This window comes from Talpa occidentalis, unplaced genomic scaffold (assembly GCF_014898055.3).
Source record: "Talpa occidentalis isolate TD23 unplaced genomic scaffold, MPIMG_talOcc4v2.1 talOcc4.8, whole genome shotgun sequence".
NCBI classification, from domain to species: Eukaryota; Metazoa; Chordata; class Mammalia; order Eulipotyphla; family Talpidae; genus Talpa; species Talpa occidentalis.
This window is the reverse complement of record NW_023605194.1, coordinates 99,432,595-99,720,952: the sequence shown is the minus strand read 5'-3', so window position 1 is coordinate 99,720,952 and position 288,358 is coordinate 99,432,595. Positions and strand designations below refer to the sequence as shown.

The window sequence follows — 288,358 nt, the reverse complement described above, 5'->3', positions numbered from 1 at the left end:
ACCATGCAGTTTTGATGATTATGGCTTTGTAGTATAGTTTGAAGTCTGGGAGTCTGATGCCTCCATTCCTTCTTTTTTTTTCAGGAGAGCTTTGGCTATTCGGGGTTTTTGGTGATTCCATATGAATTTCATCAATAATTGTTCTATTTCTTTGAAGAATGACATTGAAATTTTGATTGGAATAGCATTGAATCTGTATATTGCTTTTGGTAGGATGGCCATTTTAATAATGTTTATTCTTCCAATCCATGAGCAGGGGATGTCTCTCCATTTCTTTGTGTCTTCTTCTATTTCTTTTAACAGTGTTTTATAGTTTTCTTTGTATAGGTCCTTTACCTCTTTTGTTAGATTTATTCCCAAATATTTGATTTTTTTTGTTTCAATAACAAAAGGGATGGTCTTTTTGATTTCTTCTTCTTCAGATTTATTGTTTGTGTATAGGAAGGCTACTGACTTTTGCGTGTTGATTTTGTATCCTGCCACTTTACTGAACTGATTGATGAGTTGAATTAGTTTTTCTGTGGAGTTTTTGGGGTTCTCTATGTATAATATCATATCGTCTGCAAATAGTGATAGTTTGACTTCTTCTTTTCCTATTTGGATTCCTTGGATGTCTTTCTCTTGTCTTATTGCCCTGGCTAGGACTTCCAGTATTATATTGAAAAGCAATGGTGAGAGTGGACATCCTTGTCTTGTTCCAGATCTTAATGGAATTGCTTTCAGCTTTTCACCATTGAGAATGATACTGGCTGTTGGCTTGTCATAGATGGCCTTTATGATGTTGAGGTATGTTCCTTGTATCCCCAGAATTTCAAGGGCTTTTATCATGAATGGGTGTTGCACTTTGTCGAAAGCTTTCTCAGCATCTATTGATATTATCATATGGTTTTTATATTTCTTTTTGTTGATGTGTTGGATAACGTTGATTGATTTTCGGATGTTAAACCATCCTTGTGCCCCTGGAATGAATCCAACTTGGTCGTGGTGAATTATCTTATGGATACATTGTTGGATTCTGATAGCTAAAATTTTATTGAGGATTTTTGCATCAGTGTTCATTAGGGAGATTGGCCTGTAGTTTTCCTTTTTTGTGTTGTCCTTGTTCGGTTTTGGTATTAGTGTAATGTTGGCTTCATAAAACGTGTTTGGTATTGTCCCTTCCTTCTCAATTTTTTGGAAGAGTTTGTGAAGGATAGGCACTAATTCGTCTCTGAATGTTTGGTAGAATTCATTTGTAAATCCATCAGGTCCTGGGCTTTTGTTTTTGGGGAGGTTTTTGATTACCATTTCAATTTCGCTAATTGTAATTGGTCTGTTTAGGTGTTCTATTTCTTCTTTATCTAGCTTTGGGTGATTGTAGAGTTGTAGGAATTTGTCCATCTCCTCTAGATTATTAAACTTATTTCCATATAACTGTTCATAGTAGTTACTGATTATTCTTTTGATTTCTGCTGTGTCCGTTGTGATTTCTCCTCTTTCATTGATGATCCTGTTTATTTGTGCTTTCTCCCTTTTTCCTTTGTGAGCCTGGCTAGGGTTTGTCTATTTTATTGATTTTTTCAAAAAACCAGCTCTTGGTTTCATTGATCTTTTGGATTGTTTTTTTAGTTTCAATTTCATTTATTTCTGCTTTGGTTTTTATTATTTCTTTTCTTCTACTGGTTTTGGGGTTTTTTTGTTGTTCTTTTTCTAGATCTTTGAGCTTCGAGATGAGGTTGTTTCTTTGCGTTCTTTCTTGTTTCTTGATGTGAGCTTCTATTGCTATATATTTTCCTCTTATTACTGCTTTTGCTGCATCCCATACATTTAGGATATTAGTGTCCTCCTTGTCGTTCAATTCAAAAAATTTTTTAATTTCTTCTTTGATCTCCTCATTAGTCCAATGGTCTTCCAGTAGTGTGGTTTTTAATCTCCATGAGGTAGGAAAGTTCCTTGCCTTCTTTTTATGGTTTATTTCTAGTTTGATGCCTTCATGGTCAGAAAAGATGGTTGATATGATTTCAATCTTGGTGTATCTGTTGATGTTTGTCTTGTGCCCCAGTATGTGATCGATCCTGGAGAATGATCCGTGTGCGCTTGAGAAAAATGTGTACTCCGTTTTTTTGGGGTTTAGTGTTCTATAGATGTCTGTTAAGCCTAATTGCTCTAGGTCCTTTTTTAGAGCTTTGGTTTCTTTACTTATTTTTTGTCTTGTTGATCTATCCATTGTTGATAGTGGTGTGTTGAAGTCTCCCACTACGTATGTGTTTTCTCTGATGTCTGTTTTCAGAGAGGACAACAGTTGTCTGATATATTTTGGTGCTCCTTCGTTTGGTGAGTATATGTTAATGAGTGTTATTTCTTCTTGAAGTATTGTCCCCTTGATCATAATGTAGTGACCATTGGGGTCTCTTTTTATCTTTTTGAGTTTGAAGTCTGTTTTATCTGATATAAGTATAGCTGTTCCTGCTTTCTTTTTTGGTCCATTTGCTTGTAGGATTGTTTTCCATCCTTTAACTTTGAGCCTATTTTTATCTTTTGTAGCTAAATGTGTTTCCTGGAGACAGCAAAAGGTTGGGTTTTGTTTCTTAATCCAGGCTGCCACTCTGTGTCTTTTTATTGAAGAGTTTAGTCCATTTACATTTAGAGTTAATATTGATATGTTAACATCTGTATTTGCCATTGTGTTTGTCTTTCCTTTGATTTTATTTATTTATTCTTTTAATAACTTTTTTTTTTTTTTTGGCCTTCTTTCATTGTTATTCGTCCCTCTGAGGTTCTGGCTTTAGGACTCCTTGTAGTATTTTTTGGAGTGGGGGTTTAGTTGCAATGAAATTCCGGAGTTTCTGTTTGTCTGGGAAGGTCCATATTCTTTCTTCAAAGAGTAAGGAGAGCTTTGCGGGATAGAGTATTCTTGGTTGGCATCTGTTTTCTTGGAGTCTGTTGACTATGTCCCTCCACTCTCTCCTTGCCCGTAGTGTTTCTTCGGAGAAGTCTGATGTCAGCCTGATTGGTTTTCCTTTGAATGGTATCTGTTTCTTCCCTCTTGCCAGCTTCATTATTTTTTCCTTGTCCTGGATTCTTGGGAGCTTTACTATTATGTGTCTTGCTGTATTTTTCCTTTCGTCGTGGAAGTTTGGTGTTCTTCTTGCTTCTTGTATATCAATTTTCAGCTCCTTCTTCACATTTGGGAAGTTCTCTTCAATTATCTCTTTGAATATTTTCTCTGTTCCTACATCTCTCTCCTCTCCTTCTGGTATTCCTATAACTCTTATATTTCCTTTCCTCATGGAGTCAGATTGTTCCCGAAGTCTTTCTTCGTTCTTTTTCCTTCGTACTTCTCTTTCCTTTTCTGTTTTGGTTCTTTTTATTTCTGTGTCTTCAAGATTACTTATTCGTTCTTCCATTTCATCAATTCTGCTTTCATTGCTTTTCCCAGAATTTTTTAGTTCTTCCATTAATTCTTTGATCTCCTGCATTTCTTTTACTTCCCTCTTTAGGGACTCAATTTCTTTCTTCTGACCATTGTTTTCCCTCTCTAGGGACTCAATTGCATTCTTCTGATCGTTGATTATTTTTCCCTTATCATTGTTTTCCTTTATGACTTCTGTCAGTTTTTTAATCACGGCAATTTTAAATTCTCTTTCTGGAAGGCTCAGAAATTCTTCCAAGTTATTGTCTTTGCAATCTGGGGGCTGGCTTTCTTTTTGTGGTGTGCTTTTTCTCTGGAGAGTTGCTAGGTTGCGTGTGGTTCTTCTCCTCCCTACTGTCTGTTTTCTAATTTGCCGTATGCGTTGGGACACTGTGTTGTTGGGACTGGCCGGCATCTTGGGTGGGCTTCTCTGTTCCCCTCTGGTTCTTCCAGGAGTCATCTGTCAGTTTCAAGCAGCCGGGCTGCCGGGGCTGTGTGCTGGTGCTAGTCTCCTCCTGGGGGGCGGGGCTCTCTTTAATGGCGCCTGGAGCTCACCTCCGTGGCGGATCCTGCAGGGTTCGCCTCAGCTCCCGTTCACGGGGTGTGGTGGCTGCAATAGTTCCTTTCCACTCACAGTCCCGCTTGCTGCGTCGTTTGTTCTTGTGGGCCGTTTTGGTTTGTTGTTTCCCTCCTCTCTGCCGGTCGGAGAGTGCCGACTTTGTGGGCGGGGGAGGGGAGCAGGGTTCTGCGCTTCCCTCCCTTCTCGTCCTCTTTTATGGCAACTTTCTTCCTCGGGCAGTTTGCTGGCGTCACCCGTTTATCTTCCGTGTCCCAGTTCTCACTGGGACCTGCCGCTTTTCCTCCCTATTAACTTTTTTTAATGGGAGATCTTACTCGCAGCGTCTCCTCGCCGCCATGTTGCTCCGCCCACCCGAAGTTGTTCATTTTTTGTATTTCCACAGCATTTCAGTAAGTTTTCTTCAATAGTACTGCCTGACATGTAGTTTTACTTAAGTGTAAGTATTTAAATCAGAAATTTCTATAGCAAGTATGATATCCTATTAGTAATTAGTAATAGGATACCAAGTGTGATAGTTTATTGTGACCATACTTGACACATATCATCCCCTCAGGAGCATATAAAAACTCTAGATTTTGAATAAATTACAGATGTAGATATACACAGATACACACACACACACATACACATATACCACAGGAAGTAGGAAACATGTCAAAGACATTCTTCAAAGTAATGAACAAACAGTACTGAAATTCATATATAAACACAAAAGATCCTGAATAGCCAAAAAATCCTGACAAAAAAAGAGTAAGATGGTGGTATCACACTTCCAGACTTCAAATTATGGTACAAAGCCATTAAAAACATCATGGTACTGAAACAAAAATAGACATATAGAACAATGGAATAGAATTGAGAGCCCAAAAATAAAGCTGCACCTAAATGGACAGTTAATCTTTGACAAAGGAGTCTAGAATATACACTATGACAAGGAAAGCCTCTTCAATAAATGGTTTTGGTCAAACTGAACAGCTTCATGCAAAAGAATGAAACTAGACCACTATCTCACACCCCATACAAAAATAAGCTGAAAAGCAATAAAATATTTGGATATAATAGCTAAAATCATAAAACATATAGAATAAAACAAGCAAAACACTTCACAACATAAGCTTCAATAATGTCCTTGAGGATCTGTCTCCAGTGATGAGGAGAATATAAACAACTGAGAGTATAACAAACTAAAAATCTGCTAAATAGTGAAAGAAACCACAACTGAAACAAGAACAGACTCTACTCAATAGAACATATTTGCTCACCATACATCTGACAAAGCAAACATCTACAAAGGGTCCATACAACTCAACAAAACAGAAAACAAATAGCCCAACCAAACAATGGAAAATAAACTAAATGGACATTTCTCCAAAGAAGACATAATTGTCTAAAAGGCACATGAATGTCCATCATCACTTATTATAAGGAAATGCAAATCAAATGCAGAAAATGAAAATCTCATCCCTCTGAAAATGATCCCATTCAAAAAGACCATAAATAACAAGTGGTGGCAAAACTGTGGAGAAAAGGGAGCTTCTTACCATGTTGGTGGGAAAACAGACTGGTCGAGTCTCTATCGAAAACAAAATGGATTATTTCTCAAAAAGTTTGAAAAAGGATCTGTCATATGGCTCCTAGGTTTCTGAAGAATATGAAAACAGTAATTTGAAAGGAAACATACACTTCCACATTTGTTACAGCACTATTTACAACAGCCAACCTATGGAAACATCCTAAATGCCCAAAATAGATAAGTGGAATACTACTCAGCAATTAAAAAAGATAAATGTATGCCATTTCTGGCCACATGGATAGAGCTGGAAGGAATTAGGCTAAGTGCAATAAGCCAGAAGGAGTAATACAAATCCCAGCTGGTATCACTTACACGTGGAGTACAGAGAAATCAATCAAAGGGTCAGATGAAGTCAACTTAAAAACTAATCCTTGAAGGCTGACCACAGAACTGAGGCATCCAGAGGGCAAGTGAAACAGGGGAGGGTAAGAACAAAGTAGAGACAGAACAAAATAGACTATGGTGGGTATGTACTTATGATTTGGTGATGGATGTGTGTAACTACTCCTGAAAGAGAAATCCTATACTTCCTGAATAATAACTATATATGTCAATAAAATATTTAAGCAAACAAAAAAAACTGCAGTGATTTTTAGAATGAAAACTATTTTTGAGTGGATGTTCAGATTATTTGAACTCTGGGACTGTTATGATATTTTGTGTTTTAATAAAGGGGTTAAAACAAATTCTCAACATTATTTTTTATGATAATTTTTAAAATCATTTGATGGTTCCTTACATCATGAGTTCCTCTAAAACACGTGCTTAAATTATCTCTTAATGAGGAAAAGAAATATATATTTATACATATATGTACATGTATATCTGTTTTAAGTTATGAGTATCATCAAAATGGAAAAAATGGATTTGCACTAGGTGTTGTTTTTATGTATCAGTAATTGCTCCATCTATGTCACTTGTGATCATAAAAGTGTCAGAAATCATCTTGGCAAAGTGACTTTTATATGTATTTTTAATATAATATAAACTTTCATTATTTTGAAAGTGACAAATCACATTTTACTTGCACTGAATGCCAAAAATTATGTAGCCAGTAGTTCTTATTCAGACCAATAATATGACCAGTGGGCTCTTATTATTAATAGTATTATAATTGAGATACACTCCATATTGACTTCCTTTTATTCTATGTGCTTACTCAGAGAATGAGAAACAATTTTTGAATAATGTACAATGGGACTTTATGGGGCTATAGGAATTACTAACAAAAAATATGAAATAAATAAAACTATACTTAAGTAATCATCTATGATTAACTAAACAGAGGTGTGTGACTTGGGAAAAGTAGGATAGTCCTAAATTCTTGCACTAGAGTTGAAGAAATAAAATGGGCCTGTCATGAGGAAATTAGACAAACTATACAATTACTGCTAATGACATCTGTACAAATTGAAACAGTCAATAAGAAATTAATGACAATAATAGTAATGGCAATGCAGGACATGATGGCCTGGGCAAAGCCAGCAATTACTTGTATAAATCCAGGAGGCTAAATGGGCTCTTAGCTGTATACACAGCCCACTTGAAACTGTTAATTGAAGTAGATAGTATAGTTTTTATCTTAACAAAATTGACAAATTTTTCATCCTATTTCTATATTAAATCCTTTCAAATTCTCATTCATGCATAATAAGGATTTTTCAAAACTCAGTAAAATGTTATATTTTCTTATGTTTTCCTCATATATCTTCAGAACAAAATCTAAAGACATCTTTGAAATGGAAAACACTGACATTAATATTGTCTTGATCCTCCTCCTTATATGTCTCAAATATTCTCCACTGTGGGTGTGAGTAGTTTATTTCCCCAGACTCTTCTAAAATCCCCATTTGTAATACTGAAGTCTGGAAAACCCATATGGCTCAATGCAATTTTCTCATAGAAAACTCCTGCTAATAACACTTTCTCTTGAGTCCCTGGGTGAGATGCAAAGCTCCTTTATCATTAGAGAATGAGAAAAATGAGTCAAAAGAAGACATAAAGCCATTTACGAACTAAGGAGGATTCTATGCAAACCTCTCAACTTTCAGTTTTATATCCAAACTTTTAGTTTCAGTGAAGTTGCAGGTCACATTTATAACTGAAATAAAAATAAATCAATACATACATATATATATGTATGTGTGAAATGACGCTCATCTTTTTAAAGTATGATTAGAAAAGTTGATTTAAGGATAGTATTAATATAGTAAATTCATTTTTTAATAACCATGGGCACGATTCTCCAGAAACAGAGTGTTTGTGTGTATGTGTGTGTGGGGGTGGGGGGGTGTGCATGCAAGGTAGAGAGAGAAAAAAAGATTTCAAGGAATTGGGGGCAATTGACTTGGAAAGCCCCAAATTGGCAGAGTTGACCATAATCTAGAAACCCAGGAACAGTCTCAGGCTCCTAAGGAGGGCAGCAGGAAAAAAATTTTCCTGCTCTAAAGAGGTCAGTCTTTGTTCCCTTAAGGCTTGAAGTGACTGGATGAGAACTACCCACATCAGAAGTCTGCCTTACTCAAAGATCATCAACTTAAATTTTCATCTAATAAAAAATATCTTCATGGAAACATCCAGAATAAAGTTTGACCAAATATCTGATTACCAATGCCCAGATACATGGAACATAAAATTAGCTAACCTGCTTCCTTAAAGAGTTTGTGACTGTTAGCACATGTTTTAATGAAATGAAAATATTCAAAATGTCAAACATATTAATGACAATATACATACACTATAGCTGTAGTTATATTTTTACATAATCCACAATTTTAGACAAATAAAATTGGAAAAATAAGTTTCTAAACGCAAATCCTTAATATTAAAAAAAATTCACATCTTTTTTAAACACTTTCTTGATATTTTCTCTAAAGTTAAGACTTAGATTTCTCAGATCCTGCTTACCCATCCTTGAAAGGAAATGCTTTACTTTTTTGAGAAAAGTAGGTTCATATTGGGGAAGAAAAGAGAATGTAGAAATGAAAGAAAAACAGCTGAACAAACATCTAATTATAGCAGAAAAAGAACAAATGATATATCATATTTAATAGGACATAGTCTCATAAAAATAACAATAAACATATTCAATGATACATACAGATGAAAAGGCAGAATACAGAGTAAATTGAGTCTCCTGTTGATGAGTATTAAATAAAATGCTGTCATATTTAATGGCAAGAAATATTTGTCAAGCCACAAAGCCTAGGGAAAATATCAATGATTGTGACTGAATTATGAGTGTGCGCTGGCTTATAGACTAAGACCTGATTTTTTTTTTTAAGAAAGAAAAAACACTGTATTAGTTTTCTGCTTCTATGTAACAAATTACCACAAACTTAAGTGATCAAAGCAGCACACATTTATTATCTCACAGTTTCAGTTGTCAGATTCAGGTATAGCTTACTCCTTTGTTTAGTCTGAGAAGGCTGCACCACAGGTAGTGGCCAGGATTGGTTCTTATCAGGAGGCTTGGATGGGGAAAATTACACTTCCAGTCTTGTTCAGGTTAATGGTGGAATTCATTTCCTTGCACCTATGGATCTGAGGACCCCAGTCTCTTCCTGGCTATTAGCTGTCAGTCTCCTTCCATCCCCAGAAACCACCTTCAGCTCCTTGCCTTCAGCTCCTTGCCTTCAGCTCCAGGCCTCAGCACATGACTATTTACGTCTTCAAAGCCAGCTAGAAGTCGCTAGAGCAAGTCTGCTAGTAAGATGAAGTCTTATGTAACACAGAATCATGAAAGTGACACCTCATTCGTTTGTTATAGTCTAACAGAAGTAAATTATGAGTCCCACCCACACTTGAGGGGAAGAGTTACTGGGAACCACCTTGGAATCCTTCCACCACAGTTATACTTTTGCTAGATTAAATGTTGTGAATGTGAAGATGCAATGTGTTTTATTCTCTCCTAGGTTAAAAAAAAACAACATCTTAATCTTGACCTCTTAAATGCCTTCTGCTGTGGGCTTGTTTTTCTATGTGTAATAGAGTCCACGTCCTCATTTTCCCCTTCATTGAAATGACTCTCATGCCATTGACTTCATTGTATCCAAAATAATCAGCCTTTTAAAATATTTATTTTAATATTAAAAACTCTATCCATTTCTTTTTTTTTTAAGAAATTATTTTTTTAAGATTTATTTATTTATTTGGTTGTTTGTTTTTTGTTTATACATGCACTGGGTACAGTCAGAAGCGCGGGAGGGTGAGAGAATTCACCAGAGCCAGAGCGGGGAGCAGAGCAGGCAGAAGGACCAAAGTACACTGCTGAGGGGAGCAGCGGGCGGCAGGAGAGGTCTGCGCGCCATGTGGGACCCTCCTCTGGTGGCCGGGGAGCAGCCGGGGATCGAACCGGCGCTGCAGAGGCTGCGGGCAGCTTTGCAACCCAGCGCTCAATTGTTGTGCCACTGGGGAGGCCCACTATCCATTTCTTAAGAATTGCCTGGCTGTGCTCTCCTCTGTGCACTCTACACTCTCTAGATGGTGTAGTCTGCTACTCTGGTTTTATTTAATGTTTTAGATGACAGTGTGTATGAGTGCCTATGTTCAGACTCGGGGACACCAAAGTCCCCGGTCTTGTGGCGCTTACATTAGCCATCATCATTCAGATCTCTTCTCTGAGTCAGCTTCAGCATTGCCTTTCATGTCCTGCTAAAAAGTAATTTACATATTTACTTCCAACTGGAACCATTTGTCAATCCATGTCATTACACACTTGGCTATTGCCCCGCCCAGAATCTGAACATTAGTCTTAGTTCTGTCCCCTCCGCAGCCTCATATGGAAATATGCCCCACTGTTCTCTTGATCTCTCTCAACTCATAAGACCTGATTGTTAACTATCCAAGGATAAATGCAAGGAGCGCCTCAAGTAATTTAAATCTTAAAAGAGACATATATATTGTCCCCAAATCCCTCCATTGTACAGGTAAAGATACTGTAAAAGATGAGTTAAATTTTGCTTCAATTACCTATCCATTTGATGCACATATATTCAATCTAAATATAGGAGAATTACTTGACATAATTAAAAATAAAAATTCAGAAGAATTATACAGAGAGGTGAAGGTGATTTGAATAACATTTTTGAATGCCCATGCGAAGTGCATCTAAAAATACTTAAGTCCACAATTTGAAAACTCTCTGTCACTGGCAATAGTTAAGTCTGCAGACAGAGATTAAAATAAACATGTTATTAGGAAAGAATCTTTGTACAAATAATATAATAATAGCTTTACTAACGCTAAAAAAAAAATGTCCAGATGCATCTCTATTTAAATTTCATGCAGCATAAACCACGTCCAATTGTTTCCTCTTTCATCTGAGAATATGTGTTCCAGGTCAGCATGTTAATACACATAAGTGAATTAGTTCTAGATTTATGTTGAAACTCGGACTTGCTCAAAGCATATCATATGAAAGGCAAGACCTGAAGCATAGAGAATTACACAAGAAAACGCTTAAAAGTTCAGAGTCTAAGATGTATGCCACTGAAATGTGCTATTTAAGCTCAATTTTACTCTTCAACTAGCTGCAAGTGAGGGGCTTATTCACTATTCTGAGATGCTGTTTCCACTTTCTCATAAAATTAAGACTTTGATATAAATCATCTTTAGATTTTATATAAATAAGACTATATTTTTATATATGACTTTATATAAATCTATAAAGTTCTTTAATCTATAAAACTAAGAAGACAAAATTGTGAAACACAAGAGTTTTTGATTCTAGGAAGAAGGAAGTCAAGAAATTAAAATCATTCATGCTTATCCTGGAGTTTTATATCCCAAAAGAGTTGTGTCCAAAGAAAAGATTTATGATTACGTGCACATTTATGTACTTTCACCAATAACAAATGCTACTTCATTTGTGAGGAGGAGAGAACATGATAAAAAATGCTATTTTTATACCTTTCTGTATTAAACTTAAGAATATCAAAAATAGTCTATACACAGATTAGATATTTGATATGAAACTGTAAAGTGTGATTAAAGAGATACATATTCCATTACGCAACATATGCCTTAAATTTCTCTTTAGACATCAAACCCAGTATTTCTATTTACAGAAGGCGAGCCCCAAAGTTCCTCAATCAAAGCAAAATGTGTAAATCAATACTGCATGGTTTATTTTGAAGGGTCTTTGCTCAGATATGAACCACCATCCTGGTGTTCCTTTTATAAAGAGAGAATTGGATATTTTTTCTCTCCTTTTTAAACTGGAAGATTTTAACTCCAGAGGGTTCCCTTTCGAAAATTTCACATTTTGTGTACTCTCTCTATTACACATATGTGCCAGACTGGAAGACGTTTAATTTCAATTATTGCTGTGTATGAGGTGGGACCTGAGGAATGTGAAATGAAGCAGAGAACAGAAGGTAATATATTGTGAAATTGATGCTTAGTGGTTCAGTGATGCAGAACGCAGCTTGAGTGAGAATCACTGGATTACTGACCCATAATGTATTTACTGCCACACCTTCATGCTACTTACACTCAAATCAAAGGGTGAGATTGGTGATAGTACTCTAAATGAGAAGACAATAAGATTAATGGAAATGTTGCTAAATTGAGATTTGGAATTATTGGAGAATTATGTGTATATAACTTTAGAAAAAACACAAAGCAAAACAATCTTGGCTACTGCTGAATGAATTATGATTTACCCATTTTTCTCATTTGTAAGCAATAATTATGCAAAGTTATTTCTATGTATTATTCACAAAGCAGGGTGATGATACTTTCACTCATTAATTTACTTATTTTAGATAGAATTTACATAAATTAAATTCATAGATATTTTAACTATGCTTGATGAATTTTGATAAATGAATATACCCATATAACCAACACCAAATGAATATGAGGAATACTGCCATAATCACAAGTTCTCATGTATGCTTTCCTATCTAATAATCCCCACTTAACTGAGACATTGTTTTAATTTCTATTATTGCATTATTAGTTTAACGTTTTAGTTTCCCATAAATACAAATCTGGACATTGTGGAAGATGCATTATAAAGACTATTTTTATCTTCATAAAGATGTTGAGTTAAATATTTTAGCCTTTTTTATTTAAGTAATATTGTTTTATAACACTATGGGATTTATAGGATTACTCTAGCAAATAATTGAATTATTAATCAATAACCTTGAACTTGTGGGCTTGGTTTTGATATCTTTGTTTTCTTGAAGAAAAATCTCTTCTAACTTAGCAGAATTCAGATTCCAAACAGTGTCTCCTCTGCTTTGCATACCACTAGGACCGCAGGCTCATGGATGCCTGCAGTCCTTCTGCTGTTTCCTCTGACTCCTTGAAATCTCACCCTCACATGCATAGTTCATAGTTCAGTTAAGATTTGAGGTGAGGGTCTCCCTGGTGGAACAAGGGTTTAAGTCTCAGCACTATGAAGCTATCTATAGCCACTATAACAGAAGTTCGATCCCCGGCCAGGGAACTAACCCATATGGTGCAGCAGACCTCTCCTGTCTTGCCCACTGATCCTCTCAGCAGTAAATTTCAGTCATTCTGCCTATTCTGTTCCCCACTCTGTCTCTGGTGAATTCCCTTACCATCCCCCAACCATTCCCTTACCGTTCCCTTACCATCTGGACTACACCCCAGCTCTTGTAGGCACAAATAAAAATAAATCTTAAAAAAATACATATTTGAGGTAAGTTTATACAGTTTTGGAGTTCCAGTTCTGTCTCCCCCTCTCTTTTTTCAGGTCTCCCTCTATTTCTATGTATCCTATCAGCCCCAAACTTTTCTGACCCCTTCACAGTGTAGCTGTCACGAATACTGCTTGATTTCCATTTACCCACCTGTGTTTCAGGATATGCCTGAGAGAAAAAAATTGGATAATTCCCACAGTATAAATTCTTTGCTTAAAAGGTAAATTTACTCCAATGTCTGTATGTTTTATTCACCTTCTAGTATATTTACATTTTTTTAAATAATTTTAGCCATAGTATACAATCATTTATTTAAGGAAGATAATTTCTATAAAAACTATTCTGCTCGAAGAGAGCTGAAATTCCTAGTCATAAATATTTGTTGCAGAGAGATTCTGTATTAGCTAGTTCTAGCTAATACAGAATCTAGCTAATACAGAAGACCAACTTTGGTCTTCCAAAGTTGCTATGATATAGATTATCTCATTAAGCAAATAATAGTAATAATGATATATATTTAAAATATAAAATCTCTCAGATTTGTGAGAGATAATAAAAGAAGCAAATAATTGAGACTGGATTTCATAAAGAATATCTTTGGAATTGCTGGATCATATGGAAGCTCCATCTTTAGTAGGTTGATAAATCTCTACACAGCTTTCCATAGTGGTTGGACCAGTTTGCACTCCCACCAGCAGTGCAGGAGAGTTCCTTTTTCTCCACATCCTCGCCAACATTTGTTGTTGCTAGTTTTTTTTTTTTTTTTTTTTTAATATGTGCCATTCTCACTGGTGTAAGATGGTATCTCACTGTAGTTTTGATTTGCATTTCCCTTATTACAAGTGATGTTGAACATTTTTTCATATGCCTGTTGGCCACTTGCATTTCCTCTTTGAAGAAGTTTCTTTTTAGCAATTCTGCCCATTTTTTGACTCCTAGGTATTTACACAAAGGACACAGAAACATTATTCAAAAGGGCAACTGTACCCCTATGTTTATAGCAGCACTATTTACAATAGCTAAGCTATGGAAACAACCCAAATGCCCAAAATAGATGACAGGATCAAGAAGATGTGGTACATATGCACAATGGAATATTACTCAGCAATCAAAAAAGATAAACTCATGTAATTTGCAGCAACATGGATGGAGCTGGAAGGGATCATGCTCAGAAAAATAAGCTAGAAAGAAAAAGAAAAATACCAGGGCCTCCCCTGGTGGCGCAGGCAGCTGAGCTCCGCGCTGTGAAGCTGTCTGCAGCCTCTGCAGCACCGGTTCGATCCCAGCCAGCTGGCGAGGGTCCCACGTGACTAGGCAGATCTCTCCTGTCTTGCCCGTTGCTCCGCTCAGCAGTGTATTTCTTCAGTCTGCCTGTTCTGCTCCCTGCTCTGTCTCTGGTGAATCTTCTCACCCTCCCATGAATCTGGCCTGTACCCTGGTTTTGTATAAATAAATAAATAAATCTTTAAAAAAAATAAGAAAAATACCAGATGGTCTCACTCATAGCAGGAATTTAGAAAACCTAAATAAGGAACCAGGAAAAAACCTAATTATAATAAAGTAAAAATCAAAATCAACAAGCAACTATAAACCAGAGACACACCTCAGGGTGGGAGGGTAGAAGGGAGTAGGATCAAAACAAAGGTGGTGGGAATTGTACAGGGACTATAACCAAGATGAAAATGCATACACTGTGCAAAAATGAAAAATGATGTAAAAATATATAAAATTTAAAAAATAATAATAAAAAGAATATCTTTGGGACATTTATAAGATAAAGATTTATTAGGAAATACAGGCTAGATAGTGGTTTCCAGAGGTAAAGTTGAAGGCCTACAGCACCTTTTTTCATATAGTAACCTCAAAGTAGTTCATTGTGAGTATAATAAGCAAAAGAGAAATAACAAGGTAGATAGAAACACACCACTTAGGAATCTAAACCAAGGCTTATAAAAATGTACTTGTACACCAAATACAATGGAAGGTTACTGACAATTTTTAAGTAAGGTTGTGACTTGGTTTTGACTGTAGCAGGGAGTCATATGTATCAGGCTAAAATATGGAGCATGATTATTTCAAGTGTTTTGATAAGAGAAAGATCATGGGGGTCTGAAAGTAACAATATAGAATAAAAATAGTTTAAATGATTAAGTAATGACATATTTACTTAATAATTTACACTTACAAAAATAATCTTAGACATTATCTAGTCCTAGTCCAATTTCAACTCTAAGTTATAATCAGTATACATATTTCTCTGTTAATTCCATTTCAACTTAAAAATAAATCTAGCTCTTTACTTTCCTGGAACATATTTAAATGTGAAAACTTATAGCTGTCTAAAATTCTGACTTTTAATGAAATGAATTCTGCCTTTTAACTTTTACTTAAAATTAATGAATTACAGATAGTGTCACTTCATATTAATGAACTTTCTTAAATCTTGGGCATATGGTTGCACAATGTCTAGTACTTTTCTTTCCCTAATATGACAGCACAGAATGATATTCTAAATTTCTAAGAATTCTATTTTTTTTTTTGTTTCCATGGGGTTTAATGAGGAGGGTTCAGTAAATGGGGTACTTGGGTTCCCTCTGAGAAAGGTTTCAGCAGAGTCTCCTGTTCAGTTTACTAAGGTACAACAAAGTTATTAAGGAAAAAGATATTTGCTTAGACACAAAAAGGCAAAAGCTGAATTTTAAAAGGGCAAGTTTATTAAAAAGAGCAAAGGAAAAACAGGCACAAATGGGGAATTCTTAAAGGGCAGGAAGCTGCCTTTTGAAAGGGGCAGGATTATTAAGAAAAAAGAGATGGCTGCATAGGTGCAGGCAGGCAACAATGGGGCAAGATCTCTATTTTGCCAGACCAAGGAGTATCCTTTACAGTGTTTTTTGGGGTATTCATTGCTCTGTGGAATTTTATCTGTTGTGGACTCCATCACTCCTAAGGTCTGGTTGGGTAAATCTGTAAGGACTGGTGTTGCTTTGTAATGACAAACAATTTTCCATATCCCCATGCCAGGATTCTATCTTTCCCTGCAGATCTTCCACAAAGAAAACATCTTCATGGACAGATTTTCCATAGTTGGTTTAGTCACTTCTAACCCCACCTCTAGTTTCTGGCCTTGTGAACCTTCCATCCTAAACTTTCTACTCTAAGCTTCTACTATCCATTGTTATTTCTTCAAATATTTTCAAAAAGGCCTCTTATTCCATCCTTGTACCAAGAACATTATTTCTATCTGCAAAATGTGTGTAGACTGCATTGTTGAATACCCAATGTTTAATTGATACCTCAAATTTTTAGCACATAATTGCTAATGAGACAATCAATAATTATTCAATAAGCCTCTTTTCTATGCCTTTTATAGCACTCTTCACTTTCCAACTCTGTAATAAAAATAGTTCAGATACACTCATTCATAAAGTTTCTTGCCTAGTGGTTTTAAAAAGGCAGGCCCACATGTTAGTTTCTATGGTGGGGTCTATTTTGTATCCTCTTGATATTTAACAGGACTATGTTACTTGTTTTGGACAATAAAATGTGTGCAGCAGTGCTGTGTTTGATTTCTGGATAAAAGCTTTACAAGCCAGTGCACTCACCTAGGTGGTCCCTTCCTTCAGTGATTGTGACTAGAGAAACTTGCACTGAGAAGGGTCTATTATTTATTTATTTAATATTCAAAAGGGCAGGTTTATTATAAAAAGGGAAGGAAAGTCACGGATGCTTGCACAGACACGAATGGGAAGAAAGTGATGCCCTGAAAGGGAAAGGTTTGTTACAAGAGAGCCCTGCATGGTAGCAGGCAGCACCATTGGGTAGAGAGCTGCCTCTGCTGCTTTGCAGAGGGAGAGGGTTGGTGAAGAGCGTGAATGCACAGCTACAGGCGGGCAAGAGAGCTGCTGCTGAACATGTTTTAGAAATTTTCTTCATGTTAAAAATTGTTCTCCTTTATTTGAAAAGAGAAATAGAGTGGGTGAGAATTTGGCATAGCAGTATAAGGACTATCCACACAAACACTTTTGAAAACACTTGTCAGACAGAGATTTGGAAACAGCATTAAAGGTTTTTAATACTGTTTGAATTGTTTGGCCTTAACAATCAGAGCATTAATCAATAATAATGGATTAATAATTATGTTTTGGGGTCATCACAATACTACTAGAATTTTACAGACTATTAGCCTTCCAAAAATCCATTTTTCCTTTCCTTATTGTAAGAAACTTGACATTTACAGCCAGTTAAAATGCTCGATTGTCATTGGTTCTAAAATGTTGGCTACCTATTAACATTTTAGTATAATAACTTCTTTTGCTAATTTACTAAAATTGACTTATTCCAGGCTAAATAACACTCATTTCTTTTGTTTTCTCACTATTCATATATTCCACACGTAACATGTAGTGTCTGTAAATGAAATAACAACCAAAAATTGCTGGATGGAACTTTTGGATAAGCTATTTAAAAGAGCACAGGTTTGAGCGACTTCTCTGTTTACTGTCTGCACTTAGCTCTTCATCATTTGCCCTTTTCTGGCTACTTGCCTAGGGGACAGATGGAATGACCAGAAGGGAAGCAGCCAGATTACCACTGTGAGGGGAAGTGATCATATGCTAAAAATGGCAGAGAAGAAAGGATACGCCATGCCTGAACTAGTTTCCCTTGTAGTTATTATTCCATTAGTAAATAAACCCCTTAGATAATTAGATTAAGTTGTTGCTTATCTTTTACATGCAGTCAGAAGCAAATTACTAATTTTCACTGTTTGGGAGAAAATAATCAGAGCTTTGAATGTATTCAATTAGTAATATATCTTAAAAGTAACTTCTGAGATTAAAAAGAAATAAAATCCTGTCATTTTCAACCCTCAATCTATTACCTTTTCATTTCTCTTGCAATAAGGAAAGTTAAATAACAGTTTATAGTCTCACTTTAGAACAAAGTTTTAGATTCCATAAAAAATACAAAGAACATTTAATACATATGAAAAAATTTATATTTGTCATTATGACACAAAGTCTTAGAAAGAATGCATACTGAGGATGATTATGCAGTAGAATAAAAAGTGAATGGTGGTCGGGGTCCTCAGTTTGCTTACTGCATAATTTTAGATAAGACATTTAAAGTTTCTCAGTTCCTGTTTCCTCATTTCTAAAATAGTAATAATAATGTTTATCTTACGGAGCTATTATAATGATAATTACCATAATTTCCTAATGAATGCTCAGTAAGTGGAGCATGTCATTTTAATGTTTGTGTGTGTATATATATAGTTAAAGAGAGAGTCCAGCTTTCTCCTGGCATGGAGGATAAATTTTTGAACAATTAACCTCTTTTAGCAAGCTGTTCTTCAAGGACAGAGATTATTATTTTTTCAACAGAGGATACTAAAAATCTATTTTTATTGAGTGTGCAATTACAAAAGAGTGTTGAAGAAAACAGAAAGTGTATTTCACCTAACTCTAAAGAAATACAGGGAAGGAAAATTATCAAGGGGAAAGACAGAGGTAGAGAAAATATCACTCATTTAAAACAGAAATGCATTGCAAGTTGCATATGGTCAATTACCACTGAGCATCTGTGTCTGACATCTCCTAGAGTCTACAGGATCTGGAAAACAAATACTACATTTCTCAGATGCTCTTATCGGTCAAGTTTTTGATATGTATTAAGAACTGTATTTTCATGCACTCAAATGAAATATAAAATGTGGAAACAAAAGAAATTCCATTTATTTATTTTTGGACACTTTCTGTTTGCAAGATTGTGTGGTTGTGGGAATTTTCTGTAGTTTCAGTGAATTGTTCAATGTTAAACTTCATAGAGGTTCAGTGACACATACATTAACAGCTGTAGTAATTCTATCTTTTATACTGATAAATAACAAAGTCACTGGTAAATTTTAAAATCTGGTAGTTTCTGTGGTAGTTTCCTGATACCTTCTTAGTTGCATCGCTCATGTAAAGGTTCCTTTACTAATCAGTTTTAGAGGGTTCTGGGAGTCCTTTGTAGAGATCTCTCTTGCAAACTATAATGAATTTGTAGGCACCCAATTTCAGGAGTTTTTTTTTTTTTTTCCTGAAAAATTAAGGACATTCTTTATATCTCCTTTCTACACTTTCTCTGTTTATACATTACTACTGTCCCACTGCTCAGTTTTGTTTTTTAAAAATATATTAGAATTGTTTTTATATAGAATTGACACATTAGTATTTGTATATCTCTGCTCATACTCTTCCAACTCTCACATGCTCACTTTATCTTTGACAACCACTTTTTCCCTCAAATAAACTAGCTTATTTGTCACTGAAGAGAGAAGTGTGGGCCAAATAAGCCCACATTTAAGCCCACACTTCCAGATTTCTAGCAAATGATTGCCATACATTTAAAAAATGCAAATTAGAAATCCAGATAGTCTTTTATCCTAGATATAGCTCTCTGTGATGAGAAATTACTGTGGTATTGGTGAATATTAAACACTGTTTTCATTTCCTAGAGCTTTAATGATGTACAAATAAAGACATCAAGATTTTAAAGATATTTTAATGAGCTTATTTTGCTTTCATTTGATCATGACCAAGGTTAACTGAAAAAAAGGAGACTAGGAAAGTGAAAGAGGAAATCTTTTGAGTAAAAAGAGGGGAACAAAGTGATTGCAATTACAGAAATACAAACATTGCATGTGGCATACAAAGAGCAAAATTGGGGGCCTCCCTGGTGGCTCAATGGGTTAAGACACAACCTATGAAGCTCGCTGTAGTCACTGAAGCATGAGTTCAATCCCCAACCAGGGAGCTACCCATATGGAGCAGCAGACCTCTCCTGACTCACCCGCTGCTCCCCTAAGCTGTGTATTTCAGTCATTCTGCCTGTTCTGTTACCCACTCTGTTTCTGGTGAATCCTCTCACCCACCCCCCCCCACAACTCTGGCCTGTACTCCAGTTCTTGAATGTATAAATAAACAAATCTTTTTTTTTTTTTTAAAGAGCAAAACTGGGTATGAAGAGGCTTTACAAATCTCTAGCCAGCCCCCAAGATACATCACTCTATTCCCATCTGGTATTCTCACTACCCTGGTGTAATCCTCACCCAGATTATCTTGGAATAGGTTTATGTGACCACTGGATTAAGCAGAAGTGATAGTATGCCACTCCCTAGGTTAGGTACAACTGCTGTAGGAACTGCTGCTTTGAGCTCTCGCTTGCTCATTCTCTCTCTCTCTCTCTCTTTCTGGCACCCACATGCTCATTCTCTCTCTCTCTTACTTTGCTCACTGTGGGAGGCCCGCACCATGTCCTGTAAACAGCCAGATGGAGAGACCCATGTAATAAGGGGCTGAAATCTCTTGCAATCACCATCTGAATGAGTTTGTAAGTAGATTCTGGGCCCCATCAAGAGAACACAGCTCTGCCTGACAATTTGAATGCAATTCTTTTTTTTTTTTTTTTTTTTTTTTAATAGAGGCATGCTTTATTTATTTGTTTGCTGGTTTGTTTCTTTGTTTTGTTTATACATGCACTGGGTACAGTCAGTAGCACGGGAGGGTGAGAGAATTCACCAGAGCCAGAGCGGGGAGCAGAGCAGGCAGAAGGACCGAAGTACACTGCTGAGGGGAGCAGCGGGCGGCAGGAGAGGTCTGCGCGCCATGTGGGACCCTCCTCCGGTGGCCAGGGAGCAGCCGGGGATCGAACCGGCGCCGCAGAGGCCGCGGGTAGCTTCGCAACCCAGCGCTCAACCGCTGCGCCACCGGGGAGGCCCTGAATGCAATTCTTGCGAGATATTGAAGCAGAATCAACCAACTAAGCATGCTTGGATTCCCACCCTCAGAAACTATCTGATAGAATAAATTTTTATCAATAAGTTTTGACGTAATTTGCTGCACAGCTATGGATATCTAATACATAAATATAGTATGGGTATTTTAATACAAATGAATATACATGGGTTTGCATATATACAAATATAAACATATTTATATTTAATTTTCATAGATGATGCTTATTGAAGTTAAATATAATAATTCCAAATACATTTCAAACAAACATTGATTTCTTTGCAATACTGAAATAAACCAAATTCCCTAAAGTTAAAATCAAACTCGTACTGCCACCTATTGGTGATTTGAATATCTTCTAGGCCTATTTAGTAACATTTTACTCTTTTCAGGGTGAACTATATTTGAAATATACACAACTATTTTACAAATTCCTGAATATTAGATACAAAACATTTTTTCATTCTTATATATATAAAACAACATATCTGAAGGAACTATACACATATTATAATGTCAAAACTTTAAATGTCTCTTGTTACACAATCTTAAATTTACACTACTTTCTAAGTCATTAATAAAAATAATTAATACTTTTAGTTTATACTTTCAATACAGATTAGTGTAAAGTGTATTGCATTTACCCCTAAATTTTATAAAAGTCTGTGACGCTGCTAACTCCTATGATTAATGAAGAGACTGTTCATTGAACAAATTGCAAAATGCTAAATAACTACCAGTTAACAGAGAAAAAATATTGAACAGATTAAATATATAATATATGGCATTGTGTGTTTATAAACTACTAAGAAAGGACACTTAAATATAAAAATTAAACTAATAATTAGAATATTAAATATCCTCTTGACAAAACTTTCTGAGATAAGGAATGAGAAAACATCTCATGGATCTCTATTATGTTTCCTGCTTCAACTATGTTAATTGACCAAAAGTAACAGAACAAAGTCATCAATTATCACCCCACATTTCATATAGAACTCAACTCTTTTAGGACAACCATTGTGGTGACACCAAAGAAATGTTTGTATTTAATAGCATCAATTTCTGTCAGTTGCTGGTTTTTTCCTCGGACTTTTTCACCTATATTTTATTCTATGCATTATTTACCACATTTTAAGTATTTCTTAGGCATTAAATAATAATTATAATGATTATCTCTGGAAGAACAGGCAAGATATAATTGTACAATGGAAAGATGACACATGACAGGCAGATAATAGATACATGATAAATAGATGATAGCTAGCTAGCTAGCTAGAGTAGATCCCCTTACAGATTAGCATAAAAACTATAAAAGCAATACTAGATTCAACATAGATCAAATTTATACTTTTGTTAGGCTGACTTCTATATATAAATATTTCTGTCCCAGTGGGCTAGTCATTACATATAATTGGTTAGTATATTATTTCCATGCTGAGTGGAATAGTTAAGTTATAAAAAGCAGCCTTTATAGGCAGTATATTAACATTTGCATAATTTAAGAAAAATGAATCTCATGTAACACCTGGTATCCGTTAGTATTTTTTTGTACATGTATTTCCTGCTCAATATTTTGATCACTTACCCCCTTCTGTGCAGATGACAGAAAAATACCTTCTCATAAGTGGAAATTTATTTTTCTAAACAAAGCTTACAGAGCAACATAATACTTTTTTTTTACTGTTTCTCTTTAAAGATGAGATAGAACTAGCAAAGTGTGCAAGAAAGTGTTATTAAGAGAAATTTAGGAGAACCCAAGTGTCATTATCTCATTTTGACTTATATTTTCTGCCATCTTATGGGAATTGTGGCTGAATCTGTCAAAAAGAAATTAGTAAAGACCCAGAGATAATTTCCTAATGTACAATTAATGAGCATTTTCTTTGATGAGTCTTTTAAAAGTATTGGGTAATACAGAAAATGATCCACAAAGGACACTCCTTTCTCCTTTTTTAAATTAACTTCAACTTTATTAGCAAATATTTTGTCAGCAAATGGTATTGTAACTATACTGACCTTAGAAACTTGTGTTTGACAACCATGAAGAAAGTATTTTAACAGGAGTTTATATTGTACTCATCAGGAGCCAAATGGAAAAACTGTAGTCATTATTTTACATTATAATGTTTTTCTAGTTTATTTAATATAAGGTTTTAAGATAATTTACGATAAGATAATTTAAGATAATCTTTATTTTATTTAAAAATGTACAAATAAATAAATTTATATTAATGAAAACCAATAGTAATGATTTCTGTACATTGTATCAGTCACCATACATGGTGACTGCAATTCACCAGCTACATTGGTAAATATAATACACATGTGTGAAATGCTTATAGTCTTTTATTTTGTTTTTTTTAACTTTTTTCTTTTAATATTTATTTTATTTATACAAGAACCGGGGTACAGGCCAGATGAGTGGGAGAGTGAGAGGATTCACCAGAGACAGAGCGGGAAAGAGAACAGGCAGACTGAAGAAATACACTGCTGAGGGAAGTAGTGCGCAAGACAGGAGAGGTCTGCTCACCATGTGGATTGCTCGAGGCCAGTGGGGATCGAACCAGCACTGCAGAGGCTGCAGACAGCTTCACAGTGCTGCGCTCAACCACCTGCGCCACCAGGGAGGCCATCTTTTATTTTATTGTAATCATTGTTGATTTTGTCCTGTCAACTAATGCAAATATAGAAAAAATAGCAGAAATTGCTGTTGATTATGTCAGCCGTAACTCTATATTAATTTGTATTAAATTGTATTGTATTAAATACTAATAGATCAGACAGTGCCAGAGACAAATAACTACCCAGTGAATGTGCTAGTATACTGACCACATAGCCCAGTAATTGCTTAGTACATGATGAACCTACTGCTCTTAATGTATTCCTCTAGGGAAAAAAAAGAAACTGTCATTCCATAGAAATAGAATTCTATAGATTTCTATATAAGTTACAAAGGCTGAGATAACACGGGGGGTTATATTAACATACAAGAACATGGAAGACTTCCAGTGATCATAACATGAAAGCCAAATATACTGATATATCCTATCTCACTTTATGAACCCTATAGGATAAAGATTTGATATGTGATTGACAGAACTAGAGGAAATCATAGGAACTGAATCTTTGGAGGTGAACTGAGTCCTGATCCCAACACCTTTATTCAAGCATTCAACAATTACCTATATTTGTCATATTCCATATTTGAGAAACGGTTCTAGGTATTGACTATTCTACCATAAACAAAACAGCAATCATCTGCCTTCATTGGGTTTGGATTCTGGTTTGCTATTACTTAATACAGCAAAAGTTTTACTGCTTAGGTGTGATTTAAATGTTTACGGGGTGGGAGGGGTAGGGAGAACAAAGAGGAACGATCTCCCTATGAGTGTGGATTTAGGTGTAGTATAATTACAACAATCCATTCTTTACTGAAATTTGAAGATTGACCCTAATTTGTTTAGTTGAATTAGTTGCTATGAGATTTTGATAGAACATCACTTTAGTGAACTGTCAATCTAGTTTATTGTAAGTCATCTCTAGGCTAATTGCTCCTTCACATCAGTGTCTGAAACTTTGCCATCATGCTCCTGAGTTACTTATCATTCTCATTTTTCTTCTGCTATTAGCCTTATCTTAGAACACATGAACATTGGTACTTAGTAAAGGAGCAGAAGAATATTTTTGAAGAGTTACTCTGATAGTCCATGTTGCATAATAACCCCAATCTCAAAAAGGAAGAATCTTTACTTTGGAGAAATGGAGAGAGATCCTATGTACAATTCTAGGAAGGACCCAAAGTTATGGGTACCCTAGTTATCTAAACTTTCCCCCCCATGTCTTTATTTCCCTTAATCGAATTATATGATAGATACTACTGGAATTCTACAAGTGTAAATTCCAGGAACATCTGGGTAAATGACCCACACCTCCATTTCATAGCCATGATTTAGGAACACTGACAATACTGAACTTTAGTGGAGTTCTGTGCTTCCAGAAAGTAATGATAGTAAAGAATTTTCAACCATTTGTTTTCTAACCCCTTCCACCATCATTACTTTGCATTCTGGGAAATAGCTTCCAGTAAAGAACCAGCAATAAGACTTATATAATACTCATTTTCCATTATTTCTCCTGACTTTCATGAGACTCACAATGTAATGGACTCCTCTGTCTGGGACAAAGCTAGACACTGGCATTTTCTGTCCTACCTGAACCTGCTGCCAAGATCAAATGCAGATCATCAAACTCTCCATTCTTTGTCTAGTGAATAATTAACTGACACTAGAACTTTGTGTCACTTGAAACTGCACACACAGAGAGAAATTTCTGTACAACTAACTGATTAGGACTTCCTCTGATTGTAAAGTGATCCCAATTCTAAACCATAGTACCTATAAATTCCTTATTCCTCTCTATAAAGCCTATGGTAAAACCATATTGCTAAGCGTTGTGATCATCCACTACCCTGAGTGAGATCAAGTCCCTTACCCAATTTTTATCTGTTATGATATACTTGCACCAAGTTATATTAAAATCTACGAGCTGTAGATGTTTAGATTATTGTTTAGTGATAAATATCATGGATGCCAATAATATTTCCCATTGCAACTCCAAGAATGATGAGAAATACCCGATCTAACGGGGTGATCTGTAGCTGAAATGAAGGCAACACTGTTTATGGCTGGACCGAATGACTAGAGGACAAATAGACTTTATTTAAATATCATTACCCCTACCTGTGCTCCCTTAGGAATGTTACTGCTCTCTGCATTATTTATAGCGATGGTGCTGGTCCCTGAAATAAACCCTACAATAAACACTCTGTTTAACGAACACTTCACTTGTATGTTCTATATTTTACTTCAACACAGTTATCACTGGCATCCGTCAGTGTAATAGTTTGAATGCCATTCTTACATAGCTATCACCTGGGAATACAGAGAATAGAGATCTCTCTTCATTTCTGAAAATTGCATATATATAGATTGCTAATTTGGCCTCCAGCAAATTAAGACTAAATACAGAAAAGGACTCAAGCACCAGAGGAACAAAATGACATAATTTTTCCTACTAGTACTGATTTGGAGTGATATGGAATCATAATTTCTCTGCCCTCTGCCATATTATCATAAAGCCAAAAAAAAGCACATATTAACATGTTTACATCCAGAAATCATCAAGTTCCACAAAGACTCCTTGGTATAATCTGCTTTAGGGTCTAAAAGACAATAAGGAATGCTTCACCTACAAACGATTTTTCCTCATACCACACTCTGATTCCATAATGAGATCTACATTTGCTTTTAGGATCTGCTCCTTAGAACCACATTTCCTAAAGAGGTGGCTGTAAATGACATAATGTAAGTTTATTCTATGTGGGAACAGTACCTGGCACATACTCCCTTCCCAGCATATGTCGGTTCTACACACACACACACACACACACACACACACACACACACAGTGTTTTTAGTTTATGACTTTAATTTTGAAAACAAAATAGTATCTTTGTTGCCATTAGCTTTACTTTTTTATCTATAATTTTAAATTTCCCATGCAGCATCTGTCTGTTTTCCTCCACTTTAATGTTCTCAAAACATAGAAGGTCATTTGATATTAATAAATTATATCCATAGGGCAAGGAGAAAGACATTTACTTTCAGTTATTAGTTCATGTTTATCCAAATCACATTCAGATGCAGTCCCTTCTACAAGTCATTGACATTTATAGATAAATAAGATAACACATTTCAGTGAATACAGGGAAAGTCAATTCACCAGAGGCTAGAGAGAAGGATTATGGGGAAATTCATTTTCCTTGCCTATTGCCCTTCATTAACAAAATTGAGGAACTGAGATCATTAAAGAGCTGGTTGAGAATTAAAGTGGAAAATAACAATGTTACCAATAAAGTAAGTCTTGAAGAAGAACAATAGGATAAATAATGTAATACTCAATAGGCTTATTTCTACTAATTCCCATTAAAACACAAATCTTAGCACTGAGAATTCTGGCAAGATATTTCGCTGGACAACGACTGATTGATATTTTAGCTAACATGCCTTTTGAATTCAGACTTATATTTGCCTTCTATTTTAAAGAACACACTGGGATAACACAGCAATATATATTCTTTCTCAGGGAGTAAACTCAAGAGAAAGGGCTTATCAGAATATAGTACTACTATTCTATCTTAAATAATATAATCCTATGTCAACACATGGGGGCAGGAAGTAGTGAATAAAGTATGTTTTGTTTCCTCAAATCACAAGAGAAAAGCTGGTCTTATGTACTTGGTTGAGGTCTTTTCTAGTAAATTGTAAATTCCTCTCTCCTTTTTAACATTCTTCACAAATCTACAAAAACGGATAAAAGAATTGACAGCTTCAGTATTGTCTTGAACTTAAAGCTCACTGAAATCTTCCTAGTAGCTCAGGTGACAGTAATAGGATGTGAATGGTAAGTTTTAAATTAAACTAATTCAATGGATACATTTTATATTTTAAAAAATTTTTAACACTAAACAGAAAAAGATTAAGTATTAGTAAATAATGGTCATATTTTACACATATTTATTTTCTGTTCTTCATGTTCACACATGACATAAGTGACATTGTTATTCAAATTCCCCAGCATTAATGAATGTGTTTGCAAAGTTTAGAAATAAAGATAATATTTGAAAAAGAAACAAAGAGAAAAGTAGCACATAATAGATGAAATTAGCTATTTTGGTAAGTTACTCTAACAATGCTTGCTAAATTACTCAATATAGTAGTTTAAGAAACAGAAATGTTAATCAGAATGGCTTAAGAAAGTATTAAAATTATCAAAATTAAAAACTAATTCAAAACAACAGTATCGTTTGGTGTTAAACTGCCAAACACCAACTGGTGTAACTCACAGAAACCCCCAAAGATTAAGTGTCAAAAGTCCTAGCAGTTTAACTGCCAAAAACCCCAGCTCAGGGCTGATTGCCTATCAGTGCCTTCTCAGGGAGTGGAGTCTGCAAAGTGCCAGCTCCTTTCTACTATCCAATTGGCTGTGAGTGCCATTCACTGTGTCATAGATTGTTACTCACTGTTCTTATTACAATTCCCTCACTCTCAATTTTTGTAACCAATTAATAGTGATGAAAGCTAGTGCTAGTAGTCTCAGAGGACAATTTTCACTAGAGTTTCAGTGAATTCAAAGGAAACAGCAATCTGTCAAAGCACTGTCCATGTATAGAAGTGTGACAAAGCCCCTCATATCTAAAAAAGTCAATTACTTCAATGCAAAAAAGAAAAAAAATCTCAAAAATAGTCAAGAGAAGCTACTATGCATTCCCATTAAGATCTGGAACAAGACAGGATGTCCACGCTCTCCACTGCTTTTCAACATAATACTGGAAGTCCTAGCCAGAGCAATAAGACAGGAGAAAGACATACAAGGAATCCAAATAGGCAAGTAAGAAGTCAAACTATCACTATTTGTGGATGATATGATAATAATCAGAGAGAACCCCAAAAACTCCACAGAAAAATTAATTAAACTAATCAATCAGTTTAGTAAAGTGGCAGGATACAAAATCAACACACAAGAATCAGAAGCCCTCCTATACACAAACAATAAATCAAGAAAACCATTTCTTTTATTATTGAAACAAAAAAAAAATCAAATACTTGGGAATAAACCTAACAAAATAAGTAAAGGACCTATACAAAGAAAACATAAAACACTGTTAAAAGAAATAAAAGTACACACAAAGAAATGGAAAGACATCCCCTGCTCATGGATCAGAAGAATTAACATTATCAAAATGGCCATCCTACCAAAAGCAATCTACAGATTCAATGCTATTCCAATTAAAATTTCAATGTCATTCTTCAAAGAAAGAGAAAAAATATTGATGAAATTCATATGGAGTCACCAAAAAACCCCAATAGCCAAAACCCTCCTAAAAAAAAAGAAGGGATGGAGGCATCATTCTCCCAGATTTCAAACTATACTACAAAGCCATAATAATCAAAACTGCATGGTACTGGAACCAGAACAGAAACATAGACCAATGGAACCAAATAGAAAGCCCATAAATAAACCCACAGATCTATAGTCAACTAATCTTTGACTAAGGAGCAAAGAATATGCACTGGAGCAAAGAAACTTTGTTCAATAAATGGTGCTAGGAAAACTGGGTTGCTACATGCAAAAGAATGAAGCTTGACTACTACCTCACACATGCACAAAAAGCCAACTCAAAATGGATTAAAGAACTAGACATAAGACCTGAAACCATAAAATATATAGAAGGAAATATAGGCAAAACACTACATGACATGCACCTCAAAGACATCTTTACAGACACATCACCCAAAGAAGTGATAGTGAAGACAAAGACAAACAGCTGGGACTACATCAAATTAAAGAGCTTCTGCACAGCAAAAGAGACAATAACAATAACAAAGAGAAACCCCACCGACTGGGAGAACATTTTTGCACCCAACACTAACAATAAAGGACTGATCACAAAAATCCACAAAGAGCTGATGAGACTTAACAAAAACAAAGAAAATAATCCAGTCAAAAAATGGGCAGAAGAGTTAAAAAGAAACTTCTCCAAAGAGGAAATACAAATGGCTACCAGGCATATGAAAAAATGTTCAACGTCATTTGCAATCAGGGAAATGCATATCAAAACTACAATGAGATACCATCTTACACCAGTGAGAATGGCAAATATTAAAAAAAAAACTAGCAACAACAAATGTTGGCGAGGTTGTAGAGAAAAAGGAACTCTCCTGCACTGCTGGTGGGAGTGCAAACTGGTCCAACCACTATGAAAAGCTGTGTGGAGATTCCTCAACCTACTAAAGATAGACCTTCCATATGATCCAACAATTCCACTCCTAGGTATTTACCCAAATGATTCAGAAACATCAATTCCAAAGAGCACCTGCACCCCTATGTTTATAGCAGCACTATTTACAATAGCTAAGCTTTGGAAACAACCCAAATGCCCAAAAATAGATGACTGGATCAAGAAGATGTGGTACATATACACAATGGAATATTACTCAGCAATCAAAAAAGATAAACTATGCAATTTGCAGCAATATGGATGGAGCTGGAAGGGATCATGTTCAGCCAAATAATCCAGAAAGAAAAAGAAAAATACCAGATGGTCTCACTCATAACAGGAATCTAGAAAAACTACATAAGAGACCAGGAAAAAGAATAACTATAAGAAAGAAAAAAATCAAAATCAACAAACAACTATGAACCAGAGACACACTTTGGGGGGGTGGGCAAAGGAGGGATTGGCATCAAAATCAGGGGGTTGCAATTGTATGAGGAATACAAAAATAAAAAAAAAAATTAAAATAAATAAACAAATAAATAAATAAGAGAAGCTACTATTAAAATAATTTTCTCTCTACTTTCATGCCAATTCTATCAAATACTATAACAAAGCTAAATCTAATTTCAATATATTTGATCTAGTTTTATATAAACTCAGAGGATAGACTAACCAAGTAGAATTTCTGTTGGGTTGATTGGAAATTCCAAGAAAGAATCTTGGATTAATCACTAGGCCTGTCCAGGCCTCAGGAGACATGCTACAGATGGTCTCACCAGATTCCACCTGCAGCACTGTAACTTTGGGTAGATTTCCTCTTCCCAAATTTCATAAGACATTTCTCTCTGGAATCTCCAAGCACATCAATGTTGGTAAGCTCCCCTGCTCTCCTGGGAGATCCATGAACATCTACAGAGAAGTTTTCAGACTCTTTTCTACTAGGTTCTGCTCAGTCTCAATTTCCAGAATTTCTCAACTGTGACTCTCTAATAAATCCTGGGAAATGTAACCATATTACTAATTCTCTATTTAAGGATAACCAAATAAAATCCCTTATTCAAATGATGCAAAAAGACAGAAACATTACCACAAGCAATAAGAATACTTATTACCATTTTACCATATCATGATTGTATCAAGGAGCAAGAAAATGCATATATGTGTCATAGTTTTAGATAGATAGATAGATAGATAGATAGATAGATAGATAGATAGATAGATAGATAGGTAGATGATAGATAAATAGATAGTGTATATACACTATTATGTATATATATGCTCTAAACCTGCTGTTTTACCTCTATATATCTTCCAGTTTAGACTCTTGCTTACACCATCACAGTGAGTGATTCAAGGCTTGACTGCTGCATCCATTTTGGTTTATTAGTGTAATTGGTTGTTTTCACATCTGGCTCAGCTCTCTATCGAGCTCAGCTAAGGTCCTATAAGGACCGCAGCTAGCAGGACTGAAAGGGATGAGAGGCATGTCAGAGCACCCACGACTCTGCTGATTCACTTGTGTTTACCCTCATTTCTGAGATGACGGTTTTGTTTCTCCCTAATTCCCAAGTTTTATGACTTCCATTTTTGTTAAAATAATTCTCATATATAGTTCACTTATATCTTCCAATATTTTCATAATTCCATTTAATTCATTTAAAAATATGAGATTCCAAAATTATCTATTTTGAAGTATGGGCTGGTGATGTGTTTTTTCTTCCTTTAGGGTTGTTTTTCTTCTCCTTCATTCACAGTATAGCCTTGTATTTTTCTCATTGTAATCTGGCTTGAAATGCAAAAGCAGTTCTTTTTTATTATACTCCTTTATATGAAATAATTTTATTATCTTATTTTGAAAGGTATGGTTACTGAAATGACTTTTTGAGTTTCACAGCTGTAGTGAGTCCCCCTTTGTAATTTTTTTTTGAGCTGTTAGAAGATATGGCCTGTATTATTCGAAACTTTATGCTTCTGTCTCCATGGCCACAACTTCCACATTAATGTTCTTTTCTAAATTTTTTTATTAAGATGTAATGGGCATGTAATAAGATTATTTTCAGGTATATAATGCAATGATTTGATATTTGTATACACTGTAAAATGATCACCACAATAAGTCCAGTTAACATATGTCACCATAGTTAGCTAGAAGTCATTCATTATAAGCATAAACACCTTCTGAATCTAAAGCTTGAATTACAGGTCTTTCTTATGTATAAATTAAACTATAACTATACATCCAAACACACAAAGGGTATTTACTGAATGAATCTGAGTGTACTTATATAAATGTACATGATTTTCAAAAACCCCATGATTTGAACATATAGCCATAAATTTACTAAAAGGATAATGCAGTGAAATCATACATAATGATTTGTAAACATGGCCTTTAATCTAAAGTAGTTTTTAAAATAAATATTTAAGTTAGAAGTAACACTTTATTGTACCATAACTGAACATAGTCATATCTAATGATAATCCTCTTCTGTAAGAAAAACATCATTTTTCAGTACCTGACATATTTAATGTGTATATATTTCTAATACCCCACATGCAATGTTTTCACAAGAATACATTTTCATTCATAAGCAGAAAATGATCATGAATTCTATAATACATGATGTGAAAGCTAAAGCAATGAGAACAGAATGGCCCCATAAATATTCAATATTGGCAAAATACTCTTGCCCTATAATATTTTTTTAGAGTCATCACTGATATTTAAGTTTGTTTTCATTTGAATTGAATACTCTTTTTTTCTATCACAGGAGAATATTTTCAAGGTTCAGCTATTACTTGAAAAGTAAGACTTAGTCACTTTTTCCTGTAAGAACATTTTTTCCATAAGACCATTTTCTTTTATGCACATTATACAGTCAATATATTTACAAAAAGAAGGCAAAAGTAGCCATGTATTTTAGGTAAAAAGGAAAAACTAAAATTATTGATATTTTAAATGCTGACAAGACTAAAACAATAAATACTGCCAAGTCACTTTTTAATTCTTCTTTCTAATTACATTTTTCTTAGTGAAAAAATCTGAGTTGAGTAGTGTTATGAGAAGTTGTTATATGATATTGTCTGTAGAATAAAATATCTTGATTGTATCCAAGCTGCAATGATAAGTTTAGGAAAGAATTAATTCTGTTTTTTTCCATCACTTTTTTCTGAGTAAAAAAAAAAAAAACAGATTTGAACAGTGTTTGAAAAGTTGTTATATGCAATTGTCTGTAGAATAAAGTATCTTGATTATATCCAAGCTAAGTTTAGAGAGGAATCAACAGCAAAATAAATTCTGAAGTATTTCTGAGTTTGATTAAAACCTAATCTTGAATTGAGTTGCTTTTTTTTTTTTAGAAAAAACTTTTGGGGGCAAGAATCCTATACTGAAAGGAGTCTTAATAACAATCATGTAAGTATCTATTATGGTAGTACAAGACGATACTGTGAAAAGATGATGAAGTCACCAGCAAGAAAGCAATACTGTCCAGACAGTCTCTAAAGAAAGAAGCTCTGAGATCTATGTAGAAGTCTTTGGAAGTATTGAGGTCAAGTGTGAGCAGACTTTCAAAGCAGGTTGACAATAGTTATTAAAATATGGTCACTCTGGGGAAAAAAAAATGCTGTCAATGGGTTAGCATTTAGTGTGATTATAAGAGTGATTTTATATCAAGTTATTTGACTTCCTGAAGTGATGTTGCTTATTAGTTTGCTTATAAAAATTGTCATCAATAAATTGAATTAACTGAAATTGACTTTGGTTAACTATTTGATAAATATTTTTAGAGTAGTGATTCTTTTCTTAGAAGTGTGATAATATTTTATTGTTTCCCCTTTTGGTTTTCACATAGTCAAAGATGTATGAGAGACCATCAAGCATTGTCCACACCTTCACTATTAATACTGATATGAGGTTCCATTTGTTGATATATACTTTTCAGTTTGAACATCAGTTAGCACATGCCATCCTAGTTTTGTCTATAACTCACTTTTATTTATGCATACAAAAATTGGGGTGTAGGCCAGAGGTGCAGGGGTGGGGGTTGAGTGGATTCATCAGAGACAGAGTGGGAGCAGAACAGGCAGATCCACTGAAATACACTGCTGAAGTGGACAGCAGATGAGACAGGAGAGGTGTGCTGCTTCATGTGGGTCAGCTCCCTGGTTGGGGATCGAACTCATGCCACAGTGGCTGGTGATAGTTTGATAGCACTGACACTTTAACCCCTGAGCCACCAGGGAGGCCCTAATTCAATTTTTGAGTCATCCTGTTGAAAAAAAATTCTATCAAGAAGCATTTCACATTCTGGACAATAAACATCAAAAATTTCTAAGGCAAACAATTGTAACCAGAAGAATGAAAAAACAATAAAGAGATTTTAGAACAATAACTCAACACTTTCCTGACAAAGAAAGTCTCAAAGATGTTCCATCTTACATAGCCATGTTTTAATTGCTCTTAGCTTAAAATTAGATTATTTCACATTACTGGTAAATGTGAATGGCTCAGACTTAACAATGGCTCATATTTCCTGGGGTGACAAAATTCAAGAATAATATATTGCCCATGAGTACTTATCTTAAGGAATTTAAAATGGTTTGTGCTGCCTAGAATTTGGCTGTATTATTGGCTGCTAGGCAAAGTGATGGACTAGTTGGAAACTACCACTACTCTTAATCCTCCAGCTCTTAATGGAATTAATGTTCTCAGAACATACCTCTAGACAGAATGATATTCTTTTAGATCCTGGTAAGTAGACATTATTACAACATTCATTTTACTTCACTATCCACTGGAATAGTCTATTAACCACACAAAATATCTATCCATGGTTTTAGGTTGTCATTGAAAAGTCTGATTTCTGCATAAGAAATAGACTGCAGAAGTTGTAAGGAGATATAAATTTTAGTGCAGCTATAGACTTTTTGTATCTGGCTGTTGGCATGATAACATTTTCATCTATGCATCATCTCCCAAGAATATCATTATAGGAATGTTAGTGTAAATTTTTGTCAAGTTATAGGAACACCTTAGGATTTAAAAAGGTATAGTCTTTGGGGGAATTGGCCTACTATAACAGAAACAGAATAAGTAATTGCTAAAGGTACCCAATAAATATTTGTTGCCAGATTAATTATTTAAAGTTGGTTGGTTTTTACATTATTGAGTAAAATCTTGTAAACTGTATTCTCTAAAGAAAAAAAATGGAGTCTGAATTCAATCAGGATTTAGAGCTACACAATCATTTAAACAGGGAGCTAACATAAATAGTCATTAAACTATGGAACAGGAGAAAAACTATAAAGGTAGATAACTATAAAGTATTCTAGGACAGAAGCAAAATATATAAGGAAGGACAAACGCAGCAGGCCTAGATTCAGACCTTGCTGGATAAAAATGTATTTTTAGCCCATCAGATTACTGGTAAGCTTTTTGGGTTTCTAGGTTCAAAGCTGATCCACAGTGACCATGCAAGAAGGAAGCAATTCTCTGGGGGTAGGTGAGCCAAGAACACTGGGTAGGCACACAAAGAATAACAGAGCTCTGAACAAAGAGGCCTGGAGTGCAAGATGTCTCTGTTGCAAGTGGTCACTGGAATTGACAAGTACTTCAAGTCGGTGTAATTAGCAAGAAGGTCAATGTAACCAGACAGAGGTGTAATGTTACTAAGAGTCTCCACACTCTGAGCTCCAACATAGGCAGAGCACCACTGATGTCCCCATGTGACCACTGCTGGTCTGTGCAGCTGGACCTAATAAAAAGAAAACAAAATTCTAACAGAAGCCCTTTGTCACTTGCAATGTCCCTCCAGCGCCCTCTACTGACTGAAAATAATATCAGACTACTTTAGAGAGGAAATACTTCATCGCAAAGCTTGAAAAGGAAGGAAGAATTAGAAGCAAAGAGATAATAAACTGATAAACAGCACAGGGAGAAAACGATCAAAAATATTAACATAAGTCATAGTTAAATAAGACCTCTTTAATTGCCATTAATATAAGGCAAATTATACTAGAAAATATTCTGACATAGAAGCAATAATAAACTGGTCAATCAAAAAAGATTTAAGATTTAAAGTGCATAAAAGATAAAGAAACAAGATATAGAAACTAAAAGATAACAAAATAAATTATGCATGGTTGTGATGATTAACAGCATGGAACATGCAGACAAATTATCACAATTAAAAGGGAGCAAAGAAAGTTTTCTGGATTTAAGATCAATATGTACAAATATATCTATTTCTATAGATGACTAATAAAGAGCATTTGGAATTTTTACAAACTAGAATTTTTTAAAAAGCAACCAAAACATGATGTGTAAACATCCCTCTGAGAAAGCTATGAAACACTTCGTAGAAAAAAAGAATCATAGGGCCGGGCCTCCCTGGTGGCACAACGGGTTGAGCGCAGCGCTGTGAAGCTGTCTGCAGCTTCTGCAGCGCAGGTTCTATTCCCGGCCGGCCAGGGAGATTTCCACATGGTGCAGCAGACTTCTTCTGCTTCGCCCGCTGCTCCCCTCAGTAGCGTCTTCGGTCCTTCTGCCTGTTCTGTTCCCTGCTCTGTCTCTGGTGGATTCTCTCACCCTCCCGTGCCTCTGGCCTGTACCCCAGAGCTTGTATAAATAAATAAATCTTAAAAAAAAAAAAAATTGGGACTCCCCTGGTGGCGCAGGTGGTTGAGCTCAGCTCTGTGAAGCTGTCCGCAGCCTCTGAAGCTCGGGTTCGATCCCGGCTGGCTGGCGAGGGTCCCACATGGCACAGCAGACCTCTCCTGTCTCGCCCATTGCTCCCCTCATCAGTGAATTTCATCCGTCTGCCTGTTCTGTTCCCTGCTCTGTCTCTGGTGAATCCTCTCACCCTCCCACGCATCTGGCCTGTGCCCTGGTTCTTGCATAAATAAATAAATATATCTTTAAAAAAATCATAACATTTTCATGAGTTAACAGTCATGTAATTGGATAAAAACATCACAGTCATGATACAAAGACTTAGTATTATTGAGACATCAATATATTCTATTCAATTTTTTTATAAATTTAAATCCACTTTCATAGACCTGTACTATAAAATATGTATGGAAAAAGCTCACTGCCTAGAATAGATTAGAAAGTTGTAAAGAACAATGTGGAAACTTCTGAATCAAATATCAACACATAGTAAAATTTAGATACTGTGGAATTCACAGGGAGTTATTTGGATAAGGATTAAGAAACTAGAGCAATGAAATCAAGTAGTTCAGATAAGATCCTACACATATATTTGCAATTTGATCTAAGGCAATTGCAGCATTACTTATCAGTGGGATAAGTAATGGGAAAATAAAATATTTTTTCCTTTAATGAATGACCCATATGTGACAAAAACATGAAAATGAATTCAACCTTCACTAAAGAAAAGACACATCTGAATAAAATTAAAAACCTAAAATTCAAAGTCCAAATGAAAATCTTGGATGAAAATATTGGACGATACTTTTTCCCACTTCACTTTCTTCATTGACATTTTTGGGACTTTCAGTAGGAGAGCTTTACATTTTCGTGGTTAATCTTCCATTTTTATTATATATTAACTTCATTATTCATTTTATTTTATAATTTACAGATGTTCCACAATGTCTCAGACATCCTTTTAACCGCAGTTCTCATTACCTGTGCCTTTTAAAAGCTGTCACAATTTCTTCATTGTTCTCTGTTCATTTTTTTTAAAAAATTGATTCATTTATGCATATAAGAGTTGGGGTGCAGGCCAGAGGTGTGGGGGGTGAGAGGATTCACCACAGACAGATTGGGTAACAGAACAGGCAGATTTACCAAAGTAAACTGCTGAGGGGAGCAGCGAGCAAGTCAGGAGAGGTCTGCTGTCCCATGTGGGCTGCTCCCTGGCCTGTCGGGGATCGAACTCATGCTGCAATGGCTGCAGACAGCCTCATAGGTTGCATCTTAACGCTTGTGCGACCAGGGAGTCCCCTGTTCTCTACTCATTTTTTTTTAATCTTTTGGGGCTGAGTTATTGAAATCTCTCTCATAAAATAGACAATCTCATTCCCTATTCTACCATATTTATTCATTAAGCACATATTTATTTCATGATTTTACTGTAAAATCTGACATGGTCTCTATCTTCATGAAAGTCACAATCTAAATGAATGACATTTTTATAGGATGAATATATTAGTAAGCATAGGCATTTTGATTTGGAAGGATTGTGACTTCTTTTGCAGATGGAGAAAACAGGATGCCATAAAATATAGAAGAGATATTCAAAAATCCTTTATCCAGAATTGTCTACATAGCTTACAAGGGGCAATCCAAAATGAAAATGAAACCCACATGGCCTATATTTAAAATCAGTTAAGAATTTCAAGAGAGCAACAGCAGAGGTGATCTTTCTCACCATGGTGACTTGGGAAACTGCACAGGTGAGGGCCCTGTGTCCATGATTCCATCACTAAGAATGCAATGCTCTCCTCTCTTTTCAGCCCTAAATTTTTTCCTCATAAAAGGATTGACAAGTGATGAATATCAGTAGTGTTTAACTCTCTCAGCACATCCACTTATCTCTATCTATATAGCAATTGGTTATGCATATAGTATATAATGTAGGTATTATATGTATTAATGTAATGTACACAAGGTATTACATATTGGTATATGATATGTGAATAGTATGGTTTGGTATAGTATGTCACTTGTACATTTGTACATAACATAAATGTAATGTGTTTGAGTGTGTATGTGTGCATTTTAACACAACAGATATTCTCTGTTATTATTTAATTCATACTAAATATTATTTCTCAGGATCATAACACAATACTTATTATCTTTAAAAAGCCTGCTTTTTTTTTTTGGGCCTCCCCTGTGGCGCAGCGGTTGAGCACTGGGTTGCGAAGCTGCCCACAACCTCTGCAGCGCCAGTTCGATCCCCGGCTGCTCCCCGGCCACCGGAGGAGGGTCCTACATGGTGCGCAGACCTCTCCTGCCGCCCGCTGCTCCCCTCAGCAGTGTACTTCGGTCCTTCTGCCTGTTCTGCTCCCCGCTCTGGCTCTGGTGAATTCTCTCACCCTCCAGCGCTTCTGACTGTACCCAGTTCTTATATACATAAATAAAAAAATAAATCTTTAAAAAAAAAAATAAAAAAAAAAAGCCTGCTTTTTGAACTTCCTTTTGATGATTAAGCTAAAAAAAATAGGGATGGGAAAACTATTAAATTACTCCTCTCCATGACCACATGGTGGCAGCAAAGGATAAAGAACATTCAAGGAACCACGACACAAAAAATAGGGGAAAATACCTCTACATACAGTTATGAAAGAAGTACACAATTACAGAAGAGTCATGTAGTATATTCTATATTATGGGGAAAATACAAAACATTGATTCTCTTCAATTCAAATTTCTTATGATTTTTCTTTCTACTGGATCAATAGTATAGCCATCTGGTGTTACTGTGTTGACTGTAACAACTTAGCCACGTGTGTGGTCTTGCTCTTTAAAAAAGGTTCCCTCCATGTTAGTGCAAAGAGCATGGCTTTATCTTTAAAGATTGCTGAGTAATAGCCCATTGTGCATATTTACCTCATGTTCTTGATCCACTCTTGTTTTGGGACACTTATCTGCTCCCTAAGTGAAATAAGTTAGAAGAAAGAAAAATACCAGATGATGGAATGTCAAGTAACAAAACTAAGAGCAACAGCAGAGGCGATGTGCTGTTAAAGACGAGCTTAGAAGATAACCCTTCAAAGTTGACTATAGAACTGAACTACCAAGGGGGAGAAGGCAGCGAGGAGGGGAAAGAGCAAAGGAGGAAGGAAGCACAATGGGATATGATGGTGGCTTATGGGTGAGTTGGTGGTGGGTGCACTACATGGTAATATCCAAATACTTTTTTCAGTTAAAAATAAATTAGTTAAAAAAGAAGAAATTTTAAAAAGAAAAAAAATCAAAAATAATTTTTCGGGGCCTCCCTGGTGACTTAAGGGGTGAAATCTCAGCACTATGAAGCAATCCGCAGCCACTACAGCATGGATTCGATTCCCAGCCAGGGAGCTAAGCCACATGGTGCAGCAGACCTCTCTTGTCTCACCCACCGCTCCCCTCAGCAGTGTGTTTTCAGTGGATCCACCTGTTCTGCTCCTTTCTCTGTCCGGTGAATCCTCTCATATCCCGCACCTCTGGCCCACACCCAGCTGTTGTATGCATAAATAAATAAATCTTTAAAAAATATTTTTTTATTGATCAAAACAATTTAAAAATAAAAGTAGTTCCAATATTCTTGGCCTTTCATTCCATCATTTTCAGCTTTTCTTCCAATTGTTTTTATTGTAGTCATAACAAATACTCTATAAAGATGATGTTAACATGATACACATGATGATGTAGATATAGATTTGTCTCAGTCTTTCTAAACATCTGGTTTATGAATTTTCTCTTCCTATCTGTGCTGTCTTCAATTATTTTTAAAATACATTTTATTTCATTCTGTATAATAGATGCTCAAATTTGTGATCTAAAGAGCAAATTGTGTTGGATATCCAGATGTCCAGAACCTGTGGCTCTGGACAGCTGTTGACATCACTGTCATCCAATACCATGACTCTGGTGGTTGGAGGGTAAGCCTGGTTATCCAATCACTGCAAACATTAACATCTGAGAAAGTTCATCCTTCAACTACTGGAAAAATGGTCTCTACTTTTTGCTTTAACAATGTATAAATATATTAAAAAATACATAGGCACATACATTATAAATGTTGATCATAATTCCCAAGACCTGACACAGGATTATGAATCATAAACAAACATTGTTGGAATGATTTATAATTACCAAAACATGTTTTGTGAACTCTGTATTATGATACCAAACTACACTATACACAATGAAACAAACTGTTGTAGACCTATGTCAAAAGGCAACATTTCATCTCAGTCTGGAAAACCACCTAATACTAAATTATTACAAATCCTACATATCCTTAAGAGTCAAGAGAATTACTAATTATGTTTTATTGCAATGCATGTACTCAATTATTTAAAATATTAAGTCACACTGACATAAGGACTCCTGAAAAATCCACAATAAAAATTTAAGATGCATGAAGTAAAAAACCAGAAAAGTGAGAATAGTTTACTTCAAAATCCACTGTAAATATATCAATAAACATTTTAACACTATATTATGAACTATTTTAGGTTTAGAGATATTAAGGAACTAGGCAAGGTCAATAGCAAATAATTAGAATACAAGGATAATCAAATCAACATTGTATTACTTTGTTTTTTAGAATATGGGAAATTTTCCATGCATGTCTATTTTCTAATGTTTAAATACTAAGCCTATTTCCCAAGTTATGAGAAAATATTATTAAAAACAATCCATTTTTACCTATTGTGGAAGAATCAAAGAGATACAAGTCTTACAGGCTGTATCACCAGGCAGAGAATTACCAGGGACAGAGTCAGCTGAAATCTCTGAGAATTTTTCACAAAAGTACCTTCACTGAATTGCAAGACCATTTTAATGCACTCATTTGTTCTTTGCAACCTACTTTTAGGTAGTGACCTAAATTTCTTTTGAAAATCATGTGATTTCCTTGCAAAGTCAACTATAAAATGTGAATCTCTAAGACCTAGAGTTTTAAGCAAGATTTAGGAATAATAAGACAAACATGGGGATGATGACAGTGATGATGAGTGATAAAGTCACCACTTTCAGTTTAATGCTATACTTGCCAAAGAAAAGTTAGTGTCATAATGAAGTTTATTAATTCACTCATTAACCCAAAAAAACATGTGTTATGAGATAAGAACTGAGACAAACATTTAATATAGACTTAGAAACAAAATAATTTTGCTACTTGTGTTTGAAAGCATTTGATGTAGCTCATTTCTTTTCTTTGTTTAAATCCATAATCCTCAGCTACCCCGACCCCCAGCTCTTACTTTCCTGCTCACTAAGCTTAGCAAAGTTATAATTATTTGCATATATCCTCAATTCCTTTGATGGTTTACTGTCTGGCTCTGCCCCGTACCCAAGAAGCTGAATGTCTGGAGAGGTGCTCAACTATGTTCATCCCCTAATCAAGAAAACATACTAAATTAACATACACACTAAGGTTGACTTGGATATTAGGATTACAGGTAATAACTGATTTTCAAAAAAAGTTTTCTTTCACGTTTGTAAGTAATCTAATGTTTCTATATTAAATATGTAATATATACCTATTTGATCCTGAATTATACCTCAAACAGAATATCAAATATATGTCAAAATAATCTTAAGTGCATAAAAAGATGGATTATGAATAATATTTTCCTTTCTATCAAAAATTATTTGAGTTTTTCAGAAATCACTGAAATAACTGTTGTTGATTAAAATCTAATAAAATATCTCTAGTTCTATAGCAACTTCTTATACAATGTAACTATGAAAATATCTGCTGATGGTTAATTATTGTCAGAGTTCAAATTAGTATTCCAGTTACCAACTCTTTAATGAGACCTTAGTGCAACAGAAAGAAGCACCAGATGTTCAGATGGCTGCAATTTTGTCCTCAGCAAAGGTTATAATCAGGTTCATAATATAAGCCTCAATGAAGAAGCAGCATACTATAGAAGAAAAGTACACTGGGCAAAAACTCTTTAAAATGTGCTCAAAATTAGTCCCGATCACTTAGTAATTATGAGTTTGATTCATCCTTTAATGTTGTAAGCCTCAATTGCTTCAACTATATAATAGAGATCATAATAACTGGCTTACTTGCTCATTTCAAATACAGTTTAGTATATCTGTCAGATTTCAAAGAATTTCTCTGTGCCTGTTTTTTATTTTATTTTTCAAAGAATCAGTCTATTATTCCCCCTCCCCTCCCCATCAAACCACATGACTTCAAAACCATTTTATTTTAATGTGATTTAAAAAACCTATTAACTATGCTGGAAAAAGTAGCCAACCCTAACATAACTACTACTAGAAAATAATTAAAAGATGTTTACAGATTGTTTTTATTTAAAATACATATTTTTTTAAAGTATACAATAGCACCAAGTAAAAATGTGATCTTCACATTGTTTACTTAAATTTACTTGAAAGCTGGTGCAGCTAAAAATAGTGCAAGATTATAGATCTCAGCATTTCCACATGGTCAGAGTGGGAGGCTCCTGTAGGCTGTAGATTCTGCATCTTCTGAGTCAGCCACCCCTTCAGCCGATCTTTATTCAGGGAGATATTAAGCAATGTGCCCATATTGCTTAAGGAAACTTCCAAAATGTTTTCATAGATCTCTTCTTCCATAAGGTCTCATCCATGCTGCTCCTTCATCATAAGATCCTCCCAGTAATACTTAAACTTATTTTATCCTATCTATATCACACTTCATCTTCCCTTCAATTGATCCTTTAGAAGTTTATTTTTATAATCAGTAAACCTCTTACATACTCATAATCTTTAAGGTATTCCTTCCCTTCCCCTCTGTCCTCTCAAAGAAGCTGAACATTCATGAGGGCACCAGTTTGCTGCCATTTCAAAGGTCGCTTGTTCTCTCTCTTGCCAGAAACACTGGAAATATGTAAGTATAGTTATTTCAGGACTAGTATTTCTCTACCTTCCTGCAAAAATTTTTCAAAAGAAATCTCACCTCTTAATCCAACCAGATACTCAGTGCTTTTTATACTATAATACTCCAAGTTTTTATACTATAGTACTGCTTCTTTACACACAAATTCCTCAAGAGAATTTCCCATATATACTGTTGTCTTCTCCTGCTCTATATTCAATACGGTCCAACATGACTACCACCAATCATTCCATCAAAACACCTGACACGGTCACAAAAGACATACATCTTCAAATGCAAGTGACATGCATTTCTTATGCATGTTATACCTTAGCTATACTGGACTTCTTGGATTTTCCCATATCCTTACAGTATCATAATTTTCCCACTTCAGCTTTTATCTCCTTTTTCTGTTTGATAGATCATTTCTCTACTTTGTTCATTATATGTTGAATTTATTCACGACACAAGACACCTTTCCTTTTTTATCTTCTCTACACTCTTGCATTGAATTTCTGCTCATGACTGTAATTAACTAAGTAGGCCCTCAAATGTATAGTTAGTCCCCTTCAAAATAACTACACTAAAGAAAATAAAGAAAATGAAAGTTGGTGATGTGTTAATGTACGGACAGGTCATTGAAAGGCCTCTCTGAGTTACTGCCATTTTAATTGAAACCAGGACCATGGAAAAGTCTGTGTTCAAGTGAGGATGTATGAGCAGAGTCTTCTAGACAAAATATTAGCAATTGCAAAGATAGAGTGGAAAGTGCTGAGAGCAGAAGGATGAACAGAGACCACAAACTATAGGGTTTTGAGAGATACACAAAAAATTTTGATTATGTAAGTGTGATGCAAAGACATCAAAGAACTTTAAGCAAGAGAGAAATAAGAATTGACATAGATCTTTAAAAAAATTCAACTCGGATGCTCTATGAAACTGGTGGATGGGTTTAAGAGAGAATACAATAGAGGCCTTCCTGGTGGTCTAGGGTTAAGTCTCAGCTCTATCACCAATAGGGCCTGAGTTCAATCCCTGGCCAGGGAGCTAACCCACATGATGCAGCAGACCTCTCCTGTCTCATCCGCTGCTCCTCTCAGCAGTGTATTTCAGTACATCCACCTGTTCTCCCCACTCTGTCTCTGGTGAATCCTCTCACTCCCCACCCCAACATCTCTGGCCTACACCCCAGTTTTTCTACTTGATAAATATATACTTTTACAAAATAGAAAATACAATAAGGCAAGTTTCTAGGTTTATGTAGAGTCCAACAGTGGTGGTTGCATGTGCAAAGGTTATGGAGAGAAAATAATAATAGTCATTATCTAACATACATGTATAATGTATGTTAATGTGTTATGGTCAGAACATATGTGACACTCCCCCCAGACAAAGTCATATACTGGAATCCTAATGCCAAGTGGTGGTCTTCAAAGAAGGACATTTCAGAGGTTAACTCATTAGGGTGGATCTCTCTAGTATGAGATCAAAGTGTTTATGAAAATGAGAACTCACAGAACTCCCTAGCCCCTTCCACCAATCTAAAACTCCGAAAGTAGTCTTCATATGACCATGCTGGCACCTCCAAACTATGAGATTTTCTGCCTCCAAAACTATGAGGGAAAATAATCTGTTATTTATACTCTACCCAGTCTATGGTACTTTGTTACAATTACCCAAATGGACAAGACATGGTGTGAAATAGTCATTTTAGGGACGAGAAAAGGAACTTATTATGAAAGCACAAAATATCTTTGTTGAATATCCATCTTTGTGTTCACAGATTTTAAATGAGTACAATGGACCCAGTTGAGCAATATGCTGCTGTCAAAGTTCAATTGGTTTTGTTCAATTATAATATAGATAACTGGTTTAGCAAAATTTAGTTTTTCCAGTCTGTATGACTTGGGAAAAAAGGCATAAGAGAAATAACATAGCTCTGGGTCCTAAAATCTCATTTGGGTGAGGGATATGAACTTATAAAGGTGGTGACAAAATATTAGAAATAGTGAAAAAATGGCATGCTCACTTAATTGGAGGTTTTTTAAGAGGTCAACAAAATTTTAATTGGATCACAACTGTAAAGAAATTAGAAGGTTAGGAAGTAATGATAAGCTAACAAGGTCTAGGATATGAACATGTGAGTACACAGTGGTAACAGTGAGTGGGCAGTGCTGTTATTATCACAGCAGAAACTTCTAGATTGACCTGACTGCTTTTACTTTTCCCTTCTAAGATAAACTCCAATTAATTATCGCACAGAGAATGAGTTGTAGGCAAGAAAACCTGAACATTCTGACATCTTCAGCTTACAATTCTTCGATGTCTTTCATAGTTCCTGGATAAAGAACACAACTAAAAACATGGTCTATAACTCCCTGTACTGTCCAGTCTTTATCAGTTTTGCCAGCCTCGTCTTAAGCAAGCTTCTCTTCCCGGTTCTGTCCTGATATTTTCCTGTATCTTGAATATATGCAGTGCTCCTAATAGTCTCATTCTTTAAGAATCAACTCCTTTGCCTCTTCACAGGTCACCTCGAGCAGTATTTCTTGGAAAAAACCTTTCCAGACCTTCTGAACCATACCAATGTCAATCTCCCAACACTAGAGTTCGGAAATACCAATTAAATAATAAAGATCTTATTCCACATTTCAAAAAATTTGAAATGCCATAATGTTTCATTTAAGGGAGAATATGAGGAAGTATGAATTCTTACACACTGTTGATTAAAGCATTTATATGAACTGCATTTTGGGCTTGATATATCATTAAATGAGAAGAAAAGTATATGACACATGTACATCATGAAGCAAATTTTGTGATAATACAAATACTAAATGATATTACTAATACTATTAGTGTAATTCTGGTATATATTACTGGGAAATTAAATAAATATATGTTGTAGAAATATGTATATTTTTTTCTTTAACTTTCATGCTATATTAAAGCATTTCAATTCACTCTTAGACTGATTTCAAAATGCACTAAAATACAGTAAATATCTCTGCAGAGATATTTCGGGTAGAAAAATTACAAATTAGTTTCTGGAAAATGAATTATTTGTGTTGAGTAGAATTAGACCACAGATTCACTAAAAACCTACACCTATTTTCTGGAAATTTCCATTGACTGTAACTGATGCAACCACTTACTCTAATGCTATGTTTAGTTGTTCTCTGCCACCATTCGGTTGTTTTTATCTGGCGTATCATGCGTGCTTACCCTCTCAGAGCTGGACTGTTCCAGGAAATTGCCATTCAGACTTCTGAACATCTGTTCTGGGGCAATCTCACTTTTTTCTATATTAAGTGAATTCAGCAAAGAAATTTTTGTCTTAAAAAACTTAATATTTTAAATAAAATATCACATATTTTTCTAATACAAAGAAGAGATGGGTCACATTAAACCCTCATTATAGACACTGGCCTAAACAAATACAAATAGAGAAAACTATAACAGACATACATTATATGCTTCAATATTCACCTAGAGAAAAATTGATGAAAGGAGAATATTTTTAAATAGGAAAAGTTAAAAATAAGATGGAGGGAGTAGAGGAAATCCAAAACTGACTTTTCTCATTGTGTTCTAGTTTGACTCCTAAGCATAATTTATTTTCTTATTTATTTTTCTATATTTGAATAGGAGACTAAAGAGAATGGTTTATAATGTCTAACAGGAAGAGCTTAGGCTTTGTCATTAATCACCCTTGGGTCAGATATTTATCAACTGTATTTTCCCAGGTAGATTAATTCTGGTCTCTAATCGTTCCCAATAAATGGAAAATGGAAGTGAAAAAAACTTTGTCTATACGTTTCCAGGGTAAAAATGGGCAAAATGTGTTAATGCATGTGGGTATTCTTCATAAGTTGCCATGGAAATGATAACCATGCCCATGTTATCATTGTGTTAATTCTAGAATTGGACAAGATCCTCCAATGCTCCACAGATACTGATGCCACAAAAATTTATCTTCATTGAGCCCCCTCATTGCCTTGTAGAAGTGAAAAGGAAAAGAATACAAGGCACATGTTACTAGTGGACATTTCATTGGAATAGTCCTTGATGGGAATTCTAATGTAAGGGGTTATTCCTCCCCTGTACTATGAATGAGAGAAAAGATCGCTGAAGAGTAGTCCATCTGCTTTAGGGGAAAATAGAAAATGAGACTAAAGATGAGTTTCCAAAAGAGAGAATATGTAAGATCTTTAATATTAGTCCTCTATGGGACGTATCATGTTTCAGTTTGAAGAAAGCACAAGGTTTTTTATTATAATGCACCATATTAGAATATAGAGAAATCTGTTACCAATATGGAAATTTGATGTTTTCAGAAAAGTTAGAGGAGGTACTAAAAATCATAAATATTGAGAATTTATACTGAAGCTCTTTATACAAGAATCTAAATCACCAATTGTTACCTATGAATTTTAAGCAAAAAATATCCATGGTTATTTGCCATATCCAATAAAGTAATCTTAAGGGGTATCAATGACCCCTGAGGTAGAAACTTAGCAGGACACTGAAGAAAATTTAGGGTTAGCTCAGGAAGAAAATACTTTGGTTTACCAAGAAGCATTTAAATTTAACAGTCTAAGATACCTGTCTTTACTTACTAGAGAAAGAATAAAAGGAAACTTTAAGCAGACTGAAAAATCATTAAATACAACAAAGAAGAGAATTAAGGAGCAGTGTACACCAGTACTGAAAGGAAAGAGCAAATCCTCCTCTGCATTTTTGTAGCACTCTTCCTGTCCTGTTCCCCATAGAAACGAAATAAGCAGGGATGGACTGTAAGTGTGAGACACACTTGTAAGAGTTCAGTGAGTTATAAATGCGCTCCATACCACATCCACAGATGTAGTAAAATTCGTATTAATCCCAAAGGATAATTTTGCTTTGTACATAATGCAGTGCCAATAGTATAGGATGGAAATTTTTCAAAATTTCTTTCATTTCAGGCTAATGGAATGCAGGTAACTTTGGCAACATTTCCTAACAGTCTTAAGTAGTAGATTCTGAAAAAAAATCCAAATTGACTCCAGAAAGGAAATGGATTAATCAATGGCCACATGTCTAATATAAAGAAAGTCTTTATACAACAACAGAAAATCTTTGTCCAAATTATAATACAATACATTTTAGTTTTATGTTCAACCTTTTACTTTCAAATGTATTTGATTGTTTTTAGGTAACAGTCAAAAGTTTTCTATGGTTTTCCTAGTCACTAGTTTATAGCAATGATGCTATGCCTATATAATGAAAATAATTACTATATCAAAAACAAAAGCAGTGTCTCAATTTTAACAGATTAAAATGAAAATTTTATTATGTATCTACCAGTGACTCTGCTGAGTAATTCCCTTTGTCATCAGAGATGCAGCATGCTGCAATGCATTTACAGAGGAGTTGTTTTCACAAATACGTATAAATTATTTCTTGTGTAGATAACATATATATTCTAGTTTTTGCTGATGTTTATTTGTAATTTAGAATACAGTTTTCCTATAAAAAGGATAGATTATTTCTATTCTCTATAAACACACTTTTATACCTATGTATAAGAATCTATGTATATACATATACACATATATACCTACACACACACACATACACACACACACACACAAGCTTGAGAGGATGGTTAACATAGCTCTCAGCATTCATGAACCCCCCTCACGAAATATTTTTGGCAAAAGTATATAAACTTTGTTCTCTAGTCCTTATTCATAATTTCAGCATTTTTGCACATCTTCAGTGAGTTAGTTGTCATGCTGAACTTAAACAGTGTCATTTGCTTTGAATCCTGTTACAAATCACTGCGTGGAACATAGTCCTATTATGAACAGTAAGAGAAGAGAGTTTCTGGTGGATACTGAAAAGTACCCAAGAGTCTCTCTCCAGGTCTTTGGCCAACTGGCATACGAGTGCCCACAGACCTCAGGGAAGTAGAAAGGAACAGAAACCACAGGCAGTATCAAAAAAAATAAAGATCTTCGAGGTTCTTAGAACTCAGAATTCTGTCAAATTATTCTGGCCAAAAGTTATTGAGTCATTACTATTATACTTGGTCTGCTCCTTAATCCCAGTAATCAGAAATCTTTTTTTTCCTCATTCTGCTTCCAACTGTCAGCACTGGAAATTATAAATAAATCTCCTTTATCTCTGTGTGAGGTGGAGGAGCTATCCATATAATGTAAGGGATAACTGGCATTTCATAAATTGTCTGCTTGGATAGAGCTCTTCAGCGCATGTGGATCTCTTTGATAAATCACAGCAATGCCTCCATAACACCCTTACTTAGTATAAGTTTGCTTCTCAAAAAAGAAAAACCACCTCTCAGGTTGTAGCACATATTTACATGCTCAATAAGGTTGGATGTTGTGCCCTATTTAGTTCTTCCAGAAGCATCAACTAAGGTTGCAGAAAATTAACTCAGCACACAGGGACTCCTCAAGCCATTGACAAGCATCATCCAGCTATGCTGCAGCGGCAAATCACTGATGACTTGGTTTTAAACGTACCTCTCACAAATATGCCTCAGATGTTGGTCTCTGTACGCCAAATCTGTATAACTGTCCTGAGTGATTTCCAACTTACTTCTTCTTTAATTTTACTCTTATGACTTCTGTCCTTTGTGCAGTACAATTGTGGACCAATTTTGGCTAATATTCTAGTTACAGACTATATTTATCTATATGCAAATCACTGTATCTCCCTTAATTAAAAAGCTTTTATTGACTTCAACTCACAGTATAAGGCCAGTTCTATGCTTCTACCACCTGCTCACAGAACATGACTGTCTTACTCCACTGGCTTACCCTTCATCTCAAGTAGCTTCTGCCATGATCACAGGGTTTTTTTGTTTTGTTTTGTTTGTTTTGACATCATTGTTCATTTTTAAACAATATTTGCTTCCCCCACCTCCTCGGGTGTAGTCCCCATAGAGTTTCCTTCCCCAATGCACCCGTGCACCATCACCTCAGTCCCCTGGGCTCCTCCCTCCCTCCCCCTGATCCCTCTCCCTCCTCCTCCCCTGCAGGATGTCTCTGAATTATAATTTTGCCATGATCACAGTTTTACTTTACTTTACTTCAGTCTATTTTAGTCTTTCTTGTTACAACTTTCCTCATGACAACTATTTATTATTTCAATTAATTAACCTGTCATTAAAAGTGTAGGCCACCTAAAGACATTCCATTGGGTATAAAAATAAAATCATTCTCCTTAACAGCAAACTGTCACTGGAAACACTTTATGTCCCTCAGTGAACACCCTGGGAAGAAACTTTCTTACTCTCCCTGTAGACCAGGATGATCCACTCCTGAACAACAGAATATGATGGTCAGTTGAAATTCTCACAAAATTTCTTTAAAACAGGGAAAGATCAATTTGCCTTTTATTTTTCACTTCATTTCCTGAAAATAAATATTCAGTGGTGCAAGTGGTACAAACAACCAGTAAGCATGAGGACACATGATAGAATGGTCAAGCAGAAACACAGATTAGACTTGGTCACGATTGGTGATAGTATTTCACCCCCTTTTCCTCATTCCCTTTCACCTTCGTAAGTCACTATTACTTAGGTTCTCTATTATGGACAATAGGAACATAAAAACTCTGGAATGTACCCGTAAGTGTATTTTGTTCAAATGTGTACCATGATGTATATAGTCTTTCGGATTTATAGTTAGTCGTGTGTAATTTCAAACTCACAGAAGCATATACATTTTTAAATATTTCTGCCTATTAAGCTTTCTGTTCTCAATGATTTAAATGTGAATGATTTATATACGGAACATGTAGGAAATACTATTGTTTGTCTACTGTACTGCAAAAACATGAAATTATTTCTGTATGCAACCACAAAAATTTTCCACTCTATACAAAAGTAAAAAATAAATCTCACGGGCCTCCCTGGTGGCGCAAGGGGTTAAGATGCAAACTATCAAGCTATCTGCAGCCGCTGTAGCACAAATTCGATCCCCAGCAGGACAGGGAGCAACCTACATGGCGCAGCAGACATCTCCTGGCTCACCCGCTGCTCCCCTCAGCAGTGTACTTCGGTCTGTCTGCCTGTTCTGTTCCCCACTCTTTCTCTGGTGAATCCTCTTACCCTACCTCTGGCCTGTACCCCAGCTCTGTATGCATAAATAAATCTTTATAATAAAAAATAAATAAATAAATCTCACAAAGCCCTACCATCCCTTTGAATTCCACTGATCTTCTACCTGAGAGCTACACTCTAGCATTACAAACTGGCTACTGACATTTAAGCAAAAAGTTTATATATAAAATATAGTTTGTAATAGAATGTGGGCTTTATTTTTTAATCACTATGCTTTACTATAGATGTAGAAAAGTTACATAAGATAGTAGAATGAGAGATTATAATTTGCCCTTTACTCAAGATTCACTATTAAATTATCAAATAAGCAAAAGGATCATATAACCATCCTGGGTCTCAGTTTTTCATGTAACAATTAAGAGATTTGACTGAAGTCCTCTGTAGCCTCTTTTAAATCTAATACTCTATGACTGTTCCTGAGAAAATGGACACCTTATGGTATAAATGGTTATTATAAATGTTTACATGGTGAATGAAATTGTAGAGGGAAATTAGCTCAGATTAGCTAATTTTAATTTAGATTAATACACTTATTATTTTACCCCCTACAAAACACATAGTGAAGTCTTTATATCAGATATGTAGTATATAAGCAAATATACATGTATGTATGTATATATTCATCAAATTAGGGGGTTATTTTAACACTTGTAAAATGACACCTGCTATCTTCTATCACTGATTTTTTAAACAGTCACTGATACATTAGATTGTACTTGTTATATCTATTTCTAGCACATGGTCAGATTGACCCAGTACAACATTTTTTGGGGGGTAAGAATGAAAAGTTGATGGCACAGTATTTGTCAGACTGATGAAGAACTGAGAAAATGTAATTAAAAAAAAAATCATGAAGCAAATACCCTGAGTCACTACCGAAAGCTGCTTTTCAGTATACCATTCTAGCAATCTCATGAATTGCCATATTAAGTGACAAATACACTGCTGGAAAATGAACCCCAAAGGGCAGGTATTTCATTCTCTTTTGTACAACACTCAATCCCAAGGACGTGGGACATTGATCGCCATAGTAGACATTCAAGAAATAGTTGTTGAATGGAATAAAAAAATTATTCTGTTCCTATTTTTGACTTTTTGGAAGAAAATTGTTCCATCTGGTGCAAGTAATTTCCAAATTTCAAAACCAACAACCCATTTTTATTACTAAGCATAAAATCAAGTCTTCCCATGGAACATAAAATACATGTTTTGAGAATACATTTTTTTTTCTGTTTTTGCTCAAGTAGGAGTCATTGAAGTAAGATTCAATATCATAACAAATTTGCAAAAGCACAAATATTAAATACATAAATTTTACCTTCTTCAGTTGCCAAGAATATAAATACACTAGCATCCAGGATTCAGCCCAAATACCTGGTCATGGATGAAAGTGTAAGAAAAAGAAGAATTTGATCCAGCTTCTCAATACCCATCAGGGTGCAGTCAAGTGCTATAATTAATTTCATGGAAAGAAAAAATGGTAAGGATATATCACTGAGATGCATTTCAACCTACCCTCTCTATGAGGGAAAGGGGAAGAGAAGTAAGAATACATATTGGTATGATGTATTTCAACTTAAACATTGATTATAATGAAAGTACATGGCACTAAGCTTAAATAAAGTAAAATAAGGTAAACTTACAAAGGAGTTATTACAGGCTTTATTTTCCATCATTCCAGGGGACATCAGTGAGGAATGAAATATGGTTTGATATGTTAATTCTAGGAAATCTAAGCTTAAATTACCTGTTCTCCAGTGGAAGAAGACTAAATTTGCTACCCAGATGTAGTTAAATATCTTCATGTCTAGGAATCCTAGATGTTTCATGTTCCCACGTTTAACATTTTAAAATAAAAAACAGTAACACATTCACAAATGTGTATAACACACATGACCTAAGTTTTACATTTTAAAGGTAGTGATAAGGACCAAGGATGGAGATACAGTTTTATGGGGGTTTGTGGGGTTTTGGGAAGTGAAAACTTGGGACTGAATAGCAACAGTAATACTGATCTCTAAACTCTTTGGGGGATTTTTCTCTTTTAGTGACACTACTATCAAACTGTGGCCAATAACCTCATATTTATTCTGTTCCCCACTTTTTATTTCGACTTCCTCTACCTCCAACCACCCAAGCTGATTTGCAGCTCTTGGAAGTACCAAGAACACTTTCACTTAATGGCATAGCACACTTTGTTCTCCAGCTAACGGGATTCAGTATTTATCCCTACAGTTACTCCCTCCATGGCACCCTGGTATATCCAGAACGATCACATTAGTGAGGAATTCACTCACTGCCATATTTTAAGTAGCATTATTTGTCACCTTTGATCTCCTTGTGTGACTTTGCTATTATTTAAATCCTTCATTAATACCATATATTGTGCATGAATTTCCTTCTGGTTGCTCTTGCCTCTAGAATACAAGCTCCGTGAAAGCTACATTTCCCGACTACAAACCTACAATAGTGAGGATGGTGCCTGGTGTGTGAGAGCTGTTCATGATGTGTTATGGTATAAATGGTTTTACTCTTTAACATCAGCCTACTCACAACATACTGCACTTCTAATATAAAATTACTTCTTCCCCCACCATAATCAGGATACCTCCTGCCTATGGGTAGAAAGTTCTATAACTTGTTCTGATTGACTTCTGGCAGTCTATCACACTCTCCATGGCATTTCATTCCAACTTGTCTCAGTTATTCATTTTTTTATGGATATGGGGGATATCAGAAAATTAGTTAATCTTTATCTTAAAAAACTTTAGGGATCAGTATGGAGGATTAAGAAATGTTTAAATAATATAAACAGGAATATGATTCCTGAATCTCTACTTACTAGCTGAAAGGATTTGAAGCAAACAATTTAACTTCCCTGAAATGATTTTTTTCAGCTACTAAACTATTCATCTATTGGGGCCTACCCTGGTGGTGCAGGCGGTTGAGCACAGTGCTGTGAAGCTGTCTGCAGCCTCTGCAGTGCTGATTCGATCCCAGCCAGCCAGCGAGAATCCCACATGGTATGGTAGACCTCTCCTGTCACACCACTGCTCCCCTCAGCAGTGTGTTTCAGTCAGTCTGCCTGTTCTGCTCCCAGCTCTGTCTCTGGTGAATCCTTTCACCCTCCCACACATCTGGCCTATACGCCGGTTCTTGTATGCATGAATAAATAAATCTTTAAAAAAATAAACTATCCATTGATTGCTTCTTTATCTATTACTCCATCTGCTAATATTTCAGAGGATTATTAAAATAATTACATTAAATAATATATATAAAGTGCTAGAACATAATTCATGTCCACTAAATAGTATCTATTAAATAATGTGATGAAAATGCTTAATGTGATGAAAATGAGAAGAGTGATGGGAAATGAAAGAAGAAAGATGGTGAAAAAATAAAAGGAAAAAGGAAATTTTGCTTAGAAAGATTAATGCCAATGACAGAATAGGATAAAGAAGTAACTGTGTTATCTGTGTTGTGTATTAAAAATTTTCTTCTGATTCAAAGATTCCATAATTCTGTATGATGATAGCTGCCATATGCTCTTGGGCACATAATCAAATCCACAAAATCAGTTTTGGGAATCACTGAGCAAAAGTGCATGAATCAGTCATTCTTATGGACTACTATGAATATTATGAATTTTTGTAATTGCTATTATGAACCAAACTATACTTACTAGAGAGGTAATTATTCCATTACACTGGGGATAATTATTACTCCCTTGAAGTATTTGTAAAATTTTCAGAGGAAAATGCTATCCCCTCAAATGTTTAGTAATACATTTATAAAAGTCATTTATCTAAACAAATTTAAAATATATATATATATATTTTTTCAAAAATACTGCTTCTGTAACAACAAGCAACAAACTACATGATAATTTATTAATCTCTTGAATTCTATATTAATTTTCCTGAACCTGTTCATTGACCCCTGGTTATTTTGCCCACTGATTTATTGCTAGTTTCCCTCACTGCAAATTAAGTTCTTTTATGCTGAGATCTTACTGTTCTTCTAATGGATTGTTTTCACTTTGGTCAATATATGGGAACATTCATCAAAAAGATGAACTTGGGTAAGAAAGAAAATTAGACAAGTATGCTTATAGGGTAAAAAATTCTAACATACACTAAAACTTGTTTACAAATTTGGACAAGTATTTTTTTTCTTAAGGTGGGATAGACACGTATTTTTGAGAATGTGATTTAAAAAAAATTCTGTCTCAGTTTGCCTTTTATCAAGCTCAAGAAAATCTCCCTTAGGACATTATCGAAAGAGAGAAGAATGTCTACAGTGGAATAATCTAAGCTAGTTTTGTCCATATGACTAACTTCTGGTCAATTAAATGCGTGAAGGAGTGATGAATTGAAATTTTAGCAAAAAATATGTATATTTTTTTTATTCACCTAACTAGAATATAAAGAGAATAACTGAATTTTGAATAAATGAATTTATCTGTGAGGTAAATTTAAAAATAGAAGATTTCATATTAACTTCTATGTGACAAAAAAGGTAAAACTTTGAGACACCAGGAGTCAGTGTGTTACAGTCTACTTCTAGCACTCTTCGAGAGAGAGAAATATGTTTATGGTACTGTTTTCAGTCAAAGACACAAATAATACAAAAAAAAATGACCTGCCTCTTCATTCAAATTGCTACCATTATGTATATGGACTTGTTTTGAAAGCTTCCTAAGAATAAAATTAGGATAACTGCTAAATTTCCAAGTGAATAAATGTCACTTTATAAATTATTTCAATTAATTTCTACTATGCATCTGCTATATATTATTGAAGTTATAAAAAAGTGGTAATGCTTAAAAGATATTAAATGTGCTATGCATCATAGATACAGTGAGCTAAAGGAAAAATGGCACTTTCAGAAATTTTCTATCAAGTGTAAATATTTTAATAAGATAATTTTACCAAGAAATTAAATGTTTAATTTATGAATGTTCTATGAAATAAACGAAGAAAAAAAAGAGTTTTAAGGTCATCAGAGTTGCTTTTATATGGAACTGTTTGCTCCATCACTAGTTATTATTGGTTTTCAAGCATAGACCAAATGACAGCTTGGAAATGTGGTAGAGAAAAGAATTGTATAGAAAATAGACCCCCTGAAAATGAAGACCCCATGCAAACCATGTATATATCCTATGATATGAAATCTTACAGAAATTATTCTATAAATCTGAGGGTTATATAAGGAGTTAATGCCAAATAATCTCTTTTAAATGCTATCTTAGTTATCTCATTAAGTGCTTTTCTATGTTCTGGTTAATGATAAATTTCTGGTTTGATAAATTTCAAGTTATTAAAAGGAGCCAATTTAATTTCAAATTTATACCTCAGCCTCCTCAGGAGTTAAGATATCTTCCATCTTCCTCCATGAGACTTGAGGCAGGTGCTCCATAAATTCACTGTTTAATGAATATGTGCAGCTGGGTAACTCATCTGGTCTCAGGTTGATGGTCAGTTAAACCTCTAGGAAGCCAGAAAATTCCAAAAAACACATTTGTTCCAGGTTCATAATGTAAATGATCCAGGAAATTCAATGAAGGCAATATAACAATATGAAAGCGTAATTGTCTTATCAATTCTGTAAACTTTCTTATTCTATTGAAAATACCACAGGTCCACAAAAAGAGCTTCTGTGATGATCTTTTAAAGCATTCTGCTGCAATATTAGGATGAAGATATATATTGTTGTGTTCTCATTCATTCTGAAGTTGGTGTTTTTACTTTCTTTAGGTAATCTAGTAATCTAAATTAGTAATCTAATTATTCCATATTCTAAAGTTGTGTGAAATTTAGGTTGGCAGGGGCCTCCCCAGTGGCGCAGTGATGGAGCGCTGGGTTGTGAAGCTGCCCACAGCCTCTGCAGCGCTGGTTCAATCCCCGGCCACCAGGCGAGGGTCCCACGTGGCACGCAGACCTCTCCTGCTGCCCACTGATCCCCTCAGCAGGGTACTTCGGTCCTTCTGCCTGTTCTGTTCCCCGCTCTGGCTCTGGTGAATTCTCTCACCCTCCTGCGCTTCTGACTGTACCCAGTGCTTGTATAAATAAATAAATAAATCTTAAAAAAAAATTTAGGTTGGCAGTCAAAAACAGATCTCCAGAAGCAATTTCCATCTTTAAATGCTTTCTTCTTGCATTTTATTTTCTCTCTCCAAGAAGTACTATTCTCTCTCTCCACTAATTACCAACTCAAAATAATGTGGCAATGATCAGGTTATTACTTTAAAAAAAAAAAAACAACAGAGAAGATGAAATATACTTTCATGGAATCTTAACTATAAAAAAGTTTAATTTTGGGCCTCCCTGGTGGCGCAGGGGTCAATAGCTATCAAGGTATTGACAGTCACAGTAGCAGGAGTTCTATCCCCAGCTAGCCAGGGAGCTAAACCACATGGCACAGCAGACTTTTGTCTTGCCTGCTGTTCCCCTTAGCAGTGTATTTCAGTAGATCTGCCTCTCACCACCCCGCCACACACACACCACTGGCTGACACCCCAGTTCTTATATGCATAAATAAATAAATCTTTCCCAAAAAAGTTCAATTTTGTTCTCCTCTAACACTAAATATTTCTTGACAGTTGAGACCATTTCTCAATATTCTGAACAGGTTCTCAATGTCATTAGTTAATGAATAAGTAAATGAATTAATAATTGAAATAATGACTGGCATGCAATAGATTTCCTCTATGCTGATTAGAATTAACACTGGATATTTAGACTTCTGAAAGTCAGAACATGATTATAGAGCTTCTAATTCCCCCCAAAAAAACACATACACACACACTCAAACACACACACACACACACACACACACAAAGATTTTAAAAGACATGGAGCAAGATATATTCATTGAAATTCTTTTGTCTTAATGAATGGCAGAATGCAGATACAATAATTTTGGCATTAATTAGTAGCTGCTATATTCTGAAAGTTCACAAGATCACACATTTTTTCACCATTTTCAACCCACAAAATGAGAATTCTAATTCTCCATATATACTTCAAGTATGAAGAGTTTTCTCGACCAGTAATTATTAATGTAGAGAAATCTGGCATTTAAATTATTCCTCTATAATGACACATCTCAAATTATTCAAAATGTAGGCATTTGATACTATCCATCTATGTGCCATCTGAAAATATTGTTTGTGCCTGAATTGCTTGAAATAGTTAAAGCAATCTCTTAAACTAAAAACGTTTTTGTATATAAAGCTATTGGTGTGGTGCATCTGACATCTGGACCAATTGTCAGCTATAGATAATTATGTCCCTTAATGGTTCCATGCATCTATTTCCAATCCAGTTCAGACCTTGTAATTAAAAACTCTTTAAATAGGATACAGCTCTTTGGATAATGCAAAGTCCTGATTGAATTCAAAAGAGAGATGCACTATCACAGAACCTTTTGTCTGTAAAATGTCACTGCATTTTAAAGTTTTCATCTTGCTTGACTAAAAGTACTATAAAGTATTCATATATATCCACTAAGATAGCAGTTTTGTAAGATTTGAGAACCTCTACTGAATGTATAAATACTTCTGACCCTTGAAATTTCCTACTTAAAATGCAATTAATTATAGCCAAAATATTTAAGTGACCCTTTTTTAAATTGATAATAACATTTACAGTGCTGATTATGGATAGAAAGCAATAAATGTTATCAAGGATTAACTGTTCTGCTGATCCATTTGTAAGGTTTCTTCATTAACTAGCTCTTATCAGTTTTATTCCCAGACACATAAAAAATTGCAACATGTCAGATCTTCACAAACGGTTGAAAATATAAATCTTGAATGTCTATCAACATAATCATACTTTTAGATCACATATTTTACTGAAAGTTACAAATTCCAAATTCTCTACAATAAAATATAATCTCAATATTCCATTCTTCTTCTACTGGAATTATCAAACAATTGCCAACTATCTGTGCATATCTTAGGGATAAAGTATCTTTTTGGTTCCAGAAAAGCATTAAGCTACTTAGTCCAAAAGGAATCTTTTTCTTCTTTCATTCAACTAAATCCAAGAAGAGTGTCTTATAATCTTGGACAAAATGACAGGAAGAAAATCACTTTGTACCTATTTATTTATTTCATATCATGAATTGCTTGCTGCTATGCAAATCAGTTATCAGCAAACTATGACCTAAGGATCAATCTCTATTTTCATAAACAGTTTTAATGGTACATGTTTATGCTCATTTGTATATATATTCTGTCTATCTGACTTCATACTACAATGGCAGGGGTGAGTAGGTAGGACAAAAATCAAGTAGTTCACAAATCTAAAATATTTATTATCTGGCTCAGGTCTCCCAGTTGGGGCAGAGGTTGAGCACTGGGTTGCGAAGCTGCCTGCAGCCTCTGCAGCGCTGGTTCGATCCCCGGCTGCTTCCCGGCCACCAGAGGAGGGTCCCACATGGCGCGCAGACCTCTCCTGCCGCCCGCTGCTCCCCTCAGCAGTGTACTTCGGTCCTTCTGCCTGCCCTGCTCCCCGCTCTGGCTCTGGTGAATTCTCTCACCCTCCCATGCTTCTGACTGTACCCAGTGCTTGTATAAATAAATAAATAAATCTTTAAAAAAAATTATTATCTGGCTCTATAGGAAAGAAGTTTGCTGATGCCTGACCCAGATCATGAGAGTTAATATAATCTCTATTTTTTAGAAGCAAGTGTTTTTATTCTTTCTGACTTGTGAAATACCTAATTTCCATTAAGAATTCTTTTATGCAGGCCTCCCTGGTGGCTCAAGGGTTTAAGACGCAACCTATGAAGATGGCCACAACCTTCGCAGCACAAGTTTGATCCCCGGCTAGCCAGGGAGCAACCCACATGGTGCAGCAGACCTCTCCTGACTCACCCACTGCTCCCCTCAGCAGTATATTTCAGTAGATCTGCCTGTTCTGTTCCCCACTCTGTCTCTCACCTCCCACACCTCTGGCCTATACCCCAGCTCTTTTATGTGTAAATAAATAAATCTTAAAAAAAAATAATTCTTTTTGTCCAGTTTGTTCAGAGCTGGTTTATTGTGCTTGACATCAAAGAATATCCATTGATCAAAAAGAGTTTCCCAGGAGTAGGAGTGAGCAACAGATCCTCTGGGAAATGTGGAATGTTTGGGAAAATTTAGCCACACTATCATGAGTAAAAAGCCATTGAGACAGCTATTTAGAGACAGTAACTCCACATTACATAAAGCTGCACAGCAGTTAATTAACATATCAACTGTGTCACCTGAAACCCTGAGACAAGTGAAGGGAATTCTATCTGCTATTGTAGAATAATGTAAGTATCATGAGGAATGTAAGAAATGTGAAATAAGATACATACTTAGGACAACTGGATTATGCAAAATAAGAAAAAGTTTTTCTAAGTTGAAATGAAGTTGGTTTCTCTTGTTTACAACCAAAGAACCTCAACTGAGCCACGTCACTTAGAATGGATTAAATCAATGCCTCCTATACCCCTAGACTGACATTGTTCTCCCAGTTTCAATGATTTAAAATGGCCATGATTTACTTTTAATATGTGAAATAAGAAACATTATGAATAGACTATCCAAACAAAAAATTTTCTACTTTACCTAAAAGAAACTAGTATCAATGAGGAGAATTCTCTAAATAAGGGGCTATTATATTTAGAGAATTCTCTAAATAAGAGGTCATATTATTATGTAAAAGGGTTAATAAATATCTTAGATATTATCAAATATAGAGGTAGTTAATGAGTGTATGAGCAATTATACTTATCCATGTCAATAAAAACAAAAAAAAATGCTACTTCAGATGATTAAAAATATTAAAACAGTAATTATTTTGTAATAACACATCCTATTTATTTTCTACTCTCCATCTCTAGAGTGGTCTAATACACTATTTTGCCTCGCTTTGGTAGTTTTATGGTGCAGAGCAAAAAGCAGTGGTTACTAAGTATGCATAAGATAATTTCCCTATTTTACTTGTTAAAGTATACAGTAATTGAAGAGACCTTGTTATATTATCCTGGCAGATGAAAGGATGGAGAAATATGTTAGAGTTTATGAGGCAAACATGTTAAACCCAAATAAAGCTAGAAATATTAAACAAGATGAAGAAATGGAATCCTTGGAGTGAAAAAAAGAGATAACCTCTACAGATTAGAGACAAAGTCCATAGTTACAAATGGCATCCTTAATGAAGACTTGTTACAGAATGCAGTTGGGGATTTTACACTGACTGCTGTGATCTCAGAAGCTTCAGGAAAAGATCTCATTCTGTCATTTGACATAAAAATCAAGCAGCTGCCAGACTTTACAAGACCATGTTAGCTCATAAAATGAACATGTCTATAGAGTCTGACATAAACTGAATATATTCAGGGCTCTTTCCTACATATATGAGATTGTGTCAAATATTTTAAAACTATAAAAGAAATGAGAGGGGTGGCTTAAGGTGGGTCACATATGATGAATTTGAATTGCTCATGGACTGATGAAGTATCAGAAAATTAGGTTTATGATATCCCTTGCATCCCAGTGTTACAGAATAAACTATTCATGGCTGATATGTAACTTCTATAGCACCATGTAATCCAACATGTGTTTAATTATTACTCCTGTTTATAAAAGAAGAAACTATAAGAGAATCATACTTTCTAGAAGTAATGAGAATGGGGAGAGAGACTAAAGTTTCCTAATATACATAGTAGATATTACTTAATGATCATTTGATATAAATTTTGAGATAGCTATACCATTTTAGAATAACTCTTAGGGTTCTGGACCTCAGTGTTGTTATTCATAATGAGTAATATAAAAGAATACTAGTAATAAAGTGACTGACTTCCAATTTAATATATTCAAGTCTGTGTCACTTAACTATCATTTTCAGACATAGTATGTCAGTGTTCATTTAAGCAGCAGAAACATTTTTATTTAAACCAGGTGCTTAATATAAATAATAAGTTATAATAGGAAAGTAACTACAAGAGTTAAAGAGAACTCTCAAGGGTTCAGGTTGAGGGAGAACAACCAAGGAAGGATAAACTTGGAAGGGAAGACTCTCCCCAAGGCTAGATTTCAGCCTTCATTGGAGAATATTTGATCACAGCACACTGGATAATAGAGATATTGGTCAGGTTACCTAGATCGCAGCTTGTCCCCAGTCAATGAGCAATAGGAAATAACTCTCCTTCCCTCTCTTACTATCTGCCCCACTCTAGCTATACTGGCCTTCTCTCAATTTTCATATTATCCACTGACACTCTATCTTTTAACACACATATTTCTTTGTTTTGATTTTTTTTAAATCTTAAGAAGCTGCTTCTTCCTCACTTCACACCTTAGTCCTTATTCTTTATTTCCTACACTAACTTATTTACAAACTAAACTTCCCTTTCTGGTCTCAGTTTAAATGCCACAAGATTTAAGGAGATTCTCCACAGCTGCTACCATGTCCTCAGTGAATTACTCCTGAAATATGTTCCCTGTTTAGGTAGTCTGACATTCATATACAAAAGAAGCAATGAATTCATGACATAGGAAATGCATGTTGAATTAAGGAACAAATAAATAAAATTACATGGATCAGTTACAAAGAGCTAAGCTCCTTTTAAAAGTAAGAACATCTAAAGTAAGATAAGGATCAACCTTACTCATTGGCTTTTTATATGTTGGGGGATAACTGATAAATTTTGACAGTATCTCCATTTCTCCATTTGTAGAAAAACTCATAAAAAGGTTTATCTATACCAACTGTAGTAGGCTAGAAAATCCTCATCCCCTAAAAATCTACATATTAATCCCTAAAACCTATGGATATGTTACTTTATATGGCAAAAATATTTTTGCAGATGTGATTAGATAAAGAATCTTGAGGTACAAATGTTATGCTGAATTACTAGATAGGCCCACAGAAGTCACAATAGTACATACAATAGGGGAGCTGTGGAGTTATTGTTAGACAGAAGGTAACATGAGAAGGGAGAAAGACACACATGCATGAGAAGTAGAGGTTAAAAGATGCACTCTCCTGGCTTTGAAAATAAAGTAAAAGATCATGAACCAAGAAATGTAGGGGCCTTCTAGAAAGTTGAGAGGGAAAAAAAAAAAAAACCTGAATAAAAAAACATGGTTTTTGAGGACTGTCTTGTCCCCTGGCTGCATTTGGTGGCATTTATGATTGTGAACATCTTCTCTCTGTATACAATGTTATTCTGTTTGGTATTTGTATGTACATATATGTATGTGTGTAAGTTGATATACATTCTAGTTTGTTACGTATTTTTATTCTGGACAGATAGACAAGATGGTGGAGAATGATAGAGAAGAAACAGAAGGCTAAATGCTTAGAAGTTTGTTCTGTACTAAAGGGAAACAAGTAAAAAAAATCTAAAATATACTTCTAGATCATCCAATTTGTTTCAATCAGTATATGAATAATGCAAATGATGACACACACAGTCTACTTCCAACCTGATTATCTGCTTAATCATTACATTCATAAAAACAACAAATGTCTCATTCCATTAGCAACTAAGATATTTACATCAATCAAGTAATTACCAAAGAAAGCCAAAGACAAGTAGGATAGTTCTTAATTAGGTGGAAGCATCCTGATTTCAAATACTACCTTAGTCTAAAATTGTATCTTTTTACTTTTATTTCCAGACCAAACACTTTTAAGACCTGACAGTATGTTAATTCTAAATTCTTATTTTTGTTGTTTGTATTCAAATGATAAAAGACAATGAAAATTTAGGAGAAATTTGAGTGCAAAATGAAAAGAATTATTTTAGAAATGAATATAATATTCTCAATAAAAAATAGAGGTTTTTTTTAAAGTTATGACATTACTTCTAACAGACATCAGAAAATTAAAGAAAAAAATGATTTATGTCAACCCTTCAATAAATTAATTGGTGCCTTCTCTTCACAGAAGAACATATTTTAATTACCATTACTTTTTTTTAATAGGAAAAAGCATATGGCTGAATTAAAAGCACACAGTGTAGAGATACCTAACTGATATTTATATATACACACATTTTTGAAGTGCTTAAATTTGTTGATTTTTGCCTCTTTAATGAATTTATATCTTTAATATTATACACTTTTGTTAAAAATAATCGTATTTCTTTGAAATTTCCTTCATATTATTCTATTAGAATTTACATTTTTACCTAGAAATATTTTATCTTTTAACATATTAATGCTGTCCACAAATTTCAATCATATTCTATCAATTTTAACTCAATTTCCATCTGAAAGTTGGTAGAATGTCATCTTAGTAAATTGAAATCAATGAGGAATTATGAATTAGAATGTGTAATTTGTATACACAATGGAATACTACTCAACATAAAAAAAGGTGGGTGCATGCATTTGGACAGCAGAGATGGAAATGTAAGAGTTGTGCAAAATGAAATAAGTCAGAAAAGAAAGATAAGTGTACAGAATATAGAGAAAAAAGGGTCAAAAGAAATCAAAGCAATAACAAAAGCAAAAATATGACTATAGATTTGAAACTCCAAGATGGGATGATAAATACTGAAAATTTACATGACAAAGCAAAATACTTACAAAAACTAGTAGATGCAAAAATGGGCAGAAGAGCTAAAAAGAAATTTCTCTGAAGAGGAAATGCAAACGGCCATCAGACATATGAAAAAGTGTTCAACATCACTTGTCATCAGGGAAATGCAAATCAAAACTACCATGAGATACCATCTTATACCAGTGAGAATGGCACATATTAAAAAAACTAGCAATAACAAATGTTGGCGAGGTTGTGGAGGAAAAGGAACTCTCCTGCACTGTTGGTGGGAGTGCAAACTGATCCAACCACTCTGGAGAGCTGTGTGGAGATTTCTTGACCTACTAAACATAGAGCTTCCATATGATCCAGTAATTCCTAGGTATTTACAACTCCTAGGTATTTACCCAAAGGACACAGAAAAATCAATTCCAAAGAGAATCTGCACCCCTATGTTTATAGCAGCACTATTTACAATAGCTAAGCTGTGGAAACAACCCAAATGCCCAAAAACAGATGACTGGATCAAGAAGATGTGGTCCATATACACCATGGAATATTACTCAGCATTCAAAAAAGATAAACACATGCAATTTGCAGCAACATGGATGGCGCTGGAACGGATCATGCTCAGCGAAATAAGCCAGAAAGAAAAAGAAAAATACTGGATGGTCTCACTCATAGCAGGAATCTAGAAAACTTAAATAAGGGACCAGGAAAAAGAATAACTATAAGAAAGAAAATATCAAAATCAACAAATAACTATGAACAAGAGACACTCTAAGGGGGGTGGGGGCAGGGAAAGGAGGGCTTGGGGTAAAAATAAGGGGGTTGCAATTGTATGGGGAATATAAAAATAAAATTTAAATTAAAAAAAAACTAGTAGATGCTAAAAATAAGGTGAGGTTTCTGAGTTTGGGGCTGGGGAGAAAGGATCAATGGTGTCTAAGGGATAGTGACGGTGAGGAAAAAAGAACTTACTGATGGGCATAAAACAACTGGATTCAACTGAGAGCTACATAATCTCCTAGATCGAATGACAACATTGTAAAGGAAGACAGTTCCTCCAAGTAAATTTATAAATGTAATGAAATCACGGAACTTTGGGTAATTTACATATTTGATAATCATATGAAATTTTATCTTGAAAAATCAATTGATGAAAAACACCAAGTTATAGAAAAGGAAAATAATAAAAAGGGAGGCTTTCACATCATATTTAAAATTTTCTATAAAGTAATTAAATGTGTACTATGGATATTAGGAAAGATAAACAATATATGAAACAAAATAGCATCCAAAAGGTAAACAAAATTGTGAAAATAAATAAATTTTAATAGCTATTTCTAATATGTATATTTATATGTATACATACACATAATCACAAAATGTTAGGTATCAGTAGTAGAGTGACAAAAAGTTGAACAAGCACCATGAGAGTAAAGTGCCAAAGACAAAAATGTTTCAAAATGTCACTTGCTCCCCAAAAATAAGAGGGGAAAATAAGACTAGAACATTTATATCTACTGTAGTATATAAATTTCTCTTTTAAAATTGGTCTCATAAAAATAACAGAGATAATAAAAACATTATTACTGGTGGGGGACAAGAAGAGAAGTATATCACAAGAAAATCTCATGATTATGCAGGCTATGTGCAAATGTGCTCCCACTGTTGTGAGTCACATGAGAAATACTATACCTCATAGACACACATATGAAGTCACATTTCTAAATATTATTTTTTCCTCATTAGTTTTGTTTATTGAGGCAACATTTGTTTACAACACTATATATGTTTCAGAGGTATAGGTTTACACCTTTTTTCTTTTTTTTTTTTTAATTTGAAATACACTGCTGAGGGAAGCAGCAGGTGAGACAGCAGAGGTGCAGAAGTGCGCCATGTGGGTTAGCTTCCTGGTAGGCCGGGAATCGAACTCACACTGCAGTGGCTGGCAATAGTTTGATAAAACTGTCTTTAACTCCTGCGCCACCAGGGAGGCCCTTAGGTTCACACCTTTTCAGATGTACATGACCCATCATCAAGATAACCACAGTCCTCCACTATCGTCTATTGTGTCCATCCCTCTCTTATACACTATCAGAGCAATGACTGGAATTGTACATATCTTTCATAAGAACATGTTATACTTTTATACTTTTTTTAATATTTTCAAAGCAACCAGCATCCTCCTATAGGCAAATGACAATCTCTTATATAGATATTGAAGTATGACCTTATACAAATGAGAAAATTAAACTTGAAGAGAAAAATTTGACTCATATCAGATATGGAACTTCAATTTTCATCTCCTCTCTTTCATGCAATATTATTTAAATCATAAGAAAGGTAATAACAATCTGACAAAGAATCAAAGAATCTTCTTAATAAAACAAAGGTTATTTTACTTTTGACCACAGGTTTATTTCTGTATCATGATCTTTTTCCATTTCTTTTCCAGTTTCATTAATCATGTTGTCTCTTATTTCATTCTTCATATTTTAATTGTCTTTAATATGTCAGAGTGTTAACTCTGTGTTACCAATACACACTACCTCTTCAAATGTATTATTGTAAGACACACTACCTCTTCGAATGTATTATTGTAAGTACTGATAGTAGCCAGAAGTCCCACCTAAAGGTACAGACTCTGGAATAAGAATGTCTAGCTTGTCACATGCTTTCCATGCACTAGATGTACAACATTGGCAAAATGTTTCTCTGCCTTTCATTTCTTCATCTACAAAATGAAAATAATAATTCTTTTGCAATATTGGTAGTAAAATGAAATGCACTAACAATTACATAACAGTAATTTCTATTTAGATACAAATATATAAAAAATATGACAGTCTTTTGACCTTTATATTGTAGCTTTTCAGAATTTATGCAGATGTTTGTATCTGCATTTGATGTTTCTGTTGACCTACTAATGGATTCTCAGAAATTTATAACTTGGAGTTCTGAAAAAGCTACTCTTTACTTTTCTCTAAATGGAGATATTTGGCTTATCTTGATTTCTGAAATAATTATGATAGATTATCATTTCCATCAAACAAAATTTATTAGTGGTACCCTTTCAAAAATAGTTTTATGATTATAAAAATATTATTTCTCCTAATACAAAGCCATTTTAGAATAATTTCCTGGTTAATAAAGATGTTTTCCTTACAAATTTAATGCACAGCACTTTGGCCAAATCAAGAGTGGAAGCTGATTACATGTCAACTGCATTAGAGACAGTGTCCTGCTTGATAATTGCTATGCTCTACTGAAAATCTGGAGTAAGATTATGAAGCAGATGTTTCCTGGTTTGTTCATAAAATGGAACCCTTTGCTTCATAAAGTAATCCCTGTAACTAGGAAGTATTTTTAAATGTAACTAATAGATTTTTTGAAATAAATGAAATATACATTGATCATAATACAAAATGGTAAAGCTCATTGCTTTTGTTGCACCATTTCTGTAGTTTTGCTTAGTAATAACTGTGTGCACAGACCATCCCTCCCCCTGCATAACCTCAGGGCCTGGTCTCAGGGTCCTCCCAGCATGAGCACCCAAAACTGCAAGTAACCCCAGCAAGCAGTCTTTATAGCAAGTCAGCTCTGGTTTTGTGTGTGTGCCCACCTTGGGGAGTCAAGAGAGACACCTATTTAGAATTAGCATAATATCTGGTGCTTACCTGCTGCAACAAGAGTTGTGCAGTCCCCTACACACACATACACACACACACACACCCCACTCTTAGCTTCTCAGCAGTGGTCTCCTGGACTGGTTTCTAAGGTGTGAAGAGCAACACGTCTCTTCCCACCTTGTAACCTCCTGGCCAGCTCCCAGTATGTAAAGCTAGAAACTGCTGTTTCCACAATGAGCAGTTTAACAATAAGCGATTGCATTGCATGTGGCCAAGGGCAGAGTCAGCAATGATACCCTCTTCTCCAGAGCATGTTCAGACTTCCCCTAATAGCTCCCAATTTGTTACTGCTGCAGATTGTAGGACTCCTTTGGAGAAGATCTAAAACAGCAAAATGAGCATATCCAAAAAAAAAAAAAAAAAACCCACAATATACAGCATCTTGAGACCACAAGGGAGTATAACACCATAAGGACAGAACACCTCTCCAAGAATCTGACCACAAAGATATGGGCAATCTTAAATTCCTGTAAGATACAGAGTTCAAACTTGCCATAATAAAGAATACCAAAGATATGAAAGAAAACGCAGAAAAGCAACCAAATTAAAATGATACAAAAGAAATTCTGGAAAGCTGCTAAAAGAGAGATCACAGATTTCAGAAAAACAAATGAATGCCATGAGAAATAAAATTAATGAGCAAAACCATAATATTCTTATATTACATAGTAGAAAAATCTAGATGGCCTTGAATTTGCTGATGACTTTTTAGATATAACACCAAAGACAGGATCCATGAAATTAAGAATTGATAACCTGGGCTTCATTAAATCTAAAACTGTTCTGCAAGAGACTGCCAAGAGGATGGATAAACAAACCAGACTGGAAGAAAAGATTTGAAAAAGACATAACCAATAACAAATTTTATCCAAAATAAGGAGAAAAAATTTTGATAAGCAATTAATTCAAAAATGAGCCAAATACATTAATAGACACCTCACCAAAAAGATACACAGATGGCAAATAAGCATATGAAAAGATGATGCTTAATACGTGTCATTAGGAAATTTCAAATGAGAACAACAGATACCACTACACACCTATTAGAATGGCCAAAATCCAGAATACTGACAAGACCAAGTGCTGGTGAGGATGTAGAACAAGAAGAGCTTATTCTTAAAGAGAGTACAAGATGTTACACCTACTTTGGAAACACTTTAGCATTTTCTCACAAAACCAAGTCTTCTTTTATCATATAATCCACAGTCATGCTTTGGGTATTTATCCAAATGAGTTGAAAATGTATCTTCACTCAAACAAATGTTTACAGCAGCTTCATTCATGATTCCCAAAATTCAGAAGTAACAAAGCTGCAGAGGTTGCGGTGGCTATGGAGGCTGAGGACAGCTTCACAACGCAGCTCTCAACCCACTGCACCACAGGGGAGGCCCCCATCTGCCTGTTCTGCTCCCCACTCTCTCTGTTCTGTTCCCCACTCTGTTTCTAGTGAATCCTCTCACCCTCAGGCGCCTTTGGCCTGTACCCCAGCTATTGTATAAATTAAAAAAATAAATAAAAATAAATATTTAAAAAATAAATAGATAACTAAATAAAATGCATATAAATTAAAGATGATGAGGCTGGGCGAGGAAAAAAGTCAGTAAAGTACCAAAAAGAAGGGCAAAAGAACAGCATTATGAATAAAAATATAGCAAAGTAAAAAAATAGTTGCAGAAACAAGTCCATTTTTAAGCTAATACTAATGTGTCAGTAGTTCAATAAGCATACGCAGATTGACCACACAGTTCCCCGATCACAGCACCATTAACAGCATGTTTCATTCTCCCTCTCCCCTTATATCATCTTATGCAACAATTATTATCCTTAATTTTATAATTGCTTTGCTTTCCTTATTATACATATATAAATAACAACTCTGTTAACATTCTATTTTTAACAAGTATCCACACTGCTGTGTGAAGGAACATTTATTTTCAGTGCCGCATAATATTACAAGGCAGCATAATTTTAAGTTCCATTAACTGGAACATTTGTATACACTGTCAATTTATTTTGAGGCTAACATTACATCATTGTGTTTTAGAAGCATAAGATTTCCCCCTTCAGGTGTGGTTTCACCACACAATGGTCATTTATTTAAATCAATAAATAGGTCATTTCTAGTTTTTTAAAAACAGTACCATGCTGCTGTGATTTTTCATCCTTCAATTTCCCAATACACATATGAAACTTTTTTTTTAAGATTTTATTTATTTATTTATTTATTTATTTATTTATTTATTTATTTATTTTAATACAAGCACTGGGTACAGTCAGAAGCGTGGGAGGGTGAGAGAATTCACCAGAGCCAGAAACAGGGAGCAGAGCAGGCAGAAGGACCGAAATACACTGCTGAGGGGAGCAGCGGGTGGCAGGAGAAGTCTGCGCGCCATGTGGGACCTTCCTCCGGTAGCTGGGGAGCAGCTGGGGATCAAACCGGCGCTGCAGAGGCTGCTGGCAGCTTCGCAACCCAGTGCGCAACCACTGTGCCACCAGGGAGGCCCCTCATATGAAACTTTTATTCTTGAGTATTAACCATGCAGATTGCTGGAACATAGGCTATAACAAGGATAAATTTGTAAAAAATAAATGTTAAATTGTTTTGAAAAGTTGTACCATATTACAACTTATATACTGAGATAGAAACTAAACTTTGAGTAAAGCTGGTGTTATTTTTTTTTTTTCTAGCTGATGTAGTGTGACTATCTAGTTTGAAGAGAAAGCTTGAGATTTTTCTAGTGGAGAGATCCTAGGTAAGTTGGTTACTACATTTAACAAGGTACATGTAGTAATAAGTTGTCTTTGAACATACACAAAATTATGTTCTTTACTCATTTTTATAATATAATAAAGTTAAAGTTTGGATCTTAATCTCAATCCTAAATCTCTCTCTGGTTCTGATTTAGAGAAAAGAAACACCTTCTTTCCTGGATGTTTACAAACCAAAAAATCTACAGTATTTTCATTCATCACACAATAATAATGCAGTACCAACATTACCCATCATTATTGCTAACCAAGACAAATCAAAGAAAATAAAAGCAAAAAATAAAGTGCGTCATGGGGAAAATGATATTTCTCTATCAAATTCTGTGACAATTTCAATGTTATCAACAAAACAATCACCTCTGAGTTTCATTATTTTCTTCCTGATGGTATATGAGTTGAAATTATAATTTATCTTTTTAAAATGTACAATTACAAAGATGGTCACAGTAGAAGAAATCATTACAAACATAGTGTCCTTGAATGATGTTCCACTTGCTGTTTGGAATGGATTTGCATAACTGGCAGCTTTGAGCTTCCTAAAGCTCCTTGGCAGAAATAGTGTTCCAATTGTTTTTTTCCAGAACCAAGATGACAATGCTTTTAAATAAGATTGTCGCTAAATTTCCTTTCAAATTCTGACTGCATGATTGAATAAATATTGTCTGCTGAAACTGGCTGTGAAGATAAGTATTTCATGACAGTTAATATATTTCATGTGCAAATGAGTTGGCCTCTTTTTACATTGGAAGCAAGGAAGAAAACTTTTGTTATCTACTTAATTTAGAATGTACTATCAAATCAGATGCATAAGTTCCTGAAATTAAATAGCTATTTTATTGTATCATGTTATTAAAATGACACATTTTGTACGGAGACCAATTCAGAGATAATATGCTGATTTTAGTGTATGTGCATGAAGTAGTATCAGAAAAAGTCTTATTCAAGTAGAACATAGATATATGTATATATATGTACTGCAACTTGGTATGGCCCGTCTACTTCTAAATTTTCATTTAAATAACTCTCCACATTTAAATAATCATATATTTTTCATAAACTTACCTAGATTTCTTGGAATATTAAAGAAGTGTGTGTGCGTGTATATATATTTCTTCTCCTCTATCTAAGACAATTTAGATTTTTTTTTAATTTTTTACATCATTGTTCATTTTTGAACAATATTTGCCTCCCGCCCTCAAGTGGAGTCACCATAGAATTTAGACTTTAAATTGAATCTCACCTGCTTTTTTTGTATATACTTAGTATCATTATAAATCATCTCAATTTAAAAAACAAAGTTTCCACTCATTAAAAGAGTCATAGGATTTATTTTTTCACATATTATGAATTTTAGGTCTAAAAGGCATTTTAAATTAAAAGTGTGCAGGAAGGAATATATATTAGTATGTGTATTGAAAGAATACTTGAATTACTCCTCATTCCCTTGTAAAGACAGATTCTGTATTTGCCAATTCAAAAATACAATGTTTCATGTTTCCTTGCCACCATTTCCTCTCCCTTCCAAGAAGACAGGTATGGTGTTTTAATGTTGTCTATACAAGTAATAGACACTCTCTTGTGAAAATTCCCATTTTTCTTTAAATTTGTCTTTCTGTTAATATCCAATTTCATGGTGGGCCTGTTTTGAGTATGCCCTAAATTTTCCTTCTTTGCTAGCTGCTTACCCTAACCTTGTTATTAGTGTTTCTAATCAGAGACCTTTTAAAAAAAAATCACAGCAGTATTTCCCTTCTTGTAAAATATAACTGCCTCTTATATTTACAGAGCTGAAAAAAGATGATTCTGAAAAGAACACAACACAGAAGTATTAGTTGAATTCTTAGAAATTTTGACTTTCTGAACAAAAGGATTAGCGATAAAAAAGGGGGGGGGGACCCAAAGATTGCACCTTGGAGAAAAGTTCAGCCTTTGGTGTTAGAAAGTAGTAGGGGAAGTAAAAGAATGAGGTGTTAGTTGCAAAAGAATACACTGATAACCTTTATCATGTGATGAAAAGTAAAGGAGAGGAAGGGAAAAGGCTGTGTGAATGCTGAGAAATAGAGAGAAGGAAACCTGAAAGTAACAGTGAGCAAAATGATCCTTCTAGATTGGGGAGAAAAAAAATGATTTTTCTTCAAAATATGCATAGGGACATAGGGAAAAGTCAACTCATGTGGAGTCTGAACAAATATTTAATCTATTATCTCAAATGTGGTCTCTATACTGTCTGTTTAAGTTCAGTGTTAAGCAAAATAAACCAATATTTTAACAAGTTGCTCTAAAGCTATAAATAACCAGAGAGACTTGTGATTCTCTAATGAGTCATACTTATTTCTTTATCACTCTATGCCGAGATAGTCAAAACAAATATTAAATGTAAATTTGAGAAATTAAAATGAGAAATTTTGTGACTTAGTTTTAAGTTATCTCAAATAATCCAGTCCTTCTTTACCACAGTATAGAGTTCAATGTCAGAGTTCTCCAGAGAAACAGGTGTGTGTATGTATGTACGTATGTATGTATGTGTATACATATAGTGTATATATATATACATATCTCATTACATACATAGCTTCATTATATATATCTGCATATCTGTGTGTAGATAAAGTGGTTTCTATTAAAGAATGGGATCACGTACACATGGGAAACAGCTAATTCTAAATCTTTGGAAAAGTTGCCTCTAGACTATAAACTCAGGGAGGAGTTGATGCTGCAGTTTTTTATTGTTTTTTTTTTTAATGAAATTAGTAAGGCAGGACTTCTATGATACATTTTGAGGCTTTTAAAGCCATCAGCTGATTGGATGAGGCCCATCTATATTCTCAAGTATGATCTTTATTTAAACCAACTGATTACAGCAGTCAGCCCCATGCCCAAAATATGTCCACAGGACAACTGGGAACCACAGCCTAGGCAGGTTCACAAAAAATTAGCAGTGACAAAACAAAATAAAAAATGAAGTGGGGTGGGGGAAGAAAGTAGAATGTAAAGGATGTGGCATTAAAAATAAGATGAAATGAAAATTATAGAATATTCTCTTTTAGATTTGTGAAGTAGAAACTAGGCAGTATAAGATGATCCTGAAATGACTAGCATTTGCAGTCTGAGATAATTTGTTAGATTATTTTTCTAGAGCACTTCATTTTCCCCTGAAGATGACAATTGGTTCAGTGTATTTCCTCCCTCTTTTCAGATCAGTCTTGGAGATGTTGCAGAAACCAGAAATAAGCTTAAGACACCAGAAAAAAAAGTTGTTAGAAAACTCTTCAAGATGGCTTTGGGTACCAGACTAAAGGGGAAACATTAGACTAACATGAAAAAGATTTGGGTTTGAATGCAAGAGTATTTTTTTAAATATGTCATTGTCTCTCCTTCATATTTTCCTGGATACTTAGTAGACAAAGAAAGGCAGAAAAGAAGTTTCCAGCCCAATATGGCCAAGACCCCTTAGTTATATAGAGACAGTACCCAAGACTAATCTGGCTGAAACTTCCAAGTCCCTCCTTATGCTCCTTCCTCATTCGTCTTCCATCCTGAAAGCCTAGGATCTGAAAGATAATGGCATAAGTACAAACTGTAACCTTTTAAATTCTCTTCTAGAATGTGGTTCATGACTACCTAACACTCATCACATAAGGCATAGCTAACATCTGGCTTTAGCTGCTCCTCTAAGTATATATCAACTGTCATGAATTCACTCCAAAGGAATCAATACTCACAGGCACATAAACATTTGATTGCTTCAATGAAAGAGAAGCAAAACAGATAAGGTATAATTAGTCTATGCAATCAACTATTATTGAAAATAAAGATATTTAGTATCTACAAAGAAATAAAGGAAGATATTGGAGACAGAAGACTGCACACGTAAAAAAAAAAGAAAGAAAGAAAGAAAGAAAAAGTTAATGAAAACCAAACCATTAGTTCAAAGAATTCAACAGATGGGATGAATTCGACAGTGGAAACAAGAGGGGATGAATTAATGACATGCAAGATTAGGCTTGGTAACTTGTTCAGATTTTAGGAAGAGAAGAAAATTTAAGAGAAAAGTGAAAGAGATGTGAAAACTAGAAACATAATTGCCAATACTTTCAGATACTTTTAGAAATAAAGAGTGACAAAGCACCATTATTTTAGAAAAAATTACTGAAACAATTTCTCAGAACGAGGCAATGATGTAAAATCTCTGGTATTATAAAGCACCAAGCAGAATTTCACACTAAACTGTATTCATGAAATTTCAAGTCACAGAAAAATGTTAAAAGTGCTGGGGGAAAAGCAAATTAACTACCAAGGAAAAGAATCATTTTGACATTATATATTTTACATTACTTGGTATGAAAAGAGAATGGAGTCATATTTACAGGGATTGAAAAAGATTAAACTTCAAGTTTCAAAATTTCCATCTAGTTAAATAGAAAAACAAGGTTTCAAAAAGCTTACTATGTAAATACGCACATTGGCTTCATTTTTTATTGAGTTAATATTGGTTTACAATGTTGTCTGTGTGTTAGAGGTACAGGATCTCTCCCTTCAGGTTTAGTCAGCACACCGCACGCACCACCAAAACCACCATACTCCAGTGTACTCCCTCCCCACTTCGTTCTCATTAAAAAATGAACAATCAAATAAGTTGTTCACTTGGAAGACCTTATTTCATTGATTTACGATTGGCTTACAGTATTATTTAAATTTCAGGAGATTTATCATACTTGCTTTAAAAACTTACAATAAAATTACTTACAAGAAGCCATTCTCCATATACTTGGCAATATACAAAATAGTTCTTAAAGATTGTTACTTTGCCAGATGGATGAATCTATACAATTTCGGCACTAACTTGCTTGTTTAACATTTAGGAACCACCTTTTTTTCTTGTGGTCCAAAATTAGGGAAAGGCAAAAAAAAGTGTTATTCCCTAAGAAATAAAATTATTGCATTCATATTTTTATTTTCTAAGTTTATCTTTATAATAGGCTCATTGGATATTTTGACAACTGTATAACATATGCATGTCAAGCAAGATCATTATAACTAAAAAGAGAGTTCACTGATAGATTTAAGATTTACTCACATAACTCATTAACATTATATCTATGTAAAAAATCTGGTAGCTAGTTAGTTACTTTCCTCATACCACCCAAAGAATCAAAAACTGAAATTTATACCTATGCATGATAAAGATTGGAGTAGCAAGATTGATTAATACTATCAAGCATATCAAAAATATCACAGACACTGGCACTAACTAAGGACTCTGGAAATAAAGGGTCAAATTAAGAATGTTAACAAAAGTTACTGTTTTCTTAATGCCAGACATTTAACGCTCCACATAGGCATAAAGAGAACTGCATTGAAATGTGAACTGAGAGCGAAGTACACAACAAAATTAAAAAAAAAAATTGAAGGTTAATCTCAACAAACAATCAATATAGTCAAGTGACTAGGTTACAAATGAAACTGGTTTTAACATTAAGTTAATTATATTAAGGGGCCTCCCTGGTGGCCCAAGGGGTTAACCACAGCACTATGAAGCAATCCACAGCCTCTGCAGCATGAGTTCCATCCCAGGCTTGCCAGGGAGCAAACCACATGGCACAGACGACCTCTCCTGTCTTGCCCGCTGCTCCCCTCAGCAGTGTATTTCAGTAGCTCTGCCTGTTCTGTTCCCCACTCTGTGTCTGGTGAATCCTGCACCTCTAGTCTGTACTCCAGTTTTTGTATGCATAAATAAATCTTTAAAAAATATTATTATTATATTAAGGGCATATGATAATAACATTAACTAAAATATAACTTTAAAAAGTCAGTAGCAAAGGAACTTCCAATTGGCGCCACGGGTTGAGCACAGTGCTTTGACAGGCTGTTCACAGCCTCTGCAGCACAGGTTCAATTCCCTGCCGGCCAAGGAGATACCCACACGGCGTGGCAGACCTCTCTTGTCTCACCCACTGCTCCCCTCAGAAGTGTTTTCAGTCCATCTGCCTGTTCTGCTTCCCTCTCTGTCTCTGGTGAATTCTCTCACCCTCCCGTGCCTCTGGCCTGCATTGTATTAAAAAAAATGTTCTTGTATTAAAAAAAAGTCAGTAACAAAGAAAAAATGTTTAGTTATACATGAACCATCCGTATATTATATTTGAAAGTAGATTTTTTTATTCACTAACAAGAGCATGATAATCACAAAATCTAGGTTGGCTTAATTACTTGTTACTCTACATAAAATTGTAATGATATTCATATTATGATGATGAAATTGCATTCATTAGAGTGTGAGAAATTATGGATGAAGCAGTATTAGACATCTGGTGATAATAAAAAACATGGAAACATTTTCAACATATACTCATGCCAAGTCTATCACAGTTATTTAAGATTTTAATAATGACAGTAACAGTAATTCATTCTACATGCCAAACAAAAATTAGTTCATGTTCACCTGTACTTATTAAATTTAATCATCACTGTCCTTGATTGCCAAATTAATAAACAGACACTATTGGTTAAGATGTTTTCTCAAATAAATATTTGGAATGTCTGGAAATACGAAGTTGGAATTTAATTTGAATTTCTGACTCAAAATCCCTTTTCTTTTCCTGTAACAAATGTTTCACATTAAACTCCAAGCTTTTTCTACTTGTCACTCTTTTAGGTGCTAACATAGTGGTGAATTTATGCATTCATTAAAATTGTATCATCCTTATTACCCTTAAATGGAAAATGTGGGAAAATTAGACTATATAATTAAATTCAACTCATACTCATCAAGTTTTATAAAGAAAAAGAGTTCTTTCTCCCTCCTGTGATTGTTAATCTAGCTTGCCAGAAATATGTGTCTATAAAACTGATAAGAGGTTTATGAAAGCGGTGGAAATGCAAACAAAATAAAACAAAACATAATTTGTACTTATGTTATGAAGAAAGTGTTATTCTTTCACAGTAGGTAAAAATTAAGTTCAAAGGAGTTAACTTTATTAGATAATGTGGTGGTTATCTGTTGGATATCCTCCTGGTATTCATCCAATCTTCTCCTGGTAACAATTCTTTGATTTACTTACTTCTAACCCATTTAGTGTAAGCACATGATTAGGACTTAGCAACAACCCATCTCACTCCCCTGCCAAAGCAATTTGCTTGGCAATGCATATAAGAGCCAATTAAAGATGAGACAGTCACTGGCCATGATAGCTTTGGAAGGAATACTGGATTTGATATGGAAGATTATATTATCTATATTTTCCTAAGCATGGCGTCTACAAGTGAAATTAATTTGGAGAAGAATATCATTGCAATATGGGCTAAAAAATTGGCTCCTGATCCAATTCTTGGTGATTCAGATTCAAGTCAGTCCTTAGACCATTTATTCCTATAATCTATTGCATTTTCCCTTTTTTTCCCTTTTTTTTTTTTTTTTGCTTGACTCAGTATTTGTTTATTTGCAGAAAAAGGAACCCTCCTTCCTCATGTTAAAATAGTTATTGCTTACATAATAAATAGGTAGAATAAAGATTTGGAAATGTGAAGGCACAGGAATGTTACCAGAACTTATATTGTTGTTTCTGAGTTGTTTTCGGGTGGGAGAGGGGCAGAGGGAAGCCAGCACTAAGAGACGGAGGGGGAAGGGAGATGGTACAGGGATGAGAATTCAGGATCAGAATTAAACAAACCCAAATTCAGAAAATGGCTTAGAAAATTTCCAGTTACATGAACTTAAGCAAGTTGCTCATGTTAAAGCTTCAGAATTTTGGGACTATTTTGTGACATATTCTCCACAATTGTCATTCAGACAATTTATTAAAATCTTGATGAAAGTGTTATAGATGCCATCTGAAAGAATATAATCAATAAAACTTCTTTATAATAAAAATGAGGGGGAGTTGTGTTATTAATCATTAAAGCACAGCAAAATGCAATTATTATTGAAATTATTAGTTATGACAGAAACAGAAAGTGGGACTTCGTATTTGTAATACTGAAAGGTATTTGTAATAAATGGAGAAAGAAACAAAAATCATAATAATTGATGCTGAGATATACTTTAAAAAATAAGGCTGAATTTTTGTCTCTCATTCTCAAAATGAAATTCCAAAAAAAGAAAAATTTATTAACATTAGAGAATAAAATGGGAAATCCAAATAAGAACATGCTGATAATTTTGACCATCATTTTATTAAACGTGTTTCTAAATAAATTTTGAACACAAGCTTTCAACTATAAAATAAGTACTTGCAACATTAAAAGTAGAAAAACATTATTACACAAAATTTTAAATTACAAATTGTAGGGAAAATGATTTTCAGGCTTTTCTGTCCTCCTGCCATTAGGATTGCCCTGCCTGATGGGGCACCTGCATTTTTACATTGTTATAGTTGTGTTGTTTACTTCCATGGGCCATAGCTCAATATTGAGGTATCTGCCAAGAGGAGAGAGGCAGGAGAAAGAAGGCGAGACGAAGACCAAAGAAACCCAGAGTGAAGACTTGCAGGGGGCTAGGAGGCCTGCTGGCCTCCAGGCCCCCCAGCACCCCTGCCTGCCGTCTACCTGGTTGCTGCAATGCATGTAAAGCGCAATAAAAGCCTGAGAAAGCCACCGAGGGCTCCAGGACTCTCTTTTACCAGGTCTGCTCGATTAGAGAACCTGCCCTGTGTGCATCCTGCCTCTACACAAAGGAAAATCCTAGAAATCACTAAGATAAAAGCTAAAGTAATTGATTAATGGACCAAAGCATGTAGAAGGAAATTACTAGAAGAATAATTTCTAATAAATATTTGAAAATATGTTTCAAATATTTTAGTTTAGTTTAGTTGAAAATATGTTTAGTTTCTATAGAAATGGAGACATCAATTAAGTTAGTCACAAAAATATCAAGAACTTTTTCTTGGCAGGCTGAAACACTTTAGTCACAAAGCTAGAAAAATTAATTCTTCCTACCACAGGCCATTAAGAGATGAATTTGACCCTTTAAGAAATGTATATAATGGTTTCAAATGCCACAATTTGTAATTAAAAAGTATTAGACAAACTAAGTCTAGATATAGGAATAGCCATACAATTAAATATTAAATAGTGATTAAAAGAAATAAAATAGAATGATAATTCTGACATGAAAAATAGACAGGATATATTGTGAATTGAAAAATCCAAACTGCACAATATATACCATTCATTTTTTAAAAGAAAATATATACCATTTATTTTTGAAATATACAGAAATACATATTTTCATAAAATGAATATGAATGTATGTGTAAGTATATATAAATGAATATACATATATCTAAATGCTTTTCAAAACATGGAAAAATATACACACAGTAACTACAATTATTTCCTCTGTGACAAGAAGAATTGCTGTAGAAGATAAAGAACCGTAAGATAATATGTCAAAAAGAATCTCCACTTTATAGTTTAAAAATTGTATACTAACACATTTACATATTTCTAAGAAAATTAACAAAAACAAATTCAGCAAGTGCAATATTATGTTTATATTTTTGCACATGTCTATAGAAATTTCTGTATAAGAGCCCAACACCAACATAAACCACCTTGGTAACTGATGTGGACCTGCAGCTGATTATTTTCTCCTTGGACACTGATGGACACTGATTACTTTGCAAATCTATTTACTAGATAGATTACTATTTACAAATCTATTTCTATTTACTATGAAAATAGAAATTTAAAATTATAAATAATTTGTGGTGATTATTGACCTTATATTAATTTATATTATTTGCAGGTTTTATGTAGTCTTTGAGGAACTGTTGTTACATATATATTATAAATATTTACTATGTAAACTTTCTAAGTTCAAAAAGCTTTTCTCTCTTTAGCTGCTTTCCATGTATGAGAAAATGGAGAGATATTCTACCATAAAATGTCTTAGGTAAATGAGTGCAGTCCATGCTACATGAAATTTTAGATAATACAGTCAAATAGATCAAATTGCAAAGAAGAACCCCTAGTAATGATCTGATTATATATCTCTTTTTGGAATCCATACTAGAGCAGACATACCCATTGTATTTTGAAACAAGATACATTAATACCTGCTATCACTCACTTCTCTATAATTTTTCCTTCTTAAAGAGAAGATGACTCATTTGTTACATGATTATTACAAAATGGTCTCTCACTTAGCTATTGGAATTAGAAGCATTACTGATTTTTCTTTATCCATGTGGCACACACGCTCTGAAGTGAGAAAACTTAACATCAGTCATTCAAAAAGTAAAAAAAGAGCTTTTATATTGTGTTCAGTAGACAAAGAAGCAGTGCTATTTCCTCATTTTCTCTTCCAGATTGAGTAGTGATATTAAAAACCAAATCACATGTCTTCAGTAAACATGTGGCTGATATATCAGCGCCTTTTTCTGTATAATACCTGTTCATCATACTAATTAAAGTTAGTCATACTCAAAAACTGAAATTTTATTGCGGAAGCATTACTATCCATTTATCTCAGACATGTCTATGAAACACATTATATTTAAACCAAAGCATGTATTATATATTTTTCTTTTTTATTTTCAAGGAAAAGACAATATGTCACAATATTCTTTAAGAAATTGTACTTGCATAAATTGACTACTCTCCTTTTATTCATATCTCAATATGAAGTAAGTACAAATGTAAACTTAAAACGATTTTATGTCAAGTGAATATAAATATAATTTAAGTCAACAATAATAAAAGTAAATATTGGTATGTTCTACTACACAAAAATAGTGACAAGTAAACCATATATAAAACAACATTTCAAAAATGGAAAAAGATTTCAACACATTCCTCCCCCAGATTCATATGTTGAACCCTGAAGCCGCAATGTAATAGTATTTGGAAGTGGAATCTTTGAGAGCCAACTAGATTTAGATTAGGTCATGAGGGTTCGGTCTTCCTGATGGATTTTTTTTTAAGATTTATTTATTTTTATATAAGTACTGGGGTACAGGCCAGATGCCCGGGAGGTCAAGAGAATTCACCAGAGACAGAGTGGGGAGCAGAACAGGCAGACGGACCAAAGACACTGCTGAGGGGAGCGGCGGGCGAGGCAGGAGAGGTCTGCCACACCATGTGGGTTTGTCTCTGGCTGGCCAGGAATCAAATCTGTGCTGCAGAGGCTGCTGACAGCTTCACAGTGCTGTGCTCAACCCGCTGCACCACCGGGGAGGCCCGGATTTTTGTGTCTGTATGAAAAAAAAAAAAAACTCAGAGCTCTGTCTCTCCACCAAGTGTGAAGAAGGAAAGGAGAAATGGAGGGAGAGAGGGTAAAAAGTAGAAGGAAAGGAAGGTGGAAAGAAGGAAGAGACAAAGTCAAATATCTGAAGATCAATTCTTAGAAAAGAAAACCCAAATAACTATTTAAATACTGAAAGATATGCTCGATCTTCCTCATGATTAGAGAAGTGAAAATTAAAGCTCAAAAGAATATTTAGGACCTCCCCTGGTGGCACAACGGTTGAGCGCTGGGCTGCAAAGCTGCCCGCAGCCTCTACAGCACCAGTTCGATCCCCGGCCACTGGTGAGGGTCCTACATGGCACGCAGACCTCTCCTGCCGCCCGCTGCTCCCCTCAGCAGTGTATTTCGTCAGTCTGCCTGTTCTGTTCCCCGCTCTGGCTCTGGTGAATTCTGACTGTACTTCTTCTGACTGTACCCAGTGCTTGTATAAATAAATAAATAAATCTTTAAAAAAAATCTTTAACTTTGTCACAAGGAAGTGATAAAATAGTTAATATATATTTGCAATGGTGAGGAGAAACATGAATGCTAACGCATTGCTGGTGGGAGTGAATAGTGTTATAAACTCTCTGACAGCTAATTCTCCTGTATCTAACAAATTAATTAGATATATATCTTTTGATCCAACAATTTCCCTTCTACACATTTACAGGGCAAAGCAATATCATTATAAGAGAGTTTGTTGCAGTTTTTTTTTGGTGATAGAAAACTAATGCAAACTGCATAAACATTCATCATTAAGTACAACAGACACTTGAGGAATGTGAACACCAGAGTAAATTAAACCATCTAATCCCCAGCTGTCCTCATATGGTGAATTAATTACAGCACATTAAAAAAATTAACATTCTAAGCAGATACATAATAAATGATGCTTTTGAAGGTAATGAAGGCAAAGCATACTGTTGAGGAAAGGAGACATCTTCCAGTGTCTCCCTGCTTTTATCAAAAGAATTAAACTGATAGGTACGTGTTTTCTCTCTTTCTCTCCTTGTCCTGGCAGAAGAAAGGACTTTCAGGCTGATTCTGTGATGAAAGCTATCTGTAACTGGAAGGAATTAAAATATTCACAAGGATCTTACCTCCAGTTACCTGATCCAGGTAAGAACAGAGGACAGGAGCTGAAATACTGGCAGTTGCTTTCTGTTGGATATTGAAGGAGTTTTAAAGGAAATATAGAGAAATCCAAGAGCATCTTGCTGTATACATGGACATGAATGAGAAAGAGGGCAAAAAAGAAACAAGAAAGGAAAGTGTGTCAGGAGAGGCTATGTAGCTTTGGACAACATATTCATGTAATATTATGTTTCAAAAGGCTTTTAAAATGAAAAATCAATCCTAAGTAATTTTTCTACTTCTTTTTGTTTCTTTAAGTGATATTTATATGACACAGTTGATAAACCTGAATCATCTCAATATCAAGTGTGATGTCTTATAGAGTCTGTTATTATACAATAGGCTATTTCAAAACGAAAAGTTGAAAACTTTGTAAACCTTGAAGTCCTTTCTATATATTAGGCTGTCAGAAAAGTCATGATGCACTTTTGCTAGAAAAAAATAGAACATCATGGCTTTTCCAGCAACTCAAAAATTCATATTGTCCCTTCTCAGTCACAGTCATCACCACTGTTTCAGGCTTTAACAACTTCGCTGTCTACTCTCTTTTGTGGTTCAGCTGCATTCATTGCTGTCCCCAGCCAATTTGTTCTTCAATTGCTGTCAAAGGGAAAAGTCTAAAATGCAAATTACATCATATCACATCCCCCTAAAAACCATTCTGTGGATGTTTAGGGATTTCCTGCTAAGTTTATGATTGCTTCCTTAACTAAATAGTCCACTAAGATAAGGACAAAATTCCAGGTTATTTTTTTTTAAGTTTTTTTTTATATTTATTTATTTATTTATTTATTTATACAAGTACTGGGTACAGTCAGAAGTGCGGGAGGGTGAGAGAATTCACCAGAACCAGGGGGGAGAGCAGAACAGGCAGAATGACGAAGTACACTACTGAGGGGAGCAGCGGTCGGCAGGAGAGGTCTGCACGTCATGTGGGACCCTCGCCCTGCGGCCGGGAATCAAACCAGTGCTGCAGAGGCTGCAGGCAGCTTCACAACCCAGCGCTCAACCACTGCGCCACCGGGGAGGCCTCCAGGTTAATTTTTTATGGTTCGAGGTAGCCAGTGAGTCTTTCCAGTGACAAAGATAGTAACTGTATCATCCTTGAAAAGTGTTAATTGACCCAAACCGAGTTATTCCCTAGGATGTGACTTATTCAAGGTAACAATAAAAAGTACTTCAAAAATATGAGCTTTAAAAATACATATAGAGGGCCTCCCTGGTGGCATAGGCAGTTGAGCGCAGCGTTGTGAAGCTGTCCACAGCATCTGCCAGGGAGATACCCACATGGTATGGCAGACCTCTCCTGACTCACCTGCTGCTCCCCTCAGCAGTGTATTTCAGTCATTCTGCCTGTTCTGTTCCTTGCTCTGTCTGGTGAATACTCTCACCCTCCCGCACATCTGGCCTGTACCCTCGTTCTTGTATAAATAAATAAATCTTAAAAAAAAATACATATAGAATGTGTTGGTATTATGAAAAAGGGAGGAAGAGACAGAGGAGGGGGTAGAAAACATGGTTAAAATGTCGGACACAAAGACTTTTTTATTTCATTACATCTGACCCTTAAATATAGAAAATGTTAGATTTATGATACTTATGATGATAATAATAGTACCATTGAATAATAACATGAAATCATTAATATCAGCTTAAGTAGATATAAGGGCAATCCTCAGTTTTTTTGAAAATTAATTTATGCTTATTCAATTAATCTCTGTTGTATGCTTCTATAAAACATCAAACTTAACTGTTTACTGTTTTTTATTATTTGCTTCCTCCTTCAAATATGAGAACCTTGAAGACAACTTAGTGATGTATCTTCCTATCACCAGAAAACATGGCTGTGTTAGTAATATAGTAATTGAAGACATAATAAATTCTATCAGTTTTCGAATGTCAGAAGATAGCCTTCATTCCAGTCATACTCTGCAATGAGGATGTTAATTGTACATAATCAAACTTGATATGGTTATGGGGGGTTGCCAGGGGAGAGAACAAAATGGGGAAGCAGCATGATGGACTATGGGGAGGGCTCTGAGTGTTTTGGTGGTGGGTGGGGTGTGGTATAAACATGTGAAAGGGGACCTTAGACCTCTAAATCACATACAAAGTTATAAACTAATGTTACCTCGATTTAAAAAAATGTGTTTTAACTAAAATATTTTGAAAATATTTTAAAGCAGTTTTTAAAATATTTTATTTTATTTTTTTTAATAGAGGCATGTTCCATTTATTTATTTGTCTGCTTGTTTGTTTGTTTTTTTTGTTGTTGTTGTTGTTTATACATGCACTGGGTACAGTCAGAAGCGCGGGAGGGTGAGAGGATTCACCAGAGCCAGAGCGGCGAGCAGAGCAGGCAGAAGGACCGAAGTACACTGCTGAGGGGAGCAGCGGGCGGCAGGAGAGGTCTGCGCGCCATGTGGGACCCTCCTCTGGTGGCCGGGGAGCAGCCGGGGATCGAACCGGCACCGCAGAGGCCGCGGGCAGCCTCGCAACCCAGCGCTCAACCGCTGCGCCACCAGGGAGGCCCTTTAAAATATTTTAAATGCTGCTTCTGTACAACAATGTTTAGTTTGTCTTTTCAAAAATGTATTTGATTCATGAAAAATAGAAATATAGGTTTTTAAATTAAAGTAATGGAGAATTGTTTTCTTATACTTTACCCCTTAACTTTAAATTATTACTGAATATATTTATTAATGAATTAATTTTATTTTTCACAAGATATATAGACCATTTAATAGTTCACTTTTGCATTCCATCTAATTTTAAAATCCAACAAGCTACATCTGAACAACTACCAAATGTAATTAAATGCTATCTGCACCACAGGAAATAAAGAAAACTATTATTTTTGATGAAGATACATAGCATTAGATTATATTTTATAGGCAAATGCTTCCAGAATTTAACTATTTACAGTGAATTTGCAGATGTTTAGGCATTTGTCCTTTAAGTGAATATTCAAATTTACTATGTTGATTAAAAAGGCTTGAAAACATAGTCAGATGAATGACTGCCAGTCTCATTACCTCTTTGAAATTACTGATGAAGACCCTGAAATCAATATCTTGGTGAGTTGTTCAGCTCTCTCAATGCAATTATCACAGAATATTGCTTAAATTAGATTTGGTTTTATTATATTCCTTTTAAAATTTAAACTAAAAGAAATATGTCAAGAGTGCCAATAGAAACTGGTATAGTCCAAGGAACTTAAACAGCATAAAAGATTAGTTGATTATATTCTGTTCATACAGGAATTTGGTCCTTAATTAGGTCATCAGCGGCCACAGAAGAATTTGATCTTGTAATTCCCAAATGCCAAGGTAAATGTCCCATTATACTGATGAACAAATGATGTATAAATATTCTACTAAAAGTTATTCCTAAATAATCAACAATTATCTTTTAGGATGAAAAAACTGGGGGGGGGGCAGCTAAGATTTTATTTTAATATGTTTCAAATACCTTACAATTGTAATATTTTGCTTTTAAAATTATGAAAAAATCATTTATAAAACTTGCCGAAACTTTTTGTTTTTTGTATTCCAGTTCTATCTTGCTTGCAACCTTCATTTCCTATCCTTGTAGCCTACCATCCTAATTCACTGTTCTTTTACATCAAATGCTTTTGAGTGGTAATTTGAGCTTCTACAGAGAGGATATAATGTGAGAGTAGTGCCTATTTACCTGGACAATAAAGAGGGTTTTATCAGTGTGTTCTTTTAAGTTGGTTCTTGCTTGAAACATAAAATGGTAACCTCTGATAAAAGTTCAGGGTCATGAGAACACCTCCATCTCTCAAAAATAATGTTTTTTAAGACTATATACTAATAGTCAAGGAAAAAGTAAACATCTTATAAAGAAGGGGCATTGGAAATTTGTGTTCTGCACTATCATTTCAAGGTTGCTTTGGTAGCAAAATAATTTTCTACAAGCTGTTTCCTTACTGCAAGACAGAGGGAGGAATAGTATCTTATCAGCCCAATAAGTATAAAATCTCTTTCTATGGTAAAGGTAGGGCAGATTTGCTAGGAGCTCCCTTATATAGCAGGAGTTTCTAATTTTAGGCTTCCTAGCTATGACACACAAGTCTACTGTATAAATAACATCCATCTTAACCACTGTGAATCATATTCATGAAGATGGGATACTCGCATCCCTATGTTTATTGCAGCACTATTTACAATAGGTAAAATATGGAAACAACCCAAATGCCCAAAAATAGATGGCTAGATCAAGAAGATGTGGTATATACACACAATGGAATATTACTCAGCAATCAAAAAAGATAAGCACATGTCATTTCACAGCAACGTGGATGGAACTAGAAGGAATTATGCTCAGTGAAATAAGCCAGAAGGAAAAAGAAAAATACCAGATGGTTTAACTTATAGCAGGAATATAGGGAAACCACATAAAGGATGAGGAAAAAAAAAACAATAATAATAAATTTTTCAAAAATTAGCAGACAATTACTAAATAAATAAATAAATCAGAGACATTCTGCAAGGGAGGAAGAGGCAGAGGGATCAAAACAGGGGAGGGAGGAGCACAAGAACAGACTGAGGAGGACAAAGAGTATTAAAATGTAACAGTAGCAGAAGTCTAGGAACAGAAACCTGCAACTGAAACTAATATTGGTCAAATACTTCAATCTAAAATTAGAATGATTTGCAGCTTTTTTACTGAAAATCAGGTGTGATATAAAAGATAAAAGGAACTAATGTAGATAGAACTTTAGCTAGCAGCTCAGTGTACATGAACTTGAGAGTTGAAAACTCTAATAGGTAGTATGAGGAGCATACTTTCATGAGTTTTACCTCCAAGATGCCTACCAAGTTCTCACTTTGTAGATAGGAGAAAAATAACTTATCATTTCAAAATATGTTTGGACCTTTTTCCTCTCCTTAAAAATGTCTGCCTTCAAAGAACACTGTTTGACCAATATCTGGGGGTTTTCCAAAGCCTAACCAATAAGGAAAGAAAAATATACACCACTGGTTGCCTTTTCCTTTCAGTGACCTGGAGGAAGGTCATCGATGCCAACATTATCACAGGAATGAAGAATGAAACTCCTCCCCCAAGATCTTACCTACTGCTGCATCAATAGCACTACTGTATGATAGCAGGGGATTATAATACAGCTAAAGGCATTACAAACCTCAGGCCCTAATCGATGGAGCATCTAAGGAAACACAAAAGCAAGATGGAAGACAAAACAAGAGGAAGTGATAGTCTCTGGTACCTACAGCTACAACAAACACTAACTCCAGTTAAAAAGTACGAAACCATACACTAAAGTTCTATCTACATTAGTTCCTTTTATCCTTTATATCACACCTAATTTTCAGTAAAAAAGCTGCAAATCATTCTAAAAGCCAAAAACAAAAAAAAAAAAAAAAAAAACACAGACTAAAGAGACTAAGTATCAGCACAAAACTGTAATACAGCAGAGGCTTTCGAATCATCAGATCAGGAATTTAAAAAGCCAGAATTACTATAATAATGTCTCCCACAGAAAAAGTGAACAACATACAGGAACAGATAGGTAACAAACACAAAAGTGCACGCTAAGAAACAAAAGAAAATAATATAAATCAAAAACACTAACAAAAATTAAGAATACCTTTGATGAGATCAGCAGAAGAATGTTAATATGGCAGGGCTGAAAATCACTGAGCCTGAAGATACCTCAAAGAGTGGTATGGTTTTGTTTTTAACGCCACAGAAAATTTCCAGAAGTTTTGTGGAGCATTCCTATTTGCCAAGACACTATAGCAATGAAATTGTTAGGTCATGCAAAGTAGCTTGCAGTGCATTCTGGACATGTTGAAGAGCCTTTTCTTGCCCTTGGTCACATTCAGAATTTATAGCTATAAAGTATTCCTATTTTATAATGATCAGAGCAATATATTAAATCAACCTCTAAAGTCCAAAGAAGCTAAAATCAGGATGGTGTCTCTTTCCTAATGATAAATTTTTCACTGTGAATTAAACTATCCCTACCTAGGAGACATAATACTGGATTCTACAAAGGTCCCTGTAGTACCAGATCCCTAAATTTTTGTGGATTCATTTCCCACTCTCTGGCACATATTTTTCTAAGTCCTCTAAGAAACTCACTACTTTGTGATACAATAGGGAATGGCAACAACAAACCATGGTTGAACTTATGATAAAGCCACAACTTCTGGAACAAAGCAATGCAGCTATGAATATTTCAGTTTATATCTATTGGTGCATATCTGAAGAACTCTAATCGTCATGCAGGAGAATATTATGGTAACAAAATATAGTCATATTGTTTGGCAGGCTTGCCCTGGGTTGTTTTAAATGAAAGCATGATTGTGATCCTGCCAGAATTTTAGGACAAAAAAGAAAAAGTCAAGTTATTGTGGGTTCAGAGCTGTTTTAGCGAAACAGTGATAAAATGGCCAAGAACATCTAATCTCGGCAATGCAGACAATTAGGAGATGAGAAAATGAAGATACAGGGAGAAGTTGTAAGATCAATGAGTTGAAGGTACCAGTTAGGTTAATATTTGTTGGAGTTTGGTTAACAAGAATTATGAGTTATCGAAATAGGAAACTGGCAGATAGAGAGTAGTTAATCTGAAGACTGCATAATGAAGACATCACAGTTACCAGCAATGATATTTAGGAATGAGTATAGGTATAGGAGGCCTAGGTAGTTGGGAATGAGAATTGAAGGAGACCTGAACAACCAATATATTTAATCATTTCATAGATACTAAAGTCTTAAGAATTATAACAGCAAATAGCAGAAGTCAAAGTCTCAAAGCCTGGGACAGTTTTGAGACTACTGGAAAAATTCTGGAATTATCCCAGTGACATCAAAAAGGATCTACCATAGCTCCAGATTCACTAGTGTGTGGTGGCAGAAATATGTGAGTTTCAGAGCCGTCAAAGCTAAACAGCTAACAAGAAAGTAGGCAGAGCTTTCAGGAAGATGTGAGTGATAAAAGGGATGCTGATGAAGGACTTGCATTTCAGAAGGTAAAGCAAAAGCATTAGTGAGAGCTATAAAATGAGACGGAGCTGGGGATTAGTGCTCTTATGAGAAGAGAGCCTGAGTATCTTGGCCTTGTAGTGACTTAGATAAACTGGGGTAAAAAGCACAGTGGAATCTTTAAAGTGGATTATAGCAATTATGCTTCCCAGTGGATTTTTTTTAATTGATGCTGTAATCATGAAAAATTAAATTGTTATTACGAAGAATGAGCAAATATGTCAGGGTGGTAGAAAATGTAATTGCATTGAAATTATAAATTACACATACAAATGTTTATGAATAACTAAAGGTACTAATTAATTCTCAATTGAAAATAATGTATTCAAGTTTTATTTAAAAATTTCAACTACCTAAAGGTGTCCAAAGTAAACTGAAATTTACTCCATTCAATTTTATCTAAAGAGCCAGGCTAGGAAGCCAATAACCTTAATATATCTTTAATATGCAATTCTTAAACTCATTTTAAACCAGATTGCATTAAGTCTCGGCAACATGCCATTAGGTGACTTCATTAATAAGCTCAACTGAATTATTCATTAACTAGTGCAGTATTTTTTTGAGTTTTGGTGATAATTTTTATTTATTTTTAGACTCAAGGTCTTTTAAATGTTTAGGCTCATTTTATTCAGTTGTATAATCATGCCCTGATAATTAATGAGCGTTTAAGTCTAGTCTAGACTAAGATGTGCTCACAATGCACACTGACTCACCTCAGACAAAAGACAATGAGCAATAATAACAGTGACAAATGTTAATATCTCAAAGAATGTGTTCCATGTGGGATTGTCTCTGGAACAATCTAATTGTTAGCATCTGATAGAAATATGATTCTGCTGAAAAGAAGCTGCTTGTTTCGTGTGACTGCTGTGCTGAGGGCAGACTTTGAATTCTTTCTTCCTTACTTATTACTAGTCCACTTTCTAGGGGATTTTGAAACTATATGAAGATTCTACCCAAAATAGTTTCTACAATTCTGAGGAGTTCTGTGATTCATCATTTTGTTTTACAGTACTTTGGGAAAGAAGTAATAACATTCCTAGGGCAGGGAGGAGGGGATTCTCAGGAAATATTGTCAAAAGTCAAACGTGGTTTTCTAAGAAGCATATACACTCAAATAGACTGGAGGCAACCTCAATTTAAGGATATATTTGAACAGGAAAAGTCAAGCTCTGATAGTCCCCTTTTATATTTTGAGCAGGTTTTTGCAAAACCCACCCCCTCTCCAAAATGACTGTCACTCTAACCGCAGTCAGAATTATTTTGTTGTGTTCCATAGAGTGAGTGTTATTTTTTAACACTTGAATGTTATTTTTTAACACTTGAATGAACTTAACCTTCTAGCAGATTTATTATATAATTTTCCCAGGAACGGTCTGCATCTTCAGAGGGAAATTAAAGACAATACCCAAAAAAAAAAAAAAAAATTTACACAACAGCTACTACCAAAACTTCCAAATTACAAAGGAATAAATCTATAAATTTAGAATTTTCAAAATTATTATGAGGACTACATAGTAAAGGATTTATGGTAATAAGTAAGGTGTGTTTTAACTGCCTAAATTTTGGTCTTTACCAATATGCACTGAAACTCATCTGAAAAAGCCTCTCTCATATCATTTGAGTGATAGGTGCTTTTTAAAAATTCTAGGAATTTAAATCCTGTAAATAAAACCGTTGAAGCATTTTTATGGCATTGGGGGAATTTTCTCACCTAAATTCCTCACTAGATGACACTGTTTTACCGGTTAGAAGTGCTTCCAAGTACATGTGCAACAGACTGCTAGTGCTTTCTCTTCCTTTCAAATAAAGGAGGTGCATTTTTAAGGATGTCATCTTATAGATTGATTTTCTCCAAAAATAGGATTAATGAGCAATTACCCATATTTCCTCTTCTTTGGTTTTAGCCTAACACACAAATCTATAGTCAAATTCCACATTAGTGGCATATGTATTAAGGAGGGAGTCTGATAATCTGGATTCAAATCCCAACTCTGTCATTTCTGTGTTGTGTCATCTTGTACAAGTTAAATGTTGGCTTTTTCTTCTAACACAAATCCTTAACTCCTCACCTCTCTCAACAATCTCTTTACAATGTATCTTCTACTTCTACCTCAGCTTTAGTTAACTCTACACTTTTAAACTCCTCTGTAGACATGTAGTCTATATAACAGTCTTCAGGAGACTCTAAAATGACTACTTTTTCTGCACTCTTTTAAAATTGAATTGTTTTTCTACTGTGTTTACGTACCTTACAATCAAGTTATGGGATCAGAGATTTTCCCTCCCTTTTAGTTAAAAATAAACCTGCTTCTTTAAAGCTCAGTCTCTCCTCTATTTTGTTATTTAAAAAAAATGCTGATTACATTTACAAAGGTGCACATACCTGGTTTGCAGTATGCAATTAAATGACATTTGATTTCATTCTAGATTATTTTAAAACTTATCCAACATCCTAGATTTTCTATACTCTGGCCTAAGTTCCATTGATCATTTCCCTCTGTTTTACCTCAATCCTCCCCTTTCCCTATCACAAGACAAAATTTCCCATAAATGATATCATAAACACCTATATTTTCACGGTATCCTATAAATGTTTAGGCACTAGCAAAGCCTCCTACTATTGGACAGAAATCGAGGAGAAATTGGTCAAAATAAGGTTAGCATTAAATTTCATCCCCACTCTCAAAGAACATGAAAATTTATTTTTGCTGCATATACAACAAAGAACTGATTGGTCACAGGAAGCCGCACAGAGATGAGAGCCTAGGTATCATACACAGGAGTGACCATACATACAACAAATTCAGACTCCAGGCTCCTTCCAAAACCAAACTGAGGGAATACTAGCAGGTCAACATTTACTCTCCAAGGAGAAGTTGGGGGAGAAAGCACTTAACAAAAAGTAACTAAATACTCTGAGGTCCTGGAGAATTTCAAAGTCTAATGTATACATCAAAGACAGGAAACAACTCTCTCATGCACCAAATGCATGGCGCTTCCATGCATAGTATTTCAGTTACTATTTGAAGAGTAAATCAAGGAAGACAAAGCAGAGATGAAAAGCCTCTAACAGAAGATAGAGACCAAAAAATAAGGGACAACAATAAAGAACACACAACTTGGAGGACACAGTAATTTTTCAGGGCAAACAAAAATTTAAATGGTAACATTAAATCCTCAAAGCAGTAAGAGAAGATAGTTATCTAAGAAAAAATTATCCAAGAGGGCCTCCCTGGTGGACTCAGGGTTTAGTCTCAGAGCTACCACCACAATGGCATGACTTTAATCCCTGCCAGGGAGCTAACCCATGTGGTGCAGCAGACCTCTCCTATCTCTCCTGCTGCTGCCTTTAGCCGTCTATTTCAGAAGATCTGCCTGTTCCCAGTCTGACCCCACTCTGTCTCTGGTGAATCCTCTCACCTGCCACCTCTGGCCAACATCCCAGTTCTTCTATGCAAAAATAAAATCTTTGAAAGAAAAAAAATCAAAGAAACAATTGCTTAAAAAATAGGAACAAAAAAAGGTTACTGGAAATTAAAAAAAAAACTACAAAGATTGAATGCTAACTCAATTTAAAAACTGGGAAAGCAGAAAAATAATGCAGACATGAAAATTAGGTAATAAATGAAAACACTAAATTAGAAGACGTACCTGAGATTCAACTTTGAAAGTCTTAAAAAAAAGAAGAGGAATAAAAGAACATGAACAAAATCATCAATGAAATAACTAAAAATTCCCATAATGAAAACTATAAACTTCCAGATCAAAATATCCTGTTAAGTGCCCAACACAATGAATAAAGTTGCACACAGTGATTCAGATCATGATGATATTTCAGAACTCTGGGCAAAGAAGAGAGTCCATGGATTTATTAAAGAGAGTTAAGGAAAAAAACAACAAGGAATTATATTGTCAGTTTCCTCATAGAAAACTTTCAAGTCTGAATGCCTTAAAACTTGCAAAGAAAAAAATATTTTCAACCTACAATCCTAGACCAAATAAAACTACTAATGACAGAAATTCACAGGCATGCCAAGATCAAAACACAAATGAACAAAGTAAACCCCCCCGTGTACTTTTTACAGAACACAGCTGGAGGATATACAGTAAAGGGAGCAAACACAGGAATGGGTGCAAATGTCACCTAAAAAAAGAGACTGCAACCCAGGAAAGAAGCATTTCCCTCATATATATTGGGGAGGGGGTGCAATAAACATAGATTGGAACAGATTAGATGTTTGCAATGCAGAACACAAGAAGGCCCTGTCTCTTTTGCCACCCTCTCTGGTCTATTTAAGGACCCAACTTTCTACCATCACTTTTAATAATGAGACCCACATCAAGGATGCACGGCTGATTCTGAATATATAGTTACAATGAAAATATAGTTACAATGAAATCTGAGGTCTCTTTTTGAAGCAGTATGTTGTCCAGATCCTTCTCATGCAAACACTTTTAAAGGAGAGAACAATAAGCATCTGCCCAAATGAAAGCATACATCTTTGCCTGTGTGTAGTGTGCAAGAAGGTTACACTGCCTGCTGATATTAAGTATCTTCAGAAAGTGGGCCAGGGACTAGAGATAAAAGCATTGTGGGGGAAACTTTTTCAAAATTTTACTCTTTGATTCCTTGAGAATTACATAATTTATGAATGCATTATATATCAAAATTGAAGAAAATAAAATGTATTATCTTTTGTAAACAGCACCTTTTAAATATTTTTTTTGAGATTTTAGTGAAAGATATCTATCTTCATCAATGTCAGTCCTGGGATTTTGTTTTTGTTCCTTTGCCTGTGACTAATAATTCAATGTTAGTCTTTCCTTGAATGTCACCAGACATATACACAATAAAGTACCAGAATCATTTTAGACTTTTGCATTTATCTAAGAATGCAAATCACCAATATCAAGGTAATTTCCTTGAGTTCAGGATGTCTGTTTAAACTAGGATAATATGCTTTGATCAAAATTATGTCTAGAAAAGTCTGTTTGTTAATACAAAGAGTAAAAAAGACTCTTCAATTTTGTCTTGGCTTGAAATTAAATTTGTCTTCAAAGCACTGTTTGTTTTCTTCTCTCCTCAGTGATAAACTGTCTTTTGCTTTTTGTTCTGAAATGACCCTCAGCTGCTTGTACATGCTCCCTTGTTCCCTGATTTACCTTTCTGATCTTTAGTTTTTATATATATCCCGTATCAGAAACTTCTCAATTCTCTTTCCTATTGTGACAAAGGCATCGCCATAAAAAGGGGAGGTTCTTTGTTCCCCGTCCCACCTAAAGAGGGGTAGAATTGACGAGGAAGGGGTAGCTTGAGAGGTAGAAGAGACACAGGAAAGGGAGACACTTGGAGAGAGACAGAAAGAGGGACACATGGGAAAGAAGGGCCCGCCTGAGTCTTGGCTTTGGACTTGCACCGGGGATTTGGGGGACTTGGAGAAGACATGTGGCGCTGAGACATGTAGAGACACTTGGAAGAGAGGCAGGGGTGACAGACACATGAGAATGCTGCCAATGACCTCCTTTATCTTGGTTTGCACTTAAATTTTGCTCCTTTGGTCCCAGACTTGCCTGGCCCCTTCTGCCTCTTTCCTATGGTTCCCCGCCACAAGGAACCTGATACTGTGGCAAGCTTTGGGATCACAGTGTCTCTGCTGTAGGTCAACTCCGTTTGGCACTTACCAGGGGCATTTATCATGGCATTTACCCATGAGGGAATGGGAAACTTTGGGTATTTCCTTGGGAAATGAATTCATATATCCTTTCTTTTCTACCCTATGAATATTTTTTTTTAATCTTACTAAGTATTCTATGTTTTTAGGCAGCAGATGATAGAATGCCTTTAGAGGATGCAAGTTTGGGGATCCTGGGGTGCCCCTTCAGTCTGCCCACTAACACTAATATCTCTGATCTGTGTCTTTTTTGGTTGAAAATAAATCACAGTGAATATTTAATTTCTTACTCATATTACTTTGTAGGTGAAAACACTTAGAGTACCTTTTAATCTAGAATTTCCATCCATTGATTTAGTCTTCCTTCTTCAGTGAAAAATGTTAACGATATAACTGTGAGTAAAATGGAACAGTTTCATATTGCACTTGGATATTAGACTGAACAGTTATGAGGCTGGCTGCTGTCTGGGTCACTCTATCCTAATATAGTGATAGTGTGTGTAAGTGTGTGTGTGTGTATGTGTGTGTACATACACATACATACAAAATACATATGATACTTTGTAATGAATTAAAAACTTCTGGAGTGCCAAAGATGAAAAATCTACTTGACCCTATTTGTAGCTTGGGCTGAAACAAATTAAGGCAATGAAATCATGGTAGTAATTTGTGAAGAAGAAAGAACATTGAATTTGCCAAGGGTCATTTCACAAGAAGAAAAATTTCAGCATGACAGAGTATGCCATTAATTTCTCTTTGCAAAGCTAAAATGGAAAGTTACAACATCGTAAGAATATTTAAACTACCCAGTGATTTGTGTTGCCTCCGATTTTCATCCACAAATATCACTGCAGTACTCCTGCACGGTATTTGAAACATATTCTGTAATGACAGTAATTAAAAGACACTTGCAGAATAAACGTTTGCTTAACTAACATGCACATTGCTTAAATAAGGATTGTATACAAGTTAAAATAATAAATTGATGTTCACTTTGGAAAAAGGAATTACCTTGATATAAATTGAGTTTTCTTAGTGTGTTTGTTTATCATTCTTTATATCTGCTTATTTGTTTTATTTGAAAACCAGACAAACTAAAGAAACTAGCAGAATGTTAATGATCATCAATCACTGGATAATAAGATAAATACTGGATAATAAGATTTACCCCACAGAATTATAGTTAACATGAAACATGGTGATTTTTAAAAGTCGATATATAATGTTATTTATATATATAAATATATATATATATTATATATGAAGCTGAAAATTGAAAGGAATGAAAAATTGAATGAAACTGAAATTTGAAAGGAAGAAATGTCAGCTAGTTTATACTTGCGTTTCGGGATTATTAAGGTTGCAAGGCAACGGGATCTTAAAACATGAGTCAATGCTGAATTGAAACCTGTTCTAAAAGGCAAAGGAAATTGGGAGAAGACTCAAAAAGTGACCCAGTACAAAGCAGTTCAAATTCCGATGAAACTTGATAGGAAAAAAAATTTGGCACGTGGTGACTTCATCTTTTAAAGTGGATGGTAGATTAGTTCTTGCCAAAAGTATCTTTCTATTAGGGTCAAAATAAGTGGGGTGGGAATTGTATGGGGAATATAACCAAAATGAAAATGCATACATTGTGCAAAAAATGAAAAATGATGTAAGAATTATATAAAATAAAATAAAAGATAGGAAAAAAAGTATCTTTCTAATGCGCCTGATGGGTTCATGATACTTAGTTGTCTCCAACTGAAACCACACATATGAAAAAATTCAAGAAGCACCTCCATCCATTCAGTCACCATGATTTGCTTAATGATTTTTCTGCATGGCCAACACATTCTTCATTAAAGCTACTACATTCATTTTCCTTCTTTTGTGCTTCACTTCATGAAGATACTAAGCTAAGCAATAACACTAGGTTCATTTTGTTATTGATGTGGTCATGGGTTAACTTTTTCATTCCCACAGACAGTATTTAATTAAGGAACCATCATTAATCCTGTTTTGAAGGTGGAAAACAAAAGATTATTTGGATTAAGAGTCTTGGCCAAGGTCATTCATGAGGAGCAAGAGGAATCTATATCTCTGTCTTCAGAGATTACATTCTCCACCTTCAGACTTCATTTGCCACACACATTGTGAGTGCTTCATTCATGCTAATGTTCTCATTCATACGAATGCTCTTTGGACCAGGGAAAAACAGAGGATGAGACAGTGTCTTGATGGTTTCAGATATAAATTATTCAGTTAGAAAATATTTGATCTAGTAAGAGCTAGGTTTTATGAATACAAAGATAAATAAGACCTTATGTAGGTCTAAGAAGTGCCAGGTCCGAAAGAGGAGACAAACAGAAATGGATAATTTCACCAAGAAATTTGTACTTGTGGTGGTGTAAACACACCTTGCAGACCTCCAACTACAGGGAGCATGATGACAGAGACCCCCAGCTGCTGTGCCCTGATGCCAATCAGTGTGTTTCTCCTGAGGCCATGCTCCCCTCAGTCTGTCTGGTTAACAAAAGAATGCATTTGAAATACTAAGGCGGACTCCTGCTGAGTTTGGTTTAAAGATTTCTCAAAGATGCTGGAAACCCAAGTCTGTCTGGAATGCTTCTACCCAACTTTCTCTTCCTCTCTTTCACACGGGTTCATTTTTACACCACAATCTGACTATTTCCCAGCCTTAAGCAGCCAACACTCTAATTTCCCTCAGAAAGACATTTTACCTAATATAATCTGTGCAGTGTTAGCCTTATTCTGGTATGTGTATCTCAAAGAATCCAAACTAACCCAGCATTCAAGTAAAGGAAGGTGAGTAAAGATGGAATTTCTGAAGGAGGACGAGCCTGCCTTTATAAAATGTTAAACTAGACATAAACTAGACACATCAAGGTATCTTTAGGCTATGGAGATCTCATGAATAACAGGACTGGCCTTTGCTAAGCCTGGCCTTTGCTAAGACTGGCCCAATCACTTGTACATACAATTCTACAGTTAAATGTTGGGCCTCCCTGGTGGTGCAAGGGGTTGAGACACAACCCGTGAAGCTGACTGACTGCAGCCGCTGCAGCACAAGTTTGATCCCCAACCAGGGAGCAGCCCACATGGTGCAGCAGACCTCTCCTGCCTCGCCCCCTGCTCCCCTCAGCAGTGTATCTCAGTCATTCTGCCTATTCTGTTCCCCGCTCTGTGTCGGGTGAATCCTCTCAGCCTCTGCATCTCTGGCCTGTACCCCCATTCTCGTATGCATAAATAAATAAATCTTAAAAAAAAGGATAAGGAGGTGTTTTGGTTTTGGTTTTGGTTTAATTTCTAAGAGCAGCCTATTAAAATGCAAATGTTACAATATTTTCTTTTTAAATATTGTTAAATATTTTATTACTCTTGTTAATTTTTGAGAGAAAGAGGATGAATGATTGGAACTTAAAATCAAGGTAAAAATAAACTGCTTCTTTGAAGCTCAGTCTCTCCTCTATCTTGTTATAAAAAAAAAAAAAACCAGCCATCCTGTTGATCACATTTACAAAGGTGCACATACCTGGTTTGCAGCATGCGATTAAATGTCATTTGATTTCATTCTAGATTATTTTGAAACTTATCCAATATCCTAGATTTTCTATACTCTGACTAAGTTCCATTGATCATTTCCCTCTGTTTTACCTCAATCTTCCCCTCTCCCTATCACAAGACAAAATTTCCCATAAATTGTATCACAAACACCTATATCTTCACAGTAGCCTATGAATGTTCAGACACTAATAAAGCCTCCTACTACTGGACAGAAATTGAGGAGAAATTGTGTACTGTTAATTTTGGGGTATTAATATTAATTTTGTCATATTTCAAACTTTCCAGGTAACTTTTGTATACATAGGGCTTTGCCTACAATGGGCAACAGTTATTTGGTTTAAAATTCATTCATTTAAACATTCATTTAACAAATATAGAATAATTGTCTTATAAGAGCTAGAGACTATACTAGAAGTTATGCTTACAGCTATGAATAGAAAAATCCTGATCAGCTGACACTTGCATGCCAGGGAAAGGCAGCAAATAATAAATGGATAAACAAATGAATTTAAAATACATTCTATGGTAAACACTATGAAGGAAAACAGAGTAAGGACTCAAGATAAACAAGGAGAGGGGAGGGGGGAGGTATTAATTAAATCATGTCATTGGGGTAGTTAGCTAAAAGATGACATTTGAACAGAGACCCAAATAAAGGTAAAGTTAGAAATCTTGTGCATATCTGAGAGAACTTCAAAGTGACAGAACTATGACTGTAAAGACACAGAGGCAGGAATGTAAAGACACTAGACTTGAAATGCTTGGCAACAGCAAGGGGGCGATGTGGCTGAGAGGCAGGAAAAATGGACGGAATGCAGGCTAAGGTGTATGTATGATCACACAGCATCCTTCTTGTGTGCAACTGTGTGGAAAATAGAAGATACAACTACAAGAAGTATCCTGGCAGTTACTTGCCAGAAATTTAAGTTAACATTGAAAATGCACCTCCTTCCCAAGTTATTTTCCATGAGACTTTCCACAGAACTGTGTCTGAAATCTGTCACATTATTAATAAACAGGTCTAATCTTTACAACCTGGTACATTCAGCTGGACTGATGGAGTATCCAGCAATCTGGTACAATTTAGTCAACAGATGTGCTCTCCAGTAATGTTACCCTTGAGAGACTCTGATATTTGAGCAGTTCCAAATTATTTTTTACTTAGTTATATCTAGCAAATAATGAGTTTGTGAGAGTAAGTTGGCTATGAAAACAAATGGTTTTAATTTTCAGGAAAAATGCTATTGGAAAAAGAATGTATTTGGCAGACAGTATTTTAACGTGACTGATGTTCCATCGAGTACTTTACGTAATTGCTGATACGAGGATATCCTGACAGCAAACACCCAAAGCCTGTAATTTTTAACAACTCTTTGAATAAAAATATTTTTTAAAAATTTACATTTTCCTGCACATATTCAGCAGTAATACAAAAAATCATTGAACTGTTACATTTTACAAATAGTTCAGACCAAAACCCTTTATCTCATCACAAAAATTTCATCTTTAACAACACACACATAGAAAATAATCCTGGGATAAAAAACACACTTAATGTGGTTTTGACTCTTGTCCCAGTGAAATATTTATCTGACCTAATATCATGTAGACCTTTCACTGTTTCTACCTAATGTGAATAAAACTATTTGTTATTTCTCTGCCTACTTTCAAAATGGTAAATAAAATATGTACAACTTTTTAATTTTATATAACATTTTTGAGGAAAATGTTGTTGTTTGCAGTAATATTCCATTTCAGACTATTTCTCACTGTAAGAAAAGTTTTAAGCATCTTGGCCAAAATCATGGATGTTGGTGCCCAGAAAAAAAGTTAGATAAATATCCAGCTGCTTAATGTTGCCAGTTTTTTGAAGAATAGTACTTATTAAGCCTCCTATCTCCAACCTTAAGGCTATTTGGACTCAGGACATAGAGAAAAATCACCAAAACTGTTTCTTTTATGTCTCCTTTCCTTCTTTCTTGAGGGTGTGTAGGATAGTTTTAGGGTACAATTAGATTTACTAATATAGCTTTTGTTATCATTATCTTCTAATTAATTAAACAATTTGGCTTTATCATATATCATCCTTGGATAAATTATGTAAAACGCTGCCCCAAAAAAAACAGTAAGCTTTGTAATAAGCTTACTTTGATCCCAGAGAGAAAGAACATGAATATGTAGCAGGATATGACCAAAGGTTTAAATAAAACAAATGAAAAATAGAGCAGAAAGAATATGAGATGGCAGAATACCTATAATTTTACAGCTTGCTTTTATGTTCAATGAGTTGGAAAATCCAATGTTGTCTACTAATTAGCCACTGTGAACTTGTTTCTTTACCTATATATTTTGATGTTAGAAATATTTTCCAATGCGGTAAAAAAAAATGCTTTTGAGAAAAAATAGTAATATATGGTTCTAATGCAATTACTTAATTTATTTTTCTCTAGTGAAATAGGTTACATTAATCTCTTTGGGGCATTTTGACAGTAGATGTATATACATGAGACAAATAGAGAATGGCAAATAAGGAGATTCTATTAAAAAAAAAGACAAAGATATCGGTAATCTCCTAAAAAGTGATCATAATATGAATAGGATAAAGGAACTAAAGGGAAGAACATTAACATCTTTGGGGTTTTGGAAGAAGTAACAAAAATCTGTGATTTCTAACAGGGTCCATAAATAGCCAAAAAGCTCTTCAACATCCATAAACACAGCTCTTTAGTGAACTATCAACTTAGTAGCTTCTCAAAATAAGAGATAACATAAAACCAAGGCTTTGTTTTCCCCTTTAACAGTGACAAGGACTCATGAATACTATGGAAAGTCTTATGTAGGAAAATGACACAAAACCAGAAACAGTCATATCACAAAATTAAGGGAATAGTGTCCAAAGTTTACATGGACCAGATTGGAAAACCTCACAATTGAGAGGCATCAGTTACACTACTCAAAGAGTACTACCAACTCTTTAGTAGGGAGATTAAATCCTGCTCACCCAAGGCCTTCTGACCAAGTAATGAAAATGAGATGCAAAATGATCACACTGTTTCCAAGTAATATATTCATGGCCTAAAACAAAGCCCAAAGCAGGATGATATTTACTGTATCTGGTATCCAATCACACAATACCATTTTTCCCCCAGAAACAACATAAATGATAAAATTAGTAAGCAAAACTTTAACATGGCTACTATATTTTCAACAACCAATGTTAAGTACAATAAATGGATGGAATGATTTGCGTCTGAATATGGCTTCTAGATATAGAAAAAGAGTATCTGAGCTGAAAATACATCAAATAAAATAATAAATAGCTTACACTCTGCTTAAGAAAAAGTTAGTGAGTTCGAAGACAGCAATTGGTGCAGAAACAAACACAGAAAAATAATAATAGAAAAAATAAGCAGAGAATCTGTGAAAGGAATTTAAGGAGCTAAATGCTTGTTAATTTATCTATAGCAGGAGACAAAGGCAAATTACTAGAAAAATGAACAAAATTTGACCAAATTAATTAAACTATAGATCCAAAATATATGTAGATGTTCAAACTTTCCCTAAACACAAGAAATCTGAAGAAAAATTATACAAAGACATAGTTTAGTCAAATTGCTTTAAAGACAATGATAAAAATGGGTATTTTTAAAAGGGAAAAGAGAAAGATAAAAGCAAATCCTGGTGGAGCATCATCTTTAACGTACTAAAAGAAAAAAAAAAACTGTCAAACTGTCAACTAAGAACTCATTACTGAGAGAAATTCGCTCAAAAAATGAAGGAGACTTTTTTAGAAATGCAAAGGCTGAAAGAATTCATCAACAGCAGATCTGCATTACAAGAAATGCTAAGAAAAATTCTTCAAGCAGAAGAAAAATGATACCAGATGGAAATAAAGTTCTATACAAAGGAATGAAAAGCATGGGGAATGTAATGATATGGGCAATTATAAATTGTTTTATCATTCAAACCTCTAAATTAAATCACTATGGCTGTAGTTTGTTGGGCAATATATTGCAATTAAATTTCCTGGAATTGAAATCATTAAGAAATCTTGAAACCATCAAGAAAAAGTAACTTCTCCCAGTTTCTCATCCACTCTTCAAATTACCTAAAATTAGATAGTGGCAGGGTGGATGGGGTAGTATAAATTAGAATGCCATTGCTGAAATCTAGAAACCTCAATGTATAAAAATACCAGAACAAGTTTTACAGTATTTAATATATTTTTCTCCACCACAGAAATTAAGAAAATTCTACACTACTTTTGAGTTCACTCATAGTTATTGTTTTACTCCAACTGTCTCCATTCTTGAGTCCTTAACTCTAGAGGATCTTGACATCATCCGAAGAAAAATTCTCTACTGACTCCTTCCTCAATAATAAGATCATTGCATTTCTATGAACTTGATCTTCATTCACAATGAATCCCAAATAGTGTGAGTCTGTAAACACATTCAGATTTATTATGCCAAATACCAAAAAGACACTGAATACCAAAATATTGATTTACATTCCCATGAAAAAAATGGGTTCAATTTATTAATTCACATGATTTTCCAAAAATCATTAAGATACAGGTAAAACTATATATAATTAGCAATATGAATACTCCTCAGTTACCATGAATTTTACTTCTGTAGTCTGGCTCTTCCCTTAAGACAGGCCAGTCCCAATTCCACTTGTCTCTATTTATGAACATAACAGCCGTACACAAAAGCAAGCCATCTTATTTCTTAAAAAAAAAAAATCACATTAACAAGCTATTAGTCCAAAAAAGACTTGGTGGCTATGAATTATTTTGTCAGATTCTGGTCTAACAAAATGATTTTGAGATTTCATTTAGGTCTCAATATCTAAAGCTAATGTTTGTATGTGTTGGGGTGGGTGGGGAGGAGGGAGAAAAGGGACAGGATGCAGAATTCATGTTGGGCATGTTACATTTATGCTCCAGGGAACTAAATTAAAAAAAAAAAGTATACATAATTGGTTAACTGAATCATATTAAAAACTGTTATCTAGGGCAGCACTTCTCAAATTTAACAGTGCATACAAATCACCAGAGCACCTTCTCAAAATGCAGATTCAGATTCAGCTAATCTGAGATGGGACCTGATATTTTACATTTGTAAATAAATTCCTAGCATTGCAATTGCAGTTAGTTCTCAGAGCACATTAAAGTAACAGGGATCTAGAAGTGATGTCCATAACAGTTGCTGAGAGCTTGAGAGAACTTTGGTTTTCTACATTAGGCAGAACTTGGATTATCCAATTCTTTTATTTTGTGAAATGCCCCAACACCAACACACACATACACACACACACACACCCCCTTTAACTACTTCAGAATCTTAAGTTAGATCATTCTACAGTAAAATACTCAAAAGTAAGGAAATTGTTCATACAATATTTTTTTTTGGTGACATTCATTTTTCTTAATCCTTTATTTAATTTTATTTTATTTTATGTATTTCTTACATCATTTTTCATTTTTGCACAATGCATGCATTTTCATCTTGGTTATATTCCCCATACAATTGCACCCCCTTATTTTGACCCCAATCCCTAAATATATATGTAAGGAGAATCTCCATGGTTGTAAATTCTAGAATAAATAAGAGAAGCTAGGGTTTCCATCCTGAGTTAAGGAATGGGATTGGAGCCTGGGACTTCATTAACAAAGGAGATTGATCCATATGATGAAAATAAAAACGATACTCTGCAACTAGATGTTTGACCTGCCTTGTAAATTGATTTCTCCAACAGAAAGGTTATTTCTAGAGATAATCCTAAATCTGGGCCATACCCCCAATCTTCATTCTTCGAAGGGAGGTGACACCTTCTCATGAAAACAACAGGGCCTTAATGGATCTTAGCTTAAATATCAAAGTGAAATGTTTTGGAAGACCTGTTCTGGCCATCTTCAGAAAGCCTATTTTTTTTTAATATGTAGCCCCTTCAAATTGGCTTCTTTCAATTCATAATATGGAATTTATATGTCTTATCTCCAAAACATCTTGAAAATTGCCAATTGCATTTGGTAAAATAAAAATTTTATTGATTTATTCTGTATCCAAAAAACATAAAAAGACAGGTTTCAAGTATGTCATAAAATTGGCAAAAAATGTTTTCAAGTAGCAATTGTACATGCTAAGTTTTAATACAGATCAAATGGTCTCTAGCTGGCAGAATATATTCTTGGCAAAATTAAATGTCTAAACTTCATTGCTTTAATATTTGCCAAGTATTCCTTTAAAGTTTAACTATCGGGCCTCCCTGGTGGAGCAGCAGTTGAGCGTTGGGTTGTGAAACTGCCCACAGCCTCTGCAGCGCCGGTTCGATCCCTGGCCACCAGGCGAGGGTCCCACATGGCGGGCAGACCTCTCCTGCAGCCCACTGCTCCCCTCAGCGGTGTACTTCGTCAGTCTGCCTGCTCTGCTCTCCCCTCTGGCTCTGGTGGATTCTCTCACCCTCCTGCGCTTCTGACTGTACCCAGTGCTTGTATAAATAAATAAATAAATAAATAAATAAATAAATAAATAAATCTTTTAAAATAAATAAATAAAGTTTAACTATCAAAAAGTAATATGAAATAAATGTATGGTCCCAAATTTAAAGAACTGGTAATAAACATTAGGGAACATTAATTTTTTTTACAGTAAACATTTCTCTAGTTACTTTCTATAAAGACTTAGGCAGAACTTGGATTATCCAATTCTTTTATTTTTTAAAGAATGCTATTTCAATTTTATTAAAATATTCTCAATAGTAACGGACCTGCTATTCTACTTGACTCAAAATAAGAATGTACACTTTTACATATTCTGCCAAATCTCAAAAATATGGTAATAAAAATATAGGCAAAATGTGATGGAACATTCATTTATTACTGGCAAAATATATGTAGGCGCAACCACTGCAGAGAGCAATTTGTGATGTCTATTTATATAAAAAAATCTTTCCTTTATAAAAATAATTTATCTTCCAATATTTAAACCTACACATATTTCACATGAGTAACAGGGTGTACACACACAATATTCATCCCATTTGCTTGTTAAAGATATTTGGAACAACTTAAATGCCCACCAGAGTGGTTATGTTAACCCATGGTATACCCAAATAATGAAATATTATGAAGTCTTCAGACAAAAGGATGTCTGTTTTCTATGCACACATAGAGTAGTATTTTAAATAAAGCATGAAAAAAATGTGTTGTATATATAATTAAATATACTTGTATAAAAATGAGATACATTGACACTTTTCTAATATATTTACATGCCCGTATTTGTATAATATATTTCTGGAAAAATAAGGTTCTTTGGAGGGTAATTAGGGAGCTTAGTACAAAAGTTTTAAAAATAATTTATTTTCCCTCTATTGATTTTTATAATTTTAAAGATGCAAATTGTGTGTATACATTATCTATTCAAAACTAATGATTGAATTAAGCAACGTGTTATTTAACATTTTGAAAGAAATAGCTCCAAATTTAATTAGGGTCATTATTCTGGAAAACAAAAAATTTGCCCAGACTTGCCATTCTTTAGCTTCCTTCATCTCTAGTTTAGAGCTATTGTACTGGATAACACTTTCTTCTAATACCTTTCTCTTATTTCCAGTTAAAGCAACTTCAAGAACTCTTGCCTTTTGTGCTCTCTGCAGTTTGTGGTTAGCATGCTGGCATATAATTTTCCTTTTTTTTTTTTAATATTTTTTTTTTTTTAAGATTGATTTATTTATACAAGCACTGGGTACAGTCAGAAGCGCGGGAGGGTAAGAGAATTCACCAGAGCCAGAGCAGGGAGAACAGGCAGACAGACATAAATTCACTGCTGAGGGGAGCAGAGGGCGGCAGGAGAGGTCTGCGCACCATTTGGGACCCTTGCCTGGTGGCCAGGGATCGAACCGGTGCTGCAGAGGCTGCTGGCAGCTTTGCAGCCCAGCGCTCAACTGCTGTGCCACCAGGGAGGCCCTTTTTTTTTTTTTTAAAGATTGGTATATAGGGCCTCCCCTGGTGGCGCAGCGGTTGAGCGCTGGGCTGCGAAGCTGCACACAGCCTCAGCACCACCGGTTCGATCCCTGGCCACCGGGCAAGGGTCCCACATGGCATGCAGACCTCTCCTGCCTCGCCCGCTGCTCGCCTCAGTAGTGTATTTCATTGGTCTTCCTGTTCTGTTTAACGCTCTGGTGAATTCTTTTACCCTCCTGCGCTTCTGACTGTACCCAGTGCTTATATGAATAAATAAATAAATCTTTAAAAAATACTCCTGCCGCCCGCTGCTCCCCTCAGCAGTGTATTTCGGTCCTTCTGCCTGTTCTGTTCCCCGCTCTGGCTCTGGTGAATTCTCTCACCCTCCCGCGCTTCTGACTGTACCCAGTGCTTGTATAAATAAATAAATAAATAAATAAATAAATAAATAAATAAATAAATAAATAAATAAATAAATCTTAAAAATATATATATAAAAATAAAAAATTCTAAAAAAAAAGATTGGCATATAATTTTCTTAAGCTGTGTTTCGTGAAAAATCATTACTACCTTACAAAATTAGAGGAAAGAATTAAGTAACACTATATACCAACACTCAGCATGGCACTAGACTTTACTAAGTCACCAATACATGTTAACACTAATTGCTATGAGGAAGAACTGTCCCTATTGGGGTACAGGCTGGTGTGCTGAGTGTCAGGCTGTCTGGGTAAGGAGCTTGGCAGGAAGGCTCCACTGGACATTGAGAGACTGGCATAGCCCTTGCTGGTCATAAGGCTACAGAGTGCTCAGACATCTTTATCTCTCAGCTTAAATGAATTTATCCTTTTATTAGTGAACCAACAATAACAGAAGGCCTTACGTAAGCTTGGAGATTACTGTGTAAACAGAAATGAGAACTGTGACTTCTCTAACCATTTTATATTATTCATTCTTTGGTAAAATTTGATTTTATATGGAAAGTGCTACCTCCTTTTAGTTTGATAATTTATTATAGGATCTGTGAACATAATTTTAATCTAACAAAAATTTTCACAGTACACTTGAACAACAACAAATAGAAGATGCTATATTCTCTTGAAATACACTATCAATATTTAGTCACTTTTGTATTTTTTATTCTCAGTTTATGCCCATTGGCTCTCTCAATGATATTCATCAGTGAGATATATATATATATATATATATATATAAAATATGTATTTAGGTAATATATAATTTTCTAGTACTTTGTATATAATTTATCATAGCCAAAAGGGTAAGGATATGACTTAATTAGGTTAGGAAAGCCATCTAATTTATAATATAACCCTGGACAGCAATGAGCTAACTGGATATTATCAAAATGAATCAAATATAATTGCCTGAAATCAAATGTCATTTTATGACTATAACCTTATTTTTTGTACAAGTTTATGCTTATAATGATTACAAATGATGATCAACGCTTATTAAATTACTGGAAATAGTACTTTATTAATTTCACAAACATTGCTTTTCACTGTAATATCATTTTAGCATAGTAGAAAGAGGTGTATTATTAATTTCACATCCAATGTTATTACTCTACTATTTGGCCATAGAGAGAAAATATAGTGCAGTATATTTCTATCATTAACATTTACAGTGTTTAAAAATTGCCAGAGATAACAAACTATATGTAGATGATATTTTATTCTTAGTTAATACCTAAGGGAGAAAAATTTCTGGCAAATAAGAATAAGATAGAGTATGACATGATGACTATGTTTTATCAACTATTAAAACCACCTAAATACTAGTTAATTATTAGTACCAGAATCAGCTTATGGGGATAAATGTATGATCTACACAATTTCACTCTTAGAATCTATATAGTGACACTAATGCTAAATTTATTCAATAATAAAAACAACAATTAGTTGCTTTTATTTAGCAAAATTTTAAAAACTATACTAGCAGAAAATCTTACCAAACTGTTTCAGACATCATTTGAGCTATGTTTTCCCTAATTCTTTAGAATTGAGAAAATAATCCCTCAAGATGAAGAAACTTTGTTCTGTCGCCTGACAAATATTCTTAAAAATAAGACTATTTTCAGCCATACTATTATGAGACTTATGTAAGAAATAATTCATTAGTTCTGTAGTTCCTAAGTAGATTTCAGGTTCAGTTGTTAAAAATGCTGTTTCTGGTGAGTATGTGTCACACCCCAGGACACACATTTTCTTGCTAGCAGAGCATATACAGATGTAAATTTCTAGAAAGGAAAGATTTTACAAATTAGGAGAGGTAATCATGTAATGAAAGTAAAGCAGAGCACAATTAATTTTCCTGATCACTAGCAAATATAATTAGCAAGTAATATGTTTTTCATGGCATTATTTCAAATTAATTTAATTCTATGTGACCTGCTTTGATATAAGCCCATGAATTCCTCTTCCTTGCCTGATACTGACTTGATCCTCTAAGCAGACTGTAACAGGGCTCTTTTTAGGATGAGACAATATTCAGTTTCCATCTTTTCATTAGGAATACTCATCTTATTGAGATTCGAAGTGACAGCCTGTAACAGATCCATTAGACTTCTATCTGCAATAGACATTTCTCTCACATGTTCTGCCTCATGGAGATTTGAAGGGAGTTTTTATGAGGGTTGGTACGTGCTACTTAAAAAAAAAAGTCAATACTGGAAAAGAAAGTTCACAATTTTCAGTTTATTGGCATAAGCATTTATTGGCTCCAAATAACTTCACATATTTATTCCTGTAGACCAAGATGTATTCACACATTTCTATCTATTTCTTTAGATGTCTGTATGACCAGACACAATGAGAGATGATGAGTAGACAGCGTAATGTCTTGGCAGCCCGCTGATCTCATTTTAGAATTTGTTCTTGGAAATAAGAAAGAAAAATCAGCATAAGATATTCTCAAAATTCACAGCTTCAGTTACCCATTGTTTTCTCCAGTTATTTACTATCACTATTCTTTCACACAGCTTATAAGTAAATAGTTCTGCTAATATGCAAAAACATACTGTAAATCTGATGAGTCTCTAAAATTTGTCAGTGCTGATGGGATTTTCATGAATATTCCACTAGTGATTAACTCAGCACATAAGTTACATAAAGTTACATTTTCAAGAACTACACATAAATTATATTATTTATGTATTTTAAACTTCCAAATCTAAATGAGATTAACATGGGTTAAGTGGAACTGCAATGGAACTAATTGGTCAGTTCCTTTTTCACAATTATTAAATCACAAAGAAAAAATCTGTACAAAGCTGGACATTATATATTTACACTTTCAACTTCTTTTAGAGAAACTGTTAAAGAGAAAGCATTGCAAAGTTAAAAAAAAAAAAAAGGTCTATGATGTCTCACACATTTATGAGTGAACAGCTGGTTTAGCTTTTTTTTCCTAGGTTGATATTAGAAACAAAGATATGAAACAACATATGCAATGTTACTCAGAACAAAGAGGTTATATAATTAGCTAAAGAAATCGAGGTATAATATATTTGCAGATTCTAGCCCAGTTTACATAATCCATACACAATCCCACAACCAGATTATAAAACCCTTGTCTTGACAAAGGCCAGGCTGCCCTGAAATCTAGATTACTGCAGAAAGAAAAAGAGAGAGAAGGCTGGAAAGAGAGAAATGGTTATCTGGTCCATTATAGGGAGTTTTGGAAGCTTGTGGACCTTTCTGTTGAATGTTCACATTTTCTAATGGATGACGAGGCCCTTGAGGTTCTTCTAGATATGGCATTCTATGCAAGTTGTACAGATGACTGCCTGTTTGCAAACTGGTCCTAATACACAATGAAATAAGTACACTAAAGTCCATGAATCAACTACTTTTGGGGATGGATGAAGTTCTCTTCTAACGCAAACATTTTCATGTGTGTTATCTGTGGCTACAATTCAAGTTATAATGGCAAAACTGCTCATTGTAAAAGAGATTAAATGGCCCACAAAACTTGAAATATTTACTCTTCAGTCCTTTACAGAAAAAATTGACGAATCACCACCCTGTTCCCTATTTAGAAACATTTATAGTAACTCAATGTGGCTATGGCATGTGATCATTTTTGTAGTAATTATTTTTGGAACTGTACAGATTTACTGGTTCACAACAGGTTGGCAGAGGGAAAGCTTAAAAAAAGAGCTTTTAATACAGGTAGTTTAAGAAATACTGTAGTTGTGGTTCAGATATATTTCATGGCAGGACAGGTCTATTAATAAAAATCACTTTATTTTGAGCCCACTGAGCAGATGTTAGCTGAGAGGCATTTAATCAGATTCAAAGAATGAGTCAAGACTGTCCTCTGATGAATGAGCATTTTGTAAATGCTTCTTTTGTCATGATAAGCATTTGTTGTTATCAATTACTATTATAAAAGCAGATATTTTCACACTGAAATAATTGCTCTTCAATAGATTTTCTGTTATATTTTGTGGTTTAGTAAGGCTCTAAATCTTAAAGACTGGCATTTTCAAGAACTACACATAAATTATATTATTTATGCATTTTAAAGTTCCAAATCTAAATGAGATCAGCATAGGTTAAATGGAATCATTTAGCCTAACATGAGTTTAATATCTATCTCATTATGTTGCTTAAAGTTTGTTATGCTTATCTACAAAATTACTTATTTATAAAATAAAACCTTGATACATTTTCAGCAGAACGTTGGCAACATCCTCCTGCTTTAGGGCAATAACTAGCAGCACAGGACATTGGTAAACAGCAAATTCTCCAACCTGCTTCTCCCAGTTCAGGCTACTGGATGGGTAGTTTGTCCTGAAACTCAGGGTGCAAGGCAGGACCCAATTCTGGACAGGACACTTTTCTATTATAGAGCCAATTATACACATACACACACACACATACACACTTCTACCAAAACAATTAAGACACACAATAAAACTCACAGGCATGTCTTTGGGATGTGGGGGGGAAAAAAAGAGTCCCCAGGGAAACCACACACACAGACAGTGGTCCTGGCAGGGAATCAATTTGTTTTTCCCATCCACATTATAATGAAACCACTCTGAACAAAACAGTGTTACCAAACAGTGTTGTCTGAGGATCTCCTACAGTTCAGTAAGCTACTATCAAGAATGATACTAGATGATGGGCCTCCCCTGGTGGCCCAGCGGTTGAGCACTGGGCTACAAAGCTGCCCACAGCCTCTGCAGCACCGGTTCGATCCCCAGCCACTGGCGAGGGTCCCACATGGTGCGACAAGACCTCTCCTGCCGTGCCCGCTGCTCCCCTCAGCAGTGTATATCATTACTCTGCCTGTTCTATTCCCTGCTCTGTCTGGCTCTGGTGAATTCTCTCACCCTCCCATGCTTCTGACTGTACCCAGTGCTTGTATGAATAAATAAATCTTTAAAAAAAATGATACTAGATGAAACAGCTTTTCATAGTGAATTTTAATATAATCATAACTCCGGAAAAAATGATAATAACCAAGTGACATACTTGAACAATAAATCATGGATCCTTCCTACCAAACTTGAAGTAAATTTGCATGAAATTGGTTAAATGGTTGTGCCAACAGTGTTGAAGATGAAAAGCAACAGGATATGTCAGCTGTAATTCTGAAGGTCTGTTTTAAAAGGTTTGCATAGAAGTAAGGCTATGCCCTCTAATTTAAGATAGTCACATCTATTTAGAAATGAAATAATCTCAATGCACTGTTTGTGTTCTCCAGTACATGTGAATTTTGCAATTTTATCTTCTGACCAGAGTGAAGGCATATGATCAAGACTAAAAAATTAAAATATTAGATTTCTGTGAATGGACTTGTGATTTCAGGAACACCTACTTATAGAGCCAACATTAATCATCTAACATTCTAAAAACCTGTGAGTATAAAAAATGTAATTTAGTTTTGAGGATATTACCAAGATGCAAACTTATCAATTGAGACATTTAGACTTCTACAGAAAGCAAACTTTTAAGAACTGTATTAGAGACAAAAATTGCAAACCTTTATCAACAGATAACAAAGCTTTCTCAATCCAGCATTTCATTGAAGATTAAGAAAGCAGAGGGATTTTTTGCTGATAAAATCAACATACATAAATCCATACACACACAATTTCTTATTCAATTATAGAACATGCCTGACCCACATAAAAACTGTAATTGACATCCTTTGGTTTTATGTAAGATACTATCAGCATCTCTTCTTCATTGGTACTGATTTCCTCTTAGAATTACCTTATAAATGGAGATTAAGGACTACGATGCATACCAATACTTTAACAAGGCAAGAAAAGTCATTTCCCCCAAGGATATTTCAAAATCAATATTTATCCTGTAGTACTTAGCGATATTATATTGCATCTCATCTATAGTCTATAAATTGCTAAACCATTCTTTTTGATGGCTATTTTTATTCTATACAATTTTTACTATTAATTTGTTCAATTACTGAAGGCCATTGTCTCCCAGGTACTATTCCAGACTAAGTGACAGGAAATAACAAGACAGACAGGCATAATTTCTGCTTTTAAGGAGCATGATTTTAAAGGAGGGAGAGACAACAAATTATTATAAAATCAATAAGGTAGTTACTGATAATTGCTGTGAAGAAAATCAAGCAGAGACCGTGACAGGGAATACCCAGCGTGCTCTTCAGAAACTGCCCAGGGAAGCCTTGTCTTAACAGTGGACTGTGAGCTGAGACTTTTAAAGGAAGCAGTGGGCAAATCATCCCAGTCAATGAGGACACTTTGTATGACCAAAGTGCATTATAGCTCTAGATGCTCATATATAAATCCTCAGAGTTTAGAAATGAGTGTTCCTATTGGCATTTGAATTAACGCTACATGTGAAGTCAGCTCATTTGGCACTATAATGACTGCAGACATTTCCAGACAAAGACTTATTATTGCTCAGTCATCAATAATACAGACACAATTTTCTTTTGCAGTAATAATGCCCGATTAGGGAATATTTTTCATTGAATAAAACTTTATTACTTAGGCTTGTGTCTCTCAAATTCCTCCCCTTTCTTAAAAAAAAATGGACCATTCACTTTTAACTTGTTGAAATACTGGTCTATAGGATTGAAAAATGAAAAGCCAAGAGCCACATAAATGAAGTGAAAGAAAAAGAAACAATATTTGTGAATATATTGTGCTCCACTTATTTTACTAGGAGTTTTGCCCACGCCACACCTTTCACTATCAAAACAAGACACTGTGATCTCTAAACTCAAGAAACCACAGTATCGATCATAGATAAAATCATTTGGCAAATGTTATACAGCTAGCAAGAAAATAAAGCAGGATTTACACCTAGCATTTTATCTCCATTCAAACCTGGACTTTCCCCCAAGAATGTGTTTATAGGAAGTGAATACAACACTGATCCAAATTATATGACACTACATATTGTTTCTTTGACAGGGCATACTCATTTATAAAGAAGAAATTTAAAAAAATAGAATTATCACCATGCAACTTTGAACACCTGAGGGAATCTATATCTATAAATAAATCTAACCAAGGCACATTATTATGAAATGTCACAACAACAGAAAGACTGACTTTGGATGTCTCAAAAACAACTATGACAAAAAAAGAAAATGGAATACCCATTTTTTTATATAACATCTGAAAAACAATACAGTTTTCACACACTTTCATTTCTTTTTCAATTATCTGATACATTTATTATCTTGTTTTGTACTCGGTTCTAGAACACAAACTTACTAGTATTATATTTATTATAATTAAGTCTTGTAGCCAAGTAATATCCAAATAAAATGATGATTATTTTCCCAATCCTGACTTTCTGTACTAGTGAAACTATTAGTATTTAGAAGATGATACTTCTATATATGAGTATTTTAATACAATCCATTTGAGATTCATTTTAACCACTACTCTATTCAAAACAGGAAAGTAGGGAGAATAAATAAGATAGTTATACTTTTTTTCTGTCTTTTACATTTTCCCAGAAGACTAATCTCCTTCCCTTTATAAAGACATGTTTTTTTCCCAAGTCATTATATTAATTCTACTAATTATATGAAGGCTTTTGTAACTAGCTAGTTATGCTTTTTGCATTTTTAAATACTTAATAGTACTTGATGATGGTCTAACAGACAATAAGTAATTCTCCCAGGTGTAATACATTATTGCATGCCATTGCTCTGTCTTTTGTGTCAGAGAACAAAAGGTAATCAAAGAATTTGAAAGGAAAATAAATTCACAATATAAGGAATTTTGGTGGGGAAAATAAGCTTTTTGTTTGCCAAGTGATGCGTGTTTAATATATTTGTCTGAGAAGACAATACCTTCTTGGGCAAAAGAGTCAAAAATTGTTTTAAATTAAAATTAAAAATGAAATGGAGGCATTTCCTTTTAAGACTTATTAAAATTAAAATATGTAATTAGATTTTACATCATGAAACTTAATTTTTTTAAGTGTTCTAGGAGCTAAGACAGGTTTAACATGCAGATTTTTCTCAATTTAGAATGGAGTTACATTCTAGTGAACATCATATATTGAAACTATGATAAGTTGAAAACACATAACACACCTAACCTATCAAATATCATAATGTAGCCAAGGCTAACTTAAGAGATTCTCAGAACTCTTACATTAGCCTAAATTTAGTCAATTGTGTAATACAAAGACCATTTTACAATAAATTATTGCATATTTCATGTAATATATTTAATATTATGCTGAAAGTGCAATATAGTCAGCAGAGAATCAGTGGTTTACCTTAGTGATGGAGTGGCTGACCAAGCGGTAGCTCACAGCCCAGTATCAGAAGACAGTGTTCATCCTGCATAACACTACCTGGGGGAAAGATCAAATTCAGAATTAGTAGTTTCTACTGAATATGTATTGCTTTCACAGCATGTAAGTTGCACAATTGCAAGTTGAATCATGTTTATTTGATTGTTCAGAATAAATGCTATTACTTAGCATCACAGAGGATTTACTAAATAAAGACTGGAATAATTTTCTTAATGGAAAGAGCCTCAATAGCTGAATGAATTTCACAGGTATGTTCTACAATAATAAAACAATAGATTTTCCCTTTTCTGATTTTCATAACTTCTCCAAATAGAGAACGATATAAGGAAATAAAAAAAAGATGGGGAGGAAAGAAAAATAAGAGCTGGTATCCACGTGGTATCAATGGGTAAATATTATCAAAGGAGCAGTAAATAGTTCAGTTTGATGTATAACATCAAAATCAAACAGATACAAAGTGGTAAGAATGAAACCCACCACGGGTTTAATGCTACTCAATGACTGAAAATGATTTATCCTGTTTTGCAGGTGATTCGTTAAATGAATTCATTTTAAACTTTATTTTACATATTTTAAAATTTTGCAATAAACAGTCATATATATCATTATTTGAGATCACCAAAAAGAATAAAGAGAATAAAACTTAAGAAAGACAAAAATATAGAGAAAGAATCAAAGTGAAAGAATGAAATTAAAGTGAATACTTCTTTTTGCAATAGACAATTTCAACTAATTAGATAAGCTAATTCTCCATTGTCACTCTTCCCAAAGCAAGGTATTCTTCTTGTCTTTTGACCTCCCCTATTCTTTCCTGTCCTCATTACTTACTCTAAGTGTTGCTGTCAGTAGGCATAATATTAATAATCTTTTTTTAATCATAATTTCAATGCCATGGTATTTGGGAGAGAGGTTTTAAAAATCAAGTCACTCAGTGTCACTGTAATAACAATTTTTGCTGTATGCTCAATTCTAGAGGACCAAATAGCATATTATCCAAATGACCTTAGGGATATGATATGCTATATTAATACAATTTTCACTTAACAGACACATCCCCATGAGATTTTGGAGAGCAAGAGTAAAACCTTAGAAATGGAGACAAATCTGTAAATGGGCATGTTTTCCCAAGTGGCAAGTGAAACAGGGAGCACAGTGACTGATTCTTAGTGTTCTGACAAGAGTTAGCTGCAAGTCATGAATTGTGCTGTACAAGTGGCAGCAGAGACAACTTTGTTTTGGAGCCAGAAGTTGTGTTATGGATGCCTCACATCTGGATCACAATACAGATATATTTCAAGAATTTGGGTAGTGAAGAATGGAAAACTGGTGCCCTCTTTAGCATAAGTAAAGATATTAATTGAGACATTTCTTGCAGTACTTCAGAAGGAAAATATGATGAGCAGTGGTATAGTGATAGTAGAAACGATTTTTAAAATCATGATATTGGTATTTGTTTTTTGACTCTTTTTTAGCTGTTTCAAGGAAAATTCTTTGAGAGAAAAAACAGGAGGATCCATTGTCTTCCAGCTAACCCTAAATAAGAAATTTACTCCCTCAAGAAATTAGTGAATCAGTACCATTTCTGCCAAGTGCTATCTTATTACAGCTACAACAAATCATTGTTAAATCTCCCCTCTTATGCCATTTTTCAATTGATCTATATTGCATTTTACATTTCTATACTACAAGAAGTCACTCCTGAGTCAAAGAGAGAGAACAATTCAGCATCCAAAGTTTTTCAACATTGCACTGGATAAAGTAGCTGAATAGAATTACAAGGTTGGTTGCAAGAACAGAATTATGAGCTTGCCTTGGGGAATAAGGAATATGTTATAAGTCAGAAAAATGTTGCTGCTTCATTTTTCTACTCTAATAACTATTTTCTTCGTTATTTAACAATAGGATCCTAATTTTGAGCAAGTTACCGGACCACTGAGAATAAATATGTTTCCCAGACTGCCTTGCAGTTAAATGTAGCATATGACAAATTTGTGGACAATTTAATGAATAGAAAAGCACTTTGTGCAACATGCTGGAAATATCATTACAGTCAGTGATGCCCTCTTTTGCTTCTTCCTCATGATGGTCACCCTAAGATGTCATGACTGTGATATTAGCAAAATAAAGTAAGGACCTCTGAAATGTTGCCCTCTATAAAACTAGTGGAAAAAGCTCATAAATATTATCAGGACAAATTTTTTCAGAACTCAGGAAATTAACAAAAAAACTCACAGCAACATTCTTGCAAGAACAGTGGCATAAATCAGTAAGAACAATGATTGTTATGTTATTTGAACTAACCCATCCCCCACTTCCTAGCTCAATGTTAATATTGAAAATAATAGTCCAGTTTCTCAGTACTAATTCAGAAGAATTTGTTGTCATTTTACATGTCTTTTGGCTCTTTTGCAGAGCTATTCAAAAAGCCCTGTCTTTATCAAATCTGACTCAGTTTACCCAGTGCTGAAAACTGCTCTAGCCTGTTGAAAATATTCATTGGCAACTATTTTGATGGTATGAAAACTCAAGTCAATGATTAATAGCTGGGACAAACAGCAGTCTAACCAAATAACTTAAGAGCCAGTGCAAGGAATAAGATGTCTGCAAAGACACCGAAAATTCCAGCTAATTCTTGGGAAATTACAAAACCACACATATAGAAAGAGAAGTATGTCATGTCAAGGAATGACTTGAGAAGACCCTAAGTTCTCATTCCAGTTGTTTCTGAGTAACTGTATAAGCAGAAAGTAAAAGTTAAACAAAGTTTTAAACTACCTAACTGAAAACTGAATACATGCCCTCACATAGGCAACTGAGTCCCTTGGTAAAGTCTAGGGGATATATTAGTTCCAGATATTTAAGAAATCTGTTCTATCACTTGCTGACCACTTAGATAATTGAGTAGAAAATTCATAGGCTACCTATTACAAAGAATCTGAACTACAGTTTTCATTTTAAAAAAAATCATTAAACAAGCAACTACAAGTATAACAAGCTATCCAACAAAATCTGAGATAGGATAATCTCATTTTCAGACATTCTATTAAACTTCAGTTTTTACAAAATATTATAAGACATGCAAAGAAACAAGAAAGTGTGAAACACACACAAGGAAAAATAATCAGTTAATGGAAACTTTCTTTGAGAAAGCAGATATTAGATTTACTAGACAAAGACATTAACTATTTGAAATATGTTCAAAAACCTAAAAGAATCCATTTTTAAAGAATTAAAGAAAATTATGAGAATAATATCTCATCAAGCAGAGAATATAGGTCCAAGTAATTAAAAAAAGAGTAAGATATCGATTCAGAAGTCAAAAGTACAATAGCTGAAATTTAAAAAAATTTCGCAATAAATTTGAACAGGTCCAAGGGAGACTCAATTAACTCAAAGATACACCAGTTGAGTTTATCGAGTTTGTGGAACAGAAAGAACAAAGTCAAGAAAAGAAATGCACAAGACTTCAGCGACCTGTGGGATACTGGAAACATACAAAATTCTACCTAGTGAAAATCACAGAAATGAGAGGGTAAAGAAAAAGAGAAAGACTATCTGAAGAAATAATACAAGAAAACATTTATAATTTGATGAAGAGGTTTATACATTCAGTAAGTTCTATGATCTTCAATCATGCTATACTTTCATAGAGCCACACTTAGATATGATAATCAAGCTACTGAAAGCCAATTACAAAGAAAATCTTGAAAGTAGCATACCTAGTATTTGGCAGCTTATGAAATATTATTGCTGCTCTTCCAAATATAATTATAAAAGGTATATTGATGGATTGTGGATTGATATTTTCATAAAAACCACAAATAGACAATTCTTAAAGCTCTGTCTCATGATTTATTTTTTTTAAGATTTATTTATTTATTTACACAAGAACTGGGGTACAGGCCAGAGGCACAGGAGGGTGAGAGGATTCACCAAAGACAGAGTGGGGAACAGAACAGGCCGATTGACCGAGGTACACTGCTGAGGGGAGCAGCGGGTGAGACAGGAAAGGTCTGCTGCGCCATGTGGGTTTCTCCCTGGCTGACTGGGGATCGAACCTGCACTGCAAAGGCTAAGGTTAGCTTCACAGTGCTGCACTCAACCCACTGTGTCATCGAGGAGGCCCTGGATTTATTTTTAACTCTTGGATTCCTTTACACAAGAAGAAATATATTAAATCCATAGTTTTTGTTGCATTTAGTGAAACTTAATGTTAATGGTTCCCATCAATTCTCCCTACAGGGAAAGTCAGTTATCTGGCTAGTAATCTAGGTACTTTGCTGATAAAAGATAGTACAAACTCATCAAACCCAACATCTAAGCCAAGTCACAGTGCTCCCCACAAGATATCTGCCCCTTCTTTGTTTCTTTCATCAGAGGTCAGACTTCATCCTCATCCTCCATTTCCCTCTAGGTGAATCAAAAGTAGACATTTATTTTCCCCAATTTAATTTCATTTTGAAGTTGTGTTCACAGAAACAGTGCTCAATATCTCATTTAGGGAACCAGTGTTTAGAAAAACAGACTTAAGATTAAAGCATTTCTGTGCTCAGTTCAAACTGAGTGGTACAAAGGCACTACTTGGTTTCTACTGCAGTACTTGGGAGCTTATAATCAAGATGACATCATTTCTTGTTCTTATTCCGATGCATCTGATGAATAGAATCAGTCATAGCTTTCATCAATCCCTTAAAAAGGAGAGAAATGGTTGTGTCCACTCATTACCACTACTTCTTTCCTAATATAAAAGTACAATTGGCTGTCCTTTTTTCCTTTGTTAAGACACTTAACTCAATCAATGCTTTTATCTCTGCAACGATCTCCAAGAAGAAAGAGGCACTTACATTGGGAGCACAAAGGTGCCTGCTAATGCCTTAAAAATGCATTTTCCTTTAGAAGAATACTATGAACGTAGGATACCTCAGATCTTTTAGTAAAATGCTTCTTCAACGTTTCCAATCTCTTTGAATTAATTTCTTTGGAAAAGGTGGGAACTTACCATTCTTTATGTTTTAATATTGTTAAGAATCCCAGAATGCAAAGGAGGAAAAACTGTGATCATAGGATGAACTGATATTTTCTCTTCCTTCTCCGGAGTTAGTATGCTAAACATACTTTAACTCTTTTAGGTTCTTATAAATTTATCTTCTTGAGTTTATGCTACTTTACAGGTTTAGTTCAGGAGCAATTAAGGGCAATTTCCCTACTTTAAACTAAATGAAATTCATATTGTGAATAGCACATAATTTAGCAGACAGAGATAAATCAAACTTTCTAAAAACCATGTACAAGTTTGAAATTGCATCCAGTCTTAAAAACTCCCACATGGCAATCTCTGAAAACTCCTGCACTTAATGAACTTTGTCAGTTTAACTCCAGTGAAAAAAGATTCTGAAAATGTGCTTATGAGAGGCACAAGGGAGAAAATAAATCCTGAAATTTCTGCTGAAAAAAATATATAATTATTTTAAAATAAGAACTGACAAGTTATTTAAAATAATTTGGGCAATTGTTATGCTTTCTCAATGTATTTATTTCTAAACAGCAATCTGTTAACCCTTTATGTCATTTACAGTAGTTCTCAGGATTTAAAAAGAAATTTAAGTCTATAATACTATATAGCTTTTGCAAAAAAAAAGATGTCATTTTATTAAAGTCACAAAATAATTATAAAAAAGTGTTTATAATTGATTATAAAAAATTATTTATTTTTAAAAAAAGTATAAAAATCTCTTTTTAAAATCTGACATGTTTTTTAATGTGCCCTCTGAAGGTGGAAAAACAAAAAGGAAAACAATTATTTAAAACCAGCTTTATAAAAAATGACTTTGCCTCCTGACTGTAACATAAAATTCACATGCTTTGCTTTTTTGCCACCAAATAAAATTGTCAGGTATGTAATGTGAGGTGAGTTTAAAGCCATTCACAGTAAGTGGATTATTTCCAAGTGCAAATGTCATTTATTTACTCTGCTTTTAAAACTTAGGCTTCTCTGATTTCAAAGTTGGTATTCTAGACACATCATAACACAGGCACCCATAGCATATGATACAAGACATGACATACTGGCAAATGTATACTTCACTATGATGAGCATGACAGCAAACAGTTCAATGAAATTCATTATATACTAATGATGGCTAGGAAGATGGAAAGCAGGATTTATAAAAAACAAACGTATAAACATGTGTGCATATGATTTATGTAAAATATGTTATATATATAGAAGATATACATGTATGATTTATATAGATTTATAAATCTATATATACTGTGTGTATCTTTATATATAATCAGTAACGCACACCAGGTAGTGCAAATAATCCCACATGCCCATGGCACATTACCCAGAATGCCTTAAATCAGCTTCAAAATTCTCAGTATAGTTCTTTGAGAACTATGACCAATCAGAAAAGCAGATTTCTAATTTATTGGCAAGTCATTCATGGTTATGTCATTTGCACACATCTCCCCTTTTCTATCTCTTTATTCTCATCTTTAATCACTCCTCCAGCACTACTTATCTGCTAGAATAATCTTATTTCTAAGCTTTGAACTCAGAAAACACAGCAATCTGGTTCCATCTCTGGAATTCTATAATTGTTTTTCTCGTAATTTAAATGTCTGTTCCCAGATCTTTACTTGACTATTTCCCTCACCTGTAATTCAAATATTAACTCCTCAGGGAAATACAATCTTACAAAAATCGACAACCATAGTTATTTCCTATACCTTATTAATCTTGTAGCACCTTGCTCTCTTGTTTTTACAGGATTTATGAAGATGTGAAACTATTTTAAACTTTCTTAATTTTCTATCACATTTGTCACTAGAAAGTAAGCTTGCCAAGGATAAGTGCTCTCTTATTAATCTTTATATTCTCAATGTCTACAGTAGTAATTAGAATATGTGGAACAAACACTTGATAAATTAATGAATTAATAGAAAATATGTCTTCATTACAAAGGTTGAATAACATATTCTTGGCAATTTGGGGTGAGTTAATTTATGGTGTTCTATGCAATTTAATGAACTGGTGAATAGATGAAAATAAGCATAAGTCTTTTATTTGCTTTTAGTATATTATTTGAGAAAACACACTGTAGGGTGGACAGAGAGAGGGGAAATTTTCCTTTTATCCCTCTAGGTATTTCTTGGACTGGTCTAGAAAACAAATTAACATGAGACAGATTAGTAGGAGGAAAAGGACAAGTTTATATGGATATGTATGGAGAACTACATAACTGTAAATTCTAACAGAATCTCTAAAATAAATAGAATAGAAAAAGGGTGTTTATTCTTGAGATAATGAATGGCACAGGGGTGTCAAGGAGAGAAGAGGGTGCCATTTCCTATGGGCACATAAAATTACATGATGAGAAGAGGGTGACTTGCAACAAAATCAGATGCTCTGGGTGTTTCCCTGCCATAAGATGTTTCTCCCATACAAAAGCTAATACTGAAGATGACCCTAAATCTGGGTAACTTTCATTTTTCTAGTTAGTTAAGACATTGGTAACAATTCCTCTTGAAAACCACAGGGTCTTGACTGACTTTAGTTTCACATGACAAGTGACACATATTGAAAAAAAATCTGTTCTGGGTATGTTGGAAAGAGGCCTATCTGATTATTTGAGGGGAGCCTATCCTTTAACACAAAGTATGTTACAATTTTTAACTCCCTGAAAGGAGAAAATGCATAATAGTACAATTTTCTTCTCTAGAGTTAATTGAACAATTGGTTTGAGCAGTTTCTATGACTTCAAGTCTTAAGTGATTATATAAGTAATATCCTCCAAAAGCCATAGAAACCCTCACTCAATAGTGTTTTAAAGCTAAGCATGGATACAAAAATAAAAGGAAAAATATCATATTTAGGGATCCAGGAAAGATTTGATAAAAGTCAATTAACATTAATTAAACAAAGCTCTTAGCAAACTAAAAGTGGAAATAATGACTACAAAAAGCCTACAGGTAAACATCACAATTGTGAAATATAGAATCATTCCCCTTGTTTGAGAAAATAAATAAGGATATTCTCCCTCCGATTAGATTCAACACTGTTTGGGGGGTTTTAAATACATGCAGTAAGCTCAGAAATGAAAATAAATGGCATAAGACTAAGTAAAAATAAAAAGTACCAAAATTATCATTGATAGCATTTGACATAATTGAATCTTCAGAAAATGTATAGGAAATTTTGGAAAACCTGTTAGAATTACTAAATTAAGTAAGCCAAACCTCTGGTTACAAGGTTAACATCCAAGATAAATATATAAGAACAAAATAATTTCCGTGTTTCAACAATAAACAAATACAATAGGAAATTCACAAAACTATCATTTCAGAGGCATTAAATACATCAAATGCATAGGAATAAAATTACTAAAAAACTGTAAACTCCTACATTGAAAGCTGCAAAGCACTGCAGAAAAAATATAAATATTCTAAGTACATGGAGGCATTACTACATGTTTGTGAACTGGAAGCTCTATTATTATAAATAAATAGCCCCCAAATTCCACTGGGTTCAATCCAAGATGTACAAAGAACGCTTACAAATAAATAAGAAATAAAGGCAGAATACCCATTAGAAAAATGAAAAATGGTCTTGACTATACTGCCTATCCAAATGGACAACAAACAATCCAAACGAATCAGCTGAGAGCCTGGGGAGCACCTGGGGAAGCGGCCCTATGTCCTGGAAAGTGAAGGCACACCAAGACCCCGGTTAAGACTAGGAATACAGGCGTGAGAACCAGCTGGGTGGGGGCCAGGGAGGATGGGCTCTCGCAGATCCAGGCTGCAAGGCCCCAGGCACCAGCCAGGAGGGAGTGGTCGCTGGCATCTCCAGCTGGGTGGGAACCAGGAGTGGGAGCCGTGGTCTAAGCTGGGGTCTAAAGCGACGCAGGATGAACAAGGGCAAAGAATGGAGTGGCGAAAATGGAGACAGAACAAAGAGGAGAAAAAGAATTGGAAAGGTCTCAAAGGAATGTAAAAACTGGTGTGGCAGTGGGCACAGGAAAACAGACTGAAGGAGGAGGCCGCTGAGCAGAGAGAGGCCCAAGGCCGCCCATGGCCCGACGGGCTCCTTCTTGGGCAACGCCTAGTTACCCGAGTTGCGCACCTACCTGGCTGCCAGATTGCCAGAGCCTGTGCCATCTTCTGTGGACACGATGGAAGTGTTCCAAGACGCCAGGCCTGTGGATGGGAACTCGGCCCAGTGGTTAAGAAGCAGCAGCTTGCGCACAGACTGATACTGCGGTGCCTGGAGTGGACTCTCTACCTAGGAAAGTCTTCTTCCCCAGGCACCAACTTTTACAGGTTTTTTTTTGGGGGGTGGGGTGGGGAGTGGTCTCAAATGTCTTGGACAGCCCTCACCACATGCGTTGGAATAAACAGAGTTTCAAGAGGGTATCGCGGTGGATGAGTGCACCCACCAGGCCACAACGCCTTTGTCAACTGTGGCTTGAAAAAGAGGAGTGTAAAGAGGCAGGAATGGGCACACTGCAGGTTTTCTGATCCCATGCAGACTGGGTAAAGGAGGAGTCAGAGTCCTCAGTGGTTTTGCAGGTCTTTTACTGGGGTTCAGCAGGTACGTGCAAGGCAGAGGTGCTGGCTGAGGGGGCTGGGAGGCTGGTAGGCCTCCCAGCAAGTCTTCACTCTATCTGGACTCTCTGGTGTTCGTTCTGCTGCTTCTTGGCTTCTGCTTCGGCTTCTCCTGGCATCCCCGTGACGCCGCCCTTAAAAGCACAGTCTTAGCCCAGGTGTACCCACTCCAGGTGCCCGCCATCAGGCATGCATTCAGGATCACAGGGTTCCCTCATCTATCCTGATGGCGGGAGGACAGAAAAGCCTGATATTTTTCCTTACCCTACAAGGAGGAAACTGGGGTTCAGAGAAGTTGAGTGACCCTCCACCCCCTCAGACTCCTAAAGGTAGAGGTAAAGATTGATGAGAATGTGGAGCCAGGACTCCTGGTGACAGTCTGGAAGAGCAGACCCAGCAGCTCTTGCTGCGTCAGGCGCCCTGTGCTCAGAAAGCGCCGTAGGCCCCAGCTGAGCTGCATGAGCCTGGGCCATGCCCCGGAAGGCAGCTTTGATTGCCCACCCTGGTGTAGCCAGGTTTGGGTTTCTAAGTATTTATTAAAAAATAGATAATTGGAGAAATTTTCTAATTTATCAAGGTGTAAATATTTATACTTATTTGACCCACAAAAATCACAAAGGTCAATTGTACTAAGAAATAAAAAAAATCAGAAACCTAAATGTATTGTCATCAAAGAAAATCCAAACAAGATTATTTGTCTTGGCTTCATGATCCTTTGTTTTGTGTTAGTGTCGGTTATTTTCCCTTATTAAAGATACCTGTTTAAAAGATGCACAAAATATCTTTCTGACTCTGATTAACTTAGAGCTTTTTTTTGTTTTTTACATAAATTTATTTTTTCAAATTGAGGTAACAATTGAGGGTGCCCCCCAGCCAGGTATCGCCACTATAATGCACCCACAACAGAACTGCTCCTAGTCCACCAACATCATCCATTGTCCTTCCAGTTTTGTTCTTTACCCCTCCCTCTCCCTCAGGATGCTTCAGTTCCATAGTCAGTTTTCAAGGGTTAGTTTTTAAACTTGTCTTTATCAGACCCTTAGTTTGGTTTCTCTCCATTCTGGGTATTGGTGACATCATCTAGTATCTAACTTCTGATTACTTCACTTAGCATTATCCCTTCCAGCTCCATCCATGTTGCCCCAAATGGCATCAGTTTATCTTTTTTGATGCTGAGTAACAGTCCATTGTGAATATATACCACATCTTCATCCACTCCTCTGTTTTGGGGCACTTAGATGGTTTCCATAACTTGCCTATTGTAAATAGCACTGCAATAAACATGGCAGTTCAAGTCTCATTTTGATTTAGTTTTTTTGAATACATAGCTGGGAGTGAAATTACTGGGTCAAATGGCAGATCCATACTGCTTTCCATAGGGCTGAATCAATCTATATTCCCACTGAGAGCTGCTTTTTTAAAAAAAGTTGTATTGGGCCTCCCTGGTGGTACAGGTGGTTGAGCGCTGCACTGTGAAGCTGTCCGCAGCCTCTGCAAAGCGAGTTCAATTCCCGCCAGCAGGGGAGAATCCCACATGGCGAAGAAGACCTCTCCTGTCTTGCCCACTGCTCCCCTCAGCAGTGTATTTCGTCAGTCTGTCTGTTCTGTTCCCAGCTCTGTCTCTGGTGAATACTTTCACCCTCCCACACATCTGGCCTGTACCCCAGTGCTTGTATAAAAATAAATAAAAATCTTAAAAAATAAAAAGTTGTATTAACAGTTATCACATTATTTCATAAACAGAGTTACAATATTTTCAGTATCTTCACAATATCTTTTACTTAGAGGGAAAAAAAAAGTCTTAGGAAAAAAATATGTCAATGTAGTGAGTAGTTGAACTGGGTTTAGTGCACCAGAGACTTCAAATTACTCTAGAGATGGAATGCTGTTACTCTGCTCAATGTGGGTCCTGTGTTATACAGCTGCAGAAGTCAGACATAAGCCCAGAAGTCAACTGCTGTTGCTTTTAATTTGATGAAAGCTGATGATTGGTACCAGAGTGGGTGCCCAGTTCTGCTGCCCTGTCTGTTGACCTCACTAGAGAAGCTATAAGTGCTCTTAACTCAAGGGTTGAACAAAACTCCCCTGATTGTCCTTACATGGCTGCAGAATTCTTCTTTGAATCAGTGGAGTATTTTGGAGATTGCTCCTGAACAAGTTTCCTCCCCACCCCAGCTGAAGCATGTAGCAGACCACTATTTCAGTACAGAAATATTGGAATGAAAGCACTTTTACCCTTCCCCCACTGGCAGAATATTTATATTTAATTTCATAATTTATATTTTAAACATTTGGTCAGATATTAACCACATGGCTACTCTAGCTGCAAATGGATCTGAGCAATGTAGAATTTGTTAAATAAAAACAAGATTTTGTTATTAGAAGAGAAAAATGAATATTAAGGTAATTAGTTAGCTAGTACTCTGTGAAAAATATCTTGCTAGGCACCTGTAAACATTAACACAAAATAACATCATGTAATTTTAGTTTTTATAAAATCTTTCAAGTAATTGTTGCTTAATTTGAAATAATTCTGTTGGGCAGAATGATCATCCTCTACCCCAAGTTTTTGGCTGGGATGTACCCCAAAACTCAGTCTCAGAATTTCCATGAAAAACCTCAGATATACTGCTTTTAAAGGAGAATTATACAATCTTCTACTAGGGATATATGTAAAGAGCATTAAATTAGATTGGCTAAAACCTGAAATTTTTCTTGTAATAGTTCTATGACTTTATGACTCTCTGAACTTTAATTCTTGCAGCTAAAAATAATTACTATAATTACTGAAGTTTTGAATTGCAAATGAGAAAATGCAAGAAAAATGCTGTGACATTTAGGAAGTATTAAATATCAATATGCAATAAGATAGTAGGATATGTCCATCTATTGCAGTATATTAAAATAATATATGTAAAATGCTATATATAGATCTCCTAGAGTGTTGTTGACAATAGGTAAATATTTGTTTAAAAAATCAAAAGTGTAAATTTTTTAAAAGTTGGGAGATTTTGCCTTTATTGATGTACTTTTCTCATCGTATTTTTGAGTACATGAATGGATTAGTGTAAGGTATCTACTTGCCTAAAGGATGTTGCTAGGTGTTGTTCAAATATTTTAAATATGGAGGTTATTAGAAGTGTTAAGAAATCAAAATTTAAGAACACCAATAACCTAATTATTCATAACTACAGACTTCACTTAGAGAGTTTGACACCGTGTTCATACCCAATTTCACAAACCAGAGCCATTAAAAACCTGAATAAATAAACCTATAAAACCCAAAACTAAACACATATGCATGCATGCACCAGACACTGATTGCTGAGGTCAACGTGAAATAGACACTAGGAAGAGGGAAAATATGCCATTTCTGTTAACTGAAAAATAAAAAGCCAAAATGAAAGGCAATCAAGTGTTTACTAGGAATTAAAGACCTATAATGTGGAAGACATCTAAAATGTACCCCAAGGAGGGGTAAAAGGTGGGAAATTTTATTGGAAGAAAAGGACAATGAAGAAAATGGGTTAAGGAAAAGAGTCAATTAGTGTTAAGAAGATTAATTTTTTTCTTCTTTTTGTAGGTCTTATGTTCCTTCTTATTTGTATCAAAACACATACCAAACAATGAGTTTTGGGTTGCAGAAGAGGATTTATTCTCTGCACCTGTCTCAAAGTCTCTCCAACAAACACAAACAAACACATGTGCTGTGGTAAAATGCAGTATCTATCAGACATAACCAGCAGTGTACAGTGGTGATAGAAAGTAGTAGTTGAAGTTGTACACATAGTCTCTTGTTTAAGATGGATAAAAATGAGTGTCAGGTAACCTAAGTGTCCCCGGTAAATGATGTTTTTTTCAACATTACAACCTCTGCACTCTTCTGACTCAATGCTTATGTCACAACACCTTTAAGCTTACTTGTCAAGCATAGGCAAAAAAATGATTATTTCTGGGAAAATCTCAATTTCTCTACCCAAGGTTTTTGCCAATAATGTTTATTGTTTATGAGTTTCTCTTGACTACCTCCTTAGAAGGTTCAGCCTTCAAGTATGGATCAAGTATGCATGTATTCACGTGGCATGTTCCTTTCTTCTGTGCTATTGTCATTTTGTCCTTAAATAATGGGTCTATGTTTGTCCTTGTTCAGTTCTTTGTGGATGTTTTCTTTATATGGTGCTTATTATTTTCCCATTTAGAAACATTTGGGTGAATGATGAAATGCCCTCATTTTATTCTATTGTTTGAAATTAAAAAGACACAGTGTATATATACCACTTACCCTAACGCTGCCTTCAAAAGCAAATACCACTGTGGCTTTGGTGATTTATGTAATACAGAGAAACAAAACATAGAGGCAGACACCACCAAAATAAAACAAACCCTGAAATCTGACTGCAAAATTTAGGTGACCAGAGGGGCTAAGGGTTGGAGGAAAGTGGGGAGGAGGCACAATGGATATGGTAGAGGGCTGAGGGTACCTTGGTGGTGTGCATGATAAGGTACATACACATGAGGAGGTAGGATCCTATATTTCTGAATCAATTACAATGTTATAAATCAATATTGTCTAAATAAAAATAAATAAAACCACTCACCAGCCAATGAATCAAATATCTGTGATACTAAGTGTACCCTCTACCCCCAGAGAGGTTTATTCTACTTGTAAAGTAGGTTTTCATGAGAGAGAAAGTGATATATGAGTGCATATATTTACCACAAGTAAAGCGATGCAGGGCTAGTTACGTTAAAACATGAATATTGTTTTCCCAAGATAACTTAGACTATGTGGATTTTATCATCTTTCCAATTGTATACCATTTTTAGGTATCTTCTGTAGTCAACTATCTGCTGAATTCCATGCCCTCAATATCAGATATGGTAAGGCAAATAATAATAAATAATAATAATAATAATAATAAATAATAGTTTAAAGAACCACCATTTTCATCAAGCAGTTTTTGTTACATCTCTTAAAACTTTCTTCTGGTGCCCCAGAAAGCTCTGGAGAAGCATAACATGTTTAATAAAGGGAAAAAAAAACATTTTTCTTTCTAAAGAATTCTTTTTGTAGAGTCAGAAGGATGTATTCCCAAACTCAGAAAGAAAAGAAAACTATGTTTATAATCTAAAAAGCAATGACATTCTGGAAATTTTGCTCAAGTTCTATAGCCCTTAATGAAGTAGCCTACTAGGAATTCTATTCATGCACACAAACAAACTTGTCCAAAGTAATTCTAAGAAACAAGATATTTGGTACCTAGGTAATTCCCTGAAAAGATAGTGTGATACAGAAGGCTTTGGGGAAATTGCAATGCCTCCCCCCATTCTACTCAAAACTCTGTGTTATGTATGCATCAAAAACCAAAAAATAATATTGTTATATGTAACAATACTTCTATTTTCTTTTTTTTCATGTTTTATTTATTTATTTGTTCTGTTTATACATGCACTGGGTACAGTCAGAAGTGTGGGAGGGTGAGAGAATTCACCAGAGCCAGAGCGGAGAGCAGAGCAGGCAGAGGACCAAAGTACACTGCTGAGGGGAGCAGCGGGCGGCAGGAGAGGTCTGCGCGCCATGTGGGACCCTCCTCTGGTGGCGGGGAGCAGCCGAGGATCGAACCGGCGCCAAGGCAGCTTCGCAACCCAGCGCTCAACCGCTGCGCCACCGGGGAGGCCCTGTAACAATACTTTTAAACTATTCTCTCTAAGCTGTGGAAGGACATAATAAGGTAAAGTATTAACTAAAGTATTAAATTTAACTTAGACACTGAGCAATGGCTACAGAGTACTTCATCTGTATAAAAGGAGGACTAGCGAACAAAAGAGATAATAGGGAATAACCCAAAAATCATTGATGAAAGTATGATTCCTATCTTGGGGAAGATCCAAACACCTGAAATTAATGAATTAGGTGCCCATTTTTCAGCTCATTCCAATTTGATAAAAATACCCTGTGCTAACCAAAACAAAAGAGAATAACTTCACATCCAATTTTACATAGAATTCTTCAAAGGATAATTCTCTTGGTCTAAATGCTCATGAGATATTTACTCTCAAACATCCTCCTATCAAAAGGAAAGAACTCTTAGGAACATAAATCTGAAAAATGAAAATAATCACCTCTCTTCTTATGTCATTTATCCATTTTATTTGACAACTTTAACATACATAAAGGTATGTATGGTGGAGAGAAGAGTTGATTAAACATATCTTTAACATGACCACCTCTTTATTTTCTCTTATTTGCTAAGTAAAATAATTGGGGGGCTAAAACCATTTGCCACAGAGGAAATTACTAAGCACTCTTAGTACAATGTACTAAGTACATTGGGGTTTGTTGAATTCAGAGCCAGCAACAAAATCCATGAGTAAGATGAAAACTATTCTCTATTTTCACACTCACTCTCACAAAGACTATATACATTGTTTCATAGAAATTCAGTAATTCCTTAAAAAGCACTATCAAAACTTTGCATATTTAAAACCCTTTTTCTTCCCCATTTCCTTCTAGCACTAAATAAATGTTGAATTAATTATCACAGGCTTTTTGAAAGAAACAATGCTGCAGCCGACTCATGTACTCCAAACAAATATAAAAGACAAATGTGTTCATGGAGAAAGTTTACCCCAGCCTACCTTAAGGGACAAATATGCAAAAAGAGGAAAAAAAAAAAGGAAAGAAAACATTCCACTCGTTCTATTAGTAGATCCAGGTGTAGAAACTCCAAACAGCTTGGGAATTAATGATGACAGATAGTTAAGAAGACCTATAATCTCTATCTATGTCCCTCTGACTATGAAATACTACTACAAACCACAGGAAGTTGACTGAAGCTGTCCAGGAGTGTAAATTCTTTCTAGGCACTCTCCTGTGACCACTGTGTCTTTGAAGGTAGCATGGAGTTTCACTGGTGTATAATATATTTGGTCATATTTCTAAATAAAGGAAATTACGTAACTTGTCCGGTAACTACCTGCTGACCACACATAACTGGATTTCTCTTAAGCACATCAGACATATTTTAGACCAAATTCATTATATTTTTCCCAAATATTTTCCAATTCTCTATTTCAGTAAATAATACTTTGCACTGTTTAGTTTCCTAAGAGTCGTTTCTATTCATCAACATTCAATCTATTCATTACATATAGACATAAAAATGCATTTGTTTAGTACCTACTATAGTTCTCAGACTGTGCTAGACTCTGAAAGCACAAAATCAGTTAAACTTAGTTTTTAATCTTTAGAAATATAAATAAATAATGAAGTATTAGTGCTAAATACCATGATATATCTATGCAAAAGGGAATACACAACCACATAAGTGACATCTAAATCTGATTAGACATTAGGAAAAGGTTTTTAAATGAAAAAGTGTGTTTGAAGAAAATGTAGAAACTAGCTGCACAAGAAAAGGGGAGTCCTCTATGTAGTCAAAGGAAAAATAACACATTGAGACAAATAAATGTGAATTAAGAGATGTGGGAGGAATAAGAAGGAACAGGAAATGCAAGAAAAATGAATAATAATGAGAGAATAAGGCCCAAATGATAGACATGCCTGTTCAACAAAGATTTTATGTTGCAGCTTATGTGGGTGTATTTATGCATATGTGCATTTTATAACTAGTTGATTCTTGGTGAAAATAAGAGTTTGGGAAATATTATTAGTCAAAATAAGAAATCAGTGGCTTCAAAAATTGATTGAAGGTAGTTTTTCTGGTAAATTGATTTCAAATAAAGTAAATGTTTGGAGTAAAACAAAGGATATTCATGTTGGAGTTATGAAGTAAAAATTAGAAGTATTTACCATATTTTTATATGTAAGAAAAAACAGTGATAGTGAAGAAAAGTCAAAAGACACAAAACAGAACAATTTTGTTGTAAATCAGCCCCTGGTGAGAGTAAAAGAGATTTTGGTGCTGAATGCTTCAATTCTCAACCAGATTAAAGAGCAGTAGAAACTAACTTCCACTCTCCCTACCCACTGGTCTCATATAACACTAAGCAGATTATTCCCAGACTTCTTTAGTTAGCAACATACATTCTATAACTTCATCCTTGAACAGTTTCAAAACACCAACTTCTTTCTGTAGATTGCATAATGAAGTGCTATCTATAGCACTTGCTCAAAACTTTCTATCGTGCCCTATGTTCACCATCAGTTTTTTAAAATATCCATAAGTTTTCTACATACTTAGAAACATTAAGTTACATTCAGTTTTCAAAGCAGTTAGCTACAAGGCACTAACTTCTCTTTCCATGCCAGATGACTTCGGACTCTCTAGAGCTTTGTGCTTTCGCTTGGAGTGTTAAAAATGCTCTGCACTGTAAATTAATTCTTTCTGAAAGTATAATTTTTCAGGAGTCAAAAGAGGACAATAAATGTCTTACGACTTAAAAAAAATCCCGTTATAAATATGATTGGGAAATTTGAAGTACGTTGTAAAACTGTTAAAATCTGCAGTAGTTTCACATTTCACTGATGTCTGAGTGTGTGATCCCAAATGATTTATAATAGTAGCTGACAAGACTGGTAAGTAGATACAGACACATTAAATATGTTATCATGAAGACTGATTTCTTAACGTGACTAATGGTGACTCTCTTTATTCAACATTATTTATCTCAAATAATTCATAAGTTCTAGTCAATCTTACCAGAAGTATCTCTTTTCTATTGCAACTCAGAGCTCATTATTGAGATCTCTTTGGAAGATTCAGAGGATTTAGGTGATAAATTTAGTATAATTACCTAACTTATAATTTTTTAGGATAATTTTTTTAAAAAATCTTCCAATGAGCTTAGCTTAATTTGCAGAAATATGACAAAAGAACTCCTTGATAGTCTATTATTCAAAATAATATAATTTCTTCTATTGTCATTTGTAAGTAATATGAGTTGGATGAGTTTAAAGGAAAGTACTGATGCTGTCAAAGTTGAGAAGATTAATTGCAAAATGGACCAGATAATGGGGCTTGGTTGCAGGTATTTCAAAGACCAGGTACATCATTTTCTTTATTGCTGTTCATAATTAAAAGTAAATCAAATTAGGGCCTCCCCTGGTGGCGCAGAGGTTGAGCGCTGGGCTGCGGGGCTGCCAGCAGCCTCTGCAGCACCGGTTCATTCCCCTGCTGCCAGCGAGGGTCCCACATGGCGCACAGACCTCTCCTGCTGCCCACTGCTCCCTTCAGCAGCGTATTTCGTCAGTTTGCCTGTTCTGCTCCCCGCTCTGGCTCTGGTGAATTCTCTCACCCTCCCGCGCTTCTGACTGTACCCAGTGCTTGTATATATAAATAAATAAATAAATCTTTAAAAAAAAAAAAAAAAGAAGATACTTTCCTCCAGTCCTAGAGCCATATGTTCAAAAAGTACAATCCTAAAATAAATAAAGGTAAATTGTATGAAAGAGATGGTATTACACGGCAATTCTATACAATCTGTTATAAACACTCCAGTCTATGGGAACATGATTAATACATTTTTTTTTAAACTCTGGATGGAGTTCAAAGCAGAACTTTTTATGTCAACCTTGAGTAATCAGAGCTAGGATGAATGAGTGAATGTAAAGGAGTTTTTATAGTTTAATTCTTACTTTTACATTTCTGAGTTTATAAATACTTTATTCAAAATTATAAAATATTAACAAATTTTATAAAAGTACCAATTGTTTTGGATGTGTATTGATATTCATAAATATAACACAACTTTTCTCAGTTTAAAACATATTAATATAATCTATATTAATGACATGCTAATCTATTACCACTTGAAAAATTTTGTTTCAGAAAATATCCTCAAGTTTACTTTTCCTGGCATGCACAGATCTCTTGCCATTTCAAATATATTTATTTGCAGGCCTCATGAGAGTTAACCACTAAATATTTCACATGACATTTTTGTTGAATAAATGTATTATACAAAGATTTATTTATAGTGATGTATAGCTAAAATTATAGAACATTGTCAGGCCATGGCAATAAATTGGTGAACTCAGAGGCAATTTCACAGAAAGTGTCATGATTGTGGAATAAACATCTTTTTGACAATGTTTTTTCTCAAAATTCCTTGTCAAAAGAAAATATTTCTCAAGCTATTGCTAAGCCCTTGACTGATACACTTTATAAAACTTTCATCTCACTTGTTTTTCTACAAGAAGATAGCAGAGATTCATTAATTATATGCTAAGCCTCCTTTCAAAAAAATAGTTTCCAACTGTCTACAGAATCAGTCTCATTTTAGAAATACATATATAATTATTGTGAGTCACTATTAAGTCTAATTTACTGGCTACTAGCCACTGCAGCAAAGGAAATTAGTTCTCGAGGAAGCTACATAAAAATTATATAGACTTACAAATTGCCCTTAAGAGATAATCAAGATATTCAATAAATAACATTTTGTAATAACTTCAAGTATTTTACATTTTTCTTTTAAAGTCCAAAACATTATTGGGGTATAAATTACTATAAAAATAAGTTGATCAAAACAAACAAACAAATAAGTTGACCAAATATGTCAACTGATTACTACAACTCTACCCTCCTTATTTCTATGATCTTCTTTCTGCAGTAAAAGGTTTGGAAACAAAGGTTTGTCCAAATATAATTTGGAAAGGTAAAGAGGAGCTTAATAAACAAAAGACAGAGTATTTGATTAATCTATAAGAAAAAAATCAGAGAAAAATATTATTGTCTGATACTCAGATAAACTCAAATAAAATGAGATTGCAGTCAACTTTTACAACTTTGTTAATGGTATTTTTCATCTTGAATATGCCACTATCAATTTATATATTATGTTACTCCCCTGCTTTGATGTAAATTATCATTGTATTCTGTCTTGAACTTTTCTCTTCAATCTGATTTCTTGCCTTGTTCATTTAGAGACAGTAATTAGGAGTCACCCTGGGTTATCGATTTCAACGCACAATGGCAACTCTGATTTGTGTGCATGTAATTTCTTTGTCTAGAGAGTTCAGTCACCTTCACCAAATCCATTAAATAAATTTATTTTATTCTTCTAAACCTACTCAAATATCTCATACGTCATGATTCCTTCCCTTACCTCTGGTTTCTGCCTCATAAAATAGTTCCCTACCCTCGAATATCTGTGTCCTGTAACTATATTGTATGTTTCCCATTGTGTTGCATTTATTTGCTACACATTTGTCTTTCTTATTCTAATATAATAGGAATTTTATTCAGTTTTTATCTGCACTTTCTTGTTTATTATCTGCCATAAGTGTTGCTGAATTCAAATAAAATGTGCCAGAAGGAAATATCTAGTTCTTTAATGGTGGATAGAAAATAATCTTTGTTAAATTGCCAAGGGAAAGTGCTATATTTTCCTCTTAAAGCATTTCTGCCCGAATATTTCCTGTTCCTTCCACCCCCACAAGACTCTGGGGAAAGAAGAAAATAACATATGACAGAGAGCCTTATTCCCTGCTCCTCCATTTATTAATGGGTCATTTAAATACTTTTCTATATGGTATAGTTGATTTCTCATAAATCATCATCTAGAGTTTCAAGTACTCCCCACTTTGTCAATAAGATCACTTGTGAAAGTTATAAAAATTACTTATCTAGGAATGGTATTGTAGGGCCACACTTGACTTGACATTGACATTGTACAGCAAAATTTCTCACTCTGCAGTCCCTCTACCATCCAGACCAATAACAAACTACAGTCCTCTGGTTTCCTTTAAAAAAGTCACATTGATCCTTACCAAATTATTGTGCTTCTTTACTATAAAAACCATGATGGCATTTTTTCAAACTCTTAAAAAGAGTTTTGGAAATGACCTTGAAAAGTTATTTCTTTTAGCTCTTCTTTGCCTTTTATTTTTAAATTATGGATTGTTTTGATTTATCGTTGAAATAATCACTGGGAAAAATTACCAGTGTTTCCTAAACCTATTATATTTTGATAGCAATTATTATGTTTGGTTGATGGTTATCACCTTTCTCTATATAGACATAGAGTCACTAATCATTATTAGAACAAAAATATGGGATATAACAAATAACTGGGTGTGACTCACATAATGCAATATTATGATTGCTTTAAATATAATTTCTGCATTTTTATAGAGTCAAAAGGACACACACTTTTTTATTTACTGATATCTATTTTGCATCCTAGACCATGGAGTGACTTTATTTTAATTAAGTTTAATGGCAGCAAGTTGTAGATGCTGATGATATTAGCATGATGATAATTAGGAAGAAAAGAAGGATGAAAACCTCACATCACCTAACACTTTACAAAGTAATTTCACACAGTTTTCACTTAATAGCACTGCAACGTTAGAAGTAGGCATGATTCTTTTCACTTTCCAATTAAGACAAAATCATTTCAGAAAGTTTGTGCTTCATTTTAGAGCACAAGTGCTAGTTGCAGATTTTCTTTTTTTTAAAGATTTATTTATTTATTTATACAAGCACTGGGTACAGTCAGAAGTGCGGGAGGGTGAGAAAATTCACCAGAGCCAGAGTGGGGAGCAGAACAGGCAGACTGATGAAATACACTGCTGAGGGGAGCAGCGGGCGTGGCAGGAAAGGTCTGCGCGCCACGTGGGACCCTCACCGGCAGCCAGGGATCGAACTGGCATGCAGAGGCTGCGGGAAGCTTTGTAGCCCAGCGCTCAACCACTGCACCACCCAGGGAGGCCCACTAGTTGCAGATTTGAATGGAAGTGGGTGTTAATGCATTTTGTGAGTTTCCCCCCAAAACTCCAGGGCCCTTATTACTTTAGAGTTAAATAATAAATGACTATATCTTGCCATTTCAAATATACTTATTTGCAGCCCTCATGAGAGTTAACCACTAAATATTTCACATCACATTTTTGGTGAATAAATGTATTATACTAAGATTTATTTATAATGATGTATAGCTAAATTTATATAACATTAAAAAGCATGGTTACTATAACAAAAAAGATACTCAAGCTTGTGGAAGAGTGCAAAAAGAAACAATAAAGTTGTTCTCCTACATAATGAACTTATATATATCATTTCAGGAAATTCCACACTAATATAATATTGATACCTCATATCAGTCTAAATTAAAATGTCTGTAAATGCTCATTATGTTCTTCATAGCTATATTTTATAAAACCTTGGATCCAGCAAGGATCACATGTAGTCTAAAGTTATGACATCCTTTAGTTGTAATCTTTAGAAGAGATCCTTAGTTTTGTTTGATTTTCAGGACATTGTCATAATTCGAGTGTACAGGCCCACAGACCTATTACATAATCCTTAATTTAGTATTTTTATAAGTTAATTTTTTAACTGAGGTAACACTAGGATCCCCAATCATCAGGTCTCACTACCATAGAGCAACCACTGCCAAATCACCTGTAGTCCACCACCATTGTCCACTGTGCTTCCTTCCCTCTGTTTTCACCCTTCTCCCATTCCCTCCCCTCCAGATGTTTCAGTTTTATGCTCAGCTTTCAAGTGTTGGTTTTTGAACTTGTCTTTACCTGGCCCTTAGTTTGATTTCTCTAGGGTCCACATGGAGTGACACCATCCAGTATTTATCATTATCCTTCTGACTTATTTCATTTAGCATTATCCCTTCCAGCTCCATCCATGTTGCTACAAATTGTGTATATGACCACATTTTATTGATCCACTCATCTGTTTGGGGGAAATTAGGTTATTTCCATAATTTGCTTACTATAAATAGCACTGCAGTAAACATGGGCGTGCAACTTGCTTTTCAAGTTAGTATCTTTGAATTTGGGGGTGAAGATGCTTAGGAGTGGAATTACTGGGTCAAATGGCAGACACACTTTGAATCTTTTTAGATAGCTTCATACTGCTTTTCATGAGGGCTGGACCAGTTTTCATGAGAGGAAACAAGAGGTATGGGTCCCTCTACTTTCAGTGCAACTTAACTACGTTTTCCCAGGCACGAAATTGTACAATCAGTCCTGCAACTGATATCCTTTGAAAAAGTTGTGCAATCTTCAGGAGGTTGGGGAAGCCAGCATTGCTCTCCCTTGTCATTGACCTATAAGTGAATTGTAGTAGTGATTAGTTTTACTTTTCATGATAAAATGTGATTGCTGTACTGTGCAAAATGTTATATAGGCTTCAATTTTGTTTTGCCATCTCTGACTTCAGTATTGCTTGCTCCTTGCTGACATCCATGAATTGGTCTCTCAAATGGTTGCCCAGTGATTTCATACTCCACCCCTATTCCTCCTCAAAAGCTAGTGGGAGGAAAATTTTTTATGACTAATTGCATTCAGGTTAAATGACTACATTGGATCATTTTCATTTAAGTAGATGGCAAATTTAAACCAAGGATCAGTCAGAAAATATCAACATATTAGGGAGAAAAATAAGAACTAATGAAACAAAGAAAATCCATGTTAGGGTGGGAGGGGAATGACCCAGCTGGTGGATCCTCAGCTATGTACTTACAACTTCAGGGCATGACTCAAAAACAGACACACAGGAAGAAACAACAACAAAACTCATTTACATACGTAGTGAAAAAAGGGAGAGGAGAGAGAGCAAAGGAGGGACTGTATGGGCCAGGATACAGTCTGTGCTATCCCAGGTACTGTCTCTGGTATACAGACTGGAGTCCAAGCATGAGCTGGACATACAAGATGGCAGTTGGGCCACGCGGCAAGCCAGGGCAGGCCAAGTGGGAGGAGCAGGACAGCCAATCAGAAACAGGGAGCCAGGACTGAGCATGTGGTGAAAAGTGCAGGAGGTAGACCCACCATTAGAAGTGGAGCTCCGGGACCAGAGGGCAAACAGATGCCAACCACTAAGAGAATGGCCCACATGTTTCCTGCTTTTTAAACTCTTCATGGTGGCTCTTCAGCTCCCTTTACTCCCAATAGTTCTCCTTTGGATTACTGGGGGGAAATAGGGAGGGGGGTGGGGGGAGCCAGTCTGGAAAGCTCCACTGTCTGCCTTCCAGCACCATCCACTGCCTGGAAAGTTGTTAGTCCCAGCCATGGGCAGGGTCAGGATGTCCAGCAAGGCAGCAAGTCGATCCATTGCATCCATCTGATGGAGAACAACCTGATATGGCATAAAGGCACAGGAACAACCGGCCTCAGCCCACATGGTCTGCCCATGTGGGATGCCAAGGCTCACAGAGTCTGGTTCCTGAATTGACAGTGGCAACTCAAACCACTGCTCCAGCAGCAGAGTCTGTGGGCACCACCTGCAGCCCATGCCCAGCCTGTCCACACAATGGTGGATTCATACACAGTTTGCCCTAAGGCACCTTGAGTCTGCCACTTATCTCATAGCCATACATACAGACTCCTGAGCATGGCTGGGCTAAGCTGATGGCCTCACAGATGAATATGCAGTCCTTGGGAGGCAGGTGAGGTGGCAGTGGCTGCCGGGCAACCCCCTGGGGTTCAAGGGGCTGGCAGCTCTCTGTGGGAGCTTGAAGCTCTAAAATTTTGACATTTGTAGATTATATATAATCTTTCACCACTCCTTAATTAGAAAAGGAAAGCACTAGAAAAGTGATTATGTATAAACACAGAAAACAAAGCTACTATGTAACTAGAGACCAAATTTCCAACACTTTTGTCTGTAGAGTCCCTGTGAGAGGCAGTGCCCATCAACCATTTTGAAAGGCCACTTCTCCAACACTAACTCTTAGTGACTTCTTCATAGGCCTTGTATTATGCTAAATACTTTACATACATTAACTGTGTTACCTTGTGTTATCTTCACAACACTCCAATGAAGTAAGGACTATTAGCATTCACATTTTTCAAAAAATAGGATTAGCATATGAAAAAGCAAAGGCACAAAGCAGTTAAGTCATTTTCGAAGATTCTCTCTACAGTTAGCTAATAGCTAAGCTAGAATTTGATCCCACTTTCTTCAGCATCTGTACATAATTACAATACACTGATTCCTGAAAGATAAAGAAAACCAGCCTATCTGATTTCTCCAGCAATCATATCAAGCAAGCACCTCATTACTTGTCTAATTCTAACATCATTCCTGGCTTATAGGGGTGAGCATTTCTGTGCTCATGTTAGGAAGGGAAATAAACCTGTTCACATTCCTGGCTTAAAGTAACAATCACCCAGCAGAGTTTATATGCACCAAGATTTCTCTCCATAGTCCTGGAATAAAATTTCCTACCATGTGTGTACTAAATTTAACTGAAAAATAATTGGATACAATCATGAATTATGAAAGGCGTTTACAGATTGAAAGTCATTATTTTAGTACTTGATGCCAGTCATCCCCTCCTAGATTTGTTCTCCTATTTTCTCAAAGAATCCCTTCTCATTATTTAGTAGCATGTGGTGCAGAATGGAAGGTTATTCTAAAAGTCTACGGTTAAAGCCCCCAGAAAGAATACACAATAGCATTGCAAATGAAATGTGTAGTGCTATTCATATCATTACTATCACATTTATTTTCTTAAAATTCCATAATACATATTTCTGAATAAATATGTGCACGGAACAAACATGTCTTACAATGTGTCAGTATTGTAGAATTTTTAGGAGAAAAAAGTATTACTTTACCTGAGACTGAGAATAAAAGATAGAAGCGATATTTAAAATTTTGACATTTGTAGATTATATATAATCTTTCACCACTCCTTAATTAGAAAGGAAAGCACTAGAAAAGTTACTATGAATAAACACAGAAAAAAAAAAACTACTGTGTAACTAGAAACCAAATTTCCAACACTTTTGTCTATAATCAGGTATGAAGACTATTAGTTCATTTACCAAAGCAACTAAAGGTCTAATGTGAAAACAATTATTAATAATCATTCTGGCCCTTCTTTCTTTCTTCTTTGTGTTCTTATGAAAATAAATATGTTAAATCATCACATTATGTGTCAATAGTAGACAAAAGGCCACAACTCTGACAATCGTGATCACTTTCTAAAGTAACTGCAGCACCTCAGGATCTATTCTATTCTATATGCTATTCTGCTGAATCAAAAAGGCAACACGGAGATTCAGAACTGTAGTCATTAAAGTGAAGAGGATGAAAGTGAGACTGTTAAAATGGGCAATAATTAATACCTGCATAAAGAAAGAATTAGCAAATCTCTTTTTTTTTAAGATTTATTTATTTTATTTATATAAGCACTGGGTATAGTCAGAAGTGTGGGAGGGTGAGAGGATTCACCAGAGCCAGAGCAGGGAACAGAACAGGCAGACTGACGAAATACACTGCTGAGGGGAGCAGAGGGCATGGCAGGAGAGGTCTGTCGCGGCATGTGGGACCCTCGGCGGAGGCCAGGGATCGAACCGGTGCTGCAGAGGCTGCAGGCAGCTTCACAGCCCAGCGCTCAACTGCTGTGCCACCAGGGGAGGCCAGAATTGGCAAATCTTAACCATAACCTGATGCTGATCAGAAAATATGTAAGAGATAAACATCTTGAGGAATCAGCCTCTATTTCAACCTCTAAGTATAACCTCTAAGTAAAAATAACCAGTGGATGGATGGATGGATGGATGGATGGATGGACGGACGGACGGACGGACGGATGGATGGATGGATGGATGGATGGATGGATTAGTGCCTAAAAAAGGAGGGAAGGGAAGGGAAGAGAGAGAGGGAGAAATAAAGGAAGAAGGGAGGCAGGGAAGGAGGGAGAAAGGAAAAGAGAAAGGAAGGACAGGTCCAGGTACAGAAAGGGGTCAGAGGAATCGTGATTATTTTAAATAAATTTTTGATTTTTTTAAATAAAATTTTGCATTCATTTGCAAAACTATAGAAGTTTGGGGTTACAACTTCACTCCTCGACATGCCCATACTGCACTTCCTCTCTACCAAAGCTCCAGGGCAATGTACTCCCCTTACCCTGTCTATGCATATCTACCTCTCAGTAACCACTACAATGGGAAGCCAGTGCCACGGCTTCTCTTTGCACAATCAAATCAAGCTCCACTCCATGCCTGGGGCCTGCTTCCCACAGCTTTGTCTCAGTATGGTGGGATTCCATGGTTCATAGGGGATTTCTGTCACTCCCAGAGGAGTGGGGTGTGGTGTTGTGTCACTGTTCATGCCATAACCAGTCCAATACACTGGGACTAATCAATCTTCCCAAGACTCAGTCAGCAATCTGTCCCAGGGCTCACTCACTGTGAATGTCCCCTGTGCCAACCTGTGTGGATGTGAGCCTAGGCCTCTGCTGGCTTGTTTGTCTACCCAGAATGACCACAGCCATGACATCCTCCCCTCTCCCTGCTCAAAACCTTAGCAAGTTACAGCACACTCATCTCAGGGAGAAAAATGCATGGGTCAATCCAGGGAGATTTACATGTAGGTGACCACCACTTTGGCAGGAGTCAGCTCTTCCACCATGCTCTGTCTCTGATTTTTTTTTTTTTAAATTGGATAGTTCATCCACAACGAGCTGATTATCTTCCATTAATTTTAATTAATTGATTGATGGATTGCTTGATTTTTAAGCCTCCCTTAATTTAGATTGTATACATTCAACTATATCCTTATTTGTCGCTTGAGGGATGCAACACTTTTAACCTTCTCCACAATTCTTGTTAAGTACCTTCAGCTGCCATTTTGACCTTGCTGTTCAGTGCAATGTAATTGCTTTCATAGTTAAATACTATATCAGGTTTCTGTTTTGGGGGTGAAGTCATCCGTCATTATATTTATTATTTGAAGATTTTTTTATTTAATATATGTCATAATTATCATGACTGATTAAAAAATTCACTTCTCTTTGTAGTATCTAAAACAGCACTATGATGAACTGGCTGTCTTATTTTCTCTGACTATTCAATGAGTCATATACTATTCCCTGTCAGAATTTTTTTTCTCATTTTTACTAGTTAATTGCTTAAATGACTGGCATTATTTATGGATGTGAAAACATGCTGAAAATGAATTGAAAGTTAGTGTAAATCTAAACCATTTTATAAGGTACAATTATTTAGGATTAAATTTTCATAGTATGTCAATAGGATGAATTATTTTATCTTTTTTGAATAGTCATGCTCTCACTGTACATATACACACATGTGTATATATACATGCACACATACATACACATGTTACACATACACATGCATTTTTACAATCATACATACTTATGGGTATAATTACATATTCAAAATAGAATAATCCTTTCTCCCTTTTAACATCCACTGTGAAGTCTCTATAAATTAATTGATTTATGATACCTCTTTTTTTTTAATAATAAATTTTATTTTTATATTCCCCATACAATTGCAGCCCCCCCATTCTGACCCCAATCCCTCCCCTCCCACCCCGCCCCCCTAAAAGTGTCTCTGGTTCGTAGTTTTTTGTTGATTTTGATTTTCACTTTCTTATAGTTATTCGTTTTCCTGGTCCCTTATTTAAGTCTTCTAGATTCCTGCTATGAGTGAGACCATCCGGTATTTTTCTTTTTGGCTTATTTCGCTGAGCATGATCCCTTCCAGTGCCATCCATGTTGCTGCAAATTGCATGTGTTTATCTTTTTTGAATGCTGAGTAATATTCCATGGTATATATGTACCACATCTTCTTGATCCAGTCATCTATTTTTGGGCATTTGGGTTGTTTCCAAAGCTTAGCTATTGTAAACAGTGCTGCTATAAACATAGGGGTGCAGGTGTTCTTTGGAATTGATGTTTCTGTGTCCTTTGGGTAAATACCTAGGAGTGGAATTGCTGGATCCTACGGAAGCTCTATGTTTAGTAGGTCCAGAAATCTCCACACAGCTCTCCACAGGGTTGGACCAGTTTGCACTCCCACCAACAGTGCAGAAGAGTTCCTTTTTCTCCACACCCTCGCCAACATTTGTTGTTGCTAGTTTTTTTAATATGTGCCATTCTCACTGGTGTAAGATGGTATCTCATGGTAGTTTTGATTTGCATTTCCCTGATGACAAGTGATGTTGAACATTTTTTCATATGCCTGTTGGCCATTTGCATTTCCTCTTCAGAGAAGTTTCTTTTTAGCTCTTCTGCCCATTTTTTGACTGGATTATTTTCTTTGTTGTTGTTAAGTCTCATCAGCTCTTTGCAGATTTTTGTGATCAGTCCTTTATCATTAGTGTTGGGTGCAAAAATGTTCTCCCAGTTGGTGGGGTTTCTCTTTGTTTTTGTTATTGTCTCTTTTGCTGTGCAGAAGCTCTTTAATTTGATGTAGTCCCAGCTGTTTATCTTCGCCTACACTATCACTGCTTTGGGTGATGTGTCTGTAAAGATGTCTTTGATGTGCAAATCACGTAGTGTTTCGCCTATATTTCCTTCTATATATTTTATGGTTTCAGGTCTTATGTCTAGTTCTTTAATCCATTTTGAGTTGATTTTTGTGTATGGTGTGAGGTTGTGGTCAAGCTTCATTCTTTTGCATGTAGCGACCCAGTTTTCCCAACACCATTTATTGAACAAACTTTCTTTGCTCCAATGCATAGTCTTTGCTCCTTTGTCAAAGATTAGTTGACCATAAATCTGTGGGTTTATTTCTGGATTTTCTATTCGATTCCATTGGTCTGTATGTCTGTTCTTGTTCCAATACCATGCAGTTTTGATGATTATGGCTTTGTAGTAGAGTTTGAAGTCTGGGAGTGTGATGCCTCCATTTCCTTCTTTTTTTTTCAGGAGAGCTTTGGCAATTCGGGGTTTTTTGTGATTCCATATGAATTTCATCAATAATTGTTCTATTTCTTTGAAGAATGACATTGAAATTTTGATTGGAATAGCATTGAATCTGTATATTGCTTTTGGAAGGATGGCCATTTTAATAATGTTTATTCTTCCAATCCATGAGCAGGGGATGTCTTTCCATTTCTTTTTGTCTTCTTCTATTTCTTTTAACAGTGTTTTATAGTTTTCTTTGTATAGGTCCTTTACCTCTTTTGTTAGATTTATTCCCAAATATTTGATTTTTTTTGTTTCAATAAAAAAAGGGATGGTTTTTTTGATTTCTTCTTCTTCAGATTTATTGTTTGTGTATAGGAAGGCTACTGACTTTTGTGTGTTGATTTTGTATCCTGCCACTTTACTGAACTGATTGATGAGTTGAATTAGCTTTTCTGTGGACTTTTTGGGGTTCTCTATGTATATTATCATATCATCTGCAAATAGTGATAGTTTGACTTCTTCTTTTCCTATTTGGATTCCTTGGATGTCTTTCTCTTGTCTTATTGCTCTGGCTAGGACTTCCAGTATTATATTGAAAAGCAGTGGTGAGAGTGGACATCCTTGTCTTGTTCCAGATCTTAATGGAATTGTTTTCTGCTTTTCACCATTGAGAATGATACTGGCTGTTGGCTTGTCATAGATGGCCTTTATGATGTTGAGGTATGTTCCTTGTATCCCAAGAATTTCAAGGGCTTTTATCATGAATGGGTGTTGCACTTTGTCGAAAGCTTTCTCAGCATCTATTGATATTATCATATGGTTTTTATATTTCTTTTTGTTGATGTGTTGGATAACGTTGATTGATTTTCGGATGTTAAACCATCCTTGTGTCCCTGGAATGAATCCTACTTGGTCATGGTGAATTATCTTATGGATGCATTGTTGGATTCTGATAGCTAAAATTTTATTGAGGATTTTTGCATCAGTGTTCATTAGGGAGATTGGCCTGTAGTTTTCCTTTTTTGTGTTGTCCTTGTTTGGTTTTGGTATTAGTGTAATGTTGGCTTCATAGAACGTGTTTGGTATTGTCCCTTCCTTCTCAATTTTTTTGAAGAGTTTGTGAAGGATAGGCACTAATTCGTCTCTGAATGTTTGGTAGAATTCATTTGTAAATCCATCAGGTCCTGGGCTTTTGTTTTTGGGGAGGTTTTTGATTACCATTTCAATTTCGCTGCTTGTAATTGGTCTGTTTAGGTGTTCTATTTCTTCTTTATCTAGCTTTGGGTGATTGTAGAGTTGTAGGAATTTGTCCATCTCCTCTAGATTGTTAAACTTGTTTCCATATAACTGTTCAATTTATGATACCTCTTTATAAACACTATAGTTCAATTTGTGGAGAGAATATATATTCTGGCTTTTTTTGCAACTATCAGCTGTAAAGCTTGGCACTCAGTCTTCTTCATCTTAGGTCAAATCACACCATAACAGTTGGCTTCTGGAATTTGCTTTTATCACATCTGAGGCATAATCATAATCCTTTTACAGGACCACATAGTTACACATACAACTAACCACAGAGAATTATATGCAGATTATGGTTCAGATTTGCAAGTATTGAAACTACCCAAGAAACTGGAATCTGACATGTAGAAATTATCACATGTGTACAAATTAACTCTGACTTACCCTGTAGACCACTGACTCATTCCAGTGATGGAGGTCACATCATCTTCATGCTTAGCTATTACCCCAAAGGGGATGCTGACATATGTCTTTGAATTTTCAATTTTGTCAGTTAAAGATTTTCTGGTCAATATTTAACAAAATCCTCAAGTAAGAATGCAATACATATTTTAGCTTTTATTTCTCCATGAAATGTAACTATGCAATCTAGTTTGGTTTAATTTTCTTATTCTTAAGGCTGATCAATGTTACATTTCTTAATTGAAATAAAAGCAATTTTTCACAGGTTGTGCTGTGTGAAATTTCATACTGTAACAGTTATTCAGAAAGTCATCTCTGATCATCTAAAAGAAACATGAAGATGAAATTGTGTTATTCGACATGGTTCCCAAAAGTTAGGAATAATATAAAAAATAAAATAATATACAATATAATAATATAAAAATAAGAATAACATTTCTGACTATGTATCTCGTTTTAAAAGTATTCGTGAAATAATATGAATGATTTGTGTATTTATAAGCAGATATATATTCTTATATATTGATCCAAAGCAGTGCTGTCATAGATATGGGCTAATTTCTGCTGTGGCCATAGTGCTAATTCTAGGAACTCCTTAGGGTATTAGCAATCCTCATGGGATAATGGAACCCTCTGAAGTTTGAAATCAAAACTATTTTATCTCAGGAAGAAAAATAAATTTTTTGAAGACATAGTAAGATAAAATAATCAGTGAAGTTACACACAGAGTGGTAGTTAAGCTACCAAAGGTCTATTCTTGCATACATTAATCTGTATCTTCTTTAAGTTTACCGTATTTAACACATAGTCTTTTTTATCATCTATCATAAATAAACTTCTTTATTTGAATTCTCTGTTTTGGAATGACTGCCACATCTATGTGGGTAAAACTGGAAGTTTAGGACATATTTAACTGGAAGGCACAAATTCTGGTTTTATGCTCTGGTGGATTCCTGGAAAAATGTGTGTAAGCCACATGTAACAATTTGTATTTGTACATGTTAATTGTCCAAGATCAAGCACCATGTTATGTGAGAAATCTCTGTACTAAAATGACTGACTTTGGAGACTATGAACTTCCCTTGTGGTCCCTTTTATGAGCTGATGTAGAGGTTCTGAATAATATTTTCTCTAAAGTCCTTGTCCAACCCAAGTAAATGAAGCAATCAAAAGTAGAGAGTTGGGGCCTCCCTGGTGGCGCAAGGGGTTAAGCACCGCACCATGAAGCAATCCACAGCCTCTGCAGCAAGAGTTCGATCCCCGGCCTGCCAGGGAGCAACCCAGATGGTGCAGCAGACTTCTCCTGTCTCACCTGCTGCTCCCCTCAGAGTGTACTTTGGTCAGTCTGTTCGTTGTTTCCCCACTCTGTCTCTGGGGAATCCTCTCACTCCCTGCATCTCTGGCCTGTCCCCAGCTCTTGTATGCATATATAAATAAATCTTTAAAAAAAAAAAAAAACACAAAAGTAGAGAGCTTACCTCAAACTTGATAACCAAAGGGCAACATAATCAGATTAACTGTATTTGACCCACAAGCTCTAGGAAAGTAATATATTTATAAGATTTGGTGATCAGACAAAATAACAGAATGCAACCACGGGTTTTCCTCCTACCCCCTGTCTCCCATTCCCCACACTTCCATGATAGCAGCAAAAGGATAGTTCAGTGTTTTAGTGATGGCTACTTAACAACAAATAGCCAAAGCCCAATTCCTCTGTCAGTCATTCTTAGGAAACACAGATTTTAAAGTAACTAAATTAAGAGTCAGATAAAGACAAGCTTAAAAAATGCACCCTTGATAGCCGAGTAGAATTGAAGCACCAAGCTGGGGTAGAGAGTAGAATAAGGACAAAGAGGGAAGGAAACACAGTTGACTATGGTGGTGGACTATGGGTGAGTTGGTGGTGGGTGCCTTATGGTGGTAACACCGGATGGGGTATTCAAATATTACCTCAATTAAAAATTAATTAATTGATATTTATAAAAAAAGGGGGGGAATGAAACTAAAGACAAAACAATAAGAGCTTAAACTTTTCTTTAGAGTAGAATACTCATAGGATTTAGAATCAGACTTACAAAAATTAAGCATTTGCATTTCAAGAGAAGCATGTCTACCTTAGGTTTACGGGGCCCATCTATTTCCGGCCAATTTTTAAACCCAAATAGGAGTCAGATGTTATCAACACAGACCAGACTCTTAGAGAGCAGAGTGGGTAAAGGTAGAGTCTAGATGTGAGGCAGAAAGCTATTTGGCAGAGTCTGCAATTTTCCTCAGCATCCATCCTTATCTTCCATCCTGCCCAGCCATTAAACAAGAGGATTACAGGACTCTCATATCGTCCTATTAACAGTACAATCTATAACAACAAAAAAAGTAAACTCAGCAAAGGGAAGGATACATTATGTAAAATACAGAAAGATACATTATGTAAACTACACAAACTCCCAAGAGTTATTCTCAGTGGAGTCACACAGGACCTACTAAATTCTCCAGGCAAAGCATTGTGACAGCACAAAAAACTGTCTCCAGGGAAGTTCATTACACTCAGTTCCCAGGGTTTTTACCGAGGGCACTTACAGCCTAGTATAGACCAAAATTCCAGACTCCCATAGGAAGGCAGATATTCAAAAGAAAGCACATTGTTTGAGATATCAAAGCATCGAGTTAGATACCTTTAAATACATACAATTTTTAATTCCAGAGCTGGGGGGGGGGGCGGTGAGGGGGCATGCTCTTTACCCAGTTGAGGCACACTGCATGTCTCCTGGTAATTCTAGGAATAGTGAGAACTCTGTGCAAATCCAAATTCCCAGACATCAGCCAAGCACAAATCCTGTAAGCAGGTCTTAAGGAGAAACTTCTCAGACTCATTGTGTTAACTCTTCTCTGCATCCCATAGTAACTACATATCCTGGCCACTGGATCTCCCAAGAGGAGAGCAACGTCATAGAACTAGAAGGAATTATGCTCAGTGAAATAAGCCAGAAGGAAAAAGAAAAATATCGGATGGTTTCACTTACAGCAAGAATATAGGGGAACTGTATTCTCTAGACTTACCTCACCCCTGCTGACAATTTGAATAATTATTATTTTTGTCACGTTATGAACTACTTGTGCCTCATTTTTCCCTAGAAGAGGGAAATATACCACAAACAAAATTCCAGAATGGTCTGTTCCAACGGCAATTGCTGTATCAGTCAGAGGTTCAACAGGAATATATAAATATGTATATACGTATCTCAACAATATACATTTCAATGTTTGTAAGATGATCTTTGTCTTTTTTTTTTACTTTATACAACTCCCTGCTATTTCCAAACAAATGTTACCAAATTAAAAAAATCATTTCCTCATCCTAAACAAAACCAACAGCCTTGTTTGCTCCCCCAGTTCCTAGAAAACTAGGAGCCCTACTTGCTGGAAAGTGCTTGACATTAGTTGAAATTAAACATGTCATTAACCATCCTTTCTTCACAGTCAAAGGTATATTCTCATGGCCCATTCACTGTACTTCACTGTAGTTTGTTAATGTTTTTATTCTGTTCCACTATAAGTGGGTCACAAATTCCCATTATTTTTATCACACGAAGAATTATTAAACCATATTTCTTTCTGTTCTTGAATTTCTGTATGATTGGTAGCAAGAATTAACAGACAGTTGTTGAGTAAAATTCTTAGGAGCCTTAAGAAGAGCTAAGCCTCCAGCTGTCTTGGTAACTAATCAAGTACAAGTGATTAGTGGCCCAACTGCAGGGACACTCTGCACCAGGCCAGTACTTAGTGAAAATTTTAATTTTTTGTGAAGAAGGATCCAAATTTCCTACTGCTAATCTCACATCCAGGTTTCTCTTTTTATATTTTTTAATAGAGCAGTGAAAATCACTGGGTAAAAAAGAAACATCAGGGGAGAATAAACTTATAAAAGAGCAAAAGCAAAACTTAGAAGTTATAGAAAAAAGAGTCCAGGAAGTCATCTAGTCAGAAAAATGTACAAAAGACAGTATCTGCCCTTTCTGTCATCGTGCAGACACCAAAGTGTTTTCATTCTGTGCTTTTTTCACCCTAGTGCTCTTTTCTGCTGAATGTAAGTCACCCTAAAAAACATTACTAAAGTGCTTCAGAGAGCATTAGGAAATTAGTGTGTAGATCTGGGATATATTGATTTGCTTCCCTAGATGTATTATCTCTTCTCTTAAAAGAAAAGGAAACAAGGCCTCCTTGGTGGCTCAAGGGGTTAAGATGCAACCTATGAAGCTATCTGCAGCCACTGCAGCCTGAGTTCAATCCCCGGCCAGGGAGCTACCCACATGGCACAGCAGATCTCTCCGTCTTGCCCGCTGCTCCCCTCGGCAGTGTATTTCAGTCATTCTGCCTGTTCTGTTCCCTCCTCTGTCTCTGGTTAATCCTCTCACCCACCCCCCTCCACGCCTCTGGCCTGCACTCCAGTTCTTGTATGGATAAATAAATCTTTTTTAAAAAATAAAGAAAAGGAAACAGAGGAAGAATGATATTGAATAGTCTGGTCTAAATTACTGTGGAAAATAGTCAGGACTAGAACTCTGACTAAAAGTCAGGACTAGCCTGACATTATACTCGAGAGATAATCCCATTTCTTTTCATGCAGTAGTTGAACTTTTTTTAATGAAAGAAGATAAATGAATGTCTAATGAATAAATGTTCCTCTTGAGAGGAAACAAATGAAGGCTTTCTGCAGTCTGGGCTGAGCTTTTCTCCTACTTCAGTTATTAAGCCAGCACCCATCTACAGGGATGCTGAGCTAGGACAACTGCGACATCCATTTCCAAGATGGCACATAGCATGTGGTGGTGAGTCTAGTATCCTCCTCACAAGTGCTGCTTCTGATGACAAACAGTAATTCTTTCACTTTAACAGGCTCTGGGATAAAGCTCTATCTTTTTTCAGCTTTATCGACATATAATTGACAAAATTGTAATATAAAGTGTGCAATGTGTGGATTTGCTATGTACGTATATTGCAAAGGATGCCCACCATCAAATGAACACATATTTTGACTATTACTGACAATGCTGTGTTGTAAATTACAAAAGGGTATGACTTGTGTTCTCCTCCAAACACACAAATGTTAAATATAGGTAGAGCATATTTTAAACTTCATAGATTAATTCTTATAGGCATTTTAGTGGTAAATTGAAAATGTGTCTGTTCTGAAGTGGGAAATGCATATTTTCTGATAAGAAGAAAAAAGAGAATTAAAACAAGAATCAAAAAAAAATGGCATTTTGACATTTTGCTTCAGTCTTTCTCTATGTCCAGGCCCCATCTTCACTAACCCCCCTATATTTATTCCTGTGAGCACACAGGAATGGTTTCAAAAGATCTTTTTGGAATTGGAATTGAGAATTTCACAATTGAAATGATATTCACTTTATTTCAGAATATTGTGAAACTTGGATTGTCCTATTACAATGATCTAGCATCCATTTCATTTTAGAACAATGACGAACTTTGGTTTCTCCTTTCATGATTGTCAGCCTTGTGACGAACCTCAGGTATGTAGAGAACCTTTCTCATACCACTCTGAAACTGTATTAATGATAGAATACAGAAAAAGCATCTGTCTTTACCCACTCTGGCATTTTTATTTGCCAGCTTTCCATTATATAGCATGTTATTCATTCTAGATAGTACAAAATATTCACCTGTAATGTAGGAATAACCTACAGTTAACTAGTTATTCAAAACCTGTGAATGAATCTCCTTGGATTTTCTTCTAAGTCAATTTTCTTCCATTTCTACTTTTGTTTTATTATTGCATTATGTGTATTAGTAGTTGCATAGCATCTCAAATCCTGCATGGATTTAAGAGTAGGGGAATAAATCTTGCCTTCTGAAAGCTTATCAACTTTAGTCTCGCTCTGAATCATGGCTATTTAAGAATAATTGCAGTGTCTGTTAATACATAATTGACAGATAGAAAAAGATTTTTTAATTACATATACTCTTTCACAATTTCGAGATTTAAAAATAAATCTCTGACATATGAGGTTAATAATTAAAGACTGAGATGCAAGCATGAATACATAGGGTAGAATCTGGTAGGATGAACATCACCTTTCTCCTTGCAAACAGCTCATATTGCTAACAGGTTCTCACTTTTAAAAGTCAGTGATCTTATTGGTATTTTCTCTCAATATATATGCAAGAAATTTATTGTGGTGGTGGTAGTACTATAGCTTTATTAGTCTATAAGACTATCCTTGAATTTCCATCTGTGATACATGATAAAATTATATTACTTGTTATCTTTATAATGTGCAGACTACTGAAATTGCTTTGATTCATATAGCTGCTATTTTGGCGAGAACTGCATCTATAGAAAGACTTTTTCACTCCTCTACAGAGAAAATTTGAATTCCTCTGCAAAAAAAATTGAAGTTCTTATATTTTAAATAATATGTGGAATTTTTAGCATATTTTCTCAATCTGAGTAAAAGTTTCAAATTGTCTTGCTATTTGTTTCATGAAAATCTAGATAAGTATTTTAATATTAAACAAAAATAGCAGGAAAAAAAAAGCTATGTCATTCTCCACTGTATGTGTTTGAAAATTTGGCACAATAAAATTATGTATTTCAGATAGATAAATAAATGGTAATGGGACAAAAAAGGAAGAAATTATGAATTATGCATGTTAGGACAATGATGACTTTTGATTTAAAAAAAGGAGATGGTAATCAAAAAGGTTCATATAGAAAGGCACTGATATTGTGCACACTGATGTTTGATTAATAATACTTATTTTTTGTAATTTTTATTAGTCTGCATATATTATTTTTAAGTTCTTTTTCTATATATTATTTTCAAAGTAAAAAAATATTCTCAAAACAAAATGACACATTTGTTTGTTTCCTTGTTATATGTTTTCCATTATGGTCCATGTTCCATGACAATGGAAACTTCTTTATTTACCATTACATGGTTTACTTACCATTACACTTAACATGTTTATTTCCCTCCCAAACAAGAAGTTCTGGCCTGGGTTCCCTAAACTCAGAATTCCTCTCCTCTGATCAGTCTGCTATGTGTACAGGTGGTATCTACTTCTCTTCACATCGCCCTGTGGATAATGGAACTTGGATAACGAACACAATTGCTGGAACCCATGTTAAATGTCAAACAGGACTCTTGTGTCTTTTGCACCATCCAAGGAACTGTGGCAGGATAGCTCATCAGCTTTCAAGTAGAGTACAATATCGGACTCTTTGTAGATCTTGAGACACAAATATTAGCTTTGGAAACTCTTGGGATACCAGAAATCTGCATGCAACAGAGCTATGCCATAGGCTATTTCATGAATGCATATTTAATAAAAATCAGTAGAAGTTCTGAAAGTTTATTTAAATAATTATACTCATTATTTCTACTTTTTTTCTTACTATTTCTAAGGAAGTGTTCTAGGTTGTCACACTGAAATTGAATTTTACACTACCCAAAACAAGTGCTTTAAATGAAATGACATGTAATGGGAACATTTCTTCATCATCATCCTAAATGAATTTTCAGATTTTCCCTGACTTCATGTGCATATTTTGCTATTTATTGAAAAGGGATGTAAGAATTTGAGTCCCTCAATGAAGTCCGGAAAAAATAATATTTCTATAAGCACAGTATGCTAAAATTATATTTATAGCTAATGCCTCACAAAATATGTCAAATGTGCTAAATGTGTCCTACAGGACATTTTACATGGCAGGTATTTTGGACCTGAAAATGTCAGAACAACAGGAAGTCAAAATGCAAAGGCTTTTACCTGACTTTTGGAAAGGAAAAATGGCTCAAAATGAATACAAATACTAGTTAGGACTACTTAAATCTGTCTAAATAACTTCCATGAAAATTATGGATGTTCCCATTTTACTCAGGGCCATTAAATACTCAGTATATAATCAACTGTAGCTATTTCCAATGAGATTATCCCTTAATTTTGTTTGATGGCTTATTAGTCTCATACTAAAGCATTTTAATATTAGAAAAGTCACTAAAATTAATGAAAATACTCCCTATGTGCTAAGTAGTTCTAAATGCTTTAGTTCTTGTCTTATGCCATTTAGTTCTTAATTCCACATAACACTATTAAGTATTATGAGGTAGGTATTAAGAAATAATCACATCCTTAAATCATATTTTTTGAAATGCATTTTTCTATGATGTTTATAGTTCATTCTCACTATTGTGAGAATTGTGCTAATAGCTGAAAAGTCATGGTGGATTTTCTATGCTCCAAAGTCAGCCATTTCTCTCAAATGTATGCAACTGCTGATGGCGGTTATCAGAAGAGAGAGTGATTACACTGAATGATAGGAGAAACTACGCAATCATGGCCCACATTTTTGAGAAATAAATGTCCTCTGTATTCCTGAGAAGCAACTCTTTTTTTAACTACCACAACATGGAGTCCTTTCAATTAAGTTTGAACTTATTTTACAGATACATGATTAAATATGTAATTGTAGTGCCACTTTATTTTTGTTTATGGCGACATCATCATCACGGTTATTATTTCTTCAAATGAATGGTGTGATATAATTTGCTGGATGCTTCTGAACTTGATCTCATTTACTACTCACAATCAACCTGAAACAGGCACTGTGTCCCCACATTATAGACTAAAATTCAAGTTTAGGAAAATCATGTTGCTCTCACATCCTATTTCTGCCTAGTAGATAAGAAAACGTTGAAATCTGGTCCTTAGCAAACCCAAGAGCTGCTCTTTTTAGCATGTCTCATTGTGGAACCAATAAGATTGGATTTACATTAAGTTACTTATTTATCAAATATTAAGAGTATGTACTACATGCCAGGTGATGACTTAGGCACTGGGATTCCAGTAGTAAATTATACAAACAGAATAGCCTTGGTCCCCCTGGTGTTTATGAAGAAGACAACATGCATAAATAAAAAGATGACCAGTGTTTAGTGTTTAGTGGTATAATTCGGTTCTCAGAAGATGCGTACATGATGGGCCACTCCAAAACTAAGTGATTTAAAACAACAAATCATGCTTTTTTCTTCTTTTATTTTCTTTTCATGATTTTGTGGATAGACTAGACAGATTTGGTAGTCTCTATGGGCTCAGTGGGCTGGCCCTCCAACTCATACCTGGGTCTTGGCTGTGGGCTGTACACCCTCCCATTAGCCACCTAATCCATGCATCATTATATAACAAAGGGATCAAGAGTGAAAAGGCAGAAGCTTATGACAGATTAGAACCTTCTGAAGTGTTTCGTTTGGCCTTCCTATCAAAAGGCCAAAGAATAACTAAAATTTGCTTTAAAGAATTCATAACACAGCCAATATGGATTGACAGGCAACATTACAGAATCATGGAGAAACACAAGAATGATGAAATTTAATGGACCTCATAATCTAACAGTGCTTCAGACAGCAAGGAATCTTTCCCACCCTTCCACACTTTGCAACATCTCAAAAACACAGGGTTCATTGTCCTTCCAATAAAAGAGTACTGATTTTTAAAGAAATCAGAATGCTTCTCCAGCAACTCCACTATCCTCTGCTTTACTAAGTCCAATTAAAATTTAGTCTCATGAAAACTACTGGGTGGGAACCAAGGCAAGAAGCAAAACAGGAGGGACACACTTCGGCATCCTGTATGGTGAGGACACAACATAAGAAATACAATGGATCGGGTCTCAGAGAGAAGTGGGGACTGCAGTTCCACAAGCACTAGAGCCACCACAGTGCCATTGTCTAGAGCCAGGGACAGCCTTGAAGCCTATCTGCAGGCAGTGTAGACAGAACAATATCCTGGCAAAGACTGCAGGCGAAAGCAGGGGAAAACCTGCCAGCAGTGACAATCAGGATAACAACCAGCACACAATTCTATCATTCAGAGCAATTCATTAGCCTCAGACGGTCTATCAGCACGCAAAGAAATGGAACAAAGGCAATGTACTGTGCAAAGAAGAGACCAGCACTTTGATTCTTCAAACAACAAAAAGAAACCCAAAACATTTACCTACCTAGGTAAGGCATAGATATGCTTAGAGGCACACTGATTTCAATATCTAGCTTTGAATATCCAGCTTGCATGCATATATATTGCCATAAACTTTCACGAGGCCAAGCAGGGCATGGTTTATTTGAGCCCCTGACAAAAAAGAGGAGATGGGGTGCTGAATTTTTACTATAAAATGCTGAAAGAAAAATTCTACAAAAAAGAATTGCTTTGGAATTTGCTTATTCTCGAAAGATGACTTGTGTAAATGAAGTGATAAAATGAATAAAACTTGATTCATATAGCTCATATGCTGTTATTTATTCTTTAATGATTTAAAAAGCCTGCTAAAGACTTCCTAATCAAATATTCCCTCTCCAGCCCCACAATACACAGACTAAATCAAACAGTGTAGGGGAGTTTCTTTTAATTTTGCTTAGAAACTGCAATTGGATTTGACAGTTCCCTGGGAAACTAAGAACCAATTTTTGCAAAAGTTAAAGAGATGATTCTTTTTAAAAAATCAAATAACCATATATGAATTTGAGAGTGTTAATTAGAAGTCTTAGCATTACTTTAGGAATTCATCTACTTTTTGAATTCAATTTGGTGACAGGTAAATTTTTATTGATCAGTTGGATTATTATTTACAAAAGTTTATTTTTAGAAGTTAGCAGGTATTTCCGATTTCCCTATGTGTGGATGGTGTATATTATCACAAAACAAATGTAGTGTCGTAAGCATGAACTGTTTCATCTCTGCAAGCTATTTGGAAGCCTTGAAACCTGTTTGCAATTGAATTTACATACATTGCTGAAGTATTATTTGTTTTATCTTTTTAATTTGTAGAAAGATTCTGAGAAATAGAGAAAGATTCTGGAATTACTGTCAAGTGTAGCAATGATTATTTTTAATGTTATTGGCCAACACCAATGTTTTCAGTTAACATTAACTTGAATATGCAACTGAATTAAGGATGTGATTCAGAAAACTACGGGGATGAGCAGAACCAGAATTACAAATGACTCTCCTGACAAGGAAACCTATGCAGATAACTTTGGGATGTATACATGTAGTCTCAACTGAGACTCTCTCCTTCCTTCACTATATCAGCATTTCCAACTTTCTAGATATAGTAGCAATCTGGAGACCTGACACCAGAGGAAACCCAGATGTGGTGTTATTTTGTTGCTTTTGTTTGCTGCAGCTCAAGAAAAGACTAGTGGTGGACTGTCTTTCCATTTCTTTGTGTCTTCTAGTTTTGTTTTGTTTTTTAACAATGTCTTATAGTATTCATTGTGCAGGTCCTTCAACTCCATTCTTAAAGTTTACTTCCAGGTATTTAATTCTTTCTGATGAGATTATGAATGGATTGTTTTCTTGATTTCTCAGTCCATTGTCCCATGTGCGCTGAGAAGAATGTGTACTGGTGCTTTTTGGGTAAAGTACCCTCTAAATATCTATTAAGTCCTCATGGTCTAGTTCTTTGTCTAAGTTTATCATTTCCTTAAAAACAATCCTTAATCATTTCCTTAATAATGTCTTCTGTCTAGTTGGTTTATTTCACAATGAGGTTCTAAATGTCTCAAAGTGAACAATAGGCTTCAAGTCACATTCAACATATTTTGTTTGTTTATGTTTTGATTTATTTTTAATTTTCTTTTATATATTTTTTTACATCATTGTTCTTTTTTTTAAGATTTATTTATTTATACAGGAACCGAGGTACAGGCCAGATGCGCAGGAGGGTAAGAGGATTCACCAGAGACAGAGTGGGGAGCAGAACAGGCAGACTAACGAAATACACTGATGAGGGGAGCAGCAGGCGAGACAGGAGAGGTCTGCAGCGCCCTGTGGGATTCTCACCAGCCGGCCAGGATAGAACCGGCACTGCAGAGGCTGCGGACAGCTTCACAGTGTGGAACTCAACAGCTGCACCACGATAGAACCGGCACTGCAGAGGCTGCGGACAGCTTCACAGTGTGGAGCTCAACAGCCTGCCACCAAGGAGGCCCATCTTTGTTAATTTTTAAACAATGTTTTCTCTCTCCCCCACTCAGGTGAAGTTGCCAAGGCACTCATGCACCATCACCACAGTCCCCTCTGCTCCTCCCTCCCTCCCTCTGATCCCTCTCCCTCCTCCTCCCCTGCAGGATGTCTCTGCTTTATAATTGTGCTTGTTTTGTTTTGTTTTGTTGAGTTTTGTATTGTTACTATTTTTTTCACCTGATGTCTTATTTGGTTCCCCTATTTTCCTCCTATAAGTCGAACCATCTCATATTTTTCTTTTTCCTTCTGACTTATTTCACTGAGCATAATTCCTTCTAGCTCCATCCATGTTGCTGTGAATGGCATTAGGTTATCTTTTACTCAACATATTAACTGCAGATGTGTGATTCTGCCTGATTCTAAACTCTAAGAGCATACAGAGAACAATTTTATCAATTCAGACACAACATAGAAAGTACACTTATTTTGAATTTCAATATCAAAAACACTTCTCAGATAATAGGAGATATATTTAATATTTACTTACTTTTTAGAACAATATAATGCTTGTGTTGGAACACAGCAAACTGAGCTTTTTTCTCTGATACTACATTAGTTTTCCAATGCTTGTACTATTTGGAAAAGCATCACCAGGGCCTCCCTGGTGATGCAGGTGATTGAGCGCAGTGCTGTGAAGCTGACCGCAGCCTCTGCAGCACCAGTTCGATCCTGGCCGGCCGGGAAGTGTCCCACATGGTGCTGCAGACCTCTCTGTCTCCCCCGCTGCTCTCCTCAGCTATGTATTTTGTCAGTCTGCCTGTTCTGTTTCCTGCTCTGTCTCTGGTGAATCTTCTCACCCCCCCGCGTATCTGGCCTGTACCCCAATTCTTATATAAATAAATAAATCTCAAAAAAATTTTCAACATAAAAAAAAGCATCACCAATTGATCTTTGGGTTTTTCCTCCTTAAATGCTATGTATCCTTATTAATGGAATTCTTTCTGTACAAATCAATATTTTTTTTTTACCTTGGACAATTTTACCTATTCAGAGTTTTGAATTGGTAACTAGGGAGAATGAATTTTTAGGAATTATTTTTCATCGTTTATTAGCCATCAATCATAGCCTTGTCATCCAAAGATCCAATATAGAAAGACCTTTAAGCATTTAAGAATCAATGACCTATTGTGGAATTTTAAAACCCAGCTACCAACCATATGCTGCATTAATAGAATTATCTAGTGTAAAATCCTCTATCTGACTTCTTGTCTTGGAATCCACAATCTAATAGTCACTACCACTACACCTGCATGAATCCTCATATTTTTAGTTTAGTGCAAAAAAATTCCCAAATCATGGTTAGAGACAATGTTCTTTCTATTCTGTGCAAATTATTCCCTCTCCAAGAAGCCACCACCCCCCTGCAAAACGGGGCCAGTCCTCTCTCTGCTCCCAGCTCACTGCTGCCACCTTCTGGTTATGTTGATGCTGACTTCACCCTCTCCTCCCAGATGGGTTTTAACTGTGAACATTTGTTATTTGTAAAACTTGTATAAAAAAAAGAGTTATTTGAAATTAAAGGTTGCAGCTCTAACAGGACCACATGCCCTTAATTATCTTGATAGATTATTAGAGCTAAGGTTATTTTAAGCTTTACCAACCTGGCATAATTTACTCATAACAATACAACTTTCTTCTTTCTCTTTTCTTGACAGGGAACTACTCTGATGTAAATAATGCTGACTTCATTTCTAAATTATTGTACCTACTGTTCTAGTTTAAATTTACTTTCTGTATCAAAAACTTATAATTAGCTAAAAAAGCACTGACATGTCAGTGGGTGGTTTAATAAGGCATTTTGATGTGGACAAGCATTACATGAACTAAGGGTAACAGTATTGGCCTAATGTGCTTCCAACTGGTTCACAGGCTCCAGGCCAAGGACAGATGTGATGTGGGTGGACAGCTAGTGAAGCTAGTCTAGGCTCCATCCCAAGCTTCCCACTCACTCTAAGGACGCAGCAGAATGTTACTGATAGAATCGTGGCTGTTATTACATCAAACGTGTGGAATAACATGGAACGACAAGACAAAAAAGCATCAATAATGTCAGAAAGATTTTAAGATTTTCATTCAATAAACAGCAAACATGCGCCAGGGAGAATATTTTCTTCTTTATAAGAAAAATACTTCTCTTACAAAATGATGAAAATCCAAGAAAACTGTCATGAATTTTAGCTTCCCCAACAGAACTTCAGAACCAGTTGAGCCCTCTCTATAACCAAAGTGGAGCTTACTGTCTTGTAAAAGGGAAGCCACGAGGGGCTCATTTCATCCCCTAGCAGGAAGTCAATGCTCGGCCCAATAGCAACTACCTATCGCGTAAAATTCACTATTGGCTAAGGGTCAGTAATTACCTTTTTGTCAAGAGTAAACAGGTTAAAGCAGGATTTATATGCTCAGATGGCTGGAGCAACTAAATCGGGGAGGAATTTAAGTCGGCACAAGCATTTAGCCACAAGGCAAAATGAGAAATGGTAACTGACTTTATACCCCTATATTTAAGGGATGATACAAGAGCAGTTCTGTCACCATGTAAAAAAAATCACTGAATTTGCTTGAGTGAGTGATCCTTAATTTTGTCATTTAAACATATAGGCCAAGAATCCTAGAGTTTTTTGTTTTACAAAAAAAAAAAGTCATTACTTATATTGCTTAGGCAAATCCTCCTGATATTAATGAGTTCACAATAAATACACTTTCCCTTTTGAGACCCAAAGAGGATGTCTAATCCCAAAGCAGCCTCACAATGGGTGACTCTCTAAATGCAGTCATCTTTGTTCACAAAGTTATCATACTCCCTCAGGGTTCTGTTCCTTTAGAGTTTATTCTGTGACCCAGCTAGCATTCAGTGCCAGTGCCAAACATATACATAACACCCAATACAAATATCTATGAAAAATTTGTATAACTAAAATTGTAACAGGGTGGTCCCCAGGAAAGGGGGAGGTTCCCTGCCCCACCCAAGGGAGGGTGGAGCTGAGCAGGAAGAGGAGAAGCAGCAGAAGAGACTGAGGAAGGAAGCAGGATGGAGAGCCAGAAGGAGACCTGGAGGAGGCACATGGAGCCTAGAGACACGTGAAGAAGCTGCGCTTGTCTTTTGGTTGTGGACTGGGTGACACAGATGTGGGTGAGACCCGTGGGGAGGTGACAATGACAGCTTTTATCTTGATGTTGATTTTGCTCTTTTCCTTCCGGGCTTGTCTGGTTGTTTGTGACCCTTTTCTGTGGGTCCCCACTGGAAGATGCTTTAGACTTGTGGCAGGCTTTGGGGCCTTGCTCTGTGCCATTCTCATATGGATGGACTTTTACCCACGAGGGGATGGGTAACTTTGGGTGCTTCATTTAGAAACTAGACTCTTTGCCTTTCCTGTATTGTTTCCTAGTTTTATTAAAGTTCCTTCCCATTAAAGTCTCATATGTTTTGTGTTGATGCGGCGGATGGCAGAACCCATTTAGAACAGGCAGGTTTGCGGGGTTTTGGGCTGCCCCTCTCCCTGTCCTATAACAAAATGACTCAGCTAGCAGCTCTGGGTGATATGGTCACTTGCCTGTGGATAAGAGTGACTTTCAGATCTTTATTTTCAACAAATAACATTTTAAAAACCTTTGGGGAAAAATTGAAAATTTAAGTTGAAATAATTGGATTTTGTCTGAAGTCTCTGCTCTATCTGATGAGAAGTCTGTCATTGTTCAGAAATAACGATAACAAAAGCATTTTCGATAATAAATGTTCAAAATGCAGGTAAATACAGGAAATATAAAATGGTCACTTCAAGCACCATTAAAGTTCGATAAAATATCTGTGCCAGGAGTAGCAGAACCCCAAACAAAGAAATTGCCAAACTCTAAACAATCTCAGGGACTGGAGTGAGTCATACAACATCTATCTCGCAGCCGACTTACCCTGCTGGCTCACATTATGCTGACTTCAAGCATCTATCACAGTGGGGCTCAGAGAGACTGAGATGCTATCAGGTCAATGTGACAGGAGGCAAAAGCACTCACTTTTAAAAAGGACAACTCAGTTCTCTCTTTTCTGGCTTTTGTTGCTCCCAAGGGGACTAAGGTTAGGCTGTTCCTTCCAAACAAGTATCTGCAGACCGTACCTCTGAATCAGCTCTCCAAGCTATAAGTCATTGTTGCTGCTTCCTTGTAAGAGCACAATGTGATCTGTCCCTTCCCCTTCATCCTGTGAGTGGGTAGTTGTCTGGGTGCCTTTGTAGAGAAGGAAGTGTACGGGAGAGCCCATTGACGTGCATGTGTGTCTAGGCCTGCGTGCGTTGTACATATATGGATAGGAAAGCCTCTAGAGAAGAGAAAAATATGACTACAATTTAACAGATTTCAGAACAAAAAATAGAGTATACTTTAGCTCTGGCTTAAATCCCGTTTTTGTTCAATTAAGATGTATAAATAACCCCTACCAAAATAATCCATCATTTTATTTTTTTGTTAGTGTCACATTCATTTTCTACCTGGCTCTCACTTCATCCCTTCCTGTTCAGAATATGCCTTCTCTGGCCTTATATTTATTTCAGGAAATTAAGAACTGTCATATATTCCAAAGGAATCAAATAATCATTGTGATAAAATTGAGAAATGAAATAAGAGAAAAGAATACAGAACATAAACAATTTCCTCCCTAAAAAGTAACCTCATTGAACAAACTATGAAATATAATGTGTTAAATGATTCATTTAGATCTCACTGTCACTATAAAAAGAGATTGACTTCATAGTTTACTTGAGTAAACTGTCAGAACACTTCTCAGGTTTCCAAAACTGTTCTTAAGAAAGGTTTATAGAGTATTTTATGATGAGATGATATTCAAAAATTGTTTGGTGCATTTTATTGTGGTCATAGAAAAGATAATAAACTCAAGTATACATGTGATTGAAGTTACAGCTTTTTATATAGAAAACAGAAGTACACTTCAGCATGTTAAACTAATATAATGAGTCAGGTTCCATCCTGAACAAAAATGGTACCTTTGAGAGTCCATGCCACTCTTCCACTTTAAAAATAAAAATGTTTCTTAGTGTTTTAGAAAGGAGTCTGTGAGATCAGCTAGTCTATTGCTTTCTTAGATGCTGAAGTTTTGTTCAATTGAAATCTTACCCAGAGTCATAAACAAATAAAAATATATCAGCTCTCTGTGAAGAGGATTTGGGGGCCTGTAATACTGCCAAATACATGCCACCTTACCCTTTCCACAAAACCATCATTTAGGCAGGTTCTCTGAAGTTTCAAAAATCAAAACAAAGAAAGCAAAACCCTCCAGATTTGCTAAAGCTCTGCTTGAAATGCAGCCTCTGAATAAACAAGCCTTGTGCTATTATGACCACACAGAAAATATTAACACCATAGGATTTAAGTCTAAAGTTACAGCTAATTAATGCCATGGTTAGGACAACCAATTTACATTTTAATTTCTATTTTAGTACTTTTTATTTAATTCGTTTTATTTTCACATTTAAATTTCAATCCTCTCAATACATATTTTATGGATGCTAATATTTGTTTAAAAAATATAGCTAATAGCATCCACTAATAAGCATGTCTTCTTAATTTTGTTTTAAGAACTGACTTTACGTCCTAATAGGGTGTATCTTTATCTTTTGTACTCTCTGGCCCTGATACTAAACTAAATGGAATGCCTCTCTCGCAAACCATCCGGCAGCTTTACAGTTTTTAAATATGACAATCATCAAATTGGCAATTTATGTAGAAATAGTGGTGGGGATGACAAAGACAATGCTTTATTTATTTACATGTTTGTTATACTGTGGAAAACTTAGATTAATGAAGGAATTATGAGGCAACCTTACTAAGCCTTGTGATTCTGCTGCTCAACCCTTTTACTACCTTCATTCAAATAAACTCTGCTTGCCAGTCTTCATAGAAATCTTTCCCTACCACTTTTTTTTTAACTATGTTCTCAATTGTATATCATTTTGCCTTCATGCATGGCTACTTGACACCTAACATGCCTTTCCTTTCATCATTTACATTGTGTAATTGGATACCACTTTTTTTTTTTAAAGATCATTTGTTTATTTATTTATCTATTTAAGTTTTTTTTTTTTTTTTTTTTTTTATACAAGCACTGGGTACAGTCAGAAGCGCGGGAGGATGAGAGAATTCACCAGAGCCAGAGCGGGGAGCAGAGCAGGCAGAGGGACCGAAGTACACTGCTGAGGGGAGCAGCGGGTGGCAGGAGAGGTCTGCGCGCCATGTGGGACCCTCCTCTGGTGGCCGGGGAGCAGCCGGGGATCGAACCAGCGGTGCAGAGGCTGTGGGCAGCTTCGCAACCCAGCGCTCAACTGCTGCGCCACCGGGGAGGCCCCAGGATACCACTCTTTTAAAAGCAAAATCATTATAGATTTTTGACATACATTATTCACCTATTCAGCTTTACTGAAACTTCTTTCCACTGATGCCACTGCCTTTCAAAATTCTCCAAAAGAAAACATCCATTCTGTACCTTTCAACAATAACAAAAACAATCCTAGAATACATTTTTCATTGTGCTGTAAAGCATTTGTATATATAATCTTTTAAAAAAAATACATAGACACTTTAAATGATCATTTTTTTTAAGAAAGCAGTTACCCCCAGCAGGTCTCATATGTCCCTCCTGATCACAACCATCTCCCTTACACTGCGAAGCAGCCACTATCCTAAGTGCTAAGGAAACACATTAATATTGTCAAACCACTTCAAGGTGCATTCATCATTGAGAATTATTGAATCATATAGCTTGAGCTGAAAATCCAGAGAGAGCTGCCTTGTGGTTGTATCTCGGCACTTTTCTCCCTTACCTACTAGCACAAAGGGGTGCTTTGGTGCTCACCTTACCACTGTCACTCTTTCCTGCCACTCTATTCTACCACTCTGTCCATGGATAACTAAGAAGCACTTTAATCCTTTTTATTCAGGTTTTAATTTTTTCTTCTTGAGTGACAGTTGGTCTGAATAACTTAGTCAGTTATAATCTGAGATCAAACCATTATTTATCTCTCATGACTGCCCCCTAATGACATGTACTCTACACATTTATAATTTGTCACAATGCTTAGTTGGGGTCTCCATGGAAGGGTGGGGTAATCTATAATTCTAGGAAGAACAGCAAACTGTCTTTTATAACAAAGTTGATATTGATTGAGTGAAAATATTAGTGGTCTGTGTAAAAAATAATAAGGAGGTTTAGTTTGCTTTTGGAACCAAATAGTAAGGTTTTTTCCTCTAGCAATGTTGGCAATTGTGAAATGGAAAAGTGAAATTCAAAGTCATATTTCACACAGGCCAGATGATCAAAAATCAGTTGTACTATAAAAACAAAGGATTAACAAATGAGTCATTAATGTGCAGCCCTATGTTAGCAAGAAAATGAAATCAATAAGAACCTGACAGGTTACAAATGGGAGGGATTCAAAAGTCAAATATCAAAGAGAAAATTTAATGTGACAAGTATATGAAATATTGAAAGGAAAGAGTTTTAAAATTTATCATCCTATAAAGTATATGGATCTATTTTTAAGAAGGTGCAAAAGGAGAATAGTTTCTGGTGTGACTGAATAAAGAAACAGATGAAGAATCTGGGAGTAGGAAGGCAGAAGCACTATAAAAACATTTTGATTGTTTTTGAATGCTGACACTTTTGAAATAAAATCATAATCAAAAATTAGTATTTTGGAAAAATTTCAGGTGCTGGCTTGTGATGGTTAATTTTATGTGCTACTTTGACTGGCCATGCGATGCCCAGATTAAACATCATTTCTGGATGTGTCTGTGAGGGTAATTATCAACAAAATTAGCATTTGAATCAGTGGATTAGTAAAGTAGATTGCCCTCCCCAACGTGGCTGGACATCATCAACGCCATTGAGGACCTGAATAAATCCAAAAGAAATTTGCTCCTTTTCTCCTACTTCACTGCTGAAGTGGGGCTATTTTATTGAACGTTCTCCAGCTCTCAGACTGGGTTTTCCAGCATCACCTTCCTGAGGCTCAGGCCTATGGTCTTGTACTGAGTTATAATACCAGCTGGCAGGCAGTAGATTGCAGGCCTCCTGACCCATAATTGTGTAAGACTATTATATATAGTATAGATGGACATATACTCTATTATATATAATATATACTATATATAAAATACTATAGATACACATATTCTATATATAATACACATATAAGTCTCACATATATATATAATACACATATAACACTGATTCTGTCTGTCTACAGAATCCTATTACTCTTCCAATACACTTCAAAAACCATTGCCTGGTTTTTGAAATAAATCTTTTGTTTCAGCAGAATATTGCTTTGTTCTACTCAACCATTTTAATATTTAACCAAAATATATAATTTTTTTACCTCCATTTGAGGCTGAATGGTGATATATAAGCACTATTCAGGCATCCTAATCCTATGAATATTTTCAATGTCTTCTAAAAATTAATTTATTCTCTTCCATCGCTTTTCCCAAAATATAAACATATAGAAAATGCATACCTCGTCTATGAAAACAACTTCATTGTTTATGTATTTTTTGCATTGGATTAGAATTACTAATCAATTTACATAAAATATTAAAAGTATTGGGGCCTCCCCGGTGGCGCAGCGGTTGAGCGCTGGGTTGCAAAGCTGCCCACAGCCTCTGCACCGCTGGTTCGATCCCCGGCTGCTCCCCGGCCACCGGAGGGGGGTCCCACATGGCGCGCAGACTTCTCCTGCTGCCCGCTGCTCCCCTCAGCAGTGTACTTCGGTCCTTCTGCCTGCTCTGCTCCCTGCTCTGGCTCTGGTGAATCCTCTCACCCTCCCACGCTTCTGACTGTACCCAGTGCTTGTATAAATAAATTAAATATAAATAAATAAATAAATAAATAAATAAATCTTTAAAAAATATTAAAAGTATTATAGTTCTAATGCAGCTAAGCAAAAAAATCATGAAAGTATTAGTAAATGACTGCTTAGTTTGGAATATTGAATTATATCCCATTGTTTCCTAAAATGTTGTATTTGTTCTGACCTTTGTCTGGCCCATAGGGAGAGCTTTACTGTTCTATATGAAGACAAAAATGTATGTAGGGCTCAATGAAAAAATGCAAATTATATGGCATAACTTATATAGAGTATATAAAGAAGATGACTCAGTGTATGAACTTTAACCAACTCTCCTTATTCAATTTCCTCTTGCATCTAAAGTTCAGAAATGCCAGAAACCAGAAACAAGTTTAAAATGTCCACAGCAAGAAGAGTAGAAAATTGCATATGGGAGTAGCTTATGTGTATGTGAGGTACATAAACAGCAACATTTAGAATGTAATATTCAACATGAACCAAAGTTAAAAGACAAAATAAATATTGACTTATTTTGATTTGTGTATTTTTTTATATTGAAGCAATATTTGACAACACTGTTTATGTTTCAGAGGTGTTAGGAGAGCTGAAGAAACAGCAGGAAGGAGGTAGGGAAAGGCTAAAAACAAAGTTGGAAGGAAGCACAAAGGACTATGGTTTTGGACTAGAAGTGATTTTGGTGGTGGAGGTACTATAGTGGCAATACCTGTTGGGAGTATCCTAATATTGTCTCAACTAAAAGTAAATTGATTAATTAATAATAAAAAGGATAAAATATAAATCATGAAAGAAAAATAATAAATCTGCATGGGATCAATCACTCCTCTTCAGATATATGTTACCACACATACTCACCACAAAATGGCCCTATTTTTAATTTCCCAGAACAGACAAAAAACTTTATATTTAACTAGATATTACTATACCTGGAGGACAGTGTTTTATCATTTTCAAACTACTTTATCATATATTATTTCAATGAAGATGACAGTAAAAGGATAGTTGAAGTGGGAGAGCTGCGTGCTTAAATTTGTAAAACTTTTTAGCTTGTTTCATCATTAACTCCTACAAAGTTAACAACTGTACTTCCTTAATTATGTTATGAAGCGTAGACATGATAATACAGGGTCACAGTGTTTTGTTCATTATCCATATGTCCAGTCATCTCTTCACTGCTTTTGTTTTTCAGAGACCAAAACAGAAACAGTTATTGCCTTGCTAAGACTGAATTCCTAAGGAGAGATATAATTAAGAAACAAATAAATAATCATATAGGATGGAAAGTGGTGTGTTATAGGATAGAAAGTGGTGTGTTATGGAGAAAATATCTATGAAGGGAATAGAAGGATGGGGAATAAAGAGTTGCTGTGTTTTATAAGGTATAGAGGTCACCAAAAAAGATGAGAATTGAGCTGAAACTTCAAAAAGGTGAGTGATTAAGCCATGAGGATTCTGTAAGGAGACTAGCGCAGGCAGAGGAAATGTCAAGGGCAAAGCCCAAGGTTGAAGAAGAACTTGTGTGACTGAAGAAGATGTGAAAGGATGTGTTGAAGGAGGGGATGCAGAGGAACGAAGACCAGCACAAGTAGACCATTGTAAGAACCGTGACTTTCTTTGAATAGATGGGAAACTACTCAAGGGTCTTGAGCACAGGAGAGACATGACCTGATGCATATTTTTAAGAGGATTTTATAGTAATTGGTGGGGCGTGGGTCAGGGTAGAAGAAGGAAGACCAATGAGGAATCTAATGCAATAATTCAGTCACAAGGCATGAGATGAAGGTGCTTGTGCTAGAATGACAGCAGTAAAGCTGCTAAAAATAAAAGATCAGGATATGAATATATTTTAATAATAGAGCAACATGATTTACTGACAGGTTCAAGCTCAAAAGCAAGAGAGGAATGAAGAGTGGTTTCTCTATATCCTTAGAGACTTACAATAATCATTAGCCTAGAATCCCTAGTTAAAAAGTGAAATAAATCTGCAATATACATAGATTAAAAAGACTTGGCCAAGGAAGTGCACTCAGTGGCACAACTAGAACCCTAAAACTGGAACCCAGGCATCTAGACTCAAATCTGCATTTTGTTTTGCTATACCTATATTGCTTCTCAATGCCATGTTTATGCTATTTAACCTTAAATTACGAGCATATTGTCATATGCAACCATAAGAAATCAGAGTTTCTGGAATTCAGTTGAGTAACAGCTGCCTTCTACAGTTTGCTGGTTCTGCTTAAGATATTTAAGATTATCAGAGGGTTCACAGATCCTACAGAATGCAGTTTCACAACTTATAATGCATTTGCTCAAATGCTAAGGCTGAGGAATGACTGTTATGATAAAGTGTGAATGAACTAATCCTTTTTTGAATGAAAAGAACAATTCTGAGTGAAAATGCATTCATTTTTCTCCTCACCTTTTATAAGCTCCATGACCATGTGAAAGAAATGAAAAAATGCTGTGGAAAAAGCTGAGACAAACAACTCTATTAATATAGCTGTGTGAACTTTCCCACTAATGCCTCCCTACCCAGCTCCTTCTCCCTGAGAGGGCAAAAATGCTCACGTAATACAAGAAAGCAATTTGTCCTAAGAGTCCTTGAATTAAACCTTCAGAATAAAAGGAAGTTCAGGCACTATTTGATGAGTCTTAGAAGCAAAGTGGGCCACACTAGCAATCTACGTCAATTGATGTGACAATAAATTCCCAAGAGCTCTCTCCCCTGGTGGGCTGTGATTGCAGGCAGCGTTCACAGTTGAGGGATGATGACACACTAGAGTTATAAGCGTCCTAGGAGGATATGCGGGCAAGTTATTTGGCAGCAAGCTACACACCCTGGTCCATTTAATCATGAACTGGCGGAACCCATTTCAGACTTCCCGTTCTTGAGTTTGGCAGAAGTGGTACACTGAAGTGAGTTCCAAGAAAATAACCAGGACCAAAATAAAAGCGATCATTTGAACATATGTATCTTATCAGTTAGCCTTCAGTGTTCTCCTAACCTGGATATTTTTCCATGTATAACCAGTTGGACCATATATTCCAATTATATCCAGATATATAATACAACCTTACATATATAGCATATTATAAACACTCAGATGACCAAGGAAACCATACCAAAAAGAAAATGGACCAATTTCTTTTCAATCATGAGAATGGCATTGGCAGAAATTGGTCTTATATAGAGTTTGTGAGCATCTAGCACATAACTTTATAGTTATGCTTTGTCCACATCTGCTTTGTCAACAAGCTATAAAGTGAACTTGGAATTCCATGTATAGGAGAAATGAATATAAAACTTAAAATGCTTACTAAACACTAGTGATGAAAATTAGATTGTCACATAAAATACAGGATGCTTGGTTCAATTTGAATTTCAGATAGACGATAACATAAATTTTAGTCTATGCATATTGTAAATGTTAATTTTATCATCTTTTCAGGAACACATATTTTAATATTATTTAGTATAGCATCATATTTAGTATGATTTTGTATTGGGTATTCAAATATATCCTGAATATTGCAAAGAGCGTATTTAAGCTAAAAAATATTTGACATCCATATGAAATTTAAAATTTCACTGAGCACACAATATTTTTATTAATTCATATTGGCATACATTCAGGCTTAATAATCACTTTATTGGATTCTATTTCAAAATGATCTGCCTCATATTGCTACTTTTTGTAATTACTTCTAAAAATGACTGGAAATAGCTGTAGAGAACAGTAACTGCTGTTACTAGTACATAAAAGAATTTAGTAATGGAGATTAAGAATCTTGGAGAAGTGTAGGGGGCAACCTCTAGGCTGAGTTTCTAGAAAGAACTGCCACAATCAGGAAGCAACCTGGTGCCATCAGGACACTGTTACGGCAACTGAGAGTTCTATGACATGAACCTGCAAATGGGTGCCCAGCATCTTGCCTCTGTCCTCACCTGATTCAGTTCCATCCTGTCTGATGAGAGTACATTTGATTGGCATACTCTCATTAAGAACACAGCAACAAGGAAATCTGAAACATGTCTCATTGACCTTAAGCTCTCTGGCTGAAACTGATTAGGAACACACAGTGAACAAGGCAATTCACAATTCTCCTATAAATATACCAATACTCGTGCCAATACAAAATACTTCTGTGTCTTGGCAAGTTAACAGATGACTAAACACTGTTACATGCCTATTTATCAGATAATGAAGAAGCATATTGATTTCACCTAAAAACCTCAATGACAACGGGAAAATCAACTATTCTGACCAACGTAAAACTTAAAACATTAAATGTGTAAATTATATAACAGATATAATTTCTTATATAAATGTGAATATATGTATTTACAAATAAATATATAACAAATACATACATACATATACATATATATTACAAATACATATCAACTTTTTTCTCAGAGGAAAATAACAAAGCATTTGTAATAAATGTTTTAGCATTGCTTCAAATATGATTAAGCCTAGCTTTCTAGGTGGCAAAAAAGAAAGAACTCTACAAAATCATAACATCATAATTAAATACAGTTGCTAGTTACTTTAACTGATGTACTAATTCCAGTCCCTAACTTCTCAGTTATTGGAATGTTCGATAAAACCTTGGTAAAGATACCAAACACTTATACAAATGAAACTTAATGTAATTTTGCTTATGTTTATGCTAATAATTTGTGTTTCGATATTCTCTCAATAAACCTGAAATTCACCTTTTTCTTGTATTGCTTTTATTACCTTTATATTCATCCCAAGAAATTATTTTATGAAGCTTTATAATTAAATATCATGGACTATTGATGTTTGTAGTTTTTTTAAATCTATCATTTTGACATACCATACGGTGAAATTTCACTAAATGTTAATGGAAAACACTAGAATTGCTCTCCAAAATGGCTTTGCATTAATCAGACAGGAAAATCACATGAAAATCACAAGCTATGGTTGTGCAGGACACCGTGGCACAAGAATATGGTATATGCTGGCATGTGATGATGGGTGACACTAAAGAGGCAAACAAACAACAGATCCTGGGGCTTTGAGTTCTCTTGTTTGGCATCGTGAACATTATCTTGAATAAAATGGGGTGGCATTGAAAACTATTCAACTAGGGGTAATATAAATCATCACAGGTATAAACTAATTTTGTGCCTTTTGAACATCAGTCTAACAGTGATTGGTTCTCAGGAGTATGGTAAGGAAAATAAGAATATCAGCTAACTTACAGCAAGGGCAGGCAAGTGAGAGGGAAGAGCACAAGGGCCTATGGTGCTGGATCACCGGTGCAATGGTGGGGGGAGAACTATAGGGGACTACAGTTGAAAGGAGAAATCAAATATTGCCCCAAAATTAACAAAGATGTAAGAAATTAAACAAATTTACTATATAAATATTCTATGCAATATTTTTGAAAACCAAAAAAAAAAAAAAAAGAAGAACATCAGGTAACTGATTGGATTGGAAGTGACAGGGAATAAAATTAAGAGAGGAGCAAAGTAATAAGATGGAGAATTTCATAAAAATTCAAGAGATATATAGAAAGTAAAAGTGATAGCACCTAAATAATTTTATATGGAACAAAGAATAAGTATCAAATCAGTCTCTAATTTATACATTGATCAATTGATTGATTGATTGATGAGAGGGTAATAATTTTGAGGTGTTTGACATAATTTTGAGGATAGAAGATCAGTCTTCTAGCCTCACAATCAGGTTGTTTTATTTTCTTTATTAAAGAAAACCCACTTTACTGTTAATAGTTACTAAAATTTAAAAAGTTGGGGACAGTAAATTTATATACAGTAATTTGCCTCTATTTAACTCAGGTGTCAGTTGGACTCAATGTTGCATAAAAAGATCTAGGCAGGGCCTCCTTGGTGGTGCAAGGGGTTAAGTCTCAGTGTTATCACCGCTTTGGCCTGAGTTCGATCCCTTGCCAGGAAACTAACCCAGATATGGCACAGCAGACCTTTCCTGTCTCTCCTGCTGCTCCCCTTAGCAGTGTATTTCAGTAAATCCACCTGTTCTGCCCCCCACTCTGTCTGGTGATTCCTCTTACCCCCTGCACACTTGGCCTACACCCCCATTCTATGCAAAACAAAAAAAAAATCTAGATAAGTTTGGTTTGAATTCTTATTCCATACCCTTTGTAAAGTTTATTTCTATATTCTATATATTTATGAATTCCTAGAATTCTGATATTTCCCATGGTCACCCTTAACATCAATGTTCTAAATTCTCCCTGTGCTAAATTCCTTGCTTCTTCTGTACATTGTCTTTAACATAAAGGAAAGAAACATACACACACACACACACATATATATATACATATGTAGATGTATAAATACATATATATAATTTTTTCACTCAAAGAAACAGATAGAGACCATTACTGAATTTAAGTGATCTTTCATGGTTTATATCACAGAAATGTCAAAAATTGAATATTCAACATTTAAGTTCTTAAATGTCTTTCAGCTGTGCTGTCATGTTGCTCAGAAATCCATTCTCATTCATTTTCTCTGCTTTTGGTCCTTTCATTTTTGGAATAGAAACCCTAGATTTAATCTTTTCTTCCTATTGTGACAAATCAGCTCTTTGACTCATACTTTAAAGCCTGTTGCCTCATCTCCCTTGGCACAGACAAAGACTGGAAAACATTAGGAATTACAGTCTTCATGGAGTTAATTTTTCAAGCAAGGACCATATTTCTTCCTATTTATTTTATGACTGGAAATGCATTTTGTGTTTGGAGAAGGACATCTACCTTTCCAATCTACCTTTCCAGATATTTCTATCTGGAATATGTTTGTCTTTCACAACAGAAAATAAATCTACATAAATTTAGTGTGTGACAATAGTCAAGTGTTTCCCCCATTCAATTCTACAATAAGCTTCAGAATAAAGAAAGGAGTAACTCTTTCATCCAAACAGTGTTAAACCAAAATGGAAGTTCCATAAGGAGAAAGGATTTTCCTCCCTTGTTCCTTGCTATAGCTCCAAAATCCAGAATTCTCTTTCACATATGGCAGAAACTTAATATATATTTGGTTAACTGAATATATTATACTTAAAAATAAACTAAAGAGCTATTACATCTCCTCTCTTCCCCTACAGCTACCTTATAGCTATCAAGCCTCTAAAAGGAGCTTTTTATCATGCATGTGGTTCAAATTTAGTAAATGTGTTTCACTGTAATGTAGGAGTCTTAAAATTTCTTGTATAGTAAAACATCTTTTAATTGAAATAGATTCCTCCATTTTTCCTGCAGTCATTAGAATATCAACATGATCTTTGAGTCTCAGAAGGAAAAGTCTGTTTTGTCAGCATAGGCACATCACCCCCTTCCCCAGTGGATGGTCATTCTCTGTTGCTTACATACCACCAGCTCGAATACCTTTCAAATCTGACAGAATCGATATATTTTCAAGCAAGTCTATAGCTTGTTTCTTAGAGACCAGAAAATGTCAAATTAATCCATTGTTCTAAGCAGAAGGAAGGTGTAAATTCAACATTGATATGAATAAAAATGTCCAAACACTAAGTGAGTGAGCGTTGCTGCCTCACAGTACAACCTGTCATGCACAGCATTTAGCAAGATCAATAATGCAAGTTATTAGCTTGTGTTTCAGTGGCCCAGGACTGTTGTAACAAATTGTCACAAACTTAGTAGCTTCAAGCTAGGAAACTTTATTCTACCACCGTTCTGGATATTAAAATTAAGATGTCGGACCTACCTGGTAGCACAAGGGATTAAGTCACAGCACAATCAAGCTATTGCCAGCCATTGTAGCCTGAGTTCGATCCCTGTCCAGGGAGCTAACCCACATGGCGCAGCAGACCTCTCCTGTCTCCCCCGTTGCTCCCCTCTGCAGTGTATTTCATCCAGTCTGCCTGTTCTGTTCCCCACTCTGTCTCTGGTGAATCCTCTCAGCCCCTGCACCTCTGGCCTACACTGAATATAAACTGCATTTATATGCAGTTATAAATGATAAACTGCATACATAGTTAGGTATGCATAAATAAATAAAAAGAAATCTTACATAAAAAATAAAAGAAAATTAAGATGTCAGCATGACTGTGTTTCTTCCAAAGGTTCTGGGGAACTTTCTGTTCTTTGTCTCTTCCAGCTTTTGGTGTCTCCAGACATTCTTCAGTTTGTGGGCACATCATTTTCATTTCTGCCTCTATGGACACATTGCACCTTCTTTTTCCTTTTAGTTTCTCTTATAAGAATATTGTGATTGGATTTAAGACCTATCCCCAATACCTCAAGATGCTTCTCTAATCTCAAAATCCTTAATTTAATTATAACTGCAAAGACTAGCTCAACACTACTCATAAGGTCTTAACTTTCATAGTGTCAGCTTATATTCAAGAAATCTCTCTCTCTCTCTATTGCTATCTCTCTCTCTCTCCCTGTATATATCTTTATCTCTCTATATAAATGTCCTGCTTCTAGAATATTGGTCTCAGTTGAATATTGGTCTCACAATTTCTTAATAGCAAACATTTATACACTCATTTATAAATTATCATAAAGATTATTAATACAGTAAAATAAAAAGACATTTTTGCACAAATGTCTTATATGTGTAAGATGCAAGACACAAGTGTGTGGAATGATAAAATACCAGTTTTAAGTCTTACATTTTGCAAGAAATCATATAAATGATTAACTGAAATAAGCAAAATTTTCATTATATAATCATAACCATTTTCTATGTAAAAATAGATGAGGATATTTACATTTGAGAAAACATAAATCATGAGGAAACATTCAGGTTACAAATTAGGAACTGAGCCATGCTTTAATTTGGCTTGTCCTGAAACCAGCTCAGATTTCTCCTAATTTTCATTATCCACTAAAACTCTAAATTATGATTACTTGCTCAACAGGGTAGGCAGTCTCTCTCTCCGTCAGCATTGCTTTTACTAGTTAGTCAACTTATTTGAATTTATTTTAAATTGAGTAGAAAGCACACATCCAATTGAAAGAGAACAAATAAAGAACAACTTGTTTCTTGCAAATGATTGAGATATTAAAAAACCTTCTCAAAGCATTTCATCATTCATTCAAAAGTTTGGGCAAATGTGGAAATGAACATGCTCCTCATCGTACTACATAATTTCATTTGAACTTAGGGTTGCCCAAGCTGAAGCTTCCACTATTTCCTCCAAAAGTTTCTCCAGGGAGACAATCTCTCTTGACTTCTCAATAAAAGGGGAATAGATCATTTTTGATAAAATATGCACAGAAATTATTTCAAGATATTTCTGGCATGTCCTGAAATATCTTTGGCTCAATTCCCTCAGCTAAAAAAGTAGATGTGGTATAATTTTAAAGGGAAATAATCAGTATAGGGGTCTCCCTAGTGGCACAAGGGGTGAAGACACAACCTATGAAGCTAGCCACAGCCACTGCAGCACAAGTTCAATCCCCAACCAGGGAGCTACCCCCATGGCATTGCAGACCTCTCCTGACTCACCTGCTGCTCCCCTCAGCAGTGTATTTCAGTCATTCTGCCTGTTCTGTTCTCCACTCTGTCTCTGGTGAATCCTCTCACCCCCTACACCTCTGGCCTGCAACCCAGTTCTTGTATGCATAAACAAATAAATCTTTAAAAAAAAAGAACATTTAAAAAAATCAGTATAAAAAAACTGTACAGGGCCTCCCCTGGTGGCGCAGCAGTTGAGCGCTGGGCTGCAAAGCTGCCCGCAGCCTCTGCAGCACCGGTTCGATCCCCGGCTGCCGGGCGAGGGTCCCACATGGTGCACGGACCTCTCCTGCCGCGCCCGCTGCTCCCCTCAGCAGTGTATTTCACCAGTCTGCCTGTTCTGTTCCCCGCTCTGGCTCTGGTGAATTCTCTTACCCTCCCACGCTTCTGACTGTACCCAGTGCTTATATATATATATATATATATATATATATATATATATATATATATAAACCTGTACAGTCAGTAAGGTAACTAGTACATAAAACTAGCAAAGTAGGTGCAGACAATGGAAAACTACAATGACACATATCTCACTTGTAAAGATTTTTTCTTGTGGGAAAGGACCTCAGTAATTCTCTGTTTTTGACTCTTCCATTTTCAACATATTTATAGCATAAATGTGACTTTTGAATTGAGAAAATAATATAGATTGTTGTAAAAATGTGTATAAAAGTTGCTTTCTGAATTTGTTCTCCCACCTCCCCCGCCCCGCTACATCTTCATAGTCCCCCAGGGACTCCACCATGTTCACACATACACCCACTCAAAAACTCGCTGTGCAAATTATTCAACACAATAAACCATTTACTTATACAAATAAAAAAAAAGTAGATGAAACTAAATGACACTAAAGATGCCTTAAAATATATGATTATGTGACAGAGTTTTTAAAAATCACATACAGATCTTAAAAGCATAAGGATTACTAATAAAAGGAAATGCATTTTCTATTAAGTTAGCTAATAACAATGACTTACTCAAAAAACTCATTTCAATATGAAATATATTTGGCATTTACAAACGACAATGACTGAAAATGGTTGACCTATTAATATGCTCAAGACAAAGAACAAAGCATTTTTTGTGTATTTTTTACATTTAATACTTACATTATTAGGAGATGGAAATGTAAAAGTCACACATGTAAAAACAATTTTACATATGTCAGCTTGTGCATATGTCTGTGTGTATGTGGAGCGCAGAAGGGGAGGGAGAAAGAAGCAAAAGAGGAAGAGAAAAAGAAGGCAAGGAGCAAGAGAGAAGAGGAAGACATATACTTTGTACCAAATTTGTTTAATTGTATAAATTCTTTAGTTCTGGGGAAAGCACAAACACAAAGTGATCAATGATAAAGATGGTTGTTTCCTATTATTTACCAAGCCTAGAAAGTGAGACACTATTCCTGAGATCACCTAATTATAAATTGTGAGCAGAAAATCAAATGCCAGTGTTTGAAAAAAAATTACATTTCTTGGTGTTATGCCTAATGATTTTGTACAATTTCAAGATTATAGATTATTGCTGTGCATTTGTATTTCTTTCTTAAAATGGAAAATCTGGTCACTAAAACAACCCACCCTGCTACTAATAATTACTAAATTTTAAAAAGTTGGGAAGAGTAAATTTGTCTACGTAATTTGTCTCTAACTCACATATCTGTATGTCTTTTTGTTGTTTTGAGGTTATACAATTATTATAAAATGAGATATTGAGCATGAAAATTCTGACAGATATTAAAACAAGCAGATCAGAGAGTTCATAGAATCATAAAGACAACAGGTAAAATTAAGAAATACATATTGTTTTTAACATTTAAAAAACAACTACTTTAATTTGTAGCAATAACAATCATTTTGAAGAGATGTGATTTTATGTTTGATTAATGTTATAGAAAGTAAATTAAAATTTTCAGAGAAATTGAATAAGGATGACACTTTCCAATGCTAATGTGACAATTATGACTACCTAGATACATCATTAATTTTTTTAAGCTAATAAAGTTGCACTAAAAGAAATTTATAAAATTTCATGTTAGTTTTATTATTGAAATACTAATAATGCCAATAAAAAATATTCAACATGAAATTCATGATTAATTTAGTAGTAGTAATAAAAAACCTTTATACTGACTATAACACTATTATAGTTAAACTGAAAAATGTTATAAAAATGTGTTAAGATATTTTCAATTGCAGAACTCACAAGTTGACTCTCACATGTCTTTGAGAAAAATAAAATGTAGAGTGATCATGTCCTTTCCTAGAAATTCAAAATGAATATATCATAAATCAGTTTTCCAATAAGTTTCAGAACAAACTTACAAAATTGGACCCCACAGACACTTCTAAAGAGTCAAACCATTTTTCAAGAAGATATGTCTTATCCTTACTGACTGAGAATGAAATTTGGATTTTACCTAACCTTTGAGGCTCCCCTAGGCACCTGAGAATTAGATCCAAGATTAGTCACAGTTAGAACCATTCCCAGAGGGTGAAGACACTAGCAGTTCACGTCCAACAAACTATTTGAATTTTCTGTCTCAGCTGTGAATGTAGGTACAGTTTTTATAAATCCAACTTTAAGGTGAGTAACAATATCTTTTGGAGCCCATTAATTTTAAAAGTTTTAGGAAATAAAAACAAAGTTATTATTTATTTTATACATAATTTACTTCAAAATATAATATACTCTTTTTGATGTATATGTGCTTCCCAGAAGATTACCTTATATACCACTTCATGGTGAAATTAAAGCTATTTGACTCAAATCTTTTAATTTTTTAAATAATTCATCATTAACACATTTTGTAATTTATCTGTCCAATGGATTTATCCTCTATATAGGCTTCATGCATTCCTACCTCATTCACAAAGAGTGAACACTAATGTAAAGTATGTATTTCTTTAATAACAATAAATATTGTTTTACCAATGGTAACAGACCATACAAATGTAAAATGTTGATTAAGGGGAAAATCAGAGGTAAAGGAGCATGTGTGAACGCTGTACTTTATGCTCAATTTTTCTATAAACCTAAAATAACCTTAAATGTTAATCTGTTAATTTTTAAATTAAACACAAGAATTATCCTGAGGAGTCAAAATAAATCAATTGCCATAGTAGTATTGTATGTGAAATAAAAATATTCTTCAGAACCTCCCCGGTGGCGCAGCGGTTGAGCGCTGGGTTGCAAAGCTGCCCGCAGCCTCTGCAGCGCCGGTTTGATCCCCGGCTGCTCCCGGCCACCAGAGGAGGGTCCCACATGGCGCGCAGACCTCTCCTGCTGCCCGCTGCTCCCCTCAGCAGTGTACCTCTGTTCTTCTGCCTGCTCTGCACCCCGCTCTGGCTCTAGAGGTGAATTCTCTCACCCTCCCGTGCTTCTGACTGTACCCAGTGCTTGTATAAATAAATAAATAAATCTTTAAAAAAAATATTCTTCAAAGAATATGAAATGGAGACATTGTGAGACAAAGTAAAAATGAAAGCAATAGCAAACCAGAAATAAGACTACATGTTGGGGGGCGGAGCAACATGGCGGCGAGGAGACGCTGCGAGTAAGATCTCCCATTAAAAAAAGTGAATAGGGAGGAAAAGCGGCAGGTCCCAGTGAGAACTGGGACACGGAAGATAAACGGGTGACTCCAGCAAACTGCCCAAAGAAGAAAGTGGCCATAAAAGAGGACCAGAAGGGAGGGAAGCACAGAACCCTGCTCCCCTCCCCCGCCCACAGAGGCGGCACTCTCCGACCGGCAGAGAGGAGGAAACAACAAACCAAAACGGCCAACAAGAAAAACGGACGCAGCAAGCGGGACTGTGAGTGGAAAGGAACTATTGCAGCCACCACACCCCGTGAACGGGAGCTGAGGCGAACCCTGCAGGATTCGCCGCGGCGGTGAGCGAACGGCTCCGGGCGCCATTAGAGAAGAACAAAGACCCCGGGAGACGCGCACACAGCCCGGGCTGCCGGTAAGCTGGCGTGGATAGCGGTGCTCTCGGCGCACTTGAAAAGCAAGTGCAGACCAGGATCGCGGCTGCCCAGGTCCCCGCGCCTGCGACCTAGGCTTGGGAGACGACCTAGGCTTGCGGGGAGGCGCGGAGGTCCTCACTGAGGTGAAGGTCCCTCCCTGAGTGAGCAGGAACCAGGCGTCCAGGCACGGGAGCGGTGCAAAAGGCGCCCTTCCCGCGCCACTGAACTGGGCTACAGCCCGCGTCCTGGAACTGAGGGCTTTGGAACTGAGACCCGGGGCACGAAATTAGGGGCGTGGGTTCCCCACGACGGTGGGGCACAAGGCAGACACAGCACCCCAAAGCCGTTGAGGTGTACCCTACCATCCCCGCTTTGCTCCCTGTCCCACGGTGTGGAAAATCAGCTCCCCAAGGGCTCTAGGAGAGATCTCTGGAGCCACCTAGCGACTTGTAGACAGCACAGGCTCCTGAAGGAACTAGTGGCCAGCTGGGGAGTTAGCCCACACCCGGCCCCTTCCGAACAAGTAGTCTGAGCCCACAGGGAGAGCGAGCACCCACAGCCAGGGCAGACCAGGCACGCAGAAGAGTGTGCCTGACACCGGACGCGCAGGGAGTGTGTCCCACATCACCATTTTAGAACAGGGACATTTCTTCAGTAAAGACTACCTGCAGAAGGCTTCCTCAGGAGCCAGAGGTGAGCGGGGGAAGTTTGCCCACGCCAGACCCCCTCTGGCCTGCAGTCCAAGCCCAGAGGGGGAGCAGGAACCAACCGCCGGGGCAGACCAGGCGCACAGGGGAGTGTGTCCCCACATCGACATTTTAGGACAGGGACCTTTCTCCAATAAAGACTGCTTGAAACTGACAGATGACTCCAGGAGGAACCAGAGGGGAGAAGAGAAGCCCACCCAAGATGCCGGCCAGTCCCAACAACACAGTGTCCCAACACATACGGCAAATTAGAAAACAGACAGTAGGGAGGAGAAGAACCACACGCAACCTAGCAACTCTCCAGAGAAAAAGCACACCACAAAAAGAAAACCAGCCCCCAGATTGCAACGACAGTAACTTGGAAGAACTTCTGAGCCTTCCAGAAAGAGAATTTAAAATTGCCGTGATTAAAAAACTGACAGAAGTCATAAAGGAAAACAATGATAAGGGAAAAATAATCAACGATCAGAAGAATGAAATTGAGTCCCTAAAGAGGGAAGTAAAAGAAATGCAGGAGATCAAAGAATTAGTGGAAGAACTAAAGAATTCTGGGAAAAGCAATGAAAGCAGAATTGATGAAATGGAAGAACGAATAAGTGCTCTTGAAGACACAGAAATAAAAAGAACCAAAACAGAAAAGGAAAGAGAAGTACGAAGGAAAAAGAATGAAGAAAGACTTCGGGAACTATCTGACTCCATGAGGAAAGGAAATATAAGAGTTATAGGAATACCAGAAGGAGAGGAGAGAGAAGTAGGAACAGAGAAAATATTCAAAGAGATAATTGAAGAGAACTTCCCAAATGTGAAGAAGGAGCTGAAAATTGATATACAAGAAGCAAGAAGAACACCAAACTTCCACGACGAAAGAAAAAATACAGCAAGACACATAATAGTAAAGCTCCCAAGAATCCAGGACAAGGAAAAAATAATGAAGCTGGCAAGAGGGAAGAAACAGATAACATTCAAAGGAAAGCCAATCAGGCTGACATCAGACTTCTCCGAAGAAACACTACGGGCAAGGAGAGAGTGGAGGGACATAGTCAACAGACTCCAAGAAAACAGATGCCAACCAAGAATACTCTATCCCGCAAAGCTCTCCTTCCTCTTTGAAGAAAGAATATGGACCTTCCCAGACAAACAGAAACTCCGGAATTTCATTGCAACTAAACCCCCACTCCAAAAAATACTACAAGGAGTCCTAAAGCCAGAACCTCAGAGGGACGAATAACAACGAAAGAAGGCCAAAAAAAAAAAAAGTTATTAAAAGAATAAATAAATAAAATCAAAGGAAAGACAAACACAATGGCAAATACAGATGCTAACATATCAATATTAACTCTAAATGTAAATGGACTAAACTCTTCAATAAAAAGACACAGAGTTGCAGCCTGGATTAAGAAACAAAACCCAACCTTTTGCTGTCTCCAGGAAACACATTTAGCTACAAAAGATAAAAATAGGCTCAAAGTCAAAGGATGGAAAACAATCCTACAAGCAAATGGGCCAAAAAAGAAAGCAGGAACAGCTATACTTATATCAGATAAAACAGATTTCAAACTCAAAAAGATAAAAAGAGACCCCAATGGTCACTACATTATGATCAAGGGGACAATACTTCAAGAAGAAATAACACTCATTAACATATACTCACCAAACGAAGGAGCACCAAAATATATCAGACAACTGTTGTCTTCTCTGAAAACAGACATCAGAGAAAACACATACGTAGTGGGAGACTTCAACACACCACTATCAACAATGGATAGATCAACAAGACAAAAAATAAGTAAAGAAACCAAAGCTCTAAATAAGGACCTAGAGCAATTGGGCTTAACAGACATCTATAGAACACTAAACCCCAAAAAAACGGAGTACACATTTTTCTCAAGCGCACACGGATCATTCTCCAGGATCGATCACATACTGGGGCACAAGACAAACATCAACAGATACACCAAGATTGAAATCATACCAACCATCTTTTCTGACCATGAAGGCATCAAACTAGAACTAAACCATAAAAAGAAGGCAAGGAACTTTCCTACCTCATGGAGATTAAAAACCACACTACTGGAAGACCACTGGACTAATGAGGAGATCAAAGAAGAAATTAAAAAATTTTTTGAATTGAACGACAAGGAGGACACCAATATCCTAAATGTATGGGATGCAGCAAAAGCAGTAATAAGAGGAAAATATATAGCAATAGAAGCTCACATCAAGAAACAAGAAAGAACTCAAAGAAACAACCTAATCTCGAAGCTCAAAGATCTAGAAAAAGAACAACAAAAAAACCCCAAAACCAGTAGAAGAAAAGAAATAATAAAAACCAAAGCAGAAATAAATGAAATTGAAACTAAAAAACAATCCAAAAGATCAATGAAACCAAGAGCTGGTTCTTTGAAAAAATCAATAAAATAGACAAACCCCTAGCCAGGCTCACAAAGGAAAAAAGGGAGAAAGCACAAATAAACAGGATCATCAATGAAAGAGGAGAAATCACAACGGACACAGCAGAAATCAAAAGAATAATCAGTAACTACTATGAACAGTTATATGGAAATAAGTTTAATAATCTAGAGGAGATGGACAAATTCCTACAACTCTACAATCACCCAAAGCTAGATAAAGAAGAAATAGAACACCTAAACAGACCAATTACAATTAGCGAAATTGAAATGGTAATCAAAAACCTCCCCAAAAACAAAAGCCCAGGACCTGATGGATTTACAAATGAATTCTACCAAACATTCAGAGACGAATTAGTGCCTATCCTTCACAAACTCTTCCAAAAAATTGAGAAGGAAGGGACAATACCAAACACGTTCTATGAAGCCAATATTACACTAATACCAAAACCGAACAAGGACAACACTAAAAAGGAAAACTATAGGCCAATCTCCCTAATGAACACTGATGCAAAAATCCTCAATAAAATTTTAGCCATCAGAATCCAACAATGTATCCATAAAATAATTCACCACGACCAAGTAGGATTCATTCCAGGGGCACAAGGATGGTTTAACATCCGAAAATCAATCAACGTTATCCAACACATCAACAAAAAGAAATATAAAAACCATATGATAATATCAATAGATGCTGAGAAAGCTTTCGACAAAGTGCAACACCCATTCATGATAAAAGCCCTTGAAATTCTTGGGATACAAGGAACATACCTTAACATCATAAAGGCCATCTATGACAAGCCAACAGCCAGCATCATTCTCAATGGTGAAAAGCTGAAAGCAATTCCATTAAGATCTGGAACAAGACAAGGATGTCCACTCTCACCACTGCTTTTCAATATAATACTGGAAGTCCTAGCCAGGGCAATAAGACAAGAGAAAGACATCCAAGGAATCCAAATAGGAAAAGAAGAAGTCAAACTATCACTATTTGCAGACGATATGATATTATACATAGAGAACCCCAAAAACTCCACAGAAAAGCTAATTCAACTCATCAGTTCAGTAAAGTGGCAGGATACAAAATCAACATGCAAAAGTCAGTAGCCTTCCTATACACAAACAATAAATCTGAAGAAGAAGAAATCAAAAAAACCATCCCTTTTGTTATTGAAACAAAAAAAATCAAATATTTGGGAATAAATCTAACAAAAGAGATAAAGGACCTATACAAAGAAAACTATAAAACACTGTTAAAAGAAATAGAAGAAGACACAAAGAAATGGAGAGACATCCCCTGCTCGTGGATTGGAAGAATAAACATTATTAAAATGGCCATCCTTCCAAAAGCAATATACAGATTCAATGCTATTCCAATCAAAATTTCAATGTCATTCTTCAAAGAAATAGAACAATTATTGATGAAATTCATATGGAATCACAAAAAACCCCGAATAGCCAAAACTCTCCTGAAAAAAAAAGAAGGGAATGGAGGCATTACACTCCCAGACTTCAAACTATACTACAAAGCCATAATCATCAAAACTGCATGGTATTGGAACAAAAACAGACATACAGACCAATGGAATCGAATAGAAAATCCAGAAATAAATCCACAGATTTATGGTCAACTAATCTTTGACAAAGGAGCAAAGACTATGCATTGGAGCAAAGAAAGTTTGTTCAATAAATGGTGCTGGGAAAACTGGGTCGCTACATGCAAAAGAATGAAGCTTGACCACTACCTCACACCATACACAAAAATCAACTCAAAATGGATTAAAGAACTAGACATAAGACCTGAAACCATAAAATATATAGAAGGAAATATAGGCGAAACACTACGTGATCTGCACATCAAAGACATCTTTACAGACACATCACCCAAAGCAGTGATAGTGAAGGCAAAGATAAACAGCTGGGACTACATCAAATTAAAGAGCTTCTGCACAGCAAAAGAGACAATAACAAAAACAAAGAGAAACCCCACCAACTGGGAGAACATTTTTGCACCCAACACTAATGATAAAGGACTGATCACAAAAATCTGCAAAGAGCTGATGAGACTCAGCAACAACAAAGAAAATAATCCAGTCAAAAAATGGGCAGAAGAGCTAAAAAGAAACTTCTCTGAAGAGGAAATGCAAATGGCCAACAGGCATATGAAAAAATGTTCAACATCACTTGCCATCAGGGAAATGCAAATCAAAACTACCATGAGATACCATCTTACACCAGTGAGAATGGCACATATTAAAAAAACTAGCAACAACAAATGCTGGCGAGGGTGTGGAGAAAAAGGAACTCTTCTGCACTGTTGGTGGGAGTGCAAACTGGTCCAACCACTGTGGAGAGCTGTGTGGAGATTTCTGGACCTACTAAACATAGAGCTTCCATATGATCCAGCAATTCCACTCCTAGGTATTTACCCAAAGGACACAGAAACATCAATTCCAAAGAACACCTGCACCCCTATGTTTATAGCAGCACTGTTTACAATAGCTAAGCTTTGGAAACAACCCAAATGCCCAAAAATAGATGACTGGATCAAGAAGATGTGGTACATATATACCATGGAATATTACTCAGCATTCAAAAAAGATAAACACATGCAATTTGCAGCAACATGGATGGCGCTGGAAGGGATCATGCTCAGCGAAATAAGCCAAAAAGAAAAAGAAAAATACCGGATGGTCTCACTCATAGCAGGAATCTAGAAAACTTAAATAAGGGACCAGGAAAATGAATAACTATAAGAAAGTGAAAATCAAAATCAACAAAAAACTATGAACCAGAGACACTTTTAGGCGGGCGGGGGCGGGAGGGGAGGGATTGGGGTCAGAATGGGGGGCTGCAATTGTATGGGGAATATAACAATAAAATTTATAAAAAAAAAAAAAAAAAAAAAGACTACATGTTATTTATATAATATGTATTATATAATAGATATACACACATACATATATATGGTATACTTATGTGTATACATATATGGTACACTTATGTGGTATATATATGGTACACTTATGTATACAATATTTATGTCTATGTGTATATATATATAAAACACAATACCTGTCATTTTTTCTTATTTTTGAACTTAATATAAATGGAATCAATATGATTGACTTGGCTAAATATTATTTTTGGCTCATAAATAATAATTCATATGCAGTTTGTTCATTCTCAATGTGTATTTTACTATAAGAATGTATTACAATTGAACTACTCTGTAATTCTATTATCTATTCTATAATTCTATTATAAATTTAATGAAATTTGAGGGTTTTTCCCTTTAATTTTAGGCTCCTAAGAACAACATTTTTACATGATTTCAGTGCACATTTGAATAAATTACCATGGTGTACATAACTAGAAATTAAATCACTTACTCTCATAAAATGGGTTGGAAAACAGTGGCCCCCAATCTACTATCTGAAAGCTCTTGGGTAAAATTGGTAGTATTTCTCCCTCAGTGTATATTGAAGACCTAAATGAAGTTATCTAGTCCTGGAACTTTCCTCATGGAAGAGTTTAAATTACGAATGTAGTTTATGTAATAATTTCATAGTATTTTTCTGAAAGTGTAGCATAATAAATAAAAGTGCACGTTTTCTAAGCATGTAAGGTTGAAATCAATAGGGTCATGTAAGGAGATTGAGTTTCCTTCTGCATGGAAAGAAATGCAATGGTACAACCTTGGACAGGACAGTAATTCCTTGGGATTTTTTATTTGTGCCATTACTGTACTTACTTGGTTAGCAGTGCTGTGTTGGATCAAGATTATGTATGTAGTGATCATAGCGGCTACTGAATGGGAGCTATCACTAATGTTACAGGCACATCTCTGTCTTAGGGAGAGATGGTGACAGGTGGCTAGCTTCCTTGTTTAGAATGAAAAAAATTCTTTCTGAAGTCCTTCCTTAATCTTTTACTTAATGTTTCAGAATGGCACATTATAATAACAATAATTCAACTTGACATTCTGCATTACTATTTCTTGTCACCTCCCTCAGGAGTAAGAAAAACTAACACTTTCACGAAAGACAGACTACAGTTTGTACTCTTGAAGAAGTCATTTTCTGAATAGAGTAAGGTGCAGATTGAATATGAACTGTGGGATTTCTAGGAACAAACATTTTCACATTAAAGACTTGTAATTTATCACAAAATGCATGACCTATTAAAACAGAGTGAAATGTTTTGGTGAGTGGTGAAAATCAATACAAGAACTGGAAGAGCACCTGCCATAAGAGAATAGTATGTATTGGATTTGGTACCTATAGTTAAAAACACACCTAAGTAAATTTGCAGAACACACACACATTGGAGAAGGAAGCAGAGTTTTATGAGCATAGAAATCAAGTGCAAGAGACACATTGCTTGCAACTATATAACATGAAACCCAAGCTTTTCTTAATAAAACAAAGAAAATTGTTTGATAGAGTGAGATATGTTTTTCATATCTCAAGAAGCAAATGTATCAATTGACAAGAAGAGTAGATTACAGTAAGATTCTTGTTCTCTTTAATATAAATCAGTGTGTATGCGATACACAGAATCTAGTACTCATGCTGATTCCTGAATAGAGCATCCACCATCATATTAGAATCTTATGGTTTTTCCTATAGTTACTTACACCTTACAATTATTCAATCACCATTTTATTCAATGAATTAATTTATCCATACCATTTTGAATTCAAGATGTGTGAAATAAGGAATATTACCCAATAAAAGCAAAAAAGCTCTCTCCTCAGAAAACTGAATGGGTACACCAACAGGTGTAAGAAAAACATCATGCTACATAAAGTTATTAATTTGATACCTTTCTAAGGTTAAGAGACATCCTTCCTTCTCTAATCCTAAAATATAGAACCTAATTAAATTGAAGAGGGTTTAATCCCCACTAGTTTAGATTCTAACTGTTTATGTATTCTGTAGGCCAATTACTATCAATGATTTCTGTCCTTTCCATAAAAACAGAAAACAAAACATCCTTACTCATCTAATCAAAATGGAAACACATATGCTGTACATGACACATTTTTGTGTGTGTGTGTGTGTGGGACCCTTGCTGGTGGCGGGGGAACGAACTGGCGCTGCAGAGGCTGCGGGCAGCCTCACAACCCAGCGCTCAACTGCTGCACCACCAGGGGAGGCCCAGTACATGACACATTTTAATGAGAATTTGTAGAATTAGCCCCATCTTGACTTCCTAAGAAATATTTAAAAAATTAAAAAATCATTGTGCCTTTTCTCTGAGAGTTTCCCTTTTATACCACGAAACACTACTGTATCTTCTTTAAGTTCCATCTTTTAATACCTGTGATTCCTTCGAATAGAAAATCCAGAAACAAACCCACAGATTTATGGTCAACTAATCTTTGACAAAGGAGCAAAGACTATGCATTGGAGCAAAGAAAGTTTGTTCAATAAATGGTGCTGGGAAAACTGGGTTGCTACATGCAAAAGAATGAAGCTTGACCACTACCTCACACCATACACAAAAATCAACTCAAAATCGACTGAAGAACTACACATAAGACCTGAAACCATAAAAAACATAGAAGGAAATATAGGCGAAACCCTACGTGATATGCACATCAAAGACATCTTTACAGACACATCACCCAAAGCAGTGATAGTGAAGGCAAAGATCAACAGCTGGGACTACATCAAATTAAAGAGCTTCTGCACAGCAAAAGAGACAATAACAAAAACAAAGAGAAACCCCACCAACTGGGAGAACATTTTTGCACACAACACTAATGATAAAGGACTGATGACAAAAATCTGCAAAGAGCTGATGAGACTCAACAACAAAGAAAATAATCCTATCAAAAAATGGGCAGAAGAGATAAAAAGAAACTGCTCTGAAGAGGAAATGCAAATGGCCAACAGGCATATGAAAAAATGTTCAACATCACTTCTAATCAGGGAAATGCAAATCAAAACTACCATGAGATACCATCTCACACCAGTGAGAATGGCACATATTAAAAAAGCTAGCAACAACAAATGTTGGCGAGGATGTGGAGAAAAAGGAACTCTCCTGCACTGCTGGTGGGAGTGCAAACTGGTCCAACCACTATGGAGAGCTGTGTGGAGATTTCTTGACCTACTAAACATAGAGCTTCCATAGGATCCAGCAATTCCACTCCTAGGTATTTACCCAAAGGACACAGAAACATCAATTCCAAAGAGCACCTGCACCCCTATGTTTACAGCAGCACTATTTACAATAGCTAAGCTTTGGAAACAACCCAAATGCCCAAAAATAGATGACTGGATCAAGAAGATGTGGTCCATATACACCATGGAATATTACTCAGCATTCAAAAAAGATAAACACATGCAGTTTGCAGCAACATGGGTGGCGCTGGAAGGGATCATGCTCAGCGAAATAAGCCAGAAAGAAAAAGAAAAATACCGGATGGTCTCACTCATAGCAGGAATCTAGAAAACTTAAATAAGGGACCAGGAATATGAATAACTATAAGAAAGTGAAAATCAAAATCAACAAAAAACTATGAACCAGAGACACTCTATGGGGGGTGGGTGGCGGGGAGGGGAGGGATTGGGGTCAAAATAAGGGGGTTGCAATTGTATGGGGAATATAAAAATTAAATTTATTTAAAAAAATAAAAATACCTGTGATTCCTGGGGTGACAAGTTCCATACAAATTTCCATGTATTTCAAGCATTTACTTCAACCTGATAGATCCGGTCTTGGACCCAGTCACTTTGTGCCCTGAGGACTTCTCTAATGCTGTGGAAAACCTCTGTGTACTCACATCACAGGTGTAAAGTTACACATAGGGAGTACTCTAGACTGATGGAGGATAGGAGATAATGAACAAAATTTCCTCCTTTCTTTCCTACAGGAAGACAATTCACGGAAGCATTTCACATAACTCTTTAGAAGTAGAAGTCTACCGGATCAAACATTGTGTTTAGGATGGACAATTTGTACATTTTATGTGAATTTTTCTTCGTCCTTATTTACTCCCCCTTCCTAGAACACATTCTTAAATAAACTCATGGAACAAAACCTTTGATTTAAAGAAACACAGACATGTCAAGTTACAGCAGAGCAAAACAGATAGGACAAACCTTCTCGCTATAGATTGGTAGGTGAGAATCCTCTGTGTCAGCTCGCCAGCCTGCCTGCTCCATCACATGTCACCATTTCCTGGAATCCCTTTAGAAAATATTCTCATTTGTCTACCTTTCATGCTTTGTTTGTAGAATTCTTTACCTTGGTTCCCCTTCTTTTATTAAGTCCTTTTCCATTTAAGAATCCCCAGTAAAGACACTGGCTCCCTTTGCTGACACTGAATCTGTATCTAGCAGCTGGATGAACCTATTGACCCAACCAGCTTCCCACAAACCACCCACAAATAATGATGTGCCATCACTTGGCTCGAACTGCCCCTTGCTCACCATGCTGTTTCTGCTCTTTAAGTGCTATCCCAAACCAAGGGCAAAACATAACCTATTTTTATTTGGATTCAAACCCAAAAGAATAGACTGAAATCTATCATTTTTTCTAAGCACACTCTATTTTCATTTCCCCCTTCTTATTATTATTTTGAGATATCCCATAAAAATGTGGCTAATAGGGCCTCCCCAGTGGCGCAGCGGTTGAGCGCTGGGTTGCGAAGCTGCCAGCGGCCTCTGCAGCACCGGTTCGATCCCCGGCTGCTCCCCGGCCACCAGAGGAGGGTCCCACATGGAGCGCAGACCTCTCCTGCCGCCCGCTGCTCCCCTCAGCAGTGTACTTGGGTCCTTCTGCCTGCTCTGTTCCCCGCTGTGGCTCTGGTGAATTCTCTCACCCTCCCGCGCTTCTGACTGTACCCAGTGCATGTATAAACAAACAAACAAATAAATGAAAAAAATACACGCCTCTTAAAAAAAAAAAATGTAGCTAATAGAATTCATTTTATTTGAATATCTAATCTACTGGGTCCCTTATTAGTCCCAAGTCATATCTGCTCTTTAAAATGTGAGGTCTCGGGCCTCCCCTGATGGCGCAGCAGTTGAGCGCTGGGCTGTGAACCGGTTCAATACCCGGCCGCCAGGGAGGGTCCCACATGGTGCGCAGACCTCTACTGCCGCGTCCGCTACTCCCCTCAGCAGTGTATTTCATCAATCTGCCTGTTCTGTTCCCCGCTCTGGCTCTGGTGAACTTTCTCACCCTCCCATGCTTCTGACTGTACCCAGTGCTTGTATAAATAAATAAATCTTTTAAAAATAAAAAATAAAAAAATAAAACTTGAGGTCTCAAGATTTTGCCAGGTAAAAGTTAATATTTAATACATATGTAGTAATTGTGACTTGTAAAACTCATTTGCATATATAATTTTACTTGCTTCTCCCATAATCATGTCATCAAAAAGATGCAAGTGATAAAATCTCTATTTTACAAATGAAGACATTGAAATTCAGAGAATGGAATTGCATGTGGCTTCTGTCACTGGGCTAATAAACACTGACGTCAGAATGTGAACTCAAGTCTTCTGATTTCTCAGTCAAATGTTCTTTTCCCATACAAAACACATCAACCAGTATCATCCAGTGAGAGACACAATCAAAACTCACTTCTCCAAGAAAATATAGCAATAACACTTTAAAAAAATCATCAAGGCCTCCCTGGTGGTGCAGGGGTTAAGTCGCAACCTATGAAGCTGTCTGCAGCCTCCGCATCCTCTGCAGCCCAAGTTCCATTGCCCAGCCAGCCAGGGAGCTAACCCACCTGGCACAACAGACCTCTCCTGACTCACCCACTGCTCCCCTCAGCAGTGTACTTCAGTCAATCTGCTTGTTCTCCTCCCTACTCTATCTCTGGTGAATCCTCTCACCCCCCACACCTCTGGCCTGTACCCCAGCTCTTGTATGCATAAATAAATAAATCTTTTTAAAAAATCAGTCTCCTTTCTCCTCAAGAAATGGGACATGAGTCAGAAATACATTTAATTTTGTGACTAATGTTGACTAAAGGCAGCATTTTAAACTAATCAGAAGTCCATACCCTCTCTCCAAGAGATTTGTTTATTGGTGAGTATCTATGCTGTCCTAGAATTACAACAGATGCCTGGAGTGTCTGTAATGAACTTTGCATACATTAGCATGCTTTGCAATTAAAATTGCCTGCAGTTCCTCACAGATGGCTAGGTTCTCTGTTTTCTCTTGGTGCACTTCCCTTTCATGGTGAAATCTCTAATAATGGCACTCCTACCTGGAACAGGGTTATCAGCATTCAGTGTTTAACAAGATAGGACAACCAAATTATAAGCTTCATGATAGTTACACAGACCCAGCTTCCCTTGCCTGGGAGAATAGGAAAGGAATTCAGAAATAGTCAAGCAATTTTATTTGCCTAGAATCCATGTTTAAATCAACTACCTTCTATAGAATTATTGAACAGCATTCTCTGAAAGAGGGTAAGAATAAATTGGGTTTTCTTATCAAGAATTTAACTTCTATATAATTCCTTAAGGAATGTTCCAAAATAAAATTCCCAAATTCACCAATAAAAAATCTGTAATACAAGGCATCCCTGGTGGCACAAGGGGTTAAGATGCAACCTATGAAGCTATCCACAGCCACTGCAGCATGAGTTTGAGCCCCAGACAGGGAGCTACCCACATGGCGTGGCAAACCTCTTCTTACTCGCCCACTCCTCTCCTTGATTTCAGTCAATCTGCCTGTTCTGTTTCCCCCTCTGCCTCTCGTGAATCCTCTCACACACACCCCACACACACACCTCTGGGCTGTACCCCAGTTCTTGTATGCATAAATAAATATATCTTTAAAAAAAATCTACAATGCAGTCTTTCAGCTTCTAAAATCATACTACACTTCAAAACCTTTTTATTTTCTGGTCAGTTTAATCAGAGGTTGCAAACTAAAGGCTCTCTTTTAGTTTATACACTTTAGATCCCTATGTTCCAATAGTTTAAATCCTATTGATGTATTCGTCCAGATGCTTCAAACCTTTTCTATTCCTGCCAATCTCAGCCTGCATCCTAATTTATTCCTAACAGCTGGCTAGAATAATGACACAGAGAAGATAGACATTCAAAAAATAAAGTCTAAATAAATCTTGGAAGTTATATTTTAAAAAAAAGTCATGTTAGGAACACTGCCAGTGGAAATAATAAAATCTTAAAGAAAACATGACTTTAAGAGATTAAAAGTTTTCAGTGACATTATATACTATTAAGTAACATAGGAAAATGAAATTCTAGAAGATACTGATTTCTACAAAGATCATTCTCAATGATTTTATCCCCTTGCCATCTTTCACCCAGAAGTGACCTCTTGCAATTCCTTAGATAAGTTGCTCTTAATTTGAAGTAAGGTACGGTGGGTCATTGCATCCATGTTGCATCTCCTATTGTCATTGGGTCCCTTAATTTGAAGTGACATTTATGAGATTGTATAGCAATAAATCAGGCAGTGTCTTATGTTCTTGGATTCTGATGTTCCTTCGTGCTGGAGTCACAGACAAAAGGAAGGTAAGCCCATAGCTGGAATATGTATCAACAGAACTGGCTACATAAATTGTGGGACCCATTGTAAATTGAAAATGCAGGTTCCTCTGCTCAAAAGTAATTTAGAATTTCACAATGGTGGTACAAAGGGTTAAGACACAACTTATGAAGCTGTCTGCAGCCTCTGCAGCACGAGTTCGATCCCCAGATAGGGAGCTACCCACAGACCTCTCCTGACCTGCCCGCCTCAGCAGTGGATTTCAGTCAATCTGCCTGCTTTGTTCCCCACTCTGTCTCTGGTGAATCCTCTCATCCCCCACACCTCTGGCCTGTACCCCCAGTTCTTGTATGCATAAATAAATAAATCTTTTAAAAAAAGAATTTCACAATGACACCAGAGCATTAAAGCAAACATGCTGTACTGTGCGTAGGTGTCAAGCCCCTGAGGTACTGCCCTTATGTATCATCAGTCCTGGTAAGGATGAATTTGTTCCCACTCTAGGTAAAGCGGGAGGTCTGATATAATAGTCACCTTCAAAGATTAGCTGATCTTCTTGAGAGATTTTACCACAGAGAATATTCTGAGTTGCTCTCTGCTATTGATGGATCAGGCATTCTATTGTGACAAAGGTGAACAAGTCTTGGGGGGAAGCCTATGCTGTCATCCCTACGGTTTCTTTTACTGCCTTTGGGCATTCATAATCACATTGTGCAAGTACTGGGGGGTCAGTGAAGCTGAGGACTTGCTTATTGCTGATTTTTTATATATTTTTGAATGTCCTCTGGGGGGCATTATTGTCTGACCAAAGATCTGCCCACAATATGCTTAGGTCCAGCCACAGGCTGTTCCTAGACATTCTTATCCTTTGTTCCGAATACTGTTCATTCCTGAGATAATATATGAATATATGCTGCTTGTTTTAATTCACTGAGTCTGGGGGATTTGATCTAAAACAGATCACTAGCAGGGAGTAAAGAGATTTTGTTACTGAGATCTTCACTTAACTGACCTAAACTGAACTGACCCAAACAAGACCAGCAGTGACTAGTAGCAGATATAAATTAAATAAGTAGAACATAAGTTTATTTTGTTCATTAATGTCATGGAACTCATGTTTTTTTCATTGAAAAGCTTGGGAAAACCCTTGATTTCATAAACAATGGTTTCAGTGAACTAAAACCCTTTAGGCAAAATAATTTTGGAGAGATAATCCACACCCTGATTTAAACATCAAGCAAGGAGAAACAAGACACATTCTAGAACATTGTCCCATTTTGACATAGCTAACTAATGTTAAATGAGAGAATGAATTCTGATACTGAAAAAAAGAAAAATTCATCATTGTTCTCAGTCAAATTCTGAGACTCTAGGGAGGCTTAATATTTTTCGGATTTGATCTTAGTGAGAAGAGGTTTCTTCTTTAACTTCTTTCATTTTCAGTTTCTCATGTCCATGAAAGCTTCAATTAAATGTCTGAAAAACTATCACCCTAGGAAAATAGCAAAGTCATTGCAATGTTGCTATTGAAGGATAAAGAAGAAAGATTGCCTACTTGTAATTTATAGAATTAGAATCTTTTAAAGAGTGTGGTTCTTATGTAGATAGCTCCTTTCCTTGAGAACTGATTACTCTCTTGTGGAACAGGAGGACAATTCCCTTTTATAGTAGGTTAGTTCTCCTAAGGGATTACTCAAGGGGAAATGTGAAGTACACAAATTTTATACAGAGATTAGAAAATGATACAAAATAATTTTGTTCAAAGAACTAATATTAGACTTCAGAGAAATTACTAGGAAAAGAAAGTAATGATGTTGAGTATCACATTCAGAAATCACCTGTGCCTTAGGCGAACCAATGACATTAGAACATGGACAACAGTAAAATGAAGCAAGAGATTCTGGGGGGAAAAAGATGAGTAATATTTACAAATTTGTATTTTTTTAAAGATTTATTTATGCATACAAAAACTGGGGTATAGGCCAGAGGTGTGGGGGTGAGAGGATTCACCAGAGACAAAGTGGGGAGCAGAACAGGAGGATTGACTGAAATACACTGCTGAGGGGAGCAGCAGGCGAGATATGAGAGGTCTGCTGCGCCATGTGGGTGTTGCTCCCTGGCCAGGGATGGAACTTGTGCTGCAGTGGCTACAGATAACTTCATAGGTTGCACCTTAACCCCTTGCGCCACCAGGGAGTCCCTACAATTTGTATTTAAATGTCAATTTATACTCAAGAATATCCATATTTTCTGCAATTGTGTTTTTATGAAATTACTGTGTGGTAGGAAAAGCTGCCATCACTTTATTGCAGATGAAAAAAAGTGAGCTCCTTTGAGGTTAAGAACTTGCCTAAGAAAAAACAAATGAAATTGCATGGTGTAAGTGCTTTATTGATTTTTTTTTCATATTATTTATTAAGACACTAAATTCTATTAAAGTTCTATTTAGAGAGCTCATGGGATTATGTCATTTCTTTATGACTTTCGTTTTATGAGTGCAGTTTAGAAAGAGGAGTTACTGTCATAAATCTTTGTTTAGGAAATTTTAGGCTGCTCTAAAGGTTTCACATTACTCCAGGAAGTCAGAAATTATTTTTCAGAGACATTTTAGAACAGGATTAATGTTTTCAAATAAGTGAATCCCACACCAACTTCTCCATATGTCTTGGGTACTTTCTGCTCTAAAAAAAGGGTAAAAGGGGCCTCCCTGGTGGCGCAGGGGTTAAGACGCAACCTATGAAGCAATCCACAGCCACTGCAGTATGAGTTCATTTCCTGGCCAGTCAGGAAGAAACCCACATGGTAGGACAGACCTCTCCTGTCTCGCCCGCTGCTCCCCTCAGCAGTGTACTTTTGTCTGCCTGCCTGTTCTGTTCCCCACTCTGTCTCTTGTGAATCCTCTCACCCCTCCCGCACCCCCATCTCTGGCCTGTAACCCAACTCTTGTATAAAAATAAATAAATCTTTTTTAAAAATAAAGGGCAAAAGTATGACAGAAAAGGAGTATTTAAAAACAAAAAATTAAAAACTAATACCTTTTAAAACTCAAAAGCGTGTGACCAAATTATATACAGGCATTTCCAAAGAACATTCTACAAAATATTAGTCATTTTTCATCTTACTAGGTTCTTCCTCCTGATAGGATTCATTATCTATTCAAGTTACAAATAGATCTGAATTAAATGTAGGTGAGTTAATTAAGAGTATAATTTGGTTGCTTCTAAATAAGTATTCAAGGCAATATATAGTTCAGAAGGTAAAAAACAAAAGTTTTAAAATCAGACTAGATTCAAATCTTTACCCTACATCTATGGAGATATAGATATCAGTACATATCTTTTTACTTTGATTTACAAAATTTCTTTTCTTATGATCATGACGTAAATCCTACTCCAAACTAATCATTGAGCATTTTCAGAATTATTTTTGCTACACTTTCCTCAAGTTTATATGCTGGTATATGACTATCTCTGATGTTGCTCAAGGATTTTTTCAATATCTTTTTCTTTTATATATTTAACTTTTAAGCAATATCTAGTTTCTTAACCATTCTGCTTCAAGTGGGCACATATCCCACTCAGTTCAGAAACAGGAATACAAGCATTAATACATTAATTGCAAACTCTTGTATGCAAGAAATTTCAAGTTAATTTTATTTTTTAATCTGTCTGCGTCTCTCCCATATATATCAATAATCACCCTAAATGTAAAATCAACAAAATAAAAATTGAATTATCTAAGAAAATGAATAAATTTGACAAACCTCTAGCCAAATTTACATGAGAAAAAGCAGACATAAATTACCAGTATTAAAAATGAGGGAGAAAACATCAACACTAATCCCTTGAATATTGAAAGAAAAATAACAAAATACTATGAGTATCCCTATGCCCATACTTTTGATCTTAGATCCAATGAACCTAATCCTTGAAAATTACAAAGTACCAAAACTCCTATCTACAAATATGAGACTAGCTCTCTCTATGAAAGAGGTTGATTAAATAATTGTAAAACCTTTCAAAGAAACCAACAGTACCAGATAGTAGCATTGGTGAGTTCTATCAAATATTTAAGAAATAAGTGCTACAAATTTTTACAATTTCTTCCAGAAAATAGACATAAGGAACACCTTTTAGCTGTTTGTAAGAAACCAGCATTAACCTAACACTAAAACCAGACAGAGGAGAACATCAATATGGTGTCAGAGTGAAGACACTGGCTTCACCAACTGCACATACTCACAGCTAGAATGCAACAGAACAAACCAATAACTCCTCAAGGAAAAACAAAGCATTATAGCAAGTAGCAACATCCAGAGGAAGGAAGACACAGTGAGCAGTGGAACTGGCTAAGCAGGGAGTCCAGGCAGGGGAAGTGAGTCCTGGAGGACTGGTGGGCCTTGCAAACCTCAGAGTGGGTGACAAGGACCCTTACATGGTAGACTTGAGATGTTTCCTGGGAGTAGTCGCAATAGTGGTACCCACAGGTTCCAGCAAGCCCCAGAACAGGACCTGGAAGCAGCCCAGATACAGTAGGCTCTGGAAAGCAGTGCAGCAGATAAGACACAGAAGCAAATTTGGGTATTTGTTCTTTGGATTATAAATCAAAGCTGGCATAAAATATTATTTTTCAACAAGATGCAATTTGTGCTGGGTCTTACGGAGGTATAGTGTATCTTAAAGTGGAATTGGGGTGAAGCATTTCAGATGGAAAACAGCAAAAGCAAAGCAGAGCAATGTTTAATTTGATTAAGAATAAGGCACAGTTTGGAAATAAGACTGAACTATAGCTTCTAACTAGACGAAAGATATATTCTAATTCTGGGCAAATAAGTTTTGACCTTATTCCATAAGCTGTGGAGTTTTACCACTTAGCAGTGTCTTCTTTGATCAGACACTTTTTACAAATTATCAAAGAATGATTTACAAAATAGACAGGAGAGTATGGTATTTTGTTACCACTTTAGATGTAGTGGAAGAACAGAAAAGTCTAAAGTTCTGACACTGATGATTATTTTGAGCATGTTCCATTTTGTACTAACCACCCTACAAGTATAAACACTATACACATTTTACAGAAAAGGGAACTGAAGTTCAGAAAAGCTAGATAATTTCCTAAGGGCCAACAATTGATATTTGGTTGACTCAACATCTGAATTCACATCTAACCCATTTCAGTTTCATGAACACTAGTTCTTTCTGCCAAAAGTAATGACAATCAAAATGAAAAGGAGAGTAAAGGAAAACAACACATTTCTGAAGGGAACATCAAAAAAACAACTATTGGTGGTGAAAGGAGAGATTAAGGGAAAGTCACATCAAAATTAGAGAATCTACTTGACCAAAAACTTTTTTCAAAGACAGAACTGACTTTAAAAACACTGGAAAATGGTTCAAAAGAACACCTATACCCTTAGGTTTATTGCAGCACTATTTACAATAGGTGAAACCTGGAAACAATCCAAATGCCCAAAAATAGATGACTGGGTCAAGAAGATGTGGCATATACATACAATGGAATATTATTCAGCAATCAAAAAAGATAAACTCATGTCATTTGCAGGCACATGGATGAAACTAGAAGGAATTATGCTCAGTGAAATAAGCCAGAAGGAAAAAGAAAAATATCAGATGGTTTCACTTATAGCAGCAATATAGGGGAACCAAATAAGACATCAATGTAAAAAAATAATAACAGTACAAAAACACAACAAAGCAAAAACCAGAGATATACTGCAGGGGAGGAGGAGGGAGAGGGATCAGAGGGAGGGAGAAAGGAGCACAGGGCACTGAGGTGATGGTGCACGGGTGCATTGGGGAAGGAAACTCTGTGGGGACTACACCTAGGGGGGTGGGGGGAAGCAAATATTGTTTAAAAATGAACAATGATGTAAAAATTTTAAATAATTAATAAAAAACAGTTCTCAAGTGTAGTATAATTAGCATATGCTTATTTATATTCATGTAAACCAATAAGCAACTTGTGATTAAAATTTGTTCCCAATGGGCTGCCCTTATTCAATATTTTAATTATTCTTCTGAATAATGAATGTATGATAAAAACAGCCTCTCATCTGAACTTAGCAAACAAAGTAAATAGGAAGGAAACAACATTGTTGACTGTCAAAAATCTCACTTGGGGAAGCGTTTATTATCCAAAGACTTGTAACCTATGCACTAGCCAACCTCAAATTTTCTAGTTATCCTTTAGAGTTCAGGTGGAAAACGCGTAAGTAAAAAGTGTCAAGCAGTTGTTTTTTCCTGTCATCGGAGAGATCAATGGGATACAGAAGTAAAATGGTTGTATCTACAGAGTTGTAACAAATTTTTCATTAAACTCTTTTGCCAAATTTTTATCTCCCACTCTACATCACACAACAGAACATCTTATTTGAGAAGATAAAAGGAAAAAGACCTCATGTCAGAACTTGCAATATTTTATCCCTACTTGTTCAATTTTCACACTTATGTACCATACACTCTTTCACTCATGCCTTCATTCACTCCTTCACTCTCTCATCCACACACAGATGACTGGCATTGCACTCTCTGCCTGTCCATTCATCTATAGACCTAAAATCAGTAGGATATTATAATAAAATCAAAGCTATGACTTCAATGACCGATGAGGATTTTGCTAAAGAACAATATAATATGCAATGCTTGATGCTTAAAAATGTATAGAATTACCAAAATTCCAGTATCTGAGAATCTTGCTGTTAAGATTTTGGGTCCTTGTTTTTTCTCTTGTCTTAAGGAAAAAAAAAAAAAAAAGCCTGCTGGAAGACTGTGAGGGTTTTTTCCTAATAAACATGTAAGTCTTACCTTCAGATACTAAAGATGACTTATAATTATGAGCCATTCCATAAAGTTTGCTTTTGCTTAGGGCAAAAAGCTACTTGCTGTTAATATACTAAGTGAATTACTAAGAATTACCTAACATGATTAGCAGTTATGAACATTTATTGATGGCTTTCTCTATGCCAGGCATTGTGCATTTGCTTCTGTTCTCATTTGTCCTCACAACTGCAAGAGAGGGATTGTCCCTTTTAGTTTGCAGGGGCATAGGAGGTGACTTCTCTGTGCCTGCCATGAAGATTTGTATAAATAAGTAAAGCCAGGATTCAAATATAGTCTAACTCCTGGGCTCTCAGTTCTGCATCTAAATGGCACTGAATATTTTATACAAAAGCATGAAATATACTTTTTAAAAAATTGAGTAAATAAAAGTGTAAACATCAGAGAGATTAATAAAAAGTTTCTGATAGTAAAAGTCAATGCTATTTTCATCATACTATCCATACTATCAGCTAGCTGCCACTAATGGGTCATCACGGACACTGGATCCCATGAGTTTTAACAGGACCTACCATGTTTCAATTATGTGTGAAAGATGAGAGATATGGCTACTGGCAGGCAAATGGTAGATTTTGGTTAGCAGCTCAGCAAACATATTTCTTCTCCCTGGCACACAGCAAGACGACGTTTTCCAGAATCTCTCATGATTTGGGTTGATCATATAAAAAATGCCTAAACGATAGTAACAGAAGAAAGCTGTGCATATTGTTGGTTGAGATATTTTAGGAAAGACTGGTGATATCTCTAATGTCTTTAACCAATTCCACCTACTTTATGTAGCAAGTGTAGAAACCTTGAAAGAAGACTGAAGAGAGCTGAGACAAAAAATGGAATAGTTCTGAGCAATGAATATACTTGGGAGGGAGCTGCCTGTAATTCAGTGGCACTTGTTAAGGACTTTATATGAGCAAGAAATAAACATTTATTGTGTTCAGGTCATAATAAATATTCTGCTTGTGACAACAGTGAAAATTACCTTAGCTAACAAAACCTCATTATTAGGGTCCTTTATTATTAACCTATTAAGCATATAAAGTAAAAAATAATGATGGAGAACTAGGGTTTTGTATTTAGTCAACTAGGGTTTTATTCCTAACTCTACCATTTATCTGTCAGGTGATCTTAGAGAAGTTAAAGAAATGCATTTGGCATAATTTTTCATTTGTAAGAGAAGGCGGGGTGGGGGAGAGAGAAGAGAGAGATTATTATAGCATATATTATAAACCTCATTCAATTGTGCCAAAGTAAGCAAAAAATAAAGTGTTAGCTACATTGCATGTGATTGTTAGATTCCTTATAATGATAAATAGCTTTTAAAAAGCCTCAGTTCAAACAAACCATTTATTCATTTAAATCTCCACTTTATTTCAATTATACAAGCTTTAGCTCATCTGTGTTTAGTAACATTTTTCGACAAACAAAGCAATTCCTGGGCTTTTGATTAAAAACTGGTGGATTACGTGTCATAGTAACTTTCACTCCCTTGCAACCTATAAAAATTGCTAAAAATTGATTTTTAAAGAAACCATAAACCAACAAAAAAACTCATTGAATAGAAAAAGAGTCAATAACAATACAATTTTGATGACTGAAAAAAAAGATGGATGAGTGAGTGGTAAATAATTTCTAAGAAACCAGTGTGGAATGCTGAGAATCAGTCTATATGAACAAAGGAACTCTTGAATCTTTTCTTTAGCATTTTCTGGATTGAAACAGCTAACAGAAGAATTGGTCGAGGACCTTAGGAACATTAAGATTCTTAAACATTGTTTAGCTGGAGAAAACCTAGCACACAAACTAGAGATTAAAAAAATAAACAATTAGAGAAGCAGACAGAAGCTAATGAGGATTTTCAAATATACATAGTTAATCTCTTTAGGAAAAAGAAAATTTATTTTTACCACTAAATAAGAAAATTGTGAGCATTTAGAGAGTAAGAAAATTATGCTAGGGCCTCCCCGGTGGCGCAGTGGTTGAGCGCTGGGCTGCGAATCTGCCCACAGCCTCTGCAGCGCTGGTTCGATCCCCCGCCGCCGGGCGAGGGTCCCACATGGCACAACAGACCTCTCCTGCCACCGGCTGCTCCCCTCAGCAGTGTACTTCGGTCCTTCTGCCTGCTCTGCTCCCTGCTCTGGCTCTGGTGAATTCTCTCACCCTCCCATGCTTCTGACTGTACCCAGTGCTTGTATAAATAAATAAATAAATCTTTAAAAAAAACTTTTAAAAAAGAAAAAAGAAAATTATGCTAGATGTTAAAAGTTGATAGGCAAAAAAGAAAATAAGTAAAAGTTCAACAAAAGTTATTAAAACTAAAGTTGAGGAAATCCCCCAGAAATGTAATAAAAAAGACAAGAAATTCTAAGAAAACAATTTTTAATAGAACATAATTCCAGAAAGTCCCCAAAATGCATTACATTAGTTTCAAAATAATAGCAAAGAGATGAAATCAATAATAAAATAATGTAAGAAACACTTTCAGAACAACTTCAATTTCCAGATTAAAGGATCCACTAATGGCCCTTAAAATGCATGAAACTAAGCCAAATCAATAGACATCATTGTGAATTTTCAGAATAGGGCAAAGAGAAGATTTTTAAAGTCTCCAGAATGGATAATCTAGGTTTTAAAACAAAATTGAGGTTCATTATAATATTAAACTTTCTAAGGACAGCAACCAAAGCTAGTGGACAATGCAACAATTCCTTCAAAATCTTAGAAAAAAATATTTCCAAATGAGAATTCAATACTGTGAAATTACTAAAGTAACAGCAAACCAAAGACATTTTCAAGCATAAAAAAATCTCAACTATTGTAAAAGTAATATCACACAGCATTTTCCAGGAAGCTCCAGGAGGAAATGCTCCATCAAGACAAGGAATAAAAGAAAGAATATCTGAATCCAGAAAATAAGTAACTAAGAAAAGATAAACAAGAGATTTCCTAGAATGGTGCTAAAAAGGAAGTACCTTCAGCAGAACCTGAGAAGTTGTCTTAAATCAACTATTCCAGATTAACAGGAACAGAGGTGATACAGGGAAGGTGTTAATATGTATGTAAAAGGCAAAATGAACAAAAATACATTCTAAATGTAGAAAGCTAAATAGTTATGGATTTAATATTAATGGGAAGATTTGATTTTATTTTAAATGTCAAACCTGTCTTAACTGACATTTTTTTCTTTAATCATCATTAAGTTTTGGGCCTCCCTGTTGGCGCAAGAGGTTAAGACACAACCTATGAAGCAATCCGCAGCCAGTGCAGCATGAGTTCAATCCCTGGCCAGTCAGGGGAGCTACCCACATGGTGCAGCAGACCTCTCCTGACTCACCTGCTGCTCCCCTCAGCAGTGTGTTTCAGTCAGTCTGCCTGTTCTGTTCCCCACTCTGTCTCTGGTGAATCCTCTTATCCCCCACACCTCTGGCCTATACCCCAGTTTTTGTATGCATAAATAAATAAATATTTTTAAAAATCTTCATTAAGTTTTAAGAATAAAATCTTGCTATTAGAAACCCCATTTCCAAATCTACTTATTAACAAATCATCCAACCTCTAAAAACTATACTCATAGTGATTATAATCTCACTTTTTTATCTGCCAATTTCATTCAGAACCAATGCTTATAATTAAAATTCTGTGCTTATATTGGCGTTTAAATTAGTTCCATGTAATTTCAAACATCCTATTCTTTTTCTGTGATCCAGAGTATCATCTTTCCTCTGATGGCTTTTCAAAAAAATGGCTGACATCAAAAAATCATTCCTTATATTACTTTCTCAGTGGTTGTCTGGAGATTACAATTAGCATCTTAATATAAAATAATCTATCTCAGGTTAATACTAACTGAATTTCAATATTACACAAAACCATTTCTAATATTCCTCTGTTTCAGAACAGAAACAGATACTTTTTACACAAACTTTAGCATTCCAAATAGATGAAAGAAGCTAAGTGCCAGTGTATGCTTTCTACAGTAGCTGTTCTCAAATGGCTGGGAGTTCCCCAGAACTTTTGGAAATAAATGAAGTATACAATTTTTACAATAATATTAAGTTATTAATATAATATTAATTTTCCATGTTTTCCCTTGTAAGAAAACATGGAACTGAAGAGTTCCACAAAGAACTGAGGAGTTTCCCAGAGGTTGCACACATGTGATATCACAACAATAGTTTGAATGGAGAAGCAGATGTGATAATATAGCTGTCTTCTATTAAGCCAGACATTAAAGATACTTGCAAAAAAGTGAAATATCACTCTTCTCAATAAAATTTGACCTGGAATTTATAGGTATTTTTCCTAAAAAAAGTTTATCTATATTACCCGGTAATAACTTTGTGGATATTTTAAGTAAATGAATGTTTCATGGTTTTTGTTTTAATTTATAATATTTATATATACAATATTTTTATAAACATAATAAATAAAAGCTCTTTGGGATCCTTAGTAATTTTTATGAGTGTAAAGGGGTCCTGAGATCAAAAAATTTGAGAGTTGCTATACTAGCTCAGCTAGCTAAAAACAATATGAATGGGAAGACATTATAGCTCCATGTAACAATGATTTATTGAATATTTTATTAAATATAGCAGCTAAGAGAGACAGAAATTACACTGCTAAAGGTACACTCACAATACAGTGAAACATTACAAAATCAAATAATCCACAGTAAAAGATCCAAGCTACATTAGTTTAAAAATAAAACCTAAAACTAAGGAAACACTGACCCATAAAACAATTTACTTTTGGGCCTCCCCTGGTGGCACAGAGGTTGAGCGCTGGGTTGCAAAGCTGCCCACAGCCTCTGCAGCGCCGGTTGGTTCCCTGGCCACCAGCGAGGGTCCCGCAAAAAACAAAAAACAATTTACTTTCAAAAATTTGTAAGACACTAAAACCATTATAAGAACTTTTCGTTGAAAAGAAAGAATCAACAATATTAAAAAGGGCAAACTTCAAAATTAGTTTTGACAAGTTATTTCTCATTCAAGAAAGCTAAAAGATTTATTTGAAGATTATCCAACATAGAAAATTTTTGAAAGATCACAGAAGATAAAATTATATCAGGCCACAAAGTGGCAAATGTAATAATATACGTGATGTATCTCATTGGCCAAGGAAATTAAATCCTGAACAATGATTTGTTTACCAAAAGCATGAATTAGTCAATTAAAGAAATGATGTGTGTGTGTTTTTGTGTGTATGTGTGTGTTTCCATATGTGCGTATCTTCTATTCAGACTTAGGATTTGGAGCGGGAGGGTTGGTTATAATGCCTTCAATCTATTTTTAAATGTTAGTCAGGTATATTCTCTTCAAGTGTCTTAAAACAAAAGATTGAGTGAATGTACTGAATTTGTAGAGCCATAAAATCAATCACACTCAGAAGATCATGATGTCTTTGTAGGGTAGGAAGATTAATTACTTTGTTGTTTTGGAAATAATTATTTCCCTTAGCACAGAAGTGAAGATATCATAATATTTACCTGAATAGTGTAATTTTCACCAAAGGGAAAAAAAATTTTAAGACACTACAATAGTGAAGGGCTACACTGAGAACTAGTTTTTAATGCTTGGGATTTATTAAACAATACTGAAGGTCAGGGAAACTCACTGATTCTTAAACTGTAATGCATACAAAAAGATGCACGGATCTTGCCCCAAAATCAATTTCATAGGAGTTCCATCTTTAACAGGATCTAATAATATGCACAATGAGGCAAAAGCCCAGGAATCTACATTTTAGTAGCAACTAATGTAATTCTGATAAGTGTGACTTAAGTAACACAATTTGAGGATATGTTCCAATAAAATTTCAGTAAAGTCATTCTAAAATTGTATTTATTCCTATTCTTAATGTTATTTATTTTTCATTTTTATACCAAATTGATTTTATTGAGGCAGTGTTGATTTACAACACTGGATGTGTTTTAGGGGTACAGGCTCACACCATTTCAAATATATGTTACCATACCATGGCTACCAATAAAGGACTGATAATCCTCCTGAAATTTTAAAACTTTTCATTTAAATTTCAATAATCTGGCTTATCCATATATTTTAATATATCACAAAAATTAAAATTTAAATACAATCATATTAAGAGACTTGGGAAAAGGTACATTTTATAAATGTGCATGAATGAGCAATAAAATAATTTCAACACATTGATCATAGTTAAGTTATCCAACTTTGAAAAAAAATTGAAGTCATAGTTCTAAAGACTTTCTAAAGAAGTTTAGTTAAATAACATCTCCTTGTCTCTGAAGACCAAACTCATTAGGGATTGCACTACTTCCTTTAGTAATTTTACTAGTTCTATTTTTAGATACTTTGTTCATGTAAAGCATGTGTTGATATAAATATTTAAGGTATTTTTGCAAGTATTGATGTCTCTAAAGACACAAAAAAATGTGCATAAGGATCAGTAGAAACTGTCAGTAGTTTAAGTAGATTCATTGTACTTTCATTTCAATAATGTATTTCAAATTTCTTTTTTAGCATTACTTAAAAAATGATTCAGCTTTATTATAGTTAAAAATATGTTGGACTCTTAACCATTACACAACTATAGTTTTTATTTTTTTTTAAAGAAAACAAGTTTTATTTTTATAATCAGAACATTTTAAATGGCAACATCCCATAGGATTCTGTAGTTGAAAAATTACTAGTAGTTTGTATTGCATTGGCCTATTAACCTAGCTGCTCATTATGGTTCTGAGAGCAGATGCCTAACCCATATCCCCACTGATAGGCAGACTTGTTTTTCAGAAGGGACTCACACCACTCCCTTCAGCCATGGCTAATTGCAACTATGGTCTTACTCAAACACGTGGACTGAGACATTCCTTCCCTTGGAATGTGAACTAAGTGATTCCAAGACAATAAATTATGTTAATAGAAAAAACTGATGCTAGAAAGTAAAGTCCTAAATCAAGGTTACAAGACCAAACATTGTAAAGACCTAGAGGAATCAAATCAATAGGAGAGAAAAATGGAACAGATGACAAGAATATTGAACAACCTTGAAAGAGAAAGGCAATGTGGCATGTGTTAGAAAATCAGTTCACTACTACATCTTTCCAATTATTTCTAGCTTTTGATGATCCCCCTTTTAAAAAATAAAAAACTGTACATTGATTCTGTTTCTTATAACAAAGTAATCAGTCAAAAGCTTTTTACAAATTTCTTTCTACTTTATTTTTGGGAATTAAAATAGGCGTAAACTCCATTCTCAGATGCATGTCAGAGAATGAAAAAACACGTGATAGTTCCTGGTCACAACTGAGGAAGGACACAAGGTGTAATCAAACTTCTGTATTTAAATTAAGCGTACTGAGGCAAGAGGTGAGTTACTTATAATTCTTTCCTGATTCATAACAAAATGAGTTCAGAATCTCTACATGCTTTTCTAAAAGAAATGCAAAGTCCCTCTGTGTTCTGTGTGTACTTGTTCACAGAGTAGCCTAGCTCTTTATTGTTTGAGCAAAAAGACAAAGAAGTACAGAAAAAGATAGTTTTCTGACACAGCAGCAGGGTTTTGACCTTTAGAATAAAATGAGGAAATATCATTAATCCTATCATAGCCTCAGGAAATAAGACAACAATTCTTCAGTGTAGAGAGGCTGCTGTTTTGGGTCCCTCGGCACATAAATCGCCATAGGAAATTATGGGCCTCCCTCAGGGAAGCTCTGAAACACTTCTGAGTGGGCACTTGTGTGGTAGGAAGAGCAAAACAATTTTGACTTGACTAAATCAGCAAACTGGGACTATCCTAGTGAGGGGAAAACTGTCATCAGAGGAGATATTTTAGAAGACTAATTCTAATTCTACTAATTGCAAAATACATTCTTATGACAAGTTCTTTCTGTTAGACACAGGAGGAGAAAATTAAAAGTAAACTGTCAGTAATAAATAAATATTTTGCTCTGATAGTTTTAATTTTACAAAAAAGGACAACATAAATTCAGTGTTTCAAAGAAAGCAGGTGAGGTATATGTCTAGACAAATCAACCACAATTTAGTAAATATCCAAAGTATACAAATTTTACAAGCATTTATTCTAATGACTGTCATTAATCACAAGACATTCAAATTTCCATTTATTCTTCCCTTAGCAATTATCAAGCCTGTAAGATATTAGCAATCTAAAATGTAGTTAATCATACATAGATTTTTACTCCAAATAGTATTTATTGCCTAGCTTGAAAATATTATCAGCCTTTCAGTAATAATGACTTTTACTTTTTCCCAAATATTCAGTTCTACCCTCTAAAGACGAAGATTAGGTTTTTATAAAGTGCTACAAATTCTAAGGCTTATTAATTCCAAGAAACTTTCCAAAATATTATGTTTATTAACAGGTGATTACTTTTAAAAGAGAATTATTGATAACAGAAATATAAATCCTCGAGTACTTAAAAAGCCATAATGAAGAAAGAACACCTAGAAAAAGGATAGAAAATCATTTATTTCAGTGTTATTGTTATCTTTGTTACAGTTACTCTTTCGTGTTGGCATAGTCAATACTTGTTCATCTCTTAGATACATAGAAAAACATTCCATTTCATTAATAACTATCTATTGAACTCTATTCTATGGCAGGAAAAATTTCAAAGCAGACTTGTCAACCCATTGCAACCCAGCTGATTAAATTTCATTATGCTTTAGTTGATAAATTTATTATGTAAATATATCATTTCTTCACTTACTGAGCAACTATTTTATACCAGATGTTATTTCCTAATATTTAAAGCTTCTAGCATGGATTCCATCCTAAAGAATTTATGATTGAGTAAACAAAAATAAAGTATGTCAAAACAATATACAGCATATAAAAATATAACTGCTATAGGAGTGTTACAAAGACAGAGAGGGATTAAAATTGCTTTATTGTTTCCAATGTGATCATCACCCTTTAGCAAGGAACAATTAAAACAGTCTTTTACAAGAGTGCATAGGTTATTTCCTGTGATGGTTGATTTTATATGTCAACTTGACTGGGCCATGGGATGCATGGACATCTAGTTAAATACTATTCTGGCTGCAACTATCAGGATATTTCCAGAAGAGAATAGCATTTGAATTAGTGCACTGAATATTGCAGATTGTTCATCCCAGTGTGGATGCAAGTCATCCAGTTGGCTCAGAGTCTAATAGAACAAAAAGGAGGAGAAAGTAGGATTCTCTCTCTTCACCTATACCATAAGCTGAGACATCAGTGTTTTCTGCTTTTGAAATGGGACTTATGCCAGTGACATTCCTGGCCTTTGGACGTGGACTGTAACTTACACCATCAGTTGTCCTTGTTCTCAGGCTTTTTTTTTTTTTTTTTTTTTTTTAATTTTCTAGAGGCATGTCTTATTTATCTATTTGTTTGTTTGTTTGGTTTATACATGCACTGGGTACAGTCAGAAGCCGGGAGGGCGAGAGAATTCACCAGAGCCAGAGCGGGGAGCAGAACAGGCAGAAGGACCGAAGTACACTGCTGATGGGAGCAGCGGATGGCAGGAGAGGTCTGCGCGCCATGTGGGACCCTCCTCCGGTGGCCGGGGAGCAGCCGGGGATCGAACCGGCGCCGCAGAGGCCGCGGGCAGCTTCGCAACCCAGCGCTCAACCGCTGCGCCACCTGGGAGGCCCTGTTCTCAGGCTTTTAAACTACAGTAAGAACTATACCCTGACTTTCCCAGGTCTCCAGCTTATACACAGCAGATCAAGGGGTTTCTCAGACTCCATAATCACATGAGTATATATGCTTGAGTTACAGCATATACAGTTATACATATATACATATATATATATTTATATATATAATTATATATATACTTATATGAGTACATCCATTCATATGTATATGTAAATATACATGCTGCAATTTGGGTATACACCATGTTCTCCTCAGCCCCAGGGAAAGAGATCTCCTACCCCTAGTAGAGGAACTTTCCTACCCCCAGTGACAGCAGCTCACTCATACCCAGTGTAGCATCCTCTTCACCCCCATCTGAAGGGATTAACCATGCATTGCATAGAAAATGGTAATGGCCACTCCTAAGCCAGTTGCTAGGAAATGAAATGCTGATTGTCCTTAGGACCCAGCCCCACCACTTCTTTATGTCTCTATAGATTTTGTTAAATTCCACTTGTAGCAGGCCTCTAAAGGTGAGTCACAAAGTATGACCCATAAGAAGGAACACAATACTCCAAAAGAATTACTTGAGTTTTTTTAATCTATGCAGACATAAATCCAGGGAAAGGATGGGAACAGACATTACGTGGGGTTATGGTGGAAGGCATATAAAGTTGCATCAGACCAAATTTATTAATATTACCTCCAAGAACAGAGATTGTATATTTAATTTTGTATCTCAAGGAACAAAAAAGGGATCTAGTAGTTTGTTTGGATAATTGGCTAAAGAGGGACCAAAAGATGACCCACAGTAAGAGAAATTCTATCCATGCCTTGGTTTAACGTAGAGAAAAAAAATTCTAAGGTTTGGGGAAATAGACTTGTTCAGTGGATTTGTCATTTAGGGCCTATTCACCCACATCAGGAAGGTTCAAAACACAGACCTTCACCAATACTGTCAGAAAGAAACTTGTAGGAGCCCTGGCATCCTTGAAGAACTTTGTGATCACGCTTCTCTGTAAGGCAGATTTTACAGTGGGAACTAGTTACTGAAAGGGAAACCCAAGTGCAGGCAGAGTAATTTATTCCTGCAGTGCCAGCAGCTAAGTGGTGGTACTGAACTGCAAAGGAAGATAGGCATGCTTATGCTAATGGGCGGCAGTTCAAAGCAGCCCTCAGAATAGTCTGATTCACAGACTTAAGATATTAGCTAGGTGATCACAGTGTTCCTAGAAGTGAAATATACTAGAAGTCTACAAAAGTCTCATTGAGCTGTATAATCAGAAAAGTTCTAGGATCAAGTGACTAAGTCTAACCTGAGTCATAAATACAGAAAGCCATGACCTCATAATTTCAAAACCTGAATCAATTTATAGACCCAGAATCCCTTAAATAAGTCAGAAGTGAAGAGCTCTTTAATAAGGATGCCCACTACTACATGAATGTATTTACTCTTCTCCCAGACTTCCCAAAGGGACCTATGATCTTAAATGTGCATGAAAGAGAAGGAAATAATCAGATTCTTTGGGACCTACTGGTTCTGACCTAAAGCTGATTCCAGAGGACCCAAGATGTCACTGAAACCAAATAATCAGAATGGGGCTTATGGAAATCAAGTGATCAATGGAATTTTATCTCAGGTACATCTCACTGTAGGTCTAGTAGGTCCTTCAAATCATCTGTGGTTATTTCCTCATTTCCAGAACACATTATTAGAATAGATGTTATCATCAGTTGGCAGACTCTCAAGATTCATTCCCTGAGATGTGAGCAATTTTGGTAGAAAAGCCAATTAAAAAACACTAGAACTTCCTCTACCACAGAAAATAGCAAACCAAATACAATACAACCAGCTTAGAGGAATAGCATCAGGATTTAAATGATGCCAGGGTGGTGATTCCTACCACATTTCCATTCAAGAAGCCTATTTGGCCTGTGTAGAAGACAGGTTGTGGAGAACAACAGTAGATTATAGTAAGCTTAAGCATGTGGTGACTCCAATGTATGTGTCAATTTTTCAGAAAATGAAATATATAAGGGGCACTGTGAGGAGAATAGCATTATGTCACTCTGGTTGCTTGCATCAAATCTTTTCCAGTAAATAAAATTTAATCTAAATATAAGCCCAGATTTATTCAATTTATTTCCTTATGCATATAGATAGAGAAACAAATATATACTACTATTGTTTGAGCTAGCATGTGGACATGGGAAAAGGGAAAATGAGAAGAATGCAAATGCAATAAAAAAAATCTTTGCAATGAAAAAATTTTCATTGCAAATATAAAAACATGTGAACTAATGTGGGTTTCATACAGCAACTAATTGTATTTAAGTAATGTACTAATGTATATTAACTAATCTTTATCAAAGGCAGAGTTATAGTTGCAGCACAGGATAAGGGACTTTAATATTGCCAGGATCTACACCCTCTGCCTCTTGTCCTTATTCTCTACATGCACCCACTTCGTTCAGTGATTTTGATTTCTTCACTGACATATAAGCAAAAACAAAAAAGATACTATTAATATTGTTAATCTTCATTTATAAAAAAGAACAGAATTCTTTGCTTTAATGATTCATTCTAACAATCCCCAGGAAGTAAGGGTTTTGACACAAATACAATAAACTATCCATCTCTGGACAAGTAATAGTATTAATAAGGGTTGGAGTTTTATAGCCAAGCCTAATTGGGTTGGGTACTGCATCCTAACTCATTCACTCTTGTCATGATAGCCTCTTCTAGAATCACTTGATTGTGGCTACAACTGTAATGTACCCAAAAAGGAAGGAAAAGGAATGTGAGCAGAAACTCATTAGATGTCCAATATATACTATAATCATTAGAACTTAAACTGAATTGTCATATGACAGAACATTATACTTTAAGACTGAGTATCTTAAGCTGCAAACTAGCTTACCAATAAGAAATTTGTTTTCAACACAAGCAATTACACAATATATCAGAATGGGAATAAAAGAGAATTATATCCAGAGTGCAGAGACCAATTAAAACTGTGCCAAGTGCTGAATTGCTTATATTCAATGAATAATTGCCATTTTCTCAGACACACAATTTGTCAGTTCACAAAACTCTACCACACCTGCTGCTTATGATTCTAATTATGAATGCATAACAGAACCACCATCAACAAATAATACATCAGAATATTGTAAAGAACATACTCACAAAATGAAAGATTTTCATACAATTAAAAATGAAGTGCTTATAAAAAAGGAAGACCCAAGTCATGATATCCAAAATGGCACAATAATTTCCCATGAATTATGTTCCAGAAAAATAAATAACACTTAAAAAAGAAAAATAGCATTGCCTGCAGAGTTTGAAATTGCTGCTTCCAACAGCATTGCTTCGTGTAGATATTGGTTTGCCTCAGGGAGAGATGTTTAACTAGCAGGCCAACAAACGAGCACAAACAATATCCCTCACTTGAGCCACCTTGTTGAATACTTAAAGCAAATGTCAGCAACTTCTGAAAGTCACTCCTTAGGTCATAGGTGCAGTGATTCTTATACAGAAGTTGTTGACCTGACCCCCATTCATTGAGCCTACAGAAAATCAAAAGCACTATTGTTTCACATTTTGTAGGTGCTTTAACCACTTTCTACCATCTACTAGAAAAAAATCTTCCCAACAATAGTGAGTGTGAATTATCTTTTCTTTCCCTAGCACAGACCCTGCTGAATAGTAAGCACTTCATAGACATTTGTTGAGTCAATGAATCAATGAAAGCCACTTTCCACAAGAAATAAATAACCACTACAGCTGCAGTGAATGGGCCTCCACAGTATAATGCAAACTGTAGTCACTGTTAGGATTAGATTTTTGTTATATAAAAATATAGGAATGATAGATACAGTTAGGCAACTGCAGGGAGGGCGATGCCTAAAAGAAAATTAACAGCCAACAATATCTAGGATCCCAAGAAACATTTGCCAGAACAGATAAACCCAGGGGAGAGGTAAGAAATCCCAACCTACAAGCACAGCCAACAAAGCTCTAGGGGAGTAAGCTGTCCTCTACCCCAACCTGCTGCCATCCCGGGAGCACAGTAGATTTGATGCAGGAATGATTTAGGAACTCAAAAGTGATATTACTGGATCATATAGTAGTTCTATTTATAGTTTTTGGAGGAAGACCCATACCACTTTCCAAAATGGTTGCACCATTTACATTTCCACCAGCAATGTGTACAGGTCCTTCGTCCACCCCTGTGCCAATATTTGGTTTGAGTAGTCTTTTTGACATAAGCCATTCTCATGAGTGTGAGATGCCATGTTATTGTGGTCTGGATTTACATTTCCCTTATAGGAAGGCATGATGGGTATATTTCCATGTCTATTTTCCATCTCTATATACCTCCTTTGAAAAATTGTTTATTCAGCTCTTGTGAACATTTTTAATTCAATCATTTGGTTTGTTTGTTGTTTTTTTTCTTTTTTTTTTTTTGATTGTTGATAGTTGGCTGAGACCCTTATATATCTTGGAAGTTAGCCTTTCATTGCGTATGCGATACTCAAAATATCTTCTCCCATTCTGGTTGTCTTTTAAATCTGCTAATATTTTCTGTTACTATGCAAAAGCTTTCCTATTTACTTTAGTCCTGATTGTTTATTTTTGCTTTCATTTCTATTGTCATTGGAGTTGAATCCCTAACGACATCTCTAACACTGATGTGGAATGTATCACATATGATTTCTATGTAGTTATGTTTTCATAGGTTAAGTGTTCAATGCATTTTGAGTTTAATTTTGGATATGGAGTCAGTGATCCAGTTTCTTTTTTATGTGACTGTCCAGTTTTCCCAACACCATTTATTGAAGATATTTTCCTTTTTAACTCAGATATAATGTTGACATGTTAATCTCCTGTTCAGTTTTTCAACAAGCATAACACAATAGAGATGAACTTAGATATACATTTCCCAGAGTCTCATATTGTAAATAACAAGAATAGGAGAGACTGAATCATTTACCAATTCTAGGGATGGAAATAGAACCAGAAAAAAAGAGGAAATTTGAATAGAGAAATTAAAATAAATATATTAATAATAAAAATGTAATTGAATTAGCTTCCTTACTTGTTCCTTGATTTAGAAAGTTTTCATGCTCTGCTTTGCATCACCAAATTCTGTTGACCTAAACTGTTTGTCTTTAAAATAATTGTGTTTGACATTAACTCACTAAATCTGTTGAAATTAATTTCTCATATTTTGTTACCAAAATTTTGTGTTCCCAGCAGAGTTTGTCACATGATCTAAATGATATCTAATCCAGCAAAAGGAGCTCAATTTTTGCACCACTCCTCATTCCAGTAATATAACATTTGGCTTGAAAATGTCTCATTTACTCTAATAGGTGGCTGGTTAGAATGTGCTGAACAGCTGTACTTGTTCATGTTTCTGGATCTGTATATGAACACAAACTCAAGACTATACAGGGGGGGAAATGTTGTTTCCACTCTACAGTAATTATCCCAGCATAGAATTAAAATTTAATTTCTTTATGAACTCTTTTCAGATAGCCTCTTCTTCTTCCATCTGGTTTAAAAAAATCTAGTTCCTTACTTCAGTTATTTCATAACTTAAATATCAAGAAGTAATGATATCCCTCTACCATGCCAAAATTTAGTTAAGGAATTGAAATTAACAATATTAAAATTTTTCAGTGCTCTTCACTTCAACAGTAAATGGATTTTTTCTGTTCTAGATTATTTAGGGAGATATATTGTTTTTTTAAAGATTTTATTTATTTTTGTATAGAAGAACTGGGATGTAGTCCCAAGGTACAGGGGATGAGAAGATTCACCAGAGACAGGGTGGGGAGCAAACCAGATCTACTGAAATACACTGCTAAGGGGAGCAACAGGAGAGACAGGAGAGGCCTGCCATACCATTATCTCCCTGGCCAAGGATCAAACTCATGCAATTGTTTGTGGTGGGCTGTCACCGTGATAGTGAAACTCTTAACTTGTAGGTCACCAGGAGGCCTGGGAGATATATTATTAATAAATAAATTTTATTGATAACCTCATTTTACCTTTACTTTTTTTATGTCTTATTTTAAATCCATTAGTGGGAGAGTAAAATTCTGTTAACCCTTGTTGTGTCAATGAGTGTAGTAAGGTTATATGGGAATGCAGAGGTTTAAATATTTATTTCCTTGCCTTATACCCAATTATAACCATATATATATCAAAACCTTACTTCTCAAGAGTGCTTGACACAGACGCATTCAAAAGCTATTCTATAGTTACTGGTGGTAACTGTGTGACCAGAAATAGAACACTAAGCTACAAACACTAGAACCTTTTATTTATCTAGTGTTATGTTAATAAACTTCTACTCATTTTAGCTTTTGAAAAGCTATTAAGTCTGACTTCCCTGAGGTACTAAGAATGAAAATATCTGAAACATGACCAGAATTTTTGAAAACTGGACAAAAGAACAATATCCCCAATAAAGGAAATATCACCACAGTTGATGAATGTGGAAGGAACATGTGCAGAGGAAGATGAAGAGATAAATCATGTGGTGAAGCACCTACTGAATATTAGCACAAAATATAATGGATAGGGTAACATGGGCCAGTCTGTAAGTGACTTCCAAGCAAGAGAGGCAGGACAAAATGTTAAGACATAAAAGTGCATTTTGTTAACACTATTATTTGCAGTTTTTCTTTGCCAGAGCAGATCAAAAAAGGAAAGCAAGCTATTGTATGAGGCAGAGTATGGCAAAAATTATGGGATCAGGGTAATTACCACCTAAAGTTCCCTCATCCCCCCATTTCTGGCACAAAATAAAATTGGATTGTTTTTAATCCAGTTACTAGGCAGAACAAGGTACAGAAATGATGTATATTTAATTTTTCAGCAGCCAAGTATGAGCTCAAAGCAGAACACAGAACTAATTGAAAATAGTAATTCTGATATTTGTTATGCAGCAAATTTCATATACACCAGACAAAGTAGAGAGTTTGCTGCTTCAGTTATTTTCACTGAGCTCCAAAGTTAGTCAAACAAATACAGCAGTTCAATAATATAGCTAAATATAGTACTGACACAAAACTGCAATCAATAGCAATAAACAAATTGCAAATATAATAAGAAAATATACCCCAGTCACAATTTCAACAAAACTATTGAAAAACAGGAATCAGCTCACTCCAAAAATCCTACAGGAAGAAAATTACATATAAAAATATTGAGATATATAGAAAATAGAATAAAAATATACAAAATTAACGAGTTAAAGTACACAAACATATGTAATCCAGTAATTCTACTCCTAGGTATCTATCATCCAAATGGACTGTCATGCTCCTTGCAGCTTTGTTTATGATAGTGAAAAACTGGAAACATAGATGTGCATCATTAAGAAAATGGCTAAATAAATAATAGTAAATTCCTACTAGATAATGCAAGAAAGAAATTTAAAGTGTGCTTTAGTTCTACAAAGCCTTCAAGACGTATTATTGTGTTAAATAAAAGAATAATATTATAGTATATCATTTATATAAAAATAAAAATAAAATAACATTGCAAAATCTCTCTCGGGTAAGTAAACTTTTTTTTAATTTTAATATTTATCATTTTTTTACACTTTTTAGACAATATTTGCTTCCCCCCACCCCCTCAGATTGAGTCCCCCTAGAATTTCCTTCCCCAAGGCACCCGTGTACCATCACCACAGTCCCCTGTGCAACTCCCTCCCTCCCTCTCACCCCTCTCTCTCCTCCTGTCTCAGGAAAGTAAACTTTAAGACTTTAAGAAAACTGTAAATGGGGTGATAGTCCTTCCTCATGAATAGGAAGAGTTAACATTTTTAACTCTTCCTAGTAACTGGATTAAAAACAATCCAATTTTATTTTGTGCCAGAAATGGGGGGATGAGGGAACTTTAGGTGGTAATTACCCTGATCCCATAATTTTTGCCATTTGTTAATTTTCACCAAACTTACCTTCAGATTCATATTATTTCCACCAATATTTCAAATGTTTTGTAGAAATTTCAACAAACTTACCTTTAGATTCATATAATTCCAGCCAATATTCAAGTGTTTTGTAGAAATTCACAAACTGAATATGTATTGATAAAATGTCTATCAATAATTAAAGGACCAAGAATAGCCTATTGGACCTTCACATAGGTGAGCAAAATACAAATTGTTTTTTGCTTGCCTAATCTTGTTTTGCTCAACAAATCTTATTTAAGTCAATGCTATTTAGATTTGTTCATCACTTTCAAAATAACTGAGATGACCCTTAGAGTGATCTTATCAGAATGGTCTCAGGAACATAATCAATATCAACTGAATATGCGTCATCAAATTGAAAATAAAACCCCAAACTGCCATCCCTTTTTCCCTGTAGGTGATTGTTTCCACTAAGGTTTTTTTGTGTGTTGAAGATTGCTTTTATAGCGATATCTCTGACTTAAAATTTACAAACCTTTCATAGAGATAGTCTCCTTCCATTAATCTTTTTTAATGCCATATATTATTTTCTTTTCTTTTTAAGATTTATTTATTTATACAAGAACCGGGGTACAGGCCAGATGCGCTGGAGGGTGAGAGGATTCACCAGAGACAGAGCGGGGAACAGAACAGGCAGACTGACTGAAATACACTGCTGAGGGGAGCAGCAGGAGCAACAAGAGAGGTCTGTTCTGCCATGTTGGTTGCTCCACGGCCAGCAGGGATCGAACTGGCACTGCAGAGGCTGTGGACAGCTTCACAGCGCTGCACTCAACCACCTGCACCTAACCACCTGTGCCACCAGGGAGGCCCACCTTCCATTAATCTTGAGTACCAGGGTGGGTGCCAATACTAGTTCCAGCTTTACTACCCTTTTACATTGCAACACAGTGTGATTTATGAGGGCTTTTTGAATCCACATTCACTAATGTTCTCAGCATAAATTGGGGAGTACCTTTTTTCTTGTTTGTGTCAGATTCAGTTTTTCCCAAACTAGTACACACAAATGCACACTTTAACCAGGATCATTTATAGATGTTATTTTACACAAAAATAGAGATAAAAGGCTCAAAAAAAGTAGGCCACCTATCAATCATGGATGTTACAAGCAGCAAGTTTTTATGGTTTTAGTTCTGGGATCCATTTCAAGCAGAATTGGCATAATTTTACCAAGTTTCAAGGTTATAAAGTGCATTTTGAAATGCATACTTTCTATTTCTTCAAATAAGGTAAATAGGTTTTGATTAAAGTATGGTTTAGAATTTGTGGTTCTATCTGTATTAGCTGCATTACATAAACAAGTAAATTACATAAACAAGTTAAGAATATCAGTTAGTAGTTCAGCTCCAAGACTGTTCCTTCCACAGGGCACACAGGATTCCTAACAGGAAAGCCAGTTTGATGCAATGAACCACCATAAAATCTTTTATATTGAGGGTTTTCACAAAGTTTTTCTAAATATTGATTGTCATATCCAATAAGTGAAAATATGCAATGATAAATAAGTCATTAGAAAATAAGTCATTAGATTCTTCCCAAAAATTTCTTCATACATAATAGTATTAATTGCTTGACAGATACAACTTTGGTGATCTCTGGATGATAGGGGACATAATTTTTAGATGTTTCTGTCAACATCTCCCTCATAGTCCCATAATTATTCCCAAAAATTGAAAGGAGCTAGTTCACTTTTTCTGTATACCCTGGATGTGACCATATTTAGATCTTTGAGAATTTAATTACTTAGCTGAGCAGAGTCAATGGTGGATGGAATTTGAATGAACAATGACACTCCTTAAACTCCTTCACAATGAAGATCCAATATAAATTTATTTTTACATTATCCAAGCTAAAACAATGGCTCAAATAAAAAGAATCTGAACTAAACTAAATCCTAGAAACTTACTTTCCTGGTCACAATGAGTGGCATGAAAGTAGACATTATATGATGGGCTTCATCAGAACTTTTCCCTAGAATTTCTAGAAACAAGGAAGGTAAGAAGCAAAGTTGTGATAAGCAACCTCAAAACTACCAATACCATGTTGTCTACAAAGTGGAGACAGTTGTTCAATTCTATGGTTTCATTTCTCAAGGTTACTAAAACTTTCTTGACTTTGATGACTTCAGTGCCTTATTTCATGTATAGGCTAAGCTGCTATAACAAAAAGAAACAAAAATCCAGTGACTCCAACAAGACAGTAGTTTAATGCTTTCTAATGTAATAGTCTAGCTGTAGGCACTGTTAAGACTGGAGAGAAGATTCTGTTGTTAATTGGGTTCATGCTCATTTCTTCTTGAGTTTTAACAAAGTTTAATGTACTAAGGAGACTAGCCATCTAATATGTGATATAAGCTGTAAATTGCAAATGTTGCCTTATTTTGTGATTTTATTTTGTTTACACTTTTGTATTTCTTTGTTATTACAAAGTTCTTATTTTATATACTTTATCAACCTTTTCATTTCTATTTCGAGTCATAGCTTGAAAGGCACGCCATATATCAAAGTATTACAGAGTTTGTTTACTTATATGGTGTGAGTTATAGATCTAGTGTTTACTTATTCTCTAAATGTCTGCCACTGTATTAACATCATTTATTTAAAAGTCTACTTTCGGGACCTCCCTGCTGGTGCAAGGGGTTAAGCACCTCACTATGAAGCAATCCACAGTCTCTGCAGCATGAGTTACATCCCTCGCCAGCCAGAGAGCAACCCACATGGCGCAGCAGACATCTCCTGTCTCGCCTGCTGCTCCCATCAACAGTGTATTTCAGTCAATCTGCCTGTTCTGCTCCCCGCTCTGTCTCTGGTGAATCCTCTCACCCTTCCACACATCTGGCCTTTACCCCAGTTCTTTTTTTCTTTTTTAAAAGATTTATTTATTTATTTATTTATTTATACAAGGGTATAGTCAGAAGTGCGGGAGGGTGAGAGAATTCACCAGAGCCAGAGCAGGGAGCAGAGCAGGCAGAAGGACCGGAGCAGCGGGAGGCAGGGGAGGTCTGCGCGCCATGTGGGACCCTCCTCTGGTGGCCGGGGAGCAGCCGGGGATCAAACCGGTGCTGCAGAGGCTGAGGGCAGCTTCACAACACAGTGCTCAACCGCTTCGCCACCGGGGAGGCCCTACCCCGGTTCTTGTATGCATAAATAAATAAATCTTTTTTTAAAATAAATAAATAAAACCTTGCCTATTGGCAGATCTTCCTTTTTATGAGCAAAAAGTCAGCTAAGATGGGACTTAAAATATATATACAAATTCCTTTCATAATAACATTCTAGATTGGCATTTGATTAAATAACTGATAATTGACCAATCCTAGAAGGGTTCATACTTTGGTCTAAGGGTGGCATTTATAAAATAACTTTGTTTCATATTCACAGCCTTCTTTTGCTCCTGGCTCAGCCTTCCATTATGTTTGACTCCCAACTCTTCTCCGTACAACACTCAGTCTAACTCTCAAATCACCTTCAACTTTCACAGATATATGTGGGCCATTATAATATGTAGATTTAGGTCTTTTTTTTAATTTCTAGATACTGTCTTGAATTATAACTTTATTTTTTTTTTATTTTTTTTTAAGATTTATTTATTTATAAAAGCACTGGGTACAGTCAGAAGCACGGGAGGGCGAGAGAATTCATCAGAGCCAGAGCGGGGTACAGAATAGGCAGACAGAAGAAATGCACTGCTGGGGGAAGCAGCGGGCACGGCAGGAGAGGTCTGCCGCACCATGTGGGACCCTCGCCTGTGGCCGGGGATCAAACCAGCGCTGCAGAGGCTGCGTGCAGCTTCACAGCCCAGAGCTCAACTGCTGCCCCACCAGGGGAGGCCCTTGAATTATAACTTTAAACTTAAATTGTCTTTGTTTAACAAGGGAATCCAGCCACAAATATTTTTTATCTTCTCTGATAATCTTCATTATCACTAATGATTTTTTGCCTTTTCCTTTATTTTGATTTTACTCTTAGCTATTTTAATTCTCTCTGGGATTCCTATTGTCAAATAAATTCAATCATTCATCTTTATTTTAGTATTCACAACTGAAATTATTTTATGTTTTATCAGTTGCATTTCACATTTTTCTTTCATTTTTATTCTTTTAATTTCTGCAATTTCATGTTTTATGGATATTTAATTTATGTTATAATAGTGTGTACAGGTATCATCTGTTAGTAGGTTTTGTGGGTAGTATTTTTGTCAGCTGAAAATACATTGTTCTTACTGTGAAACAATTTGAAATCAATAATAATACTGATATTTTCATAATGGTCTATAACTTATATAAAAGATTTTAAAATTTTTAGTATAGTGAGGGTACTCTCATTATAAATTGAGAACTAATAATTATTTACCCTATTAAGAAAATTCTTTTTCTATTATTTGTTGAATATTAATAATGTCTATTTAAGACAAAACATCACCAATTCATATTTGTAGATTATAAGCTTGTGTATAAGTCCTAGAATTTACACATTTGGTGAATCATCATGGTTATTGACAATCACATCATCTGTCTTATTTCTGGTTATTGGTTCATTTTCATTATTTAATGTTTTTGGTACTATACAATCTAAGCTGGTGTATTCCTCTCACTGCCCCCCAATTTTGCATAAATTCCTCCCTTTGTAGATTTTACTTTAGAAAACATAACTTTAAAAAAAAATTAGACAGGAAAGAGTAATTACTGAAAACTGATAAAGTTAAATAATGCAGTTCACTTAGGAGTCTAGCATCTAATTAGAGCTGTTACAGAACCCTTGCATTAGCTTCCCTGAGGTTTGACAAAGACAATCCCTGAAAGGCTGTCACTTTATTGATTAAGCAGCTGGATTCTTTCCTTATGTGCCCTTCTCCCTTTTTTAAAATTAGTCTCTAGGGAATATAACTGGAAGACACAGGCATGTTAAGCCAAGTGTTTGGTCTTATTACTGGTACCCACAGAAAATGTGAAAATTCTAAGCACTTCTGTAATCCCAATGCTCACATTGCTTGAGAATTAATGACCTCACCATCCTTAGACATTTTTTACTCTACAGTTATTAATATAGTTTTACACTGCTTAAAGAATGAAAGTCAAATGCTTTAAAGCCTAGTACAGAGACTTTCTATTTTCCAATTTTGCCTTCCACTATTTGCTTACATGAACCTTTGCTCCCAGAGGCAGTTGGAACCCTCCCTCCCTCTCTCCCTCTTAATTAGCACCTGCTGTTCAGTGATGCTCAATATCCCTTGAAAAGTATAGCACATTGTTAGTGATTTACTGCTCCAGGTCATCCTTCTTATTGTTGCCTCTGTAATGCAAATTAGATATGCCCTTTTCTCTTGTATGCCAAACCATAGTATAAGAGTCATCCACTAATTGGATAAAGCATAAGAAAACAGGAGTACTGCTGTTTCTTCCATTGATGATTAGCTGCAACATAGACCATGCTCTCTAAATTGTATGAATCAATGTTTCCCACACATCATTCCCAAAAAGTCTTTATTCTCCTTTAGCGTTGTTTATACCTCTGAAGGCAAGTCTCTGTGTCTTTAGCAAAATCAAAATACTTAACACATACAGAACAACTGCTGCAGTAAAAAAAATTATCACAAACTTAGTATCTTTTAAAAAGTTTCTAAAACAGAATGTCATCACATCTATGACTCAGATGCTTCTGTCTCATTTTTTCACTGATAGGACCCTTGTGCTTTCATAGCTCCTTGCTGGGTATTCCAGAACAATCTCTCCATCTCCCCATTAGCTTCATCACAGCTGAAAAGTGCCTTTAGTTATGTAAGTTAGCATAACATAACAGAACCTAGGGATTAGAACATTTTTGGGTATCTATTATTTGCCTATCAAAAATAGCATAAGAATTTTCCTTAATTAACACAACATTGTTATAATAATTATTCCTTAACAGTGTGACTGATATACATGATGGTGATATACTGATATACATGATGATTCATGTCATTTGGTATTGGGAAAGAAGGAGGGGAAGAAAAGACATTTAAACAATCTGTTGTACTCCTATCTGCTTTTATAATGAACCAAGCCAAAAAAAATAGCACTTTATATTTTCTCATCCTTGTTCACCTTTTTTCCAAATATTTTTCAGATCATTTTGACTCCAAAGTGTAGGGTTGAAGTGTCCTTTTATTTCACCCTTCTGATCTGCAAGATCAAACAGAAATCAAAATGTGGGTTTTATATAAGGGAAATTGGACTGGAGAGATACAGCAAAGGTCTGCTTCCTAACTTTTCCTTTACTTGGACTTGTCCATACATTCTCAGCTGACACAGTGAGACTAATGAAAATCTCCAGTAGAAGCAGCACTTTCTCCAACAAACTTGCCAACTGACAGAAGCAGAAGCAGTGAAGAATAAGTAGATGACAGGCAGAGGGGTCTGCAGTGGAAGCAATGTGTCAAGGCCATACATGCACCTGTTCCACCAATTAAAAAGAAAAAATGAGGGATGAATAAAAGCAAGAGTTTTTTCCCAATACTCCCTAAAAGATGTGAATGCAATTTGGGAGACAATCAGAGACATGGAAACAATGGAAAAGAAGCCCTTTATAAATAATGTCTCCTCTGTGTCTTTCCACCCACATGTGCTTCTGTTCTGTGACAAACAAAATGACAAAAAAATGTTTATAAGTAAGTAACTTATACCTTAATTCTGTTCAAAAGCATGTATTGTAAAAGTAACCATGGAACATATTCTTCTAAGAACTGAGAAAACTGCAAATATAGGATAATTTGCATATACTGATGAGAGTGAGTCAGATATCACCAAAAGATCAATCAAGAATACCCAGGTCAGTCAGCATCATTTGTATCTGGGAAGAGCCCAGATACAAGGGCAAAATGGAGTAAAAAAGACGAGAAGGAACACAAAAGACATTGCCTCAGGATGCAGAAAGTCTGATATAAGGTGCAGGGGTATAAAAAGAAAGAAAATTAAATAAGTGAATGAATATAAGTTACATGAATGAAGAAATCATATAAGGAGTCATTCTTTTGACATAATTTCCTTAGTTCTTTAAACATAACATAAAATCGTTGATCTCAAGACTTTTCATAATAAGTCCAATATCTACACTTCCGTAGGGACAGACCTTATTTTCTACAGATTGCCATTAGTTGCTTTTATCCTGTGTATGGGTCATAATTGTTGGTTTGCAAATTTTTTCCTTTTTGTTGAAAATGCAAATTTTAATAAAATAATATGAACTCTGGAAACCAGGTCCTACCCCCACCCAACCCATTAGTTATTGTTGCTGCTTATTTAGTGACTTTCTGAAACTAATCCTAGGAAGTCTATATGTTTTGTTGTATGTGGCCACTGGTTAAGTTTATGGTCAATGATCGGACAGTAAATTCACCCAAACATAATCCTTTTTAAAAAAAATTTAAGGAAGTGCCTTATTTTTCTTTAGCAATTAAAAAAAAATGCTGTTTCCCATTCCATAAAATATATAGCAATTTCAAAGTTAATGGAGCAAATGAGAATAGTCTCCTTTTATCCTCTCACTTCCTATTGCCCATTAAGGTTCACAGGGCAAAGATGACACTTCATCTGTTGGAAGCAGAAACATTCGAGGCTGAGACCAAAATTACACAAATTAGATTCACCCACCCTAGGTTACATGAAATTACACTCAAGAAAGGACCCTGGATACCTTTCTGCAGACCAATGTGTTCCCATTCAGAAGCAGAAGTGCAGAGACACCCCAGCTACACACAACTCCACCAAGTACACATTCACCATAGTTTCAACAAATATCTGAGCCTTTGAAATACTTATGATTGGGGGCCTCCCCTCCCCGGTGGTGCAGAGGGTTGAGCGCTGCTCTGTGAAGCTGTCTGCAGCCTCTGCAGCATGAGTTCAATTCTCGGCCGGCCAGGGAGATACCCACATGGCGAGGCAGACCTCTCCTGCCTTGCCCGCTTCTCCCTTCAGCAGTGTCTTTGTTCTGTCTGCCTGTTCTGCTCCCCGCTCTCTCTGGTGAATTCTCTGACAATCCAGCACTTCTGACCTGTACCTCAGTTCTTATATAAATAAATAAATCTTTTTTAAAAATTAAATTAAATTAAATTAAAAAATCACTTATGATTGGATTTTCTTCGTAACTCCTGTGATGATTCTATCGTATCTTCATATTTCATTATTACCTCTACCAATTTACATTTTCTTTCTATTCCTCCCTTGTGATTGGTGATATGGAAGACAAAAGATGTGTATTCATTGTAACTTTTAAAACTCAAAGGTTATTTTGGTTGCTATGATACTAGAAAAATTAAAATTTTAATTTAGTCTAGGTTCTAGTCGAACCTTTCATTTATAAAATAGGAAATTGAAACCTAAAGAGATTAAATCAGGCTTATCTAGAATTTCTCAGATTTCATTAAAACGGGAATCCTGGACTCTTGCCTGCCAGAGGAGGACTTTTTATAATATGCCATGCTGTCCTCTATCTTTATGACCCAGTCTGTCACACTCAGTAATAGCCAATACTCAGTGCTATGTTACTATGTTTATTATTATTGCCCAAACTAATGAATTATAAACTTTTTAAGATAAAGATTATATCTCATTCTCAAGTATCCCCGGAAGCTAGTGCACTACAATATCCATTTTAACTTTGCAAGTCTTCTTTCTGTTTTGAATTGAGTGAGTGATGTTAAAACTAATACCAAATTAATTTTAGAAGTAATGTCTTCATATATCACCATACTGAAGGTAATATGAGAAAGTGTTGTTGGATCAAATGAAATCTTTAAGAGGGAACTCAAATCTTCCCTTTATTGATGTTTCCAAAAGAGGTACCTATGTTAGAGTAGCACTCCAGTCTCTTCTTCCGGACACTATTCACCTCTAATCTCACATTTTTCCAGAGGGAGATAAGGGAATATTTTACTCAGTGCCAGGCATCTGTTGTCATGACTCTCTATTTCGCGGCCCTGAAATTGGTCTTTCTCTCCAAAGAATTAATTGTCTGCATAGAGGTTTGTTTTTAGGTTTGGTTTTTATTTGTTCTCAACTGCATGGTGGGGTTAGCAAGGCAGATAGCCCTGAAGGTCATATATTTAATTATAAAGAACAACATTAGCAAAGCCACTCACCTGCAAATATAGGCTATATTCTTCAAACAGCTTTCTTGGTAACGAAGCTGAAATTTTTTGACTCTCAAGTATTTTGTTTCCAAATTTAGATATTAGGGAAAAGGTGCTGCGAACCTGCTTAAATGTCAACAATTGTTGGCTTACTGCTTCAAAAGCCCCAGAAAAGGACGTTAACTATTTCTTAGCTATCGACTGTCTGAATATTCCATAAGGTAAATATGGATGTTCACGGATTGTGGGAAGAGAAATGGAATATTAACTGTCATCTATTTCATTTTCTAGTAGAGGCGGCAATAAAAATTAACTGTTAGATTTCTAGTATATCTGTATTTTTAGCATTACAAAGACAATTGTACAAGCAATACAGTGAATCATTTTATCCAAGTTAATATTCTAATAGTACTGGAATTTTAAGAAGAGTTATAACTTTCATAGCTATGACTTTAAATAGAAAGTCATGAAAACATTGCCTATCTGGGACATTGCTGAATTAATGTGATAGGAGTACCAAACTTTACCAAGTTTGTACACGGTTACTGTATTTAAAAAAAATAGATAAATTAACTAGCATGTATAGGTAGATAGAAACACTTACTAATAAATCAGCTGATTTAGTAAGAATAGGGTACTGGACATCCCTCAAGAGAAAAATGGGAAAATTAACTATTAAGCAAGTTAGTCAAAATAACATTACCAGCCTATTAGGGAACTTCCTAGCTGCCTTCTTGGTGAGACCTTTCCTGGACATTCTTTCAAAAACTTCAACATGATATGTCTCCCTAGTGGCATAAGGGGTTAAGTCTCAGCACTATGAAGCTATCAGCAGCCACTGCAGCATGAGTTCTATCCCAGGCCAGGGAGGTGACCCACCTGGTGCAACAGAACTTTCCTGTCTCTCCTGCTGCTCCCCTCAGCACTGTATATCAGTCAATCTGCCTGTTCTGCTCCCCACTTTGTTTTACCCCCCTTCACTTCTGGCCTAGCTCTTATATGCAAAAATAAATATATCTTTTAAAAAAATTTCAGCCTAATGCCTTGGATGCTTTATATCCCTCTTCCATGATTTTTCTCTTTTTTATTTAATTATTGATTAACATACTATGTATTTTATTTTTTTTAATTGTCCACCTCCCCAAAATATACAATCTATGAAAACAGGATTTTTTTTGTTTGTTTACTGCTGTCACTCTGGTTCCTAGAACAATCTCTGACACACAGTAAGCTCTCAATAAATGTTTGTTAAATGAGTGATCGATAAAAAAAGGAAAAACTTTCTAATAATTCTTTTTAGCTCTCCTTTGCGGCAAAAAAAATAGTCTTTTTCTGCAGGGCGCAAAATTGCTTTTTCCTGCTTTAGCCCCAACTCCCTTCAAAGTCCTTTAATGTCTCACCATCACACTTCTCTATATCTTGCCAATAAAACAATATGGACACGTGGAAGAGCCTGATAGTTAATACCTGAAAACATAGATTTGTTGTACCTCTGTCACTTACAACCTGTTTAATCTGAGTCTGAGTTGTGATGTGAGAATACAAATACAGATACATCCACGAAGATGTAGAAAAGATTAAATGAGTGTTGGAAAGGGTTTCGTAAACCTCAAAAACTAATATAAATATCTACAACAGAAGAGCTGTCATTGCTACAATAGCTTTTTTTTCCTTTCTACCAAATAACATTTATGCACTAGCCCCATATCTATTATGTATAATACATCTATTAATTGTAAATAAAACTATTTAATGAAACCATGACATAACCATGCAATGGCTTCTATAGCACTGATCAAGGAGGTAAGGAGCACACCATTTTCCATCATTTGTGTGACTGCTGCTACTTACAGACCTCCACAACCAGATTTAGTGAACTATCCCATAGAAAGGATATTAATTCATTTTGGTGTCCAGTAGTCAGAGAGAGAAATATCAGCCAAAGCAAACAAAGTACAGGCATAATGATAAAATCAGAAGTGGACCTGGTAGTATAATTAGAAAAGCATTAGAAAGATATTTTCTAACTTGCAGTGAACTCAAATTATAAAATGAAATAGTGATTTCTTTGTTCCACAACATTTCTCTTCAGAAGTCTATTAGAGAATAAATGCCACCTAAGAGAATCACATAAAAAACAGCATTGGTCTGCAATATCATCACATAAATTAGGTTTTAGATATTTAACTTTCTCACTGGAAGAGAGACAACAAAAGCCCCCTGGAATTGGATTCATATTATATTGTATTGCAAGGGAAATGAAAGTCCCAGAATAGTTCTTGAAAAGAATATATTAATCTAGAGAAAGGCTCAGCAAAATTTTTCTCTAAGGATCAAATTGTAAATATTTTAGGTTTTGCAGATTACCTGGTCTCCACTGCAACGTCTCATCTCTGACTCTGCAGTGCCAAAGCAACCATGGATGATTAGTGAATGGGTGTAGCCAAGCTTCAACACACTGGCCAAGCTCCAACAAACTTTCTTTATAAAATAGGCAGTCATCTAAACTAGGTGTTAGCTCACAGTTTATCAATTCCTGGCATTGAAGTCCAAAATGAGTTGATTCCTATCATCCATGTCCTAGGGTAATGCAGGGGAAATGGAATCTCAATAAAATGGAGAAATATAAAACATAAGCATGTCTTAAGGTTTCCTAATATTGTCCCAGACTAATTTTGTTATCAAAGTTTACATGGAATACTAATTCCTCCTTCATCCTTTTTTTTTTTCTTCATCAGAATTCAGCATTTTCTTGAATCAGAATACCATTTTCCATACTACTTTACAAAAGATGTTATAATCAATTGTTTCTTTCATCCTGATGAAACACCCTCATTTCATGGTGCCTTCTGAAGCCAGATAGCCAACACTTGAATCCTACTCTATCATTCACCACATGTGCAACCTAGGGCTTGTGTTATCTTCCATTTCCTCATCATAAAGCTGGGGGTAGGGATGGAGCCTACTTCACACTGTTTTTATGAAGCTACATCAGAAATGGGCAAGTTTTTAGATTAATGGCTGACATGCACTCACTGCTATCTGAAAGTTAAGCACTTCTTTTATTCCTACTGGGACAAAGAATACTTTAACCTCTACCTATTTGTCAATCTCCTATATAAATGAAGAAGTAAATAGTATAGCTGATAACACATTCTCATTAAATTGCCTCTCTTTATGAATGATTGTCAAGAAAAGAATTCTGAAGACATGGTGACATGAACAAGACTTGTTTTCCCCATTCTCAGCTCCAACCTACTTGCTCTTGTTTGTGCTGATGACGGTGGAAGGTAGGTGCAGGATTAGATATTGTGCAAAGAGTGACAGATACAAGTGAATGGAAATTTTTCAACCATGGCATGGCCTTGGCTAGCTTCAGATTAGGACCAGGTGCCCCTGGGTAAGAAATAGAAAATGGGAAGTGTTGACTCCTGGGAAATGTTTGACTTGCAAAAAAATTCCTTGTTTCCATAAGCCATGAATGTGACTGACATTTAATGTGGCCTAAAGGAAAAGAATGAGCCAAGTTGATGAACTGAGTCTTACCTCTCCCTGAGCTATGGAAATCAGCAGAATTCTTCCATCCTTCTACACTGCCAGGCCAGGGAAAGGAGACTATATCCTTCCATTGTCTGTGTGACTACTGTCATTTAGGTTCCTCCAACTGAAAAATGTAATATCCTACTAACTGGCCGAGAGCAATTTAAAAGCATTATCAAACAAAAGAAATTAAATAAATGCCTAGGAAACTAGAGTTGCTGGAAAGACAGATAATAATTTGAATGAAAATAGTGAGAACACTTCAGGAGATTCAACACAAAAGAGATATTTTAAAAAATTAAAATACAGCATAATTATACCCCAAAAAACACAATTTAGCATACATTTTGAAGAGTATGATCAGACTTGAGACCTGAGTAAGTGATTTGGGAGATTTAATTCAAGTTTTCCTTCAAAATGTTATATAGGATGGAAATAGGATAGGAATAGGATAGAAATATAATAGGATAGAAATCATAATGAAAAAGGTAAGTGGTAAGGATATTAGATACAGGAAGTATACCATATAAACAATAAAAACACCACAAAGGGCCTCCCTGGTGGCGCAAAGGGTTGGGCACCGCACTATGAAGCAGTTCGCAGCCTCTGCAGTAGGAGTTTGATCCCCAGGCAGCCATGGAGAAACCTACATGGCACAGCAGACCTCTCGTGACTCTCCTGCTGCTCCCCTCAGCAGTGTATTTCAGTCAATCTGCCTGTTCTGCTCCCCACTCTGTCTCTGGTGAATCCTCTCACCCTCTGCATCTCTGGCCTGTACCCCAGCTCTTGTATGCATAAATAAATAAATCTTAAAAAAAAAATAACACCAGGAAGATAAGAAAGAATTTATGGAGGAGAAAAAAATAAACAAATTTTCTTCTTGAGATGAAGAAAGAAAACAGGATGAAAATTCTCACCCAGTTTCATTTTATTTGTTATTTTACGGACCATGGCAGAGTAATATTGATGCATTGGAAGTAGAAGTGGTATGGTAACACAAATCTGAAGTCTGAACCTTTACCCCTAAGTCATATATTATGATGTAGACCAACGTTGTCTCAATAAAAAATAATAAAGATGACAATACAGAAGGAAACTACTAAAGCTCCAGTAAATTACTCTAAAGAAATGGACCTATTAAACTGTCAGACAAAGAATTCACAATAGCCCTCTTAAGGAAGTTAGAATGACAACAGAGTTCTGACTAATGAAGAGTTTAACATCCAAAAGCCTGTTTCAACACTGTACTTGGAAGTATGATATATCTAAGAAGGCTTCTAGTCTTTGAAATGCATTTAGAAAAGGTACTTTCAAACAGCATGCATTACTTTCTTCAGACAACCATAGCAAAGCACCATAAAACAGATAGCTTAAAACAACAAAAATGTTTCCTCTCAGTTTCAGAAGCTAGAAATATACCCAGAATGCTCCCTCTAAAGCCTCTAGGAGAATATCTTTCCTTGCCTCTTCCAGCTTCCCATAAGCCATAACAGAAGAAAAACAATAAACTTGTGCCATTTTCAAAATATTGCAGTAGGTTTTGTAATAGTAATTAACACTCCTTTCCATAAAGCAGTGGCATGCAACCTTGGTTGATTATTAGAATCTCCTGGGAGCTTTTAACCATCCCCAATTCTCAAGTGTGTCCCCCATAACGATTAAATCTGCATTTCTGGAGATGACTGGTATATTTGAAAGCTCTCTGGTGATTTCAATGTGTATCTAAGCTTGAAAACTACTCTACTAGGCACAGGAGACAACTAAGCACAAAAAAATAATTTGTCCTATTATTGAAGAACATAGTTTCACCCATGAGATCAAAATAATCCTCTGTTTCTTTGCACACAAATTGAAATTAACCTTTAGTCATAGTTGGAACAGCTAGATAATCACAGACTACTCCCTGCAGGGCCAGAGCTTACCCCTGTTGGCTTCTAGCATTTGGTCTGCCTGCAGTCAGGTCCTGTAAGTGAGAGAAAGAAGGCTAAGCCAGCATACACAGAGTTTTCACAATCTCACCAATCAGGTCAACCTCCTATGGAGAGTAGAGAGTGGTAGAAAAAGTAGTGGAAAGCTACTGCTATTCCAACTAATAGCCATTTGCTTTCCTTCCCTAAGGGAAGTAACTGTAATTTCCAGTTGGAAATGTAAAAGAACAATTAATTGGTTGTTCTTATTCCCCATAAAATCTAAAAGACCTAAAATTGAGTTTTCCCTAAGACTACTAATTTAACTTTTAATCACTTCCCCTTTTCTTACCTCATGAAATCATTCTCTACAACATGGAGCAAGCTATTATTTTAAAAATAGCTTAAATATGTCCATACAACCAAGGCAGATATATATTGGCTACTTCCTTTCTTTGTTCATACATTCAGCACCTGTTTTTCAAGTGCTGTACTCTGAGCCAATAGACATCACCCTAATCCCTGTCTTGGACTTCAGATTCTATTATAAAAAGGAAAATAGCGAACAAATAAATATTTGAGGCAGGGATAAGTGCTCTGGAGAAAAATAAAGCAGAGTCAAGAAGAGAGCATGACAGGGCCTAGGGAGAATGCGCTCAGCTCTTGACCCTCTGCTCCCCCTTTATTCCTCCAGTTATACTAGAATTGGAAGCGTAAATAATAAATTTCCCAGACTGCTCTTTAGTTAGCTCACTAGGTGTGGTTTTGGTTCACCCAGTGAGCTACCCTTGCATAAATTATAGAAGAATCAGGGAAATAGAGGCCATTTTCCTGCATCATTGGCAATGGACTGAGAAAGGTCAGCAGATGTGAACATGTACCCTGCTGGGCTCCAGAGTCCTTCTCTAAAGCTCACTTGGAGGGGATGAGATGGCCACAGAAGGGGCCACTTCCTGAACTCTACAGGGACATGACCCAAAGCCAAAGGCCCAGTGATGTTCCCTTGATTTCCTTTCTTCTGATTGATCTTGTAGGCTTCTAGTTTTAGGTTAAATTTCCTTCTGCTTGAAATAACTAGTTTTTCTGTTTCCTACATTAAATGAGGGCAGCTGTTTTCAAGAAGGTGGTCTATAAAGTCTCTTGGATAAATTGAACTTTGAGTAGAGTAAAAACCAAATGAAATCAGAGGCTTTATTCATGCAAAGACCAGGGGAAGAAAGCTCTGGTCAGAGAGATAAACATTGCAGAGATGGAAGTTGAGTTTATTGTGTTTGCAAGAGGGTAAAAAAGTCCACCACAGCTGGGACAAAACTGAAGAGGAAGAGGGTTAGAACATAATTATGGAAAGATAAACAGAGGCACATTTCTGGTCTTATAAGGCATGACAACATGTTCACATTTATTTTGAGATGGAAAGTTATTGGAATGTTGTATAGCAAGAGAGTGACATAACCTTACTCTTGGATGGAAAGTAGATGGAGTGGAGAATGTGACAACTCTAGAAGTAGGAACCAGTTTGAAGCGTTGCCATGATCCAAATAAGAAAGAATAACATAAGCTATAATAATGGTGTATAAGAAATAAGAAGTGGATGGATACTGGATATATTTTGAGGGTAGTGCCAATAAAATTTTATATGTATTTTATGAAATATACCATGGAATTAGAAAAGCTGAACATACCATTTTTACCCATGTCAAAATACCTTAAGAATGAATGAGGCCTTAACATTTATGCTGGAAAAACAAACATAAATTGGGACTGTCACAGGCAGACTAGATTTATAGATTTCTTTAGAGGAAAGGAAAAAAATTCAAAATATTTTTAGCTCGAACCACAGAATAAATAAAATTGCCATTTTAAGAGATGAGGGACTGGAAAGGAAGCAGGAAGAGGTGGCTTAAATAAGGCCAGTCTTGTAGATCTGTGACCTGTGCAATAGTTTAGGGTTCTGTGCTTAGGAGGGTATCTCCAAATGTACTTTGTGGGCTATTAAGCCTAGGCTAAACAGTAAGCACTGAAGGTATCAGTCAGAGCTGGAGACGATGTAAAGAATGAAATAAGCATACAACCACAATTATCTGACAATTATCACAAAGCTAAATACCTAGATAATTTGACCATGAGTCTCAGAAGACCCAATAAGAAATTGTCCTCTCATCTGAATTCAGAATTGTTTTAGATATTGCGGGGAAGCTAAACCTCTAAGAGAGAGTCAACTGTCCTTATTTGTGAGGTTAGGCAGGGAGTATATAAGGAATGGGAAGAGCTTAGTGCAGTTACAAAAATGAATATTGGTATTGAAGTATTCGCTGCCATTACACACACAAGCATACATATTCATCAAAACACACACACACATACATACACACATGAAAGTAAAGGCAAAGAGATGGGTTGGAGAAAACCAAAAATATACTAGATGCAACAAGTCACTAAATGTTCCAATTGAAGTCACATGGCTAAATGTAGGCTGAAGCTCCAAGACTGTGATCTGAAGAATGGAAGATAATTGGTTTTAAGTGAGTTACCTAAATATAGCCTACTTTTAGATGAAATGTCAACATCTGAATACAAAGAGTAAACAGAAGAAAAACTGGCTATTCCATCCATAACTTATATTTTAAATAAATCTTGGTTTCTATAATTGTGATTTCAGGATGAATTTTAAAGGAGAAAATATAATGTTTAGTCATCTCTGATCTCATACAAAATAATAGCAAACATCTTATTTGATCCTGACTAAACATTTCTTGTCTAGATATTTCTGACATCATTCTATAACTTTATTATAATAAATCATAGCTATGACTTGACAACCAACACAAAACTCAAAAACAGGAAACATGAAATTTCTTTAATTTCTCTATCAATTTTAATGTGTCTGACCTCCTTCCTGCCAAATTGGTAAGAAATGTGTGTGCAGTTATGATTGAGATGCTGCTCTTTCTCTGGCATCTTACAAATTGAAAATCAGTACAACTCACCTGTACATACAGTATATATACAAACTGTGTGTGTGTGTGTGTGTGTGTGTGTGTGTGTGTTGAGACTAAAAGCATAAACACCTGGGAGTCATTCTCCTCTTTGTGAATCTGCAAACTCTATCATGAGTGAGGAGGATTCTTAAAGGTTCTGGACCCTGAGGTTTTACAACCACAGGCCCCTATGCTGCAACGTAGCTCAAAGTGTACTTTGATATACAAATCAGCTTGAACAACATCAGAACTCCTAAAAATGCTATTCATGTCCCTATTTCCTTTTGTTGAAAGATGATGTTTTAAGCCTCTAAATCAAAAAGCAGCTGAATTTAAAATGAGCACAGCAGAACAGATTGTAATCACCAAAATTCTGTGATCCCCTAGGCTGGTTACTGACTTGTTCAGCAAACCAAGCCTGCCAAGTTCTGAGTGTATCTCCTGGGAAGAGTCCACAAGCCTCCCTGGAGTGACTTCACTTATCTGAACATAGAGTTCCCCATCAGTACTTTTCAAATGATTCATCATATTATAGCCTTCAGGCCACTTATGAAGCTAAGATAAAGAAAATAAAAATAAAAACACAGAAATATTATATGAAAAAACTTCTCAAGTAACTACAGCACCTATGTAACAATCAGACTGGGAGAAAGTCTACAACACCTACATAGAAAGTGTCCACATCTTTAGTGACCATTGATTTCTGCAGTGTGAAGACATCAGAAACAGAATGACTGATGGGGAGTAAATAGCTTTTATTTCTGCTGAAAAGAGGTGATTTGAAGGTTAAACTAAGTTCTAGCCAACTCTAAAAATGAAAATTTAAGAGAGCTGTCTGTTGAATATTGTAATGTGCTAGAAAAGCTCTTTATGTGGTGATAATGCCATAAAAAAGCATAAACCACCATAAATGGAGTATATGCCACAAAAAGAAAAAAAGAAAGATGGAGACAATATTTAGATTTTTCTCTTCTATCGGGATATTTTCCTAAGTGCTTATAACTGTGATTCCTAATTGCCCCAAATTTTTTGTGTCCCTTAAGAATGAAAATCCTGAGCCACAGTTTTCTTCAGCTTTCCTAACTTCAGTTAATCATGAATAGAAGAAGGAATAAGAGATGAGGTGAAGAGCAATCTGATATATGTTGTAATTTTTTTAACACTGGAGTTTTATTTATTTTATTTTATTTTATTTTACTTTATTTTATTTTATTGAAGTAACATAGGTTCACAACACTGAATGTGATTCAGAGGCATAGGATCACCCCTCCTCAGATGTACATTTCCACACCACACCACCCACCAAGGTTCCCGTAGTCTGTGGTGCCCCCTCCCTAGATTGCTCCCCCCCATCTTGCAGCACCCATTCTAAAGTCAGATTTCAAGGATTGGAGTTTTTCATCTGGTCCTTTGTTTGTTTTATCAATATTCCACATATAAAAGACACCATCTGGTTTTTTTTTTCTTTGAGATTGTGACTTATTTTGCTTAATATTATCCCCCATTGTTCCACCCATATTGTCACAAATACAAAAGTTCATCATTTTTAATAGCCGAGTAGCAATGCATTGCATATCTATAACACATTTTCCTAATCTTCTCTGTCCTTGGGCTTAGACACTGTTTTCATAACTTGGCTATTGTAAGTAGTGCGGTGATATACACAGGCATGCATATATCCCTCCAAATTAGTGATTTTGCATTCTTTGGGTAGACACCTAGGAGTGAGGTTGCTGGATCAAATGGTAGATATATCTGTAATCTTCTGATAAGATGCCACACTGTTTTTATGGTCACTGGACCAGTCTACATTTCTACCAACAATGTAGGAGTATTCTTGTTTCTCCACAACCTCTCCAAAACTTACTGTTTCAAGTCGTTTTCATGTGGGCCATTCTTACAGGTGTGAAATGGTATCTCATTGTGGTTTTGATTGGCACTTCTCTGATAAGTGGTGGTGAGCATTCTCCATGTTTCTGTTAACTATCGGTATGTCTTTGAAGAAGTTTAGCTCTTCTGCCCGTTTTTTGATTGGGTTGTTCATTTTCTTTTCATTGAATTGCAGGATTTTTATGTATCTTGAATGTTACCCTGTTATCAGATGTATGAAGTGAAAATATTTGCTCCCATTCAGAAATGAGTCCTCTTTTCTAATAGTTTCTTTCTCTGTGCAGAAGCTTTTTAGTTTGATGTAGTCCAATTTGTTTATATTTGCTTTTGTTTCTCTTGCTGTTGGAAATGAATTCACAATCACTGAAGCAAGTGTCATATATTGTTTTCCAGTTTTATTCAAAATATTTTATAGTTTTGCACTACATAACATGCGCATCAAAGACATCTTTACAGACATATCACCCAAAGCAGTGATAGTGAAGGCAAAGATCAACAGCTGGGACTACATCAAATTAAAGAGCTTCTGCACAGCAAAAGAGACAATAACAAAAACAAAGAGAAACCCCACTGACTGGGGAACATTTTTCACACAACACTAATGATAAAGGACTGATGACAAAAATCTACAAAGAGCTGATGAGACTCAACAACAACAAAGAAAATAATCCTGTCAAAAAATGGGCAGAAGAGCTAAAAAGAAACTTCTCTGAAGAGGAAATGCAAATGGCCAACAGACATATGAAAAAATGTTCAACATCACTTGTAATCAGGGAAATGCAAATCAAAACTACCATGAGATACCATCTTACACCAGTGAGAATGGCACATATTAAAAAAACTAGCAACAACAAATGTTGGCGAGGGTGTGGAGAAAAAGGAACTCTCCTGCACTGCTGGTGGGAGTGCAAACTGGTCCAACCACTATGGAGAGCTGTGTGGGGATTTCTTGACCTACTAAACATAGAGCTTCCATATAATCCAGCAATTCCACTCCTAGGTATTTACCCAAAGGACACAGAAACAGTAATTCCAAAGGGCACTTGCACCCCTATGTTTACAGCAGCACTATTTACAATAGCTAAGCTATGGAAACAACCCAAATGCCCAAAAATAGATGACTGAATCCAGAAGATGTGGTACATATACACCATGGAATATTACTCAGCATTCAAAAAAAGATAAACACATGCAGTTTGCAGCAACATGGATGGAGCTAGAAGTCAGAAGGAAAAAGAAAAATACCGGATAGTCTCACTCATAGCAGGAATCTAGAAAACTTAAATAAGGGACCAGGAAAAAGACTAATCAATGCAAAGTAATAATCAAAATCAGCAAGCAACTGTAAACCAGAGACATACTACGGGGCGGCAGGGGGGTGCGGGGCAGGGAGAGGAAGAACTAGAAGCAAAATAAGGGGGGGTGCAATTGTATGGGGAATATAACCAAAATGAGAATGCATACATGTACAAAGATGAAAAATGATATAAGAATTATATAAAATAAAATATTTTTTAAAAAAATAAAAATATATATTTTATAGTTTTGGGTCTTACATTCAAGTCTTTAATCAATCCCTGTGTTCATGGAATAAATCAGGGGCTCTCCAATCCAAACACTACTCCCAATTCCAAAGATTTAGCTTCATTTGAAAAACAGCTTTCCTTTAGGTTCAAAGGAACAGATCTCTCTGATGGCCACTGAAGCCTAAAGCACATTCTTCTTGCAATGCCTAGCTAAAGCTGGTTTTTCTAAATTAGCCCTAAAATCTGCCCTTAGAATGTGTCTTAGAATTATGCATTTAACAGCTGTCATGTTTTTATTGATGACATTTAAGCCCTATCGCTTTAATTAATGAATGTTTATATCATTAGAGGTAGAAAAAAAGATTGCATTTAGATGGTCTTTTCTGTAATGTTCAGCCATAACTTGAACTCAAGGGAATAAAAATGACAACCAATCAGCTTCATTTTCCTGTAATTCTTTTTCCTCCCATTCAATTTAGGAAACTAAACCTAATAGGAAAGCATTAGTTTTCTTCCTCAGGCTCCTGAGGGTTATTCAGGGTGTGCACAGTTAAGGTAGCTGCCTACACCCCCGTGTAGCTTGTAGACTGTGAGAGCTATGCTTGTAATGTACCTCTGCTTCCAACACACAGCACAATTCCAGGCTGTATTCTCTGAGGAAGGCCTGCATATTATTTGCTTGAAACAATATAAAACAAATACTCAGAACAGCAGAGTTTTTTGTGTATGTACACCTAGTCAAGTTCTGCAGCCAGAACTTCATCCACGACCTTTCTTTGAAGCTAGTTCCTCTCTAAAAAGGCTTCTCCATCCACAGTCCCAGCAGGGTTCTGCTGTGTTTGTAGGTATATTTTCTTTTCATTCTAATATCAAGTTTTAGATATGACTGGGTGAAAGACACAGGCACTGCCGAGATTAAAGAATTTAGGGGACTGTGTTAGTTTCCTAGGGCTGCCATACAAAGTACCAAAATTGGAATAGCTTACAACAACCAAAAATTATTGTTTCACTATTCTGGAATCTAAAAGTTGAGATCAAGGTGTCAATAGGACATGTTCTTTCTGAATCCCCTAGGGAAGAATCCTTCCTTGCTCTTCTAGCCTCTGTGGTTTGCTGGTGGTCCTGGGTGCTCCTCCGTGCATAAAGTTATCACTACAATTGAATGGCCATATTCTCCCTTTGGACTTCATTTCATCTTGTATTAATACATGTCTGTCTCTATGTACAAATTCCCTCTTTTTGGAAAAATACCAGTGATAGTGGATTAGGACATACCAAATAAACAAATTTTAATTGTACCAAGTGAGAGGCTCCGACAGCAGGTTTGGAAAACAAAAGAGATGATGGTATTATTCTCTTTCAACTCTGATGATCAAAGACATGGGGAAATGGTAGAAATTGTAGGCATAAACTTGTATCACTTTGTGTGACTTCTCCCACTTCAGTTCTGCAGGCAGTTGAGAGTACAGACAGTGATTTCCTGTGAATTACTCAGTTTTTGAGAACTCTTTTGTAACAGCCATTGTTTTCTTGATCTCTAATGCTTCTATTTTTTCAAATATTCTCTTGATATTCAATTCCTTAATTTAGTCCAAGTTGAAACACCTTGAATGATTGATTTTTTTTTTTTTACCAACTAAACACAGACTCATTCGTTAGTAATTTGGTCAATAAATATGACTATATGTAGTGACAGTCATTTAATTTCCAAATCTATGTCCTTGCAATCAAATAGCAATTTATTAGATTTCCAAATGAGAAAAGATTATTCAATCTGATGTATAAGAAACTGATACTCAATTGAGAAAGCTCTCAATTCACCTCTCCCTTCACTTCCAAGGGAGTTGGAAGTGAATAATGACCCACATATTTAACCCAATTTTACATAATAATTCTTAGTAGTATCACTTATTTTAATTTACTTATTTTGTGTATAAATTATCTGACATACAAGAAAATGTTAAAATCTCAAAGCAATATCAGAATTGTTTAGGATTTCCACCATCAGAGTTGGGTCCAGCATGACACTCATGAAGCAAACTAGGCATTTTTATAAAATTTTCAGTTGCTATATTTCAAAGTTCTTGAAGTAAGGTAGAAAATAAACCCAGTATAGATGTCTGACATATACCTGAAAAGTACTGATATGGGTAGCAGTACCAAATAAAGTATAAATGTTAAAAGATCAAAAGTCAGATCAGTCCTTGGCTCGTCTCCCTTGAAAACCTACATCTTTGTGGGAGGCATGGCTAATTTCCCCACAGACTTCTGTCTAAGGAAATAAGTTGTGTTGACAAATTCTAGTTCCAGTGCCCACAGATGAAGTTAAATGGTCTGTCAGTCTTTGAGCAACAGTAGCTATCATCTGAAGAAAAGGAGAAGGAAGAAGAGAAAAATACAGAAAAATTAATTAAAGAACAGAAAGGGAATAGTGGGAGAGAAGAAAGAATAAAAGATTTAATCTCATTTACTTTGACAGTGGATGGTAGACACAGTTAAATGCCACTACTGTGATAAAACACACAGATGTTCGCTGTAACATTGACTTCTTGCCCAGAGCTTTCCCATTTTAGAGAGCATTTTATTGGAAAACTGCTCTAAACAAGATAGGATCTATGGCCACATCTCTATGAAAAAGAAAATAGGTACAGGACCTCTTAAGCAGAACTAGGAATGTCCATTAATTTATCCATCTGTTTGCTAGATCCTAGCAAAAATTAAGAATGTTTATCTGCAAGCAAAGGAAATATGAGATCTCATATAAACAAAGGTAATTGTTTGACACCTTCATTTTATTTTTTTATAAAAATATAAGGCCTGAAGCTTCTTTCAAAAGAAGGTAGAAGATAACTATCTAGCAAATATAATCACTTTACTGACAAATTTTATACTGTTCTTTTTTAAATAGATGGCACAATGAATAACAACTATAGGACCATGAGCTTCTCTTGAATAGTAATGTTACTTTTTCATTTCCTTTTTTTTTTTTGTTTTCTTTTGTTTTACTGAAGTATAACTGACAAAACTATAAAATAAGGTGTACAATGCAATAAATTGATATATGCTGTTAATGGATCCCCTCCAATGAGTTAAGTAACATATCCATCACCTCATATATTTAACAATTTTTGTGTGAGAATATTTACGTTCTATTCTCTTAGTAAGTTTCAGTTATACAATACAATGTGCTATCAACTATAGTCTCTATGTGTTTTTTTAATATATATATATATATATTCCCTTATAACTGAAAGATTCTACCCTTTTACTAACCTCTCTTTACCCCTCCCACCCCACACCTTAGGCAATCACCTTTCCATATGTTTAGATTTTTAAATTTTCCTGTTCTTTAGATTCCAAAAATAAGTTATACCATGTATTATTTCTTTTTCTCAGTCTGTTTTATTTCAATTAGCATAATACCTTCCAAATTCATTCATGTTGTAACAAATGGCAGGATTTCCTTCTATCCTTCTATTCTAAGTTGAATAATATTCCAGTGTGTGCATATAGATATAAAATATATGTGTACATGAACATCTGTACACACATATATATATAAGAATGTGCATATACTTTCACATATATAGATATTTCTCAAATATAGATATCTCTCTAGTCTATACACACACATTTACATGAGAATATACATACTTTTACATGTAAATATATTACATATATTCTATGTACACATATATACACATATATTATGTATATCACATTTATATTTTCCTTATCCATAGTAATTTATTTTCTAATGGGAATCATTTATTTAAGAACTTTCTTACTTTAACTAACATAAATATTATAAACTGTATAACTAGGTAAATGTCCTAGAAAGGTTTGTCTGCATTTGAAATTCTAACATGCAGAATTATTTGGCATGCAAATTACAGACTATATGTTGTTATAATTTATCAAATTGCACTATGAGAACATGCCAGTGTCTACTAAAGTAGGTACTCAAATATTTGAATATTAATAAACACTTCCAAATATCTAAATTCTAAATATCTAAATTCATTGTATGCTTACTCTCGCTGAGGTATTTCAGAGTCATTATCTCATTTAAGTCTCACAGCTACCATACAAGTTATGTTGTATCACTACTGACATTATACAAGTATGGAAACTGATACACAATGAGATTGAATAGCACAAGCACACAATAACCTTCCCCAATTTTTGGTCGAAGTCTCATTTTTTGGTGAATATTCTATAATAGGACTTTGAAGAGATGCAGAGCTAGTATTTTTTTTAAAGATCTGTTTGTTTTTATGTAGAAGAACTGAGAGTTGGTACTTCTACCAAACATCCTTGCCACCTACAAAACAAAATGGAATTCCACCAGATTATACTAGAACACAATTACACTATTTACACCACTGCTCAGTGAAGAACTAAACTCTATGTTTCTGGCTAAATTGCAAATCAGCTCATTTACAACCAAAAACAACTTTGAATATAGGCAGAAAGTTGAAAATTTGATTCTATTACTCTGATTTTTTTTTACCATCAGCTTGAAATGGTACAAATGAGCTTGAATTTCCAGAAACAAGCAAACCCCCTTTCATGTTCTCTTTCATATTTTCTCTAAAAATGAAATTTGGACTGGTTCTTTGCGATAATTAGAAACTATTATGTGTTTTTCACCTCTCTCTGAGGCTTGAAAAGCACAGACATAATCCACATGTACCTAACAGTGTTTTACTTTTTATCTCACTTATTTTTTCCTAATTCACTTTTCTAGAAATAATCAGTTATAAAAGCAAAACTGAAGCACTAACTCTTTGCTTCAACCTAATCATAATCATTTGCCACTATTTAGGGGATGAATCACATCTTAGAAATGTGTGTGTTTGTGTGTGTGTGTGTGTGTGTGTGTGTGTGTGTGTGTGAATTAAATATGAATTTTGCCCTAGATCTATTAGGGAAGAGACAGTATCTTGAGATTGTCAATTCATCTGGTAACAGACATGAATTTGATAAGTCAAAAACATTACAGTATTCTAGTTGAGGCTTCCTGAAAGCCCTATTACTATTAAGTTTTTCCCAAGATAAACAACTAAGTAAATAGTGTGACTACCTTTGGTCAACCCCCTCCTACTTGTAGGAAGGGAATATATTCCTATATTTGAAAATCCATGTAGATGAAATTTAATTAGAAGTACCTGTACCTAAATTTAGAGAAGTGTATGGTTCTTCAGCAACTAGGAAAAAACTCTATTCTTGATGTCTTTTTCTGGATTCATCAGAAACTCCCTAGAGCAGAATTTCTGTTACATTTAGAAATGTGATTCTAATGGATTTTAATACCTATGAATAAAAACATTGTTGATTCAATCAGAAGGTAAATGATTATCGACACTGTTAAATCATACAAAGATGAATGGACATTTAAAATAGGCGAAGTAGCTTGGGAAAAGCTTGAGAACGTATTTGATATCAGTCAACTTTTTGTCTTTCACTCCTCCATCCTAGTAATTTCCTTTAATCTTCCTTTCCTTCTCTTTTTTGGTAAAGAGTGAGAATAGTGCTAACATTTTAGTATCTCAGGAAAAAAGACAATTCTTTTCAATTGGTTTTGAAAATATAAAGTACTAAACTTTAGATGACTCCCTAATAGTAAAGATAAACTAACAATATTAATTCCTTTGGATGGCCTCCAGAGCTAATTTTGGAGTCTTTTCATCTCTGACGTAAAACTTGACCACTATAGTTTCCCAGAGAGTTTGGTAACTAAAAATGGTTGAGGAAAGAAATAAAGTACCATGACATTGCTCTACTCTGAAAATGAACTTTTGAAACTCTTCTGGGTTTGTTTCTAACAGGCTGGGATTTGACAAGAACAACATCTGCTGAGTAGTTAGGAATATGAAATGACACAGATATGAGTTATTTAGGCATCAGTTAGCAGTTTTAGTTGTGGGACTGTAAACAGTGTCTCCTTTTAAAAAGTGCATTAACAACTGTAAAAGCTGAAATAAGGTTAATACTAATGGAAGGTACCAGAACATCTGATTTATTAAATCCCGGTTTCCAGAAAGGTCTAACTTTGTTTCTACTGCACAGGACAATCTCATCCTGAGGGTAACAAAGCAAGGAAAGAGCATCAGAAGCAAGAATAGGGAGGATATGTTAAATTTTTTAAAGTTTGAAGGAACCTCAGGGAAGAAATTGACTTAGCCATCCTTCATCCTTAATCTCCACTCTGGCCAATTTTAACAAGAAATGACTAGACACCATCAGCCAAGCAAGCACCTCTGAAATAGCCTGTGGTCAAGCATGTGATTCTCACGCCATCCCCCAAGGATTTTGGATTTTGCAATTATTGTGCTATTTTTAAAGGGGGAAAGAATATGATGCCTCTTTGTCTATTGTTGCTTTAAAATATCCTTTAAAGGCAGTCAAAGAATTATTCTGTGTGTTTCATTTGAAAAGCTAGGGAAATTAATAATTAATATTGAGTTATTTTTGCATGTAATTTTACTTCATAAGGCTTATGCTACCTTGCATTCCCTTAGAGTATGCTTTCTACTTCTTATTCATAATTTAAAATTGTATTTCCATAGATAAAAATAACTTTGCAGACAGTCTATCCTAAGAAGCCATTTTCATACCAATTTACAGCTGGTAAAACTAAACTAAAAAGCAGTTAAATGTCTTGACCCAAAAGAATGCCAATTTAGTGACAGTGTCAAATATAGAAAGCAAGTCTTATGATCCTCTATCCAGTATCCCAGTTCACACTGATTTTGAATTATTAAAAATAGTTCTAGGGAAGAAGCACTCTTATGCAGACTATACAGTTGAAATAGGATATTTGCCCCTGTTGTTAATCTACAGTTGAACAAGAATTTATGCTCATTTAAGTTAAACTATAATTAAAATGTGCAATATGCATTTCTCTGGTAGGAGGTTATTACAAAGTTTTTAAACATTAACTTCAGAAGGACAGGTATATTTTTAATCAAAATAGTAATCCTATTCAAAGCAATACTGCACAATATCTGCAGTGATAACAGTGTGTTAAAACTTACAAGATCCATTACATACAGTATGAGGTCACTGACTCTTTACAGATGAAAAAAATAAGAGTTGGAAGAAAAGGTAAAATGAATACCCTAAAATTAAGCTGCTGGAGAATGATATACTTGTGATTTAAGCCTAATCTTCTAATTTTAAGTATAAGTACTCTGAGTAGAATAATGATTTACTTTATGATTAGGATCATAAGATCAATATTTACTTATAAATAATATGTAAATAATTAAGGTAGTTTATAGGTAGAAATAATGTTTGGAATTTAACAATATTCATTTAGTCAAGAACAAGATGAGAAATAAATGGAAAAATTCATTCATACAATAGAAGACTTGGGAAAAAGCTACAGAAGCAGTCATATATCAAAAACAATAAATTATGATTGCGGTGATGGCCGAGGCAGGGCATTTAGGGTCATTTATTTCAACCAATATTTATTGAGCATCACTGTATACCAGATCATGGCCTCACAAGGCCCTCCAGTCCCATCTGCTCTGTGTTAGAAGAGAACCCACTCAGGGCTTTGCTCTATTTCTCCTGTTCCAGCATGGGAATACATCTCAGGAAGATTAGCACAAGAAATCACTAGGGAAGACAGTCCAAATGAGGCATCAAGTTGCTAAGGGAAAACTCTAAGTCAAGAATCAAAGGTGAGAGTCTCGTCAGACTGGCAAGACTTCTACAGATTTGGACATCATAAAAGTTTTCTTAAATGAATAAGGTAGAACAGAGTGGATTGGTTAATCAAAAGTTAATTAAAAGTGATAGTCTCAAAAGAGATATACAGATCTATTTTTTAACTTATTTTCTATATACTTGCACTTATTTACAAACTTTAAAATATTTGAGCAAATATCTGTGATCAGGTACTCAAGCTCTTCCTTCATAAACCATAAGCACAATGTATTGCCTAAGATTTGTAGATGGATCCTAAAAGGGGAACAAGAACATTAAGACCCTTAGTGGCAAACAGTGCATAATCCCTCTGGATTTTGTATGTTCCCATGATTTCCCCCCAGTATTTTAGAGCTGTCTAATATAGAGCTAATTTGAATGCATTTAAGCCTTCCAGGGTATTAAATTTAATGGTCATCGTAACTCTTTTTCAATTCATATTTTAGCATATTATGTAGTATCTAAATTGCATAGTTATAGTGGCAATTCAACTGGCATAAGCAGATTTAATTGTTAACACAGCTGACTCCTGGTAAGACTGGTAGACACAGAAGTGCACAGAAGTTGCATAGCAATGCCAAAAGGCATTGAGTGTGTTATGGTATCTGTTGGTATTGTGCAAAGGGCAAGGAAAATACCAATTAGTCCAAATGAAGCACTTAACTCATGACATCCAAAGAAAGATGTGACAAAGCAATTACTTAAATAGGGACCCTGGGTAGTCTATGGTCTTCTATCTAGATCAAATCATAACTATTTCAGTTTTCCTGAGTTGAATGAATTACAATTCATGCAAGCAGCTGTGAAACTAACCTTAAAGGGAAATTGTCTGGATCATTTAGGCTAAAACATTCAACCTAAAATAATTATTTCCTGGGTGTATCAAAAATATGCTTAGGAAGAATTTGCAATTTATCTCTTATGCTACCCCTCAAAAATACATATTCATTCATAATTATCATATTTATACAGAGTGCATAAAAGCTGTCACTGTGGTTGCCTATATTTAGAGCTATTTAGTGTGCTTGGGAATAGCCGAGTAACAATGTAATACCAAATATTTGTAGCGATATTGCTCACTATATCTTTTTGGAACATAAAAGTTATCTTTGTGTTTTCCAGTTCAGTAAATTAAATATCAATAATCTTTTCCCTCATGCATCCTGAAAGCCTTTCTCCATGACAAAAATTCCACATTAAAGAAGCTTTTAGTGAGCAAATTGTTCAACAAAATGTTCAGTATTTTATTACCTGAGAAATCCCTAAGGAAACTAGTAGTCCTTCTAAGAGTTTCCTGATATTTTGTCTATGATATGGTTCATAAGAACTTGTAAGTCTCTATCCAAAAAGGTAATCAGTCAAGTAGATTGTATATGTAGTATTTCATTCTTTTTTAGCATTCTGAAAGATCTGAAAGATTTTATGCTCATTTTTAAATTCCGTAAGTTAAAAAATTATACACACACACACACACACACACACACACATATAACTTTAAACTATGTCAACCAGATGTATGGATATCTTAAAATATCTTATTAAATATTGGTCTCTGTGGGTAAAAATCTATAAATTTAGAGTCTTCTTCAATTTATATAAAAATCAAAATGTGTAGTTTCTCCTTTAAGCATTAAATTCTCTTTAAAAATCTCAGAGTTCAATTTCTACCATGCCATTTTAGTAAAGCATTGTTTAATTCAATTAAAAGTAAAACAGTAATTTTTAAAGCACACAAAAGTGTTTTAGATTTACATAATACAGACGTTTGACTGTACTACATGCTGAATAAATGTCAAGGGTTTTTTTTTTTTGTTGGATTTTTTTTCTAACCTCTGTGTAAGTACAGTCGAACAAAGGCATTCACTCAGCAAGCATTAATCGAACAAGCATTAATTAAGTGTACAGACTGTATTAAGTTCACTGGAAATCTTGTGATAAAGGGTGAATTTTAGCAGTGCCTTCTAATTGTTATTTTCAAAGGCTTATTTTCCACAACTTTTTTTACCTAAACTTTTTGTGATGTTTGTTATCACTCTTAAACACCAAAGTACTATTAGCCCTTCCAATTCATGACATTACTTTCTTGTGCAGCTGCTGATTCATCCTCATTCTCCATTGTAGGATTTCTTTCTAGCCTACACCTGAGTTGTTGCTGCTCTTAGGGTTCCTTCCATGCTTGGACTTCTCTTCTATGGTTGACCTGGATTACCTTATCCATCTTAATGCCTTCTATCACTACGACTCAAAAACCTTTCTCTTCCTAAAGAAAAATATCGGATTGGTTTCACTTATTAACAGGAATATAAGGGAACCAAATAAGACATCAGTGTGAAAAGCTATAATAACAGTACAAAACACAACAAAGCAAAACCAGGCAATTATAAATCAGAGCCATTCTGCAGGGGAGGAGGAGGGAGAGGGATCAGAGGGAGGGAGGGGGGAGCACAGGGGACTGAGGTGATGGTGCACGGGTGCCTTGGGGAAGGAAATTCTGTGGAGACTACACCTGAGGAGGTGGGGGGAAGCAAATATTGTTTAAAAATGATCAAAGATGTAAAAAGAAAACAGCATTAAAAATAAATTTTAAAAAACTAAAACTAAAACTAAAAATCTTTCTCTTCCTATTCTCCTCCAGAGTAATATCCCCAACTTCCTACTGCATTCTTCAACTATCTCATTCAAGTAGCTCTATTATTTTCTGGGATAATGCCACATAACTCATGCAGTTTTGTAGCCTATTTATTTCTTATTTATAGGATCGAGGTCAGCTGTGATAGCTTTCTTCCTGATCATGTTAAAATATAAACCATAGTGACATGGCTACAGAAATAAGTCCGGGTTATCCTGTCCTCATGGTAGAAAGCAGGAAAGCAAGAGAAGTCATGGAAGGGAAGACAAACTGTTTCTTAAGACCTTTACTTGGAATTGGGAAACTAAAGCTCCTATTCTCCTTTCATTGGTCCACAAAATAACACCATGAAGCCCAAAAGCAATAGTGCAGGGAAGTATATTCTACCCATAGGAAGGTATGGCAAAGGGTAGAAAGAACTTAAAAATGGGAAACAAAAGTGATCTTTCAAAACATCATACATGAAAGCAGTATTTCAAATTTTGACAATTTTTTTCCAAAATACCTTATTATCATCCTATGAATCCTACATTACCTTTGCCATTTTACTAGTACCATCTTTCCAGTTGCCCAAGATGGGAAAATCTAAGTAATCCTCTATCCCTCCATTTATTTCACAGTAGATCACTCAACACCCTTGCTACTTCTATCTCCTGAATCTGGTGGAAAAGCCCCTTCCTTCCTTCCTTCTTTCTTTCTTCTTACATTTTAAAAAGACAGGTTTGTGAGGAAAAAGAGAGGCACTGCATGCTGACAGGTGGGCAGGAGAGCTGCCCATTACTTTCTAACCCCACAACCACTGCACTATCTCAATATCTAATAATTCCTCACCATACCATGTAATAATCTCTGCTTCATTTGAAAGAATCTGCCATAACAAATTAATCTCAAACCCTCAATAACAACAAATATGTATTTTTCATTCAAAAAAATGCCAAAAATAAGCATTCTGATTTTATGGATGTTATGTTTCCAAATACTGATCAAACTCAGACGATCTCTACTGGTTACTGGCTCTACCGTCTTCAGGGATTACTTTCTACAGGTGAAAAATATGCAGGATTGCATGTTCATGGGTACTATGTCCCAGGCCTAGAAGATACATACATCCACTAAAAGTGACATTCCATCTGTTTTCCTTTTACCAGAACTCAGCATATAGTTTTAGATGCTCCCCCCGCCCCGCCACAGCCCCTTAAGACAGGGTATAATTTTCAATCTGGAGAAGAGGATTTTGTGAGCAGCTATCCAGTCTCTGCTGCATTCATCTGGCTGGTCTCTTTGCCAGAATGGGCGCTGTTTTCACAATAATCTTCCTAAAGCACAAATTTTATTATGCTATATTGATTAAAACCTTTCCATAACTCTACAATGCTTGAAAATAAAAACCAATTTTCTCAGTGAGATGTGGAAGGCACTTGAGATGAAGATAATCTACCCTTCCATCACAATGAATTCCTCCCCAGTCTGTGAAAATACCTATTGAATTCCCACTCTGTTGTCCTATTTTTATAGCCCACCCTTGCACTGTCTAACCATGGAATACTTCATTATCCTTAAAGCTTAAGGGATGCAACAACTTCTATGAAGTCGTTCATTACTGTTTTAGCAGTCTTTTAGAAATGATAACAATGCCTTTTATTTCATTTATTTTGCATATTGTTTTTGCCATATCAACAACTTTATATATTTATTACCTCACCTTCCCTACTACTCCCTCATCAGGAAGAAAACATTATGAACAAATATTCCTTAGTGTCAATACATATTATTGTTTTCAACCCATTAGTAATGAACATAATCAGACAGATGTAATAATATCCTGACAACAAAATTCAGCTAACCTTCTCAATGGAATAAGTAACAAAACCTCCATAATCTTACCACGCTAATCAGAAATGTAGAGACTACTGGACTCTATAGATTCTTATTCTGTGTTCATAAAACTATTATATTGGCTGTTAAATAACTTTAGCCTTTCCATACATATTGAGCATTTTCATTTCATCAGTGAAAATTATTTTAAAGATTTATTGGACTAATTAAACTTGGTATTATTTACAGATAGAATAAAAGCCATGGAGTAGGGGGTTCTAATTAGTGTTTCAGAAACTATCAAACTACATTATTTCTGATTCGAGTACTTTAGATAATTCAAACATTCACTAACATCCCCTAAAGTCAGGAAAATATATAAAAATTTTCTCCTAGAAAATGAAGTACATGTTTGCTTAAAAGAAACTGTCTTAGTAGAATGTGTACTACTAAATAACCAAGTAGTAATAGGGGTTATTATAGAATATTCAAAGAGAAACCACAGATTTTGCTTTGCTAAATTAATGCGACCATATTCAGCTAACTGCCATCTCATCAGCGAAGTCTCCCGTGCCTGGAGCAAGAATATGCGGTCAATATACACAATGGAATACTACTCAGCAATCAAAAAAGATAAAGTCTTGCCATTTGCAGCAACATGGATGCAGTTGGAAAAGATAATTTTAAGTGAAATAAGTTAAAAGGAGAAAAATAAATAACAGATGCTATCACTAATATGTGGAATATAGAGAAACCAAACTAAGAACCAGAGAAAGACACCCTTAAAAGCTAACCCTTGAAAACTGACCAAAGAACTTAAGCATCTAAAGGGGGAAGGAGTGGGAATAAACAGGAAAGAAAGCACAATGGGCCTTGGTGGTGGACTACCGGTGATCTGGTGGTGGGTACCCCACATTGGTCATACATATGGGGAAGAATCCTAATGTTACCACAATAAAAGAACAAATTATTATTTAAAAAAATAAGTAAATTTAAGAAACCAAATTACCAAAAACTCAGTGACTTAATACCATACACACTTATTACCTCATAGTTTCTGAAGATCAGAAATTTGAGCACAGCATATCTGAAGTCCTCTGATTTCACTATGTATGCTGTGAGATGATTACTGCAATCCAGCTAATTAACATATCCATCACCTCACACCGTTATTTATAGTTGTTGTTGAGAATAATTAAGATTTACTCCTTAGAAAATTTCAGTATACAATACAGTATTAACTATAGTCACGATGTTGTACATTAAATTTCCAAAATTGCAAAACTTGATTTAATACACTTTGATCAACCTCTTGCCATTACCCTCACTCCCCAGTCCCAAGCAATCACCACTCTATATTCTACTTCTATGAGATCAACTATTTTAGATTCCATATATTAGTAAGATCATGTAGTATTTATATTTCTGGTTTTTATTTCACTTAGCATGTTCCCCAAGTTCATCCTTATTGTTGCAAATGACAGGATTTCCTTATTTTTAAAGATTGAGTAAATTCCATTGTGTATATACACCACATTTTCTTTATTAATTGATCCATAGATGAACACTCACATTGTTTCCATAACTTGATTACTGTGAATGATACTATGATGAACATGCTGGTGCAGCTTTTTCTTCGAGATAGTGATTTCATTTCTTTTGGATGTAGTCCTATTTTTGGCATTATTGAATCATGGTAGTTCCATTGCTAATTTTTTGGAGGAAACACCATACTGTTTCTCATAGTGGCTGCATCCATTAATATTCCCATTAATAATGCATAAGGGTTGCCTTTTAGCCCATCTCTGCCAACACTTGTTATCATAATCAAAGATGTGACTTCCCCTGAAATGGACAATGCCTTCACTGTTTCAGATACTTCCTCTCCAATTTCTAAGGCATTCTTGTTTCCAACTCCATGATCTGTGTCATCCATGCTAATTTCCATTGCTGAAGCAACACCTCATTGTGATGGGGAGAATTATTTTTCCTACTTCTATTTAATTTCTCACTAAATTTTGGGAACTCTTCAGGAACACAATAAGATTCAGCTGCTTTCCCATGAAGTATGCTAAGATGGCAAGCTCCTGTAAGCTTCTAATTCATGTGGACCAGAAAAAAAAAAAAATTGGGTATAGATCTTCTCCTCTTAAAAACCCAATAATCAAATTAAAGTTCCTTTATCTCTCCTCTTTGAAATGTAAGCCTCAATTTTGTTTTCACTCTAACTCTGTTCAGTTTCTCTAACCCATAAGATCATTTATGTTTTTCTAGCACCAGAAAAGCTCTGATTTGAAAAATTCTGATGTTTCATTTTTCTCTTATGTCTCTTGATTACAAATGCATCTTAGTTCTTGCCACTCATGACACACAGACTCCTGTATAAGTGCATGTAAATGCTGTGTATGTTAAGCGCATTTATTTTCTGAACATTTAAAATAAAGGTTTATTTTCCAAGATCTTATTTCATTTTTATTACTATGGCTATGATCTTTTTTAATGCATCTATAGTGAAATAAAAGCAGTGTTTTGTAGAAAAAATGTACAACTAAAATAATAATAGTAACAAAATAAAACTAAATACTTAACATCCCTAGTTCAAGTGTTGGTTATATGAGTAAAGTCATCTTGGACATTCCAACTTCAGTCTAGTTATAAGATGAATATAGTTCTTGAATATCCAGGATTATATTCACATATTCAATAGTTGTGCAGTCATCAGTAATATCTAGATCCTATGCCCCTGAATCATACATAGTGTTGCAAACCAGTGCTGCCTAAAGTAAAAATATATATACATATGTATTTTTTAACCTTGTAAATATATTATAGTAAGCACATGTGAAAAAAATTTAAGTGGTAGCAAAACCAGGAGTGCCCATTAAGTAATGACCTGTTATCTACCCCCAGGATAATTCCAGATGCCAAAGGCAGCACATGAAAAATGGTCTTCTCGACTTCCTGAAAAATTTTTGAGATTTGCCTTCCTTGCTTTGTCTCTGCAGACACCCTTTCCTTTTGCTCTCAAGATCTGTGACTTCACATTTGGCTTCCTTTTTCAATATTGTCTCATTTGGATCAGGCATTCTCTTTGGAATGTTGTTCTTAGCTCTGACCTAGCCATTCATAAGATGCTGTCCATAATTTCCCTCAATATTCACACATTGCAAAATGTCCCCAGAATGCTGACTTCTCTCCCAACTCTTGCTCCATTCCAGAGAGGGAGATCAGACCAGAAATTTCACTTCACATTATCTGAAAATAATATATAGATATGAGGGGATTTTGCTACAGGCAATCAGACTAAAGTTCTTCAGCGGCTAAATGTCTGGTAGGCATGGGAGTTCAGTTCAGTTCTCACAGGCTGAAGTACATTTTGTCAACAATGTGGAATATTTATTTTTCTTATTCCTCAACTTTATTCACTACTAGTTTGAAGCAGAGGAAGAATGAAAAATTTTTATGCGGCATGCTAAGAGTTGCATTAAAAAAAAAAAACAGGCTAAGTGATAAGAGGTGTTCTTTTCTTAAGGTGCTCAGAGAAGATGAGGAGTAGTTATAATATTTACCTCTGTTTCTGCAGGGTTTTCTGGTTGCATCATTTACTATTCCTCAACTTTATCTATATTTTATTATTTTAGTGCTGCGCTCAGGTGCTTGAGGAATTATTAACTCTGGCCCTAATATACTTAATCCAAAGCAACCTGCTATGTTTTCATTTTTATCCTCCAAGATGCTTTTTAAGACTTTTAAATTCGCTAAATAATTCATTGCATTATTTTTATCTTTGGATATGCTCTTAAAACTGACATACATAGTGACCTTTGTATTTTTTTTTTTTTTTTTTTTTTTTTTTTTTTGTACAGCAAGAAAAGATATTTGCCGAGGAAAGACATTTTATTTGGAAATACTTGGAAAGTTACACTTGACTGACTTGGTGATTTTCTAGGACGAGAAAGCTGAAAGAGAGAAAAAGTGAGAGAGAACACCAGTGAGAGAGCAAATGGCTTTCCCCCATTTTGTCTTTTTGGCATAGGCAAACAGTAGCTTGCTCTGAACCATAAAAGGATTTTTTTTTTTTTTTTTTTTACAAAGAGCTTACCTGGAAAGTCAGTTGTGCAAATTACAAGACCAAAGTGATTGGTTTGCTAAAAGCTTTGCCATTTTCACAAGGAAGTGCCCATGTTCTTTCCTGTAGTCTGATATGAGAATGTGGCTCTGATAGAATTGACAAAGATAAAGCAAAGGAAAAAAAAAAAAAAAACTTGTGACGGTTTGTTGATATGTAAGTTTGTACCCAATAAACTAGGAAAGGGAGATCAGTAATTTGCATTATTTTCTGAAAATCAGTCACTAGATTTCACTATTGTCTAAAAGAAATGGAAAGAACAAATTTACTAACAGCAACTTTGTCTTTAATGGAAAGGAGATGATAGAAGCAATTTCTCTAAATGTTAGCAGGAAACATCTAATCACAGGGAAAAAGAATAAAATTGATCTGGGTACAGAAGAGGAGAATTGCCTGTCATAGAATCACATTCATTCCTAAAGTCACTCTTCTCACGTCTAGATTGCTCGGTCAACATGAAGAATGGAAGTTAAATGAAAAAAACCTATGAAAATATGACATTAAGATAAAATAATAGTGTTACAAATGTGGATCTTTGCACAGAATTATATTACTGAAAACTGTTTAAATCAAATCAAACATTACAGGGGAATTTAGCAATCATCTTTTTAAAGGAAAATCATTTTATAGGGAAAAAATCATTTTATAGGAAAAAAAGAAACACGCTAATGCTTAGTAGGTAATGCCTTGACTTAAAAATCTAAAAACTGTGTACTATAAAAACTTCCCAACTGGACTCCAGTTTTTTCATATAGCTATACTGGAATAATTTTAAAGGATTATTAAAAAACGGTTTTATTTAACTTAAAAACACCCAGAAATAAATATTAAAATTATTTTCTGTAACATAAAAATATTTTAGTAATAAGTTGTTCCTACATAGTTATCTGCCAACTGTTGTCTGGTTACATTCTTTCAAAAATATTGAGGAATTATGGGTCTCCTTGGTGGCCCAAAGGGCTAAGTCTCAGACTATGAAGCTATCAGCAGCCACTGCAGCACAAGTTTGATCCCAGGCCAGGGAGCTAACCCACATGGCACAGCAGACCTCTCCTGGCATGCCCAGGGGTTCACCTCAACAGTAATGTCAGTCAGTCTTCCTGTTGTGCTCTCCAGTCTGTCTCTGGTGAATCCTCTCAACCCCTATACCTCTGGCCTACACCCCAGCTCTTGTGTGCATAAATAAATAAACCTTTTTTAAAAATTGCAGAATTATACTAGAATTAATTTAAAATGTTTAGATATTTTACAATGCAAATAATGAATAAGAATTTCTTAAATAACATGTAAGAATATTTTTCAAATGTCACTGCTAATAAAATATTTATATTATAGTTATTTATTATTTATAAAATCACTTTTTGCCAGAGTTGTATAAATTAAAACAAACTATAAGTATAAACTTGATAAATAATCTGGGTCCATATGTTTATTTATTTATTTATTTTTAAAGATTTATTTTATTTATTTATGCAAGAACCAGGGTACAGGCCAGATGGTGGGAGGGTGAGAGGATTTACCAGAGAGAGAGTGGGGAACAGAACAGGCAGACTGACAAAATACACTGCTGAGGGGTGCAGTGGGAGCCACAGGAGAGGTATGTTGCGCCATGTGGGACCCTCGCCTGCCAGCCGGATCAAACCGGCGCTGCAGAGGCTGCGGACAGCTTCACAGTGCAGCGCTCAACTGCCAGCGCCACCAGGGGAGGCCCCATATGTTTATTTAAATGGAATATTGGCAGGGTTGAGTGTCAAGAAATTAAGACAGAAATTAAGAAATTAAGACAGTAAAAAGTAATAATTAAAAAGAAAAATAATTTTAAGAAAAGAAAATTATTTTATATCAAATAAGTAGAATATTTTAAGATCTATAATGTCAAAAAACTACCTAAAGAACATGAAAAGGAGTTGTAAAACATGCAAAGCAAGGATCTAGTTATAGCTGATGGAATTTCAGCTTCTTCGTTCACCTTTTTGCTTCAGTTCATTCATTTTTATGTCACTTTTAGGAAATAGAAGCATATAAGCAAATAAAAAAACACCCCTGATATTCTGAGCTTCTCCCCCTATTTCTTGATTCATAAATCAATATGTCCCCATCCCCTCATCTACAAATTTGAGAATGTTGCAATACTTAGTTACAACTGAAAAAATTTTAGTCTATTAATTTTATGTTTCTTTTTCTATTGGCCATAGACATTTTGTCCTGACTATTTGTTGAGATAAAACAATGGCTTCAACTTATTTCTAAGCATACTTGAAATAAATTCAAAATGGCACGTGGGAAGATACTCTTTCATGATAGTACATTATTTTTCTTAATTTAAAGGTAACCTTAAAGTAATACAATGAAAAAAATGTTTGTTTACCTACTAATATCCACAAAAAATGATTTTTGTGACTGTAAGAGTATGAGACAAAAATGATAAAATGACTCATTCCCCTCTAATTATCATTCTTGTTTTGAATAGGAAGAACTATTGCTTTGTTTTTCTCTTTGAATATTCCATCAATTACAGTGAATTACTCATAACTATACTAAATATAATACTTTTTATTATCCTATATTTTTTCCAAACATAGCTACTCTAAAATTTGACAAAATTTTAGAAATTTTGTCAAAGAAATACATATAATGGGCCTCCCTGGTGGTGCAAGGGGTTAAGATGCAACCTATGAAGCTGTTCTCAGGCTCTGCAGCATGAGTTCAATGCTCTGGCCAGACAGGGAGCTACCCACATGGCACAGAAGACCTCTCCTGTCTCACTGCTGCTCCCCTCAGCAGTGTATTTCAGTCAATCTGCCTTATTCTGTTCCCTACTCTGTCTCTGGTGGATCCTCTCATACCACCCCCCCCACATACCTCTGGCCTATACCCCAGCTCTTGTATGCATAAATAAATAAATATTTTTTAAAAAAGAAATACATGTAAAACTATAGAAAAAGCACATTTAAGCTCTGCAATTTGTGTGGATAGATTTGTTTTGTAGGGGGAAACTACTCTGGATCAGCAAAGGTGGCAATCACATGACAAACACGAGGAAAGAAAGAAAAGGGTGAGGAAGTGATCTATATTTTTATTTCATCAGCCTTTTATAACAAGTTGTGATAAGGATGAATAATACTATATAAGTAATTTCCAAGCCTCTAAAAGTAGAAGCCCTAATGTTATGTAAATCATCACCTGATTTTCACAGTTAAATGTATAAAAGTGAACTTGCCTTCACCAGTTTTCTGGAAGACCATGCCAGAGCTATTTTTGGATGAATGCAACATGACAGTAATGTCACTTTTTTGATATTTGTTCTATTTTAAAACCTGCAAGGAAATGGAGAGGAAAACAAAATGGATGTTGTGAAATTTTAAGTGAATAACAAGAAAAACAAGCAGAGAGGTAGAAAAGTAATATTGGTTCACAAAGAGCAAACTCTAAGATGTAGTGTTCAACATGCACAAAGGGAAGAAGAGAGTATTTCCATAGGGAGAAGTTTCACTGATGCGCAGCCATAATAAGGGACCCACTAAAGTTGGAAGCAAGATAGACCTTCAGGGTTTGCCTCAACCAAAACAAAGAAACTACTCCCACCTCCACGTCACCACAGGTTGGATGCAGGCTACCCCAGGGAAGGGGTGTCATTGTGGCAAACTACAAAGAGCAGAGAATTAAGGATGTTAGTGGGCACCATTCCCAGCATTCCTAACAGCTGGGAGAACAAACTGTTCTGTTCTGAAATGAGAACTAGATGGAGCCCCACAGCATCCAGCAAAGTGTACACTTCGGCTACTCAGATTTAAGTTCAGGAAACAGCTTCTCAACGATTCTGAAAGTCCTCTTTTCCTGGGGGAAATTTCACAGGGGAAGGTTTGTGAGATGAATTGCAGTGAAGGTTAAGACTGCAACTGATAGTCATTGTGTCCTTCCCCTTCTATCCATTCCAGAGCCTACTCTCAGGCAAAATGGCTGACCATTGCAGCTCACCTGAGAGTCATCACCACTGAAAAATGCAGCTTGCACCAGTGACGGTGGATCCACTAGGAACTGGACTGCATATAACCCCTCTCTCACAATAGGAGCCCAAGTAATGACTCAGGTATCTGGGTATCAGTGCCAGCCGCACCATGTTCATTGCTCCACTGCCCATACTAACAAATCATGTTACTAAAATACTGGTGTATTTCTGCTATTTTCCCCTTCTAAAAGCACCAATAAGGGTCTCCCTGGTGGCGCAAGGGGTTAAGCACCGCACTATGAAGCAATCCACAACCTCTGCAGCATGAGTTCAATCCCCAGCCGGCCAGGGAGAAACCCACATGGTGCAGCAGACCTCTCTTGACTTCCCTGCTGCTCCCCTCAGCAGTGTACTTTGGTTAATCTGCCTGTTCTGTTTCCCCGCTCTGTCTCTAGTGAATCCTCTCACCCCCCACACCTCTGGCCTTTACCCCAGCTCTTGTATGCATAAATGAATATATATTTTAAAAAAATAAAAATAAAAGCACCAACAATACCTCTTTCTCCTAAAAAAAAGAAAAAAGAAACAATCTTTTAAACAAAACATTCTCCAAAAACTTCTCCAAATTCCAACCAACCTTTCTACTCCAAAAAAAAAAAAATTCACTGAAGTGAGAATGGTTTATATATTGTCTCTCCTGAACTCTCAATTTGAATTGCCTCATTTATGTTTTGCTCATATCATTCTACCCTTTTGAAAAGCCCTTCTTCTCCTACTCATCCTTCATAATCATCTAAATCAAAATTTACATGACAATTTCAGAGCATGCAAAAATGTTCTCTCCTTTGCATTGTATCACTAGCTGTGTAGAGTACCCTAATAGAATTCCTTAAAACTAGCTCTCAGTAGTTCTCTGTCATTGTTCTGCTTTATAATTTACCTTTTCACAAAATCATCTTTTTTTCCCCTGCTAGAGTATAAATAATTCTAGGGCAGGTATATGTTGATACCATATGCCTAGTATCAGTCTTGAATTAATGACTATGGAAAAGCACCTGCTACAAGGCAAACAACTGTGTCACTTTCTCATTGAGAAAGAAGGTCTCCCAAATTTAGTGTCTCCTAAATTTAGGATTTTTCCTTTTCTAGAAATAGCAGGATTTAACATGATGCCAAATTATATTCTTTCTTCACTGAGCCAATTTGTACCAACAGGGGGTGTTGGTGCATTTACTGTGTGAAAAAGGAAGATCATTCTTACATCTTGGAATTCATGAAGGTGCTTCTTTGTGTAAAAAAGAAAGTAAAAATGAAAACAGTACACATGTAGTAACTAAGAAAGCCTTTTACAGAACATTGCTGGCTACAGGCACCAGGTAAAACATGCCAAGTGGTAAACAATTATCCAGTGAATAAAATGACCATCAAATACTCACAGCAACATGCTAATGAATTTTTTGACTACAGCTATTATTCATGCTGAGCATCAAGTGCCTCAAGATTAATTCATATGAAAGAATTTTTTCTACTCTTGATTCAATAAACTGAATTATAATATATTTTTAAAGATTTTTTTCCTAAATTGTGACAGGATTGAAGCAGTTGGGTTGATTAAACTCCATATTTCAACATTCAGTAGCATTCTTTCAGTACTGCTAGGATTTCAGGTCACATGATGCTAGAGAAGAATGTCAGAGGACCAGAATTTAGAGGAGAGGTTCCCAATGGGGGCAACTTTGCCAACAGAGGACATTTGGCAATGTCTGGTGACATTTTAGTTGTCATATCTGGGTAGGGGAGATGCTCCTGACAGTTCGCGGGTAGAGGCTGAGATGCTGCGAAATATTCTACATAGAACAGCCGCCACAGAAAAGAATGATGCAGCCTAAATATCTAGTGCTGAGTTGGAGAAACGTTAAGCTGGACCATAGTGCTTTTGTTCAGGTTATTTTAGTCATAGATAAAACAAAAGGAAGTACATTCTGGGAGGAGATATTATACTATAGCTTCAGTTTAAAGTTGGCTTAAAATATACATATAAATGAAGGCAAGAATAAATTCATGAGTCAGTGATAACAAAATTTCACCTAACGTTTGTTTCTGCTTTATTGAAACAAGGCAAGGCACATCATAGTATAAAATAAGGTGGAATTAAAGCCACAGTAGCTTTCGCTTTAGTTTCTTCTACTCTAAGCAATGTAATAGCTTCATAATAACTGTTTGTTATCATGGTTTAAACCACATGATGTATTTTAAAGTTCTTTGCTTTCCCAGGATTGGATATTGTATAAGACATTGTTATTATTACCATTTGGGTCCTTTAAATGAATTCCAACAAAATGGTTTCTAGAACATGCTGAACTATAATTCTTCCTGTAGTTACAGCCTTTCATGTCTCCTTGCATCTTCCATTCACCAACAAGTGCTCTCAGCCTGACTTTATACTTTCAGCTTGTTTCAAGTACACAAATGTGGGCTGCACATCTGCTCCATTCTAAAGCTAAAGAATTGTCTGATGAAATGACAGTTCAGGGAATGACGACCATTACTTATCTTCCTAACAGCCATTCACTAGAGCCTTTTCAGTAAACAGAATTCTGCATTGTTCTCACAATAAGAACTGCTATTTCTCCTGGTAGCTGAACAAAAAAGATAAAGTGGAGTCATCTGTTTTCATTATATGCTTCATTAGTAGCAAATTCCCTCCATGTTGACATCAATAAGAATTTTAAACAGGAAAACTAACCCAAAAAGTGTATAATGTGACTCATCAGACACACGATGCCCAGTATTAATATTAATAATTAATTAGCAACAGTTGGCAATAAAATTTTCATGAGCTGGGGAGACAATTTTACATTATATATGAGAAATGTTTATAGAATAGAAAAATCAAATGAGTTCTTGCATTTGTCCTTGGGCAAAAACAATAATCAAATAATTGTTAAACTAATAACATGGTAATTTGTACAATGGCTCTTCATGCAGTTTTGCGACATAGGGTGTCATGGTATAACAGACTGGATTTATTATGAGGGCTCTGTATCTCTTATGTATAGTATATGAAACTGCTAAGGAAAATATGACCATGAAGGAGCTATAAAACATATTTACTCTAACAAGTCAAGTAACAAAATAGAGTGAGGAGAAACAAAAAAGAGCTAATTTTCCACAAAATGAAGATAATACCAAGTTCTGTTTGCATAACTTGATGAATCCTTTAATGCTGATGACAACTAAAATGGAAACTAGGATTATCTTAGATCAGCACTTGAACTTGATCAAAGGTATGCCCTTGGACATTAACAAATTTTATTTTAAATTAGTGTTTACTTCTGTATAAAGGCTTAACTTGCTAATGGAATTTCAAAAAAAAATGAAAAATTTGAAATTCCTGATGGAAATGTTTTAAACATCCTAATAATACTGTAGGTTTCATGAAATCACACAAAATACCTTAAAATATCACTTCTGATGGAACTGAATTATTTTTAAATCAATAGACAAATTTATAATCCATACTTCTCATGATCTTTCTGGAGTCCCATCTCTTCATTCCCATTCAAGACTATTTAACAAATATTTACGTTTTTCCTAGGTAGTATACATCAGAAATGCACAAGGAAAGAAGATAGATTTTGTCTTTCCTACTTCCAAATTATGAGAAAATCTATTTGTCTTTGGAATATTGCAAGGACAGGTGGTTGATTAGAAAATCATTCTAAAATTATTAAAAGAAAAAGACACAAGTTGAAACAAAAAGTGGAGCGCCCTGGTATCAGAGTGGGGGCCATTCACATATTTGATTATCAGAGTAAACATATACCACTTTACTGGTTTACGATTGACCAGGTTCTAAGTCTCCCACCATGAATATTCTGAAATACCACCCTTACTTTAAGCCTCACTCAAGTATATAGTAAAGAAACAAAGAAATGGCAATAGAATGGACACTGATCCTCTTTCTTGTAATATACTAATCTTTATGGTTAAAAGGAATCAAGAATAAAGGAGAAATTGGGGAGCCAGAACAAGCTATCACTGGTCTTTCTCTCTCACAATGATCAAATCACTCTCACAATGATCAAATCACTCGTTGATCATTCTCTAGATATGAACTGATTGCTGCTTAACATTTTTTCAAAGGATGACTTGAAACATTGGATAGTTCAGAGAAAAGAAGTCTTAGTAACCTCTTAAATATACATCCCTTCCAGATTCCAAACAGATCATCAAGGTGATCTAGGCATCACCTAGAAAAATCAGAAAAAAGTAAACATTAATTATGTTCTCATTGTCCACAAAATTTCCATCAAGGAGTTAAAATGTAATATACTGTCAACACACATACATAATGTATACTGGGGTAAGAAAGGTCCTTTAGAAGCTTTTTCTCCATAACCTTTGCAACTGTGGCTGGACAAATCCTTTCCCAGCAATGCTTAAATTTTGGATTCTTGTCAACCTGGCATGTTTAATTGAATATTAGAGAATCCATGGGCTCCTCAAAATTAAATACCAAAAAAAAGGCTTTTTTCCCACAATGGATTGAGGATGATCTAGTACTTTCATCATCTTCCCAAAGGAGGCTATGATCTTTCAAATGCATTGTGAACCATTCACTCACTGCTCTACTTGCAAGGTCTAGACTTAGAAGGAGGTTATTATATTCTAAGCAATTTTCTCCTGAAGAACCTTCTTTATGGTTCACAGTCATAATATCACCCTACAATTCTTTCCATAGTGAGAGTAATAGTAATTTTCGTGTTATGTGTATTTGTCTGCTGAGTGTAGGAGGAGTAAGAAAAGGTTGGGATAGGAATGAGCCTCTCCAGTGATGGTCAAGTTACCATGTAATTACAAGTGATGACAGATTTCTGGGATACTTGGCTTGGATAAATGAGCAAAAGGTTGGGAGGGACACAGCTGGAATTCTGATTTGTTCCGCCTTCTATTGGAGGGAGCAGTACGTAATTATATCCCAATTGATGATCATGAAACAAGCTTCAGACTCTATCCAGGCAGGTTGCCATTACTACATTTGCATGCTCTTTGCATTTCAGAAAGATAAATGAAGACAGCAGCTATTTTTCCTTAGATCCACAAGACTTCGCGCCCAAGGTTCTCTCTGTTTTCCATCACAGCATTCCAACTTACTCCCAAATCGTTAGGAATTTGCTTTCTAACTACATGGAGTATTCCTAGCCATTCATAGAATAACAACCCTACAGGCTCACCAGAGACTGGGATTTGCTAAGTTCAGTAGTGGATTCTAGAGGAATGAAGTGAGGTTAAATTTTTACTTCATTCTTTTATAACTTTATCCTTTGATGTCATTTTGGTTATGAGTAGAACGAATGTTCAACTTTCATTTTCTGCTGTGAACAGAAAGCTAAACATGATTTTATTGTTATGAAATAGGATTGCCTAGCCCTGCTCTATAGCTATTACCACAGGATTGGCTCAAATAATTATTTTTAGTAGCAAATCTCCTACATTTAATGGTTTAAATCTCACAGCACAAAGCAATTCATGCTTTAGGTATCCTAAATTTTCTTATTGTATGCTGTAACTTTAATAAAGTATACCTAAAATAATTGTTGAAATCATAGAAGACCACACTAATAGTTCACATTACCAGCTTGTAATCAACAGGTAAGGGTCCACTTATATTTATATGCAGTTTAAAATAAATTTAGAGGGCCTCCCCAGTGGCGCAGCGGTTGAGCGCTGGGTTGCGAAGCTGCCGGCAGCCTCTGCAGCGCCGGTTCGATCCCCGGCTGCTCCCCGGCCACCAGAGGATGGGTCCCACATGGCGCGCAGACCTCCCCTGATGCCCGCTGCTCCCCTCAGCAGTGTACTTCGGTCCTTCTGCCTGCTCTGCTCCCCGCTCTGGCTCTGGTGAGTTCTCTCACCCTCCCGTGCTTCTGACAGTACCCAGTGCTTGCATAAATAAATAAAATAATTTAAAAATAAAATAAAATAAAGTAACTTTAGAAATTCTTCTCAAATAAGTGGAATAAGTTAAAATCTTCCAGGTTTCTTTCCAAATATTTACTAGTCCCTGTGATTCCCCAGGGGACTTACACCTGTTGAAAAATTATCCACTGACAGTTACCAAAGTAATAGAAGAACAAAGACTCTCTCCTCTAGGCAGACCCTATAACTGATCACGCCTCTTCTGGATTTGGTTGCTTTAACTACCACATGTATAGGTAGTGAGGCACCACTGGCACTACTGCCAGGCCACCAAGGAAGACCAGGAGCATCTCATAGCAAAATGTGCATATCTAAGATGTCATAATTCTTTGAATACAAGCACACATGACTGTAATCATCACACATCTGAAATCCACACACTTCTATTTTAAGATTAAACTGCATTCAGTAAACTCAAAGGAATGCTAATTGAAAATGGATATTGTGATTAAAGAATGACAATGCCACCCATGAGTGATTCTGTCTACAAGTACTTGTCCAGTCAAAGTACCTGAATATATCAGAAGTAAAATATGTCTGTCCACAAACACAGGTATGCTAGAAATAAAGTACTGTTATTTCATTATATTAACCAAATTAATTTCTCTCGATATCCCATTGTACTAGAATAAGGGGGAACAATTTCATTCCATTTGTAGTTCCTCTCCATTTCTTTTGGAGAGAGCACATACATTCAGACTTCACTGTCCTCAGCAAGCAAGCACCTGCTGACACCACAATTCTGCCCAATGACATCCTAATGTATGGGAAACAGTGCAAGGTGATCTGATCCCCCTCCCACAGTTACAATGCTCTCCTTGCTGCCTCCCTGGAGTCTGACTGCAGCTCAAGCCCCTCTGCAGTCAATTTCTCCAAAACTCTCAAGTATTTTGCCAGATACGTCCATGAACCCTGGGGTCCTCAGCTAACTATGGACCCTCCCTATGCAAAGCATTTTCAAATGGAGAGAAAAAGAAAAGGAGAATCATATTTCTGGCCCCCCCACCCCAAGACGCTCATAAGTATTTTGTATATCATTAGCATACTAAGAATCAATAAAAGCAGCACTTTATAAACTTAGAAACATTTCTGTGTTGCAAACAAACTTACACAAACAAGAAATTCCTATGAATTACATAGAATTCCATCAAAGGCAGTCAGATTGGATTCTAGAGGAAATCCTGAACCACTGCCAGTTGCCTGCTCTCCTGATGGAAATCTTTGTTTTGCTTCTTCATCTGGCATATACAAAACATGGAAGAAAAGATAGAAAATTTCTTTCTATTGAGCTCATGAAGTAGATGGGCTGGCTCTGTGTAAACCTGTTTTTGTTTTGGTTGTTTTTTCTGTTTTCTGTGTAACAGTGAGTTTTTTATTTTTTATATTGTGAAGGTGTTTGAGCAAGCTTCAAAATTTTTTATAGATTTTTTAGAAAAGGTTAAGTCAGAAGATAGAGTATAAAATATGTTTCACCCTCTTCCCTTTTTAAATTGCATCCCAAGGTAATAGGGAGAAATACAATAGAAAATGAAACCCATGGCTGTTAGAATGAGGATACACACCTACAGCAAAAATCCACATAGGATGGGTCACTGGGGACAATGGAAGATTTAATCAGCAGGAACATGAGGATAATACTTCAGCATCAAAAATGTTAGACAGGGCCCAGAGTTTGCCAAAGTAGTAGCACCCCGAGGGACACAGTTAGCCACTGCTTGCTTGGATGTTCAGAATGTTACACGGGGACTGTCTACAGTGCCATCCAAGATGCCTCCTATATTCCTTCTGACATCACCATGTGGCAGAAGCAATAGCTAAATTTGGAAATGTACTGAAAACACCATCTTTGCGAATGTGCTGTGATGTTGAGATGTGGGAATGATCGGGAACTCTGAAGTTTCTAATTTTCCTCAGCTGAACAGCTGGAGGGCTCCACAGTGAGCCAGGGTGGATTCCATGAGCAGACAGCCCTGACTCTGCACCAACCATCCTCTAAAAAATTGTTGGTCTTGCAAGAAATTGACTTGTTCAAATAAAATTTGTGGAATAAGATAGGATTTATAAAATATCTACGTATGAAAAATAAATAAGGGCCTCCCTGGTGGCGCAGCGGGTTGAGCGCTGTACTATGAAGCTGTCCGCAGTCTCTGCAGCACGGGTTCGACTCCCGGCCGGCCAGGGAGAAACCCACATGGCGAGGCAGACATTTCCTGCCTTGCCCCTACTCCCCTCAGCAGTGTCTTTGGTCCGTCCGCCTGTTCTGTTCCCTGCTCTGTCTCTGGTAAATTCTCTCACCCTCCCGCACCTCTGACCTGTACTCCAGTTCTTGTATAAATAATTAAATCTTTAAAATAAATAAATAAGTAAATAAAACAAAAATGAGGCATGAAAGATAAGCGGAAAAGTGGTACCTTCAAATAAATGAAAATCTTGAGCAAAGACATTTTAGTAACTCAAAAGCAGAAATGAAAATATTGTACTAAAAAAAAAAAAAACAGAAAATTTGAAGATTTTTTTTTGTAGATTTTTGAAGAAGACAGCCAAAGGAAATAAAAAAAATGGCATATGGAGTTCATGAAAAAAATTAGAAAAGAAAATATATGAAGACTTAAATGACAGTCACTAAATTTTAATTCAAGAAAACATTCTTCAAATAAAAAATGCACATGAAATTACAGGTTAAAAGGATACACTGTGACAGGCCTCCCTGGTGGCACAAGGGGTTAAGTCTCAGCACTATAAACTATCAGCAGCCACTGCAGCATGAGCTTGATCCCCAGCCAGGGAGCTACCCACAGGGTGCAGCAGACCTCTCCTTTCTCACCCACTGCTCCCCTCAGCAGTGTAGATCTGCCTGTTCTGCTCCCCACTCTGTCTCTAGTGAATCTTCTCCCCCTCCACCACACCTCTGGCCTGCACCCCAACTCTTGTATGCATATATAAATCTTTAAAAAAAATAAATAGAGGGCCTCCCTGGTGGCGCAGTGGTTGAGCGCTGGGTTGCGAAGCTGCCGGTGACCTCTGCAGTGCCGGTTCAATCCCCGGCTGCTCCCCGGCCACCAGAGGAGGGTCCCACATGGCGCGCAAACCTCTCCTGCCACCCGCTGCTCCCCTCAGCAGTGTACTTCGGTCCTTCTGCCTGTTCTGCTCCCCGCTCTGGATCTGGTGAATTCTCTCACCCTCCCCTGCTTCTGACCGTACCCAGTGCATGTATTAACAAACAAACAAACAAATAAATAAATAAAACATGCCTCTATAAAATAGATAGATAGATAGATAGATAGATAGATAGATAGATAGATAGATAGATAGATAGATTAAATAAATAAATAAATAAACAAAAATAACAGGATACACTGTGAGTCAGAAAGTTTGGTACAGAATTTTCAGCTGTAATATATGTACCAAAAAGTTATTGGCATTTCAACAAAAGAAGTTTTACAAATCAGAAGAAAAGGTAATATTTCCCTTTCAAATATTAGAGTGGCTTCCACTTTCCACAGTGATCGTTATTTCTGGGGAAGAACGGAATTATGCACACAACATCCTCTTAAGGAAAATCATGACAGAAGAAAAATTTACCTGGCCAGGGTAGCCTATGAGTTTAAAGACCACAGACAAATATTTACAATATATAGAACTCATGAAATAGAATTCAATAACCTCTTTTTAAAGTTGTAATAGAAGAGGAACTTAAAATGAAAAATATATGAATGGTGACCCTATGGTAAAAATAGCTGACATAGAGCATTAAATCCATTTACGTGTGGAACACAGGCTAAAAGAGAAAAGTTTATGGTTACAGAGGAAAATTTTAATCTTCTAAACTGACACTGTAGAATGGTAATGTAACAAATAAAAGTTTAGATGGAAGCACAGAGAACAAAGAAGGCCTGAATAATGTTAGCTTCATCTTTTTATAACTTGAAACCAAAAGAGTGGGCTTAAAGCTGAAATATCAAGTATTGGACATATACTCAAAAGTATAAAGAATAAATACAAAAATTAATATAATGACATTATAAAATCAGATAAAACAAAAATCAGACAATGGACAGAACACAGGTATGAGGATGTCAAATTATTATAATTCATCACTCATAGTAGAGTGCCTATAAGTCATTAATGATGAAATGAGAGCTAAAGTAGTAGGAATAAAGATAACTATTTGAGAAGCTAAAGACAGACCTTACAAAATACAGAGCATCAGAAAAAATATATACAAGATGAAGTGAAATAAAGAATAGAAGTATATGCTTGTCTCTCTGTATAGAGACTAAATGTGGAATGACAAGGAAACAATAATAGATCAGGAGACTAGGAAACGGGAACTTGATTAGATTTGACCAATAAAATAATTTAATAAAAACTGCCACATATAAAAATAAGCTAATAAATTATTTTAGTGATAAGTTTTTAAATTATGAAGAAATGAAGAGTGTCTATAATGAAATTACACAATGTCATTTAGCTGCCTATAACTAGAGAACCCTCTCTGTAAAGTTCTATGCTAATCTTGGCCATGAGCACAATTTGCATGAACTAGGGAAGGCGGAAGTCATGTAGCAGCCATTGCACTCTAGAGCTCAGCCCAGGCTCCCGGCAAGGCTAAAGTGACTCTACAAACACTTGCTTTGTTTTCAGAGCATGTAGCTCTTCAACACCCCACCACCACCACCACCACCACCAGGGTTTCTCTTTCAGCTTCTCCAAGGCCTATACCAGGTGCTTGTGCTGCTTTGGTGCAAAAAGTCTGCCAATTCAACTGTGAATCCAAAGTTAGTGAAACAAATTCTAAAATACCCAGCCATTCCCAAAAATCCATGTAACTGCCTGAGATTGCTGGGGACTTTGAGATCAGTAACCACCTGTTTACTCTTGGTCGTGAGGATTTGCTTGCCCTTCTTAATTTCAAATCCCAGCTATGCTACCTTCTTCTTGTTCATCTGGGATCTCCTGGGTGACACCATGTAGCCTATTCTGCTAGGTGGTTCTAAACCAACATGGTATTCTCCAGATGAGAACAGTCTGGGCTCATAAGCAATAGGTCACCCGGTGGAAGGCTGCCCTGTTTCCCCCAAAGCAGTTGGAGAATTCTTAAACGCTTGCAGAAGCATATCCAGCAGTATTGCAAAATACTCATGGAAACAGGGTCCTGCCATTCAAAGGCAAAAATTTCTGATTCCAAGTATCTACTGGAATGCAGAAAAATGCATCCTTCAAGTCTAACACCGAGAACCAACCAAAATCCCCATAGATGACAGTCAGCAAAGTATAAGGATTTACACCGTTGGGTGTGTGTCCTTAACAATTTCATTAATGGCCCTCAATTCTGGCTTGCCGTGTGGAGTTTCTCTCCTCGTAGTGTTGGAGTGTTGGGGTGGAGTGCCAGGAACGAATGAGGCCAGACTGTAGAAACCTCTTTAATATCAGCTAGATTTCCCTTACAGCCTCCACTTTTTTTTTTTTTTTTTTTTTTTTTGTGGGACCCTCACCAGTGGCCGGGGATTGAACTGGCGCTGTAGAGGCTGTGGGCAGCCTCACAACCCAGCGCTCAATCGCTGCGCCACCAGGGGAGGCCCAAAGCCTCTTCTTATAGAGGGTTTTATTTTCTCCTTGGGGCCTTGCTCCCTTCCACCAATTCAACTTTTGCAGAGTTTATAGGTTTGGGAGGTCCTGGAATTTCATCAACCCAAACCACTTTATTTACCCTTTTTAAATCTCAGGAGACAGTGCTTCAACTTTCAGTGGAGCATGCTGAATGAGCATCATTTTGTATTGTAAGGCATGTTCTGGGGATACCAGTAGTGCAACCTCTGATGCCTGGTTGAAAAATCAATCTGTGCTTTCAGTTTGCGAAGGATATCATGATCAAGGAGAGGAACTGAACATTCTGCTATATAAAAGAAACCATGCTGCAGGTTTGTATTTCCAAGCTGGCACTCGAAAGGTTGTAGGAAGGCATTTTATGGTGGCCTTCCCATACCTTTCATGATGGGTACAGTTTCTCACTGACCTGAGCTAACTGCAAGTTTAAAACCAAATAGGTTGATCCACTGTCCACCAAAAAGTTAATTAAACAAGTATTACCTGGGGCTCCGAGGGAGTTATTGCAATAGGCCCTTTCGAATCAAGTAGAACCCCACAGTCCCTCTATTCTTCATGTGGACCATCATTCTGGACCACCATTCACCCCTTACTAAGACTTTTCTGCTTAGGAATTACCTGCCTTAACTCTACTAATAAGCACTTTTAGTAATAGTAATCCACCTTCTTATGCCTCCATTATTGGGGTCCCAGTTAGGGTCTACCACAGCTTCCTCTGGTTCTGAGGTTTCTATATCCTCCAGTGAACCTCTTCTCTAGTCTTCTCCAAAGCCATTCTCCACTCATCACAAGTTAACAATGTTTGTAACGTAGACTGTCTGTGTGCCCAAGAAGGGAGATAAAATTGGAAGCAAGCAAATTGGCTATACTGCCAGTATGGAAGGACAGAATTTTTCCAATTCAGGAGATCCCTGGGGGAGAAAGGGTTTGTAAGATCAATACCACCCAGCAGGCAGGCCCTCTTTGTTCAATCCTCCCATAGGGAATAGGTGTAAAGGGAACTGTCCTGCCCCAGAGCTGCTCCCTTGGCCAAATTGGGTGTCTTGTCTGTTACAGCCATATTCCTGGGGGGCAATGAATCTTGTGGAGCTTTCGGTCTCCCCAGAAGGGGCACTGGTCTTGAAGGGATTCTCCGCTGATGGCCTCAAGGCTGCCATCTAGTGGCAGTCTTCTCTTTCTGTGCCTCACCACGCCACCATCAAGGTGAGGGGAGAATTTCTCCACTTTTTTCTGTGCCATCAAATGGGTTTCTGTATTTACCAAATCTAATTTCTAGAAGACAGCCAGAATCTGTTCTTGCAGATACTCAACTGAAATAGAAGGCTCACTCCTCTCGAACCAAAGAAGATATAAAACATGCAGTATGTACCCATGAAAAACCCCAGGTGCCAAAATCCTAAATCAGAACTTGTAAGGAGCCGCAATGATATGCCCATATAACCTCCAATATAATCACGAAATTGCTTACACCAGAACTTATTAGATCCATCAAACCAAAACCGAGGCCAGAAGTAGAAGGAGCAGGGGGGAGGAGAGGAAGCTGAGCCATGCAAACTGACAGCTGGACTCACGCCTAATTCAAAATACCCCAAATCCAATCTTGCCATTGAACCGCGTTTAAGTAGACCAACACACGGAAAGGACCTTGGGCTGGTGTCAACCCCGGGGTGGGTCAGCCCTGCCATGGTTGCCAACTAAAACACAATAAACTTCTAAGGTGCCAAGACTGAGATACAGGTTACTATCTATGGGCTCCCACCCTTGGGATCACAATTGCAAGACCCCTCAGGCTCAGGGAGCAACAACGGGTTTAATAACAAACAGGAGATTGAGAAAGGAAAGAGTTTCTAAGGCCACAATCAGCCAGCTGCCTCACCCAAGGTAGTGTCCACAGTGTCCAGTCATTCAAAACGAAGGCCGCTTGTGCAAGATGGCACCTTCCTTTCGTGGGGACCAGGAGTCCAGAGCATGCTGACAAGCGGGGGGCCAAGATTCAATTCACTGTGGCAGCCAGAGGTGCCAGGCTGCTGCAGTGGTGCCAAGGCAGCCAGCAACACCATCTGAAGACCGAGTTGGCCAAGGCCAGGCACCAGATTAGAGAGAGCCAGAGGCTGCAGCACCAGGAGGCCACCAGAGGCTCAGAAGCAGTAGCGGCACTCAGACACATCTGGACACAGGTCAGCAATGCCCATGGCGCCAGAGCACAGGACTAGTGTGACAGCCCCTACAGACAGGAGGCCCAGACCCACTGGCACAGGCTCATGGTGCTGGCAGCCCGTGATCTCAGAGGCAGGGCTGGAGGCAGGAGCGGCGGTTTGGCAAGCAGAGGTCAGATTGGAGGTCAACAAAGTTCCCTCTCCAGGTCCAGACATGTCTCCCCAACAAGTCTCTTCTCCAAGGTCCTAACAAATGTAAATCTGAAAGTCCAAATGCGAAGACCTGAATGGAGTGTAGCCTTCTGGAACCTCAGCTGCTATCTCCTGCCTGTCAAGCCTGATTGGCCCACCTTTCAACCTAACAGATGCTGTTATGCGCCAGTCAGCTCCACCTGGATTCGATTCCCTGGCCTACCTAGGAGTGCGCATGCCGACCTGACATAAGACCAGGGCAGGCTAGGGGTTGTGCTCTCAGGAGAGCCCCAGCCCAGGACTTCAGGCCGGAAGCTCCTCCTCCCTGCCCTAAACCCAGCTGAAGCGATACACCTGCCTTGCAGGAGTAGCAGCCCCAGCCTCCTGCGTTTCAGTTGCAAATGTTCTCCAGGTGATTCTGATGCACATTAAAGTTTCAGAACTTGCTGAAGTAGACACACCTAAAAGTAAGACCCAGAAAAACTGAAAGAAAAAGGATGGGAAAATAGCTGACACTCCAAATCAGAATAGTCAACATAGCTAAATTGAAGCAAAATAGAATTTAAGCACAAAGGATTATGAGAGTTAAAGAACAATTTCCATAGAGATACGGTGTTAGCAGTGTTATTTCTTGCTAATACTGATAGTCAAAGTGAAATTGACACCTTTATATTATTTTATTTTATTGTGGTAAGTGCACAACATGCGCTCTACACCTTTAACAAACTTTTAAGTGCACAGTACGGTATCATTAACTACGCATGTTACACAGCAGATCTTTAGAACTTACTGACTGGTAATTGATGGCTAATTAATAACTCCATTTTCCCCTCCTCCAACTCAAATATGAATGACTATTTTAGATAGCTTATCTAAGATACCTATATCTGGAATATGACATATTTGTCACTGTGACTGGTTTATTTCACTTAGCATAATGTATTCTAGTTTAATTCATGTTGTTGCAAATGGCAAGATTTCCTTCTTTTTAAGAGCTGATAGTATTCCACTGTATGCATATATCCATATTGTCTTTATCTGAAGGATCTTTTTATTATTTCTATATCTTGCTTTTGTGAATAGTGCTTCAATGAACATAGGCATGCTATTATCTCCTTGAAATTCCTATTTCAAAACTTTTGGATAAATATCCAGAAGTGTTACAGGGCAACCCCAATATGAAATAGGTTGGCTTGACTGTGGGTCCTCACCCGCACGCTTTTTTTTTTTTTTTTAAAATATTTATTTTTATTTATTTTATTTATTTATACAAGCACTGGGTACAGTCAGAAGCGCGGGAGGGTGAGAGAATTCACCAGAGCCAGAGCAGGGAGCAGAGCAGGCAGAAGGACTGAAGTACACTGCTGAGGGGAGCAGCGGGTGGCAGGAGAGGTCTGCGCGCCATGTCGGACCCTCTTCTGGTGGCCGGGGAGCAGCCGAAGAAGGAACCAGTGCTGCAGAGGCTGCGGGCAGCTTCGCAAGCCAGCACTCAACCGCTGCGCCACCGGGGAGGCCCCACACGCACGCTTTAAAGGGACTTGTAATAAGACTCAATTGCAGGCACACACAGAAAGGTTAATAATGGATTTATTTACAAAAAGGAGAAATGAAGAAATGAATAACTCAGGGAGAAAGAGAGATAAATTGGTAAATGTGTCCTACCAGTTCCACTGAGCTGGAACCCAAATAGCATGCCGAAAGCTGGCGAAAACCAAGGGCCCCCAAGACCCACATGTCTGGTTATACACCAACCCTGGCTGCCTAACTCCACCCTCAGTTCTCAGCAATCCTCCCTTCAGTGGTGATGACATAATGGGGTTAGTAGTCCTTGGTATCTTGGACCTCTTTGGTCTGGGGTGGGGTGGAGTCCACAAAACCTATTTGTGGATTTTGCACAGAAGGAGTATTGCTGGATCATGTTAGACAGATTAAGATACAAGTATTAGAGTAGATATCTCTTTAAGATTCTGGTTTCCATTCAGACATTCAGGACTGACAAGACTAATGCTAGTTATTTAGGCAGCATCAGAGAAGTTAAGGCACTGGATATAGAGATCAACTCTTGCCCTCCCAGGGGGAAGCTGAGTGCTGGGGTCTTTCCATCTGCACACTTTGTGCAATCAGGGAGGGCGGGGGATCAAGGAGGATTACCAGCAAAAGCCACAACCTCTATTTTGCACTGAGCAGATAGACTATACCAGACCTCCCAAACCGCCAAGACTAGCAAGAGGGAAGTCAGTCCTTTAGTTAGCATGCAGACCAAGGATACTCTGCAACCCCAAAACTTGCACATTCTAAGGGCATCCTGTTATCTGTGCCCAAAAAGCACACCCTTAGTGTTGAAATGTAATGGAATTAGTGTGTATAGAGAAAAAAAGGAAGAAAGGATAATAGTTTTCCAACAAAATACCCAGTTACCCATCCCTTGTGGGTAAATGCCCAGCCAAACAGGGTTGAATCAAAACAGGGCCACTGAGGCCCCAACACTTGCCAGAAGTCAAAGGCACTTTTTGGCAGGGAACCATGAGAAAATGGCAAAAGGGACCAAGCAAGTCTGGGATGAAAGGATCAAAATCAAAGTACAAATCAAGATAATAGCTGCCACTGTCAGCCTCCCTACATATTTCTGTCAAGTGTCTCTACATATCTCTCCTCCATGTGTCTACTGCAAGTGCCCCTAGTCTCTGGCACACATCCAAAGCCAAGAAGCAAGCTGCACGCCCTTCTTCACATGTCTTCCCCAGATCACTGCCTTTGTGTCATAGAGTCTCACTTGACTGTGCAGTGCTGCCCCCTAGCTCCCAACAGCTTGTCCAAGGCAGCTGCATGTAAATAGGGACTGGAAACAAGGCACCTCCCCCTTTTATGGAAATGCCCCTATAACTCTTTGATGCCCCCTCAGAAATGTTAGGGCATTGGACTTGCAAACCAATTTCTGCTTTCCCCTAGATGAAGCTGGAAGATGGAGCATCTCGTCCTGATTGTTGGCACTGTAGTGGGTGCAGGTCTCTGGTGAAAAGATATCCTGGATCTTCCTACTGACTTTTGAGAATTTGGTTTTGAATTTTGCTGGGGTGTAAAGTCCTTTCAGCTTATTCTTATTTCTCACAAAGGGAATTTGTCCATGAATTATTGCTGACTTGGTGTTTGTGGAGGGAAGAAGGGCAGTCAAATGTCATTCAGCTTTAGGGATATAGGGCTAAAACTGACCTATTACATGCAATTGTAAAAGGTTAAAGCATTTTTTTAAAAATCAGGAACAAAAATATCTGTTGAGGACCTCCCTGGTGGCACAAAGGATTAAGCACCCCACTATGAAGCATCTGTAGCCTTCTGCAGCACGAGTTCGATCCCCGGCCAGCCAGGGAGCAACATGGCACAGCAGACCTCTCCTGTCTCGCCTGCTGCTCCCCTCAGCAGTGTATTTTAGTCAGTCTGCCTGATCTGCTCCCCACTCTGTCTCTGGTGAATCCTCTCATCCCCCTCCCCCCCCCCCGCATCTCTGGCCTGTACCCCAGCTCTTGTATGCATAAATAAATATCTGTTGTAATTGTGGTACAAAATTCATATGTTGTAACTCCTAAGCACTGTATCAAAAAGATAATTGAGGGCCTCCCCGGTGGCGCAGCGGTTGAACACTGGGTTGTGAAGCTGCCCGCAGCCTCTGTGGCGCTGGTTCGATCCCCGGCTGCTCCCCGGCCACCGGAGGAGGGTCCCACATGGCGCGCAGACCTCTCCTGCCGCCCGCTGCTCCCCTCAGCAGTGTACTTCGGTCCTTCTGCCTGCTCTGCTCCCCGCTCTGGCTCTGGTGAATTCTCTCACCCTCCCGCGCTTCCGACTGTACCCAGTGCTTGTATAAATAAATCTTTAAAAAAAAAAAAAAGAACTGATGTCCTTTTAACAAGTGTACCATTGATAGAGAGTTGATGAAAAGAATGTAAAGTCTGCAAATAGACTCTCCCATAACTAGAAATATAATGTATGTTGGAGCAGGTATTGCAGATGAATAAAGAGGAGAGTAAAGTTTAGGTAAATATTGTTGAGATTCCCCTCATTATCTCATGAGAGAAAAAGAAAAAAAAAGTCAACAATCTAACTACCTTCTCACTATATATACAAGAAGCAGAAGCAACAGAAAAATATAGACCTTCAGTTTAAGAGGAGCATTATGTCCTCATGGTTTTCCTATGAGTTATGCTCCTGGAAATGACTAAGTTACTTCTAAGCCTAGATTTGTTTCATAACCTTGTAGAAGATTTAAATTCAAAGGTAGAGAACATATGGACTAACGTGAGAATTCCACCTGACTTCAGGAGGTTCATGAGTACAGAGGAGCTAGTTAATGCCAAGCAGTCAATTAAAGGAAGGGGGGGGGTGAAGAATGGAATTAAAAGAATTAGATTTAAGACTAGGAATTTTGGTATCAGTAATTGACATTTTAAAATTTATAGTTGGTGGTAGGCAGAATTCTAAAATACCCTCCAATGACCTTTGCCCTGGTATGATCCTCTCCTCTTTAAGAGTAGGAGGAATCTGTGAGTAAGATGAGATATCACTCCTATGATTATGTTGCCAGTTACATAATAAACTGTTTCATACTTGAAAAATATGCCAAGAAAAAGCTCTCAGTAAAATTGCTGTTCTCTTTCATTGTTAATAGATAGGCACTCATCCCAACTCTAATCTACATGGATTACATTGAAGTTCATTTGCAACTCAAAAGCTTGTACCCTGTGAGTGTATGCACATATTTCCAGAGCTTCAGAAAAATTGGAGATTAAGATCTTGTTTTTGCCTCTGTCACTTCCTCCCCAGGGGTGTGGTGGGTGACAGTGCTAGCCGACTGAATGCCCAGCCTCACAGCTTGCTGCTGAAGGCGTCCCCATGGGCTTTCATGACCAGAAGAGCAAAACAGGAAAAAGAGACAGACCTGTCCTACTCTAAGAACAGCATTCCCTCTTACTTTTGTTTTTATTAATCCAAAGAAATCAACTTTCTATTATATTATTAAGAACTCAGTAAATTTAAAATCCCAAGCCCTAGGGTCTGTCGTTTTATTCAAATAAATCTTTTTAGCAATGAACTGGATATAATCTGAAATTTTATAAATTAGGAACATCTTTTAAAACTTTTAAAATTTCAATGTTTAAGGCTATCTCATCAAGAATTCCCCTAAATTTTGGGGCTTCCCTGTTGGTGCAGGAGTTAAAGTCTCAGAGCTATCAAGCTATGGCCAGCCACTGGAGCCTGAGTTCAATACCCCACCAGGGAGCTGAACCACATGACGCGGCAGACCTCTCCTGTCTCACCCACTGCTCCCCTCAGCAGTGTCTTTCAGTAGATCTGCCTGTTCTGCTCCCCACTCTGTCTCTAGTGAATCCTTTCATCCCTCTACCTCTGTAACTCTGGCCTACACCCTAGGTCTTGTATGCATAAATAAATAAAACAAATCTTTAAAAAAAAAAAGAATTCCTCTAAATTTATTCTCAAAGATCATCACAGAATATCACAGAGAATTGATTTATTCACAAATCAATTAATTAATTCAGTTACCTGGGGGAAGACTGAGTGATAGGACATGACAGCTGTACACATCCACTTTCACAGACACAATGTCACCCAACTTTGTTCATTAAATTGCCTCGTGACACAAACGCTTGTGTTCCTCACCTTCAGACTCCTATGTCCTAAGGTATCTATAGCCCCCATGCAGTGGGAATCGTACCACCCATATCTCAAACTCAAGATAGAAGCACTTTTTTCCCAGCTTTGGGAGGCTTGACATTTGCCAGATCACAGAATCTCCCTTCCAGGCTTCTAGCTAAGGCAACCACCTCATTCAAGTTTCCGCTCCCTTCCCAGGCCTATGCATTTGGAGAAGGGACCTGCTGGCATTCAGGATCACCTGGAAAAGTTTCCTATTTCATAGCTGCTGATCGGATTGACCAGTGCTACCATCAGCCCAATTCTGCTTTGCTCTCTCCCCAACCATCCTAGTCTGGAGAATAATCTCCAACTTCTCACACACCAATCAGTCTCACAGTTGTGTTCCCGGAGAACCTCATCTGTGACTACACAGTTTCTTGGTAGGGACCTGACATCTAGGCCTAAGATCTGCTTATACTGAGTTTCCTGGTTCTACAAACCAGTCCAAAAGGAGAGCAGCGAGGAAATTAGCAAGTTTATTAAGATAGAATAGCCAAACCACGACATACAAATGCACTTTGCTTTTTACTCATCAGCTCTAGACACTGTTCATCTACTCCACTGATTTGTTAGCTTTTAAGAGAGGCTTTTGGTTGTTTCTGCTCTTTCTGCATAATCTCTGGGGATGGGGGATGTGAACCTCTAGGTAGTTAATTTCCCAATAATAAAATTATAAACTTCAAGTAAAACTTCTCCCTGAAATCTTTTTTTTTACTATGCCTTTATTTCTATCAAGACTATAAAATTTTATTCCTACCTTTAAATCTCTTTATGCCAAGAAAATATTGTCAGCAGGGAAGAGAGATAATAGAACCCATTTATGAAGTTATTTTGATATTTCAAGTACACTTTAAGTATATTCATTTGTCTTTGATGGCTATTGCAAATTATAAGGCAAAAAATAGACTGATATTTTCAATTGTCAGAAGCAGGTATATTACAAAAATTAAAAAGATCTTTCCCAGCCTTCTTCAGTGTGAAATTCTCAAAGCAGTTTTGAGCATATAATACATGCTTAATAGTACTTGTTAGATAAATAACCAAATGACTGGATATCTAAGTGCATTCTTAAAACTTGGAAAATAAGATTCTATTCATCTTCATTTGGAATATATTTTCCTCATCGCTAACAAAATTAAGTTTATTCTTCCCCTTATTTTTTTCCCTTACTTTCAACATGCTTGATAATAGGTGATAATGCCATATTCCATTTGAAAAGCACAATTTCTGTCTTTCATGTTAGAAGCAGACCTAAGGGTAGAAATCCACCAGAAAGAAAAGCCATGGCTACCATCATCAAAGTAAAATGTAAAGCCGTTTTTGGAGATAATTAATTTACCTGGCACTAGTTTTTGTCATAAATCCCCTACCCTTCATTCTTTCATCATAACAATAGAAATAGTAACACAGATGGAGAGATGCAAATGGTGCTCCTTGTGTTCTTCCATTGTTTAGAAGAGTATATTCACTGTGATTCTATTGTGAGTCAGACACTGGAGCTACAAAAATGAATAAAACCAGCTTCAAAAGTGCACAATCTCAAGAGGAAAAGACATAGTGCCCGCATAAGTAAATGATAGTGACAGGGTTGAGGCCTCTCTGGTAGTGCAAGGGGTTAAGTCTCAGCACTATGAAGATAACAACAGCCACTGCAGCAAGAGTTCAATCCCCAGCCAGGGAGCTGACCCACAGGGTGCTGCAGACCTCTTCTGTATTGCCTGCTGCTCCCCTCAGCAGTGTATTTCAGTGGATCTACCTGTTCTGCTCCCCACTCTCTCTGATTAATCCTCTCAACCCCCCACACCTCTGGAATACACCCCAGCTCTTGTATGCATAAATTAAAAAAAAAAATAGAATGGGGAAAAGGTGAGCTAAGAGTCAATGGGAGAAGAAAAAAATATGAGAAAACGGAATAATGGGCATGGCAAGGTGTAGTATAAATTCCTATGGGTCCTGGTCCAACCACTATGGAGAGCTGTGTGGAGATTTCTTGACCTACTAAACATAGAGCTTCCATATGATCCAGTAATTCCACTCCTAGGTATTTACCCGAAGGACAAAGAAACATCAATTCCAAAGAGCACCTGCACCCCTATGTTTATAGCAGCACTGTTTACAATAGCTAAGCTTTGGAAACAACCCAAATGCCCAAAAATAGATGACTGGATCAAGAAGATGTGGTACATACACACCATGGAATATTACTCAGCATTCAAAAAAAGATAAACACATGCAATTTGCAGCAACATGGATGGAGCTGGAAGGCATCATGCTCAGCAAAATAAGCCGGAAAGAAAAAGAAAAATACCGGATGGTCTCACTCATAGCAGGAATCTGGAAAACTTAAATAAGGAACCAGGAAAAAGAATAACTTTAAGAAAGAAAATATCAAAATCAACAAACAACTATGAACCAGAGACACTCTATGGGGGTGGGGGGCAGGGAAAGGAGGGATTGGGGTCAAAGTAAGGGGATTGTAATTGTATGGGGAATATAAAAATAAAATTTAAATTAAAAAAATAAATAAATAAATAATCATGGTTATACATATAAAAAAAATTCCTATGGGTCAAATTAAGCTCAGGGATTTTTTTGTTTGAGGTTCAATTTTCAAGCATTTCAGAGAAGGAGGAAAAGAAGTCACAGATCATAAAACTTAAAACATTAACCATCTGGTACTGTACAGAAAAATGTTTACTGAAATGTGCTCTAAAGATGGGCTCAAGATTATAGATAATTCTTACAAACTTACGTGTCCTTTTTCTATAGAATGCAAAGAGGAAATGTAAGAATAACTATAGAGAACTTAGAAAACAGCAGAGAATGAAATCATTCCCCTCAGATCCAATGTCTTATAAATTCATCTGTTGAGAATGAGAGAGAAAAGTTCCCCACATAGGATAGTGATGGTCTTCTCTGAAGGGATGACTGTGGAAAAATAATTTTGAGATGACTTACCACCAACTCCTTACAGCTCTGTGCTTTGCCCTTTGTCATTGTTCAGCAAATAGCAAATCAGAATATCAGAATTTTAAACTTTGGAAGAAAAAAAATCTTTGCATAAACTTAGACATCTAATTGATTTCGTTAAATGATTCAGCATCCCATCCAGCAAGTAGAGAGACTCTGCAAGGAATTGCACAAAATAGGTTTTCATAGTCACAAAGAGTTAGGATAAGGTTATCAGCAAAAGAAAATTTATTTTAGGCCAAACCACTTTCCTTTTTAAAGGCTCACAAAAATGGCCGCTTCTATCAGCAACCCACTTACTTGGGATGTCAGGGGTGGAGTCAGACCATGGTGCTGTGCAGGCATCGTCTCCTCCACGTGGGCAGTGCTGGAAATTGGGGGCCGAGCACCCTGGCTGCCCTCAGTGCTGAGGGATGGAAAGCTCAGCCGCCTGGGCCACTCCAACACAAAGAGCAAGACATGCTCTTAGTCCCAGTTGTTGAAACATACTACTACTTGCTACCCAACACATTTTGCTTCAGCAAGGACTGCTAAAAGAAATGAATGTGTTTTCTGCCAAAGGCTAGCACTGAGAATTATGATAAAGAAACCCTCAGTATTGGTTGATGAATCTCCACAGTGCGTCTTCTGTAGAGGACAAGTAGCAGCTTTGCTAGAGTCATGGAGATCTGCTTTTCTTCTCATCTTTCAAAGGAAAGCCCTTTCTGAGAGGTGATTTTTTTGGCTGGTTTCTCAGAGCCTCAACATCCTGCCATAACGATGAGCTAATTTAATGTCCCTTTGTAGTTCAGCTCCCTTTTATTTCTCCCTAACAGGTTTTGATCATCAATCCCAACATTTATGTGTTTGTGTGTCTGTGTGTGTGTGTGTTGAGAGGGAGAGTGTTGTCAGGAGGCATTCCCTAAGTCACCAAGCAATTAGACTCCAGCACAATGTCAATGCAGAGACACTTTTTGCCCTGATGTGGCATCAGATCCATCTTTCTCATAAACAGGCCTCTAACCCCCACTCTAAACCTCAGTTGCTAGCACAGCCTGTATTTCTAAGCTGCAGACTATAGGTGGGAGTTCCAATATGCCCTTTCTTAGGTTTAATTTGCTGGAGTGGGCTCACAGAATGCAGAGAAACACTTTTCTTACTAGACTATCTGTTCATTCTGAAAGGATATAATTCAGAACAGCTAGGTGGATGAACTACATGGAGCAAGGTAAGAAGAAAGGGAGAGGGTTTCCACCCTCTTTCTGAAAGCACCACTCCCAGCACTACTAAGTATTCACCAAACCAGAAGTTTCCATCTTTGGGGTCTTTATGGTGTCTTTATCACATTGGCACAATTAAGTCACTGGTCAATCTCCATCTATTCTCTTCTCTCCTGGAAGTGAGGGGGTGAGGGAGAGGTAAGAAATGAGAAATTTCCTACCCTCTAATTGCATGGTTGATTCCTCTGATAATCTTGTTTTCTTAATAAGTTCCTAAAGTCCCCTCATTGACATAAATCCAATTATATTCAAAAGGAGCTTGTTACAAATAACGAGATATCCATTTCACCATCAATAACTAGTGACCAAATATTGTCTCTCATTGCTCTTATCTCTCAAGAAATTTCAAGGGCTTAGGAGCTCTGTGAGAGGAACGAGTTTGAAGAACAAATATATATTTCGTAGTAGACATCGCAATATCACACTTTCCATAGTACTTAAAGGAATTTTCATTCTTCGTCTTTTTTGTCTTTCTTTCCCTCCATGAACCGCTTCTAGCTAGTCACGTTTCCTTCAAACTTTAGTTAGGTGATAAGTCTTAATTTTAGTAGAAGAATTAGCTACAGAAAATGCATAGAATTAAACATTAGTGCAATCTTTCTTCTCAGAAAGGGGAATAGTGTTTAAAACCTCCAGAGGTGATCCGAATTGACAGCCAAGATGGAAAACTATTGTTTTAAAAGAAGTATAAATTTTTGGGCCTCCCTGATGGTGAAATTGGTTAAGACACAATCTATCAAGCTGTCCACAGCCTCTGCAGCATGAGTTTGATCCCCTGGCCGGCCAGGGAGCTACCCACATGTTGCAGCAGACCTCTTCTGCCTCGCCTGCTGCTCCCCTCAGCAGTGTACTTCGGTCAATCAGCCTGTTCTGTTCCCTACTTTGTCTCTGGTGAATCCTCTCACTGCCCACACCTCTGGCCTGTACCCCAGCTCTTGTATGCATAAGTAAATAAATCTTTAAAAAAATAAAGGAAGAATAAATTTTAATAGGAATGGCATCCCAAAAGAAATCAATAAAATCAACAAGGAAGGAGCAAATTGAAAGTACTCAGACCACCTAACATGGTAGAAAAAAAATGAGAGATGACGCAGCAGAGAGGGGAAGGAGAAGCTGATGAATTTTACAGTCATTTGGAACTATCAAAATAGCGTGAAAATGGCTCAATGTGTTGGTTAAAGATAAAGGATTTAAAGATGATACCTGGGTTTCTGGTTTGGGCTGCTAAATCTATGGTTGTGAGAAAAAAATGAGTGTCCCTGTTACTGCTGCCAAGTAGCTGGCCATGGTGTTCTCCTGCTGAATATAAACAAGGGCACAGCACATCAACATCAGGAATTCATTCTATGATCATGATGGTGCATGAGAAAACAAGGCTCTCTTAATACTCAGCATAAATAAAATAAAAACATATTGAAAACCACAAAAATGAGCAAACAATTCAAACAAACACGAGTGACTGCTGCTTTCTATCAGCCACAAACATCTGCCTTTCTTAGTCCTCCTGCCTAATGCATACCAAATATCAGGATACCCAATTTTAGAATTGCTCTGATGAATAACCCAATCCAGAGGCAACAGCAAAATAAGTGAAACCTCTCCAACGTCACCTAACACAACCTCACCTTTTGTATTGATCCCTTCCTAACACGCTTATACTGAGATGCCCCACATTCCCAGTGCAAGCCATCTTTCTTGCTGCAGCAAATAACAAACGCAATTTGACAACTGATGTCTTCCAGTGGTCTTTCACTGTTGACATTTACAAGCACATAAATATTGAAGAAAGATAGCATTGTTTGAGACCATGAGAGTAATAGTTTTGTTTTGTGAGAGTGAAGTATAGATTTTAGAAGGCATTTAGATCTATTGATCTGGGACTCAGAAAAGGATGTTGTGATGCGACCTAGATCTTAGAATCATCAGCTTAGAGATGGAAAGTGAAACCAAAGGGAACAGGCAAATGAGTGTGTCTGGAG

At 35.9% G+C, this 288,358-nt stretch overlaps 1 non-coding gene and 1 pseudogene across 1 annotated transcript; one reads left to right on the top strand and one right to left on the bottom strand.

Annotated features, from left to right (window-relative positions):
* Positions 1-125,728: 125,728 nt before the first annotated feature.
* On the top strand, positions 125,729-275,257 carry LOC119234751 (putative methyltransferase C9orf114; annotated as a pseudogene).
* On the bottom strand, positions 130,143-130,264 carry LOC119234966 (small nucleolar RNA SNORA40). Its single transcript, XR_005122737.1, has one exon. It is a non-coding gene; the product is annotated as a small nucleolar RNA SNORA40 (small nucleolar RNA).
* Positions 275,258-288,358: the final 13,101 nt, after the last annotated feature.